The sequence below is a fragment of the Pelophylax lessonae genome (assembly GCF_965119305.1).
Source record: "Pelophylax lessonae genome assembly, chromosome: 3".
Classification (NCBI taxonomy): Eukaryota; Metazoa; Chordata; class Amphibia; order Anura; family Ranidae; genus Pelophylax; species Pelophylax lessonae.
Window position 1 is genome coordinate 331765634 of NC_138770.1, and position 288358 is coordinate 332053991.

Here is a 288358-nt window from a genome sequence, read left to right on the forward strand (position 1 = left end):
ACATAGTTTATGTTAGTACTAAGGGTTTTGTTCTTGTAACCTGGGCATGTCTCTTCAAACAAATAACACTCCCATATTACCTCCCTCACTCTTCTGTTTCTTCTAACCTCTGGAGATATATCCCCAAACTCTGGGCCTCCATTTGTTCACTGTGCCTAATGCACCCATCACCCCACACCCTCTGGCAGCAGCCACAATCCCCACAAGTATGTTTCTATTCCTCTTCTTCCCGAAAACAGCCTTCCCTTCTTTTTTCCCTTCTTTTATGCCCTTTGAAATTCACAAATTCTCACAAATTCCTCTCTGTCTAATACTTCCATTACATCTTTGTCACTACTTCTGTTAATCTACTTGCTGTTACTGAAACCTGGCTTCATGAATCCAGCTCTGCTTCTCCTGCCTCCATCTCCTATGGTGGCCTTCTCTGGACTCACTCTTTCAGACCCAGTGGATGGAAGGGAGGTGGAGTTGAAATCCTTCTATCCCCAGAAAGCACCTTTCAGGTTTTTCACCCACCTCCCTCCTTGTCACTCTCATTAATTGAGGCACATTGTAATTGTCTATTTTCTCTAGTTTCTTTGAGAATGGCTGTGATCTACCAGCCTTCTGGATTTACAATGTTCAAAAAGGAAAGGTTGGTTTTAGAGTAAAGGGGGGGGGGGTCAAATCTCCTTTTCACCTTTTGTTTAACAAATATTTAGCCATTGCTAAAAATGATCCAAGAAAAGAAAACCCCACCACTAAATACCAAGACTCTTGAAATGTGGTCTCTATTTGAAAGATAGGAGTAACATCCACTACCAGTGGACAGCAAAGAAAAGCAAAAAGACCAAAACTTCTTCTTTCTTATTCACAAAAACTACATCCTCTTTGGAAATGCTGAACATTCAAGAGAAAGTCCTTTAAAGAACTCAAGGACTTTCTAAGGAACCGCTCCATTTACCTCAAATACAAAGCACTTTACCAAAGACTGCAATGCTACAGTTAGATGTCCATAAATTGACAGTGATACACACATCAGTCTTACACCAGGGCCTATTTAAACAGAGGGCTACATCCAATAAGTGTCTTCCATTAATGTCAGATCATGATGTTGGGTGAACAGTCACCTCTATTAATCATATCAAAATGCAGTAGGAATGAGCTGATGGTTTTATCTGAACCAAGGTTCAGATCAAACTTTGGCTATTCGGGTGAACTTTAGGCGATTTGAACTGCATGCTTGGATTAAGGATCTGGAATAGATTTCTTGGGGGACCCCATGCATTTTCATATATTTTTAAAGGACGAAATTTCAGCCATTAAAGAAGAGATTTTTCTTCCAGCACTTATCAAGTGCCTGGATTAGCACTTATCAAATACCTAATGATAGAAAGGAGATCCTTACACACAAAGGTATGTGCCATCAATCCTTCATTGATTTAACTAGTTACATCACACCACTTGGCAATGATGCCAAAAAACATGATTTTTCACAGTACTGTATATATACACCTAGAAGATATGGGAAACAACAGCAAACTATTAAACATATGAGCTTTTGTCTATTAGTTCCTTTTGGCCTTGATTGAGCAGCATTTTTCCATGGATAAGACATGTGATTTAAGACTCTCTCTCTACTTCCTCCTTCTGTGGTTTCTAACCCAGCAACCCAGACACAGGAAGTGCACACATAATATATAAGCACCCCGGGCATTTACAAATTCAGACAGTAGAAGACAGCAGATCCATATAGGTGTTTACTGACATATACTGGTGGTATGGTGCCACAGCAACTTGTTTATATGTTCCATTGGTATTTTCCCTTGCCCCCCTCTAGTTTTAGCATTTTGTGTTCCCTCAGTAAGTTAAGACATGGCAATCACACTCAATATAAGTCATATACAAATACAGTTGCATATATGTAAAAAAAAGTATAAAAACTTGAACTTGAAATAATGTTGAAAAAACTCCTTCTGTGCTTCACTCTGTGCCAGATTACCACCACCATTAACTGCTCACTTATAACTTGACCTGCAATGAATAGGTCATGTGCGTTTGTCCCCTTGAGGGAAGTAACCAAAAGGATCCACCTCACCAGATGGTCTCTTTTATAACACACCAAGGATGCTCTACTCTGCTCTTTTTCACCAGAAAGTTCAGAGAAATCATATACAAACCATCACAGGGCTTTCTGTAAAATATTATATATTAGCAGCGCCTTGAAAAAGTATTCATACCCCTTGAAATTTTCCAAATTTTGTCATGTTACAACCAAAAATGTAAATGTATTTTTTTGGGGATTTTATATGATAAATCAACACAAAGTGGCACATAATTGTGAAGTGGAAGGAAAATGATAAAATGGTTTTCAAACATTTTTACAAATAAATATGTGAAAAGAGTGGCGTGCAATTGTATTCAGGCCCCCTGAGTCAATACTTTGATAGAACCACCTTTTGCTGCAATTACAGCTGCAAGTCTTTTTGGGAATGTCTCTACCAGCTTTGCACATCTAGAGAGCGAGATTTTTGCCCATTCTTCTTTGCAAAATAGCTTAAGCTATTTTCAAGTCTTGCCACAGATTCTCACTTTGGACTTTGATGGGGCCATTCTAACACATGAATATGCTTTGCTTTGATCTAAACCATTCCATTGTAGCCCTGGCTGTATGTTTAGGGTCATTGTTCTGCTGGAAGGTGAACCTCTGCCCCAGTCTAAAGTCTTTTGCAGATTCTAGCAGGCTTTTTTTGTCCTGTATTTGGCTCCATCCATCTTCCCATCAGCTCTGACCAGCTTCCCTGTCCCTGCTGAAGAAAAGCATCCCCATACCATGATGCTGCCACCATCATGTTTCACAGTAGGGATGGTGTGTTCAGGGTGCTGTGAAGTGTTCGTTTCCCGCCACACATAGCATTTTGCTTTTAGGCCAAATAGTGCAATTTTGGTCTTCTCTGACCAGGGCACCTTCTTTCACATGTTTACTGTGTCCCCCACATGGCTTCTCGCAAATTGCAAACGGGACTTCTTCCATAAAGGTCATATTTGTGGAGTGCATGACTAATAGTTGTCCTATGGACTGATTCTCCCGCCTGAGCTGTGGATCTCTGCAGCTCCTCCAGAGCTACCATGTGCCTCTTGGCTGCTTGTCTGATGAATGCTCTCCTTGCCCGCCCTGTCAGTTTAGGTGAACAGCCATGTCTTGGCGGGGTTGCAGTTGTGCCATACTCTTTCCATTTTTGGATGATGGATTGAACAGTGCTCTGTGAGATGTTCAAAGCTTGGGATATTTTTTTTTTTAAACTGACCCTGCTTAAACTTCCCCACAACCTTATCCCTGACCTGTCTGGTGTGTTCCTTGGCCTTCATGATGTTGTTTGTTCACTAAGGTTCTATGACAAACCTCTGAGGGCTTCACAGAAAAGCTGTATTTATACTGAGATTAAATTGCAGTCAGGTGGACTCTATTTACTAATTAGGTGACTTCTGAAGGCAATGGGTTCCACTAGATTTTAGTTAGGGGTAACAGAGTAAAGAGGGCTGAATACAAATGCATGCCACACTTTTCAGATATTTATTTGTAAAAATAATTTTGAAAACCATTTATCATTCACTTCACAATTATGTGCCACTTTGTGTTGGTCTATCACATAAAATCCCAATAAAATACAGTTACCTTTTTGGTTGTACTATGACAAAATGTAGAAAAAAGGCACTGTATTAATTAAAACCATACTCACAATGTAAGTCACAATGTAAGTGTACAAAGCTGATGCACCACAGGTATCACAAACATAATAGTTCACTCCCAAAGAGTTATTTTAGAGGCTGCAACTTGTGGATGAAGTACAAACAAGTCGCTACACTATTCATCTTTAAAAATCTAACAGATGGTAGCATTTGTTTTTGTCGCCCACTCTGCATAGATATTCCCTAAACTGTTTAGTGTCACCGGCTTCACCACTACATGTAACGCCACAGGCGTGGCTTCTTCAGATGGATTGGAATGACAGTTCCGCTGATGCCAGAATCTATAGACTGTGTAGTGTACACGTTGTCATGGTTACTTTACCCTGGTACCTCCAGACTCTGCATATGAAGAACTGTCAGCAATGGAATGATTTACTACAGCCAATCCTGATGATCGTTCTACTGCTATTCCAGTTTGAACATGTTCAATATGAATACAATTTTAAAATGTGATTATGACCCTCAAATATGTGTGTTAAAAAAAATATGTGTGCTTTAGAAAAACATTATAAATACTGTCACAATCTGTTTTATTATCTACAATTAAGACTCTTCGGTTTTCTACGTGTACCTCTCGTGAAAAAAAAATTCTTACTTTTATATATTTAGATAAAAAGAAAGTGTCAGGGGATGTATAGAAAAGGAAGCTGTAATAACAAACAGATCAATTATGTTCAAATAATGAGCATAGTATTTCTATACTATTATTATAATAGATGTTTTTTTTTTTTTTTTTTTTTTACAGTCTAGGAACAAGCTGAGCTGTTTTCTTTGAAATCTTTGACATAAAAGAGTTTTTTTTTTCACAAGGTGCAATGAAATCTTTTTCTTAATCCAAATTGTTGGTTTGGCTTGAGATAAAGAGTTCTTTTTTCCAATTTATTTGAGGTGATAATTGTAACAACTGGAAAGTTTTGCAAAGCTTTGATTAAATGAACAACATACTGTGAAAAAATATGGAACATTGGTTCTCAAAATTTTCTCATCTAAAAATATTGTACAAATCAACAGCATCCGCCACCAATTAAGGGGCTTTTGAGTGGTCCAGTGAGAAAGAATGTAAACCAAAGCTACAGAATACCTTACTTAAAATCAGACACCTATTATTCCTTTATAAACTTATAACACAAAGTATAAAACATTTATCCAGGACACGTATAAAAAATGTTAACTTACAACATCAAGTTATATGCTATACAAGTCCAGTTTTCTCTTTAATATCCGATTCTTGGGGCATTTTACATGATACCACTATTTTTCTTGATCCATTAGCTGACAGTGCACATACTCAGATTCAGTTGACCTATCTGCAAAAGACACATATGATAAAATACATGTTATCCAAATATTCATCCCAAATGCATATACATAGCTTGTCATATTTACAGACTTCATAGATACAGGTAGGTAATACTTTTGTCAGCATTGTCCCAAACCTCAATAAACAGGTCATAAAATAAATTAAGGAAAGATGAAATACTGGACTAGACAGCGTTCATACAGATGTAAACAAACTCACATAAACAGGCTCCCACAGAGGAACCTTATATAAAAATTACAAAAGCAAAAGTTCAAGGTAAATGTAAAGGGGGGATGGGGGGAATAAATACAACCAGGCACTTATACACTATACAGATCTAAAGATAAAATAAAAGTAATTCATAGTAATTCATATAATAATTCATATGCATACCCCCACTATAAGTTCCATCACACCACAGCCCCAGGAAAGTGGTTCTGTAGGTCCGTGAAGATTGATGGAAAGGATGCCACCAAGCCAAGGAGTTAAAAGCCATTCTGTGATCACCACTGGTACATTTACAAAAGAAAATAGATTTAAAATGCTGGCAATGACAACTCCCTTCTGGCTTTTATTTAAAACATTTGGAGGACCTTTGGAAGGGTCTGTGTGCCATTATTTTTTAATAGGACCCAGAAGGGAATGCAATTTGCAGGCAATTTGAACTGTATCAATTTTGAAATGTCACTTTTGTTGTAACACATTCTACAGAAATAATGAAAACAAAAAAAAAACACATAGAGTCTTCCCCAAAAAGCACACCAGACCCTTTGAATCTAATATGAATTATAAAGGGGTACGACAGCAAAAAAACAAAAAAATAGGGTACCCCAGGAAATCTTTTGTAGACCGTTTGAGCCCCTAATCCTAGCATGCTGCCTGGCTGGCCAGGAAAGGGAGGGGCAATGTTTAACCCTTCAAACCATACCAGACCATGTGCTCTCAACATGGGGGAGTGCCTTGTTGTTGAGGACAAGGGTCTCTGCTCCACAATCTTGGCTGGTTGTCGTGGGGGGGTCTGCCGGTAGTGGGCTTGTCAGAATCTAGAAGCCCCTTTAAAAATAAGGGGCCTTCCGAATTCTTTCCCCCCCTACATGAATGAGTTAGGGGTACATAGTACTACTAACTCATTCCCAACCCCAAAAAAATGTAAATAGCTCACTTGCCAAATTATATCTCCCTGAGCTGTCTCCAGCTATATAAGGGGAGGAGCAGTGGTAGTAGTGACATATTCAACCAAATTTGGCCATTGCCAAATCTGTACATTGCAATTTCCCAAATATTTCTGGTGACCATATTTGGGCAGTGATGTGACTGTTGTCCCTGCCCCTTTGTTTACAGTGCCTTGCGAAAGTATTCAGCCCCCTTGAACTTTGCGACTTTTTGCCACATTTCAGGCTTCAAACATAAAGATATAAAACTGTATTTTTTTGTGAATAATCAACAACAAGTGGGACACAATCATGAAGTGGAACGAAATTTATTGGATATTTCAAACTTTGTTAACAAATAAAAAACAGAAAAATTGGGCGTGCAAAATTATTCAGCCCCCTTAAGTTAATACTTTGTAGCGCCACCTTTTGCTCCAATGGGTAGGTCTCTATCAGTTTTGCACATCGAGAGACTGAATTTTTTTTTTATTCCAAAAAGTTTATTGAAGAATAATGACAGTAACAAGCGTGAAATTACATGGTTCACATTATATGTAAAGTAACAATTGTGTGGAAAGTAAAAGGCATATTTGATTCATTCGAATTACAAAAAAAGTAATAACAGCTGAAACGAGGCAAAATAAATGATCAAACATCAAGATAAACAGACAATGTATCGCAAGCTAAAAAGGAAGGAAAAGACAAAAGTGTTTTGCGCTTTTGGGGTATATAGATATATACCAAACAGAACAACATATGTTATAGAACAAATAAGGGCTATCATCTGTTTTAGCTTGATAAAGCTAAATTAGTAATATAGAAGGGGAGTATCGGAAGAGAAAAAGGAAGCGGGGAAGCGGACCCTATGACCAGCATAGGGCACGCTTGGATGAGGGGGGAAGAGAAGAGAGGTAAAGAGGGGTAAAGGAGAAGGGAGGGATAAGGGGGAAAGGGAAGATTAGGAGAATGGGAGGAGGGTAGGAGGGGGGCAGAGTGAAGCATTTTGTGTGTCAAGGTCTTGCTAAAGTGCATTGTAATATCAATTGATATTGCAGAGATAGTAGTTCAACTAGTTGGCAGACTTGTTGGTGAGCTGTTCATATTCTTGTGAGTAGCGGAAAATGATCCAGTCTTTCCAAATTTTAACATATCTATTTGGAGAGTCATGAGCCGTGGATATGAGCTATTCCATCTCGGAGATTTTGTTAATCTGGGTGAGCCAGTTAAGGAGGGATGGGGCTTTCATAGTGCCCCACAGTCTAGGAATGCAGAGTTTAGCTGCATTGATCATAATCATAGGGAGGGATTTGAAGTACCTCGGTGTGGAATTGGGGTGAAAATGTAGAAGAAATTGGGCTGGGTGTAATTGTAAGTCTTGGGAAGTTATTTTGTGTATATATGATTTGAACGTATTCCAGAATGGTTGTATCAGGGGACAGGACCACCATATATGCAGCATGTCAGCGTGAGGTTGTTTGCACCTCCAACAATCATCAGGTGTCTGTTTGTTAAATTTATTAAGCAAAAAGGGAGTGCGGTACCATTTAGTGAGTATCTTATAGTTATTTTCCTGGATGGAAACATTCACTGATCCTTTTAAGATGTTGCGATATATTTTTTCCCAATGTGGTTCCGTTAAGGACATGTCAAAATCAGTGCACCAGTCATCACACAATTTGCCCATCAGAATAGGGCATGATTCCCACAATATGGAGTGCATTGTGGAAAGCAGGTGTCGTTGCGGTTGTTGAAGCGCACAAATTTGTTCAAATTTGGAAAGTGGTGCATCCTTGGAATTTTTTTTCAGGTGTGCGGAGACAAAATAATGAAGTTGTATATTCCCAAACGGTCATTGAGGGATTAAGTGTTGCCGTTTTTAGATCTTCAAAGTTAGGGAATTTCCCATTCTGTAGGAGGTGAAGAATGCGTATCCCTATTTCATTGGGGACAGAGCGCAAAGAGTGGGGGGATTGACCTGGTGGGAATTCGCAACCGGGTACACTTTATTCCTCCAGATATTTTTGCCCACTCCTTCTTGCAAAACAGCTCAAGCTCAGTGAGGTTGGATGGAGAGCGTTTGTGAACATCAGTTTTCAGTCCTTTCCACAGATTCTCGATTGGATTCAGGTCTGGACTTTGACTTGGCCATTCTAACACCTGGATATGTTTATTTGTGAACAATTCCATTGTAGATTTTGCTTTATGTTTTGGATCATTGTCTTGTTGGAAGACAAATCTCCGTCCCAGTCTCAGGTCTTTTGCAGACTCCTTCAGGTTTTCTTCCAGAATGGTCCTGTATTTGGCTCCATCCATCTTCCCATCAATTTTAACCATCTTCCCTGTCCCTGCTGAAGAAAAGCAGGCCCAAACCATGATGCTGCCACCACCATGTTTGACAGTGGGGATGGTGTGTTCAGGGTGATGAGCTGTGTTGCTTTTACGCCAAACATAACGTTTTGCATTGTTGCCAAAAAGTTTGATTTTGGTTTCATCTGACCAGAGCACCTTCTTCCACATGTTTGGTGTGTCTCCCAGGTGGCTTGTGACAAACTTTAAGCGACACTTTTTATGGATATCTTTAAGAAATGGCTTTCTTCTTGCCACTCTTCCATAAAGGCCAGATTTGTGCAGTATACGACTGATTGTTGTCCTATGGACAGAGTCTCCCACCTCAGCTGTAGATCTCTGCAGTTCATCCAGAGTGATCATGGGCCTATTGGCTGCATCTCTGATCAGTCTTCTCCTTGTATAAGATGAAAGTTTAGAGGGACAGCCAGGTCTTCGTAGATTTGCAGTGGTCTGATACTCCTTCCATTTCAATATTATCGCTTGCACAGTGCTCCTTGGGATGTTTAAAGCTTGGGAAATCTTTTTGTATCCAAATCCAGCTTTAAACTTCTCCACAAAAGTATCTCGGACCTGCCTGGTGTGTTCCTTGTTCTTCATGATGTTCTCTGCACTTTAAACAGACCTCTGAGACTATCACAGTGCAGGTGCATTTATACGGAGACTTGATTACACACAGATGGATTCTATTTATCATCATTAGTCATTTAGGTCAACATTGGATCATTCAGAGATCCTCACTGAACTTCTGGAGAGAGTTTGCTGCACTGAAAGTAAAGGGGCTGAATAATTTTGCACGCCCAATTTTTCAGATTTTTATTTGTTAACAAAGTTTGAAATCTCCAATAAATTTTGTTCCACTTCACGATTGTGTCCCACTTGTTGTTGATTCTTCACAAAAAATTACAGTTTTACATCTTTATGTTTGAAGCCTGAAATGTGGCAAAAGGTTGAAAAGTTCAAGGGGGCCGAATACTTTCGCAATGCACTGTATAATATAATGTGATGTGGTAAGTCAACATTTTTCATATGTGCACTAGAGAAACATTGTATATTGTTTGTTATAATTGTATCAAGGAATAATAAAAGTTTCTATTTTTAAGTATATAAATATTATTCTGTAACTTTGGTTTTCCTCATTGATACACTCAATTTCTTTGATTGAGAGTAAGGACTGTTCATCTATAATTCTCTGGAATAGTACCTAGATTCCACTTTTTTTCCTTCTAATTATTGTACGAATGTTGGAGCACATAGACTATATTGTCAAAAGTATTGGGATGCCTGCCTTCACATGCGCATAAACTTTAATGGCATCCCAGTCTTAGTCTGAAGGGTTCAATATTGAGTTGCCCCCTCCCCATTGCAGCTTTAACAGTTTCAACTATTTTGGGAAGGCTGTCCACAAGGTTTAGGAGTGTGTCTATGGTAATGTTTGACCATTCTTCTAGAAGCATATTTGTGAGGGCAGGCATTGATGTAGGATGGGAAGGCCTGGATCGCAGTCTCCACTCTAATTCATACTAAAAGGTTTTATTGGATTAAGGTCAGGACTCTATGCAGGCAAGTCAAGTTCCTTCACCCAAAACTTGCTCTTCCATATTCCTCTTCCTTTATGGACCTTGTTTGTTCACTGGTGTGCAGTCATGTTGTAACAGGAAGGGGCTATCCCCAAACTGTTCCCACAAAGTTGGGAGCATGAAATTGTCCAAACTGTCTTGGTATGCTGATGCCTTAAAAGTTCCCTTCACTGGAGCTACGTGGCCAAGCCCAACCTCTGAACAACAACCCCACACCATAATCCCCCCTCCACAAAATGATTTGGAGCAATGCACAAAGCAAGGTCCATAAAGACATGGAAGAGTGAGTTTTGGGTGGAGGAACTTGACTGGCCTGCACAGAGTCCTGACATCAACCCGTAAGAACACCATTGGGATGAATTAGAACAGACACTGAGAGCCAGGCCTTCTCTTCCACATCAGTTCCTGACCTCATACATGTACTTCAAATATTCCCATAGACTAAACTCCTAAACTTTGCAGACAGCCTTTCCAGAAGAGTTGAACCCTTTCACTATACAGTGGAAAAACACTCTTAGGTTGATTTACTAAAGCTGGAGAGTTCAAAATCTAGTGCAACTTTACATAGAAACCAATCAGCTTCCATTTTTTTTTTTGTCAAAGCTTAACCACTTAAGCCCCGGAGAATTTGGCTGCTCAAAGACCAGGCCCTATTTTGCAATTCGGCACTGCGTGACTTCAACGGACAATTGCGTGGTCGTGCGACACTGTACCCAAATGAAATTGATGTCCTTTTTTTCCACACAAACAGAGCTTTCTTTTGGTGGTATTTGATCACCTGTGCGATTTTTACTTTTTGCGCTATAAACAAAAAAAGAGTGACAATTTTGAAAAAATAACAATATTTTTCACATTTTTTTATATGAAATTCCCCCCCAAAAAATTTAAAAATCCAAATTTTTTAACATTTTAGGCCAATTTGTTTTCTGCTACATATGTTTGGTAAAAAAAAAAAATCGCAATTTTGATAGGTTTGTGCAAATGTTATTGCGTTTACTAACTAAGGGAAAGATTTTTGTAATTTTTATTGTTTTTTTTTTTAACGAGTAATGGCGGCGATCTGCGATTTTTTTTGCGGGACTGCGACATTGCGGCAGACAGATCGCACCCTTGACTGACATTTTTGACACTTTTGGGGGTACCAGTGACATTACTACAGTAATCAGTGCTAAAAATATGCACTGTTACTGTAATAATGCCATTGGCAGGGAAGGGGTTAATACTATTAGTGATCAAGTTCAGGCAGGGGTCTTGGCAGGCAACACGTAGAGTATAGTCAGCCCGTCCAGGTTAGCAACAAAGAAGGTAGAACATGAGAGAATAGTCAGACAATCTGGGTTAGCAGCAATGAGTAAAAGGCTTCAGTATTCAAACTCTTTCTGGGTTGAAGACACAGCACCACCCTGTTATAAGGCTGTAACTTAAATACCCTCTAGGCCAGGACAGAACTGTAATTAAAACCACAAATAAATCATGAGCTGTAGCTGAGCAGAGAGAGAACAGGAATAAGGCTGGAAATCAGCAACAAACAGAGCTTGACAGAGTAAATCTGGGTACACAAGTATTGAAATTTAGCTGTTTCAACAGGAACCTGCCACATTTTGATCGTTGTCCATCCTTCTCTGCTCAACAGAAGGCAATCATCTGCTGAACAGTTCTACTGGAAAATGCATCCGATGGCTGCTGCACTGACCAGTGTATTCTGATAAGGGTGGGGAGGGGGGGCTCCCTGTCAGAATACAATAGGGAGATCCCTGCATCCACCTTACTTGTGTGGATGCGGGAAAATGTGTACACGCTGGGTAAACAAAAAAAAATAAAAAATAAAAGTGTTTACTCTAAACAAGCAAGTGAAACAAGACTGGAAAAAAAACAATGCCTGAACAGTGAAGCAAGCAAATGGAGCAAGTCTGTAATAGGTAGTCTAGTTCCACTTGTCCAGCCTGAACAGAGCTGCACAGAGCTGTAACAGATTTGATGCAGGAGACACTCAGGAGCAGGAATATTTCAGCCATGGGATGTCATATTACAGCTCTGAAACACAGGTAAGTGTGCACCTGGGGAAAAAGAAAAACAGCACCAGATTTTCTCATTATGATAGCATGTGAAAGTTGGGGAATATTAAGGTGATTGCATAGGATATTTTCTGAAAAAGGAGAGCTTAGCCTTTAACCACTTGCTGACAACATAACGCTGTTATACGGCTGCTAAGTGGCTCTCTTTTTGTGATGGGGTTACTGTCCTGTAAAGCTGTTACCCTGTGGTGTGCATTCTGAGAGCTACAAGGCTGGTGTGTTGGCACAAAGTATGCTAGCACTTTCTGCCTATAATTGTCCAGTGAGAACTGGACACTCCTTATAATTATACTTAGACTTAGGGTCCATGTACACGGGACGTTGTTAAAAGTCCCTTTGAATGCTGGAATTTTTAGGACGTTTGAAACGTCCGTTCGGCCGCGTTTGTACCCGCGTTTAGCAGGTGTTTAGCGGGCGTTTGCGTTTAGAACCGTTCCTAGAGGTCAAAAAAATGATTCCCCTTTAAAATGGAAAAACGCGAATGCCAAACGTGGGTCATCGCGTTTGAAACGCTGGGAAACACACGTTCGAACGCAAATAATTGCGTTCTAAAAACAGTCCCTGAACGCAACTGCCCGCAAACGACCACAAACGACCTGGTGTACATGGACAGATAAGATAAAATGTAGATGGGTTCAGGGGCTTCTAAAAAAAACGCCCAACTGCTCCTAAACGGCCATTTCCAGCGTCCCGTGTACATGGAGCCTTATACTTGCAGTAAGTTGTAAAATTCCCCAAAACACAAAAATCCAGCATCTTTTATTACAAATAATAAAAATATATAATTTTCATTCAAGGATTTGGTTAAGTTGTTCTTCCAGCTTGTAGTGAAAGTGCACAGAAGGCAAAACAAAAGTGACATGCAAAAACATGCATGTGACCAGAAAGATTTAGGCCCTGTTCACTAATAGAGTGGTGAATAAAAAATAAAGGGTGCGCTAACCAGAAATATGAAAGTTGTGGCAGCACTTGAAAATGAGAAATTAATATGTGTGCAGATGAATGAAGATTTAGGCCCTGTTCACTAATAGAGTGGTGACCCGTGTATAAATTGCTCTAGATGAATGCAGGTCACCGTTAGGACCCACAGAAGTTAATTGTTTTCTATGTGTCCTGTCCACATTGTCCAATTGGAACGATGCAGCCCTGTGTCACCAGTTTCGTTTGGGTCTATCAGAAAGTCTAAAGGATGAACTTGCCCGGGTTGGAGTGCTAAGTTCCCTGTAAGGGTTAATCACCCTTTCAATTCAGATTGATCGCCGCTTACGTGAACGCAGATCTGAAAGATCCACACAACAGTTCCGCCCGGAATGGATGTTACACAGGAATTCTGTCCCTTCCAACCCGGTCTTCGGAAATTCTGTTCCACCTGCTCCAGAATCACCTGAACCCATTCAACTGGGTCTGATCCGCCCTTCACTGACTCCAAAAGAACGTCAACGCCGATGTGTAAACAACCTTTGCTTGTACTGCAGAGAAGCCAGTTACTATGTGCGCACCTGCCCAGCTAAGCGGCGTAAGTGTCTCTCCCTTTCTTCAGTTAACCAGTCACTTTTGCCTGCCAGCTCAGCTCACATAGCTCTTCCCATTTCTTTCCAGCTTCCGGGAATTGACCTGTTCTTCGCAGCTCAGCAACATATTCCACTGCAAACCAGAGGACAAGGCCTCACCGTATTCCTGGCTGATGGGTCTTGCACTAAATCAGGACTTGTAACCTTAGAGACCCCACAAATCCTGACCATCACTTCCACTAACCATTAGTAAATGCTGCATCTTGACACAATTTCTTCACCACGATTTCCTGCCATCTTGGGCCTACCCTGGCTGCAGGCACACAACCCTCAGATTGATTGGAACTCTGGAAATGTCCAGTTTTTGTCACCATATTGCCAAGAACAGCGTCAGTTCTAACATTAACTACCTTGTTGTGCGTTGACTCAGACGCAGAATTGTGCAAAGTGGTTCCTAAGCCCTACCATGAATACTTAGATGTTTTTAGCAAACGGGGAGCAGATGCTCTTCCTCCACACAGACCCTATGCTTGCCCCATCAAGCTGCTTCCTGGAGCCGAAATCCCTTTTGAACGCATCTTCCCCTTGTCCGAATGGGAACTAGGGGCCTTGAAGGACTACATCGATGAAAACCTGCAAATGGGGTTTATCTGGCCTTCTACCTTACCAGCCGATGCAGGTATATTCTTTGTAGAAAAAAAAATCATTCCTTGAGACCATGTATAGGTTACCGTGACTTAAACAAGATCACAGTGAAAAACCGCTATCCTCTTCCCTTGGTTTCTGGACTTTTTCAAAGGCTGAAATCTGCCATGGTCTTTACAAAATTGGACTTGAGAGGGGCCTACAACTGTATCCGGAAAGGGGATGAATGGAAGACTGCATTCTGAACTTGATTCGGACACTTTGAATACTTAGTTATGCCCTTCGGTTTATGCAATGCACCAGCTACTTTCCAACACTTCATCAATTACATTTTTAAGGACTTCCTTGATATCTTTGTCGTTGTCCACCTGGATGACATCCTGATATTTTCTGTTTCCCTAGAGGCACACCATAGGCATGTTAAAGAAGTGCTATGTCGGCTGCGCCAGCATGGACTCTATGCCAAAGCCGAAAAATGTGACTTTGAGCAACGAAGCATCCAGTTTCTGGGGTTAATTATTTCCACTGACGGAATCAAGATGGACCCACAGAAAGTTTCAGCGATCCTTGACTGGCCAGCTCCCGCGGGCAAGAAAGGGATCCAACGATTTCTGGGGTTTTGCCAATTTCTACCGCAAATTCATCAGGAACTTTTCAGCCATCATCTCTCCTATTACACATCTCACCAAGCAGGGTATTCATTTTTGCTGGACTACTGAGGCACAGGCCGCCTTTGAGACTTTAAAGAAACATTTCACCACTGCTCCTGTCCTAAGTCATCCAGATTCATCCTTAACTTTTATCGTGGAGATGGATGCATCAGAAAGCGCAGTGGGAGCAGTTCTATCACAGTGTCAAGGCCTCAAGGATGTGGTCCATCCAGTTGCATTCTTTTCAAGAAAACTTACCCCAGCAGAAAGGAATTATTTTGTGGGAGATCGAGAGTGCCTTGCGATTAAAGCCACTTTGGAGGAATGGAGGTATTTGCTGGAAGGAGCCACCCAACCGATACTGATCTACACAGACCATAAAAACTTAGAATATCTGCAATCAGCAAAATGCCTCAAGACACGCCAAGCCCGCTGGGAACTTTTTTTTTCAAGATTTATATTCCACATCACTTACAGACCAGGGTCAAAGAACACCAAGCCCGACGCCTTGTCCCGCATGTTTGAGGACCCTAGAGACTTACCAGTTCCAGACACTATTTTACCAGCCGGGAACTTTCTATTGTTACAATCTGACCTTCTGTCACAACTACAGCAGGCTTCTGCAGGAACACACAGCCCTCCAGGGGTCACGTTACAGCAAGGAATGGACTGTTATGGAAAGGGGAACAGATTTTTGTACCAGAAAGAGTTCGGGTAGTTGAGTGTACAGCTTGTATAACAGTGTAAATTTGCAATCCCCTCAAAATAACTCAACACACAGCCATTAAGGTCTAAACCGCTGGAAGCAAAAGTGAGTACAACCCTAAGTTAAAAATGTCCAAATTGGGCTCAAAGTGTCAATATTTTGTGTGGCCACCATTATTTTCCAGCACTTCCTTAACACTATTTGGCATGGAGTTCACCAGAGCTTCACAGGTTGCCACTGGAGTCCTCTTCCACTCCTCCATGATGACATCATGGAGCTGGTGGATGTTAGAGACCTTGCGTTCCTCCACCTTCCATTTGAGGATGCCCCACAAATGCTCAATAGGGTTTAGGTCTGGAGACATGCTTGGCCAGTCCATCATCTTTACCCTCAGCTTCTTTAGCAAGGCAGTGGTCATCTTGGAGGTGTGTTTGGGGTCGTTATCATGTTGGAATACTGCCCTGCGGCCTAGTCTCCGAACGGAGGGGATCATGCTCTGCTTCAGTATGTCACAGTACATGATGGCATTTGTGGTTCCCTCAATGAACTGTAGCTCCCCAGTGCCGACAGCACTCATGCAGCCCCATGACACTCCCACCACCATGCTTGACTGTAGGCAAGACACACTTGTCTTTGTACTCCTCACCTGGTTGCAACCACACACGCTTGACACCATCTGAACCAAATAAATTTATCTTGGTCTCATCAGACCAAAGAAAATGGTTCCAATAATCCATGTCCTTAGTCTGCTTCTCTTCTGCAAACTGTATGCGGGCTTCCTTGTGCATTAACTTTACAAGATGCTTCCTTCTGGGACAACAGCCATGCAGACCAATTTGATGCAGTGTGCCGTGTATGGTCTGAGCACTGACAGGCTGACCCCCCACCCCTTCAACCTCTGCAGCAATGCTGGCAGCACTCATACCTCTATTTCCCAAAGACAACCTCTAGATATGACGCTGAGCATGTGCACTCAACTACTTTGGTCGACCATGGCGAGGCCTGTTCTGAGTGGAACCTGTACTGTTAAGCCACTGTATGGTCTTGGCCACCGTGCTTCAGCTCAGTTTCAGGGTCTTGGCAATCTTCCTATAGCCTAGACAATCTTTATGTAGAGCAACAATTCTTTTTTCAGATCTTCAGAGAGTTCTTTGCTATGAGGTGCCATGTTGAACATCCAGTGACCAGTATGAGAGAGTGAGAGTGACAACACTAAATTTAACACACCTGCTCCCCATTCACACCTGAGACCTTGTAACACTAACGAGTCACATGCCACCGGGGAGGGAAAATGGCTAATTGGGTCCAATTTGGACATTTTCATTTAGGGGTGTACTCACTTTTGTTGCCAGTGGTTTAGACATTAATGGCTGTGTGTTGAGTTATTTTGAAGGGACAGCAAATTGACACTGTTATACAAGCTGTACACACACTACTTTACATTGCAGCAAAGTGTAATTTCTTCAGTGTTGTCACACGAAAAGATATAATAAAATATTCAAAAAAATGTGAGGGGTTTTCTCACGTTTGTGAAATACTGTGTGTATATATATATATATATATATATATATATATACACACACACACACACACACACGCATGCATGTTTTTACTTTAATTTTAACTTTAAACTAAACAGATTGTTTTACAAAGTCACCTATACTTTAACTAGTGAAACATATTATTTTCTTCTTTGTTATTTTTTGGTTTCATGTTAAAAACATTCCTACAAAATGCCAAAATAGATGATGTTCTGCTTTGACAAAGGAAAACAAATTCTGTATAACAAAATTATATCCAAAATTTAAAATGCAATTCTGACTCATTCAACATCCTCTACAGGAAAATCCGTAACTGCTGAGTCAGAATATAGGGCACTGCCAAGTCACACCAAATTAGACTATGACTAACATATAAAATGACATGTAATGTATTTATTGATCAGAGCTATTAGTATATGAAATAATGTAACCTTGCAATACTGGCAGGTTAACATTTAGTCACTCATTAAAATTGGTATTACTCGTGAGAATAATGTTTAATACTGAACTTTAGCCATCTAGAAAATGCCATATAATGCAGTTGCACTATTTGAAGGTTTTTATTTTTTTTACGTTTGACTTATTTTACTGGCCTCAGTTTCTATTTAAGATTTCTATTTAAGAGCTGGCCTTGTCAAACTGTCGGGATGTAGAGTGCTAAAACAGGCTTCAGTCTGTGGCAAGGTTTCAGAAAAATATGGTCTACTTACTATCCGGTATGTTAGGGCAGCATAGATTTAATCAATGGGATTCCTATGAATCCAGCATTGGATGGATCCAGGGCTGCTGTAAGAAATCACGGGGCACCATACAGCCTACCTGACAGGGCCCCCCCTCCCCCCAAAAATGTCAAATGACATAAATATCAAATTACATTTTTGCTAAAATGCGATGGTCACAATGCTGTTTTGCAGCCATGGCAGAAATGTTAACCTTACTACAGCCAGCCCCTGACACCTGCTTTTTTGTTATACTTTTTTTGAATTGATGAATGGTAATTTAACATTGTAAGACTGTGCTGCAACTATGAGCCAATGTTTGGCTGGCAATTGTAGAGCGGCCCCATTGAACTCAACGGGGAGTTTGATAGATGGTGCTGCCTTTCAAACTCTGCACCCTGCATTAAAAATGCGGCAGCTGTGTGGTAAAACATTGCAGCCACAGCATGTATATAGCCCTGTCTGACTGTATTGTTAGGATTTGGGTGCAAAGCCAGGGATAACGGTAAATCTGTGGCTCAGCTGCCCATGTGAAAGAATCCTTAGGCCGCATTCACGCTTTGCATTATGTAAACGTGTGACAAAGTGCACAGGAAACGCGCGCTTTGCATTACATTTTAGAAATGCACTGCAAACTTGCATAGCACTTGTGTTGCCATTCATTGTTAATTGCACCCCAAAAACAGTTAGCATACTTGCGTTTTGTCATAAACTTGCAAAGCTGTACACCGGAAAATGTTCTAGAGCTTCTATGGTGCATTTTTCAAATGTAAGGCAGACCATGCAAGTGAATGGGCTGCCCTATGTGTGAAAAACAAGCTAAAAGAAATGCTACACTAAGTGTGAATGGAGCCTCAGGGGTGCCATATAGAAATGGCTGGGCAGAGATGTCTGTCAGGTGGACAGAGAGTCAAATTCACTGGCCCCTAGCTCCAGCACTGCACTCAGTGCACTGGCAGCTAGTGTCTAGTTGCAGCATGCACATTTCCCCCCTCTCTGAATCCTGAACTTTCTGCAGCTTCAACCCCCCCCTACTCACCCCCCTATGACAGAAGCACTACAACATTCAGGTCACTGCAGGTGACATTGCATACAGAGCATGGTGTGGAGGTCCCCAGAGCAGAGATCAGAACTCAGGGAGGAGGTGGAGCACGCAGAGAAATTCTTCCCTCCTCGATCTTTCTTCCTTGCAAGAGATAAAGCTGCCAATCACAGGGAGAGAGAAGGGTGAGTTTTAGGTCCCAGCAATGTAAAGATTTCATGGCAAAGGCAGAGAGAGACTCTGCAGCTATCTCTAGTACACACAGCCCCGGGACAAAGCCAATATGGGACAGCTTGCTAAATAAAGGAACTGTAGGCAAGTATGTAGAATTGATCCCCTGCACAACAGCCTGAGGGAGAAAGCTGGCAGCGCTGCAGGGGGTTCCACAGAATTCACAAGGCAGTACAGCCGACTCTCCTTTCCTGCAGGTGCCTGGGCCCCCTTTTGGACTGATCAGGCTCTGGCCCCATACAGGAGGGCTGGTTGTATTGCCTTATCAGTGACCCTGGGTGGATCTATTGCACCTTGGGCTCTGATGAGGTGGGTTAATTTCTTAATTTAAACTGGAAGAGGTGAAGCACCTAATTAGTGAAGAGGGGCAGCACCAAAGCGGATGTAGGTGTTGAAGCAGAAGGTGATTTTGTTTTATTTTTACTTGTGGCAGAGGCTGAGCAGTGGAATTTTTGCCAAAGCTGGAGTTGGGCTTTAAGTTGCCCAGGTCTAGCCTTTCCGCTTTAAAGGGTAAGTGAACCCAAAAAGTATTTGAGGGAAGGGGGAGCAGCAGAAGGAGGCATATAGATATGTGGCAGAGCAAAGACAACACTGTGAAGAGGAGAGAGGAGAGTAGGGCCTTGTACACTCACTTCAGCTCCGAAAGATTTACCTGAAAATTGTGTGATTGTGCAATGCAGTACCCAAATAAAATTGATGTCCTTTTTTCCCCACAAATAGAGCTTTGTTTTTGTGGTATTTAATCACCCCTGTATTTTTTTTTTTTTTTTGCGCTATAAACAAAAACGACTGACAGCTTTGAAAAACACATACAATAAAAAAATGTTAAAAAATCAGTTTTTTCATTAATTTAGGCTAATTTGCATTCATGATTTTAGTAAAAAAAAATTCCCAATATGAATACATTGATTGGTTTGAGCAAAAAAGTATGGCACCTACAAACTATGGGATATATTTAAGGAATTTTTATTTATTTATTTATATATTTATTTACTAGTAATGGCGGTGATCAGCGACTTAAAGCGGGGCTGCGAAATTGTTGTTGAACTTACACTTTTGACACTTTTTTGGGAACCAGTGGCAATAAAACAGTGATCAGTGCTAAAAATATGCACTGTCACTGTACAGTTGGCAGTTGGTAAGTGGACACACTAGCCTGCATAGTAAAATACAGAGTTTGGTGTAAGGTGTGGCAGGTGGCAGAAAGAGGCAGAAACTTTGCATTGCACTGAACTTTCTCCTTTTTTTAAAACTTTATTTGAAGTGTCACAGATTGGTATACTTTTAGATATTCCTGTGCTTAGGGATTAGCTCAATGTTTGATTGGATCATGAATTCAGGCTGGACTGTTCAATGAGGAAACAATGGATGCTTGCACCTGCTGTTTCCACACCTACCACTGACGTCACTGAGCCCATTGCACTTACATCAATTAAATCATAATCAGGCATGGAATATAAACTACACATGCCAGTTTGCACTCCACCTGTACTCCAATGACCGAAAATGACGTGTCCTTGAAGGTCCCGCCCAACACGGTTTTTGGTGATCCCTAATGACGTCAGAGTTTGCTGACAGGTGACCCCCTGATGACGTCAGATGTTGCTGATGAAATGAAATGGGCGGGACCTTCCGGGGACACATCTTTTCCGGTCATTGAAGCACAAGTGGAGTACAAAGCAGCATTTTTATTTTGTATTCCATGCCTGATAATGATTTGATGGATGTAAGTGCAATTTTAATTGTTTTTTTTTTTTTTTTATGAAATATACTACACTATACGAGGTTCCTTCACATCTTCCCTTGTGAATGAGAAATATAAAGGATCTCTTAAAGACACAGGAGCATTTTACAGGAGATGAGGATATATTTAGTAGTGATGTCGCGAACCTAAAATTCGCCGTTCGCGAACGGCGAACGCGAACATCGGCAAATGTTCGCGAACCGGCGAACCGGGCGAACCGCCATAGACTTCAATAGGCAGGCGAATTTTAAAACACACAGGGACTCTTTCTGGCCACAATAGTGATGGAAAAGTTGTTTCAAGGGGACTAACACCTGGACTGTGGCATGCCGGAGGGGGATCCATGGCAAAACTCCCATGGAAAATTACGTAGTTGACGCAGAGTCGGGTTTTGATCCATAAAGGGCAGAAATCACCTAACATTCCTAAATTGTTTGGAATAACGTGCTTTAAAACATCCAGTGTGTGAATAAGATCAGGTATGATGTTTTATCGGTCAAGTAGTGTAAGGGTTACGCCCGTCGCCCGCTTCACAGTGACAGACCAAACTCTGACAGACCAAACTCCCCGTTTAACAGTCAGTCAGTCCATTTGCACAACCGCAAACTCCCCATTTGCACAAGGTTGAATATCAAGCTAGCCATGTCCCGTTCCTTGTCCTCACTGACATCATTGAAGGTCTCTTCCTCCACCCAGCCACGTACAACACCAAGGGTCCCCGAAAGGTGAGAACAAGCCCCCTGGGATGCCTGCTGTGGCTGGTATTCCACCTCCTCAAAGCCACCTTCCTCCTCTGACTTCTCTTCTTCAGACTCCTCTCTCTGCGTTGCCACAGGTCCAGCAATTGACAACGACAAGGCTGCTTCTGGTGGTGATGGGGAGTGGACCACAACTCTTCCTCTTCATGCTCATCTACAGCCTGATCCAGTACTCTTCGCAGGGCACGCTCCAGAAAAAACGCATATGGGATGAGGTCGATGATGTTGCCTTGGGTTCGACTGACCACCAGGTTTGTCACCTCCGCAGGACGCATGAGCCTACAGCCATTGTTCATGAGCATTCAGTAACGCGGCCAAAAAATACCCAGCTCCGCAGAAAGAATGAAAGAAAATGAATGTTTTTTCTATGAAAAATTATCCCGCGGATCGCTTTTGGTCTGTTCACAATGAAGCAACGACCTTATCATCTGGGGTGTGCCAACACACTCCTAGAGGTGATCGCTTCATTGTGATACGCAAGCCCCTTCACCACGACAAGGTAACGATCACGAAGGGGAATTGACACATGTATGTGCCTTTTTTTTTGTTTTTTGTTTTTTTGCAGCCACAGTGTAGCACCAGAGGCCAGAAAAATTAGGCATGTACACATGCATGAAAAAGTAGGTATTGTTGCAGCGCTGCTGTAGCAGCGGCCTGAAAAATTGAGGTTTTCAAGGCAGAAAGTGCACTAAAACATTGCGGCTTGAACCGTAGTTGGTGGCGGAGACGTCACGTAAGTCATCCGGCATGCAGAGAATGATTAAATACAGCAGTGTGTGGACCATTTTTAGCTCAAGGCATCTCAGTCATCACCAGGCCTTTTTTAGTCAAATGCATCCCCCACTGTCAGTCCCTTCGGGATCCATGCCTCATTCATCTTAATAAACGTAAGGTAATCAAGACTTTTTTGACCTAGGCGACTTCTCTTCTCAGTGACAATACCTCCTGCTGCGCTGAAGGTCCTTTCTGACAGCACACTTGAAGCGGGGCAGGCCAGAAGTTCAATGGCAAATTGGGATAGCTCAGGCCACAGGTCAAGCCTGCACACCCAGTAGTCAAGGGGTTCATCGCTCCTCAGAGTGTCGATATCTGCAGTTAAGGCAAGGTAGTCTGCTACCTGTCGGTCGAGTCGTTCTCTGAGGGTGGACCCCGAAGGGCTGTGGCGATGCGTAGGACTAAAAAAGCTCTGCATGTCCTCCATCAACAAGACGTCTGTAAAGCGTCCTGTCCTTGCCGGCGTGGTTGTGGTGGTAGGAGGAGGATTACTTTCACCTTTTCCCCTGTTGGATTCCCGTTGTGCTGTGACATCACCCTTATATGCTGTGTAAAGCATACTTTTCAACTTATTTTGTAGCTGCTGCATCCTTTGCGACTGCCGGTAATTGGGTAACATATCAGAGACTTTCTGCTTATACCGGGGGTCTAGTAGCGTGGCCACCCAGTACAGGTCGTTCTCCTTCAGCCTTTTTATACGAGGGTCCCTCAACAGGCATGACAGCATGAAAGACCCCATTTGCACAAGGTTGGATGCCGAGCTACTCATGTCCAATTCCTCGTCCTCACTGATGTCATTGAAGGTGTGTTCTTCCCCCCAGCCACGTACAACACCACGGGTACCAGATAGGTGACAACGAGCACCCTGGGATGCCTGCTGTGGTTGGTGTTCCTCCTCCTCAAAGCCACATTCCTCCTCTGACTCCTCTTCCTCAGACTCCTCTTCCAGTGTTGCCGCAGGTCCAGCAAGCGATGGTAAGGCTGTTTCTGGTGGTGGTGATGGTGACCACAACTCTTCCTCTTCCTCTTCACGCTCATCTACGGCCTGATCCAGCACTCTTCACAGGGCACGCTCCAGGAAAAAAACATATGGGATGATGTCGCTGATGGTGCCTTCGGTGCGACTGACTAGGTTTGTCACCTCCTCAAAAGGACGCATGAGCCTACAGGCATTGCGCATGAGCGTCCAGTAACGTGGCAAAAAAATACCCAGCTCCGCAGAGGCTGTCCTAGCACCCCGGTCATACAAATACTCGTTGACCGCTTTTTCTTGTTGGAGCAGGCGGTCGAACATTAGCAGTGTTGAATTCCAACGTGTCGGGCTGTCGCAAATCAAGCGCCTAACTGGCATGTTGTTTCGCCGCTGAATATCTGCAAAGTGCGCCATGGCCGTGTAGGAACGCCTGAAATGGCCACACACCTTCCTGGCCTGCTTGAGGACGTCCTGTAAGCCTGGGTACTTCTGCACAAAGCGTTGCACAATCAGATTCAACACATGTGCCATGCACGGCACATGTGTCAACTTGCCCAAATTCAATGCCGCCAACAAATTGCTTCCGTTGTCACACACCACTTTGCCGATCTCCAGTTGGTGCGGGGACAGCCACTGATCCACCTGTGCGTTCAGGGCGGACAGTAGTGCTGGTCCGGTGTGACTCTCTGCTTTCAGGCAAGTCAACCCCAAGACAGCGTGACACTGTCGTATCCGGCATGTGGAATAGCCCCTGGGGAGCTGGGGGGGTGCAGTTGGTGTGGAGCAAGACGCAACAGCAGAAGAGGACTCAGCCGAGGAGGTTAGCAAAGAGGATGGAGTAGGAGGAGTAGAGGAGGTGGCAGCAGGCCTGCCTGCAAGTCGTGGCGGTGTCACCAACTCCTCTGCAGCAGAGCCACGCATTCCATGCTTGGCAGCCGCCAGCAGGTTTACCCAATGCGCAGTGTAAGTGATATACCTGCCCTGACTGTGTTTTGCAGACCAGCTATCAGTGGTCAGATGGACCCTTGCCCCAACACTGTGTGCCAGACGTGACATGATTTCCTTTTCCACAATAGAGTACAGGTTGGGGATTGCCTTTTGTGAAAAATAATTTCGGCCGGGTACCTTCCACTGCGGTGTCCCAATAGCGACAAATTTTTTGAAGGCCTCAGACTCCACCAGCTTGTATGGTAAAAGCTGGCGGGCTAAGAGTTCCGACAAGCCAGCTGTCAGACGCCGGGCAAGGGGGTGACTCTGTGAGATTGGCTTCTTACGCTCAAACATTTCCTTGACAGACACCTGACTGTGGGCAGGTTAACAGGAACTGCTGAAGGTGAGAGGCGGAGGGGCGGGTTGTTGATAGGGGGCATGGAGGACAGCAGTGGTTGACGTGGCTGAAGATGCTGGACCAGGAGGAGGATGGTGGCTTTCAGTTTGTGTGCTGCTTTTACTCATGTGTTGATCCCATAGGCGTTTGTGATGTGAGATCATGTGCCTTCGCAAAGCAGTTGTACCTAGGTGGGTGTTGGACTTCCCACGACTCAGTTTCTTTTGGCACAGGTTACAAATGGCATCGCTGATATCAGAGGCAGACACACAAAAAAATGCCACACTGCTGAGCTTTGCAAGGACGGCATTCTGGTGGTGGCAACAGCTTGCGTTGATTGGCGTGCTGTCTGGCTGACCCCGGGTGCCAAATCTACATGCTGTCTGACTGTGCCACTAGCTCCTTGCGATGACCTCCTCCCCCTGCTTCCAACTCGTCTCCTCCTCCTCCTCTCTGTCTCCCCATCTGAACTTTCCCCCTCTTCTTCTGCTCTTTGAGCAGGCACCCAGGTGACATCCACAGACACATCGTCATCATCAGCCGCTTCACTTGACAACTCAGCAAAGGCAGCAGCAGCAGGAACAACATCATCATCATCATCACAATGTACGTCCATGTGTATAATGCTGCCTGACTGAGACATATCCCCGTTATCTACATCCTCTGGCACGAATAGTTGCGCATCACTTATTTCTTCCAACTGATGTGAAAATAACTCCTCTGACGGATCAAGTGAAGCGGCTGTGGTGCTAGTGTTGGTGGTGGTGCAGGCGGGCTGGCGAGTGGTAAATTGAGAGGTGCCCGAAGCTGAGCTGGAGGAGGATGGTGCATTAAGGTTCCGAGCGGAAGCTGTAGACGATTGGGTGTCCTGTGTAAGCCAGTCAACTATGTCCTCAGAATTTTTTGAGTTCAGGGTCTGTGGTGGCCTCTGAACACTGGGCATTATTCTATGGCCTAAGGAAATCACAGCCCCACGACCACGACGGCCCTTGCGGGGTGGCCTGCCTCTGCCTGTCATTTTTTTTTTTAATGTGTTGTACTATGAGTGCAAGGTGCTGTGCCACCCTATAGGAGTGTTGGGCAGTGGGTACAGTACACTCTGTGGGCCTGACAGTCACTGGCACCCAGGCAACTGCAATTATAAAAACAATATATATTTTTTTACTTTGCAAGCTGCTGTGCCACCTTATATATCAGTGGTGGGTGGGCAGTGGCACAGTACACTCTCTGTGGACCTGACAGTCACTGGCACCCAGGCAACTGCAATTATAAACAAAATATATATTTTTTTACTTTGCAAGCTGCTGTGCCGTCTTATATATCAGTGGTGGGTGGGCAGTGGCACAGTACACTCTCTGTGGACCTGATAGTCACTGGCACCCAGGCAACTGCAATTATAAACAAAATATATATTTTTTTACTTTGCAAGCTGCTGTGCCACCTTATATATCAGTGGTGGGTGGGCAGTGGCACAGTACACTCTCTGTGGACCTGACAGTCACTGGCACCCAGGCAACTGCAATTATTAACAAAATATATATTTTTTTACTTTGCAAGCTGCTGTGCCACCTTATATATCAGTGGTGGGTGGGCAGTGGCACAGTACACTCTCTGTGGACCTGACAGTCACTGGCACCCAGGCAACTGCAATTTTAAAAAAAATATATATTTCTTTACTTTGCAAGCTGCTGTGCCACCTTATATATCAGTGGTGGGTGGGCAGTGGCACAGTACACTCTCTGTGGACCTGACAGTCACTGGCACCCAGGCAACTGCAATTATAAAAAAAATATATATTTTTTTACTTTGCAAGCTGCTGTGCCACCTTATATATCAGTGGTGGGTGGGCACGCAGTGGCACTGCAGTGGGCACAGTACACTCTGTGGACCTGACAGTCACTGGCAGCCCAGGCAACTGCAATAATAAAAAATATATATTTTTTTCAAATTGCAACAAGATGCTGTGCCACCGTATATATATCTGTGGTGGGCAGTGCACTGCAGTGGGTACAGTGCACTCTGTGGACCTGACACAGCACTCACTGCAATTATGACAGAGGAAAAAAAAAATATTTTTTAAAATGCAAGGTACTGTGCCTGTGCCACCCGAAATGAGTGTGGTGTGCACACAGTACAGTCTGTGGTGGGTCTGTGGCCTCTCACACACAGCAGGCAGGCAACTGCAGTGTACAATAGCTATATATATATATATATATATATATATATATAAAAAGGAAAAACTCAATTACCAGCCCTTAAAAGGGCTAACTGACTAACTGTCCCTAGCTTAACAGCAGCAGCAGCAAGGGCAGCATCTAAGATGGATGCTGCCCTTGCTTATTTATAGGAGGTGGGAGGGTGTGGGAGGGAGGTATGCTGATTGGCTGGAAATGTGCCTGCTGACTGTGAAGTTCAGGGTCAAAGTTTGCCTCAATGATGTATTATAGGGGGCGGACCGAACATCGCATATGTTCGCCCGCAGCGGCGAACGCGAACATGCTAAGTTCGCCGGGAACTGTCTGCCGGCGAACAGTTCGGTACACCTCTAATATTAAGCTGTCCAGATGCTTAGGCTGTCATGGGTGGACTGAGTACCTCATATCTTTCTGGGGATATGCTTACCATAAGCGATTCTGACCTTCTTTGAGAAAAGAGGTCATATATTTTTGGTGAGTGCAAAGTTTTTCTATCTGGGAGAAGAGGTAGAGCATTGTTTTTTCCTTGGTTGTCACTTCTTTTTTTAACAATATTTCAAACATCTAATCACTTTTTAGTATTTGATTTATTGGTAATTTATGGAGTTTGGGTTACATCCTCACCTAAATATGGCCACGTGGCTATATTTGGGCAAAGTTGTTACAGCTATCCCAATTGTAAATAATTGCTAAGAAAGCAGCTGGTGGTTGCACCCACTATGTCCCTATCAATAACTGGCATCACCTGGCCCACTCACTTACATGCCCGGAAGTCCCGAGCCATGCAAGCAGCTAGGCAAAGAATGGAACATGACTTCATTGTCTAAATGTTACCACATGGCCTTATTAAAGGTAGCCTCCAGATTCCAATTAGGCTCCTGCCAGCCAACCCCTTATTAGCATGGGAACCAAGTGCTCTGCCTAGGGGTTTCCAGAGACACCATCCATGTTGAAGGCATGGAACCTGGTGGTGGTTGATCACACACATAATCCTTTCTTTTCTTGGCCAGCCAGGCTTCATACTCAACTTAAAGATCTAGTATGTAATTTTGGTAAATCTCAAGAATGTATTCATTTATTTATTTTAATGAGGCATCCTCCTTTAAGCACTTCAGCTTCGGAAATTTTACTTCCTTCATGACCAGGCCATTTTTTGCTTTTTGGCACTGCACTAATTGCACTGGTGATTGCAAGACCATGCATCAGTGTACCCAAGCGCAATTTATATAATTTATTTTCACACAAATAGAGCTTTTGGTGGTATTTGATCACCACTGGGTTTTTTATTTTTCTGCAATATCAACGAAAAAAGACTGACAATTTTGGGGAAAAAAAGCTATATTTTTATGTTCTGTTATAAAACATATACAATAAAAAAATGTAAAAATCGAATTTCTTCATTCATTTAGGCCAAAAAATATTCTGCTTAATGTTTGTGATAAATAAAGAATCCCAATAGGTGTAAATTGATTGGTTTGTGTGAAAATTCTAGTGTCAACAAATTAGTCTAGTTAGTATAATTCTAGTGTCGACACTCACTGACGCTGATATCACCAATGACAATAATACAGTGATCAGTGATAATAAATGCCACTGATATCGCCAGTGACAATAATACAGTGATCAGTGATAATACTATGCACTGTCACTGTACTAATGACACTGGCTGAGAAAGAGTTAACATCTAGGGTGTTCATGGGGTTAAATATGTGCCTAACTATGTGTAATGTGAATGTGAACACAGAGCTCTGGGCTGTGAGTGTACACAGCTGATCAACATGTCTTGGCATTGAATCATTGCGGGTGGCAGCACACAGACCTTTTCAATGGTCCCCCACATCCCATACCAGACCTTTAGGAGTCAGCTATGTATTTTGGGGACCTTCTGGTCTTTGTGCAATTTTTCTCTTTTAAAAAAAGAGGCGGGGGGGGGTGCGCGGCTGAAAGAGGACAGGGATGGTCACTGAGTGAAGGAACTCCATGAGCATAGTGCTTTGAAGTGACCTCCACAGCCGCCTCAGACATGATCTAGAGCCCAACACAGACCCGATTACCTCCTCCAGCATGCCGAAGCGCCTTAAGACCTGCTCGGGGCAGCAGAAACTGACAGATTTCTAACCGTCCTCCCTAGCTTCACAACACAGCAGCCCAGGACCTCTCCCGCCTCAGCATATTAATGGTGAGACAACTCCTCCAGACAGCCCCACCACAAGCAGCATGACTAAAAGCAAAAAAAGCAGGCATCAAGAAGATGAGTCTTCTGGACACAACAGCTGCTGCACAGGCTCTGCAGTCACTGCTAGAGGACTTTCCAGTATCCTACCCACCTGCCTCCCTGGCTGATTTAAAAGACATGCTGCTTTCCCTACCGTATGTAGCTCTCTGCACACAGACATGTCTAGAATGCTCTCAGGAGTTACCACAGCTATTTAGGATCTGAACATGTCCCAAGCAGAAGATAAAATTGGAGACATATGTCACGCGCATAATGATTTATCTAATTCTTTCACTGAGCATGACACGGAGATACAAAAAATTAATGCCAAGCTTGCTGGCCTCGAGGATAAGTAAAGACACATTATTCTCAAATTTAGAGGGATTCCCTAGACTGTCACTCAACCTCTGTTGACTGACTTTTTACGTCAAAAATTGATCTCCTAATTGATAGAGCCAACCACATTCCTAAACCATCATTTCTACCTGATACAGCTCTGAGGGATTCCCTGGCTAAGATTTTTTTTTTTCACATCAGGGAAAAGGCGATGAAAGTGGCTGATGCAAACCCTACATTATCTGAAAAATTCTCTGGAATTTCCTTGTACACAGATGTTTCGGCAACCACCATCTGCACCAGGAAACAATTCCTTACACTAACTAAAGCACTCTGTAACCACAATATCAAAATGCTAGTGGTCAGACTCTCCCTGTGCCACATCCCTTTTGGACTATGCAAAAAATGGTTTCTCCTGAAGGTTTGGGATATTTTTGGCACTTTATATTTAGTTATGCAAGTAGATAAATATTTGTAAAAAACAATATATTTTATTTGTACATATTAAAAAATGTAAATAGCTATATACAAAAAGTACACAAGATACATAGGAATGTTTACACAACACTATGTATACATGATGCAATAAACTACCAATACACCAACTGTGAAGGATGTAATGATGAAGTTGTAACTTGCTCCACCCGACGCATTTCAGAGAGAAAAGAACTCTCTTTAATCCCTTCAACTCAATCACATGGCATTGCACGTAGACATTACATGTATCCTCTTAAAAACAAAATCTGATAATTCTGCCCATTCACCCAATCATTGACATGCCATACACAATTGGTTTTTAAGAAAACAGTGGCTTAGAATTGTGGTTTTAAAATTTCTTGGATTTTTGTGGTCACAAGCCACAGGTATGGAAAACAGGTGTCATTGAGAGTCCCCATAAAACTCCATCCCTAAAGGACCAGTAAGTGTGCTCAAATTAAATTCCCTGGAAACCGTTGTTGCCAGGATGGTGTGTAGTGCAATGTCACCGATTGGGTGGACTTCCATTCCGGTGAAATGCATTGAGGTCCGTAGTGGTGATATTTCCAGTTTAGTCACTTCTGGTTCTTGGTGGAACACAGTTGGAACACACGCCGGGTCTTGTTAAGAATGGCGATAACTGCTGCATACAAACGCTCTAGAAAAGGGTGCCGCTTTGGGCAAAACAAAATGTGATTGCATTCCTAATAGTTTTTATTGAATCTTGGATATTTTAATAAACAGTATTGCATGATTATTCGCATATATGTTTTTTTTTGGGAATCCTTGTGATTTGGAGCCTTGTTCAACAATTTAAAGCCATGGAACATATATTCACCCAAATTATGATTAATATTGAATTAGATGACTGGCTTTGAAATTGGGAGAATCAAGTGGTGGTTTATAATACATAAAAGCTGTGTGGGTCTTGGTGGCCCGAATACGTCTGGAGAGTGGCCCCCTTTTATTAAGGTAGAGGATTATCACATATGAGTACGAGTGAGACGGGATTATGTCAGCACATCAACATGGGGTGTAAAAGATGCCCAACCACACATATAGAAATAATTTATATCATATATTTATGTAATTATTGATATTTAAACATTTTATGTTCCACAGCAAGGTTATATATATATATATATATATATATATATATATATATTCTATTTTTTATTAGATATTCACTTATGAGTTAAAAATTGGCACTATTTAAGTATTATCACTGAAGTTGGTATTGTGTAGCACCTCAGAGTGTTATAAATTTGTTTACCAACGCTGGAAAGTGCAAAATTAGTCACAATTCTGCATAGAAACCAATCAGCTTCCAGGTTTTATTGCCAAAGCTTAATTGAACAAGCTGAGGTTGAAAGCTGATTGGTTCTATGCAGAAATGTGACTAATTTTGCACTCTCTAGGTTTAATAAATAAACCCTTATGTGTCTGAATTTTTCACCATCGGGCTACTGCCCCTTGACATCAACATCCTTCTTATACCTTACATGAGGAGCAATGGTTCGCCTAGCTGACTGTTTCCCACAGGCTATTAAGTTTGTCTCTTTTAATGTACAAGGCCAGAATAGTCCCTAGAAGTGGAAGGTGTTGAAAAAATAAAGTCCCATCTCTACATGGAGATGCCCTCTTCTTGCAAGAGACTCACTTTCCTAAAAACAATGCACCCCAGCTTTATTTGAATACTTTCTCCCATATTTTAACTCCTAATGTTGACAAGAAGAAAGCTGGTGTCCTCATCGCTATAACTGCCTCTCTCAACTTTCAACTTATCTCCTCGCTGGAGGATGATAATGGTCATTTTATAATCCTTGTTTTTAAAATGAATGATGTACTGTATACCATGATGAATGTTTACACCCCAAACGACACACAGGTTGCATTCCTAAAACAAATTCTGAAGAAAATTGCTTCATGCCATCAAAGCTCCTTAATACTAAGTGGAGACCTTAATTCAATAGGTGACCCAACACTAGACTCATCTACTAAATCCAAACGTAGGCCCTGCACCCTCAATGCGTTTTTGCAAAAACACAACCTGTTTGATGTCTGGAGGTGCCAGCATATTACTGAACGAGACTACACTTTTTTTTTTTTAGGGCTCCCCATATGTATACTAGTATAGACTTCTTCCTAACTGACCAATGGGCTCTACCACATGTCACCTCTTCCACAATTGAGACCATATACTGGTCAGATCATGCCTCTATTATGATCACTAGTGATGAGCCGAACACCCCCCTGTTCAGTTCGCACCAGAACATCTCGAACAGGGGAAATGTTTTAGCGAACATGCAAACTCCATTAAACTCTATGGGACACGAACATGAAAAATCAAAAGTCTAGTTGTAAAGGCTTAAATGCAAGTTATTGGCCCAAAAAATTTTTTTTTAAAACAGTTGTTTTTACAGGAGCAGTGATTTTAATAATGCTTAAAGTGAAACAATAAAAATGAAAAATTCCTTTAAATATTGTTCCTGGGGGACCCCCTTAATGTGCCTGTAAAGTGGTGCATTTGTGCGATGTTTGTAGCCTGCTGCAGCAATACTTACATTTCTAAAGGAAAAAATGTCATTTAAACTTGCTCGCGGGCGACTGATCATCGGGGGACACTATTTTTTTATTTTTTTAGTAAAGGACTTTTCCAAAACTGGCTTTTGTCTTTATTTTTTTGTACACTTTTTTGGTGAATAGGTAGGTACCTGATATCCATTCACATAGGGGTGGGGGCCGAGGGGGCTTCCAGATTCTGATAAGTCTCCCCCGCAGACCCCCACAACCACAGCCCACGGTTGTTGGGAAGAGACCCCTCTCCCCATCAACATGGGGGCAAGGTGCTTTGGGGTGGGGGGGCAGAGCACCCATCCCCCCATGTTGAGGGCATGTGGCCTGGTATGGTTCAGGAGGGGGGGGGGGGGGCGCTCGCTCGCCCCCACCCACATCCTGGCCAGCAAGGCTGTGTGCTCGGATAAGGGTCTTGTATTGATTCAAGGGGGAACCCCATGCCGTTTTTTTCAGCAATACTGACATAAACTCATATAAACTGAAGTGCCTATATACAGTGGGCATCGAAAGTTTGGGCACCCCAGGTAAAAATTTGTATTAATGTGCATAAAGAAGCCTAGGCAAGATGGAAAAATCTCCAAAAGGAATCAAATTATAGATTAGACATTCTTGTAATATGTCAACAAAAGTTAGATTTGATTTCCATCATTGACACTTTCAAAATTACAGAAAACAAAAAAATGCCGTCTGCAAAAGTTTGGGCACCCTGCAGAATTTATAGCATGCACTGCCCCCTTTGCAAGGCTGAGACCTGCCAGTGCCAGTGTCATGGATTGTTCTCTATCATCATCTGGGAAGACCAGGTGATGTCAATCTGAAAGGTTTTAAATGCCCAGACTCATCTGACCTTGCCCCAACAATCAGCACCATGGGATCTTCTAAGCAGTTGTCTAGAAAACTGAAACTGAAAATAGTTGACGCTCACAAAGCTGGAGAAGGCTATAAGAAGATAGCAAAGCATTTCAGATGTCAATATCCTCTGTTCGGAATGTAATTAAGAAATGGCAGTCATCAGGAACAGTGGAAGTTAAAGCAAGATCTGGAAGACCAAGAAAAATATCAGACAGAACAGATCGCAGGATTGTGAGAAAAACAATTCAAAACCCACGTTTGACTGCACGATCCCTCCAGAAAGATCTGGTAGACACTGGAGTTGTGGTACACTATTCCACTATAAAGAGATACTTGTACAAATATGGTCTTCATGGATGCGTCATCAGAAGAAAACCTCTTCTACGTCCTCACCACAAAAATCAGCGTTTGAACTTTGCAAATGAACATATAGACAAGCCTGATGCATTTTGGAAACAAGTTCTGTGGACCAAATAGGTTAAAATCAAACCGGAATGAGCAAAGGAGAAGACATTTGGAGAAGAAGGGGCACAGAATTTAATGAAAGACCTCTGTCCAACTGTTAAGAATGGGGGTGGATCAATCATGCTTTGGGGTTGTATTGCAGCCAGTGGCACAGGGAACATCTCACGAGTCGAAGGAAAAATGGATTCAATAAAATGTCAGCAAATTTTGGATGGTAACTTGATGCCCTCTGTGAAAAAGCTGAAGTTAAAGAGAGGATGGCTTCTACAAATGGATAATGATCCTAATTAACACACCTCAAAATCCACTGGGTATTACATCAAGAGGCGTAAACTGAAGGTTTTGCCATGGCCTTCACAATCTCCTGACCTCAACATAATTGAAAATCTATGGATAGACCTTAAAAGAGCAGTGCGTGACAGACAGCCCAGAAATATCAAAGAACTGGAAGACTTTTGTAAGGAAGAATGGGCAAAGATACCTCAAACAAGAATTGAAAGACTCTTGGCTGGCTACAAAAAGCATTTACAAGCTGCGATACTTGCCAAAGGGGGCAGTACAAGATATTAACTCTGCAGGGTGCCCAAACTTTTGCAGACGCCATTTTATTTGTTTTCTGTTATTTTGAAAGTGTAAATGATGGAAAAAAATCTAACTTTTGTTGACATATTATAAGAATGTCGAATCTGTAATTTGATGCCTTTTGGAGATTTTTCCATCTTTCCTTGGCTTCTTTATGCACATTAATACCAATTTTTACCTGGGGTGCCCAAACTTTCGATTCCCACTGTATATATAACTTTGTGGTATACACTGCACTACACTTCATCTGATCTCAACAAACTGTAAAAAGCAAAAATCTCTCTCCCTGCCAGCAAAGTTATATTAATTATAGAACTCCAATTATAAAAGTCTCAGCTTAAAAGGGGGAACTCGGAGTTCCTGCGAAGAAGCCCATTTGTTTGTCATTCAACGAACGAGTGAACAGCCAATGTTATAGTCAAACTTATGTTCGCCTCAAACTTGAAGCTCATCGCTAATGATCACCTCTGATTTAGCTAAACCTAAACCTGCCTCCCTTTGGAGATGGAATACATACCTCTTGTCACATCCAGAAACCCAGCAATCTATTGAAGATGTGCATAACCTATTCTTTTTTACCAACAACACTGACTTCATTGATCGCTTTGCACTTTGGAACTCCCACAAGGCCTTCATGAGAGGTATACTCATCCAACTTAGCTCCCGTGCTAAAAAACAGCAAGTGCAACACCTTGACTAAATTATGAAAGATATTCACTCATTGGAAAAGGTAAACAAGTGATGCGTAACCCCACTTACTAAACATCAGCGGACCTCATGAGACTGAGAATTTTGCTTAGAGCTATATTACTCTGCCCATATGAAAAACATGTTAAGTTTTTTTAAAGCTGACTTCTATGCACTTAATAATAAGGCAGGTACCTTTTTAGCCAAATGCTTTAAAGGCAAATATCTTTCACACAAAATCCCTTTCATGCTTGACAAGAATAATACAGTTAAAGTTTCTTCCCCAGAACAAATAGCAGAAATCATTTTTAAAGAATACTACGCTTCCCTATATAACCTCAGAGCAGACACACAGACCCCACAGCCTACTGTGGATCAGATCCAATCCTTCCTCCACTCACTTGCCCTACCCAGACTGACAGAAACTCAGGTATCTACTTTATCTCGCCCGTTTACGGAACTAGAAATTAAGATAGTCATCTGCGGTTTACCTAAACCTAAAGCCCCAGGGATTGATGGCTTCCCCAATGAATATTCTCAAACATACTGTACAAAGATACCTTATCCCCCCATTTAGTAAACATATATACTTTGACCAGTGGCCACTTACCTAAAGAAATGCTACAGGCTGTAATTACCACTGAACCCAAACCTGATAAAGATACTTTTCTTCCTAGCAACTGCAGACCCATTTCACTATTGAATTTAGACATAAACATTTATACAAAAGCTTTGCCCCTTAGATTATTGAATGTTCTACCCTCCTTGATTCACCCAGATCAGGTAAAATGTATCAAAGGGCATCAGGCTCCAGATGCCAGAAACAAAATCCTGAACATACTCAAATACACTAAGATAAGTAAAATCCCATCGCTCTTCTTAGCACTAGATGCAGATAAAATGAAAGTGGAAAAACCTATGCGCTTGACCCTATACCAGATGCAGTAGATATAATCGAGTGGTAGATATAGGGTATGGGTAGGGAACAAGGAATTAGCAGCCAATTCTGTATAGTGTCACCACATACATTAAAGTAAATGAAAAAATTAATAAAATCGGCGCTCAATCAATATCAATAAAACTGATAAAAAGCACACTTAAGCTATACACATAAATACAAAGTGTTAGTAAGTGACATCAAATAAATAAATATATAGTGATGTGGTAAAGTGCATGTGCAAAGAGTGCATAGAAATGCATAAACATGTGTGAAGATAAGACAGCATACAATCGCATAAGTAGCGCGGCAAGCAGTATGGCAGTGCGATGCAGAGACTTCCAGTCAACCGGAAGTCTCTGCATCGCACTGCCTTACCGCTTGCCACGCTACTTATGCTACTTACACTACTTATGCTATTGTATGCTGTCTTACCATGAAAAGAAATGTGAGTTGATCAGATCACTATATGTTTTTTATGAATAAATTGTCAATTTTTAAACGTACTACACTATGAAGTCCTTCCCTTTATCTGGTGTTCGAGCCTCAAAACCCACCTAGGATATTTTCTCCCCTGATGTGTCTGATGTTGGCTACCTAAAAGGACCATTAGAGCCTGCCTTACCATTAGGACCATTAGGACCATTAGACCCTGCTACCTATTGGTACAAACACTCTTAAAGAGTGTCTTGGAGGTGAGCGGCCATTTCACTAATTTAAGGATATATGCTCACCACCATATTGAAAGCAGTTTCCCACATTTGTGAATGTTCACAGTTTTCCGCACATTCAGCAATTTTTGGCACATCAGCACTTTTTTATGAACTTTTTGATTTTCATGAACTTATGAATTGCTTAAGAACTTTTGTCCACATAAAAGTGTATCTTTTTCCTTTATATGGTTTTACCCCCACTCTTTGTGCATTTGGGGTAATTTTTTGTTACTTTGAATTTTTTTCATTTGTTTTTTCTCCAGTCACCATCCATTTATACACAAATATTTATCTGCTTCCATTACTGTGTATTTACCATCACTTCACTCCTGATAAGACCACTGTGGAGATCTGATCAGTTTACCATCATTTGGCACTTTAGTTCACTGTCACATCTTTCTTTACAGTGACTTTTTTTGTTATCATTGGATTGTTTCTTTGCTGCTATTTATTGTGGTTTATCTTCACACATGTTTATGCATTTCTATCCACTCTTTGCACATGTACACTTTACCACATCACTATATATTTATTTATTTGATGTCACTTACTAACACTTTGTATTTATGTGTATAGCTTAAGTGTGCTTTTTATCAGTTTTATTGGGATTGATTGAGCGCCGATTTTATTGATTTTTTCATTTACTTAGATACAGATAAAGCATTTGATCATGTACACTGGAGGTTCCTTGAAGAAAAAGTTTGGATTCTCTGGACCAATCCTCACAGCTATATTAGCGCTCTACTCTCAATCAACTGCCAAAGTCTTCGCCTCTGAAGCTTTCTCCCCAGAGTTTGCGAATACCAATGGCTCCAGACAGGGCCGTTCATTGTCCCCACTAATATTTGCACTAATCATGGAACAACTGGCACACACTATCCGTACATCCCCTAATGTGAAGTAACTTCAAATAGGTGCTACTCAGAACAAAATTGGACTGATGATGTGGATGATGTGATCCGCTCCAAACACTTCAGGAACTCCAAAGGTTGCTCCTTGTCTTCAGCTCGGTTTCATACTACAAGCTCAATAAAAATTTGGGCCTTAATATCCCTCCTTCCCTCAAAAATGTTATCACAATGATTCCAATACACTTGAGCTAACACATCTAATAAATATTTGGGGATTAATATTCCCAAACACTCTGCTAGGGTATTTTCACACAACTTTCAAGCATTAATTGAAAAACGTCCTGGTGAACTAACCTCCGTATCCCGAAGCTGTCTGTAACTGGGAGAATAAACTTGTTTAAAATGCTTGTCTTACCTAAACTGCTATACCTCTTCCGCACTATTTCCACCCTAATTCCTTCTCTGAAACACACACATTGATTTTTAGCTTTGTTTGGAAGGGGAAAAAAAACAAGATGTGCCACTTCTATACTCACTAAACATAAAACATCAGGCGGGCTGTCATTCCCCAATATATATCAGTACTATTTACATATCTGATGTTGTTAGAAAGGTGAACAGAAACTGCTCCTTGGCACAAATATGTGCTATGAAAAATGACAACCTGAAGACATTCAACCTACTATGGGACTCTTAACTAATACATCCGCACTCCTCTAATATTTGACAGTTAAGTGCATGACTAGTAACATGCTCTCATATCCATGGGTATAACATTTAGTGTCTTGCTGATTATGCCCTGATGTTACATGCAATGTATAGTTTGTGGTACTGAGTGGATATGGTATACAATATATGCAGCGCCCACCTCTCATGCAATTTTATTGACACCCCATTGCTCATTAGCCCAGAAAATGGGCGTTTTTAATTTTACACATTGGGCTGACATTGTTTTTAATGGGGTTCAGGTTTGGCAATTGAACTTCTTTCAATCCAAACTCAGCTTTTCAGTTCAGCACATCAGCCCTTGTGATGCTCTAGCCTGTTTTCCTGTTTTGGGGAAAGTGAGTTAGATGGATTTTCTATTACAGTCTGAGTAGGTGTGTTCCTCATATGAACATAAACTCATATTTGATTAATTGATGCATACTGATAATTTGAATCCCTATGAATTTCTGTATTTAAAGTTTTTCAGAAGGTGTAAAATTACTTATTGTTAAAGCTGTGAACTATTCACCTTATCATTGCCCACCTCTGCTTTTGTCACTACATAGAAAAGGGTGCTGGTTAATTTTTTCTATTTTCAACAAGAATGCCAGGTAACCCCCCACCATAAAAAGAAAAAAAAATGGTTGGTGATCCAAATATTTGACACCTAAAATATGCATCTGAGTGGACAAGTCCTGGGATTTACACTTTTGAAAATATAAGAACTTTTAGGATTACAATTGTTTACCATTCTATAATTTGTTCCGCTGAGTTCCAAATGATTGCATTATCACACAAGAAACACAAATACTAGAAGCTGCATACTCCTGGAATGTACTAAACTGACTAATCTTTTGTTTGTTAAACAACCTGGTGATGTTGGGTAGTTAGCATAATAATTAGATTCACAGAAGCTAAAGCAAAGCTCTTGATGATAGCCAACCAAGGGTTGGTTTTGAAGAAAAAGGAGAAAAAAAAAACGTTTTTATTAACTTTATTTTTCTAACAGTGTACTAGTAGTATGTGGTTTTGTAAAGTCCATTCATTCCAAAATCAAATGTTAAAAGCAAAGGAAATCCTTTGAATGACTGAGAATGTTCTGAGAATCTTTGTATGGATTTTCCTAAGGCTTTGCCTAACAATTTTTGTTTGAGATTCTCTCCAGCTATGGCCAGCTTTAGTAGCATTTGTAATACCACTACTAATTTGATTTTCCTGTGCAGCAAGAGGTTTAAGGCTCAGAGAAAAGGCAAAACATTCTATTTGTTTGATTCTCCTGAATTACAAAAAGGGGGGGGGGGTGAGAGGTACATCTTCTTTGCACTGTAAAAGTGATCAGATGGCTGTAGAGCTGCCTGGATCACTTTTTCTAAACACCAGATCTCCAGCTGTAAAAAAATGTGATTAAAGTGTATCTAAAGCCAAAACTTTTTTGTATGTAATTCAATCACATTCTCTATTTTCCTGTTCTGGTGACCACTCAAACCGCTAAATTGTACTTCCTTTTCAGCCCTGGTGACAAAATAGACAAATAGGAGAACAAATTCTCCCGGCTGAAACACAAACATCAACAAAAAAATGAGATGTCTAACTGTTTCCTACATATGTTTTTTTTTTTTTTTCGAACACCTACATTTTTATAGAATTTTTTATAAAGAGGGAAAATAACAGAGATATGTAAATGTGGATGCAGCCACTAGAGCAAAGCAAATAAACAGGCTGTAATTAGCCTAAACACAGTTATGAATAATGAACATACAAGAACATAACTTACGACTGTGGTGCAAGAAAGGATATCATCATACATATTGAGCATCAACTTAAAGCGGAGTTCCGGGCACAAAAAAGATTTTTTTTTTTGTGCCCCTCCGCTAGGTATGCCGCACCTGAAAAGGAATTGGATAGTTATTTTTTTTTTTTTGTTTACTCACCTTTTTATTGACGATCGTAAATACTCACCTATGACAGCTTCCTCCTCCAGCGCCGCGGCTCACCCCGTCACTTCCTGCCTCGCGATGATTCCTGGGAGCTAAACGTCATAGCTCCCAGGAATCAATGCGCCGCACCGGCCCCACTCGTCATTTCCGGGCGACGCCCAGAAGCTGTTTAGGAATGCGGCGCCGCGCCGGAAGTGACGAGAGGGGCCGGTGCAGTGCATTCTGGGACACGAAGACGCGGAAGAAGACAGAGAAGAGGACCGCACCGGCTTCAGCTGCCCACAACCGAGATGGAAACGCTGTGGAAGAAAATTTCTAAGTAAGTATTTCTTCTAAAAGGTAAGTGCGAACCGGGACAGATCAGAGGCTAGCCATTGTGGAATGTGCTAGCCCTGACTGTCCCGGGGGTATGTTCAACAAAAAAAACGTTTCTCTGCCCGGAACTCCGCTTTAATATACATTAATATACATTAATGTGCATACGCTGTACAGGTGAGGTTGAAAACCAGATACCAGATACATATAAGTCTCAATTTTATACCATCGATCCATGGTTTCCAAGTTCTTTCAAAGGCCAATAGTATACTGGAGTACATACAGTAGCTAGAGTGCTCTCATAAGAATAATGCATGTTTGTAGCACACACAGCTTCTGAGGGGTTGGGGGCTAAATCTCCTTTCCAGTGACGAGTGATGGTAAGTCTTGCAGATAGCAATAAATTAGCTATGACTTTGTGGTATTGGACTTGGAAGGAGTTGATCCCTATGTTCAAATCAGCAAGGCTTGGACTAGGGGGTGTTAAAATCCCTGAGATTTCAGATATAAAGCAAAACATTTTCCTCCAGAAGCTGCAGATACTTAAACATGACCATAAAATGTGGAAAAAATGACCTGTGCAGCCACAATCTCTCCAACAAAGTCAAGAGCTACCAGGGTATATTTTTGCTAGCTTATAGGGCATGAGGTACAATCTCAGGTTAATCTTTAACACAAATTCCCAATAGTTAACACAGTGGGTGACATTAGAAGTGGACTGTATTGCCCGCCACCATCGGTAGTCAGAGAATGTGTTCTGCAAATCCTCTTCTCATTTGATCATGGGACTATGTTTGCTAAAGGAAGACTTATCTTGCATCGAGTTATAGAAAACAGATCTTCCCTTACTGGGTTTCACAGCTGGTCTCAAAAACCTGCTATTTTAGAGTTCAATGATATTACCGGAGGTGGCACGGAGAGAAAGAAATGCCTAATGTGAACCAACAAATGTTTTAAATGCTTTACATTTATGAAAGATATACTTTACATGTTGTTAATATGTATAACTAATAAGCGCATTTTTTAGTTTCTTAAAAAGCACTTAATGTCAATCAAATTAGAAAACCAAACACTTTATAGATCTACAGACTGTGTGGAAAAAATATTGACACTGTAGTTGCTGACTTTTTATAAAAGGACACTTACCCATCCAAGAATCCAGCACCATCTTTACTCATGTCGGTTCTTCATTGGTCCTTGGGTTCCGGCGCTGGCAAGTTTACTAAGAGAAGCTAGCTGTGCTTTGTGAATGGTCCCGCAGCCTTCTGGGACCTGTGATGTGTCCCAGAAGGCTGCGGGGAAATGGGGGGGGGGGTGGTAAACGTTCGCTATGAAATCTGAGTTGAAGAGGGAGCTGGTACCTTTTAAAACCAGGTACATGTCCCCCCCCCCAAATTAAAATATGCAAAAAAGTCAGAGAGGGTGGGGGAGGTGGAAAAGCAGAACTCCCCCTTTAAAGTTCTGCTTTAAAATGTGTGGTTATTTATTTCACTGCTCTACTGATTTGTGGTGCTAAATTTTAAAACATTAGTAAATTGATTTGTTTTTTTTTAAATATTCGCAAAGTGTATGTAAGGGAAAAAAACACATATGCAGATCATCTTTGCAATACCTGCACACTTCCCTACATTTTTTACAAAATATTAAAGTTGATCCTAGCAGAATAGCTCCTAATTTTTTAGCAGCTGACTGAAAACACAGTGCCTCTGCTGCTCCAAAATTGCAGAATACCTCCCTCCCTTCTCATTGCCACAAAAAGGGGGAGGTGTTTTATAGTCTAAGACAGGGGTCTCCAAACTTTAAAAAAAAAAAAGCCAGTTTACTGTCCTTCAGACGTAAGGGGGGCCAGACTGTGGTCATTGGTAGTAGAAAAGGGTCCAGACACCAGTAGGAATAAACAATGCCCCATCGTTGGTGTCATTGGGAAAAATTGTGCCCTATCATTGGTGCCATTGAGCCACATCTTTGGTGTCATTGGGAGGATTTCTGCCCCTTCATTGGTGTCAGTAGGAGGAATTATGCCCAATTGTTGGTAGTAGTGGATGAAAATAGTACCCCAAGGGCTGGATAAAAGCAAGCAAAGGGCCACATCTGGCTCCCAGGCCACAGTATGGCTGGATGGGCTGATTAGACTCGGGGAGACTTGGGATGACACAGAAAATGTGCACAGGACTCAAGTTTAACCAGCATTTTTTTTTGGTGGACTTTTTAAAAAAATAGAACAAAATGTTTTTTAATGGTATATGTATTTATATTTACGGAGTAGCTCCACTTTCGTGGGACAAAAAATTGCAAATAAAAAAATAATATTCTATATACAATTGCTACACAACTCAAATTGTAATGTTATTAAAAATTGCCTTTTCTTTTCAATCTGCAGTCGCTTTAATTTTCTGTAAAATGCAATGCAATATGGTAACCTGAAGGCATTCTGTACACAGATGGCATACAGAACGTCCCCTAGAAATATAATGTCCTGCTTGTGTGATTGGCTTCAAGTCAAAGTCAAATTAAATCTAATGGGATGCCGGGATGCCGACCCTGCCACTTTCCTCAGTAGAACCCTGCAGGTGCAGCACCTGATTGATAATTAAAAAACATTCCCAATCTCATTCACTTTGCACATGGACATAGACAAACAAACAGCTATTTCTTCAGAAAAAACAAAGGTTATTTTATGCTACAAAGTTTTTTTTTAAACCACTGCAATGTTCATTGATCAGAGGGGAGTCTTTTTTTGCAAAAAAAGTAGAGTTACTCTTTAATAGAACAAAGGGAGCAAATATAATAAGTCTATTGTTAGGGTTTACATTCACTTTAAAAATGACACTAGTTATAACAGGTGTTTCAGTTGAAAAAAAAATAGGTTACATTCACACTAGCTTACACAGTGAAATGCGGGTTTTACCCTGTGGGCTAATAAAAATGCCCGCTCCAGCAGAGAGCAATACAATGCACATTTCAGCACATTTCACTGCTTAGTTTATTTGAAATGTCACGTATTGTTACTGCACTGTAGCTTTGAGGACAGTGTGGTGTCATCTAGTACAGTGCATACAGACATGCTGCATTTTCCTGCATAGTACCATAAATCACACTAGCATTGTGCAAATAAAAAATAATTTTCTATGTCCCCCCCCCCCCCCCCAGTGGTGACTAGAGTTTATCCAATGCAAAAATATCACTGCAAATAGTGTGAGTGAGCACTTGTATTAAGAAAGGATGCTCTTAGGACCAGTTCCCCATGAATACGTTTTGCCTTCCTGTGCGATTCCTGTGCGGTGCGATTTTTCAGCTGGAAAATTGGCTGAAATTGCACTGGGTTTGCACAAAAGTAGTACATGTACATATAGTACATGTTTCAAATCTGATGCAAAATGCACCCAGTGCATTTTTAATGCAGTACGGGAGGTTTCCCACACCGTGTGAACAAGCTCTTCATAATGAAATAAATATTCTGACATTTTTATTGAATAAGGCTGCGTCAAGTGTTTTGTCTGACAAATGTACTTTGTCCTTGTTTGTAAATCGTAAATGTGTATGCTGCTGGTGGTGTTATAAAAAAAACTATACATCCATTAAATATATGCAGTTTTAGGAGTAATAGAATATGAAATGATGTGCTTTTCTATGATTTTAATGAAATACAGTAAGCACAATTTATTTTACTTTTGTCACCAACAAGACTTTTTTTTATACTTTGTTGGTGAAAGGTACAGACTGGAGCTGTCATTATCAGTAAGTACCTCCTACATTAGCTTGCTGTGTGAAATCCCTGGGACTGTCTGGCCTTGTATCATGCTTTGCTGCAGAAGGGTTGGGCCTTCATTTTAAACAGGTTCTGCACTGTTTCTCCATTCAAAGGCGGTTTCGTATGACAAGTCATTTCCATGTTTCAACAGGTTAACACACCTGTCTGCCAAAGGCTCTTTTCACAAGGAGTAGCCAAACCCAAACACATTTCTCTCATATCTCCACTGCTGCCGTGACACAATTTGGATTGCCTGGAATAAGACAAGCTTCTGCCTGCCAGCCCTTTCACTATACCCATTTTTATGGTAAGTTGCCCAAACTGTAGTGCATTTATGCTAGTTAGTTCAAATGTATTTATATATTTAGAGTAGTAGAACAGTTATATATTAATTTAATCTGTGCCAAAATGCCTAGAACTAATAAGAAAAAAAGGCAAAAAAAGTATGTTTTTATTAACATAAGATAAATGACTTTTTCGGCTCACTCTTAGGCACACATGTGAGTAGTGTAGCCATGTGTTCTTGTTTTCATGGAATATCTGAGCTTTGCTGCTCTGAGTCTAACGTAATAGACTGTAGAGGACGGCTAGCCATGATTTCCTGAAATAGTCACAGAAACGGAAGATCTGCTGTCTTTGTTTTTTAAAACTGAAGAACGGCGCCAAAAGCCCAGTGTTCCTCCGTATCAGATGCGGTTCTAGAGATTACAGAACCCATTATTGTTCTCTGGACAGTTTAAATAAATGGAAGTGCCGCAGTTTAACTAGGAATGACCTCATATTGTAGTTTAGTAAACATAATGTGGAATGCAGCACTCCGTGCTTCTCCGGGACAGTTCTGTGTGAGAATAGCTGGAGGGGTTAAGCAGCAGAGTGTTCCTTGGAAATAGTCCTACTTTGTTGCCAACTGTGCTTTTTTTATCTTAAACATTTGTTTTGCCTTCTTTTTAGCACATCCAAAACTTTCATAAAAAAAGTACAAAAAGAAATTACGCTGTACATTACCAGTCAAACCATTTTGACATTTATATTTTCTACACACTGTAAAAGTGAAGCTAGAATTCCACCTTTAGTGTTAATACATGTGTTCAGTTTTCCGATCAAGAAAAAACCTTTATATGACTATAGCGAAGTTGAGTTCAGGAACTTTTTGTTATGTGCTTGTAGGGAGTGCATTAGCTCAGTGTCTGTAGCATTACTTCCTCCAGTTGTTATGTATATGCAGGCTGTTGTGGACACAGTTATCTGTACTGTGATCACTTTTGTGTTTGCTCTTTGTATTTTCCCTAGGCTTTAGAGGCTCTAGGCAATCTTCAAAGAAGTCTGCAGTAAAAATTACATTTCATTTCAATGCTTTATATAAAATGTTAGTCTTATCATGATAAAACATCAAGTAGCAATGGAGTTAGAGACAGACAGGCAGCATGGGGAGATGCAATCTGTCATCCTGTGAAGCAGATTCTTAAGAGCTAAGTGTTATGATCTGTGTTGAGAACAAATCCCTATGAGCTTTTGTCGACACACGGGAAACCAGGCATGTGTTTTTATATTAAGTACATATTTGTTATCCAAAAAAGTAAACTAGTTTAATTTGGATACAGTCTGGATATACCCTTTAAAAACACATTATCCTCTCTCTTTTTTTTTTTTTTTAGAGTAAAGTCAACTTTTGATTCTGCTTTTTTTTTCTTTTCTTTTTTTTTTTTTTTTTTGCAGTCTTGAAAGTAGGTTTCTGAACATTCTGGGACTGAACAAAGTTTCTAGGTCATTTTAAAATATATAATGTATATGCCTGCTCTGTTAGAGTAAAGCAATGCCAGTAGACTTGTAATAGTAAAGTAAAATAGTAGGTGCTACCTTTAATGTTGGCTTAAGCTGCTCATAAACTAATAGAATTTCATTCTAAATTTCTTATTTTAAGAACATCCTAATTTGGAATCATTAGTGGGGTCTATTCAATATTGACTTTTGTACTGCAGCGACAAAAAAATTTGAAGGGGCAGGATGGAAAATGTTTCTTAAGTGAATGTGGTTTTCATTTAGGAGTCCATTTGTTCAAAATTCAAATGTTAAATCAAACAACATTTTTAAGTACTTTCCAATGGTATTCCCCAAGCCATCAAGTATACTCCAAAATTTCATATGAATGTTTCTACAAACGTTGTTCCAAAATCTACTAGTGCATGGCTAGCTTATAGTGGTTCTAAATCCTTAAGGTTTTTCACCTTAATGCTTTCTATGTGCTGCAGGATCCCCCTAGCCCCCCACCTTATACTTACCTGAGCCCGATCCCGATCCTGCAATGTGCATAAGAGCAGCAGCTCTCACTGCTGTCTCCCTCCTCACAGGGCAGATTGTTAGCAGTGGGAGACATTGGCTCCCACTGCTACAAAAATAAATGCTGTGATAATGGAGCAGGGGGTGGAGTTGATTACCCCAGTTTGTGTCAATGGATATAGACAGGATGGATCAGGAGTGAGTCCGCACGAGAGCCTCCATAGAAAGTGGCTTTCTATTGGGGAAACTCGCTGAAGGAGGGGAGCCCAGAGTTGCCTGTCTAACTCACCCATTGAAGCCAATGTGAGAGTGCCACAACCATTAGCCAAAGGCTTGGCTCACAGTTGCGGGGCGGTATTTTAATATAAAATCCCCCTTGGAATTATAAAAGAAAGCAAACCTTCAGAAAGCAGCAGGATGTTGAATGCCTGCCAGACACTGCTATTGCACCCTCTAAAAAGTGATCCACCACCATAGACATTAGAGAATTGTTGGATGCTCAGCACAATCCATCCATGCTCAGGCATTTATTTATTATTTTTTATTATTTTATTTCAGGTACATATATAGCGCTGTCAATTTACACAGCGCTTTTTACATATACATTGTACATTCACATCAGTCCCTGCCCTCAAGGAGCAATCTAAGGTCCCTAACTCACATACATACACAGTAGGGACAATTTTTTTTTTTATACAGGATCCAATTAACCTACCAGCATGTCTTTGGCACATAATCATTTATGATACAAGCACATCCTCAAAGCGCATGTCAAGGCAAAATTAAAAAAAGGAAAAAGAAAAACGAACTAATTTCGAACAACTGTACAATACATGCACATTTCTACATGTTTTATGCTTTTAATTACTTGCTGTCCTGCCACAGTAAATGTATTGCATGTGCAGTCTCAGATATATATATATATATATATATATATATATATACAGTATCTCACAAAAGTGAGAGTGCATGGAGTTCACCAGAGCTTCACAAGTTGCCTCTGGTGTCCTCTTCTACTCCTCCATGTTAACATCATGGAGCTGGTGGATGTTAGAGACCTTGAGCTCCTCCAGCTTCCATTTGAGGATGTCCCACAGATGCTCAATAGGGTTTAGGTCTGGAGGCATGCTTGGCCAGTCCATCATCTTTACCCTCAGCCTCTTTAGCAAGGCAGTGGTCGTCTTGGTGGTGTGTTTGGGGTCAGTATTATGTAGGAATACTGCCCTGCGGCCCAGTCTCTGAAGGGAGGGTATCATGTTCTGCTTCAGTATGTCACAGTACATGTTGGCATTCATGGTTCCCTCAATGAACTGTAGCTCCCCAGTGCCGGCAGCAGTCATGCAGCCCAAGATCGTGACACTCCCAACAGCATGCTTGACTTTAGGCAAGACACACTTGTTTTGTACTCCTCACCTGGTTGCCGCCACACACGCTTGAAACCATCTGAACCAAATACGTTTATCTTGGTCTCATCGACCACAGGACATGGTTCCAGTAATCCATGTCCTTAGTCTGCTTGTCTTCAGCAAACTGTTTGTGGGCCTTCTTGTGCATCATCTTTAGAAGAGGCTTCCTTCTAGGACCACAGCCTTGCAGACCAATTTGATGCAGTGTGCAGCATATGGTCTGAGCACTGACAGGCTGACCCCCCACCCCTTCAATCTCTGCAGCAATGCTGGCAGCACACATATGTCTATATCCCAAAAATAACCTCTGGATATCACGCTGAGCACGTTAACTCAACTTCTTTAGTCAACCATGGCGATGCCTGTTCTGAGTGGAAACTGTCCTGTTAAACCACTGTATGGTCTTGGCCACCGTGGTGCAGCTCAGTTTCAGGGTCTTGGCAATCTTCTTATAGCCTAGGCCATCTTTATGTAGAACAACAATTCTTTTTTTTAGATCCTCAGAGAGTTCTTTGCCATGAGGTGCCATTTTGAACTTCCAGTGACCAGTATGAGAGCGTGAGAGTGATAACACCAAATCTAACATACCTGCTCCCCATTCACACCTGAGACCTTGTAACACTTAGGAGTCACATGACACCAGGGAGGAAAAATGGCTAATTGGGCCCAATTTGGACTATTTTCACTTAGGGGTGTACTCACTTTTGTTGCCAGCAGATTATACAATAATAGCTGTGTGTTGAGTTAATTTGAGGAGACAGGGAAATTACATTGTTTTGCAAGCTGTACACTCACTACTTTACATTGTAGCAAAGTGTCATTTCTTCAGTGTTGTCACATGAAAAGATATGATAAAACATTTACAAAAATGTGAGGAGTGTACTCACCACTTTTGTGAGATACCATATATATATATATATATATATATATATATATATATATATATATATATATAATATGTGATTCAGCCTGCTGCAGTTTAGGAGCGTGCTTTGTGACCTCCCTGCTGCAGCATCAGTCTAATGCTGAAGCTGTCCCTCGCTGGCTCTAATGCCTCGTACACACGCAATGATTATCATCCGACTTTTGTCCAGAGCGGTGTTTTGTTGGTTTGAATGTGCCTAGACTGCACAAGAATTTTCTCGGCCAACAAAAATCTACTTCAGAAGTGATGTCATGTGCTGGTTTACTTTCCGTGTGTTTTTTCTTCTCTGAGCATGCCCAGTCTTGCTCATCAGATTTTTGTCTGCCGAAATCTGTACTGACTGACGGAAAATCAGCCGTTGTGATGACGGCCAACAAAATTTTTATAGCCTGCCCACCAGATTTTTTTCGGCCGAAAAGTCGGAGTCGGTTGTCAGAAGCATCATACTAACAAGCCGAAAATCGGCCGACCGGACGTTTGCTGAAAATTCACAGCCAACTATCGACGCGTGTGTATGGGGCTTAAGTCTGAGAAATGAGTGATCACATGACCACTGATCTCTCAGTTCTCGACCTTCCTGGAGCAGAGATCTGTGACTCTCAGTCACCGCTCTCTGCTCTGCCTGTCCAGTGCTCACTGGTGTCCAGGACTGTGGAGGGGGTGGGAGCGGCTGGCTTAGCCTTTTAGCAGTGCGCTGGGAGGCTGAGCCAGCTGCAGGTTAGGCATCTGAACAGATACCAGCATTATTGTTGGGTTTCTTCCAGAGCCTGAATCGACTCTGTGACGTCAGCTAACAGCAAGCTTTAGTCTGCTTTTGGCTGATTCTGGGTGACAGAAGAGCACATGTAAGTGCACTCCTGTGATCCAGAAGAGAAGTATGGCCAAAAAAAGCTTTGGCCATATTTCTATTCTAAAAGGGATAAAACTTGTGGAAATGCGCATGCATGCAGAGACTTACTATGTTTTTTTGCCTTGCCATATGCTTTGACAAAACAAAAGGGAGCAGATAAGCAAATCTCATTGTTAGAGTTAACATACACTTTAATAGGACCCATAAATGGTAGGTTTCAACAGTGATTGAATGACAGAGTTCTGCAAATTGTTGCTCTCAAATACAATGCTTTTCTTTTGCCTTATCAGGCAGAAAAACAGATCAATATTTTTTTTTTTTTAGAAAAAAGACAACCATATATCATTAGATTTTTAAATGACCCCAGGCTAAGGATTAGTGGCTTGTGGTGCCATGCCCAACACAAATGTCCCAAATGCTCACACTAGTCATGTTACTTCCAAATATTGTGAAGTGTCTATTAAGCAAGCGTGTCTGATTAGAGATATGACCCAGTAGCCCAGGGTCAACTAAAGATGTGTTTTCTCTCTAATGATAAGATGAATTGTTATCCCCTGTTGAATGTAAGTATCCCTTTAGGGCTAGGCTACATGGGTGTTTGACATCAAAAGAGAATCCATTTCCTGTTAGAATATGTTTTTTCTGATAGTTGTAGTTGCAGTGCTTTGTGCTGCACAAAAGAGTTTTAATCACTCAGAATTTCTTTTTTTCAGTAGCACAATACCGTAGTGTGAACATTTCTAGAGATTCAATGTCTTTTTGGTATTGAGCAAACAGCTAAATATACAGATGAAATTCATATAGGAGAGCCAAAGAATTTGTATTTCTGTCCTTCACGTCTGAAATTTACACGGTCCTGCCATATAGCACAGACCTGTTAAGCAGGGGAAGGGACTGGACCTGATTTTTCTGATCTCTACTTCACTCTCAACTGGAGATTAAAGGGAGAAACAATACATTTAGGAATGTATCCTTCTTTCACTCTGCTCTCTCCTTCTATCGGCATGTGCCTTGCATTACATCACTACTGACTCATTTTGTTAATTCTACTTCCCTATCTATGAGTTCTGCTTTATACATTGTACAGTGTAATGAAGGAGGCTTATATCGAAGCAAATTTAAGTGCTTACACTGATGCATGTGAAAAATAATACATGCCATAATGTATCAGTAGTTACAGAGCTGCATTCATTTGTGCCTTTAATAATTGTCTGGAGTTTAGTTTTAAGGCTCATTTTCAATGCTTAGCCCATTATACTAAATACTTTTTCAAATCTTTGATCTTAACTAAAAATCTGACAGTGCATGACCATTGCAGTCACCAAGTCACCTATGTACAGTAAGTAGCATCATTGGAATCTAGGAGATGCAAATAGAGGAGTGTTGGTGAGCCTTACTTTATAAACAACAAGTATGTACAGCGCATAAAAACGTAACCGATCAAAAGGTGAATCTAAACGTGAGAATAATAATCAAAGAATTGGGTAAAGAAATCATATTAAAATTGTAAATATATAAATTGAAGACACCAAAATAAAAAAAACACAGCTAGACTTACAATGATGTCCGCTGATCTGAGATTCGGAATTTATGTGCTGACATCATGCCCCCGTCTCCGAATCCTGGATCGGTGGCCATTATTTTAAGTACTGTAGTTTTTTTTTTATATTGGTGTACACCATATGGATTATTTTAAACAGTTTTTAATGCACCAATCCAAAAATAAGATACTACACTTTATAATACCCCTCGGTCTCCGTGTGGTGAACATCTTTCCATTAAGATTCCCCTTCGGATATTGACTGAGTACCCGCTGGAGACCCCCTAGAATTGGAATGATTTACAATGCAGTTTAATAATGGTGTTCTGGTGAGTGCATATGGGTGAAGGAAGAGCACTAGACACATTTTGTGTTTTATTGCTGCACTGAGAAGTACTATAATATGCATAAACCCTGTGGATTTGCATGCGATTCCTTTTTATGCACACAAAATAAAAACTGGAGCACTCAGAATCTGGTACAACTGTGCATGGTAACCAATCAGTTTATAACGTCAGCTTGTTCAAATAAGCTTTCACAATAAAACCTGGACCCTGATTGGTTCTATGCAGAGTTGCACCAGATTCTGCATGCTCTAGCTGTAGTAAATCGACCCCTACCTGATTATGTTTGTGAGGTTTATTAATTCATATATTTACAATTTTTTCATGATTTGTTCACCCTTTTTTTTTATTATTATTCTTTTATGAATTCTCATGTTTATTAAGATTGACCTTTTGATTGGTTTCTTTGCTTGCACATACTTGTTGTTTATGATCTATTAGGGTGGTCACCTTTTTGTGCAAGCTGCTTCATCTTCTAAGCGCTCACTGACCTTTTTAGCATTTTTTTTTTTAATTTCCGAGCCTTACTTTATGCTTAATAGAATACTTCGAATTGAATTTTAGTTTTAGGTTCATTTATTTTTCTATGTAACTTAAGCTGGTCAAAGATGCACAAGTATTACTCCAATAACAGATAGGGCGATATCTTATCTACTGTGCATCAGAAAATGTTGGTTTTAGTTATTGAGATATTTATGGGCAGTCACGTACTGAACTATCAGTTTGTCTGATATGATGAAATAATAATTTTTGGTGATTCTTCAAAGCATGTCTTAGCATGCTGAAGAGATAGTGGGTATTAAAGTATGACTTGTCCAGTTGTGTAATATATTTTTCTAGACAGGAGGATTAAAGAAATATTTCAGCTACTCATGCAGCTGTCATATGAATTAAAAACATATGATAGAAAAAAGTAAGATGACAATTTATTTAAACCAGGGTGCTCAGCCTGTGGCCCTCTGAGCCCCGTGAGGGAAGCACACTTTTATTATATCCTGTGGGTTTTGGGCGCTTTCCGATAGCTCACCAAAACACCAAAATACGGGAGTTTTGGTGGATGTTTAGAAAGTGTACCACACCCGTAAGATATAAGAGAAGTCTATGGCAAAGCACAGAGAAACCTCAGGAAAGCTGCAGGTAAACCATAGTGCATCGGTGTGAAGGCAGCCTTATAGTGGGCTCAGGACAGTAAGGGTTAATCTTACATTTGGGGATGGTAAAACCACACCTTCCAACCACTGGTGTAGCATCAGGGGTTGCAATGGTGACCTCGCCCCATGCTCCAGAGGGCCCATGCAGCTTCCCTGTCACATTCTTTTTTTTCACTTGGACAGAAGGGATTGCAGGGGCGGCATATACAGAAACTGATCCTCTCCATTTTCCTCCTGCAACTGCTGAAAACTTGACTTCTCTCTCCGTCACATCGTCATTTAGCAACTGCAGCAGGAAAATACTCATTATTTTATTATTCAAAATAAAAAAATATATTTTTTTTCATTGTAGCCCGCTACTGGTTACCAAATCACTTAAGTAGCCCTTGCTCTTCAAAAGGTTAGGAACCCCTGATTTGATCAAATCACATTTCTATCATCTACTAACAAATTATAGGTTTTTTATATCAATAAAAATAATACTTTAAAGATGTTTAATATTTTTGGTATGCCAGAACATCATGACTTTTGGTCAACAATAAATTTGAATCATTTTTATTTTGATGGATCTATTGATCAAATCTAGAAAATGTCTTAATTCCAGAGCATTTCTTTTCTGCTGGAGAGGCTAGCTTCATGCTGTAAAAACCTGAATTGTCTGACAATCATTCATAGCCACTTGCCCTTCAGGAGAATTGCCATTTGCAAAATTCTTCCCTACCTTATCTATGTATAAGCATGGTATAAACATTTAGCAAGTAGATGCATATGATAATTTTGAAACAAAAAGTCGCATCTTCTGTGATTTTCAAAATCTTGGTGAGCATAGTCTTTTTCATTATATTTACTCATGAATATTTGTGAATACATCATTTTATGTGTCTAAAACATTAAAGGCTTATGCATCCATTTTAAACTGTGAAAATGATTTAGGGCTACTTTGTGTTTATTTTTACTTTTACATTTTTATTTCAGATATATTTTTGGAGATTTTCTGTGTGGATGACATGTCCACTTGAAACTGTCAAAGACAAAAATGAAAAATTTAGACCATCCCAATGATGGTACTGAAGAGTAATGTTTCTTGCGGATTAAGAAAAATCCCCTAGTTTCATATTATCATATATTAACGCGAACCTGCTCAAGTCATGTGTAAACCTTATTGGTGTCTGGGAAAAATTTTTAGGGCCCGTACACACAATAAGAAAATGGGAAGTAAGATTCCGTTTTGCGAACAATCTGCTGATTCTCGGATCGTTAGTATAGTGCTTTTGACAGCCGATTACGAATTTTCGTACAAGAAAAACTGAATGTGCAGGCTATAACAATTTTTGTGGTTGGCTAATTAATGATGATTAGAACCTGCAGGTATGGATAAGTCGGTGTGGTGTGCCGGAACCGACGAAGGGGGTAGGCCTGTAAATAAAAGAGGGCCCACCCGAGGGATAGAGTATTAAAAAAGGGTGAAGGTGGGTGGGGTGACAGCGTGTGACGCGGCAGGCGGGGAGGGGAGGAGCAGCGTCTTAAAGGCACGCTAGCTCCTCCCACAAATATAGGCCTGCGGCCTAACACTTGTGGTCGGCTAATTAATGATGATTAGAACCTGCAGGTATGGATAAGTCGGTGTGGTGTGCCGGAACCGACGAAGGGGGTAGGCCTGTAAATAAAAGAGGGCAAAAAGTAAGCGGTAAACACACTAATACTTGACACAACTCACGATACAAGATTCTTGAAGGCTAACCTTACCCCTTTCCCCGGGTGAGGGGTGTATGCGTGGAAAATAGCTGATTCCCAAGTTATAATTATGTGCCCTGGCGTATTGGCACTAGAAGCAGCTGAAGCCGCCCCTGTTCTGAATGAATGTCCGGAATGCGAAGAGGGGTCCCAGCCTAATTCAATGCACAACGAGCGAATGTAAAACATAAATTAAGTAGTGGTTAGGGGACTACCTGTCAGGGAGAATAGCGGAGAGCGGCTGGGAGAGTCCCGAGCTGGAAGATTTCAGGATTCCAATTAGGCACCAGTTAACCTCGGTCGGGTAGACGGGGATGCCAACGGATGGTATGTCTGCCCGGCCTTTGAACGTCGGAGTGAAAGGACAGCGGTCCTCTACCTACCTAACCTCTCGAGGAGGCACGATTGCCTAGCCGACCGGGTTGCAAAGGTGAAATCCCGGGACCAAGAGCCCATGGACTAATAAATGGAAGTTGATGACTAGGAAGTACGAGGTTCGAATGGTGACGTGTCCAGTACGCCAGAAGGTCCGGTATTCCCATCTAAGGGCAGCGCTTGATGTCTCGTGACGCTCTCCCTACCAAACCTACAATACCTTCTTCACTGGGCAACCCTGAGGAAAGGAGAAAGGCTTGGAGCAGATGACAAAGCGTGGATTGTACGCTAGACAAAGTAAAGTTTGCCCGTGTTATAGAGAAGTCTGAGCTAAAAGGTGGCAAAAACAGCGAATGCGACCATGGTGAACTGAACGACCGTGTAAGACAAGTTCAATTGAGAACCTTGGAAGATGGTCAAGGCTCTGACGTGAGTCCTCCTGGTGTCCGCAGATACGGCCACCCGGGACAATTGTCACCGTGAGCCAAAAACCGGGCTAGCCCAGGAACAACTTGACGAACTTGGGGAACTTGTGAATATCGCCAAAGAGGAAGAACTGACCGGTGGCTGCCTCCCAGGTCAGCCAGCGAACCAGCCTCATGATGATCAAAGAAGATGAACGGCCCTACTTGATCTCGTCTCGGCTGCCTAGTTGATACTAATACTTCACAGCCAAACCTGTCCAGGATTGCCCCATGCGAAAGCCGGCGTTACTATCAGGTAAAACCCTAATAAGGCCGAAGTCTCACGAGAGGCGGATAAGTCAAGAGACCTAACCGGCCAACAAACACCTAAAGAAGAGTTAATGAGTGCTGCCAACCCGGTAACGGCGGCTGCGTCCGTCCAGACGTAGAGGGTTCGCCAAATGTGGAGGATCGGGCGGATCCCGGTGGAATGAACATGGAGACCCCATGCTGGTGTACCAGGAATACCAATCACATAGCCAGGACTACCCTAGCCGGGGAATCTGAGCGTCCAAGGTTCATCTGGAAGGCCCGTTGATAAGCCCAACAGCCTAGAAATAAATGATCTACCTAGGGGAATAATGCGCGTTGCAGAATTCAAGGAACCAACCAGAATGAAGATCCTAACGAATAAGTTCCAACTAGTAGGAACTTAACTACTTCCTAGCGAAACGCCCGAGTTTGACCACGGGGAGACTAGACTGTGTGGCGTGGAACGAGTGTGACGCCTAAGAGGACTAGTCTAGTGGTGGGTACAGTAGTCTTGTCTAGTGACAGGGGGACGCCTAAGGTAGTGACGGTGCTACAGTGCCAAGGGATTGACAGGGTTGCAGTCGCTATGTGCGACCAACAGGAAATCATCCACGTGATGAAACATCGTGGGGCATCTAGAGAAAAAGAGGAGGAACCAGCAGGGAGTCTCAGCAAGTGTTGAAACTTCCCAGGCTACTCAAGGCCCCAAACGTGAGACTAACAGGAAGGAACATACTACTGCCCTTGACACCATGAACAAGGAAGGACGAATGGGTAGCAATTCAAGGCGTAGGGGTGACGGACTAACTGAGCCATGCGGCCATACCTGCCTACAAGTTGGCTTGGATGGCATGACCAGGGTGAAACGGTAAGGAGAGAATAGGTAGATAGAATGAGGGTAAATACAGGCTCGGGTTAGTGGACGAACGAAGAGCAGACAGATAATGACAAGATGTTTATTGGAATATGCGCTGGTGGCTACCCCAATAGAGTTTGGGGGCATAGCAGGCCCATGGATTTGGCATGGGCCCAAGGCATATGGAACAGATGTGCAGCAGACTGCAGGCACTAAAATTACAGGCACCTCCATAAGGGTTAAAGCACAATTGAGCCAAACAAATGACGGGACGACCAAGCCTGTCCCTTGGCTACGTAGATCGGGTTTGCTAGCTCCCCCATGAGGAACCAGGAAAGGAGGGATCAGCCTCCGAGGGGCACAGGTCGGCAGTAGGAGAGGTGGAGGAGCAGACTGCCTAAGCCTGCGAAAAAATGCCTGAAAAATAGTTCTGAGCCCAAGAGGCTCCAGTGAGAACGGACGTAAAACTGGGCCAAGCTGCCACTGCTTGCTGATACAGATTGTGGAAGTCGAAGGACAAGAAAACCCCCGTACTGCCGCCTAAGTCAACCACCACGAGAAGTTAAAACCTAATACCTTCCGGCATTGCAACGCACGGAGCACGCAATGTCCCTGTGGATGCCGAAGGCTAGGACAAAATCTGGTATGGAAACTTGTAGAGTCTTGGGTCTCCGGCCTTCATCATGATGGCCGAATCACCGTAACTGTACACCCAGTTTCCTACATCAACTAGGGAGGCAGATAGTAAGGAAACCAGGTACACGTCCACCCCTCAAAAATGTCCTAGCGGAGTGCTGGGGGGACAATGTGCCGGGGAAAAGATTGGGGAAGCAGAAGGGAAGAAAGGCGAGGCTGGGGGCCTACTCCATCAGTTGTTAGGAGTGAGAGCCTGCAACGGCTTAGAGGGAAGTGGGACCATGTGGGATGGTCAGCGTTTCCAGTTTGGACAGTCTGACACTGTTTGATTGTAGTGATCAGAAGATGGAGTCTAGCGTCCTTTAATGTCCGTCCGAGCCCCCCCCCGAGAGCTGGTACCCAGTCCAGGAACCCCAGGATGTGCTGAGAGCTGTACACAGGATACAGCCTCCTTGCCGTAGCTGAAAAGGGGAGCCCGTATGGCTAAAAACAGACGAAGTCCTGGGGAAGGACCAGGGTCTTACAAGGGGCCTGGCGTGGAAGGTTCTCGGAATTCCCTGGGGGTACCAGTTCTCACAGGGGTGGTAGGCCTAGCGGGTGTGCCTGGAGGGGATGACCCTTCGCCTACGATGACTGCTTGAGACATGCTGAAAAGAGAAAATAACACACAAGAAAAATTGGTTAAACAAACACCGTTGAGCTAAAACAGAACTGGCTGGCTAACTAGTGCCGAGGCGAAAGCTGACTACCCCGTGACAGGTGAGGCCCTGCTAGTTGCCGAGCGGCAGATGAGAGGCTCTATCTATGATTTGGGCGTGGGGCACGAGCCACTAGCGTGGTGGCGGGGGGTTGGCCTCTCGGTGACTGGTAAAAGATTAACGTGTGGCCGTGACAGGTGAGGCCCTGACTATGACCCCAAGAGATGGGTGGATGCGAGGCACTAACTATGATTTGGCCCGAGGGCGAAAAAATCTTCGTGTTGAGATTGGGGTGTTGGCCTCGCGGGACCAGCTACCAGGGAGACTAAGGCCAGCGCCTAGCCCTAAATAGCCAGTTCTCTAACCCTATACGGAGGCTTGATGAAAGGGTAGTGCAACATAACGAAGTAGTAGTGGTACACACGGAAGTAGCGTACGTAGTGTAGTAGTATAACAGCGGCACCACATGCGTATAGGAAGTCAAGTAGTGTAGCAGTGTAACCGTAGCACGGCGGTGGTAACAGCGTAGGTAGTGAAACAATAGTGTATAGTAGTCATGTGGTGGGAATAGTATCAATGGTGATATAGCGTGGCCGTATGGTAGCGTCCATGGTAGTGACATGCATGACGGCACGTAAGCAATGGTGCATGAAGGAATGATATTGGCAGCGCCTCTGTAGGAGTAAGCAGTAGCGCGTGCGGTGGAAATAGAAAATGTGGCAGTATATACCGTCATGGTGCACACAGTACCGGCATAGCAGTGTATCGGCACGCAGTAGTTGTGGTATTTAACAGTATAGCCGTGTAGCTGAAACAGTAGAACACGACATGGGAGTGAAGTGGCACGAATAGCAGTAGACCAAAAGATAACAGCAGTAACAGTAGTGTGACAATACATAGCAGCAGTACCCATGGAAATAGTATTACGGAGTAGTAAGCCTAGTACCAATAGAGTAACAATACCCGTGTTGACAATAGTGTTAGAGTAGCAATGCCCAAGGCAAATAGTATAGCAGAGTAGCAGTACCCCTGGTAGCAACAGTATTAAGGTAGCCGTGCCTATAGTAACAATAGTATAAGAGTATCAACCCAAAGCATGAGTATCAGTAGTAGCAGTACCCCTAGTCACGATAGTATTAGAGCGGCAGTACCATGGTAACAAGGCAGTGCCATAGGCAGGGCAACAGAACCCAAAGTAGCAAATAGAAAATTACAGTAGAAGTACACAGCTAGTACAGTGGTACGGACAGAAAGAGTAGAAAGAGTAGAAAGAAGCAGGGCCGTGGCCTGGTGCAGGCAAGGCAGAAAACAAGACCCCCCCAGAGACCCTCGTATGAAGAAGTGTAGCCGTGGCCTGGAGCAGGCAAGGCAGAATCAAGCCCCCGCAGGACCCCCCCAGTAACATCCCCCCCCCCCCCAGCAGTACCTGCCGCCCGGCGGCCGGACGGATGGACGGGCCGCCCGAGTGGAAGATGATGGTGCATGAGGCTGGAAGCAAGCTGCAGGCAGGCCGGGAGGAAACAGCGGTGGTGGCGGGGGCGTCAGCGGAGTGGCGGTGTCGGCCGTCAGCAGAGATGGCGGAGATGGCGGAGCCGGCCGTGACAGCGGAGATGGCGGTGTCGGCCGTGTCAGCGGAGATGGCGGGGGCAGCGGCGGCCGCTGCCCAACCTGAAGTTCGACTGTCCGGGGTGACAGCGTGTGACGCGGCAGGCGGGGAGGGGAGGAGCAGCGTCTTAAAGGCACGCTAGCTCCTCCCACAAATATAGGCCTGCGGCCTAACACTTATTGTTCCTGAACACAACGTTCGATTTTCGTTTAATCAGTACAGTTTTTGTCTGAAAAACATTGTAAGAGCAAGACTACGCATGCTTAGAATTGCAAGGATAAATACAAAATGACTCAACACTTCTGAAGTTAAATTCTGTTGCATAAGAATTTTCATATCAAAGTAACCTCTTCACTTTTGATATGAGACTAGCAAAAATCGGACGAATATTTGTCTGATAATCTGATCATGTGTACGAGGCTTTAGTACTGACACTTTGACACATCAGGCCTTCTTACACGAAAGGTAGCAGGGAGCCAATATGTTTGTCTTACAAATCTATGAACATAGGGGCCAGAAGACCACCACATTATTGATAAAATGCAGTCAGGTGAAATGGTGCATTACACCAATGCGTGGATGAAATATTAGGCCCTGAACAGGTATGCTGAGTACCTTGACTTTTGCCACACTAACTGAAATAGCAACTTTTGCTTTTTATTAATCACAGTATATAATGTGTATATATATATATATATATATATATATATATATATATATATATATGTTTTTTTTTTTTGTCAAAACTCATTAGTAGGGCAACACCTCTTCTTGTAGGTGATATCTACTGTATACACTGTATATATTTCAGCATGTTTGCAATGTTTTACTGCTGTTCTTAAGTACAGAAACAGCTGACTTTTTTCTGGATGTGAATCTGTTATAAAACTCTGAATTATCATTGAAGTGAAAACAGTAAACTGCAGCTCTTCCCTAATAATTGAATATGTGGAGGTTACTCATGTAATTATATGTAGCACAAGAAACAGATAATCGTTATAGAAAGAAGATCTTAGGATTGTATACTTATGACAAACCTTACTACCTGTGACAAAAGTAATTTCATCTTTATTCAACAGCAGTTTGATCCAAGGGCACTTTTTTGTCCACTTCAGGGATGGATAGGTATTATAAATACCAAATGTTAGGATTATTGTTTAAGTGGAATGGAAATGGGGGGAGGGGCATAAAATGTCCACACCCACCATATATGGGACCGTGGCAGACAGCTAGATACTGTAAAAGAAAATAGTCAGTTAATGTACTTACCTGTGATTGGTGTTCCTGTTAGCAATGGCTATCTGGCACGAGCAGCTGCCTATAAAAGAAAATAAACGACGTCACACAGAGTCAGTCAGCGAGGATCTGAAGAGAAGCAACATATAGCTACATATACAGCTTAAACACAGATATGTTTACTGCTTCCTAGCCAAATTGTATTTTTGTGATGTGTAATTTAACACAAATCTCTGCCACTCAACACGTCGTTATTGCTTTCTTAAGCTGGCTATTCTTGGATCAAAATTCGGGCCGATTCAGGAGGGACTGTTATTTAGATCCATGTAAAGGCAGGCTGGTTGTACACAAGTCGATCTATCAATTGACTTGTGTATCACCACACTGTATTATGACAGCAGGGAAATCTCTTTACTATCAGAATACAATGACTCAGTGGGAGGGAATCCTTCATCCACATCAAGCGTGTGGATGGGGGAACTGAGTTGTTTTTCTTTTGTTCAACCCCTTGGTTGAATGAAAACAAAATGACTGGTCTATGGCAATCCTTTGCCTTGGTCAGATTTACTGGTTTATGAGTCAGCTAACTGCCAATTGCACAGAGAAGATGATGCTGATTCATTGTCAGATTAGCAATATGCCTACAACACAAGTACAGTGTCTAGTTTAATATCTATATACGTTCAACGTTGGAAAATATTTGACCTGTTGCTGCATCTATTTCCATATAATGAATTGAAGAAGGTTGATTACTGTGTGTCTCAGTGATATGTATTATGATAATGGGTCAGGTAACTGATGGTATTTTATATTCTGCAACATATATGGACAATATTAGTCCCTCTTGAGGTGTACAGCATAAATTCACAACTGTACCTAGTTTGGCAATTTGCAATTCTCAGTCCACTGTGTAGTATAATTAGGCAAAATTGTGCACTTTGGTGAAAGGATTTTTTTTATTAGAAAACTCATGTTTCACTAGTTTTACATGGTTGTATAATATCTATGTTTCTATTCAGACATGTCTGACATTAATTGTTGGCACTGTGGTTGAAAGTTCTGTTTGACTAAGCACTCTTAGATGTGCCTCTGTGTCTAAGTGTTTGTTCTACTTAGGAATAAGATAACACGCTATTTAAAAGAAGACAATAGAGTGATTTCGAGGATGATGAGTAAGGGAAGTGTTTTGGTTCTTTGCTGCCACTTGCCAGTAAGCATAATTTTGAAGATTAATAAAGTCTGATGTGGACAACTCCCTGACTGATTTAGTCATACTGGCTGACTTGACAGACTTGAAATACATCTCTGTAAAATAATGATTTCTCTCACTTTCCAGACAACTTTTACTGTATGTATCGAAAAAAATAAATAAAATAAAATATAATTGTGCATTGTTCCTTTAAAAATGAATAATAAGTTTAGTACAGTTTCCAACTCTGCTTAACCACTTGCTGGCCAGCCGCCATACTTATACTAGGGCAGGTTGGCTCTGTCCCACAAAACGATGTACCTGTACTACACTTCGGAAAACAGGTAGTGGGGGCGTGCGCGCCACCCAAGGTGTTCGCGTACTCCGATTGGCCACAGGGGGAGCCAATCCATGGGTCCTGCGTAGAGACAGAATGGCGGTCTGTCGATGTAAACATGGCAGACCGCTGTTCTGTCAGTGATGAACACAGGGATCCTGTGTTCCTCCTATTTAGTAACACAGGTCTCTGTGTTCATCCAGAAAGTCCATCCCCACACAGTTAGGACGCACCCCCTAGGGACACATTTAACCCTTTGATCGACCCTGGTTTTAGCACTGATTACTGTAGTAATATCACTGCCCCCCCCCCCCCCAAAGTGTCAAAAATGTCAGTTAGGTGTCTGATCTGTGCTCTGCAATGTCGCAGTCCCGCTAAAAATCGCTGATCGCCACCATTACTAGTAAAAAAAAAAAAAATGACATAAATCTTTCCCCTAGTTTGCAGACACAATAACGTTTGTGCAAACCAATCAATATGCACTTGTTGGGATTTTTTTTTACCAAAAATATGTAGCAGAATATATATTGGCCTAAAATGATGAAAAAATTTTAATTAGAATTTTTCTTTATTGGGAATGTTTTATAGCAGAAAGCAAAAAATATAGTTTTTTTCAGAATTGTTATTTAATTGTTCTTTTTTAGTTTATAGCGCAAGAAATAAAAATCGCAGAGGTGATCAAATACCACCAAAAAAAATCTCTATTTGTGGGAAAAAAATTACATAATTTTTTTTTGAGTACAGTGTCGCACAACTGCGCAATTGTCAGTTAAAGTGACGCAGTGCCGTATCACAAAAAATGGCCTGGTAATTAAGGGGGTAAGACCTTCTGGTCCAGAAGTAATTAAAATTAAGGAGATCCTTTAACTTACAAAAAAAGGGAAAGAAATGTATGGGAAGTAGTGACTTTCATGTTTAATGTAGCAGCAGGGCCACTGCAAATAGGTTAAAGAGACTGTTGCCGGATTTTCTAAATTCACAAAGAAGTTGCAAAATGGTAAAAAAAAAAATTTACAAAACAGTGAAAAATGTGTATTAGGATGTATATTATGTAATAGGTGTTTCTGTAAATATATGCATACTGATTGTGGGTGTGCATGTGTGCGTGTGTGGGGAGGAGAGTCTTTTATTTATTTTTTTAATACATTTTTGGTTTGAGCCCTATTTCGTTTGTATTGGTTATTATTTTTAGGATGGTAACACATTTGAAAGCAATATATAATGCAGGACTTTTCCTTGCTCTTTGGGTAGCCAGAACACCAGCATTTTGCCACTTTTTTGGCAGAGATTCAGGATCCTAAACAGTTGTTGCATTAAAGTTCTCCTTAAGATTCCAAGTTGTTGTAGTGTTTTCATATAATAAAACCATAACTTCAGTTAAGTTGACATTGGCTGTTATAAAAAATAACACATTAAGAAAGCTTTTCTAAATATTTGAACTTATCATCAACTTGATATATGTTGATGTGAGTTTTATCTGTGTCTTATTCAAAAATATCAATGTAATTTAAAAAAAAAAATCCAGTTTTTATTAAAACTTTACCAGTGGTTACTTCTGACAACACAAATAAAAACACATATAAGCATGAATCTTTACTAAAACATATTAACTGCTGGCTACTTTTCACACATGGTTATTAAGCATACAACTTAAGGCTAATTTTATTCACATGATAGTATGAAGAAAATAATTTAAACAAGCTGAAAGGTTCTTGGTTTCTGAAACGACACTGCTGGAATTCACTTTGAGGTCTTTCAAGTGCTTATTACTTTACCCTACAGACATGTTTTTGAACATTTTAACAATGCTGAAATGGTGGTCCTATTGTCATTGTAATAGCTGCTGCAGGGTCACAGGTGCATTTTGTGTTTTATTTCATTGTCTGTTTCATTCCTGAAAAAAGAGATAGAGTATGAAAATCTTTAAATCAATATTTTCTAAGAGAATTATTGAGGCTGTCACTGCTGACATTCTATTGAGTATGTTATTTTGCTAACTGTTATGCTGACTATTAGGCTTCCATACTTTCTGGGCTACTGACTTGAAACAATAATGCAAAGCAGAAAAGTCAGCGTACCCTCAGAGGTCCATACCTGAATTTGTTTTACCAATATATTCAAGGGGTAGGGAATGTTACCTTACTGAATTATATATTCATAAACTAACAGTTTCACCGTATGCACCAAGCTAAGTTACCAATCACTTTTCTAAGTGAGCATTTTCTACTAGTAAAGTAAATGTACACCAAAGCATTGATACCCTAGTGCAGTGATTGTGAACCTTGGCACCCCAGATGTTTTGGAACTACATTTCCCATAATGCTCATGCACTCTGCAGTGTAGTTGAGCATCATGGGAAATGTAGTTCCAAAACATCTGGGGTGCCAAGGTTCGCCATCACTGCCCTAGTGTTAGCATGATAGCAAGGAAACTAGCATTTCCATAATGAGAAATCAGTAATGGCAGTTGTTTCTTTCAAGATTAGTTTTTATTATAGTCATGGAAACCATGGCTTGCTGTACTGTTTTATGCAAAATGCAATAAATTAAAATTAAAGTAAGCTCACAAGACTACTCCAGTAACAGTGCAAAACTATTTACAAAAAGTAAGGTAGCAAGGATTACTTAAGTAAAATGAGTAAAATCCATAATTTCAGGTGTTGACAAAAGAGGACTGCCTCTATTTAATATATGTCATCCTGCACAATAAAATATGTGATTTTAGCCTTCTTAAACTCTTCCCATCTGCCCCATTGTCCCTTTAAACAGTTCAGAATGTCCATGGGGCAGGAAGGATGTCAGTCATGTGACCATTGTCATAGTTGTCACATGATCATATCATAATCCTGCTGGCTAGCAACCTTTAGCCTGGACCAAGAGTTGTCTGGAACAGCTCAGTCTTTAAGCTGAGAACAGCAGTGAGCCCACACTCAGCACATAAACAACAGCCACCCAGCGACACATACGGCATGTGCAGTGTGTGGACATTAAAGCCCACCCTTTTGCCACCGCACATATCATGTTTCCCCAAAAGACCGGGTCTTACATTAATTTTGGCTACAAAAACTCATTAGGGCTTATTTTCGGGGGATGTCTTATTTGTCCCCTGTCTTCTCTCCCCCTCTCCCTCGCTGTCAGCTCAGGAGTCAGCATCTCTGTAATCCCCAAAATAAACTCTAGTTAAAGTCCTTGTAAAATCATTTAATCCGTTCTGTAAATGGATTATATAATGTCCAGTGTCTGTCTTTATGAAACATGTATGTAACATTGTAGAAAATACCTTATTTACAGTGTCACTGGGCACTCACATGACCTATCGAAGCTCTTCTTTTCTGGTTTGAGCACTGCAGAGGAAGGGGCCGCTGACACCAGCCATAAGGAGAAGAGCTCCGACTGGTCACATAGGTGTCCAGCAGTGCTGTAAATAAGGTATCTTCTACAATCAAGTTACATAAAGACACACACTGGACAATATATAATCCTTTTACAGCATGGTTTTTTTTCGGGGTAGGGGTTATATTGCAGCCATCCTAGAAAACTGAGATAGGCCTTTTTTTTCTGGGTTGGTTTTATGTTTAGGGAAACACGGTATATGTCAGGCTGTAGTAAAGGGGTTAATAAGCAAGTAAGCTACCTTACTCACTACCTAACTTGATGAATACCACTTTTAAATTTATGTTCCACAATTTAATTATATTTGTGCAAGCCTAATGCCTTAATGTATACAGTGAAGTCATTGCTGCTGACTCTTCATACATCTATTTAACTAACCCTCTCAAACAGATTAGGAATTAGGAATTATTGTACATTTTTTTCTGTGCATAGGGAGATATCTGCTATCCTCACTCTTCCTGGAGTACTGGGGATAAATGAAATCCCCTATGTGCACATAAACCATTACAGACACTGAGTAAGGCTCCTTTCACACGGCTGCTCCGTGTGAAAGGTCCGCTGCGGGACTTTTTTTTTTTTTTTCCACGGAGCGGATGACATTTCTGTCATCCGCTCCGTGTGCCTGCATATCATCCCATCCGTTTGCGGATGATATGCGGACCTAATGTAAGTATATGGCACTGCGGATGTCAGCGGATGACACCGCTGACATCCGATTTTCCTTCCTTTCCGTTTTTTTACACGGATGGAAAAATGGGGTTCTGTTCCGTTCCAAAAAACGCAACAGAACTGAAAGGAGGAAAATCGGATGTCAGCGGATGGTATTCCGCTGACATCCGCAGTGCCATTCACTTACATTGATGTCCGCAAATCATCCGCAAAAAAATAGGATGATTTGCGGACACACGGAAAGCAGCGGAGGGGCCGTGTGAAAGGACCCTAATGCATAAAATGAAAGTCCTGTGAGCTGCTAAGTGAACAATGTTATCCCAAAGGGTTAAATTCTGCTAAGCTGTTGATACTGCCCACACTCTTATAAATGTGCCATACGAATACAATTCTAAACAGTACCACGCTAATTATAAGTGTTAGAAAAAATATTATATATATATATATATATATATATATATATATATATATATATATATATATATACATATAAAAAAACTTTGATATATATACTAATAAACCACAAGGTTCAATACACAAAAAACAATGTATATTAGATCCACAAGCAGTATATAAAAAACAATATATATATTCAGATCTGTGCAAAACAATAGTCCATGCAATAAGTAAAATAAAAAAATATAAAAACAAATAAAGTGGTAGTAAAGCAATGGTGAATGCAATCTCCCATTACCAACTGATGTTCTCAACCAGTGCTTCTTGCTCCAAATTGATGCTAAAAACAAACGTTTCACTTTCCATTAGTGTTCAAAATTAATCACCATGCCACCGCCATGTGCTCCCCCCTCTAGGAATAATCTCACCTGAGGGAGTGTGATCTCTATACTTAAGTGAGATCAATGCACACCCTTTAGCCTTCACTGGCTTAGAAATCCCCTGCTGCTACTTCCTCACACATTGCTCATGATGATCTGTGATATCCAAAGTGCATGTAGAAAAAAACAACTAATAGTGCTTATATCCTCCAAACAGACTTCAATTTATTAAATAAATGCAGGCTATGCTCATTGCTTAGGTGCTTCCAGGGCACCCAGCTAAAACAAGTGCTGTTTAAAATCAGTGTTATTTGCCTCTCACTGCACACAAGCCTCGCAGATATGGTATCCAGCCCCACACTGGATACCAGAGTTGAATAAAGTACTCAAAACCCATACTTGAGTAAAAGTACAAGTGCTCGATCAAAAAGTGACTTGAGTAGAAGTACTAAAGTATTCAACATTTTTTGTACTTAAGTATTGCAAGTAGTTTTTTAAAAATTTTGCTACTCAAGTACTGAAAGTAAAAGTACCAATAGTTTTGAAAAAAAAAATTGCTACTCAAGTACTGAAAGTAAAAGTACAAGTACTATGTTATGTAGTTATTAAAGAAAGTCAATATAAAAGTCAAAAGTTTGAACATCATATTGTTTTTTATTATTTCAAATGCAGCTTTTATTTATACATACAGTAGCTTTTATTTTCGTATGCACTGATAATACACATGTTTTGAGCTTCATGAAACCTGCCATCTACTGTTCTGGCAGTGGTAATTTTTATAATTGTAATGAGTAACTATGCAGCACAAAAAAAAAATATCGGAGTAGAAGTATTGAAATCATTGAAAAAATGTAGTGAAGTAAAAGTGGAAGTAGGAGAAAAAAATTCTACTCTAGAAAAGTACAGATACCGCCTTTCGGTACTCAAGTACAGTAGTGAAGTAGTTCTACTTAGTTACTATACATCTCTGCTGGATACAGACGTTGTCACTGTCCTGGCCCCTCCCCTACGCATGTTGACACAAGGTCACATGTCTTCCTCAGGGGGATGATCAACTATTAACTTTGCAAGGGAATTTACCCCAGATTTTAGTGAAGAAGATGAAGCTGTGCTAACTTCCATCCAATCATGTGCAAGTAAGAAATGCTGTTTTTTATTTTCTTTGCATGTGATTGGGTATTCTTTGTAAGATGAAATTCCACCTCATTCACTAAGCTCTGTGGCTAATTCACTTGCAACTTCCCTTGCAAAATGAATTACCTATTTGCCCCATTGTGAGTAGAGTTGTAGGACTGTGACAGAGTTTTTCCCGAAGCCATGAATTCTATTTTGCCTGCTTATAAATATGCTCCCTGTCCCGCTTTTCTGTTTTGCATGCTACAATTTATGTTATTATAGCTTTCACTTACCGTACTTATCTAACAGACAAAATGTTGATTACTCCAATACAAACATTTGATTTAGCAGTACCTAAATCTAGATGCCAGGGTATCACCAAGGTACCTTAAATATACGAATTAAGGTTAAGTGTAGAAACAAAAATAAAGCCTAATTGAAGCATAAAAGCAATACTTTGCCTCTTCCAAATGTGTTGACATTTTAAAAGCAATGTGAACTGTCTCTTCTGTGAGAAAAATATTTCTCACTACGCTCAGCCATGTGTATGTGAAATGCCAGCAAATATCAATACGCATTGTCCTTCTCCGTTAGCAGAAGTTTAACACTTTTATCTGTCAGATCTCTGTAAATTTCTCTGTACATGAAGATTTCACAGACTTGACATACTGTTTATTTTACGCATGCAGTGAAGGTTAAATTCAGGGGATTCAGTGTAAGAGTGGTATTTCTATAGCATTTTGAGCTGAGGTTTTATCCAAATCCTTAAATGTTGTCTTCCCTGGTTCCTCTTTTCCACCTCATTAGTATCCAAATTAAATTTTTTATTTTTTTAAATCAAAACTTTTATTGGAAAAAAGTCATGTAAGTACAACAATCGTACAACATTGACTGTAGCATATATTCAGTCACCATGAAAAAGAGTAGGCGTAACAAATACATTCTATTATCAAGTTTGAGGAATGCTTGATTGAACAAACAGTTAACATTATAGGGCTCATACACACTGCATCTCAAAGAAGCTCAAAGAAGCTGCTCCTACAGGCTTTTGAGCTTTTTTGAGCTCTCGTTTTTTTTCTGCCTGGAAACTCCCCTCCATGTTAGAAAATGTGTCCATGCACACTATAGTTTTTTCAGCCATTTACAGGCATATGCTCTTACTGGCAGGAAAAAAAACTCCACAAAACTTGCGTTTTTGAGAGAAGAGTTCGAGCTGAAAAGATGCCTAAGTGCCCAAAAACAAGTGAAAAAGTGTAAAAGCGAACAAAAAAGCTAAACACACAAAAAAGGAAAAATGAGGGGAGGTTTGTGAAACAAAAACGCTTATGCTCAAAAAGATCAAAAGAGCTCAAATAAGCCTAATAAAAACACGCAAAGCCTCAGTATATAGGCAGGTTACACATACACATCCACAACATCAAGCAACAGTGGCATGTTTAACTTCATTTTAATTGAAGCTGGACATTGTCGCTTTTCGTGTTATAGGAAGAGGCTAAATTCCATAAATTTCAATCACACTAGTAGCAGTCTGCCCATAATCCGTTGAGAAGGAGCCTGCACCGAAACGTCATACTGACCCTAATTTCTCTCATAGCAGAAGCGAGTAAACTAGATCAAACCAATGTCTCTTAATGGGAGGGTTGGGTGACATCCAATGTATGACTATGAGTTTTCTAGCTAGATACAATAGTCTTGCCACCATGATAACCAAGGCTGGTTGAAGTACCTCCTCACCTAAGGCACTCAGTAGGCACAGCACTGAGTCTTTCAGAATGGTTTTGGACAGCGCCATAACATATGAATAAAATCAACCCTATGAATACTGTATTACATTAGGGACATATAGGTGAATCCCTTCTACCCTTTTGAAACAAATCATCTGGATTTCTGTAGACTTGGTGAAGAATGAACTGTTTGGTAAGTTTGTGGGATGCTGACAGAGAGACAAAGGGTATGTATTCCAAGGCAACCTCCCATCTATACCCTCTGATCTCTGCAACATCTGCCTCCCACTGCAATCTGCATCTCAGACTAGCAGTGTTTTGGAATAATTCATCATTTGAATGATTCCATTTTGTGTTTATGTTTTTTGAGCAGGTGTGATAAATTGAATTCTAAGTATCGTCATGGGTCAGGGATAAGCACAACCCCCAGGTATTTAAAGATAGAGGTGACTACTTGGATTTGTTGGACACAGGGAGGTAGCAGGTGAGTCAAAGGCTTCAGAAGCATTAAGACTGCTTTTTTCAAATGTATAGTAAATCCTGAGAAATCACCAAAGCTACTTATTAGGGTCATGACAGCCTGCAAGGACCAGGATGTATTGCCTAAATATAAAAAGGCATCAATCATTAGCATACAGGGGGATTTTTTAATTTTAGTCCTCTGCAAAACTCTATAATATCAAAAGAGTTCCTGATCATAGCGGTCAGGGGTTCCACTGCCATGGCGAACAGGAGGGGTGACAAAGTGACAAAGGGCACCCAGCCGTGTTTCTCTCCACAGCGGGAAAGGTTCAATCAGGTCATTGTTGATTCACAGCCAAGCTGTGGGGGAAATGTATAAAGGGCAAACCCAGTTAATAAACTAAGTTCCCAGTCTGAATCTCAAAAAAAAAATCTCCCTAGACATGGGTATTTGAAACTGTTGAATGCCTTGGCAGTGCCTAGAGAAAGGATAACCCTGTTTCCTGGGTTATCTATGGGAATTTAAAGGTTTAACAACAGTTTTAGGATATAATTGGCTGTGGATCAAGTAGGGATAAACCCTGATTGGTCACGGTGCACCAAATTGGGTATAGCTTTAGGTATTCTAGATGCCAAGATAGGTGTCAATGACTTAACATCAGGGTTCAACAGGAAAATGAGGCAATAGGAGTCAGGTAGTGTCCTATCTTTTCCCTGCTTTAGCAGAACAATTATAATAGCCTTGTGGGAGACCTTTAATAATGCAGGTAAAAGGACCCCTCTGTATTTCCCATAGACCACTGAGGGCAAGTCATCTGTGCCTGGTGATTTGTTATTAGAAGCATCAGCAACTGTCAGAGAAATCTCCTCTAATGGTATGGCAGAATTAAGCATAGCCAGGTCAGACCCTGTTACTCTGTGAAGCAAACAGCCATCCAAAAGCTGCACTAAGGAGCTATTGTCAGAGGACACCTAAGAGGTGTAGAGGGCTGTCAAAAATAATACAGCGTATTGCAATAATTGCGAAAGTTGCATTGTAACATAATGTTAATAAAAATGACCTTTCCTTTTCATTCTGCAGCTCTGTAATTTTATGAAATGCAATGCAATATGGCTACCTGGAGGTGTTCTGTACACAGAATGTGTACAGAACACCCCCCAGAAACATTGTTTCCTGGTTGTATGATTGGCTCACCAATTTTCACAGACGTCTGCCTTAAGATACAAGTCAGATTACAGGCAGCCCCTGCAACAAAAAATGTCATTTTTGGTGAGATACTTCCAAAAGGGACATTAACGTCTAAAGGGATGCAGGTCCATCAGTTTTCCTCATAAGAGCCATGCAGGTGCACAGCTCATTGATAATTATGAAACCACTATAGATGTATATAGATAAACATACAGGGATTTCTTCAGAATAACAAAAGGTAGAAATCTGCAACAAAGTTTTCTAAATGCTTCCTAGGCCCCAGATTTTCATTTACCAGAAGATTATTTAATAATCAAACCTTGCAAATGTGCCTTAGGGGCATCCCACACCACAGCTGCCAAGGCTGTGCTGGCATTCAGCTCCAGGAAGGTCAACAGTGCCTTTAGGATCTTATCATGTTCCCAAAACAGTGTCAATTAAAATCGATTAATCTTCCATAAAGAGCGCTTCTTAGGGCAAATAACAAAGGCCTATCCAGAAAGGAGAGTTATCCATTAAGTGTCTAAGTGCATATCCAGGGTTCTCTAAAAAAAAAAAAAAAATCATTATAGCAGAATTGACTAGCCCAATGTCTGAACGTGATAATCCTCTGTGGGTAGCAGAATGACTTGAATAACCTTTACGTTCCTTCTTCTTATCCCTCCACACATCTCTGAGGCCTAGTTCAACAATGAGGCTGGCGAATGGTGTGAGGCATGATATCAATACAGCAGCTCTAATGGTGAGAGAAAGATTATCTAGTAGGATCTAAATAGTTATTGTAGTCTCCTATCACTAACAATGGGATGTCAGGGTATAGAACCATAAATTGAGCCAGATGTTTCAGGACCTCCGTGGAAAAGGGTGGAGGGACATACATATTAGCCACAAAAGGAAAACATATCTGCCACCCTTGTCAATTTGTGCTTGTATACATATAAAACCATACCATATGGGAGATTAAAAAGCTCACTTTTCTAGAGAAAGGTGAGTATGTGGAGTGGTATTGTGTATAATATAGTCAGGAGTGAAGCAAATGTTAAGAGTCAGGTTTCAAATATGTTTCCTGTAAGCACACCACTGAGGGTGTTAGCCTTTAAAAGTCAGAAAAACTACCATGCATTTAACCACTTGCCGACTGCTCACAGTATATTTACTGCGGCAGTCGGCCCCGGCCAGGCAGAGTGACGTAGGTCTACGTCGCTCGCCTGTCACTCCTTTTAGAGCCAATAGCGGGCAAGCGCGCGCCCGCCGAGGCGCGCGCCCGCCGAGGCTCGTTCACAGAGGAGTGCGGGAGTGTGACTGGTGGACCCGATGTCCGCCGGTCACACTACGATCGCCGGTACAGCGGGAGAAAGACAGAGCGAATGATGTAAACAAGCCGCCTGTCATTCTCCCCTGTGTAAAGATTAAGATCAGACGGTTCTACTATGTAGAACCATTGATCTTTGTTTTTACACTAGGAGACCTGTCCCCCTACAGTTAGAAACACGCCCCTAGGACACACTTAACCCCTCCCTGTCCAATACAGTTAACCCCTTCCCTGCCAGTGTCATTTTTACAGTAACAGTGCATATATATAGCACTGATTACTGCAGTAATGTCACTGGTACCCCCAAAAGTGTCAAAAATGTCAGTCAAGGGTCCAATCTGTCCGCCGCAATGTCGCAGTACCGCCAAAAAAATTGCAGGTCGCCGCCATTACTCGTTAAAAAAAAACACCAAAAATGACAAAAATCTTTCCCTTTGTTAGTAAACGTGATAACTTTTGCGCAAACCAATCAAAATACGCTTTTTGCGATTTTTTTTACCAAACATGTAGCGTAAAACAATTTGGCCGAAAATTTTAAAAAATTTGGATTTTTTCATTTTTTTTGGGGGGAATTTCATATAAAAAAAAGTGAAAAATATTGCTATTTTTGCAAAAATTACGCTCTTTTTTTGTTTATAGCGCATGATCAAAAAATCGCACAGGTGATCAAATACCACCAAAAGAAAGCTCTCTTTGTGGGAAAAAAAGGACGTGAAATTCGTTTAGGTAGAGCATTGCACAACCGCGCAATTGTCCGTTAAAGTCATGCAGTAAAAAATCACAAAAAACCCCCTGGTCATTAAGCAGCAAAATCTTCCGGTCTTAAAGTGGTTAATCCTGTCTCCCAGCCCTCTGACATTCCAGGAGAGCAAAAGTAAATGGGTTACACTTTAAAGGTGATGGAGCCATAGTAAAAGCATCAAGTATACCCTCCCAGAGTAAAACAAGTATCAGAAACAACTGCTGTAAAAACAAAGCAATAGTGTGAATTATCAGTATGCAAGTTAGTCCCAAAGTCCGGAAGTTATACAGAACTGCTTCAAAGTTAGGCTCCATGTACACGGAATGTTGTAAATGGCCGTTTAGGAGCAGTTGGGCGTTTTTTTCAGAAGCCCCTGAACCCATCTACATTTTATCTTATCTGTCCATGTACACAGGGTCGTTTACAGTCATTTGCAGGCAGTTGAGTTCAGGGACGTTTTTTGTAACGCAATTATTTGAAAACATGTGTTTCTCTGCGTTTCAAACGCAGAAACGTGGCCGAACGTGACCAAGCGTGACCAAGCGTGACTGAACGTGATGAACCTACGTTCAGCCACATTATACGTTTTTTTTCTTCCATTCAAAATCAATGGTTCCCTATGGGAGCCTATTGATTTGAATGGAAGTCGCACCGCAAATCAGATCAGGATGATCCGACTTGCGGCGCGACTTGCGCTGTGAGAATCTTGAGGGGGAACTCCACGCCAAAAATGGGAAAAAAAACTGCGTTTGGTCCCTACCAGGATCAAAACCAGGCCCTTCGGGTCTGGTATGGAATTTGAGGGTAGCCCCACGCCGAAAAAATGGCGCGAGGTCTGCCCCAAAATCCATAACAGACCCTTATCCGAGCATGCAGCCCGGTAGGGCAGGAAGGGGGAGGGGACAAGTGAGCGGCCCCACCCCCCCTGGACCATACCAGGCCACATGCCCTCAACATGGGGGGGTGTTGGTGCTTTGGGGCAGGGGGAGCTCTGCACCCCCCACCCCAAAGCACCTTGCCCCCATGTTGATGAGGACAAGGGCCTCATCCCCACAACCCTGGCCGGTGGTTGTGGGGGTCTGCGGGCAGGGGGCTCATTGGAATCTGAAAGCCCCCTTTAACAAGGGGGCCCCCCCAGATCCCGGACCCCCTCCCTATGTGAATGAGTATGGGGTACACTGTACCCCTACCCATTCAGCCCATAAAAGGCAGTGTATGTAAATAACAACAGGAGACATTTTGAAAAGTTTATTAAAAATCTTCATCTGTTCTTCTCTGCTCTGGTCTTCTCCCTCTCCTGGTCTTCTGCTCCTTTGCTGTCCGCTCTTCTGCTCTTTTGCTGTCCGCTCTTCTGGTCTTTTGCCCTCGGCTCTTCTCTTCTTCTTCCTCCGGTCCTCCACCGACGATGTCTCCGGTGATTATGCCGGTCTCCGGTCTCTGCAGCTTGTTATATAGCCATTGTGGGCGTGGACTCCGATGACGCCATCGGGAGGCACCGCCTCCTCATGTCACAGATGACGTCACCTAGTGTAACTCAGTTTGAACGTTAAACGTCCAATGGAATCCTTATGCTGTATCTATCTTCACACAATGTGAGTTTGACCATTGTAGTGTTTTTAACTTTACCATATTAAAGCCAAATTACACCAGGGCGGCTTTGCGCTCTCTTCCTTTGTGTTTTTGTCTAGATATGTTCCTGCCACCCAGAGGACCTATAGAGAGCAGCATCACCCTGTGACTTGTCTAATTATCACCAATAGCCAGCTGGAGGGCTATACTAAACTGTTGATCAGCGCACCTGATATTTTTTTCTTTTGTGTGTATTTTCATCTGACTTGTTGCAGCTTCTAATGAATACTGTAAGGAGCACATTGTATGCAATGGAATCAGAAAAAGCATTTTCAGTTTATGAGAGGAGCCTGTACACCTGTGCAAGACTGAAGGCAAGGCCTGGAATTCAGCTTTCTTGACTGTGGCTTTAGAAATTACCCAGCATGTATTATGAATATTGGACCTAAAACTAAAACGAATACCATGGTGATGAAAAATATGTAGTGTGCAGCAAAATAGCTTGTGTGAGTGCGTCATTAAATTTTTTTTACAAAAGAATGCAAAATACAACATGCCATGGTTCACTGGCCTTTTTTGCATGCCACAACTTAGCCGTGTTTACCCAAAGCCACAATGCATACCCACTGATAAGATAATTTCAGCTTTGTCTTTTTCAAGCATACCATAATAAAAAAACATCAAGGATTGGTCTTTTGTCAGCTAAAATAAGGGCAAGAGTTTCAGCTGTCTTGTTTTTCATGCTAAGGTTAAAATAGCTAGAACTTCAAATCTTTTGCCAAGTTAAAGTGAGATAACAAGACCAAACCTCATGACATAACTGAAATTCCAACTTTTACCTAGTTGCAGTGTTTTTTTTTTTAATATGTTTTTACATAAGTTAATTAAACATTTACTATATATATTCAGTGATTCTTTGATCATGTATTGGTTTAAATAAAGTGTGCAGGCTTAATAAATGTATCCTTTGATGATAACACAGTTATTGAAGGCTTTAGATGATGCATCAAGGAAGGATGTAAGTAGAGTAAGGTTTTCTCCTTGAATTTGTAATATACACCATTCAATACACAGCCTCATAAAATGTGTTTCATAATGCTACAAAGACTGATATTTATCTCTGAACAAATTAATGTACCAGTTAACAAAATTCAGGATCCACTAACATCATTGGGAGCATATTAAGGTCTGCATAGTGTGCACCCGGTGGTGCGCATTGTGCACACATGCTGCGATGCATTGTAAAACACATCATAGTTCTTTTTTTTTATTCCCTTTAAAAAAAAATTAGAGTAGTGTAGTTAGGAGGAGCCTAGGTTGTAGCCGTGTCTTCACCTGTTTGTATTGTGCCTGGGCTCCGGTGTGCAGTGTTTCCACCATCTAGTCTTCTAATTTACATATGCTGGCCTGGATGAGCTTGTTTGAATGTGGACACATGTTTTGTGCTTTGGACCTCAGGGGTAAGCTTTGTTGTGCTTTGAGAGGAGCTCCAAGTTCTTTGCATATAGGTCACAACCAATAATAGAAAATTACCACAAATGGTTGTACTTTTAATATTTGTTTCCTCACTTGACAAAGTGTGCATGAGAGAAAAAGTGGCTAATTTACTAAAGGAGCAAAGCGTTTTCACTTTGAAAGTGAGTTTTCACTTTGCAAGGGAATTTTCACTTAATCAATGAGTAGAGCTGTGCTGGTTTTTATCATCAAATCATGTGCTATTCATGTTGCTATTTATCATGGGGAGGGGGCGCTGCAACTGTATATTAGGCCAAATAATTGCTTAGAGTTTTTTAATTATTGTTGACTTAGGGTCCTTTCACACGGCCGCTCCGTGTGTCCGCAAATCATCCCATCCGTTTGCGGATGATTTGCGGACATAATGTAAGTGAATGGCACTGCGGATGTCAGCGGAATACCATCCGCTGACATCCGATTTTCCTCCTTTCAGTTCTGTTCCGTTTTTTCGAATGGAACAGAACCCTATTTTTTCTTCCGTGTAAAAAACGGAAAGGAAGGAAAATCGGATGTCAGCGGTGTCATCCGCTGACATCCGCAGTGCCATATACTTACATTATGTCCGCATATCATCCGCAAACAGATGGGATGATATGCGGGCACACGGAGCGGATGACAGAAATATCATCCGCTCCGTGGAAAAAAAAAAAGTCCCGCAGCGGACCTTTAACACGGAGCGGCCGTGTGAAAGAAGCCTAACACTCATTAAATGTGGAGCATAGTACTGGAAAATGCCTAATATCTAAAAATCTAAAATATACGCAGCATTTTACTGATAAAACAGCACTACCCACTTGCTGGCCGCAATACGTATATATACATGCTTCAGTTTGCAAGTGGTTTACTGAGTTATGACTGAAGCAATCAGCCATAGTCCCAGTATTTTTGTTTCAGCCAGCGGGTGGCTGTAGTCTATGTAATGTAGTCTAAGCTGCCCATTAGCCACTGGATCTCTTTCAAAAGTGGCTGGAGAGGATGTCCCCCCCTTCCCTCACGCCGCTTGCCAGTGTCTCTTGGGCTTACTGTTTTCACTGGCGCGCCTAAGAAATAATCTGACAGTGCGGGTGGCTTTGTTACAGAGGCAGACAGAGCCTAGATCATCTCTAATCACCTCTATGGCCTTGGAGGACCTTGGCGATCTCATGATGTCACTTCCGGTCTAGGGCAAAACATTTTGTTTTCCTTTTTTAAAGCAAAAGATCAAAAAAAGTTTTTTGATTTTCTGCTTTTAAAGGTAAAGAACAGATTTGGGATCTTTTTTGATAAACTTTGGTACTTAAAAATCTCTATAGGCGATGCATTAATTTTTTTACAGGTTACCTGTTTAGAGTTATCGAGGAGGTCTAGAATTATTTCTCTCGCTCTAACATTTGCGGCAAAACCTCACATATGTGGTGCAAACACCGTTTACATGTGTGTGCGACATATATATGCGTTCACTTTTGTGTGCAAGAACGGAGGGGGGTTTATATTTTTTTTTCCTATTTATTTATTTATTTTTTTAAACTGTCCCTTCAATTTATTTATGTTTTTATCACTTTTATTTCAAATAAAAGGGATGAAAACATCCCTTGTAATAGAAAAAAAAAGGATGACAGGTTCTCTTTAAATATATATATATATATATATATATACATAATTTTTTTTAGCAGAGTCCTTAGGGAATAAAATGGTTTATCGCCATTCCACAAGCGTGCACAATTTTAAAGTGTGACATGTTAGGTATCTATTTACTCGGCGTAACATCATCTGTCATATTTTCCAAAACAATTGGGATATATATAGTGTTTTATTTTTTAATTCAATAAAGTGTATTTTTTCCCAAAAAATAGCTTTTAAAAAACTGCTGCACAAATATCGTGTGACATAAAAAATTGCAGCATACACCATTTTATTCCCTAAGGTCTCTGCTAAAAAAATTATATATATATATATATATATATATATATATATATTTATGTATATTTAGGTTGCCACTGGAGTCTTCTTTCACTACTCCATGACGACATCACCATGGGCATCTGCAGATCTTTTTTCAGGGGGGGGGGCCTCATTTTAAGGTCACCCGTGCTTCGCCCCTTTTTGACAATGTCATGAAGGGGAGGGGCTTAGTCATTATCAAATAAAGCGTGTTTTATAACTGTATGGGGGATGGGCTTGTGAAATGAACACGTAGATCTGTGATCCTATATAGAAGGATCACAGGCACGCTGTGTTCATTTCAGAGAGAACAATGGTCTGCTGTGTCTACAATAGATGACCAGTGTTCTCTCTCAGTGGGGAGCGGTCATGGGTGGCCGGCGACACTCGGTGCCACCAGCCCTGTTAATCGGCCTCCCCGCTGTCTAGTGGGGGCGGGCGCACGCCCCTGGTGCATAAGGGTACTTTCACGTGAGCGGTGCGCCCATCGGATTCCGTTTTGCTCAGCAGGGATCGATCCGCCGATCCCCGCTGAGCAGGCAGATGACAGCTCCGTCCCCGCTCTCCTCTATGGGAGATTGGATAAAAACGGACCACCTGTCTGTTTTCATCCGATCCCATCCTCCAGACGGATGGAAAATAGGGTTTCCATCCGTCTGGATTTCACAGACAGGATCAGATAGCAGCATGTGTCAGCGGACATGTCTCCACTGACATCCGCTGCTCCATAGGGGTTCATGGAGTATCCCATCAGCCTGCTACTTCAATTCAGAGAATTCCCAGGAATAATTGGCACATCACTTACTAAAAAAGAGATGACATGCACACAGCTAATCCCCAATGCAAACAGGAGTAGACTTTTACCTAATCATATTCTGCTTTTCTCTTGTGTAGTCCATATAAATAGCCTGAAATCAATTTTTGTTTGCTTGAGTCACTCTAATCTGGTTTGCTGCAGGAAAATTTGTTTGCACATGCTAACACACTGACAAACTCAAGCAAGGACACTGGTAAGGTACACAACAGCCTGACAAATTGACAATCAATTAGACACTTTGTTCTAAATCTTCTTCTGACACATTTTCAGAAGAAGATGTAGAACTAAATGTCTAATTGATTGTCAGTGACAGTGACAATAAGACTTACTATATACTCTTCACTGCTCAGCCCGGTCACGTGTCTGTCAGGTCACTCCGAGTCCCGCTTCCTCTCCAGGCACGCTGAGGCTCCTCTCCTCCGTGGGCCACAGCTCCGCCCCCCTGACTGATGTCAGCAGCAGGGATTCCCCGGCCCAACCCCTGCAGCTGTCATAAGGGCAGCAGAGGATCAAGGACAGAGAGAGGAGGGAGCCAGAGCCGGCGGCCGAATCCAGTTTGTGATATGGCGGCGATCAGCGCTGTGCTGCAGGAAAGCAGTATGTGTGGAATCATGCTATTTTTCCAGGGGGGGGGGCACTCGCCCCCTCTTGCCCCCCTTGCGGACGCCCATGGACATCACGGAGCTTGTGGATGTTAGGGACCTTGCGCTCCTCCACCTTCTGTTTGAAGATGCCCCACAGAAGCTCTGGACGATCCATCACCTTTACCCTCAGCTTCTTTAGTAAGGCAGTGGGCATCTTGGAGGTGTTTTTGCGGTTGTTATCATGTTGGAATACTGCCCTGAGGCCCAGTCTCCGAAGGGAGGGGATCATGCTCTGCTTCAGTATGTCACAGTACATGTTGGCATTCATGGTTCCCTCAATGAACTGTAGCTCCCCAGTGCCGGCAGCACTCATGCAGCCCCAAACCATGCAGCTCAGTTTCAGGGACTTGCCAATCTTCTTATAGCCTAGGCTATTTTTATGTAGAGCAAAAATTATTTTTTTCAGATCCTCAGAGAGTTTTTGACATGAGGTGCCATGTTGAACTTCCAGTGACCAGTATGAGAGAGTGAGAGCGATAACACCAAATTTAACACACCTGCTCCCCATTCACACCTGAGACCTTGTAACACTAATGAGTCACATGACACCAGGGAGGAAAAAAGGCTAATTGGGCCCAATATACACAAATATATATATATATAAAATGTTTCGGGGATCTAACAAATTTTCTAGCAAATAATACTTTTTAAATTTGTAAACAAAGAGTGCCAGAAAAAGGCTTGATCTTCAAATGGCTACAGTATGTTTTTTTAATTATGATTACTTAGAAATCAGAATAAATAAGAGGAAATAGTTTAGTGAACATGTTTAGAAAAGTATTTTGCTATAGAATAGGATATGGCATTTTACTTTTTTTTCATAGCCACATTTAGTGGTCAGTGCACTCTTGCATAAAATAAAATGCAAATGCAAAAAAGTCACGAAACATTGTCATATGCCATTACAAATAAAAAATCACTCTGTCCTTTAAGCACACTAGTACCTAGCTGGTTTGTTTGGATGCTGGAGCATAAATTTCTTTTCTTAGCAACCCATATTTGATTGTTAATTTGTGAATTACCAACTTAAATAAAATGTATAAAAAACAGGCCCAGTTGATGTTTAATAGGCTGTTTTTAAAGGTTAGCAACTCTTTGAATTATATTGTATTTGTTGTATAACTGCTCTGTCTGCCCTATAGATGATACATTATTAAACCTTATCTATTTCAGAATGTTGTGGGTACTGGTTAACCATATGACTAACAAAGCTTTAAGTTACTGTTGGTTTACTTATGTTAAAAACCATGGAAACTATACTATCCACACATAACATCCGGGGCCATAATTCATGAATCATTGTACTCTGATTTGGTTAGATGCACACTGCAGCTGTTATCATTGGCTCACTGATAATAGTTTGATCATAAAACATGTGTGAATAACAACAGCAGGAATACCTACACAAACTTCTATTATCTGCCCAGTATCTATTTGACTATAAAAATGCAAGCAATGTGTTACACTATATATCCTAATATCGTTATACTTTACTTCTGATAGCAAAGCCAGAATATCTATTGGTATTTATACATGATCTTTATGTTCACTACAGGTTGAATTCTCAATATGTCGGCACTGGTGGAGACATTATCGTTGCTTTCATCTTTGCACGATGAATGTAAATCTGAAAACTACATAGAACCTCATTACAAGGAATGGTATAGGGTGGCCATAGATGCACTTATCGAGGGAGGTGTTATTTCATATCAAGAATTCCTTGCCAAAGAAAGAGCTACAGAGTTTCTTGCAGAAGATGAAGTCAACTATATTACAAACCACATCCAGAAGCCAGCAGAGACAGTGGACAATTCACAGGGAGATACAACAGATGACAATTCATCTTCAGGCACTTATTGGCCAATGGAATCAGATGTGGAAGCACCAAATCTTGACCTTGGGTGGCCCTTTGTAACACCAGGACACATAGGACCTACAGACATAAGTCTCTACTTCCACCCCCCAAGAGGACATCCTCTAACAATTAAAGAAATGGTGAGGAAGATGATAAAAGAAGCAAGAAAGGTAAGATACACTTGTGTAATATAGCAAATATTATGACATATCAAGTATTGATAACACAAATTATGTTCTTCATACTTAAGCTGATGTTAAGCTTCACAGAAAGTTAATAGAATGTTATGCCTCAAAGCAAAAGCAGCAAAGGATCTATGTAAGTCTATGATCTAAAGGTATCAAACTTTAGCTTTCAAAAAGCTTGGAAATAAACTGTGTATAACTGACCTAGAAAGAATTGTTTTATGTAGCGTTTCTGGATTATCAGCTTAAAGCTGAAAAAAGCACTCAACCCTTGGATTGGACTCCCCCCCCCCCCCCCAACTGCAACAAGGATTAGGTGCTTATTTTTTCTATAATGCCAGTAAAAGGCAATTTAATTACCTTACCCCTCACTTCACCAGCAACCAGCGTTGACCTCTTCTTTCCAATGCTCCAGCTCAGTGCTCTCATTTACAATACAGCATGATAGTTCTGCATTGTACATGATGGCAGAGCTGTGACCATCGGCAAGAGCACTGAAGGAAAGAGGCCATGGGAGATACGTTGCGTGGAAGAAGATTTCGGTTGTGAGGGCTAAGATAGGTAAATGTAAATTTTACTAGTACTCTAAGCAAAAAAGCATTTAACCCTTGCAATTGTATTTTTGTTTTAATTTTTTTCTCCAAAGTTCACTTTTAAATCTCATATTCAGTAGAAATCGAATTGATACATCTCCAGTTGTTTAGAATTGAAAACAAACTTCCTTAAAGTCTATGGAATAAAATAAATAAATATTCTCCTAGCCAATAAAATATTTAATGCTAGGTTTTTTTCCAGGAAAGGAGAGTGTTATCTATGTTAATCCAAGGTCCTGCAGTCTTCCCCTTCACCACTTCCTGTTGTGAGGACTGATACCCTAAAACTGCTCTTCTTGCCAGTCTCTGATCAGTTTTGTTGCAGTATCTCTCATTGATGTCTTCACTTACAATGCAGGATCCATGGCCAACACTTAAGGATGGGTGAACGGCTCAGCCAAACTTTTGCCTGTTCGGCCATTCGCCGTACACCCTAATTTGCAGGGTGTTTACCGGGTGTTCGCAGTGACTAACACTCTGCAATACACTGAGTGCTGCACAGTGCATTCTGCGCCCTGATTGGGCAAAGTTTTACCTTATCAGGGTGCAGTGTATGCTGGTTGTTATGAAGTGGGTGGAGTAGCCAGCTGCGGCATCCTTAACCACTTAAGCCCCGGAAGATTTTACCCCCTTCCTGACCAGGGCCTATTTTGCGATTCGGCACTGCGTGTATTTAACGGACAATTTCACGGTCGTGCGACACTGTACCTAAACACATTTGACGTCCTTTTTTTTCCCACAAATAGAGATTTCTTTTGGTGGTATTTGATCCCCTGTGCGATTTTTTGATCATGCGCTATAAACAAAAAAAGAGCATCAATTTTGCAAAAATAACAATATTTTTAACATTTTTTTATATGAAATTCCCCCCAAAAAATGTAAAAATCAACATTTTTTAACATTTTAGGCCAATTTGTTTTCTGCTACATATGCTTGGTAAAAAAAAAAATCGCAAAACGCGTATTTTTATTGGTTTGCGCAAAAGTTATTGCGTTTACTAACTAAGGGAAAGATTTTTGTCATTTTTGTTGTTTTTTTTTTTAACGAGTAATGGCGGCGATCTGCGATTTTTTTTGCGGGACTGCGACATTGCGGCAGACAGATCGGACCCTTGACTGACATTTTTGACACTTTTGGGGGTACCAGTGACATTACTACAGTAATCAGTGCTATACATTTGCACTGTTACTGCAAAAATGACACTGGCAGGGAAGGGGTTAACTTTATTGGAGAAGGAGGGGTTAAGTGTGTCCCTAGGGGCGTGCTTCTAACTGTGAAGGTATGTGGCTGTTTGTGTAACAACAGAGAAATACGATCCTGCATAGCAGGACCGTATGATCTCTGTTCTTACACAGGGGAGAATGACAGGCGGCTTTGTTTACATTAGCCGCCTTCCTTTCTCCCTCTGCAACGGACGATCGCGAGTGACCGGCGGACATCGGGTCTGCCGGTCACACGCGCGGGGGTGTCCGTGAGTGAGCGGGGCCCCCTAGAGCCTCACAGGCGAGCGACGTAGACCTACGTCGCTTTGCCTGTGAGGGGCTGACTGCCGCAGTAAATATACCGACGGCAGTCGGCAAGTGGTTAACAACAGATAAGTCATCAGCTGTCAATGGGTTTTCCCACAGACAGCTGAAAAAAAAAATTTCCAATAAAAAAATAAAGAAATAAACAGCGTGCCCCCCCTCAGTCCATACCGGACTCAGTACAGATTTGGAGGGGAACCCCATGCCAAAATTAAAGAGCAAAACAAAAACAAAATCTATTAAAGCACTTGTTGACAGGTCAGAAAAAGGGGGGGGGGAGCGAGCATCCCTCCTCCTGAACCATACCAGGCCACATGCCCTCAACATGGGGGGATGGGTTCTTTGAAACAGGGGTGCTCTTCCCCCCCCCCCCACCCCACAGCACCTTGTTCCCTTGTTTTTGATGGGGACAAGAGTCTCTTTCCGACAACCCTGGGCTGTGGTTGTTGGGGTGTGCATGCAGGGGTCTTATTGGAATCTGGAAGCCCCCTTTAACAAGGGGCCCCCCAAAACCTGTCCCCCCTATGTGAATGGGTATCGGGTGCATAGTAATCTTACCCATTCACCGAAAAAGTGTACAAAAGTAATAACCACACAAGACAATTTTGGGCAAATCCTTTTTTAAAAAATAAAAAAATAGTGTCTCTCGATGTAAATCCATCACTAATAGCGTCGCCCACTGACCCGAAAAATAGAAAATGCTCTGCCTCCTGGGAGGCCTCCCGCCATATGCCCACGCTGCGCTTTGACATTTCATATACAGGCCAGGATCGGGGCCACCTGGCTACATTATACAGAGGCACTGCCCCCTTCTGACAGATAGCATGATTGACAATGGATTTACATTGAGGGACACTATTTTTTAATTGTTTAAATAAAGGATTTTTCAAAACCGGTCTCGTGTGGTTATTGCTTTTGTACACTTTTTTGGTGAATGGGTAAGGGTACTATGTACCCGATACCCAGTCACATGGGGGGGGGGGCGGGATCTGGGTGCCCCCTTATTTTCTGGGCTTCCAGATTTCAATAAGCTCCCCGCAAGAAGACCCCAACAAACACAGCCCAGGGTTGTCGGGAAGAGGCCTTTGTCCCCATCAACATGGGCAAAAGGTGCTCCCCTGCCCCAAAGCACCCACTCCCCTATGTTGAGGGCATGTGGCCTGGTATGGTTCAAGAGGGGGGAGGCACTCGCTCGTCCCTCCTTTTTCCTGACTTGTCAGGCTGTATGCCCAGATAAGGATCTGGTATGGATTTTTGGGGAGAATCCCATGCCGTTTTTTTCTTTATTTTGTCAATAGCCGGGCACTGGCAATTGTAACTACGAGTCATTTTAAATGGAATTTGACTTGTTTTTTTCTTTAGAAATGTCACTTTTGCTGTAGCATGTTTTATGTATGCTACAGATGCACTACTTTACAGGCACATTACGGGACCCCCCGGGCACTATATTTAAAGGGATTTTTCATTTTTATTGTTGCACTTTAGGTATAATTAAAATCACTGCTCCTGAAAAACTATCATTTTTTTTTGATTATTGATACATGTCCCCCAGGGCAGTACCCAGACCCCCATACCCCTTTTTGAATAATTACTTGCATATAAGCCTTCAAAATGGGCAATTTTGATTTTTCCTGTTCAGCTCCCATTTACTTTAATGGGGTTCACCGTTCAGGTTAGAACATTTCCCCTGTTAGGGAGTTCTGCTGTGAACCGAACAGGGGGGTGTTTAGCCTATCCCTAGCCAACACTGATAGTGCATTGTATGTAGTGGCTTAGGAGTGCCTGCCTGCATTTTAGTGCTGGACCATCAGCTGCTGAAGGACTGTGGGTTGTATGTAAATATAATTCTATGTTATCTCATCCCCTAAAAAAAAAAGCAATCATTTATTCAATATCTGGTTTGTTAATGCCTAGAGTTCATCGTTAAGGTGACGTTTTTAAAGATCTTACAGAGAGCTCTGTATGGGGAGTGTGGTGGTTAAGATGCTACATATATTGAGCTGGTACAATATATCTTGATGTTTGAAAGAGTCTGGGAGAGTTTCCCTGGAGAGCTCCAGGTTCCTTTCACAATCCATAACCATAGTGATAGGTTACATTCCTTTAACTAAAAGTGGCCCCACTTTGTGCATGATTGTATTAAGTACACTAGATAGAACAGAAGTTTACATTGGAGGCAGAGATCGCTGCAAAAGACTTTGGGGGGATTTACTAAAACTGGAGAGTGCAAAATCTGGTGCAGCCTTGCATGGTAGCCAATCAGCTTCTAACTTCAACTTGTTCAACTAACCTTTGGGAAAAAAACCTGAAAGCTGATTGTTTTTTTTGCATACCTGCCCCAGATTTTGCGCTTTAGTAAATCAACCCCTGTGTTCTCTGTGTTGCTCTGAGGAATATGTCAAAGTTGTATGTATGAATAGAATAAATAAATGTCTGACTGCCTAAATAGAATTTTTAAAACCTTTTCCAGAAACAAGATTAGTTTTTTTTTGTTTGTTGGGTTGTCCATAAACAGGTAGATAAAGTGGTGTGTAGAAATTCCCAGGAAGCACACTTTTTCCTGCTAGTTAATGACCCACGGAAATTAAAAAAAAAAATTAAAAATAAAGATGTATAAATGCCATGTACAAAATAATTTATTTATGCGTGTGAAATAAAGGTAGAATCCTATACCATCAATTTCAAGATCCAGCAGAAAGCAAACAAGAAAAAAAAAATCAGTTGTTATGTTCATATTCAGCCAAGGGACTAATTCCTATTTAATTGGTTTTGATTAGTTGGTAATAAAGTTTAATAAAAAGATTACTATGACTTTGTGAATGTAAATTAGCTTACAATTTCATTATTTAGCTTTACAGAATTTAATGTGTAATATTTGTACTTTCAAACATATGTTTTGATGTTTATTTTCTTATTACAACAAAGATTTTAAATGTTTGTATCATCATTGTTATAATTATTCTATCCTCAGTCAGAAATGAAATACAAGAATAGGATTTAAGGCAAAGGTCGCTTCAGTTTTTATTACTAAAAAAAGTGCAATATCTCAGAATCTGATCATGTAAAATCCTAAAAAGGAAAATAATACAACAAGTGAGTGACCTTCAAAAAAGGACATCTCCATCTACTTTGTATAGGTTTTGATCTTGATAATTTGTACTTTGAAAACTCTATATGAAACCGAAGACAGTAAAATGCAAGCAAGTCTAAAGAACTTGGATCTAGACTAGGGTGGCAGACATTTGCCTATAACAGGACATCCAGAAACTATAAGCAATATGTGATCTCTTTGCAGTGGTCACTAATAGTGTACATTTTTCTGCACTTCTACCTGATATAAATAGTAAACTCATCATTAAATGTATTCACACACATAACTTTTTTTAGATAGTTTAAAGTGTGCCAAAATGTTTGTCCACTCTAATATTAAATTCATTGTAATGGAGTGTTGGCTGTGCTTTCTGCAAAGCTGGAAAGAACATCAGAGCTAGAACCTTGTTATGCATGCTGAGAAATAAGTTTGACAGATTACTCTCAGCTTGTGTGCACAGATTTATATTTAGCTCACTAAAATATTCGTGTGACTCCATATGCAATGCAGCTGTACACACCATTGATCTCGACATTCAGTGAGACTGGCTGGTCTCAGCTTAAGCTTTATTGCTTTTATTCAGAGCAATAAAAGTGAATGGTCTAGAGTGTTGAAATCAGTGCTTTATTATTTATTTTCTATTAGCAAAATACAGTTGATATCTTGATATACAACTTAAATGTGAAAGTTTTTCATGAACTCTTTTACCACATTTAACATCATTATTTAGGCTTCCAGTTTAGGTTGTGACTGTAACTCATTAAAACATAAACATAAGTGCTAGTACTATTTTAGATAAGATCTCTTTTAGCAGAGCATATACAAAAATTGGAACAAAAAATGATCTGCTATCCAAAGCAACCATTCAGATGGCTTCACAATAGCAGGAAAACAAACGTATTTCTTTGGGCAATTGTTCCACCTTTGTTTTCATTTTCTTTTTTCCAAATGTTTTAATTTTCTTACGATGGTTTTGTAACTATAGTTCATTATGTGCCCCTTTTATGGGCCAATATTACATCCAGGCTGTGTTATTCAAGCTGCGTCTCATTGGTTTTCTGTATATGCTATAACAACCCAGCATTTTATTAATAACAACTAGATACATTTGCCAGCACTCATTAAATGTTGGCTGAAAATCAGAGATTTATCAATGCAACTTGTGTGAACACCTGAATCACAAAACTGATTGCACAGAAATCCTTTGGTGAGGAAAATAATTTATCAACTGTATTTAGCTGCATTTCTGGTGTTCTAATATTACACTTGGTAGAAATTCCTTCTATAAAAGGTTGCTTGAATCTTCAATATTTTATTTTAGGCTCCCATACTTTATTAATATGATTTGCAGAGAAGGCTGTATTTGCGCAATATCCCCTTCAAAAATACAGCACACTTCTAAATGTTAGCCTAATTTGCTGGCAAGTTTCAGTCATATATATATATATATATATATATATATATATATATATATATATATATATATATATATATATATGTATTTTCTTTTACTAGTCATGTGACTCTCTTTGATAAAGACTGTGCAGTAGTGATACAACCTAATAAATGAAAATTCCCTCTACTCTGGACCATTAAGTGAATAAAGGCGAGGTTCATTAATTTGGGATAGAGATTGTACAGCCATGAATAGATGTTAAAACAAAAAAAAAAAATGTTTAGATGATGGCTTCAGTTTATGCAGACATTTAGATTATGTGCCGTTGAACTGTCATGCATAGTATACTAAGTTGGGTTTATCTTTTAGGGAAGATATGACTAATGAGCAATGATTAATCACTGTAGTGAATGCTGTTTACCCCTATGGTAATTACATTTTGCAACAAGTGTTTGGATTCTTTCCTTTTCCGTTTTTTTATGGAAAATATTGATCAGACACAATGGGATTTCTGGAATATTAACCAGGGTAACCAAATAATCAGGTTACTCTATGGCAAATTAAATTAATCATCTTTATATATTGTAACCCTGGAAGAAACATGAAGTAATTGAATATATCAAGCAATGCAAAGAAAGAAGACTAAGTGATAATTAAATATAATGGCTCTCAACAGCAAATGTATGATTATACTATATAATGTTAATCTATTTAGATGTTTAATAGGTGTGCAAAGTTTGTTTTCTTTAGAATGACTTATAACTCTGTAATCAGAAAAGCTCATGCTCCCAGCTGATTGCTGAGTTCTAGCTTAAGCCGGTCAAAGATGGCTCGAATCTTGGCCAGTTCAGCAGAGACCGGCAGAAATTCGAACTATGTATGGACAGGCCAATCATACCCAAGTTGATCCATCATTTGACTTGGGTGCACACCCAGCATGTTAGATATTTAGGATGTGATTATTGCCAGTGGCTATAGCCGCTATCAATAATCACTGTGTTCTCCTGGCAGGGACGGCTATCGCCCCTGCCCCCCCCCCCTCCCGCCGGAACAACACAATAGCTCCACGAGGGGGATTCCTCCATCAACGCTGTATGTGTTGATAGGGGAATCAAGTGATTTTCTTTCCCACAACAGGAAAGAAAATCATATCATTTATGGCCTGCCTTACACTTAGCAGCAGATATGCCAGGCAGAGAGGTGGTTGGATGACATCACAGTCCTTGACTCAACCTGATATAATTCATTTATAGAATACAAAGCTGCTATGAATGGCTAAGCCTGACTTAATTTTGTTCCGTGTGGGAAGAGAAGTTCACATCCTTTACTGGAATACAGCACAGTATAATGTATGTAGCAGAGGGTACATACAGTTTTTATAGTGCTCCCAGAGGGCACACCAGTTACAGTATAAAATAGTTTGTTTGGGCCACCCTGCTGATACTAAAGATGGAAATCAGCTTTAAATTAGGTGATCGTTAGCCGATCTGGGCCATGTACATTTTTTTATTTTTATTTCCTACTAATTTTGTACATTTTCACATTATAGAAATAATGTAGAGAATATGTTTTTTTGTCTACCTATGAGTGTGCAGGACACTATTGTTGAATGTGTGTGGAAGTAACTAAGCAATCAAATACTTTTCAGATGGTTTTAGCTGAACTTTTGTGGATACATAGGGGTAGATTTACTAAAACTGGTGCACTCAGAATCTGGTGCAGCTGTGCATAGTAGCCAATCAGCTTTTAATTTCAGCTTGTTCAATTAAGTGTTGGCAATAAAACATGAAAGGTGATTGATTTCTATGCAGAGCTGCACCAGATTTTGCACTCTCCAGTTTTAGTAAATATCCTCCATTGGGCCTTTGGTTAAAAATAAAGATAAGGTTCATCTATCTTGTTTATTGATTTGTATGCCCACCTTCCCCCTCTACTAAAACTCATTTTCAGAATGGTATTGTTTTCTATCTGTTTTACCATTGTATACTTAGAATGCATTTCTAAAATGAATTCCCCCAAATCTTTCAAAATTAACATCTAAACTGGCAAGGCTAGCATACTGTATAGTGAAAAAGAAATTAAAGCAAGTAGGTACTTGCATTATCCTTATAAAATGCTAGAAAATGATCATGCATCAATCAAAAAAGAGCCTGTTTACAAATATAATTAAGTTTATGAATCCTATTCATGATGGATCAGTGGAAAAGTTGCCGAAGTGTATTAATAGCTTTTGCTTAAAGCCTCGTACACACAATGAAAAAAACGGATGAAAAATCCTGCTTTCGACGTGATTGTTTGATAATCTGATAATTAGTACACAAAAATGTTTCCCGTATGATACCAATTTTCATTTAATTAGTACACTTTTCGTCCAAAAATACAATACAAATACATTACATCACTTCCGAATTTCCTTTCTGTCATACAAGAATTTTAATACTTTAGTAACCTATTAGCATTCGATATGGAGACTAGCATGCAAAAAATCATTTGTCCGATAATCTCATCGTGTGTACTAGGCTTAAATCATCTGGAGACTTCTATTTTATCTTTTAACAAATGTTTACATTGTTATATTGTCCAACTATCATTTGAATGCCCAGTATCTCTACTAATTCCAAGGTTTTATACTGAGGAATTAGAGTAAATAGTTATTGAGTATTTAATAAACGAATGACAATATTATATAAGTCAGTACAATCCTATCAATATAAAGCCCAACTGAACTTCCAGTTTAAATCATCTAAATGCATTCTAGATGCGTCAAAATCAAAGGTTTTCATCTTACAGTCTTAAGCCCCTTTCACACATACGGTCTGTTTTTCCGTTTTTCATCCATCTGTTGATGGATGAAAAACGGACATCAATGCATCTCTATGTAAAAATGGATGACAACGGATGATCATCCGTTAACATCCATTTTCATCCACTTCTATCAATGTCCGTTTTTTGGAACGGATGAATGCCCTCTTTTTCATCCGTCAAAAAAACGGATCGGACGAAAAACGGATGTAAGCGAACAAATGGTCTGTTTTTCATCCGTTTTTGCATTAGTAGTGGATGTAAAAAAAACGGATGATAAATGGATGAAAAACGGATGAAAACGGACGAAAAACGGATGAAAAATGGATGAAAAACGGATGAAAAATGGATAAAAAACGGATGGAAAACTGATACATTTTGACGCGACTGAACTGATGAACTGAACAGAACGTATGTGTGAAAGGGGCCTTAGGCCTCTTTCACACGGTTGTTCCGTATGTCCGTATATCACCCCATCCGTTTACGGGTGATATACGGACATAATGCATGTCAATGGGATTGTGGATGTCAGCGGATGACCATCTGCTGACATCCGATTTGTGTCCTTTCAGATCTGTTCCATTTTTTTGGAAAGGAACAGAACCCTATTTTTCTTCCGTTTAAAAAACAGGACGCAAAATCGGATGTCAGCATCATCCGCTGACATCCGCAATCCCATAGACATACATTATGTTCGTATATCATCCGCAAACGGATGGGATGATATGCAGACATATGGACCGGATGACATGACACAAGTATCATCCGTGTCCGTAAAAAAAAAAAAAAAGTGCTGAAGGCCTTACAGCTTGTATTCTTTAGAAAACAGCCAAAGCTTGAGTTAACAAACCAGTCTCCTGCCAGCATGCTGCAGAGAAGGCCCCTTGCTGTCTGTGTGGAAGCAGTGATCTTTTTGCAAAAATTTGGAACACCCCTTGCTGATTCAGAATTAAAGCTCTTCAATCACCAGGGAACAGGAGCTTTGATCATTACAGAGCTATACTGTAGATCTGACCCAGTAGGGGTGTGAAGGGTGTTGGTAGAGAAACCTCTGCGTTTGCAGCATGCTGACTGAAGACAGGCTTTTCTTCTCAGGGTATGGCTTCTTTTAATAAAAAATGAATTATAAGGCATTGTTTTGATTCGTTTTTCATGTATTTAGCGAATTTAAACTAATTTTTCTTCCATATTCATACATTGCACTATATCTGAAAGGACTTCACTTAGGGGTTGATTTACTAAACTTGGAAAGTGCAAAATCTGGTCTGCATAGAAACCAATAAGTTTCCATTATTTTTTGTCAAAGCCTAAAGTGGTTGTAAAGGCAGAAGGTTTTTTAACTTAATGCATTCTATACATTAACATAAAAAACTTTTTGTTTGTAGCAGCCCCCCCATCAGTCCCTCTAAAACTTACCTGAGTTCCGTCTCATTCCAGCGATGTGCATGTGTGCCTCGGCCACCAGGGACTCTTTCTCCTGATTGGCTGACACACAGAAGTGGCGCCATTGGCCAAAGTCAGTTAGCCAATGAGGAGAGAGAGGGTGGGGCAGAACTGCGGCTCCATGTCTGAATTGACACACAGAGCAGCAGCTCAGCTTGCCACCTGAGAAAAGGTGGATCTGGACCAGTCTGTGCAAAACCACTTTACAAAGCATGTAAGTATAACATGTTTCTTATTTTTAACCACATGCCGACCAGTCACGCTGACTGTACTGCTGCAAAGTGGCTCGTTATCATCTGGCGATGTAGACCTACATCACCAGACATTCCCCTCTCTCGGCGGCGCGCGCCAGGAGAGGAGCGGCGGTGATCACAGCTGCTCTTCCCTGATCGTCGGGGATCAAGTGTGGAGACCCCGCCCGCTTGTGTAAACAAAGTGGGCTGATCTCCTTAGTGACAGGCAGGGTCAGATTGCCTGTGTCACTCAGTCACCTCCCCCCACACACGTTAGTAAGCACCAGGCATACATTAACCCCTCCCTCTCCAATAAAAATTAACCCCTTCCCTGCCAGTGTAATTTTTACAGTAACAGTGCATATGTATAGCACTGATTACTGTAGTAATGTCACTGGTACCCCCAAAAGTGTCAAAAATGTCAGTCAAGGGTCCGATCTGTCCGCCGCAATGTCACAGTCCCGCAAAAAAACTTGCAGATCTCCGCCATTACTCGTTAAAAAAAAAACCACCAAAAATTACAGAAATCTTTCCCTTAGTTAGTAAAGGCAAAAACTTTTGCGCAAACCAATCAAAATACGCTTATTGCGATTTTTTTTTTACCAAAAATATGTAGCAGAAAACAAATTGGCCTAAAATGATAAAAAAATGTGATTTTTAAATTTTTTTTTGGGGGGGGGGGGATTTCATATAAAAAAATGTGAAAAATATTGTTGTTTTTTCAAAATTGTCGCTCTTTTTTTGTTTATAGCGCAAAAAGTAAAAATCGCACAGGTGATCAAATACCACCAAAAGAAATCTCTATTTGTGAGTAAAAAAAAGGACATAAATTTAATTTTGGTACGGCGTCGCACAACCGCGCAATTGTCCGTTAAATTAACGCAGTGCCGAATCGCAAAATATGGCCTGGTCAGGATTGAGGTAAAACCTTCCGGTCATAAAGCGGTTAAAAATACGCTCATTAAGAATTTTTTTGTCAAAGACATGTAGCTAAATACATTTTCACCTAAATATATGACAAAAATTGAATATATTGGATACTTTTTAACTGTCAAAGTAGAAAAATATTGTTATTTTTTCAAAATTTTCGCATTTTTTTATTAATATCGCAAAAAATAAAAAGTGCAGAGGTGATCAAATACCACCAAAAGAAAGCTCTGTTTGTGGGAAAAAAAGGATGTAAATTTCATTTGGGTACGGCGTTGCATGACCACGCAATTGTCAGTTAAAGTCGCCTAATCACAAAAAGTGGCCAGGACGTAAGACAGCAAAATCCTCCGGTGGTAAAGTGGTTAAAGAAAAAAAAGGAGGCTTTAGTATCACTCTAATTGAACACGCTGAAGTTAGAAACTGATTGGCTACCAAGCACAGCTGCTCCAGATTTTGCACTTTCCAGTTTTGTCTCGGTTCACACTTGTGCGATGCGGGAAGGCTGCCTGTTCCCGCATTGCACCCGCACATCTGGCAGTTCACACTGCCATATGCGATACGCAGGGGGTGTCAATTAAATGTTAACGACACCCCCAGTTTGATCGCATATCGCAGTGCCATCTGACAGTTCGCACAGGATCGGATCACACAAGTGTGAACCACTGTGTGATCCGATCCTGATGCGACTAAAAAAAAGGGTCATGTGCGAGTTTGGTGCGGATACAGTGCGAATTAAGCCATACAACGTGTATGGCTGAATTCGCATCCGCACATCCGATCGCATGTAATGAAGGAGCAGTGTGCTCCGAATTGCATGCGATCGCCGCACTCGCAATAATGTGAACCGGCCCTCAGTATGTTAATCCCATAGTGTGAGACTGTAATGTAATTTTAAAGCAATAAGGAACCAGATTTAAATATTTTAGGTGCAAAAGCTAATAATCTTTTGTTAGAGTGCATTTTATTTGGAAATGTAAATATATAAAATAGATATACTAAAAAAAGCAAGGTTTTAAGTGCAGAGAATGACTGTAAACATTCCTGAGATTCCATACTTGCTAAGTACTGACTGATCTGGGGAAGAGTAGATATTTCAATGGCAAATGTTATATAACAAGAATACGTGGCATTTGTGAATTTCTACTGTACAGGAAGAAAGTGGATCTCTCAAAGATTATCCTAAAAAGAACAGCTTGTACAAGAAAAAAGTATTCCACCCAATACTCAACTTTTTTCTTTTGCTATGATTGCACTAACAGGGCTGCAATCACATTATTTGTAAAACAACATGAGATTTTACAAGAAAATTCATACTGTATCTAAAGCATTCTTCTTTTATCTGGTGTTCAAAATGTCTTTGTTTTTTGTAAGGTATTGGCTCATTGTTTGGATGTTTTTAACCACTTAAGCACTGGAAGGTTTTACCCTCTTAAGGACTGCCCACGTACATATACTGCGGCAGGGCACCCCTAAGCGCAAAATCACGTACCTGTATGTGTTTTTTTTTCTTCGCGTCTGGGGCATATACGCACACCACTGGCAGCCCACTTCCACTGTGAATGGACCCAGTGGGAGCCAATCAGCGGGTCCCGATGTTTGCCGTCACCTTGCGATCATTCTGCTGACAGAATGGCAGATTGCTGTTCTGCCAGAGGGGAAAATGGAGATCTTGTGTTTCTGCTAATCAGGAACACAGATCTCTGTCTTCCCCCAGTCAAAGTTTCCCCCAGTCAAAGCATTAGCAAGCCCCCCCCCCTCCCCCGGGAACACATTTAACCCTGTGATCTCCCCTTATGTTAATACCTTCCCTGCCAGCGTCATTAGTACAGGGACAGTGCATTTTTTAGCACTAATCACTGTATTGGTGTCACTGGTCCCCCAAGAAGTATCACTTAGTGTAAGATTTGCTTGCCGCAATATCGCAGTCCCGCTAAAATCGCTGAACACCACCATTACTAGTAACAAAAAACAAAAACAATTGAAAGTCCATAAATCTATCCCATAGTTTGTAGACGCTCTAACTTTGAGCAAACCACACACCAACGCTTATTGGGATTTTTTTTTTTACCAAAAACATATAGCAGAAAACATATTGGCCTAAATTAGTTGACCTAAAAAAATTTGATTTGTTGTTTTTTTTATTGGATGTGTTTTATAGCAGAAACTAAATACTTTTTTTTTTCAAAATTGTCTTTAACCACCTCCATACTGGGCAATTTAACCCCCTTCCTTCCCAGACCAATTTTCAGCTTTCGGTGCTCTCACACTTTGGATGACAATTACTCAGTCATGCTACACTGTACCCAAATTACATTTTTATAATTTTGTTTACACAAATAGAGCTTTCTTTTGGTGGTATTTATTCACTACTGAGCTTTTTATTTTTTTGCGATATAAGCGAAAACGGAAATTTTGAAAAAAAAAAACAATATTTTCTACATTTTGTTTTAAAAGAAATCCAATAAAATCAAACTTTGTCATAATTTTAGGCCAGGCTGTATTCCGCTACATGTCTTTGGTAAAAAAAAATCCTGATAAGTGTATGATAATAGGTTTGCGTGAAAGTTTTAGAGTCTACAAGCTAGGCTACGTATCATTGAAAATTGATCAATTCTGATGTACTGACTTCCTATCTCATTTCTTGAGGCCCTAAAATGTCAGGACAGTACAAATTCCCCCAAATGACCCCTTTTTGTAAAGATCACAGTCCAGGGTATTTAGTAAGAGGCATAGTGAGTTTTTTGAAGTTGCAATATTTTTTTGCCCACAATAGTTGAATGAAGTTGTAATGAAGATTTTTTTTTTCCCCCACAAAATTGTCATGTTAACAAGTTATTTCTTATACATGGCATAGATAAATTTGCAATTACACCCCAAAATATATTCTGCTACTCCACCTGAGTATGGCGATACCACATGTGTGGGACTTTTCCACAGCCTGGCCACATACACATACACATATATAGGTGTGAAAGTAGCAGAACACAATGCTTTCACTAATGAAATAATTAACAAGCATATGTCTCCGCTCCTATCACACCTATATGTGTGTATGTGTATAAATACATATAAGTATGTGTGTATATATACCCCTATACAGAAGTTCAGATGTTTTGCCTGCCTCCAAAGACCCCAAAAAATGCCCAAAAAAAACGCCTGCTGCAAAAACACACCTGGGCGTTTTTGTAGCTGGCGTTTTTTTGTGCATTTTTTTGGGGCTCCTTTTGACTTCAAATGGATTTTGCACTTGAACTTTAGTAATGTTCGCCGACCCCCTGCACAAACGGAGCCCCGGTCTGTTTGGTATTTATTTTTGCTCATCTTGTAGATTACAGGCATTGTAACCAAATGTGAGTCCTAATCTATTTGAAATATTTTGATAATAGACTGGTTAAATTGACTAGCTGTTGATGGAGGTGTCAAGAAAAACTTTGCAACTGTTTGAAAGTGGTACTGAACAAATTCCCTGTATTAGACAAAATTTTTGTCCATAACCCTTTTGCTTTACATTATTAAATAATGTGTGTTCATCAATTTTAACCTGTTATGTCAATGAACTTAATTTGAGGTGTTCTAAGATAAAAAAAACAGGTGGTTTTAGGTCAGCGGATGAACAAAAGTATAATTTGCCTCCTCTATCTGTGAGGAAAGCAGGTAAGACAGGCAAAACAAAAAAAAACAAACAAAAAAAACAAACAAACAAACATCATATAAAGAACAAAGGTGCCATTGTTGAAGATTATTGATTTAACATTACATATGGTCCATTTATAGCACTTGCATATCCTAGTGATACAGAACATATTTCATCAGGATGTAGACATAGGGATGTATACCCTACTAATAAAGCCTCTTACTTACTTGTTGACTTTTTGAAACAAAACTTTGTTATATCTGTTCCTAAAGTTTAAAACATACCTGTTGATCCTAAGAGTAATCCGGAGTTGTCCTTTTCATTCCATATGTGTTATTTAAAGGAGACCAATCAGTCTTCCCAGACCCTCCCTTGGACTACAAAACACCCCACCTCATGTTGTGGAGATGAAAGGGCGACACTGTAGTTTAGCAAAAGACAACTGGGCAGGGCTGACACCATTCCTTGCAATTATATCCTAAGCAAGGTGTTTTTAGTCCAAAACAGAAACTTAGGGGCTAAGTGCATTTCTACCAGAATTTACTGGTAATTTTCTGAGAAATGTGTATATATTACAAAGATGTACACCTGGATATTAAAGAGTAAGTAAACTTCCTTCTCTTGCTTTTACCTATAGGGTAATAAGGCTAACCTAAAGGTAATGTAATTATGTCCGAAACGGGCACCGTTTGGGAGATAATAAAATTGCATGCAGTCAGTGTGACATCACTGACTTAGGCACTCTGAAGGAACGGCCGTCCGTGCTGTTCCTTTAGAGCCCTGTGCAGTGAACAGTGACTCCAGCGTGCATGCCACTGGATTGATGTCATCGCTGCTCCGGCCAGTCACTCATCGCTGCTCCGGCCAGTCACAGAGCCGGAGTCTGAGAACGCGGAGGCAAGACAGGTGAAGATGGAGGCGCCTGCAGCGCTGACTTCTTGGCATGGGAGGGCATTGTTTTCAGGTAAGTTTAACATAATGTGCTAGTATGCAGTGCATACTAGCATATTATGGCTTTACCCAACAGGTCCCCCCCCCCAAAAAAAAAAAAAAAAAAATCTAGCGGTTTACAACCACTTTAAACACAAATATTTCTGCTAATACATGCACAACTGCACATCTTTATTAGCACTATACTTTATACTTATTAGGATGATGGTTGTAATTAAAGCTATGGTCAGCAATCAACTGTTAATATGTGTCATTTGACAGAGAACACCAAGTTGTGTCATCTACATGTGCTAAAAGCTGTTTCTCTCTGTCCTCTCTTTTTCTCTCTGTCCATTACTGTCTCGATAAAGGGAGAGATAGACAGATGCTGTTTCCAAGAACTATGTAGCCTACAGTCAATTTAGAGAAAGTCAAACTCAACGGGTGGTTTAAAGATTTCATAGTTGCCGAAAGCTCTCTCTTCAGCAACGTGTTATATGTGTGTTAAACCTTAATAATTTTTAATGAGTAAAAAGTTTCAACTCCAGGCTTTGTGTGGATTGTAATCCATAAACCATAAACTAACCGATTCATTACTGAATTTTTGCCATCCTAATATTTGCATTGTAGGAAATACAGAAGCAGAGAGTTACAAATTTTCTGTTAGATGGATAGATTAAACGGCAATGTTTTGAGACCTGAGGCCTTAAGCATCAGGGCTGGATTAGCATAAGGGCTATTAGAGCCTCAGCTCCAAGCACCTACTATAATATAGGCCTCAGTACACTGACACTGTACTGCACAGATTACTCGCGGCCGCTACATTCTAGCATAGTTGCATTGCAGAGCGGTGGCGGAATGGTGCCAGTGTGTCGAGTCTGCACATGCTAAGTCTAGGCACAGCACAATGACTTCCCTGCCAGGCGGACTGGTCTCCGTCCGACAGGAGTTTCATAGTCCCAGTGTGACATCATTTAGAGGCCGGATCAAGGAGGAGGCATGGGAGAGGAGAAGCTAGTACTGGCGGCACTGCAAGCGTGACCTGCGAGGAACCTCTACTGTGCAAGTGAGCAGAGCAAAAGCTAAGGCACTAGGCTGGGCTGGCAGTGGCAGATGATTATTTCCTATGTTGTGCCACTGTTCGTGTAAGCGCAGTGTGAATCTTAACCCTTTGGGGGGATGGGTTTGGAGAGGGTAATTAATTAACAATGCTATTTGTATTATGCAGCATGAAGTGGGTTAATTTACTGCCACTGGTCACAAATAACCCCTTTGTGATGCATTAGTGGCACCAGTGTCACTGTTAATTAACCCCTGTATGATACCACATGAAGGGGTTTATAAACACTAACACTGGTGTCACTAATGCAGCACAAAGAGGTTAATTAACTGCCACTGGTCACCAATGCATCTGTGACCGGTGGCAGTACAATAACCCCCTTTGTGCTGCATATTACAAATAGCATTGTTAATTAACCACTTCGATACTGGGCACTTTCACCTTCTTCCTGCCCAGGCCAATTTTCAGCCCTTCAGCGCTGTCGCATTTTGAATGACAACTGCGTTGTCATGCAACACTGTACCCATATGATAGTGACAGTATGTAAAAAAAAAAAATGTAATACATTTTTTTTTAATTCGTTTTTTTTCTTTTTTTAACACTTTTTTCACATACTGTGAGCAGAGCAATACAGTCTGGTAACACTATACTACTCTGTAGTAGGATTTTTTCTTTTTTTTGCACATTATGATTGCTTATGGCCGTGAGTGTTATAAGCAACCATTTTTTCTGAATAAAATGCATTCATTCATTGCTTACTATTGTGATTAGCTATGATTGGCGACAGCTAATCACATACTACAGATGGGCTGTGATTGGCCCTGTCTGTACCATGTGATCACTGTTACCAATTACAGCGAGCAACACACATGTACACAATGAATGGCATAAGAGGTAACCATTAGATTGTGTACAATTGTCATGCAATCTGCTGTGATTGGTCACAGCGATCACATGGTACCGGCAGCAGGCCAGTATACTGATCTGTCATCTGCTGGTCTGCTACGGCGCATTCTGGTGAGGACATCCATCCTCCCCAGAACCGGCCACGCTGCGGTGTGATCTATCACCCGCTGTGTCCACGAGTTAATTAGCCCCCCCAAAGAGTTAACAACTCCAGCCAGTTCACATGCCATCAATGCGGGTGCTTGGGGGTTATTACTTAAACTGGCACCTTTGCTGGGGATTATTGTTTCAGAAACTGGCACTGATGCTGTGGGTTATTATGGGCACTACTGACACCAATGTTGTGGGTTGTTATTGTGTAAATTGACACTTATGCTGGCAGTTATTATTAGGGAAATTGCCATTTATGTTGGAGGTTATTATTTTTAAACTGGCACTGATGCTGGGGGTTATTATTGAATAAACTGGCACTTATGCTGATGGTTATTATGGAAACTGCCATCAATGTTGAAGGTTATTATGGAAAATGGCACAATTGCTGAGGATTATTGTTGCAGAAACTGACACTGATGCTGGGGGGGTTATTATCGTCTAAACTGGCACATATGCTGGCTGTTATTATTATGGAAACTGCCGGGGGTTATTTCCTAAACTAGCACCAATGCTAGATGGATATAATTGCAGAAACTGGCACTGATGCTGGCTGGAGGTTATTATTGCTGCAACTGACATCAACATTGGGGGTTATTATTGCATAAACTGGCACTTATGCTGCCAGTTATTAAGGAAACTGGCGTTTATGCTGGGGGGTTAATATTTTTAAACTGGCACTGATGCTGGGGGATACAATTGGAGGAACTGGCACTGATGCTAGGGGTTATTATTGCTGCTACTGACACCAATGTGGTGGGTTAATATTGCGTAAACTGGCTGGGGGCAATATGGAGCAGACTTTCTGTCCAGGGCAATGTGGAGGTAATGTCCTTTTCTTTGGCTCGCACCCTGTGGCTGACAGAAGTTAGTATTCAGGTTCTGATCTGCAAAGAAGACTGCCTCCTGATGACACAGATGAGCGCGGGAGTTCCTGGGTGTGTCTTCACCGAGCAGTAATTATCCAGTATGTGTAACATACCATAAGCAGGAATGTACCACTGTACAGTACAGGGAAATACTGCTACACACCTTCTACAGGGGGGATTATATGATTATATAACACTACCCATACACATGTAATGTAGATAAAGAAAGAAGGACACGGCTTTAGTACAGCCTGGGTGACAACCATGATTTCCCCCATAGAAACAGTGGAATGAGCCTTGATAGCCTAGAACATGAAATGTATTATTCACAGAAGTGCCAGGTTAACCTTTCCGGACCGCCCCACGCAGATATACATGATTTTGTGCACTGGGTCTGGGGCACGCGTGTGTGTCATCAGAGATCCTCTCTCTCTGTTTTTGGACACAGAGAGGGGCCAATCAGTGGGCCTGGGGGACCTGATATTTGCTGGCATCCAGTGATCTTTCTTAGGAGAGGCAGAACAGCGGTCTGCCTATGTAAACAGGGCAGACTGCCGTTCTGTGAGAGGGTAAGATAGATCTCTGTCTTCCCCCAGTAAAAGCATCCCCCACACACTTAGGAGGCACTCCTTAGGAGCACATTTAACCCTTTGATCGCCCCTGATGTTAATCCCTTCCCTGCCAGTGTCATTAGCACAGTGACAGTGCATTTTTTTTAGCACTGATCAATGTATTGGTGTCACTGGTCCCCAAAAAATTTCAGTTAGTGTCAGATTTGTCTAGCGGAATGTCGCAGTCCTGCTAAAAATCGCTGATTGCCACCATGTAGATGCAATAACTTTTGAGTAAACCAATCAATATACATTTATTGGTATTTTTTAACCAAAAACATTTTTGGGTATGTTTTATAGCATAAAGTAAAAAATATTGTTTTTTTTTCAGAATTGTCGCTCTTTTCTTGTTTATAGAGCAAAAAATAAAAACTGCAGAGGTGTTAAAATACCGCCAAAACAAAGCTCTATTTGTGGAAAAAAAAAAGACATCAACGTTATTTGGGTACAGCGTTGCACAATCGCACAATTGTCAGTTAAAGTAACGCAGTACCATATTGCAAAAAATGGCCTGGTCATAAAGGGAAGTAAACCTTTCCGGGGCAGAAGAGGTTAAATAAAGGAAAAAAGCCTGAAAAATACATCATTTTTTTAAAATTAGATAGGTAAGATAAGCTTTAAATGCATTTCCAACAGAGCAGTAAATTATCTAAAACTTTTTTAATTGTCTAAAACTTTTAACCACTCGACCCCTGGAAGATTTACCTCCCTTCCTGACCAGGCCCTTTTTTGCGATATGGCACTGCATTATTTTAACTGACCATTGCGCAGTCATGCAAAGCTGTACCCAAATAAAATTGATGTACTTTTTTTTCCCACAAATAGAGCTTTCTTTTGGTGGTATTTGATCACCTCTGTGGTTTTTATTTTTTGTGCTTTAAACAAAAAAAGACCAACAATTTTGAAAAACAAAAACAATATATTTTACTTTCTGCTATAAAACATATCCAATATAAAAAAATCTAATTTCTTCATCAGTTTAGGCCAGTATGTATTATGCTACATGTTTTTTGCAAAAATAATCCCAATAAGCGTATATTGATTGGTTTGTGCAAACGTTATAGCGTCTACCAACCAGGGGATATTTTAATTTATTTTATTTTTTTTTAATAGTAATGGCAGTGATCAGTGACTTATAACGGGACTGCAATATTACGATGTACAATTTGGACACTAAATTACACTTTTGAATTTTCTGGGGGACCAGTGACATTATTTTTGGGGACCAGTGACATTATTACAGTGATCAGTGCTAAAAATATGCACTGTCACTGTACTAATGATACTGGCTGGGAAGGGGTTAACATCCTCCTAAAAAAGTTGTACCTGTATATCTGCAGTCTTTTCTTCTCTACATCTGCTGAAAGTGCAGAACTTATTATACCTGTCTGACTATCAGAAAAAAGGGGGTGGAGAGTCGAAATGATACACTGCAGAGCTCAGTAAGGAAAGTAATGAAAGCTGATAGGAGGGAAAGGACCCCCCTTCACACAGCCAACAGGAACAGAGCTGAGGCTCTTAATCAGCTGGAGGTCCCTCTCTTTTCAGAACAGGAATGTTCCCTGTCCCAGCCTGTGACTGAACGCTGAAAGACTGACATTATAGACTGACAATGTCATCTCTCATCTTTCACTCTGCTCTCTCCACCTACCAGCATGTTCCTTGTTAGCACATGAGCACTGCATGACAACTCACAAGCACAAATGATGGGCTACCTGTGCTGCTTCATCTGCTTGCCTGAGCTTTGCTGTGAAGGAATTGTAATTACATATTATTATTAAGCACATAGCTGCATTCATTTGTGTGTTGTATATGTGCCTGAATTTCAACTTTGTAAGCTACACATTTAAAATATTTTACTTTTAGAGAACAGGAAAATTTTCAGTTCAGCAGGCTTTCATCACAGACACAAAATACTGACTATGAAGTATAATTAGAGGTCATTGATATGAACAATATTGTTAATGAGTGAATAAACAAGGGGTTATTCACCAAAGAAAAACAATACATTCCTCTGGGCCTTTATGCAGTCGGTGCTCAGACACATAGGAGTAAGGGAAGTGATGTGAGAAAGGATCGCTAGAGTATACTCTAATCCAACAGCAAGGGTAAAGGCAAATGGGACATTATCAGAACCTTTCAGTATCAAAAATGGTACAAGGCAGGGGTGCCCGCTATCCCCCCTGCTCTTTGCATTAATATTAGAACCATTTTTGAATAAGATTCGACTAAACCCAGATATAAAAGGCATCAAGATAGGGAAAGAATAATACAAGACTGCAGCATATGCGGACGATCTATTGTTTACATTAACAGAACCAGAAATTTCTATACCGGTACTTTTGGAAGAATTCAAACAGTATGGCGAATTATCAAATTTCAAAATAAACTATGGGAAGTCTGAAGCGCTAGGTCTAGGAATAACAGACGAAAAAAAAGCTAGATTAAAGAGCAATTTCAAATTCGCATGGGTAGATAAGGCCGTAAAATTCCTAGGAACTCATATAGCTGCGGATCTGGCTCAGTTATATGAGCTAAATTTAATCCCCCTGTTGGAAGAAACAAAAAAAACATTGGAGCAATGGAGAGGGGGCCTTCAATCTTGGTTCGGTAGAGCAAATTTAATAAAAATGAACATCCTACCCAAATACCTATACATAATGAGGGCTCTTCCAATTAAAATACCAAATAGTTTTTTCAAAATAATAAATGGAGTGTTTGGTAGATATATATGGGCCGGTAAAAAACCATGCATAGCCCGTAACAGTCTGACATTACCAAAAAATATGGGGGGGTTAGCAGTGCCTGACCTCAGCAGATATTATCACGCGATTCATTTGAATCGAATATTAGATTGGTGGCATCAGGTAGATGCAAAAAGATGGGTTCAATTAGAGCAAGCGCAGACATCGGTAGTATTAAAAAGGGCGATTTGGTGTTATAAGACACTTCCTAAAACCCTGAGGACACATCCCTTAATAGGAAATACGCTAAAAATAGGTTACCAGCAGTCCCTGAGACAATGTCTTACCACAGCAGAATCCCCACTGTATCCGATATTGGGGAACCCTGAGTTCGTACCTGGACTAAACATCCAACATTTTAAAAAAATAAGGGAAACAGGACAAGATGATGTTAAATCATACATAAATCTGTGGAGGTGGCCCCCAATATCTAAGTTAATGGAGAAGGAAGGACCATATGGTCTTTGCCTATGGGAAGCTCTTCAACTTCGACATTTTTTTTGAAACTCTACCAGCCCCGGAAAAATTTGAGAGGCCCTTAACATCTTTTGAAAAGTTATGTGTGAAAACAGGAGGAATAGAAAGACCCCTATCTTTCTTATATAAAATGATGAATACACCTGTAAACCAACCAAGATTAGGATGGCTAGAAAAGTGGAAACAAGAATTAAACATAGAAATAACAGAGATTCAAAAACAGAGAATGTTTAGGGCAGTATTTAGACCAACAAAATGCACTAAAATTCAAGAAATTAATTACAAAATCTTAACTAGGTGGTACAATACACCAGACAAGTTACATAAATGGTACACACAGGAATCGGACAGGTGTTGGAGGTGTGAAGAAGGAGAAGGCACATTGTTTCACATATTTTAGACCTGTCCGGAGATTAAAATATACTGGATAGAGATAGGACAAATAGTACATAAAGTAACAGGGTATAAAATTGAGGAAGACGCGGCTTTTTGTCTATTGCATATATCGGAAGGGCTAGTAGGGAAATACGAAAAAACAGTTCTGCCTCACATGATGAATGCTGCAAGAGCGTGTATACCATCACTTTGGAGAAAAAGACAAGCTCCGTCGGTATTTGATTGGGTTAGAAAGCTAGAATATATCAATAAAATGGAAGATCTAGTGCTTTCGGCACAATATAAACAGGATCAATATAAAATGGTATGGAGAAATTGGAACCTGTTTATGAGCTCAGAGGAGGGGAGGCAAATGTTAAGGTCTCCACCTCAGAATGAGGAAATTATATGCTAGACTTGGAGGAGAGGGGGTAGAGGGAAAGGGGGGAGTCCCCATCCTTTCCCCCCCCCTCCCCTTTTTTTTTTTTTTTTGCTTTTTGTGTTGTTGGTGGAATGACAGTAGGAGTATGTTGTAGGAGAAGAATGGGATTGAATGTGGAGTGTCAAGAATGAGAGGGGTGGGAGGGGAGGGGATTTAGAGGAAAAGGGAAGATATGGTGAAGAAGATAAGGGGATGATAGATGAATTTAGGACCTAAGTAGTAATTGAGACAAGAATATAAAGAAGGAAGTTAAGGATAAAATGAATAGGAGCAAAAAGGAGACTTACTAAATTGATATTGCCTTGCCCTTGAGATAATATTGGTTAAGTGATAGTAAATGTCTAGACTGAAACTTATAGAGGAGTAGAATAGTCTCCTGAGAAAAGCTTAAAGTATATGATAATTTGTTAGATAACCAACCTTGTCCTATGTAATATAATGTATATGTATTGATTTTCCTTGAAAACAAAATAAAGAGATAAATAAAAAAAAAACAAAAACAATCCTCAAATATTCACAAAATCCTAAACTGTATTGAAACCCTAACTAGACTTTTCCTATTTTCTCCCTTAATTTGTTAGTTAAATATTTTTATGCTTTTTTGTTTTTTTGGTATGTGCACACAAAAAAAAAAAACTGTTGATTGTGTCAGAAATCCAGTGAGCTCATAACTTCCTATACATTCTGCCTGTAATGTTCTGCAATCTGAAACAGTTATTAGCCCTTCCCAATTCAACTCTGTGTACTATCAAATTATCTAAAAACAATCCAAAAAATGAAAACTAATACATATTTAGGGACAGGCAAGCTTTAATATATAAAATGCTTGTTCTTAGGTTTAGATACACTCCAACCCTTATGTTGTGGCAGCATCAATATGCGAACAAAGTCCCAGCTGCTATGGCAGCTAGGTGTTTGTTCATCTTTTTACAGAGAGCTTCCAGCTTTGTAGTACAAGTGATTGTAGCTTTAAAGCAACCCATTAACTTCTACTGTATTTCTATGTGAAGGTGCCATTCCCCTCACCTAACATCACCATGCCATGTGTTTTGGTCTTACCTACCCTGAGTGCCCAAGACCTCCATGGATCTCAAGAGATCTCTCCTGGGTAGTATAAACCCAGATGCACTCAGACCTGCTGTTCTAGCCAAGGAGGTGTTCTAGGTAGGGGCTGACCATGTACAGCATTGAGTACACAGCTTTGGCAGAATGCAGAGGTTACATTAGAGCTCTAACTGACCCCACCTCACAGCTGGGGCAAGATTCCATTTTGATAGCCACTCTCTCTTTAGGGAAAGCTTGGACATGGCAATAAATTGTCTGACTGGGGAAAATCAGGGCTCTTCCCTTAGGTGGTTGAGAAGATCCAGATATCCCCTCATCAACAGCAGTCCCATTTGAAACCCTGAAAATCCAGGTCCTACCGCTCAAGCAAGAAATATTGCCGCACTTGGAGAAGCTCACATGTATCTTTATAAAAGGTATCCAAGTTGATGCAGAACCTGACTCCCCAAAAAATTCCTAAACCCTTTTGACTTTCTGCTCACTAAAGCCTGAATGGTTGGAACAGGGCTGAGCACATTTGCTTGGGTATGGTTGGAGCAATGTTTCGGCGTTTTATATAATATCCACAGCCTAGGTCAGTGATGGCGAACCTTGGCACCCCAGATGTTTTGGAACTACATTTCCCATGATGCTCATGCACTCTGCAGTGTAGTTGAGCATCATGGGAAATGTAGTTCCAAAACATCTGGGGGGCCAAGGTTCGCCATCATTGGCCTAGGCTGTGGATATAACTGTATTGTCTCCCTTTGAAATTGTAAAGCACTGCATAAGCTGTTGGCGCTATATAAATCCTGAATGATAATAATAATTCTAGCTATCTAGGGGCACTAAGGACTTTTGCACAAAGAAATTGTTTTGTATTTTGCACAATATTGTTTGTATTTGCACATTATTATATTTTAAGGAATTGGTGTATGCACAGCAGCTTCCTGCAGAGTATTGCACCAAGAAACCTTGCGTAAAAAGATTTCTTCTATTTTGCACAGGATTGCATGTATTTGCACATTATTATATGTATGTACATAAGATGTTTTAGGAAGCTTTAGGAGCACAGACACAGACTTTTAATAATCATAGCACTTTAGTTTAAAAAGGATTTTGCACAGTATAATGTTCACGGATAAATAATTAGCGATGTTTTATGTTTATTAATTGGGTGTTCTAAATATCTTGGGTTATTTATTAATACAGCAGCTTGGATTGTTATTTAAGGCATGTTGTGAACATAACATGCAGTATATGCAATTACCATTTTTTTAGAAGGAGAGGTCAGATTCAGCAGTGACAATCTCGTATTCTCTCATTACAGATTTCCCTTACGATAAATTTGCAGTTTTTCCGGGTAACATCCCTCCTATGACAACTATCTACTCTGCAAAAATTTTAGCATAAAATAGGCCTGGGCATGATATTTTCTCACACTGTCTGCCAATTTTTATAGGAAAATCAAATAGAACTGCAAAAGTTGGTATTTTGCCAAATATATCTATAAATAGATAAAGATTTAACAAGTATATCCAGGAAAAATTTTACTTTTTGGTCTTCTTTGATCCTATCAGTATCCATACTGCAAGAGAAACTTAACTCCCGTACACAGGCCGAATGTTGGGAGACATCAGCCAGTTAAAAAAAAAAAAGGCTAACATTTGGCCCGTGTCTATGCCACACTGTCCAGTCTTTGCACAATAGTCTAATCGAAAGGACTAAGGCTTCATTCTTTGAGATATTAAAGATAGAGGAGCTAGAGAGGAAGGTTCAGGACAGTTTTATTTTTTAGCCTATTGCCTACATCATGTATACAAAACAAACTGTCACTTTATGATACCTTACATGACTTGATGCTTTCAAGGAATGTTTTTGATACTGCACCATTTCTAAACTCTTAGAGATAGATAATGTTTGGTAATAGTTTACTAAATCCTTTGAGCAGCCGATAAGGGAATTTTCTCTAAATCGTGGGTGGTTTTACCAATATTTGCAGCTACATCGTGCTTTGCATGCTCAGTTTTCTTCTTCTCCCGGTTTTCCTCGGTGTCGATGTTGGATAGAGTGGTACAAGCAACTTCCACCAATGGCCTCATCTCAGCTACTTATTTAGTTTTTTTAGAGAGCTCCTTTCATATATTTCCTTTGCCTCCCAAGGCAAAGTGGAAACAGGATATTGGGCCTATGGTGAATACTGTTTGGGAAGAGATTCTTCAGGTGCTCCCCCTTGTCTCACTCTCCCCTTTGCATAGGCTATCCTAGATTTTTAAAAGGATTTCAGTGGATATTCTTACATGCTTATTGTCGATTTTTATTTTTGCGGTGCTTAAGCCACCAGTGTGGATCACTGTTGTACATGCACGGTTTGGCACACAAAGGCAAATTTCCCACAACTGGACTTCTCTGCATCCTCTGACCATATCGGCCTAGATATTTGATCTTAATAAGTGTATTTATTGTGAGAAATTTAATAAAGAGGTTTGATGCAATTTGGTCACCTTGTTTAGATCATATAAGCTTGATATTCAGTTAGATTTCAGCCCTTTTTGGGTAGAGCTGTATTGTTCATTGTAATAAAAGCTGGGCCCATATGCAATATCTCTTATTCATTGTCTCAATTGCATTTAGGCATGCTCTATGTGTTTTTAGTTTTATTTATTTTTTGTGTGGTGCATTTTTATTTTTTTATTTGTGTATGTTTGTTGTTATAACTTTTTCAAATAAAATAAAATCTGATTGAAAAAGAGGGAGATAGCAAACTGCTGGAGCTATTGGAGGTGTTCATTACCACACAGTTTTCTAACTAATATGCTATAGAAAAGAGGAGTGCATGTGCACTTCTTTCATGGTTAGGTAAGGAGGATCAGGGGAGGTCCAGGGCAGGTCCAGGCATGCACAAGATTTATAGGAGGATAGGCAGATATTTCTTGACTCGTCATTCTAGTTATCCTCCTTTCTTTGCTGACCCTTTCTCCTCTACTTTATTTTTTTTACGACACTATAAGACATATACTATTTAATGTTATTAGATGTATCTCTCCTCCTCAAGTTTCAACTAGCCATTACCAATAAAATTAAATAACATTTTATCAGCGCAGCCACGGCACCCATTTTTATTTGTAGTCAGTTTTTCTTAAAGTCTTTAACGGGCTGCTTTGGCTCACTGCCCTTCCCTGCTGTATTAAAATTTTACTTCCTAAGCAATGTCTTTAGGTTTGCTTAGCTGATGAGATTATTTTATAGAATGCTAAATCTCCAAAGGAATGCTGGAGAGAGCAGTGTTTTCCATAATAGTACTGAGGCTGATCATGTAGTTTTAAAAAAAGACAGAAATTCACACCTTGAATTTATTCAAAAATCTAGAAAATAGAATGACTCATCTCCACTAAAATTAAAAGCAGGTAAGAATTCTCAATAATTTTTACTATAATCCTGGCAAAACATACCTCACCCGACCATCAATCGGACATTTTTTTTGGTTTGATGTTTGACTTTTTTCTACCAATAGAATATAAAAAGTGAAAACGTAAATAACCTTGCGCTTATGGTAAGTGAATGTGCATACATTTAAATAAATATGCATATATAAGTGTGTAGCTGCTGCTGAAAAAGTGCTAGTGCCTTTACAGGGATATGGGAAAAGTGAGTCAGCGCTGCTACTATTATAAATGTGCAAAATCAGCAGATGTGCAAATCTACTGCCACACTGCAATAGATTCTGTTAACAATACACTCCTTTTAAATACGTGCAATAAATTAAACAAATCAATCCATTTAGTGCAAAAAAATGTCCACTAAATAAGTAGAGATAATGTCCATTCAGTGCATCAATACAAAATATACATTAAAAATTATATGAATAGTGTCCATTTAATGTAAAATAAAAAAAAGTGCTCTTGTGCTCCACTTGCTCCACTTGTTATGGTTATAGTGTCAGGTGCTCCCCATGTGGTTCCCTACTTACCATAAGACGCTATTTAGCTGGCAGAGAGTATATATCCTTTGTATTTATAAAAGGTGTAATCAAAAAACCAAAAAAACTCGGTCCAATCAACCACACAAACAGCGCTAACAGATGAATGGATAAATATTAGGATCTATATTCTCAACAGGCAAAGGTGTGATAAAACACAAATGTCCGTATAGCAGTCCAAATTGGTTACGGGAAAGGGTGTGAAGGAACTTGGATACACCACAATTCGACCAAACACCGGTGCTCCCCCCCTCTCCTCAGGAACTCACCAGATGATCGGTAAAACAGGGCTTCCTCATAAGTGAATTCAAATCACCAACAGAACCTCTTCACCTTCCACCAACTTGGATCTCCTCTCATATCCTATTAGCCTTCATATGTCACTCCATTCATGATGGCATGTAAAATGAAGAATGAGGGACATATAGTGTAATACCGCAAGGTTTATTGATTAAAAACACACCAATATGGCCCCACTCCCCTCCAGATGTCTACTTACAATTTCATATCTGAATGAAGGCATTCAAAATTTGCATATATAGACGCATGATGACTATTCCTTAATTTAGCCAGGCGTCAATATGTTCACAAGGCAACCGCGCACACATGCCCTGACGTTTCGTCACCAAGACTTCTTCCGAGAGCATGTGTGCGCGGCGCGGTCCGCCTGTGTTTATATCCTCTACGGCACATGCGCACTCGGCACAAGAGCCGGCCCCGGAAGCGAACGTACACCGTCCTCATCCGATGCGCAACGTCACTTCCGGTGGACGAACTTCCGCCTCAGAAGAACGTCACTTCCCGCTGCCCGACTTCCGCCTGGCGCAGACACAAGCCGACACTCGTACATGTCAAAGTGTCCGCAACGGATGTCCTCACAAACTTGAGGACCAGAGCCGATGGATAACTATACGGATCCCCATGTTAATCTCTAATACAAACCGCATCCTTATATACTATTGAATGCCCTTCATTTTACATAAAAAGCATTTTGGTCATTGATTTCATTACTCAACCAGTGACCAATGTATTAAAATATTAAACATGGGAAAACAGTGATAAAATTGGTAAAAAACAGGAATCAAAACATATATTAAGACAATGAACAAAGAGTGTTTAGACAAACAGATGTACTAGCAATAATCTGGCATACACACAGGTGTATACCCATAGTCACATTCTTATAGTCTAAAATTATAAATAAATATATTTAGTTAAAAAATATGTATATAAAATACTATAGATGATAAAACCAAATTTATGCATCAAGAAAAAACTGGATAAAAGCAATAATAATGGAATAGATGTACATATCAGGTAAGAAGTAAATTGCAATAATATAATAAAAAATACAATATAAAAATTATATAAAGCCAAGCCACCACATATTAGGAATTACTAATAAAACAATTGATATCCAAATCAACGTTTAAGCCCTTGGGGTGTAAAGAATCAGTTAAATATATCCAGTATGTTTCGCGTTTGGACACTTCGCGAACTCTGTTAGATCCTCGCCAAACTGGATCGACCTTTTCAACACCCCAAAATTTAAGGTGTGTGGGATCACTATTATGATAGTCACGAAAATGTAGAGATACATTGTGATCTTTAAAACCATTCTTTATATTAGTAATATGTTCTGAAACTCTAATGGCAATGGTACGCTTAGTTCTCCCAATATACAACAGATTGCAAGGGCATTGTAAACAGTACACCACATGTGTACTATTACACGTAATGAGATCTTTAATCTGAAAGCATTGTCCATTAGAGGGCGACGTAAAAGTAGTGAAATTTCTCAGGTGTGTGTTCACCTGTCTACAAGTTTTGCATTTCCTACAGGCAAAGAAACCCACAGTGTTGTCCCAGAACATTTTTGGTTTCACCGGGGGATCCAACACTTTTTTAACCACTTGGTCTCCAAAGGTTGGTCCCCGCCTATATATGAATGAAGGGTTCTCAGGAAGAGCGCTACTCAAAACTTTGTCCATGCGTAATACAGGCCAATGCTTTTTAAAAATCTGCTCCACCTCCCGAAACTGTGCATTATATTGGGTTAAGAAACTCCATTCGTGCTCACGTGTAGGCTGTCTCACTGTATCTCGAAGGCATTCATTTTGTGAAAGATTACCTATCTCAGCTATGGTGGTATCTAGTCTATTGGCTTCATATCCCTTTTCTACAAACCTCTGTTTCAAGACTTGAGCCTGGGTTACAAAGTCATCATCCGTGGTACAATTTCTTCTCACACGGAGAAACTGTCCCCTCGGAATGTTGGATAACCATTTGTGGTGATGACCACTGTGGACGGGGAGATATCCGTTCCGGACGGTCGGCTTAAAATAGACCTTGGTCTTCAAGCCACCTTCCGATAGTGAAATCTCCACGTCCAAGAAATGGATATTAGTTCGGCTCCAATTGAAATCCAATTTGATATTATTAGGATTCTTATTCAATTTTTCACAAAAATCAACAAGGGTGGACTCATTACCTGCCCAAATAAAGAACAAATCGTCTATATAGCGACGATATAATAATAGTTCTCTGTATTGGGCAGCATATATAAATCGGTCCTCCCACTCTCCCATAAATATATTTGCCAAACTTGGAGCAAACTTGGCTCCCATTGCCACGCCTCTCTGTTGCTGATAAAATACATCATTAAACCAAAAATAATTGTGTGCCAAACAGAAAATCAAAGCCTCTTTCAAAAAATATTTTTGGCTCTCTGGGATATCGTCCCGTCTACTAAAAGCCCAATTAAAAGCCAAAAGGGCATCATCATGCTGTATGATGGTATATAATGAGGCAACATCCCCTGTCACCAGGAAGATGTCCTCACTACTAGGTAAAACCACATCTTTGAGGGCCAGAAGAAAGGCCTTTGTGTCTCGTAGATATGATCTCAACTTAGTTACACTGGTTTGTAAGAAAAAATCCAAATATTCGCCCAATCTAGCCGAGACCGATTGTATCCCATTAACAATGGGCCTGGCTGGGGGATTGATTTGATCTTTGTGCACCTTCGGCAACGTGTATATAGTTGGAACTCTACTGTAACTCGGTACAAGATATTGTTTTTCTTTTTTGGATAAAATATTTGTATCATAACCCCTATCTATTAGCGAACTCAGTTCTCTTCTATACTGTAAAGTAGGGTCCTTATCCAAAACTTTATATGTGTCAGCATCGGCAAGCAGAGTGGTAAGTTGTGAGTGATAGTATTCCTTTTTCAGCAATACCACTCCACCCCCCTTGTCAGCCGGTCTGATAATAACATCTTTTCTCTTTTCAAGAGATAATAACCCGTCCTGAATATATCTTGGATTCACTTCTTTCTTAGTAGGAATCTCCTTGAGGTCTCGAATCACCAAATTCTTGAAGACCTCAATATGTTGATTCAAGGACTGTTGTGGATTGTACAGAGAATTATTTTTAAGTCCACTATCAACACCTATTGATTGATTTGTCAATCCTGCTCTAGTAGAGACAGACGATCGTGCCGGATTTAAGTAATACTTCTTAAGATTAATTTTTCTTATATACTTATGCAAATCTACGTACACATTAAATTTATTTACCGGTTTCTGTTTGGCACATTTAAGCCCAGCATGTAATATATTCAATTCTTTATTAGTCAAAGACACATCTGCTAAATTGTATATACCATTTAGTCTAGATCCCTCCTTCTTTTTTTGCTGTTTCCGTCCGGCCCTACATCCTCTGGCATGTGGTTTCCCATATGCTGGTGTAGACCTGTCTGCTGTCCCCATTGTGGAGGGTATGGGCCCTGTGGTTGGGGAGGACCCCACCCTTGAGGTCTCCCCCTCCATGGTTTGCCTCCTCTCCTCCCTCCCCTGCCTCTTCCTCCTCTCCACTGAAAAGGGCGAGGTGGGAGTGGGGTTGGGGGATTCATGCCATTTTGTTGAAGTAGAGGTTCAAAGCGATTCTGCGTAGGGACTCTATATGGGGAGTTAGATCTCAGATCTGCTTGGTGTCCGTATGTGTCTATATTGGGCTGGTAACAATTATTACCCTGGACATAATACGAACTAGAATTTTTAGGTCTAGCCCCCTTAAAGGCTTGTGGGCCAACCTGACCCCCTAATGGCGGACCGCGCCGCGCACACATGCTCTCGGAAGAAGTCTTGGTGACGAAACGTCAGGGCATGTGTGCGCGGTTGCCTTGTGAACATATTGACGCCTGGCTAAATTAAGGAATAGTCATCATGCGTCTATATATGCAAATTTTGAATGCCTTCATTCAGATATGAAATTGTAAGTAGACATCTGGAGGGGAGTGGGGCCATATTGGTGTGTTTTTAATCAATAAACCTTGCGGTATTACACTATATGTCCCTCATTCTTCATTTTACATGCCATCATGAATGGAGTGACATATGAAGGCTAATAGGATATGAGAGGAGATCCAAGTTGGTGGAAGGTGAAGAGGTTCTGTTGGTGATTTGAATTCACTTATGAGGAAGCCCTGTTTTACCGATCATCTGGTGAGTTCCTGAGGAGAGGGGGGGAGCACCGGTGTTTGGTCGAATTGTGGTGTATCCAAGTTCCTTCACACCCTTTCCCGTAACCAATTTGGACTGCTATACGGACATTTGTGTTTTATCACACCTTTGCCTGTTGAGAATATAGATCCTAATATTTATCCATTCATCTGTTAGCGCTGTTTGTGTGGTTGATTGGACCGAGTTTTTTTGGTTTTTTGATTACACCTTTTATAAATCATTTTTACTAAAACAGCTGCTGAGACCTTTGGGGTCACATTTACTTATCTCCTATATTATCTTGAATTGTGAGTCTAGCGCGGGGTGAGTGTGTGTTTTGTAACCAAGTCGGTATTACAATTATTCTACGCTCCGTGTTATCATATATCCTTTGTATGCTGGCAAAGCTCCTTGGAACACCGCATGTATTGTCCAGTCACTTGGAGAGATCCTTATAAATGGCCATACTGGGATCCACAGTGCCCTTATAAAGATATAATACTATCCATGGTGAAGTATGTTCCAAAAAGTAATTTTATTAGTAAAAAGAAACCTACTTACAATATATAAAGATCAAACAGATAGAGTGCGGCGCGGTGGTTCACTGCTCTCGCAGCGTGCACTCCACCGCCCGGAAATGACATTGTTCTAGTTCCGGTACGCTCAGCCATTCGCTAGATGCGTTTCGCCATCCAATCAGGCCTCTTCCGTAGCTGACGTACTGAGCGTGCCAGTGTAATTTATACAGGCAAGTTACTCCTCCCATCCTCCATACAAACGGCGGGGCTGTTACATACTTATTGCTTAACAATATTGCTATATATACCAATCTACTCATCTGTGCGAATTTATCGCTTGTGTATAAACAATTAAAATATATATTTGCAAGGAAATAGAAAATAAATAAAAAACATATTAAGCCCAATCAAATTGTAAATGAGGTGCACTGATCTCTAGTGGGCATTTCAATAATTACTTATGGAGGAATGGCTTACACTCATACCATACATATTACAATCAATATTGAAATACAATGAACCTATACAGACTCTAAAGCAGGATAAATGTATAAAGTGCATAATGTAAACATTTATATATATTGTAAGTAGGTTTCTTTTTACTAATAAAATTACTTTTTAGAGCATACTTCACCATGGATAGTATTATATCTTTATGAGGGCACTGTGGATCCCAGTATTGCCATTTATAAGGATCTCTCCAAGTGACTGGACAATACATGCGGTGTTCCAAGGAGCTGTAACAGCATACAAAGGATATATACTCTCTGCCAGCTAAATAGCGTCTTGTGGTAAGTAGGGGAGCACCTGACACTATAACCATAACAAGTGGAGCAAGTGGAGCACAAGAGCACTTTTTCTTATTTTACATTAAATGGACACTATTCATATAATTTTTAATGTATATTTTGTATTGATGCACTGAATGCACATTATCTCTACTTATTTAGTGGACATTTTTTGTGCACTAAATGGATTGATTTGTTTTATTTATTGCACGTATTTAAAAGGAGTGTATTGTTGACCGAACCTTGTGGCAGTCGATTTGCACATCTTCTTATTTTGCACATTTATACTAGTAGCAGCGCTGAATCACTTTTCCCATATCACAGAATATAAAAAGTGTTAAATCATGATTTATCATGGTATTTCATCTTTGTAAATTGGAAACAAGAGGGATATTTGAAACAAATACTCATGCATAATGCTGACATTTTAATAGAAATGTGCATTCTGCTTGGAGTCTCTTTTAATTGCAGTCCCAGGACATATACAAATTAGTATAGAAACAATGGCATGGCATAAGAAACACCTCTCACATGAAAGAGGCAGTCAGACTAAGGGAGGACAGGAGGAACTGCAGCAAACACATTAAGTGGACTCAGAGCACCACCCTGATGGGAAGGAAATATGTTTGGACCTTGAAACATGTTGGCTTTTTCTGCTTTGAGTTAATTTTATAATTGAAAGGCTTGGACTTTTTGATGTTTGTTTAGCACTTTCATTGGAATGCATGCATTTTGTGACAGTGGCATAGGAACTAGGTTTGAAGCATATGAAGCAGTGACGTGCCCCCAATCCATGGGGGCCCCAGTTGCTTTCTATTGCAGAACATGGACTGCACCATTGAGTATTTCAATTAACCACTTAAGGACCCAAAGGTTTTACCCCCTTAAAGACCAGGCCATTTTTTTGTGATATGGCACTGCGTTATTTTAACTGACAATTGCGTCGTCGTGTGATGCTGTACCCAAATAAAATTGATTTCCTTTTTTAGCCACAAATAGAGTTTTCTTTTGGGGGTATTTGATCACCTCGGTGGTTTTTATTTTTTGCGCTATAAACAAAAAAAGAGCGAAAATTCTGAAAAAACCCAATATTTTTTATTTTCTGCTATAAAACATATCCAATAAAAAAAAATGTACAGATCAAATGTTTTCATCACTTTAGGCCAATATGTATTCTGCCACATATTTTTGGTTAAAAAAATCCCAATAAGTGTATATTGATTGGTTTGTGCAAAAGTTATCATGTCTACAAAATAGGGGATAGATTTATGTCATTTATATTTATTTATTTTTTTCTAGCAATGGCAGCGGTTAGCGATTTTTAGCAGGACTGCAACATTGCAGTGGACAGATAGGACACTTAACTGACACTTTTGAGGGGACCAGTGACATTACTACAGTAATCAGTGGTAAAAATATGCACTGTTACTGTTCTAATGACACCCGCAGGGAAGGGGCTAACACCAGGGGCAATCAAAGGGTTAACTGTGCTCCTAGGGAGTGCTTTCTAACTGTATGGGGGATCGATTCACTGGATGAACACAGAGACCTGTGTTCCTAAATAGGAGGAAAACAGGATCCCTGTGTTCATCTCTGACAGAACAGCAGTCTGCCTTGTTTCCATGGGGAGCGATCACGGGTGGCTGGCGGACATCACATCCGCCGGACCTGCTAATTGGCTCCCCCCCTGGCCAATCGGCATGTGTGTCCGCCTCTGGTGGCGGTTCCCGTGCCCCCACTATCTTTTAAACTGAGCGACATACAGGTACGTCGTTTCACGTAGTAGAGCCAACCTGCCCCAGTAAAACTACGGCGGCTGGTTGGCAAGTGGTTAAGCTTAGTGTGTTGAGCAGAAGTGCTATATCGGCCACTGCAAATGCTGAGCAAGCAAACTACAGGGCCAGCTCAGTAATGCTTCCTCATGTGCACCCTGTTTTTGGGTCAGGTATTATAAAATCACATGACCAAGTTCAGATAATGCATGAGAATTAATTACTTACCCTTTGTTAGTTCTGTAAATTCCATGCACAGCTCTGCAATTGGGTCCAGTAAACCTGTTTGACGTGCTCTGTGTAGAGACACTGTCAGGCAATATGGTTGTGCGTATCAAGCAAGGCATGCAAGAAGCGGTCCTGGTCCAACACTTGCTACCAAGCTTTTCATCTGTAGTTTTGCCACTGAGAATAGAAGTGTAAAGCAAACGTTGTTTTAAGCTTGACGTTGAGCAAAATAAGGATATTATGTCAAGATACATCATACAATATAGTGGGTGTTCCAAACCTTTGAACATACACATACAATTGCACACATGTATATTCAATTGCTTATACAGTATATTTGAAGGATAGATACCAACAGTGACACTTCTTTCCATGTACCAAGAACAGAATAATAGTGCATAATATAAAAATGTCCAACTCAGCTGACTGCCTATTTATTGAATAAATTACAGTAAATCCTTGGAGTGAGAGTAACTTGGTTTGAGAGCGTTTTGCAAGACAAGCAAAATTGTTTTATAAATTTTGACTTGATAAACAAGTGATGTCTTGATATGCAAGTAGCATCATGTCACAACTGAGTATAAAAGAGAAGAGAGGCGCCTCTAAGTGTAGCAATATGGTTACATTTAATGAAGATACAACATTTAGCAACTGATTAAAAGAGGCACGTCTAAGTCCTCCTCACCGCCATCAACATCATCTCTTCCACACTGCACTCCAGGAGCGCTTCAAGCCTTGCTTTTAGATCGCTCTTCTGCAGGGTAGTCTTCCTAGTCATAACTGCAGACTAATGGTGGTGAGAGCCGGCGGTGTGGAGGATGGTCTATATTGACAGCTTTACCACAGGTGCCTTCATTCTTAGATGTGCCTCTTTTAACCACTTTACCACCGGAGGATTTTGCTGTCTTCCGTCCAGGCCACTTTTTGCGATTCGGCGCTGTGCGACTTTAACTGACAATTGCGCGGTCGTGCGATGCCGTACCCAAACGAAATTTACGTCCTTTTTTTCCCACAAACAGAGCTTTCTTTTGGTGGTATTTGATCACCTGTGCGATTTTTACTTTTTGCGCTATAAACAAAAAAATAGCGTTTATTTTGAAAAAATAACAATATTTTTCACATTTTTTTATATGAAATTCCCCCCAAAAAAAATGTAAAAATCAAATTTTTTTTACATTTTTGGCCAATTTGTTTTATGCTACCTATGTTTAGTAAAAAAAATCGCAATAAGCGTATTTTGATTGGTTTGTGCAAAAGTTATTGCGTTTACTAACTAAGGGAAAGATTTCTGTCATTTTTGGTGTTTTTTTTTTTAACGCGTAATGGCGGTGATCTGCGATTTTTTTTGCGGGACTGCGACATTGCGCCGGACAGATCGGACCCTTGACTGACATTTTTGACACTTTTGGGGGTACCAGTGACATTTCTACAGTAATCAGTGCTATATATATGCACTGTTACTGTAAAAATGACACTGGCAGGGAAGGGGTTAATTTTATTGGAGAGGGAGGGGTTAATGTATGCCTGGTGCTTACTGACGTGTGGGGGGGGAGGTGACTGTGTGACAGAAGGACAGATCGGATGTCCAGCTATGCTGAACACTCCGATCTGTCAGTCCCTGTCACTATGGAGATCCGCCCACTGTGTTTACACACAGCGGGCGGATCTCCAGACTCGATCCCCGACGATCGGGGCAGAGCAGCGGCAATCGCCGCTGCTCCTCCGCTGGCCCGACTCCCGCTGTGAATGAACACAGCGGGAGCGAGCCTCCGGCGGCGCGCGAGCGCCGCCCACAAGGGGCGGAGTCCAGCGACGTAGGTCTACGTCGCTGGACGGGATCGCGGCACTTTGCCGCAGTAGCCTCAATGTAAGCGGGGCTAAAGTGGTTAATCATTAACCGTATGAGCTGCTGAGGCTCCATTCACACCCGAGCGTATCGTTTTCAGGCGGTTTTTAAAGACATTTTTCAGGCGGCTTTCAGGCTTTTTTAGCAGGGTTTGGAGGCAGGCATTGACATCTGACCAAAAAGGCTTGTCATCTGCCAAAAAAGAAGCTTATATACTTTTTAAAAATTCAGGCATTTTGCTTCAGGCAACAAAATGCTCATATGTGAACAGGGGCCATTGGAATTATTGAGATTTTGCTGAAAAATGCTTAAGTATGAACAGGGCCATAAATGTTGAACCTTCATTAAATGTAACCATATTGCTACACTTAGAGGTGCCTCTCTTCTCTTACATGTTCTGTAACTCCTGCTGGATTTTGCTTCTAATCCCTTTGTGGAGGCTGCCTGTGGTGGATGGACATTTTATGGTTACACAAACTATCACATTACTATAATCTTTTTATATGGACTATAAACTGAGGGGGTTTATAAATAAATGGTTGTGGAATTAATTATTTAAGTCTCCATTATTTCTTATGGAAAAATTTGCTTTGATATACGAGTGCTTTGGATTTCAAGCATGTTTCCGGAACACATTATGCTCACAATCCAAGGTTTTACTGTGCAATTATTGGAGGACTTTCCTGTAAGATTTAAGGCGATGCTAGTGAAAATAGCCATGCTTTGTTGATTTAATCAGTTCACATTGCATCATTTTTCTGACACAAACAGAAGCGGTATAGAAACGTTTCATTATAAACATAGTACCATTCTCTTTTGTGTCTGTGTAGCTCCTAGAAACATGTTCTAGGGTTTTTTAGGTATTTGTGTTCCCTTGTGAGCTGTTAAAATGTTTTTAAATTTTGCTTACAGTTAAAAAAAGAAGAAGTAAAGAAGAAAAAAAAGGTTATTTCTGAAAAGTCCCCCTCCCTGTTTATTATGAGCTGAGTCAGACATTGTTAGAGCCCAACCCTGGTGAATGTACAAAGTGAACTCCATTTTGCCCATGGCTTTTTATATGCTGCTTTCAAGCATAAAATACAGCTAAACCGCTTCTAGGAGGATTAGAAATATATTTATATGTTTGTTTTAAAATAAAGTATATTTTTTTCTACAAACATTATGGCTTCTATTTGACTTCACATTTATTGGGTATAATTGCAGGGAAATATTTAGGGATGTTGGGCACATTTAAGGATCTACATTTCCTAGCACAGGTTAAGATTCTTTATTATTTATTTACTACCTGATCTTCCTAAGGAAGATACACTAACAAGCGTTCAATAAACTTCTATGGAGCTAAATTCCAATGTATAATTTTATGAGATATGAGAGGGGTAGGGTGTTGTCAGTGCTACCTTTTTAAAGGGGAAGATAAGATCTCACAGTTATGGTAATTATTGTTTTTTTTTTTTTTTACATAAATATTTTATTGAGTATACAAGAAGGAACAAAGGACAAATTCCAAGTACATAACCAAGATTACAAGTTAGGTACATATGTTGCTTCATCACTTCCAATACCAAGCAGGGGAGGCTATACTGAAAACAAGGAAAAGAAAGGAAATCTGTATCAGGTTTTGCAGGTTATAACTGGGAATGATTCCTAAGTAACATGAAGAAAACAGACTTTGGGTAGAAAATAAAAATAAACAATAAGCAGGGAGACAAATAGTTAAACAACAGGGTCTTCCAAGATCCCTAAATAGCCAACCTATTTACCCCTCCTTGCGTCCATAAGCCCCTAACTTAAAAGGAGCCGGAGGAGGAAGGGGGCAAGTAGGTAAGCCCGCCTCTGCATCAAAAGGCACTGCTAAGTTATTAAGGTGAAGCTGTGTTCGCATTAAGTACTCATGCACACTGGACGTTTTTAACCCTGCTGTTGGGAGCATCTGGCTGTTGTGAGTGTAAATGCATCTAAACGTTCATTCCTTTAGTAATACATCTTTTTATGTATTACTTATCAAGAAATTTTAGGTGCTAGCATATATCTACAGGGAAACTAGAACCCTCCTTTAATACATTTAGTAGATTGCTGTAGGAGTGAGTGTAGTCAATTAAGCAGGCACATCTATACATGTACAGTAATTGTTCCCTTTCTATACTTTAGTATTTATGCTCTTTCTTTGACAACTAAAAGTCCTGAGAAAATAGATACAAAAATAAATATCTCTTATGTTGTCAGTGTGGAAAAATTGCAGTTATATTGTTGTTTGACAGATATGACAGATGGTGCATTGTTTTATATGAATCCTAATGACACAGAACCCTCTCACATTCTCAACGGTGACACAATTCCTGACTGAACCTCACTGCCCTCAATTTATGAAAGACAGTAATTAAAGTGGTGTTATTACCCTAAAGCGTAACTCCACTTTTGTTGAGAAAAAAAAAATTCCCCTCTGGGTGATCTATGTACATTGCAAGGATTATAACAAACTTTGTAGCAGATTCCTATCTTTTGTTATTCTGAAGAAATCACTGTTTGTTCCCCTTCCCTGTGCTAAGTGAGTTTCATAATTATCAATCAGCTGCGTCAGCTGCAGAGCACTTGGAGGAATCCTGCTGGGCCTGTATCAATTTAGATGTTTTCCTATTGGGAGTATCACACCAAAAAAAAAAACATTTTTGTTCCAGGGAATGCCTGAAATCTGTCTTGAATCTTAGGCAGACTTCTGGGAAAATCAGTGAGCCAATCACACAAGCAGGAAATGATGTTTCTGGGGTGTGGTCAGCACACATTCTGTGCACAGAACACCTCTAGGCAGCCATATTGCATTGCATTTTCAGAAAATTACAGCAGCTGCAGATTGAAAGGGAAAGTTATTTTTTTTAATAACATGCAATTGCAATATGAATTGTGTTGCAATTGTATATGTAGCAATATTTTCAGGCATTGAGCCTGATATGGGTCTGCCATCGTTACCAGTAACACTTCCAACACATTTAAGTTGAAAACCCAAGTGTGAGAACTGAGACAATGACCATTCCGGCATCTTTGGTTTGTTTTGTTTATTTTGTAATAGGGATGGGAGAAGGGAATGAGTGAGATACTCCTCTGGCTCAACTAGGTTCAACTGGGACACTGTACAGAAAAATGCCTGTTAGCGCTATCTTGATGCCAGCTGAATGCCGGCCAACGCTCTCTGGCGCTTGAAGATTCTGTTCTGCTGAATTGTGCTAAAACTTTGACTTTAATCCTCAGATTAACTCAAAAGATCCAGGACTGTAAGACATTTGACTCCTGACACTCTGTTTAGCTCAAAAGTCCGGTGAACAGCTCCCTCCAGCCCTTCACTGACTGAGGTAGCTCCTTGTAACTGCTTGTGCTGCTGCGACTCTTAACACTGTATACTTCACACTGTACACTTAACTCTTCAGGGCCCAACCGCTGGCACCCCCTCTACACTTCAGGGTCCTCTTCACTAGGCACCCCCTCTAACACTTCAGGGTCCTCTTCACTATGCACCCCCTTTAACACCAGCTGGCTCCTGGATCCTCCCTGCAGCTCAGCTCAGCTCTCTCTCTCTGTACTCTCAGGCAGCCACCCGAGACAACCAATCCTTCTGACAGGAGGAGAGACAGCCGTATCTCACCTAAAATGACATTTCTGTTGCAGCGGATGCCAACAACTTTACTTGTATCCTGTGTACACTTCTGGGAAAATCAGCAAGCCAACCACACAAACAGAAAATTACACTGGGGGGGCGTTCTGTACATCATCTGTGTACAGAATGCCTCCAGGTTGCCATATTGCATTCAGGGAAGCCTACCCCAACCTCCACCTAAGAACTGTACTTGAGTCCCCTCCATCAGATCCCCCTCTGCAGCTATTACCTTTTGTACCACGTCCCCCTCCCTTTAGATTGTAAGCTCCATGAACAGGGCTCTCCTATTTCTTCTGTATTGAATTGCATTGTAACTGTACTGTCTCCCTTTTTTATATTGTAATGCACTGCGTAAACTATTGGCGCTATTTAAGTCCTGTATGATAATAATAATAATTGATTTTACAGAAACTAACAGTGTTGTAGATTGAAAAGGAAATATATATATATTTTATTTTGTAATGATATAACTTTTGTCGCAATTGTATATTCTATATATATATTATTTTATTTGCTATTTTTTTTCCCCATGACAGTGGAGTTACCCTTTAAAACATTCTCTGCATTAAAGTGGTTGTAAACCCCAGTCATAAAATGTAAACAAAGCACACATATCTGCAATATTTACTTGTCTCTCTCTAAAAATATGTGTCGTTTCTCTCTGGTGCTTTGTTCCTCTGTTATCAGCATAAGTCACGTCTGAGGAGTTTTCTCTGCACGTGAGATAAAATTTGTGACAGGGAGGGAGAGAAGCACAGGGCTTGTCTATCAGAATACAGCTCTGCATGTTCCTTCCTCCCTCTGCGTATGTGGAAGTGGGAGGGAGGGAGGGGGATGGGGCATTTCCTCCAAACAGCTCTCACACAGTGTATACGAGTTGTAACTGCATCTCTACATCCACTCCTCTATGCTCCTCACAGATGTAGAAGGATTTTATCAAAATTGTGCTCTTTTGAAGTGTTGTTATCAAGACTGCAAGTAAAACCTATGTAGAAGGAATTATTTCATCTCTGTGTATCACCTGAGGCTAGTCACTTCACTGGGTATACAGTATGAGAGGGTTTACAACCACTTTAGGATAAAAAAAAAAACCTTCCAGTGCCTGTTTGCCTCCGATCCATAAACACTTACAGTATCTGAGTCCTCTCACGATCCAGTGCTGTCTTGTCTACAGCACCGCTCTCCTTTCTTCCTGGTCTCACGGGAGACTGTGAGACCAGCGAGATCCATTGGCTCCTACAGCTATTAGTCAAATCCTGTGGGGAGGGAGCGGGGGTGTGGCCAAGCCATGCTGTGTGTCTTTGGATGCACACAGCCCAGCTTGGGAGCACGCCCATATGGCTTGCCCAGGGGGCACACGCAGGAAAGGAAGAGCAGACAGTAGCGGTAGGGGACTCAAGAAGAGGAGGTAAGGGGCCTCTCTGTGCAATAACATTGCTCAGAAAAGGTAAGTATATCATCTTTTTTTATTTTATCAAAAAAATATCCTCTACAATCACTTAACATCACATTAGTCAAGTGAATATCAATAAATATGGAAAACATATGTTCATTTTGATAACCTAATTAGAAGTGAGAAAAAAAAAACAGGAATGTTGCTAACACATGATTGAATGAAGTTAACTCCCTCTCATTTTATTTATTAACCACTTCTGGACTGGTAGGTTTTACCAACTTAATGACTAGGCCATTCTTTGCGATACGGCACTGAGTTAAGCCCCGTACACACGTACCGATCGTCGTCATACAAACGTCGGTGGACGAAAGATCTGCCGATTGTACGCTTGTTAGTATGGTGCCTCCGACAGCTGTCTGCGCACATTCTGCGGACAAGAGTCTTTCTTGCAAACATGAAAATTTTTGTATGCCGACACCAGAACGGACAATTGTTCGCCAGTCAGTACAGAATTCTGCCGACAGACCGCAGATTTGCAAGACTGGGCATGCTCAGAAAAGAAAAAACACAGGGAAAGTTAACCATTACATAACATCACTTCTGCAGTCAGCTGAAGTCGGCGGACAACATTCTTGTGCTGTCTTTGCACTTTTCAACAGACATCGACATCCCGGGGAGAAAAGACGAACGTTTGTATGACGACGATCGGTACGTGTGTACGGGGCTTTACTTTAACTGACAATTGCCCGGTCGTGCGATGCTGTACCCAAATAAAATTGATGTCCTTTTTTTCCCCACAAATAGAGCTTTCTTTTGGTGGTATTTGATCACCTCTACATTTTTTTTTTGTTTTTTTTTTGCATTATAAATTAAAAAAATAGCGACAATTTCAAAATAAAAAACAATATTTTTTACTTTCTGCTATAAAATATTCCCAATAAAAAAATTTAAAAACAAATTTTTTCATCAATTTAGGCCAATATGTATTCTGCCACATATTTTTGGTAAAAAAAATCCAAATAACTATATATTGATTGGTTTGCGCAAAAGTTATCGCATCTACAAACTAGGGTATGGATTTATGTCATTTTTATTTATTTATTTATTTTTTACTAGTAATGGCTGCGATCAGCAATTTTTAGCAGGACTGCGACATTGTAGTGGACAGATCGGATACCTAACTGACACTTTTGACTCTTTTGAGGGGACCAGTGACACGAATACAGTAATCAGTGCTAAAAAATAGGTACTGTTACTGTACTAATGACACTGGCAGGGAAGGGGTTAACACCAGGGGCGATCAAAGGCTTAAGTGTGCTCCTAGGGAGTGCTTTCTAACTGTATGGGGGTTATACTCACTGGATGAACACAAAGACCTGTGTTCCTAAACAGGAGGAACCCTGTGTTCATCTCTGGCAGAACAGCGGTCTGCCTTGTTTACATCGGCAGACTGATGTTCTATCTCCATGGGGAGTGATCGCTGGTGGCGGGCAGACATCACAGCCGCCGGACCCGCTGATTGTCTCCCCCTCTGGCTAATTGGCGTGCCCCCACTATCTGTTACATGAAGCGATGTACAGGTACGCCGTTTTGCGTAATAGAGCCAACCTGCCACAGTAAACCTATGGCGGCTGGTTCGCAAGTGGTTAAGCTTAGCACAAATTCACTTTGCAAAGTGAATTCCTTTAGTCATTCCTTTAGTAAATTAACTAAATAAAGTAAATTAATTATTAATATTTCCCTGCTGAAAGGAAAATTTTATTTTGGCACCCTAATGCACCACTAGAACGCATCTGCACTACAACACAGCATACCACATCCCAAAATCAAAGGCACTCATAGTGTCTAATGCCCCATACACACGTGCAGATTATCTGCAGACTTTTGTCTGCAGACTTACCTTTTCTATGTAGTGCAAGGGCCTGCCGGATTGCATACAAATTGAAAGTGTTTAGGTTTGACCTCATATTATATGGTTTTGGTAAGTCTGCAGATAATCTGCACGTGTGTATGGGGCATTAGATGTCTAAAACACTCTTTACCACATAACAAATGTCAGTGCAAATCACAGATCCATGTACCTGTTATAAACAGGTACATACATTTAGGGAACACACCGCATATGGAAGCGCACAGAGGCCAGAATGTCCATACAGATGCCCTTCCACCCCACTGCTACGGCTGTCATACAGTGCGGCAGAGGAGAATTTTGTATACAGGGCAGCATCTTACAGGGACTCATATATGCTAGTTCCCAAGCAGATCCACTCCCCTCATGATTGTCAGCAGGCAGTGGGCAGATTCTTGACTAATAGACAGCCTGTTAATGGCTAAAAAAAATCCAACCACTGACTGCAGTCTATTACAAGGAGAGAGCAGACCTGATGGGGAACTAATGTCCCAGCTTACCCATCAGACCCCATATCACTGATTGCCAGGAGCAAACAGTGTTTTTAACAACCAGTAACAGGGAAGGGGGTAGTGCAGGCAAATATGCCCCTCTGCTACAATTCCTACAGGGGCAGGCACTCTGTCTGTATCTGTACATCAATTTGTATTTGGTCTTAATTATCTTCAGTTTCATTATCTACAAACTGGAAATAATTCCTTTTTTTTATTTGGTGCCTTAAAAGCACCAGTTTTCAAAATTGGCATTATTAAGAACTACCAGAATCTGTCTCTGGTGTAAGTACACTTAGTACACAAATTTTTTAAACTTGTGCGGCCCATTTTAAAGGGCCATAGATGCAGAAAAGTGTCTGTAGAGATTTATTGAATTCCCGCAGATGTGTTCTGTAACTTGCTCTATCACACAGAAACTCATGTGTTGTGATGCAGTGTGTGGTGGTGTGAATGAAACCTTAGAGTACCCCCCAGATCTGTATGTCTCTTGTAGTATGAAGGTACACTATTGCTGCAACAATATATCAATTATTTAGAAAATATTTAAAACTATAATGGTAATATTATAGTTTACATAATTACCAGTTTATTGCTGGAAAGAACGTATATATCTGCTTTTACAGCTATAAAACAGCTGAGAACTTTTATTGGTTACAGATAATCTATCAGAGAAAAAAGTTAAAATTAAGCTTTGTTCTATTGCAGGTTACAAAAAATGATCCAGAATCTGGTTTGTTACTTTGTGCCCCAAATTCCACAAATAACTTTATGTTTTTTATGTGAATATTCCTTCTTCGTTAGGTAGCAAGTATACACTATATAAAAGGAACATGCATAGAAACTCTGTGTGTGTTTTGTACTGTGGTATCTAAATGTGACAGTGCTGACATTCTTCCTAGAGGATGGGGTTGCATTGGGGGAGCCTTTAAAAGGATGTAATGCTTAAGCACCAAAGTTAGCTCTGTGCTGCAAACACTTTTCACTTAAGCAAGATATCATTTTAGCAAGTGTGAGGAACACAAATTAGTCTTCCTATTGTCAACATCTGCTTTTATAAAGGAATATATCTGTCATTAATAAAGTTTTTTTTAGCCCAAGCCTATTTTAATGCTAAACAACAGAGCACTGTTTTTTTTTTTTTTCTCAAAATATTAAGAAGAATTTGTTATTAAGTTGCGATACCTCTGATTTCCTCTGAGAACCCCATCCCTACAAGTGACATTGTCCAGGGCAGTCAGTCATTGTAAGTCTCCGTTTCCACTACCGCAGCTACGAAGTCGTGCTACTTCTAGAGCAACTTCGTAGTGAAAGTAAACTGCAGCTTTCAGTGCGACTTGTCCCTCATTATAGAGGGAAGTCGCACTGAAGTCGGCTCAAAAGTAGTGCACAAACTACTTTTGAAGTCGCAGCAGTGAAAACGGGCCGAATTGAAACTAATGGCTTTTGACTTGCTGTGCGACTTGACATGTGTCAAGTCGCACAGCAAGTCGCACTAGTGGAAACCGGCCCTAAGTGAAGTAAGTGAGTAATAAAAATATATACATCTTTAAAAAAAAGCCAATATACATTCATTTTTTCTGGGTCATTGACTTTACTCATAATTAAACTGGGGGATTTGCTGGACTTCTATGGAAGATATATTTCTCTTTATGCCAGATTCCCATTAAGAACAAAGTAAAGCCTATTGGTTTTAGATTATTATTACATGATCTTGCTGAAATTGTTAAGAAAGTAGAGTGATAGGGCATATCTAAATGCACAACAGAATCTAGTAGCACAAAATGGTAAAACAAATGTTATACACTAGGTGAAACCTGTTTGACTCTAAACCTATTTTTCAGGGACATAAATATTTTTCTTGAGGGGAATTTAGTTCTCCATATTGCTGGAGGCATGTAGGCAGGATTCTTTAACACAGCACACTGACAGCCCTAGATTCCAGCGGGCTTTCAGTGACATCATCAGTTACCTTGGTAACATGGACATTTCCTAGTGATCACTGCCCTTGTACCATGATTAATATTGATGCAGGGTTAAGTAGGCTGAGGTTATCTGTGGAAGGATGGGGATGACTATCATACAGAGGTGGAACACCTTGGGCTTTGTCATAGCTGGCAGGCCATGTTTTGTTTTCATATGTAATGATTATTATTAAAATTGGTAAAAAAAAAAGACAACCCGCTATATGAGTGCAACAATCTCCAAAGGCATTAATTACCACATCGCTATGTAGTAAAAAAAAGGGTTTGGGAACTTTACTGAGTTTCTGGATGATCATCCGATATATGTGACTGAAGTAGGCAGTATTACTGCATCCACATGTTCGATAGCTTGTCCAAGTTATGTTTAACCACTTAAGCCCTGGAAGATTTTACCCCCTTCCTGACCAGGGGTTTTTTTGCGATTTTTTACTGCGTGACTTTAACGGACAATTGCGCGGTCGTGCGACGCTGTACCTAAACGAATTTCACGTTCTTTTTTTCCCACAAACAGAGCTTTTTTTTGGTGGTATTTGATCACCTGTGCGATTTTTTTGATCATGCGCTATAAACAAAAAAAGAGCATAAATTTTGCAAAAATAACAATATTTTTCACATTTTTTATACGAATTTCCCCCTAAAAAAATGTAAAAATCAAATTTTTTTAACATTTTCGGCCAATTTGTTTTCTGCTACCTATGTTTGGTAAAAAAAATCGCAAAAAGCGTATTTTGATTGGTTTGCGCAAAAATTATCGCGTTTACTAACAAAGGGAAAGATTTTTGTCATTTTTGGTGGGTTTTTTTTTAACGAGTAATGGCGGCAATCTGCGATTTTTTTGCGGTACTGCGACATTGCGGTGGACGCATCGGACGCTTGACTGACATTTTTGACACTTTTGGGGGTACCAGTGACATTACTGCAGTAATCAGTGCTATACATATGCACTGTTACTGTAAAAACGACACTGGCAGGGAAGGGGTTAACTGTATTGGAGAGGGAGGGGTTAAGTGTGTCCTAGGGGCGTGTTTCTAACTGTGATGGGACATGTCTCCTATTGTAAAAACAGAGATCAACAGTTCTACATAGTAGAACCGTCTGATCTCCATTTTTACACAGGGGAGAATGACAGGCGGCTTGTTTACATAAGCCCCCCGCCTTTCTCCCGCTCTACCGACGATCGTAGTGTGACCGGCGGACATCGGGTCCGCCGGTCACACGCGCGGACTCCTCTGTGAACGAGCCGGGGCAGGCGCGTGCCTCAGCGGGCGTGCGCTCGCCCGCTATTGGCTCAAAAGCCGGTCCCAGGCTAGCGACATAGACCTACGTCACTCTGCCTGGCCGGGGCTGACTGCCGCAGTAAATATACTGTGCGCAGTCGGCAAGCGGTTAAAAATGTATCCCGACAAAATAAATTTACAGCAGCAAGCAATTTTCAGTTGCTCAACTAGTGTCTTTTAAATGGGTGTGGATGAAAGCAAACTCATAAATTATATTTTATCTTTCATAGTACTTGTCTTGTATTAAGCAGCAACCCAAAAAGGATAGGCCTGATTAGAAATTAAGATAAAATATGTAAAAGAGCAAGTTGGCTGTCTACAAAGTATTGATTTAGGAACAGGGCTTAAAATGAGATGCACATTGGTAAAAAAAAAAAAATTGCATACTACAAATCATACATCATGCTTGCACAGGTGGAAAAAGTGTTATTTTTTTCCATTATGTGTTTTCTGCAGGGGAAAGTTTATTCAAAAACAATACTTTATCTATACGTGTAAACCAATGGGCTGAATCACCCCTTGGCTTCAGGTTTCTAAAGCCATCAGTTTCATGTTGTTATTATGCAACATATGTAAACGCGTATTGATTATACCACTTGAGTTTTTGATGCAGATTTGAAGGCTTCATCTGACAATTGGTAATGTTTAAGAGCCCTGAAAGAGACAGAGATATCATCAGGACAATATCTGCAGTCAATAGTTCTCCAGAGTGGAAGTAAAATTCAGTCTTTCTCTCTGTGCCTCCATTGGAGAAAGTAATCCACGTTCAGGTGAACATTATCAGTGGAGAATAAAGTAATAGGAAATACAAAATCTGAAGTTATGCTTTTGCATACAGTGCATCCGGAAAGTATTTACAGCGCTTCACTTTTTCCACATTTTGTTATGTTACATCCTTATTCCAAAATGGATTGACTTCATTATTTTCCTCAAAATACTACAAACAATACCCTATAATGACAACATGAAAGAAGTTGGTTTGAAATCTTTGCAAATTTATTAAAAATAAAAAATGAAAAAAATCCCATGTTCATAAGTATTCACAGCCTTTGCTCAATACTTTGTTAAAGCACCTTTGGCACCAATTACAGCCTCAAGTGTTTATAAGTAGGATACTACACACTTGGCACACCTATTTTTGGGGAGTTTCTCCCATTCTTGTTTGCAGGACCTCTCAAGCTTCATCAGGTTGGATGAGGAGCGTCAGTGCACAGCCATTTTCAGATCTCTCTAGAGATTTTCAAATGGGTTCAAGTCTGGGCTCTGGCTAGGCCACTCAAGGACATTCACAGAGTTGTCCCTTAGCCACTCCTTTGTTATCTTGGCTGTGTTTTTAGGGTCAGTGTCCTGTTGGAAGATGAACCTTCGGCCCAGTTTGAGGTCCAGAGCACTCTGGAGCAGGTTTTTCATCAAGGATATCTCTGTACATTGCTGCATTCACCTTTCCCTCGACCCTGACTAGTCTCCCAGTTCACGCCACTAAAAAACATCCCCACAGCATGATGCTGCCACAACCATGTTTCACTTGTAGGGATGGTATTGGCTAGGGGATGAGCAGTGGCTGGTTTCCTCAAGACATGACACTTGCCATTCAGGTCAAAGAGTTCAATCTCTGTTTCATCAGACCAGAGAATTTTGTTTACCATGGTCTGAGAGTCCATCAGGTGCCTTTTGGAAAACTCCAGATGGGCTGTTATGTGCCTTTTAGTCATGAGTGACTTCTGTCTGGCCACTCTACCATACAGGCCTGATTGGTGGAGTGCAGCAGAGATGGTTGTTCTTCTGGAAGGTTCTCCTCTCTCCACAGAGAAATGCTGGAGCTCTGTCAGAGGGACCATCAGCTTCTTGGTCACCTCCCTAACTAAGGCCCTTCTCCCCCGACCACTCATTTTGGCTGAGTGCCCCACTCTAGGAAGAGTCCTGGTGGTTCCAAACTTCTTCCATTTACGGATGATGGGGGCCACCGTGTTTATTGGGACCTTCAACGCTGCAGCAATTGTTCTGTACCCTTCTTCAGATCTGTGCCTCGTTACAATCCTGTCTCAGAGGTCTTCAGACAATTTCTTGGACTTTGTGGCTTACTTTGTGCTTTGACATGCACTGTTAACTGTGGGACCTTATATAGACAGGTGTGTGCCTTTCCAAATAATTTTCAATCAACTGAATTTACCAAGGACAGACTTCAATCAAGTTGTAGAAACATATCAAGGATGATCAGGATGCACCTGAGCTCAATTTTGAGTGTCATGTCAAAGGCTGTGAATACCTATGTACATGTGATTTTTTTTATTTTTTATTTTTAATAAATTTCCAAAGATTTCAAACAAACTTCTTTCAGGTTGTCATTATGGGGTATTCGGGTGTCTTCACCGCCTTGTTCTGATACACCTCGCTTCCCGTAATTTGAGGCCTAGAATTCATGGGGCACCCAAACCTACACTCCAAGAGGATGAGGGAGAGGAAAGTGATGAATAACTAACTTTTGACTGGTTGTGTGTTCCTCCGTTCGAAGACACCACTGGAGATTTTCGACCTTCAATGGAAGATGTGTGGGTAGTGTCTCCACCTGGGAGGGTAAAACATCAGCCTGTGGAGACAGAGATACCTGCAACATCTCCTGAAAGAGGGACTGGAGGGGTTAAGCTAGAACCAGCTGACAACCCTTAAATGCCAAGTGTTAGAAAAAATCCAATTCACTCCACCCAAGATGAAGGAGAAGAAACTGCTCTCAATAGTTTAGGAACCAAGGCTATTGTTTGTAGAATTTTGAGGAAAATAATGAAGATCAATAACAGGGGGGAAGAGTTTCCTGGTACCAAAGGAGGACTAGTCACATAGGATAACATTTTAAAATTTATTACAGATTGTCATTAAAAAACATTTATTATTTTGCATAAAAATGAAAACAAAAAAACATTGCTCTCATTATATGGCATTCGCCAAACGATACAACAATCACTTTATCTTTGCTTTTTGTTCCAAGAAATCAAAGTGTTTCCCATTTAGCTTCATCAGGACATTGATAGCTTGGCAGCAAAGAGTCCTATATAACAAAAAAAATAAAAACATAGTATTCAACATTTTTATACATATAAAAAAGTGAACCAAAGGCTGTATGACTGCATTGACTTACATAACACTATGAGAGCTCAAGCAATGATTGCTAAACAAAAGACAACTGTGTAAACATTGAATGCTAGTGCAAAAGGGGTACACATTACTCTCATAACAGAGGCATGGGCAAAACGGCCTATATAGGGTCAAACAAAGCATAAATACAAAATGTATATTTTAGTGCCATTGACTATAGCCCAACAGAATTATATACTGTATCTACCCATTCCTGGGCCATTTTCCACTTACTTAGCTACAAATTAGCATAAGCAAGGCACTATTAAACAGTATAGCAAAAGATATCCCTCCATCCGATATTCAATCCACCTAAAAGACCATTAAACAAAGAGGTCTATAAGTATCCTGATTGAAAGCAATAAATGTAAACCATCCCCACAATGGAGACAATTACCTGTGGTTGTGTTAGATCATTCCAGCTTCAAAGTAGGCCAATGACCAATAAGTGGGCTGTATATAAAATAAAATATTGCACTGCAATCGCCATCTGCCAATGTAAGAGTTCCCTAATACACCTAAAAAGTATAACAAAAGGATCTTCTAACCATAGGGTTCAGAAAAAAGCCTATTGCAAAGCAATTAGTGTCCAAATAAATCTTAATCTCATCAATGACATGCAATATGGCACCTCCCCCCTTTTTTTTTCTTCCCCCCCATATGCCAGCAAAGGGCCAATCCAGCAGAAAACAACCTCCCCCTAGACACCGGGGCTTGGGCCTACCACAGCCAGCCACCATATTGGATCCAGCCTCATTTAATACAGCCTAGTTTGGTTTTTCTCAATCAGGTTCCATCCTCCGAATCCTCCCTCTCCACGAGCCTGGCTGCACCTCTGGGGGACCCCTCTACCCTTCCTGGATCATCATTGGCCGTTATTTTGAAGAAAAGACCCAGACTGGTGGGGCACCGGCCTGAGGCCTAGTTGCTGGCTTCCCAGCACCCTGCCACCTATCTTCCTCTCTGCCCAGGGACAGATTACAGGTCCTCCTAGACCCTCACAGGGCGAACTGCCCGCCATCTTGTTTCCAGGGGTGGATACAGGATTGCAACAGGCCACATTTTATTTTTCCCCCTGGTGCAGCCCCATCAGATGTACTTTGCTTTGGCTTCTTATTCTTCAGTTTACCTGCACAACTGCATCAAAATAATACCCACTGCTTTTTTATTACCGGACCGTGAGACTGTAAGTCGCATCTAATTATCATGCACTGTCAATCCATATACACAGGACCGGATATGGCGCCGTGAAGATGCATCTGATGGGAGCTCCGTGATCCCGCCGGCTTTCCAGCCTCCTACTGCCAGTGTACCTTGCTAGGAACACATGCCTGCACCTCTCAAGCCTGCAGGGACATCTACGGCATCCCGGGGACCCGATATCAAATCCTATTTCCTACGGCACATATCCACCTCGTCGGGTCCCGTGGCTTCCAAAATGGCGCCGCCACGCACGTCCACAGCGGGTCCTGCTGCTCAGAGAAAGGTAGGGAAGTCGCCTTTGCATCAGTCTGCGATCCAGGCTCCTACCTTACCAGGCCTTCCCTCATCGATTATGCCTTCCGAGCTGCCTATGGATGACTCTCCTGCTTCTTCTGCAGACATTTGCCAGCTACCGCAGCCGCCTGCTTCAGAATGGCGGGAGATCCTCTTCCTGATTCGCACCAAACAGGACTTTACTGAAATGGTCGCGTCTATAGTAAATGCGCTCTCTCACAAAATTAATTCTGTAAAGCAATGCATTGACCACGTGGACAATAGGGTGGAGGCTGTGGAGGAGGCTCAAACTTCCCTGATAGCCAGAGTCACTGCCCTGGAGCATTCTCAGGTCCAGTTCCAGCGCCATATGGTCACACTGCAGTTGCAAGAAGACGATGGCCAAAATCGCAGCCGCAGGAATAACATCTGCCTGCGGGGGTTGCCAGAGGCCACATTGGGCCTTGACCTTTTTCTGGACCTCTCCCGTCTGACACTGAGGATGAGGGCCTTGCTGAAACCCTTACTGGAGATTATACGCAATGTGGGGGCCACCTATCACTGGGGTCACCCGTTTCATCTTATTGTACTCAGAGGTGGTCACTCTTTTGCTCTCCGCTGGCCGGAGCAACTATCGGATGTTTTCTTCTTCTTGGATACCCCTGCAGTGTCTATCTCTGACTGGTTGCCCAATTCCTGGAGTCAAGACACCCCAGGTCAGGGACCCGTAGGTTATAAATTGACCTCACTGAATGTGAGGGGGCTGTCCACTCCGGAGAAAGGCGCCCGGTTGCTATCTGATTTGCGGCGCAGCCGCTCTCACTTTACGTTTCTCCAGGAGACCTATTTTCGCCTGGACTCTATTCCCAGGCTCTATATTCAGGATTTTCCCTGGGAAATTGCCCCTTCTCCAATTTCAAAAATCGAAAGGGGTGAGTATAGTCATTTTTAAATGTCTGGTCTTTCATAGCTGCGCAGGATGACCCCCTCGGCAGATATCTTTTGGTGAAGGGGAAGGTGGGCCAATTGACCCTCACTTTGTTAAATGTGTACTTGCCTAATACTGACCACTTGTCTTTTTTGCAGCGTTTGACTCCAGCTGTGCTGGGCTTTCGTGAGGGCTTCCTTGTCATGGGCGGGGACTTTAACTTTGCCCCTGAACCACTCCTTGATACTTCCCGCGGGTCGGCTCACCTGGCATATGCGTTATTACGCAGGCTGAAAAAGGAACTTTCCCTCCTCAACCTTGTTGACCGCTGGCGCGTGATGCACCCAGGTGAGCGAGACTACACCTATTATTCTGCGATGCATAATGTTTACACAAGGATCGACTTCTTCCTGGTCCCTCAAAAGGATCTCCCCTTGGTCACCTCTGCCCAAATTGGATCCTTCTCCTTTTCAGATCATGCTCCCATACACATCACAATCAACTGGGACTCTAGACCCGGGAGGCCGCTCACTTGGCATCTTAATGAGTCGCTCCTGCAGCTCCCTGGTATACAGAATGAACTGGACACGGTTCTATCTAACTATTTTCCCAAAAATTCGGACATATCTCTTTCACCCCAGATTGATTGGGAGGCACACAAATGTGTGATATGTGGAGCTCTAATTAGAGCCGGATCGCGAAGGAAGAGGGAGAGGGAGGGGGTGATTGAGGCCTTGCTCGCCCGTATTGAGGAGCTGAGCATGAAACACAGGCATTCCCTTGCGTCCGAACATCTGCCCCACCTGACTCAAGCTAGGGAGGAATTGAACAACATACTCTTCCAGAAAGTGATGGGGGACATGGCTTGGGCCAGACGACATTTCTATGAATTCTCAGACAGGCCGGGGACGATCCTGGCTCGCGCCCTTCGGGGCCAGAGAAAGCGCACCTTCATCTCGCAAATTTCAACATCAGGTGGTCGGAAAGGTCCTTTCTTCGTCCGCCATTGCAGGGAAATTTTATTTGTATTACCGGGCCCTATAAAATCTTCCCTCTCCCAATTCACCATCCCTTGGATCAGATGGTCAAGGTGGGGGGGGGGATACATCCGGTCTTCTGGTATGCCCTCCCTTACCTCAACGGCACTCAACAGGGGTGTCCTTTGTCACCCCTCATCTTTGTCCTCACCTTGGAGCCTTTTTTGTGTTCGGTCTGTGCTAATCAGGACAAAGCGGGGCTGCCGAGAGCCGGGAGTCATCATAAACTTGCCGCCTATGCGGATGACCTAATCTTCTTCATTTCCAATCCGACCTCGTCGTTGCCCGCCATACTCCAGGCCCTGGACCATTATGGTTGCCTCCCTAACTACAAAATCAACCCCGCAAAGTCTGTGGCGATCAATGTCTCAGTCCCAGATGCGGCCGCAGGTACGTTACGGACTTCTTTTCCTCTACAGTGGGTGTCTAGCTCCCTTAAATATCTAGGGGTGCATGTTACGGCGGATCCCCTCGACCTCTTCTGGTTCAATTTCCCCCCATTGCTAGGGATAATTCAGGCAGACCTTCGTGCTTGGCAGTCATTGACACTCTCCTGGTTTGGTCGATGTAATGCGCTCAAGATGAATGTCCTGCCTCATTTACTTTATGTAATCCAGGCTCTTCTGATCGGAATTCCTCTCTCTTTCTTCAAGCAGGTAAGGAAGGCATTTAGATCTTTTGTGTGGGCCTCTAGGTCTCCCAGAATCAAGCTTTCGACACTCTCTCTTCCTAAGATCAAGGGAGGGGTGGGGTTGCCGGACCCCCTACGTTATTATAGGGCATCCCATCTTGTGCGGATCCTCAATTGGCACTGCCATGCGGACGCCAAGCAGTGGGTGAGTCTTGAATGTGAGGTGATGGGTCAGGTGCTGTCTCTAGGCTCATGGTCCCCCTCTGCCATTATTGACCCATTTGCTGGTCACCCGGTTATTGATACTACTCTTCGGGAGGCCAGAACGGTAGGGCCACACCCAAGGGTGGCCCCCTCGCCCTCCCCTTTATTGCCTATTTTGGACAACCCCAAGTTTCCCCTGGGCTGTATGAGTACCCGTGTGGGGAGTTTAGCCTGGTTTGGTAGGATGCGCCTCGGGGATGTCTGGTCTGGGGGCGACGTCCCATCTCCCATTGAGATCTCTCGCTGGTCTCCGGATACCCTTAACCCCCCCAGTGTGAATCAGATTCGCCACTACCTCCTTTCTCTCCACCAGCTGGGGTTCGCCCCTTGGCCGTTGAAGCCGTTCGAAACCTTGTGCCAGAGGGGTGACCCTTCTAGACACTCCCTGTCTTTTATGTACACTCTTCTCTCTGAAGCAACGGAGGGTCTTCATTTGCCCTTTTTCCATCAATGGGAGTGTGACTTGGGTATCTAATTTTCCCCTATACAGGCTTATAAGATATTGAGACTGATTCACAAGGCCTCCATGGCGAATAAATACCAGGAAGTGGGATATACAGTGGGGATCAAAAGTTTGGGCACCCCAGGTAAAAATTTGTATTAATGTGCATAAAGAAGCCATGGAAAGATGGAAAAATCTCCAAAAGGCATCAAATTACAGATTAGACATTCTTATAATATGTCAACAAAAGTTAGATTTTATTTCCATCATTGACACTTTCAAAATTACAGAAAACAAAAAAATGGCGTCTGCAAAAGTTTGGGCACCCTGCAGAATTTATAGCATGCACTGCCCCCTTTGCAAGACTGAGACCTGCCAGTGTCATGGATTGTTTTCAATCATCATCTGGGAAGACCAGGTGATGTCAATCTTAAAGGTTTTTAAAGGCCCAGACTCATCTGACCTTGCCCCAACAATCAGCACCATGGGATCTTCTAAGCAGTTGTCTAGAAAACTGAAACTGAAAATAGTTGATGCTCACAAAGCTGGAGAAGTCTATAAGATAGCAAAGCGTTTTCAGATGTCAATATCCTCTGTTTGGAATGTATTTAAGAAATGGCAGTCATCAGGGACAGTGGAAGTTAAAGCAAGATCTGGAAGACCAAGAAAAATATCAGACTGAACAGCTCGCAGTATTGTGAGATAAACAATTCAAAACCCACGTTTTACTGCACGATCCCTCCAGAAAGATCTGGCAGACACTGGAGTTGTGGTACACTATTCCACTATAAAGAGATATTTGTACAAATATGGTCTTCATGGATGAGTCATCAGAAGAAAACCTCTTCTACGTCCTCACCACAAAAATCAGCATTTGAACTTTGCAAATGAACATATAGACAAGCCTGATGCATTTTGGAAACAAGTTCTGTGGACCGATGAGGTTAAAATTTAACTTTTTGTCCGGAATGAGCAAAGGTACGTTTGGAGAAGAAGGGGCACAGAATTTAATGAAAAGAACCTCTGTCCAACTGTTAAGAAAAAAGAAGAACAAGGGCGCCAGGTCACAGTGGAGAATAAACAATGACAATTTATTGCAGTAACTTACATCTTAAAAACAAACGATCCAGTGCACAGACTATGGGATGTAGATCGGCAGTTCCCACAGTAGAAGACATGGAGGATGGTCAGATCAAAAGCCTGTATGACAGTCCTATGTAGTGTGGCAATAAACCAGTTCAAGGTGTCGGCTGGTGCTTTAAATGGCGTAGGCTCTCTGGATGGGCAGCCTCGCTGGTGCACGTTATGCAGCCGCGTCGGTGAGAGTGATGACCCAGAACCGGAAGTGGTGTGAACGACCTGTCGCTTCCTCTACGGAGCCCGACAGGAATCAGAGGACTGAGTAGACCTGACGAATTAGGAGGACCTACGAAACGACGTTGCGGCCCACCCTCCACTTCCTGCTCAGTCCTCTGATTCCTGTTGGGCTCCGTGGAGGAATCAACAGGTCATTCACGCAACTTCCGGTTCCGGGTCATCGCTCTCACTGGCCCGGCTGCATAACGTGCACCAGCGAGGCTGCCCATCCAGGGAGCCTACGCCATTTAAAGCACCAGCCGACACCTTGAACTGGTTTATTGCCACACTACATAGGACTGTCATACAGGCTTTTGATCTGACCATCCTCCATGTCTTCTACTGTGGGAACTGCCAATCTACATCCCATAGTCTGTGCACTGGATCGTTTGTTTTTAAGATGTAAGTTACTGCAATAAATTGTCATTGTTTATTCTCCACTGTGACCTGGCGCCCTTGTTCTTCTTTTTTCTTGCTGCATGTTTGGAGGGATTCCCTACCTCTGGAGGAGCTGCCTGCACAACAACATATACTCCACACACCCAGATTTGGACTTCATGATCTTCCACCATAAGGAATTGTCATAATTGTGATTACCACCTGATTGAAGAAGGACTTGGCTTATATATGAGGTTCATGTACTTTTATCTTTGCCTTGTTTGTGTCCCTTCTGCATCATATTTGATCCAATCCACCACCCATGGGGATTGTTCCATTGTGGAACAGTGAGCGCTGACTTACTGATTTAGGTCAATATATTTGTCCAACTGTTAAGCATGGGGTGGATCAATCATGCTTTGGGGTTGTATTGCAGCCAGTAGCACGAGTAGAAGGAAAAATGGATTCAATAAAATTTCAGCACATTTTGGATGGTAACTTGATGCCATCTGTGAAAAAGCTGAAGTTAAAGAGAGGATGGCTTCTACAAATGGATAATGGTCCTAAATACACCTCGAAATCCACGGGGCATTACATCAAGAGGCGTAAACTGAAGGTTTTGCCATGGCTTTCACAATCTCCTGACCTCAAGATAATTGAAAATCTATGGATAGACCTTAAAAGAGCAGTGCATGACAGACAGCCCAGAAATCTCAAAGAACTGGAAGACTTTTGTAAGGAAGAATGGGCAAAGATACCTCAAACAAGAATTGAAAGACTCTTGGCTGGCTACAAAAGGCATTTACAAGCTGTGATACTTGCCAAAGGGGGCAGTACAAGATATTAACTCTGCAGGGTGCCCAAACTTTTGCAGACGCCATTTTTTTGTTTTCTGTTATTTTGAAAGTGTAAATGCTGGAAATAAAATCGAACTATTGTTGACATATAAGAATGTCTAATCTGTAATTTGATGCCTTTTGGAGATTTTTCCATCTCTCCTTGGCTTCTTTATGCACATTGATACAAATTTTTACCTGGGGTGCCCAAACTTTCGATCGCCACTGTATATCATTAAAAGCATTTGTTATAAACCTTTGATAAGAGCAAAAAAACCCAGCAAGCTATTTACTTCCTGTAGTGAGTTGAAAATAATGCATAGAGTGCTGAAATATTTGTTCTCACTCCTACTTGAGCCCAGCCTGTGAACTGTACAACGCCTCTCATTTTTCATGTGAGATAAGAATATCTGTAGATCCAAAACAATTAATTTCCTAGCCTGAAAACTCTGCTCCTCCGCAGACACAGTTCAGTGGGTGAGTGTTGTCACCCTAGGAGTCGGACAGGCAGTGTATTACTCTCAGGATTACTACTTGAAAATAAAACAAATGCAGCCACCACATCTAAGGACTGCAAAGCTGCAATATAGGCTTGGATATACTATAAAGCAGAACCCATCTATTGAATACAATGCATTCCATGAATGGGCAAGGGTGGGAGGAGGGACAAAAAAACAACAGACTGGCTTCTGCATATGAGGTCCACAGCCCTCACATTCACAACAGCAGGTGTGAATGAAACCATGATTTCTCCACTACAAAGCAATGTTCTGAACCTCTGGATAAGCATTAATAAAACAAACTTGTTTGTATACAATTTACAAAAAAAAAAAAAAATCTCCTGGAGTTCCACCTTAAACAGGCTCCTTTTCAATATAACTTGCACCTCCAACCTTTGAAGAGTCACAGGAGCCACTAATTGCCCTCTACTGGAACTGCATAGCTGCATTGTAGCCCTACATCCTCTCACTGCATGTGCCTCCCTACCAGCCTGTGAGGCCATCCATCACATTGCATTGAAAGATGTAGGTGACAGAAAGAGGAAGGATTTCATAGATCCACACACGCTGTAGTTGCAACTTTGGTTTAGAACAAGCTAGTATTTCGGCCCATCAGAAGCCCTAACCTTCTAAATGGATAATCATTCTGGGTCTGTGTGCATTTTGGTTTTATAACTGCAGACTATAATGTAGCACATACAGGGAACATTTGGGAGAGTTTTCATTCTATACAATGTATCAGCATCTGTTTAGTTGTGGACTACAGAGTGTTGTATAAATATTATTTAATGAAAATTCTCAAACATTATGCATCAAGGTGACTCCCTCTACTTATTAAAGTAAGATTTAGTGTCTAAGTTAAATACAGATTTTGTACTTGTAGTTCTTTTGAAGCACAGCAATCGAATTGATTCATCAATTTAGGCTTTAGAACATTTACAGACATGACAGCATTGCTCTGCATAACAAACTACTTTATTTTAATTTCAAATAACAAGCGGAAAAAAAAGTGAAATTACTAAGTTGTGGGACCATTTTCTTAACAAAAACGTTTTTGAAAATTTCACATTTGCATTTTTCCTCCCATGAGAACCTTTAAAACTAATAGATAATGTGTTTTATGATGAATTTTTACTAAGTAATTTTTATAAATACTGTACAGTATTATTTAAAAGGGCAAATTAGCATTTTGTTATGCCATTCTGCTATTTAAATTATTCTGTATTCTCAATAGTAAGCCATGTCACTAATAGGTAAAAGCTATTAAAATTTTGCCATTGTGCACATACATATTTCCCTATAGTCACCTGTCATTGACTCCTCTTAAAAGTAAAACAGGAGATACTGAATATACTAGTTCCTTGCTGTACTAGTTTCCTGGTTCAAAACTATTTTCCTATCATGAAAATTATTTTTGTGTCACTAGCCTAAAACAAACGTGAAAATAGAGTGTTGTCAAAACTATGATCAGCATACATTTTCTTGACTTAGAAAGAATTAACCGATGGTAGGCTGAAAAGGTAATTGCTTGCAGTGCTTACGGCAAGAGGAGAGGCAAAAAGCACAACGCCTGCATTCTATGCTGCTGAGGTAGTTTAGAGCACATAGTTAGTAGCAGATTCACTTTTGTAATATAGAAATGGCCCACTAATTGCAGGCAATACTCAACAGAAATATCACTTGTATTTATTGCGACATCTATGATAAGCCTAAGTTCTCTGGAACACTTACTTTTTGAAAGCTTAGCAGTAGACATGGGCGGAACGACCCCTGGTTCGTTTTGTGGCAGAATATTCGAACATTGCAAACATTTGGAACCAAATAACGAATCCCATTGAAATCTTTGGGAACAGGAAAAACCAAAAAAAAAAACAATTTTGAATGCTTATATGCAAGTAATTGGGCATACAAAGGATATGAGGGTCTGGGTACTGCCCTGGGGAACATGTATCAATGAACAAAAAGTTTGTAAAAAACATAACTTTTAAACAAGCAGTTATTTACTGATGCTTAAAGTTAAACCATAAAAATGAGAAATAACAATAAAAATGAAAAATTAATTTAAATATAGTGCCTGGGCTGTCCCTTTAGTCTGCTTGTAAAGTGGCACATCTGTACCGCGTATAAAACCTGCTGCAGCAATAAGGACATTTATAAAGCCAAAAAAGTGTAATTTTCCCTACAACATTTCTTTATTTTGTAAACAATGGCTTGAGGAGCCAATCTGTTTGATAAAGGCCACAATTTAGTACACTCGGAACAAGATTAGAAATTTTTAGGATAAATTCTGGGGTCTTTTTGCAGACCTTGGATATAAGTGACAGGTGTAGAAAAAATTGGCTTTGGGTGTTGGTGGTGCCCTCACACCATAACCCTATAGAGGTACTCTTAATGAAAGCAAGAATTGGCCTTGCTATCAAGAAATGAAATGATTTTCCATGGTCAAACAGTGGCGGAAAAATTGGGCTTTGGGTGTTGGGGGTGGACAAGTGTAATAAAGATGGGAAAAATGTGTACGTGGATGCACTTTAATCAAATAAAAAGAAAAGTGGTTTTGAGTACACTTTAACTTGACTACTCAATACACAGACACACTCCACTGACACACTACAATATACTGCACTAAAACTGAACTGACACACTGCAATATACTGCAGTAAGCATGCACTAATGCACTGACATATACTGCACTGAAATATTAGTGTTAAATGTGCACCAATACACTGCAATATACTGCGGTAAACCTGCAATAATGCACTGAAATATACTGCGTTAAACATGCATTAACACACTGCAATACACTGCAGTAAACAAGCACCAATGCACTGAAATATGCTGCGTTAAACATGAAGTAATGCACTGAAAAATACTGTGCTAAATGTGCAGTATCGCACTGCAATATACTGTGGTAAACGTGCACCAATGTACTGCAATATACTCTGGCAAACCTGCAATAACATACTGAATTATACTGCGCTAACTGTGCAATAATGCACTGAAATATACAGCTGTAAACCTGCAATATTGCACTAAAATGTACTGCGTTAAACGTGCAGTAATGCACTGCAATTTACTGTGGTAAACGTGCAATAATGCACTGCAATATACTGCAGTAAACCTGCAATAACACACTGCAAAATACTGTGATAAACATGCAGTAATGCACTGAAATATACTGTAGGAAACCTGCCCTGACAAAATAAAATGACACTAAAGTAAAAATGAACTGTCCCACTACGCTCACATTGCACCTAGATTTACACTAACTTGACACTCTACACTCACAATAGAATCACAATAGTAAACTTTAGCACACTAACCCTCTATTAGCACTGAACAGAGCCCTGTTCAATCTCTCTCTACGCCAATATCACACTGCAAATGGCTGCAATGGGAAGAATATTTTTTTAGTGTGGGGTGGGACTAAGAGCAATGAGCTATGATTAGATAGAGTTATCATCACAGTGTCCAATCATGGCTCTGACAGTGCTATGTGCCCTGATTAAACAAAGCTCTCATTGCTTCAGCCAATCAGGGCTTCTATTGCACTGTGCCGCGGCAGTGCACTGTGCCGCGGCAGTGCACTGTGCCAGCATTTTTCAAAATTTTCCTTGCTTGTGATTGGGTATTTTTTTCAAAATTAATTTTTACCACATTTATTAAGCTAAATGAAAATGGTATTTTACAATAAAGTATCAGTTTGCAAAGTAAATATGCTCTGCTCCTTTAGTAAATCAATATAGCAAACTACCTTCATAAGAATTCTGCAAGAAATGATGTAGTGTTAGAGGAAAAAAGTAGTGTACAAATTATACACATCTCTGGGACTTCAATACTTCAAAATACCACTTGGAATTTCCATTTTTACTAGTGCTTATATCATTGGCCTGTGCTTTATTAACCCTGATGTAACCATTTTCCCAAAGGTTTCCTTTGGGCTGACACATTGTAAAGAATGAATCAATGGAGTGGTATAATATAGGAGCAGAGGCTTAAATGAAAGTAAAAAACACTTCGCTGTTCTCATCCTTCTATATATGATCACCTAAATACAATATAGCCTCCTCTTAAGACTGAGTAGCTAGCTCACTGTTGTTACTTAGGAAACACATGAAGTGTCAAGGTAATAAGAATTTGAAAACAAAGTTTATGGTGTTTAAATGAAAAACAATATTGCATTACTGTCTGTGCTCTTTTATTGATTGAAGTCACAAGTTTTTTAAAGGAATAACCCAGCACAGGGTGGTACAGGATTAGCATTAGATAAGGTCTACAATTTGTTAAAATGCTCGCCTACCTGTATGCACAAGCAGAGATAAGAAAGGATTGGCTATGATAGCCTTTTTTTTTTCATTTTTTTTTTCCCATCAAATGATATCCTTTTTTTTCTTGAGATGCCAAAAACTTTAAAGCAAGGCTGGTAGTCATCATCAATGATTATTACTAAAAATCCTGCTGTGACGAAGCATAAATGGCTAACTGACAGCTTAAGCTGTTAGCCGTGGTGCTATGGTTAACCGTTAACACAACTGCATAGGAAAACCTATTCCATGCAACAAATGTAAACAGCAGGGAGAGTTTTCTTTCAATGCCTACCAGTGTTAGTAATGTTTCCAGTCTGTTAAAACCACTTTACTGCCTAGGGAGCCTTTTTAAATACTGAGAGTGAAGTCAGTTTAGTTCATTAGACTATAAAGCACAAAAGACACATTTAGGGATTCTATTAGGGTACAAGAATTCTTAAAAGCAAAAAAGTAATTTGCATCAAATAAAAAATTAAACAATGGGTGGAATATACAATAATACAGCTTCAGATGATAATTATAGCTATAAAATATTATAGCTATTGATGATGTTTGTTGTTATAGTATATGATGTAGCTCTTGTAAATAAAAGCAAAGTACTGTATATAACAAATCCAATTACTGCTTTGGAATGTTGAACTGACTAATATGTTATTTTCCTGACAGCAAGTCAAGTTTAAGTTGGGGAGGGAAATGTAAAGATATAGACAGTTACACAAATATATACAGATATATAGATAAAGTAGGTGCATCTCAAAAAATTTGAATATCAACAAAAAGTTAATTTATTTCAGTAATTCAATTCAAAAAGGGAAACTCGTATATTATATAGATTCATTAAACACAGAGTGATATATTTTAAGCATTTCTTTCTTTTACTTTTGATGATTATGGCTTGAAGCTAGTAAAAACACAAAATTCAGTATCTCATAAAATTAGGATATTACATAAGACAAATAAAAAAAGGATTTTTAATACAGAAATGTTGGCTTATTGAAAAGTATGTCCATGTACAGTATAGTATGCACTCAATACTTGGTCGGGCTCCTTTTGCATGAGTTACTGCATCAATGTGGCATGGCATGGATGCGATCAGCCTGTGGCACGGCTGAGGTGTTATGGAAGCCCAGGTTGCTTCAAGTGCAATATTCAGCTCGTCTGCATTGTTGGCTCTAGTGTCTCTCATCTTCCTTTTGACAATACCCACGGATTCTCTATGGGGTTTAGGTCAGCCAAGTTTGCTGGCCAATCAAGCACAGTGATACCATGATCATTAACCAGGTGTTGGTACTTTTGGCAGTGTGGGCAGGTGCCAAGTCCTGTTGGAAAATGAAATTGGAATCTCCATAAAGCTGGTCAGAAGAGGGAAGCATGGAGTGCTCTAGAATTTCCTGGTAGAGGGCTGCACTGACTTTGGACTTGACAGCAGAGGACATGGCTCCTCAAATCATCACTGACTGTGTAAATTTCACACTTGACCTCATGCAACTTGGATTCTGTGTCTCTCCACTCATCTTCTAGACTCTGAGACCTTGTTTTCCAAATGAAATGCAAAATTTACTTTCATCCTAAAAGAGGACTGTGGACCACCGAGCAACAGTCCAGTCCTTTTTCTCCTTAGGCCAGGTAAGATCCTCCAGACCTTGTCTCTGGTTCAGGAGTAGCTTGACACAAGGAATGCAACAGTTGTAGCCCATGTTTTGGATGCGTCTGTGTGTGTGATGGCTCTTGAAGCACTGACACTATCCTTAGCCCACTCCTTGTGAATCTCCCCCAAATTCTTCATTCAAAATCGTCTCAAGGCTGTAGTTATTCCTGTTTCTTGTGCACCTTTTTCTACCACACTTTTTATTTCCGCTCAACATTCCATTAATATGCTTGGATACAGCACTCTGTGAACAGCCAGCTTCTTTAGTGATGACCTTTTGTGACCTACCCTCCTTGTAGACAACTGTCAAGTCAGCAGTCTTCCCCGTGATTATGTAACCTACTCAACCAGACTGAGAGACCATTTAAAGGCTCAGGAAACCCTTACAATTGTGAGTCTACAACACCTAATTTTTTCACAATAATCTAATTTTCCGAGATACTGAATTTTGGGTTTTCATTAGCTATAAGTCATATTCATCAAAATTAAAAGTAAGAAATGTTTGGAATATATCACTCTGTGTGTAATAGATTTATATAATATATGAGTTTCACTTTTTGAATTTAAGTACTGAAATAAATTACCTTTTTGATGATATTATAATTTTTTGAGATACACCTGTATATATATATATATATATATATATATATATATATTTATATATATATATATATATATATATATATATATATATATATATATATATATATATATATATATTTGATAAATGAAATCAATTTACTGCAAACAAGGCAATTGGAAATTATAAATAAAGATTTAAAGCTCATATTTACAAGTAAACATAGTAATACATGCAGTTCAGCCTTACGGGACAGCATTGTATGAATGTGCAATGCGGATCTCTTAATAGAGAAAGTAAACAGATTTGCCAAGGTAAAAAAAAATGTGTGTAATGTAGCAGTTGATCTCAGAAGCTCAGCTAGACCTCCATACTGCCACCCACCTCTACTGAAATCTTTTAGTGCTGTACTGCTCATTGGGGGGTTAATTTAAGTAAAGGGTAAAGGGTGGATGCTGTTCATTTAGAGAAGTGTATGTTCACATCCTAAAGTAAATTGTAATGGTAGACTAGCTAAGTGAATAAGGTGACGTTGATTTCACTTTACTCATCCTATGATGTGCAAGCATAAATCCTAGGAATATTTCTCTTTATTGGGTAATAAATGAGAACACAGTTTCTGTTTATTCACTAAGTTAAATAAGCTTTTCTAACGGAACAGTCCCCTCTGATAAATACTTCTCAGCATGTAACCCCTCACTTAAATTTCCTTTATTTCCCTTTCCCTGCCCATACCCTTCCAACATTGGCTTCCCTCCCCTGCATGCATTTCATTTGTATATATTATATTCCATAGCATGGATCTTGCTCCATTACAGAATTGCAAAGATAATTTTCATAGGTTAAATAGGATGGCCCCTCTTGTAACAGCACTACCCTATTCAGGAGATAATATACTACCTTATAGGGACAGCAACTTATAATAAACATTCATTAGGTTGTTGAGGTTGCAAGGGTTACTGTAGATATTCTCACCCAATCGGCCCTAACAACTCTAAGGGGGATTCCATTGGAGTGCATATATGTGTGTGTGTGTGTGTGTGTGTGTGTGTGTGTGGGGGGGGGGGGGGGTGCTTGCCTGGCACTGAAAAAAACTAGGATGGAATAAAAAATAGTCACTTGGGCCAAGTTATCAGTTTACTATATTCAGTTTGGTTCACTAGTAAGATGGTGAGAAAAATCAAATCCCCACTTTGCAAACACTAGCGTGAAGAGAACCGACCAGTTTTGCTGCAAGTTTTGACTCACTCAAAGCAATTTACCCATCTCCACTCACAAACCAGATGTCACAATGATTGCAGATGTTTTGTTATACTAGAATATATGCACATAGATTTGCTAGGATTGTTGTAATGCATGGTTTATGCAGCCTAGAAAAATATGCATTCAAACATTTAGGTCAGTAAAAACAGAACAAACTGGCAACTAATGATCTAGACTAAAGCACTAACATTTTTTGGGTGTGCTTTGTTTTTTTTGTTTTTGTTTTTCATTAAGTTACTCATAGACATAGGATTGCGGTAACCAGATATGTATTCATGGCAGCTAATATTTAAAAAAAATGATGCATGTTTATTGTACCCAATCAATAATCTTATGAAAAATTATAGGTATGGAATAATATTACTTAAACATTGGAAATGAGTCAAAGGATTCCAATTGCATTGCCTGCTCTTAATAAAGATCATCTCACCTAAAATTCACATGATTTTTCTGAGGTGAATGGGAGATGAAATCTTATGTATATGGGTAATTTGATCAGGAAATAGTGTTTTTTTTTTTATTTAAACAACATTGTAAAATATGAGACAGACAACATGCATGAAAATACACTAATGCCAGAGCTATTCCTTAAAAATCAATATAATTGTTTGCATTTAGTAGGAATGTGCTCTTTAGCACTTGAATAGTCAAATAGAATACCCTTTTGTTTACCACCTACTAATCACCTAATCAAATTGTGTTGTAAGGGAGCTCAAGTTCCAAACATTGCCCAAGGTATGAAAAAGGCTTGATGTATTAACAAAAGAAGTGAACATAAATGAAGGGGTATTGTTCCCAAAGCTGACCATAAACTTACAGATTTTTCTATTTAACCTACAGGCTGAAGGAAAAACATCTAATAGATTCCTTCAGGCACACTACACAGTGCAGATGGACGGCTCTCCCACTGCAACAAATCCCCACCAGCTGTCAAAATACCTGAACTGTGCCTGCATCTGACTGGGTGCAGTGTTTAGCTGACAATTTTCTGACCAACCTCTTCAATGTTTGTTATCAAGGGATTTCTGGTGGGCGGTGGCCAACAGGGCCACCCTTTTTGTGAATTACGCTGGTTCATGAGAAACTGGCCAAAATCTGCCCCATGTATTCCCAGTTATATAATCAGAAGAGGTAAGGAGACAGAGGTATAATGCCAAATTTTGAAATTCTGAATATATATTAAGGGCCTAACTTACAAACATTGACCTCAGATTTCCTTTGGTATGTGCATACCTGAACAGGAAAAAGTGGAATTCATACATGGAAGTTCACAGTGTGCAATTTTTTTTATGTAACTTACCCCCAGGATGGAAGAGGTGCATAGCCAATTAATAAATAACTTGAATCCAACAACATTTCATTCTGAATGCATTTCTTAACATTTTTTCACTTATTTGATTGTAATAATTAGAGTATGATAGGGCAGACTCACAAACAATAATGTAATTTAAAAAAAAAAAAACAATTTAAAAAGAAAAAAAATGGACCCGAGCTCAAAAATGTATTTCTTGTTTTTTAACAAATACCGTGAAAAAAATGTACTTTTTGTCTTAATTTCCTCCTGAAAATGAACAGGGTACTTCCTGGAATGTGAAGGTGCCTAGTTACGTCTATGCCTAAAGCTTTATTGTTGTATATCTGCAGTATAATATTTAAAACACTGCCTCTGACTGCTACTTTGCAGTGAGATTTGGGGATGTTACCATGATGTTGCTCACTATTTCCCCTGCTTGAAGCTCTGACATGAGGAAGAAAAGTTCTATTTTTCCCCCTTATGGTCATCTCCATACAGAGACACAGTGCAGAACACAGCATGGTAATTCAGTAATGGGGAAAATATCCGTTACAGGTCGCCCACATGCTATATTGAAGACTTTACTCTCTGTCTGAGTTTTTTGTTTTTTGGGGCATATTTTTTATAGGTCATTTTCTCTTTAAATGATTTCAATGCCAAGCACTTAATACTTTGATTTTAAGGGAGTGCTCATGTGTATGCTGTATACCATATGCAAGCAAAGAGTTTATTCTTACAGAAACAGTATTTTCCATAGCAATTCATATTTGCAACGACTGGTGAACAGGTGTTTTGAACTAATGCTTATTTATTTCATAGTAAAGTTAGGTATATTCATGCTAGTTGTGTTGTGGAATTTTACCATTGTTTGACAGCAAATTCCCCAATATATTAATTACATTATTGTATTGCATACATTGTATTATTGTGTTTTGCTAGAGGGTGTCATCGTAAATGTAATGAATATTCATGATATTTTTATATTGTTTTACACTCTAATTAAAATAAATAATTAAACCTACTATTAACAAATCTATTTATAGATTTGTTTTATGTATAATTACATATATATCATATTTTGAGCATCATAATGCTTAGTAATAAGAAACTACACACTCACATTTAGCAAACCAGAACAAACCAAAGTAGGCTATCCTTGCAGCATTGTTTAAAATCAACAACCCAGGCAAGAGCAACATTGTGATTGGACTGCTTATGAGTGAATCAGTATTGTGAATTATTGTAGAAATCCTGTGGGGTTATTATGCAGTCAATACATTTAGTAAATGATCTGCCATAATAGCCTTTTTTTTAAACACACCTTCTGATTGAATTCACCAATCAATAAATATTAGTCAACAAAGTTTTTAGCCTGTGAACATTAGTAACATCACTAGTTGGAAATACCCATCCGAATGTTACCAGTTGGTAATTATCCTATAGCAGAGAAAATAGACAACAGTAAAAATCCATTGGTAAGTTCACTAGTTTAAAAATATAAGCAATTCACTAGTCCTTTAAGTGATACCAACAGAAGTATTTCAACAGAAGTGGCAAAAAATTAAAGTGTTAAAATTGAGTGAATTGCTATGTTGTACTTGCCTAGTATGGTTGACAAGTCTCAATGTGCAGAAGAGAGATTTTGCCAATCACAGCACTTTGTTTAAACTGTTAGTGAATGTATATTAAACCCATGTCCTAAGGAGAAACACTGTTATTCACTAAGGATACCATCCTCTTTGAATACTGGACCTCAGAAACGGTTGTTTTAGGTTGAATGAAGGCTTAGACTTAAGGGCCATACACAAGGGCCAAATATCGGGTGGCATTGGCAATAGAAATAGAAACCAGCCAACATTCCACCCATGTATAAGGCAGCCGGTCCGACAGAAGCTGGCCGAATGAGCCAGCTTCTGTCGAAGTGCATGACTAAAAAAAAAGATCTGCAGATCAGCACTTAAACAGCACTCTCAGTCAATGGCTGAGAGTGCTGACCTGTGGGTTCTGGGGGGAGGGGGGGCAGTCCCCCTGTCAGAAGACAATAGCTCAGTAGGGGAGATTGCTGCACTAACATCGCATAGTCAGCAGAGCAGCTTCTCCAGGGCTCTTCAGTTTGTCTTTCGCTCAAACCACTGGGTTGAACGGAAAAAAAAAAACAATAGTGTGTACCCGGCTTAATGGAGGACTGCACAGCCTCACATCTCCTAAAAACAATGCATGCAAATGTAATAAAACCCAGAACCTATCCCTATGGTTACAACAGCTTGTTCCAAGTGTACATGCCTTTGACAAATGTAACTATTTACAACATTTTTACATAGAAAAATATTTTTCCTTTAGAATGCAGCTGCATTACAATGTTCTGCAGTTCACTGCAATGCACAATGTGTGTTGCATTGCAGAGCACTGTACTGCATGGCAAAAAATTTACAAATGGGCCACATTTGTATGCATTGTGGTATGTTTCACCCCCTACATTTTTAAAAGACTTAAGAAGAAGTATGCTTCAATGTTGCTTCAGGGCATGAAAACTGATGAGTTGTGGGTTACTGCACCCAATATAAATGGGAAAGTTAATGTGCATTGTGATTGAAAATGGATCCTACACAGGGGAACTTTATTTATATATATAAAGAACTTGTCAATATCTGTCTGATGACTTTTTTTTTTACACTACAAAATTTTTTGTGAACGATTAGGAGTACTATGTACCCCATACCCCATACCCATTCACATGGGGGGAGGGGGGGGGGCTGGGATCCACTAGTTGAAGAGGGCATCCAGATTTTGATATGCCGTGAATCACAAGCAGGTTCCCTTATGTAACAAGTCTATTGGTAAATCTGAGGTAGAGTTATGAGTCCTGCCAAGTTTATTTCTGTAAACTACAGAATACCTACCCTAAGTTAGTAAATGGGGAAAATTAAAGTTAACCTGCATACCAATGCTGCTTCTTCATAGATAACATATGGTGAGTGAGCACCATAAGGCAGAAAGTGTGTTACTGGCAGGACCACTAGTGGAAAATCAAGGGAAAAAAAATTAACACAGCCATCATATCTAAGGACTGGTAATCTGCAATAATTTTTTAAAGGAGAAGTAAAGCCAGGCTTTGGAAAGATAGCGACCATTTGGGATCTGCCCACATATCTGGACCGTTACCTGGCTCAATCTCCCATCGAGCCGCTGAGAGCCCGAGACGGCCATTCCCACCCCCTCCACAGCCCAGCACTCAAGTCACTGACAGTTACCAGCTCCCTGCTCAGGGAGCTCTGAGAATTGAGTGATCGGTGGTGTTTGATTGTACGATTCTCAATCTTTGGGCTGGCAGGGGACAGATGCAGCATCAGACAAATGCTGCATCCACCTAGGTAAGTATCAATCCAAAATAAAAAAATACCATTCTTCTCTTTTAATCTTTGTTATAATATAGTCTAAAGTAGACCTGTCAACACAAAAATCTTCAAATGCAGATTTCTTTGTGAAAATGTTAGTCGTTGTGGCAGAGTCACTGACCTGAGACAGTGGCGGAACTACTAGGGTAGCAAAGGTTTCACTTGCAACCAGACCCTGATATTCTGCAACTCATCCCACATCCCACCAGCACTACCAATTATTCCCACCCCCCACCACTGATCCCATAATTCTGCTAGCACTGCAACTGATCCCCCCCCCAGCACTGCCACTGATCCCATCTCCCTACCAGCACTGCTACTCATCACACCCCCACATCACTGCTACTGATCTCATTCCCCCCACTGACACCACCACCACTGCCACTGATCATGCTTTTTTTAAGGGAGGCTTCATGTTTTTTTGCACCCTCCAGCACTGCCACTGATCACACCCCTTCAGCACTGCCACTGATTCCATTCCCCCACTAGCACTGCCACTCATCCTATCCCCCCCAACACTGCCACTGATCCCATTTCCCCATCACCATTGCCACTGACCAGGATTTTTTGAATCGGGGGCTTTATGGCTTCTTGCATCGGGGCCCTGAGGTTCTAAGTATGCCTCTGACCTGAGGCAAATACACAGATCAGGAAAGTTGAAAAGTTCTCTATGTTTGTCAGTGATTTAAAATATTAAAGAAACAACCAGGATATTATTGATTTCAGAAAGAGATGTTATCTATAGGAACATCTATTTTCAACTGTGGAAGCATCCATGTTTCCCTAATTTTCAGTTTGAAATGGGGGTACACTGTTAATCAATCATCTATCAATTAAAGTGGTTGTAAAGTCAGAAGGTTTTTTATCTTAATGCATTCTATGCAATAAGATAAAAAGTATTCTATGTGCAGCAGCCCCCCTCAGCCTCCCTAATACTTACTTAAGCCCCCTCTCTATCCAACGATGTCCACGAGTGCTTCAGCCATCCGGGACTCTCTCTCCCTATTGGCTGAGACACCTCAGCGGCGCCACTGGCTCCCACTGCTGACAATCAAACTCAGTTAACCAATCAGGAGAAAGAAGGGGTGGGGTGGAATGGCATCTCCATGTCTAAATGGATACACAGAGCTGCAGCTTGGCTCAGGTGCCCCCATAGCACTCAACAGGAGAGAGGGGCCTGGATCTCCAGCCGGGGATCCGAGAAGAGGTGGATCTGGGGTGCCCTGTGTAAAACCACTGGACAGAGCAGGTACGTTTAACCACTTGCCGACCGCCGCTCGTTCACTGAGGTCCCCGCGCGAGTGACCCGCGGCTCCAATATCTGCTGGTCACTCGCGATCTCCCGCTGGAGAGGGAGAAAGGCAGGCAGCTAATGTAAACAAAGCTGCCTGTCATTCTCCCTGATGTAACAGCAGATATCATATGATCCTGCTATGTAGGATCGTATGTCTCTGTGGTTACATCAACAGCCACACCCCTCTACAGTTAGAAGCACGTCCCTAGGGACACACTTAACCCTTCGATCTCTAGTAAAGTTAACCCCTTCCCTGCCAGTGTCATTTTTACAGTAACAGTGCATATGTATAGCACTAATTACTGTAGTGATGTCACTGGTACTCCCAAAAGGGTCAAAAATGTTAGTCAGGGGTCCAAACTGTCCGCTGCAATGTCGCAGTCCCGCAAAAAAAAATTGCAGATCGCCGCCATTACTAGTTTAAAAAAAAACAATAAAAATGACATACATTTTTCACTTAGTTAGTAAACGCAATAACTTTAGCGCAAACTACGCCCATTGCGATTTTTTTTACCAAAAATATGTAGCAGAAAACAAATTGGCCTAAAATGTTAAAAAATTTAGATTTTTACATTTTTTTTGTGAATTTCATATAAAAAAAATGGGAAAAATATTGTTATTTTTTCAAAATTGACGCACAGGTGATCAAATACCACCAAAAGAAAGCTCTGTTTGTGGGAAAAAAAGGACGTCAATTTCAATTGGGTACAGTGTTGCACGACCGCACAATTGTCCGTTAAAGTCGCACAGTGCCGAATTGCAAAATAGGCCCTGGTCTTTGAGCAGCCAAATCCTCCGGGGCTTAAGTGGTTAACATGCTTGTTATTTTATTAGGAAAAAAAGTGGACTTCAAAGTATATAAAAAGTCAAAGTTTCAAACAGCTTACATTTTTACATCATAGTGATTATGTGTATTTGCAAGCTGTCAGCTCATTTACACCACTTAAAGTAAATGGAACATTTATTCATTATCTGATATTTTTTACTTAATTAAAGTACAAAAACAATAAATACATTCACATATTAAATATAGCACCCGTTCACATTCATGGAAGCACACATGGACATGACAAAAGCTTGCAACCAGTAAATGTGAAATGTAATCTAACAACATAACCAATGCAGATGTGTCCATCCAATGTTAATCTCTAATGAGTATGTGCATGTTCCTGTGACTAACGCACCTGCTGTTTCTGTCTTCATTAATTTATTGGTTCATGTACAGCTGCAGCAACCTTGCTTAATTAAAATAAAGGTAGGCAGAAGACACTGAAAAATGTTTTTAAATATACTTTTTTTCCACATCATTTTATAAGTCTGCTGTAGATGATATAAAATGACCTATTCTTTACTGGCTGTTTTCTTATGTGATCACTTATAGCAAGCTACATCCCAGAGATGAGAGCACATGTGTGTTCACCCATGGACATTTGTCCTCTAATGCCCCGTACACACGTGCAGATTATCTGAAGACTTTTGTCTTCAGATTTACCTTTTCTATGTAGTGCAAGGGCCTGCCGGATTGCATACAAATTGAAAGTGTTTAGGTTTGACCTCATATTATATAGTTTTGGTAAGTCTGCAGACAAAATTCTTCAGATAATCTGCACTTGTGTACGGGGCATAAGGTTGAATAAACACCTCTCACACTTACTGCCTGGGTGAGCTAAACGTTCAGTATATATAAAGTCATTTGTTTCTTGTTGAATAGAGTAGGAAAAGGTTTTAAGCCTTTTTAGGTTTTTTTTTTTTTTGCCCATCTGTGTTGTGTTCCATTAGGGAGATTTCCCTTTACTTTCTGTCTTGTAAACACAATAGAAAGTGACCGGAAAGACAAAGTGAGACAAATACCTCTTAACCACTCTCTTGTAATAACACCTGAAGTGGCTAAGCAGCCACTCTGCTGTTATTACAAGCAGCTGCAAGGGGACATCCCCCCTTCTGCCACCTTCCACCGCTCGCCAGGGCTCTCCCGTCCCTACGGTAGACCTGAGCAATCAGCCGGCACGTCTGCCCGATCGGGGATTGGCTTTGATCGGATCTTGGATATGGTAACAATGTCATAGCATCACTTCTGGTTTACTGGAACCTTAACCACTTGCCGACCGGTCACGTTGACCGTACTGCGGCAAAGTGGTTCGATATCGTCCAGCGACGTAGACCTACGTCGCTGGACTCCTCCCCTTGTGGGCGGCGCAGGCACCGCCGGAGGCTCGCTCCCGCTGTATTCAGTCATAGCGGGAGTCGGGCCAGGGGAGGAGTGTGGAGATCCGCCCGCTTGTGTAAACAAAGCGGGCGGATCTCCTAAGTGACAAACAGTGACAGATTGCAGGATTCAGCATAGCTGAACCTGCGATCTGTGCCTGTGTCACACAGTTCCCTCCCCCCACACACGTTAGTAAGCACCAGGCATACATTAACCCCTCCCTCTCCAATAAAGTTAACCCCTTCCCTGCCAGTGTCATTTTTACAGTAACAGTGCATATTTATAGCACTGATTACTGTAGTAATGTCACTGGTACCCCCAAAAGTGTCAAAAATGTCAGTCAAGGGTACGATCTGTCCGCCGCAATGTCGCAGTCCCGCAAGAAAAATCGCAGATCGCCGCCAGATCGCCGCAATTACTAGTTTAAAAAAAAAACAATAAAAATGACATAAATTTCCCGTAGTTAGTAGCTGCGATAACTTTTGCGCAAACCAATCAAAATACGCTTATTGTGATTTTTTTTACCAAAAATATGCAAAAGAAAACAAATTGGCCTAAAATGTTAAAACATTTTGATTTTTACATTTTTTTTTGGGGGGGGGGGATTTCATATAAAAAAAAGTGAAAAATATTGTTATTTTTTCAAAATTGTCACTCTTTTTTTGTATATAGCGCAAAAAGTAAAAATCGCACAGGTGATCAAATACCACTGAAAGAAAGCTCTATTTGTACCCAAATTTAATTTGGGTACAGCATCGCACGAACGGCGAAATTGTACGTTAAAGTAACGCAGTGCCGAATCGCAAAATATGGCCTGGTCAGGAATGGGGTAAAATCTTCCGGTCTTAAAGCGGTTAAAAATACGCTCATTGAGAATTTTTTTGTCAAAGACATGTAGCTAAATACATTTTGGCCTAAATATATGAAAAATATATTGGATATTTTTTAACTGTCAAATTAGAAAAATATTGTTATTTTTTCAAAATTGTTGCTTTTTTTATAAATATCGCAAAAAATGAAAATCGCACAGGTGATCAAATACCACCAAAAGAAAGCTCTGTTTGTGGGAAAAAAAGGACGTAAATTTCGTTTGGGTACAGCGTTGCATGACCGCTCAATTGTCAGTTAAAGTCGCACAGTGCCGAGTCACAAAAAGTGGCCTGGATGTAGGACAGCAAAATCCTCCGGTGGTATAGTGGTTAAAGGCCCCAGTTTTAAAAAAATTAAGGTATTCAAAAACTTGGTGTTTTAAAGTGCAAAGAAGGTATTTGGGGTCTTATAGACCCCAGATCCCTCCATAAAGAGTACCTGTCACGTGTCTATTGTTGTCACAGGGATATTTACATTCCTTGACACAGCAATAAAAGAGGTCAAATTTTAAAAAAAAGTTATTAAAGCAACAGTGTGAAAAAAAAAATTAACAATAAAAAAAAAAAATGTAAAGTCCGCTCGCGCTAAAGCTCAAAAGTGACCGTGTGCATTGGTCCCGAACGCAAACAAACCATGATCGCTCCACACATGGGAGGTATCACCGTGAACATCAAATCATGGGCAGTAATTCTAGTACTAGCTCTCATCTGTACATCTAAAGTGGTAACCTGTAAAGGCTTTTAAAATGTCATTATAGATAGTAAAATTTACATTATTGTCATCGTTGTGTGGGCGTGCACAATTTTAAAGTGTCACATGTTTGGTATCTATTTACTCAGCGTGACATCATCTTATATACTTTACAAAAAAAATTAGTGTATTGTGTTTTTTGCATTAAAATGTAAAAAAGAGTATTTTTTCCCCAAAAACTGTGTTTGAAAAACCACTGTGCAAATGCAGTGTGACATAAAGAATTCCAAAACCCACCAGTTTATATATATATATAATATTTGGGGGTTCTAACAAATTTTCTAGCAAACATAAAACAGTTTTTCACATGTAAACAAAAAGTGCCAGAAAATGCCTGGTCTGTGTCACTACAGCAAGTGTACCCATTGTAAGATCTGCAATCTGTTTTTGTTCTGATGACAACTCAAAATGTTGGAATTTTCCCTTACATTCAGTTCCCATCACAGTGTTTACCAGAACATATAGAAGATGAATCTCCCTGGCATAGACATAGAGAACATACAAAACCTGACAGGGAATCTAACCCCACACCACTTCATACAAAACTGAATAAACCTTTTGGATTTTTAAACTTTAACTTTAATACATCAAGCCCTGTGTTACTAGTGGATGCATGATAAAACGTAGTACACAAAGTTTTTGCTTTCACATTTCTTGAGTGCACTTTGGTTCACTCTATAGTGTAGAGTTACATTATTTTTTAAACCACAGACCAGGTTTTAAACATAACTCTGAATAAATTCATACTGAAAAGTACTGCAGGACAATCCATACTCATCACAGATGTCAATATAAATATATTTGTCCCAGTTCATGTTTCTTGAATATGTATTAAAATGTTCTTTTCCACAACAGGATATGAGATAGTTGAGTTATATACACTAGTCAGCCATAACATTAACATAACATTAACATAACATTAACATTGATTATCTCATTACAATTGTACCGTAAAGTGGATGGGATATATTAGGCCTAATAGGAGGAGGAAGTAAGCGCTAGTGGAGGAGACTGCAGATGAGAGACACTACATAGTGGTACAAATAACATGAAACAGGAAAAAGTTCAAACGCTACAGTCCATAAAAAGTTTATAGTCTATATGGGGTTCATGGTGAAGAGTCCATAGTCACTGGTATAAACTGCACTGAGGAGCACTGAAGCAGATCAGCTGCCAGCTGGCAGAGTAAGAAGCAGCTCTGTTGTATAGAGAGAATGAGAGAAACAGGCGGCGTCCATCTAAGTACAGCAATGATTAAAAGTAGAACATTTATTTGGTAAAACACTCACATTTTGCACAATAGTAGAGGCTTTGTAACAGTAAACCACGTGGTGTGCTGAGGTCTTGGTGACAGGCAGTGGTCCTGTAGCCTCCCACATTGCTGGCCCCGCCAGTGGACTTTGGGGCTCCAGGCACTGGGTGGAGAAGAATGAGCCTATCGTCACCTGGGGACTGAATAGGCAGCAGTGGTCGTGTCCTGGATGGCGCGTGTTCAAAGCATGCATGCTCCTTCATCAGGCCTGCCAGGCGGCCATCGCTATTGTGATTATATAGGGGCAGTGGTGGCGGCAGAAAACAAGGCACAGGTAGTCGGTCCCGCCCACCCCAAAGGGATGAACCATGTAGCCAATAGCGGCCCCGAGGATATGCAAACAAAGTGAAAGCTATACATTGTGCAATCATATAATCTTGTACTATACAAAGTTAGAGACTGATATAAAATAAAAGCAATTATGAGGAAATTTTAAAAGAGAATATAAAATGCAGAAAAAGCCACTATATATAAAATGGTGATTGGAGGATCATACGTGTGTACATATAATGAAATGGGATGATGTTAGGATATTATCATAATGTTGGGCTGGATGAATAGCTGACTGGATGAGTGGATGAGCACAAAGATAGTGGGACAGGAAACACCCAGGTAAGGTATACTAGATGTATATAAAGGATATAAGGGGGGGGGTATATTAGGCAGAATGTGAATACGTTGTCCCTGATGTTGATGTGTTGAAAGAAGAAGGATAGCATAAGGATTGGAGTGACTTTGATAAGGGCCAAATTGTGGTTGTTAAAGAGCGAGGCCGGGAAGTAGCAGCTGAAGCATCCTTAACAACAGATAAGTCCTTAGCTGTCAATGGGCTTCCTTGCTGACAGCTGAATAAAAAAAAAAAACATTTGCGGGTAAAGAAATAGTAAAAAAAAATGCAGTTAAAACAAATTTAAGAAGCAACTTTATTGAAAAAAAGTATTTAAGACTGTCTGCTAGTGTGTAAAAATAAAAGCAAAGGGAAGAAGATAATAGGGCTTATTCATAATAATCATTGATGTCCTATTTAAAGTTGAGACCTTTAAAGATGCGGTTGTCAAATTTAAAGATCCATTACTTTCCAGTGGTGATCCCTGTCCTCTGTCCTGCCAGTGGTGACCCTTGTCCTCTGCCTTTCCAGTTGTGATTCCTGCCCTCTGCCGTTCTAGTGCTGATCCACTACCTTTCCAGTGGTGATCCCTGTCTACTGCCTCTCCAGTGGCAGTCCTTGCCTTTCCAGTGTTGATCCTCTGCATTTCCAGTGACAATCCCTGACCTCTGCCTTTCCAGTTGTGATTCCTGTTCTCTGCTTATCCAGTGGTGATTCCTATCCTCTGCCAATTCAGTGGTGATCCCTGTCCTCTGCCTATCTAGTGGTGATCCCTGTCCTCTGCCTATCCAGTGGCAATCCCTATCCTCTGCCTTTCCAGTAGTTATCACTGTCCTTTCCAGTGGTTATCCTTAACCTCTGCCTTTCCAGCAGTGATTCTCTGCCTCTCCAGTGGTGATTCCTGTCCTTTGTTTTTCCAGTGGTGATCCCTGTCCTCTGCCTTTCCAGTGGTGGTCCTCTGCCTTTCCAGTGGTGATCTGTCCTCTTTCTTTCCCGTGGTGATCCCTGTCCTCTGTTTTTCCAGTGGCGATGCCTGTCCTTTACCTTTCCAGGGGTGATCCTTGTCCTCTGCCTTTACTGTGGTGATCCCTGTCTTCTGCCCTGCTAACCCCATGTATACTGCCCTACAAACTGCTGACCCTATCGTTTGCCATGCTGACCTCCTGCACACTGCCCAGCTGACCTCCCATTCTCTATCCCTCTGACATTTTTTTTTTTTTTTTACTGGAACCTTATCTTATCCAGCCCTGCTCATAAGAGCTAATAAGGGAGTTTTTGGATAAACCAGCCCCCTCAACATAAAAGGATTAGGTCTTAGCATTCATAATTACAATGTACTGTGATATGAAAAGCTTATTGATTACTGCTGACAAACTGCATAGTAAAAGAGTAGTGCAGGGCTTGAAGGCGCTGGAAGCTTTTATAGTAGATGTACAGTAAACCTTTTTTGAATGTATTGAAGGTTGAAAATACTGTATATATTTGAAAATTGGGAGGTGGGGGATGGAAGGGTTTTTATCCTCATCGATCCTTCATTACTGCTGACTGATAGCTAGCTCTTCCATTGACAACACCTTAACTATTTTTATATCAATGTGGGTGTTTTCCTTTGTTTAGATTATAACCTTTAGCTTGGGGTGTTTAGAAGACATCAGGAAGTTATTGGGTGTTTAGAAGACATCAGGAAGTGAATCAAACCTTGGTGGATTCACTTCTCTCTATTGAGATGTTCTCTGCATCAATGACCTATATGGTTAGCTGGAATAATTTAAGAAGCAAGTGGAACTAAAATTATGAATGTAAAAATAAAGAATAGCAGTAATAAAAACAACATAATACTTGTAAAACAATAACCACTTATTCAGCATTGGCGTAAAGGCTGAATTTTAAATATGATGAAAACTTCAGTACATAAATAAACATTAACAATATTCTACCAATAAACACATCATTTGAATTACAGTATTGTGAAATTACATAGTGTAAATTTGTTTAAAGCAGGGAAAATAATTACATCTATAGCAATTATGGATGTGATTTTATTAGAACACGTTTAACCACTTCCCCACCAGGCCTATTTCGGACACTTTGTGTTTACAAGTTAAAACCAGTATTTTTTCCTAGAAAACTACTTAGAACCCCCAAACATTATATATATTTTTTTAGCAAAGACTCTGGAGAATAAAATGGCGGTCATTGCAATATTTTTTGTCACGCGGTATTTGCGCAGCGGTCTTTAAAACGCCATTTTTTGGGGAAAAATTACATTTCACTGCATTTAAAAAATACTAAACAGTAAAGTTAGCCCATTTTTTGTATATTGTGAAAGATGATGTCATGCCGAGTAAATAGATACCCAACATGTTACGGTTTAAAATTGCGCCCCCCCGTGGGATGGCGACAAACTACGGTCAATAGAGATCTCAATAGGCGACACTTTAAATTTATTTAACGGTTACCAGTTTAGAGTTAGAGTATAGCTCTTTTTTTTAAATTATTGCTCACGCTCTGGCGATCGCGGCAATACCTCACATGTGTGGTTTGAACAGCGATTTAATTCGCGGCTTGACTTCCGTATACGTTTTTTTTGTGCGCGAGCTAACGAGGCGGCTAAATTTTATTTATTTTTTCCCATTTATTTTATTTATTTTTTTAACTTTATTACAGTTTTTAAAAAAAAAAAAAATCTGATCACTTTTATTGCTGTCACAAGCAATGTAAACATCCCTTGTGACAGCAATATGCAGTGACAGGTACACTTTATGGAGGGATCGAGGGTCTAAAAGACCCTAGACCCCTTCACTACACTTCCCTGTATGCAAAATGCCGAAAACGGCGTTTTTGCATACAGCCGTTTTTCAAATTTGCCGTTGTTTTGCAGCACACTAACCCGGAAGTGACGTCATGGACGCCGCCTCCGGGTTACGTCATCGGAGACCCGATCGATGCCGTTTCTGGCATTCATCGGGACTCCATCCAGCTGGCGGAAGCGCCAGCTGGGTGCTCGGGGCTCCCGGTGGGACGAGAGCCCCGGTAAAAGCCGCGGAAGGCGGCGGGAGGGGGGGACGTCCCCTCCCGCCCCCCCGGGTAACGATCGAGCGGCTCCCGAGCCGCATCGATCGGTACCGACGGAAAGCCGACCATCGGCTTCAAACAACAGTACCGGGATGATGCCTCTAGCTAGAGGCATCATCCCGGTATACCCCCGCAAAGTTTAGGACGTCATATGACGTCCACCTAGGGGGAAGTGGTTAAGTAGAACAAACACAAATATTTACTTTTATATTTGTGTGGATGAGTACGACTGTGGATTACATTTGATTTAATTTATTTTACATTAAAATACATACTTGTGACTTTTTTTTTTTTTTTACTGAACTGCTAGGACATTTAGAAGGAAAGCCAGTTCACTAGGTATCGTTACAGTGACTCCTTTAGTGACTTAATGCTATGTGTTTAAATCCTATATGAAATGACATTTCAAGGAAATTTTATTTTTCCAATATACAGTAATCCCCCGCTCCATCGTGGTTCAGTTTTTGCGGTCCCGGTAATTCGCGTTTTTTTTTGTAATGTTATTTTACTATATAAATCATTAAAAATGAAATATTTTTGTGTTTTCCATAGCTCTTGCTATGTCTCTCAGTATCTTATATGTGTTTAAATGAGTTTCTATTGTTTTGTTGCTTTTACATGTACAGTGACAGTAAAAAAAACATGCCTACAATGCATTTTAATAGGGTTTTTCTATTTCGCGGAATTTCACTTTTCGCGGCTGGGTCCGGAACGTAACCCCCGCAATGGAGGGGGGTTTACTGTAATGCCTTTTCAGTATACCATGACATTTTAAGGTAAAAACACAGTTCTCTCCAGGACTATTATATACAATGCAAGGGTCATAGCAAAATTCATTGTAGAATCTTTCTTGCTTCTATTCTCTGGATACCCAGACAGGTCATTCTACTAACTTTCTGTAGCAGACTGCTAACTGAGCAGGTCAGTTTGCTATATAAAAACAATTAGTTACAGCATTGTAAAGGGCAGTATTTGAATGCATTAAATGTTACCTTATGTTCTGTTTCTAAGACTTCTCAGAAAAGGAGGTAGCCAATCACACAAGGAGTAAATTAGACTTCTGGGGATGATTTGTACAAAACCATTCTACCACTTGGCTCCATTGTTACTGGGATTCTAAGAAAGTGACATCTACATTTCTGACAAGATGTAGAAAATCATTGTTAGCTGCAGATTGCAAAGGAAAGGTAATTTTGAATAGCAATAAATCACAAAGTGTTCTTGTAGCAAATATATACAATCACTTATATTACCAATTGGTTGTCAGTCTATGCCAATTCTGCATTAACTGTTATTCCTCTACCGCTTGCTCATTCCTGTAAATGTGGCGATGGGTATGTATTATGTAATATATAGGACAAAAGGTAGCTATTTTGTATATACCCCATTAAGGATATAATATATATTTTAATCAATACACATTCAAGGTGGTTTCACAAATAGTGTTTCAAAATCTTTATTTATATTCAGAAATGTCAGATTTAATGTTTACATATATTGTTAACGTGATCCATCACAATATATTTTGTGTATGTTAATGTAGCCAGTTGTAGATGCAGTGATGCTGTCCGAAAAAAGAAATGGTTGTACCTTTAAAGCTACTGTCACAATATTGAAGCATGTATACAGTATAATGTACAGTTTTTGCATTTAGTAGTAACATTAATATTAGTGAACTGGCTTTTCTTCATTTCCAAAAAAAAAACATCAATTTTATCTCCAATATACATGACAGCATTTTACTCGTTTATGAAATTGTCAGTGTTGTAATGCAGGCCATTTCATCAAGGACACAATGTTAAAAGAAAACACTTTGCTTCTGTTTTATGTTTTTCTTTGTTTTATTTTTTTTTAAATCTGCTTTATCTGTACTTTTGGAGTCAATGCCATTAAAAATAATATCTCATGTGACTCAAGGTAAATCACATACCAGCTTCTTAGAGCTCCCTGAAACTTATTGTAAGTAGTGAGAATTTGTGAATGAAAAAAAGGTGCGCAAACCAATGAACTAAGTGTAAAAGCAGCACTGTGAATAATTAGAAATGCATAAAAAATGTACCTTATAAATAATATGTTACAAAAGTGCGCTAATATAAAACAAGAGAACAAAACTGTCCATGGTGTGAAATCAAATGAAATCAGCAACTAGAAATAAAGTCTTTTGCATCCAGGAGAAAGTGTTCCCAAATTAAGGAAAACCAACTGATGAATGGTAAGTGTTAGGAAGTGATGAAAGGTGGGTGTGACCTCTTCCCAAAAAGCAATCCAAAAAAGTGACTTGAAGGAAGTATACAATTTTGTGATATGAGTGGACTCTTACCACATTCAAAAGAGATGAAAGCATATACTGTGATATCCAAGAGTCCAATTGGTCAGCTAGATGGAATGGAATCCCAAATGGAATGGATCAATCGTCAGCTTCCGGGTTAGGGGGATCTATAGGCTTCCTGGGGTGAGGATGCCACCAAGGAGATCATACCAAGAGAAGAAGGGACTAATAGTGCATTACCTCCAAACATATTGTTAAAATAAAGTGGAATTACACTTACAAAATCCAAAACGATATACAGCATACACTTGATACAGTCACGGTCGCCTGCAGTGCAATCCAGTACATATAGCAGCACGGTTGGCTCTCCCTGACGCGTTTCCACTGATAATTCGGCTTCTGGGACTGGAGCTGAGGCCGTGCTGCTGTTCTCTCTCCTAAATAAGTTAACAAATGGAGACTGAGAAGTCCATCTATATTTCGGCAATCCTAGGAGGCTCCTAGAAAGAAGTAAAAAACCAGACAGACCTCCACTATATTGCGGATGCCATAAAAAGATGTAAAACCAATGTAAAAACCTTTAATATTTAAAAATATTCATCATGGGATAAGATTCTCAAATCGATGAATATTATTTAATAACAGTAAACAAAGAAAACAAAAGTAAATTGGACTCTTGGATATCACAGTATATGCTTTCATCTCTCTCAAATGTGGTAAGAGTCCACTCATATCACCGGGTGTCATCACAAAATTGTATACTTCCTTGAAGTCACTTTTTTGGATAGCTTTTTGGGAAGAGGTCACACCCACCTTTCATCACTTCCTAACACCCACCATTCATCAGTTGGTTTTCCTTAATTTGGGAACACTTTCTCCTGGATGCAAAAGACTTTATTTCTAGTTGCTGATTTCATTTGATTTCACACCATGGACAGTTTTGTTCTCTTGTTTTATATTAGCGCACTTTTGTAATGTATTATTTATAAGGTACATTTTTTATGCAAGTAGTGAGAATTATCTGTTCTACCCAAACGTACCAACAGATATACAGTATATATAATGCTAATGCTATGCTCCCATGATTGGTTCTCTATATTGTATTATACATAAATATCTTGGGAGATTTTCAGTATATAGTGCACAGTCAAAATGGGTATATCAGTTTTATTAGAAATGGCTTTTTAATACCTTCACATTGAAAAAAATATATTCATCTTATTGAATAAGGCATTTTTAATTGCTTACAGTTGTCCAAAATGCAATTCTTAAGTTATCTTCTTTTATTAATACAGGTGATTGCCATCGTTATGGATATGTTTACTGATATTGACATATTGAGAGAAGTCGTAGAGGCATCAACTAGAGGAGTTCCCGTTTACCTCCTTCTTGACGATGAGAATTTTCCTCATTTTCTGAAAATGGCTGAAAAGCAAGGCATACAAATTCAAAGGCTTAGGGTAAGTTAACATGATGTTTTTGCAAAGACTTAAATATGTGAAACAGCAATACTGTGGACAATAGAACAGGAATGGGTTTCCTCCAGGCTTCAATTTATCAATTGCTTTTTATGCTTTAACATGGAGGCTCTCACAAATTAAAGTTGTGCAACTAAAACCCCTGTTTTTAATTAAACTTATAGATATAAAATAGTGTGTTGGAAAATGTTTTGTTTGTTCCTATCAAGCAAGGAATAACTAATGGGTATCCTTCTTTTACTGACTGACAGAGGGTGCAGTACATTTTTGGGATTCCCTCTGCACCATAAGGCCATTACTCTAAAAATTACCTTCTATACCCCCTTGTTAGGGTGATTGGGTCCTCTGCTCCTGTTTTAACTCTGAGGCCTCAACCTCACTGACACAAAGTATATCTTTTTTTCTTCCTTTATGACTATACAAGAATTGGACTCACAACTCTATGGAAAATATTAAAATGTATTGGCAAGTTAAAGTCAACCACCAATAAACACAGTAAAAGAAAAACAACAAGATGCACAGAGTTCCCTGCAGTGACTTTAAATTCTGGCAAATACTTTAACCCCAACAATGTAAACTATAGCTCTCCTCTTAAGATAAACTGCAGCACAAGGGTAAACAAACCTGAGTATGGGCTATGTCACTTGGGAGCTCTCACAATGAGGACTAAGCCTAGGCCTGTGGTAGTTAACCTCTTTCTGCCTGCATTATAGCCGATAGACGGCTACAGTGCTGGCCTAAATTGCCAGGAGGGCATCCATGTATCGGCTGATCATAAATCGGAGTAAGCGGCCGATCCTGATGTAAACAGAGCCGGTAATCGGCTTTTTTTCCCCCTCATGCTGACAGCGTGAGGAGAAAAAAAAAAGCAGATCACTGGCTTCTGTCAGAGGGACATCGGTCCCAAAGAGGGAAGCCCCTGCCACCTCATCTGTGCCCACCAGTGCCGCCTACCAGTGCAAGTCAGTGCCACATACCAGTGCAAGTCAGTACCACCTACCAGTGCCCACCAGTGCCACCTACTAATGCCCACTAGTGCCACCTATCAGTGCCTATCAATGCTGTCAATCAGTGCCTCATTATCAATGCTGCCTATCAGTGTCACCTACCAGTGCCTATCAGTGCCCATCAGTGCCACCTATCAGTGCCCATCATTGCCACCTATCAGTGTCACCCATCAGTGCCACCTATTAATGCTACCTATCAGTGCCCTTTTGTGCCATCCATCAGTGCCACCCATCAATACCACCTATTAGTGCCCACCAGTGCCACCTCATCAGTGCCTATCAGTGCCTATCAGTGCTGCTTTATCAGTTCCTATCAGTTCAGCTTATCAGTAGGGTTGAGGGGACACCTAGATGTCCATGTTCGACGGGTTCGGCCGAACTTTAAAAAAAAGTCCGGGTCCGTGTCCCGGACTTTTACCGAACTTTTCCCGGACACCGAACCCCATTGAAGTCAATGGGGACCCGAACTTTAAGGCACTAAAATGGCTCTAAAACACCTATGGAAAGGGCTAGAGTGCTGCAAATGGCAGCAAAACGTAGTTAAGAGCATGGCAAGTGCTCTGCAAACAAATGTGGATAGGGAAATAACTTAAAACAACAAAAAAAACCCAGAAAAATAAAACAATGTTCTTCATCTCTGAAGGACGAGGCCCATAAGGAGTAGGAGGGAGGTTGAGGTGGTGGTGGATGTGGCGGTGTCATAGGCGTGCGCACAGGGTGTGCCTGGTGTACCTGGGCACACCCTAATCACCTAGGGCACATAGCATTATCGCTCTGTTTGCCAGTGAGGAGATGGGAAAGATCTCCCTCGCACCTGCTCTGCTCTATTTCTCTTTGCCAGCAGGGAGAGTAATGTATCGGGGCCATGTACATGTAGGCAAACACATGCATGTGTATTTCAACTTTGGGGTGCACACCCTAATGCAATAGGCTGCGCACACCTATGGGCGGTGTAGGTGGAAGCGGCGGTGGAGGAGGACCAGGGCCGGATTAAGAGCATCATGGTCTTGGTGCTGAGGATTTTGAAGGGCCTTAAGGGTCGTGCCTTGGCATGCACCCAGAGGAGGAAGGGTGCAGCCATGCATGCCTAATTCAACATGGGATGCTGTCTCTGAAGCCCATAAACACATCCATGCATCGGCAACTGTCCCTCCTTGTCAGGCCTTCGCGCTGTGTGGGGAGGTTCTGAGGGTGCTGCCTGGGGAAGCGAGCATAGAAGCCAGACTTCTGTGTTTACAAGTGACAGAAGAGCGGTCACAGTGAATATGGCCAACCCGGGGCCTATATAAAAGGTAGGGGCCTGGAGCTGCAGCTCCAATAGCCCCTACGTTAATCTGGCCCTGAGGAGGAGGACGAGGTAGCCAACACTGCTTCTTTTCACAAATTTTAAATGAGGGTACACCCCAAAAGAGTGAGAAAGAGCAAAAATGGAACAATGGCTGGGTAAGGTCGGTATCCATTGCTATTCTGCACAAGGTACGGAAAAGTCCCGTGGGATCCATGCCTGGTTCATTTTAATGAACGTGAGCTTGTCCACATTGTCTCTGGACAGGCGGCTGCGCTTGTCTGTTATAACACCCCCAGCCGTGCTAAATACCCGTTCAGATAATACACTGGCTGCAGGGCACGCCAGCACCTCCAAGGCGTAAAGGGCAAGCTCAGGCCATGTGCCCAATTTGGAGACCCAGAAGTTGAAGGGGGCAGACCCCTCATTCACTACATGTAGGCGTGTGCACACATACCGCTCCACCATGTTGGTAAAATGCTGCCTCCTGCTAAGACGTTCCATCTGAGCTGCTGGTGCTGCTGTTTGTTGTGGCGTGCTGACAAAGCTTTTCCACATTTCGGCCATGCTAACCCTGCCTTCTGAGGTGCTGGCGGTGCCCTGGTTGAGTTGGCGACCTCCTCCTCCTCCTCCTCTGCCTTGTGCTTCCACTGTGGCCCCGCTGTCAGATGGGAATGCCAGCAGCATCGCGTCTACCAGCGTGCGCTTGTACTCGCGCATCTTGCGATCGCGCTCCAGTGAGTGAATTAAGGACGGTACGTTGTCCTTGTAACGGGGATCCAGCAGCGTGGCCACCCAGTAATCAGCACAAGTTAGAATGTGGGCAACTCGGTGGTCGTTGTGGAGACACTGCAGCATGTAATCGCTCATGTGTGCCAGGCTGCCCAGAGGTGACGAAAGGCTGTCCTCTGTGGGAGGTGTATCGTCCGTGTCCTCTGTATCCCCCCAGCCACGCACCAGTGATGGCCATGAGCTGGCCTGGGTGCCACCCTGCTGTGAACATGGTTCCATCTCCTCCTCCAGCTCCTCCTCCTCCTCATACTCCTCATCCTCCAGAACTGTGCCCCTGCTGGACAATTGTGTCCCTGGCGTTTGTGTGTGCAGGAACCCACCCTCGGAGCCCCTTGCGAATGACTGCCCTGAAAGCCTTTGAAATGTTACCTCTTCGTCCTCCTCCTCCTCCTATGGAACAGGCAGCACCCTCAAATCTTCAGAAGTATGAGATGAACCCCAAAAACTTGGAAAGGTGGATCTCACACGTACCGACACAGACTATTCCGCAATTTAATTGAGCCCCTAAGGTTTTTATTGAATAGCGGAATAGGAAATATGATCAAAAAAAAGTGTATGTTTTTCACACGTACAGAAGCACACTAGGCCCCAATTACTATTGTTTGTACACCTAAAAGGATGGATGAGGAAGAGGAGGAGGAGGAGTATAGAACAGGCAGCACCCTCAAAGCTTCAGAAGTATGAGATGAACCCCAAAAACTTGGAAAGGTGGATCTCACACGTACCGACACAGACTATTCCGCAATTTAATTGAGCCCCAAAGGTTTTTATAGAATAGCGGAATAGGAAATATGATCAAAAAAAAGTGTATGTTTTTCACACGTACAGAAGCACACTAGGCCCCAATTACTATTGTTTGTACACCTAAAAGGATGGAGGAGGAGGAGTATGGAACAGGCAGCACCCTCAAATCTTCAGAAGTATGAGATGAACCCCAAAAACTTGGAAAGGTGGATCTCACACGTACCGACACAGACTATTCCGCAATTTAATTGAGCCCCAAAGGTTTTTATTGAATAGCGGAATAGGAAATATGATCAAAAAAAAGTGTATGTTTTTCACACGTACAGAAGCACACTAGGCCCCAATTACTATTGTTTGTACACCTAAAAGGATGGATGAGGAAGAGGAGGAGGAGGAGTATAGAACAGGCAGCACCCTCAAAGCTTCAGAAGTATGAGATGAACCCCAAAAACTTGGAAAGGTGGATCTCACACGTACCGACACAGACTATTCCGCAATTTAATTGAGCCCCAAAGGTTTTTATTGAATAGCGGAATAGGAAATATGATCAAAAAAAAGTGTATGTTTTTCACACGTACAGAAGCACACTAGGCCCCAATTACTATTGTTTGTACACCTAAAAGGATGGATGAGGAAGAGGAGGAGGAGGAGGAGTATAGAACAGGCAGCACCCTCAAAGCTTCAGAAGTATGAGATGAACCCCAAAAACTTGGAAAGGTGGATCTCACACGTACCGACACAGACTATTCCGCAATTTAATTGAGCCCCAAAGGTTTTTATTGAATAGCGGAATAGGAAATATGATCAAAAAAAAGTGTATGTTTTTCACACGTACAGAAGCACACTAGGCCCCAATTACTATTGTTTGTACACCTAAAAGGATGGATGAGGAGGAGGAGGAGGAGGAGTATAGAACAGGCAGCACCCTCAAAGCTTCAGAAGTATGAGATTGTGTTCACTGTACCCCACAAAGATTGTGTTCACTGTACCCCACAAAGATTGTGTTCACTGTACCCCACAAAGGTTTTGTTCACTGCACCCCACAAAGATTGTGTTCACTGCACTCCAAAAGGATTGTCTTCACTGCACCCCACAAAGATTGTGTTCACAGTACCCCACAAAGGTTTTGTTCACTGCACCCCACAAAGATTGTGTTCACTGTACCCCACAAAGGTTGTGTTCACTGCACCCCACAAAGGTTTTGTTCACTGCACCCCACAAAGATTGTGTTCACTGTACCCCACAAAGGTTGTGTTCACTGCACCCCACAAAGGTTTTGTTCACTGCACCCCACAAAGATTGTGTTCACTGCACCCCACAAAGATTGTGTTCACTGTACCCCACAAAGGTTTTGTTCACTGCACCCCACAAAGATTGTGTTCACTGTACCCCACAAAGATTGTGTTCACTGTACCACACAAACGTTTTGTTCACTGCACCCCACAAAGATTGTGTTCACTGTACCCCACAAAGGTTGTGTTCACTGCACCCCACAAAGGTTTTGTTCACTGCACCCCACAAAGATTGTGTTCACTGCACCCCACAAAGATTGTGTTCACTGTACCCCACAAAGGTTTTGTTCACTGCACCCCACAAAGATTGTGTTCACTGTACCCCACAAAGGTTTTGTTCACTGCACCCCACAAAGATTGTGTTCACTGTACCCCCCAAAGATTTTGTTCACTGCACCCCACAAGGATTGTCTTCACTGCACCCCACAAGGATTGTCTTCACTGCACCCCACAAAGATTGTGTTCACTGCACCCCACAAAGGTTTTGTTCACTGCACCCCACAAAGATTGTGTTCACTGTACCCCCCCAAAGATTTTGTTCACTGCACCCCACAAGGATTGTCTTCTCTGCACCCCACAAAGATTGTGTTCACTGTACCCCCCAAAGATTTTGTTCACTGCACCCCACAAGGATTGTCTTCACTGCACCCCACAAGGATTGTCTTCACTGCACCCCACAAAGATTGTGTTCACTGTACCCCACAAAGATTTTGTTCACTGCACCCCACAAAGATTGTGTTCACTGTACCCCACAAAGATTTTGTTCACTGCACTCCAAAAGGATTGTCTTCACTGCACCCCACAAAGATTGTCTTCACTGTACCCCACAAAGATTGTGTTCACTGTACCCCACAAAGGTTTTGTTCACTGCACCCCACAAAGATTGTGTTCACTGTACCCCACAAAGGTTGCGTTCACTGCACCCCACAAAGATTGTGTTCACTGTACCCCCCAAAGATTTTGTTCACTGCACCCCACAAGGATTGTCTTCACTGCACCCCACAAGGATTGTCTTCACTGCACCCCACAAAGATTGTGTTCACTGCACCCCACAAAGGTTTTGTTCACTGCACCCCACAAAGATTGTGTTCACTGTACCCCCCCAAAGATTTTGTTCACTGCACCCCACAAGGATTGTCTTCTCTGCACCCCACAAAGATTGTGTTCACTGTACCCCCCAAAGATTTTGTTCACTGCACCCCACAAGGATTGTCTTCACTGCACCCCACAAGGATTGTCTTCACTGCACCCCACAAAGATTGTGTTCACTGTACCCCACAAAGATTTTGTTCACTGCACCCCACAAAGATTTTGTTCACTGTACCCCACAAAGATTTTGTTCACTGCACTCCAAAAGGATTGTCTTCACTGCACCCCACAAAGATTGTCTTCACTGTACCCCATAAAGGTTTTGTTCACTGCACCCCACAAAGATTGTGTTCACTGTACCCCACAAAGATTGTGTTCACTGTACCCCACAAAGGTTTTGTTCACTGCACCCCACAAAGATTGTGTTCACTGTACCCCACAAAGGTTGTGTTCACTGCACCCCACAAAGGTTTTGTTCACTGCACCCCACAAAGATTGTGTTCACTGTACCCCACAAAGGTTGTGTTCACTGCACCCCACAAAGGTTTTGTTCACTGCACCCCACAAAGATTGTGTTCACTGCACCCCACAAAGATTGTGTTCACTGCACCCCACAAAGGTTTTGTTCACTGCACCCCACAAAGATTGTGTTCACTGCACCCCACAAAGATTGTGTTCACTGTACCCCACAAAGGTTTTGTTCACTGCACCCCACAAAGATTGTGTTCACTTTACCCCACAAAGGTTTTGTTCACTGCACCCCACAAAGATTGTGTTCACTGTACCCCCCAAAGATTTTGTTCACTGCACCCCACAAGGATTGTCTTCACTGCACCCCACAAGGATTGTCTTCACTGCACCCCACAAAGGTTGTGTTCACTGCACCCCACAAAGGTTTTGTTCACTGCACCCCACAAAGATTGTGTTCACTGTACCCCCCCAAAGATTTTGTTCACTGCACCCCACAAGGATTGTCTTCTCTGCACCCCACAAAGATTGTGTTCACTGTACCCCCCAAAGATTTTGTTCACTGCACCCCACAAGGATTGTCTTCACTGCACTCCACAAGGATTGTCTTCACTGCACCCCACAAAGATTGTGTTCACTGTACCCCCCCCAAAGATTTTGTTCACTGCACCCCACAAGGATTGTCTTCTCTGCACCCCACAAAGATTGTGTTCACTGTACCCCCCAAAGATTTTGTTCACTGCACCCCACAAGGATTGTCTTCACTGCACCCCACAAGGATTGTCTTCACTGCACCCCACAAAGATTGTGTTCACTGTACCCCCACAAAGGTTTTGTTCACTGCACTCCACAAAGATTTTGTTCACTGCACTCCAAAAAGATTGTGTTCACTGCACCCCAAAAAGATTGTGTTCACTGCAGCCCACACACAGAAAAATGGATGTGGATCACTGACACCTGCCTATCTCCTATCCCACACCACACAGCAATATCGATTGTAGTTTGTAGAACACAGTTTCCCTAAAATTCAGCAGACTCTGTCCCTAACAGGATTGAGAAGAGATCGTAGATCAGGAGAACTAAGTGCAGACCCCACCCCACACAGCAATATCGATTGTAGTTTGTAGAACACTCTGACCCTAAAATTCAGCAGCAGCCTCTCCCTAACAGGATTGAGAAGAGATCGTAGATCAGGATTGAGTGCAGACCCCACCCCCCACACAGCAATATCGATTGTAGTTTGCAGAAGACACTGACCCTATAATTCAGCAGACTCTATCCCTAAAATGCCTACAACTCGCCCTGCCTAAACACTCCGACCTGTCCCTCAATTCTATCCGGACACAAATGTTTTTTTCCTGCCTATCTTTCCCTAATCAGCAGCCAGCACGTTGATGTGTGATCTGTCCCTGATCTAAGCAGCATAATGACGCCGCTGCGGCTGCCTCGAACTTATAAAGACTTGGTCACATGCTTCAGACGGCCAATCACAGCTACTGAGACATTTGCAGGCATGGCTGGGATGGCTTAAGGCACACCAGTTAAACGATTGTTGATTGGCTGTTGAAAGCCCGCCATGAAAAGAGCGCCAAAGCATGCAAAACCCGGAAATAAAACGACCGAACACGGATTTTTACCCAAATATACAGTAAAGTGTCCGTGTTCGTGTTCGGGTAACAAAAATCCAATTATTCGGTACGAACACGAATAATACAGTCCGTGTTCGCTCAACACTACTTATCAGTGCCCATCAGTGTCACCTCATCAGCGCACACCAATGAAGGAGCAAAAGTACCTGTTTTCAAAATGTTATAACAAACTATGAAAAAATGTTTTTTTTTTTAAAAAAGGTTCTGTCTTTTTTTGTTTGGTCAGCAAAAAAAAAAAAAAAAAAAAAAAAACCCCGGTAGTGATTAAATACTACCAAAAGAAATCTCTATTTGTGTGAAAAAAATGATAGAAATTTAATTTGGGTACAGTGTTGCATGACCGTGACATTGTCATTTGAAATGCGACAGCGCTGAAAGCTGAAAATTGGCCTGGACAGGAAGTGGGTTTAAGTGCCCAGTAGGCAAGTGGTTAAATCAATGTCAAATACAGATTTGCCCTAAGGTTAAAATAATCTGAATACAGTCCTAATCATTAATCTTTTGCTGTCTAAGTTAGGACTTTTGAAGACATTGGTGCACATAAGTGAGGTATGTCTATGGTGTGAGCAGTTGGGATCTATAAGACTCAATTTCAGCAGTTGGATGGAAAACCAGGCAAAAATGGCTAAGTTGGGCCTAGTTCAGCAGTGACAGAAAGCTAGGTCACTTATGTGTATTAGCTTAAAAAGACAAACGTTTTGCAAGTGAACAGTATAAACAATGTCAGTATTCCAGCTTTCCTGTGGGTCTGTGACCCTCTCATTGCTCTCCATTGGGATGTCCTTCAGTGACTTGCAAAGATAATGGGGCCATTCCCCCTTCATGCCCTTTATCTATTTGGCGAGAAAGATAATGGACACAGTAGCAGTGGGACTCCTCCCTTACTCCTTCAGCAGGCCTGGACAGCGATGGCTTAGATCACTGGTTGGCAATTCAGACTAGAAACCGAGCAGCAAAGTGTGCTTTTTACTCAGTCTAGCAGCCTGTGCCTGTGTCAGGATACAGCAGTGTTCAGCATGGGATCAACCAATCATCCTTCCCCAGCAAGTCCTGAACAGCACCTCTCACAAAGCAACAGCCCTTCAGTATCTCTTGCTTCCAGGGCTTTCCTTTATATACCCCCCTTTGCCGACTTCTCCTGCTCTTAGGTGCACTTGGGTATAGTAGTTCTCTTACCAACAGGGGTAATGGCTTTGCTCTCTGCCCAAACGTAATTTCCTAGCATTCTGCAGTCTAAGTTCAATCCCAACAACAGGCACACCTGCTACTACTGCTAATATCTTGTGGAGGAAAAAGAGCCCTGCATAGTCCATTTACATTAATTTATGTTACACACATGCACCCAAACATCATGCAACTGTGATTGTTGACATCCCCTTGGTAAAATCATCTTCAGCATCCACTACACCAATTTAATAGTATAGTAGAGTTTCTGACATTTGATTATCATTTGTTATAAGACACAAAATAGTCATAAAATGTCACGTCTACTTGGACTTTAGGGATGTAGACCAAAAGACATGCTGACTAACTAGAAAAAAAGAGAATCGACAAATCTATACAGGAGACACGGTCGTTAAAATATGGAATTAAAAGCATGTACAATTTCACCATGATTTCAAAAATTATTTATAAAATATTTATTTAACCACTTCTGGACAGGAAGGATTTGCCCCTAATGACCAGGCCATATTTTGCGATTCGGCACTGCGTTACTTTAACGGACAATTGAGCGGTCGTACGATGCTGTACCTAAAAAAACATTGATGTCCTTTTTTTCCCACAATAGAGCTTTCTTTTGGTGGTATTTGATCACCTCTGCAATTTTTATTTTTTGTGCTATAAACAAAAAAAGAGTGACAATTCTGAAGAAAAAAAAAATATATATATATATATTTTTTTCACTTTCTGCTATATAACATTCCCAAAAAAAATTTAAAAAACAAACTTTTTTAACATTTTAGGCCAATTTGTTTTCTGCTACATGACATCTTTGACACTTTTGGGGGGACCAGTGACATTACTACAGTAATCAGTACTAAAGATATGCACTGTTACTGTAATAATGACACTGGCATGGAAGGGGTTAACACTGAGGGTGATCAAGGGGTTAAATGTGAGCCTAGGGGAGTGATTCTAACTGTAAGGGTGCAGGGCTTGTAAAATTATCACAGAGACCTGTGATCCTATATAGGAGGATCACAGGCACTCTGTGATCATTCCAGAGAGAAGAATGGTCAGCTCTGTTTACTAGGGATGATCGAACGGTTCGGGTCGACCATCGGTTTGACCCGAACATTGGGTGTTCGAGGTTGGCCGAATTTAGAACTTTTTGCTGAAAAAGTTTGGAATTCGGCAACCAGAACCGACCAAAATGCAATGGGCCAGGAAATGGGCTTTAAAAGCCTGTGATTGGACCAGAACCATTAGTAAAAGCCAATTGAGGGGGCAGGAGAATGCTAGGAATGTGATTGGAGTGACTAGGGGGTCCCTAGGCCAATCATTAGTGAATATGCCCCCCAGTATATAAGATAGCCCCCGCCAAATTCCTAGCATTGTAATACAGGGACATGGAAGAGAGTGGAAGCAGTTCTGTTAATTTTACTTTAAAAGTGTCATTTAGCATTTATTAGTGTGAGGAAAGGGATATCTAGTGTAGTTAGGGTGCTCTTTTACACTTTAGTTAGATGCAAAAATTTAGTTTCTGTAGGGAAAGTGTTAAGTGCCGGGGTGACCGTAGTGTAGGGTGAACTGACACTGACTGCTATGGCAGGGTGACCAAACCCTTCCATATCAGGGTGACCGCTATAGAGAAAAGATAGTTTCTTTTAAGTCACATTTGGTGCACTAATATGGCTTCTCGCCGGTCAGCCTGCTTTTTGGCTGCAGGCGTTTATAGGGATTTTTTGAGGACATGTTTGGAGTCTGGCATGACATCTGAACATGTGTATCGGGGGTATATATACACACCCATGTATGTAAATATACACCTGCACATATATAGGTGTGAAAGTAGCAGAAAACACTACTTGCGCTAATGAAATAATTAACACCAATATAGTTACGCTCCTATCACACCTATATATGTGTATGTGTAAAATACATATAATTGTGTGTGTATATATATACCCCTATACAGAAGTTCAGATGTTTTTCCTGCCTCCAAAGAACCCAAAAAAATGCCCAAAAAAACGCTAGCGCCAAAAAAAAAAAAAAAAACGCCCAGGTGTGTTGTTGCAGGCATTTTTTGGGGTTTTTGGAGGCAGGCAAAACATCTGAACTTGTGCATAGTGGTATATATACACACATACTTATATGTATTTTACACTTACACATATATAGGTGTTATAGGAGCAGAGCCATAATAGTGTAAATTATTTCATTAGCGCAAGCATATATTTCTGCTACTATCACACCTATATATGTCTAGGTGTATATATACATATAAGTATGTGTGTATATATACCCGTATACACAAGTTCAGATGTTTTGCCTGCCTCAAAAGACCCCAAAAAAATGCCCAAAAAAACGCCTGCTACTAAACCGACAAGGTGCGAAAATAGCGAAGCCCTATCCCTGTTCTATAAGTGACATAATACAAACAATCTTTTTTTTTATGGTTCTGGACATGCTACAGAGCTGAAACTTCACAGGTACACTTTTTAGACCCCCCGGATACTAAATCCAAAGACATTTTTTTTTTTTAATTTTTTTTTTCAATAATTGGCTCTCTATCAAAAATTACAATTTTTAAGAACTTTTTTTTTGTGTGATTAATAGTCCCTGGGGTATGACCCAGAGCCCTAGGCACTTTTTAAGGGCATTTATTGGGTTTTGGGGCTTCAAAATGGTGTTTTTTTATTACCAAAGTTCGGGTCCCATTGATTTCGATGGGGTTCTGAAATCCGGGCCGAACTTTCGGGAAGTTTGGATGTTCTGGCCGAAATGAACTTTTGAAAAGTTCAATCATCCCTACTGTTTACAACAGCTGACTGTCCTTCTCTCTCAGTGGGGAATGATCGCAGGTGCCAGGCGGCAATCTGAGCCGCCTGCCCAATGCATCGGAGTCCCCGCTGCACGTGCTCTCCTCTTAGCTGGAGGCCCGCGCCCGCCGTATACCTACGTCGGTTCGCGCAGGAGGGGCTGCCTGCCACAGTACAACTGCGACGGGTGGTCCTTAACCACTTGCCGACCAGTCACGTTGACTGTACTGTGGCAAAGTGGTTCGTTATCGTCTGGCGATGTAGACCTACGTCACCAGACATTCCCCTCTCTCGGCGGCGCCAGGGGACTGTATTCAGTCACAGCGGGAGCTGGGCCAGGGGAGGAGCGCTGCTCTTCCCCGATCGTCGGGGATCTAGTGTGGAAATCCGCCCGATTGTGTAAACAAAGCGGGCGGATCTCCTAAACAAAGCGGGCGGATCTCCTAAGTGACAGGCAGGGTCAGATTGCAGGATATCTGAACCTGCGATCTGTCCCTGTGTCACTCAGTCACCTCCCCCCACACACGTCAGTAAGCACCAGGCATATATTAACCCCTCCCTCTCCAATAAAAATTAACCCCATCCCTGCCAGTGTCATTTTTACAGTAACAGTGCATATGTATAGCACTGATTACTGTAGTAATGTCACTGGTACCCCCAAAAGTGTCAAAAATGTCAGTCAAGGGTCCGATCTGTCCGCCGCAATGTCGCAGTCCTGCAAAAAAATCGCAGATCGCCGCCATTACTCGTTAAAAAAAAACACCAAAAATGACAGAAAATTTTCCCTTAGTTAGTAAACGCAATAACTTTTGCGCAAACCAATCAAAATGCGCTTATTGCGATTTTTTTTACCAAAAATATGAAGCAGAAAACAAGTCGGCCTAAAATGATAAAAAATTTAGATTTTTACATTTTTTTTGGGGGGGGGGGGGGGATTTCATATAAAAAAATGTGAAAAATATTGTTATTTTTTCAAAATTGTCGCTCTTTTTTTGTTTATAGCGCAAAAAGTAAACATCGCACAGGTGATCAAATACCACCAAAAGAAAGCTCTATTTGTGGGGAAAAAAGGACATAAATTTAATTTGGGTACAGCGTTGTGCGACCGCGCAATTGTCCGTTAAAATAAAGCAGTGCCGAATCGCAAATTATGGCCTGGTCAGGAATGGGGTAAAACCTTCCGGTCATAAAGTGGTTAAAAATACGCTCATTGAGAATTTTTTTGTCAAAGACATGTAGCTAAATACATTTTGGCCTAAATATATGACAAAAATTGAATATATTGGATATTTTTTAACTGTCAAAGTAGAAAAATATTGTTATTTTTTCAAAATTGTCGCATTTTTTAATTAATATCGCAAAAAATGAAAATCGCACAGGTGATCAAATACCACCAAAAGAAAGCTCTGTTTGTGGGGGAAAAAAAAGGACATAAATTTCATTTGGGTACGGCGTTACATGACTGCGCAATTGTCAGTTAAAGTCACACAGTGCCGAATCGCAAAAAGTGGCCTGGACGTAAGACAGCAAAATCCTCTGGTGGTAAAGTGGTTAACCTCCCTGGTGGTCTGATTATGTCAGGATTTCTGTGCTAAAAGCGGTACATTGTTTTGCATAGAAATCTTTTGATTTACATTTTAAAACCTTCCTCTGCGATCCCCCGGAACTTCCCCTGCCATCTTTCTGCTGTCCCCCCGCTGTGTGCTCGGCAGATGCTGGCACCTGCCTTCCGGTTCCCTTCCCTGCGAGCATTGCGACGCAGGGGGGTGGAACCGGTGGCAAATTCAAAAGTGTAAATACACTAAATGACATGATACAAAGCTGTGATCCTAACGAATTACACTGTATCATGCCATTTCACCACAGGATTTCACCTGGTGACTTTTCCAGTGCCCTGCCTGTGCTTTTACATTTTTTTGTGCCTGGAAAATAGAGAACGACCATGGCATCCAAAAAACGTTCTTTTCGCGCAAAAGCACTTTTAGACGAACTGGAAAACAGCGACAGCGAAACTGAGTTACTTGAAAAACTGAGCGATAGCGATTCTTGGGAAAATTCGTCATCAGGTAAGTAAAGTGGTGTCAGCGATGATTCTGATGATGAGAATGATCTCTTTCTGGCACATAGCTCCATTGGAAATTCTAAAGAATCATTTGATATACTTCACAAATTCCACAAGCTATGTGCCAGAAAGAGACATCAGAATCATCGCTGTCGTCACTTTTCGTACCTGATGACGAATTTTCCCACGAATCGCTATCGCTCAGTTCTTCAAGTAACTCTGTTTCGCTGTCACCGTTTTCCAGTTTGTCTAAAAGCCCTTTTGCGCAAAAAAAAAAAAAAAACGCTTTTTTGAACACCATAGTCGTTCAAAAATTTCCAGGCACAAAGCACTGGAAAAGCACAGGCAGAGCACTGGAAAAGTCACCAGGTGCAATCCTGTGGGGAAATGACATGATACAGTGTAATCCGTTAGGATCACAGCTTTGTATCATGTCATTTGTGTATTTACACTTTTGAAATTGCCACTGGTTCCACCCCCCTGCATTGCAAAGCTCGCAGGGAGGGAACCAGAAGGCAAGTGCCAGCAACCGGCCATGCACAGAGCTGGGAGAGACTGTGAGGAGGAAGGGGAGGACGGTGGGGAGGACGGTGGGGAGGAAGGCGGGGAGGAAGGCGGGGGATCGCAGGAAAGGTGAGTAACGTTCTGGGGTAATCCCGAATGTGGCTCGGGGTTACCGCTTTTGGTACTAAAAGTTAACCCCGAGCCACACTCGGGAATACCGCCAGGGAGGTTAACCGGTTAAAACAATTACTGGGAATACACTATATTTTCTTTTAGTGAAATAAATTGTTGAGCCTTTAATATTTCTGCTTAAGTTTTACATTTCAGAACTGAACTGTTGCCCCAGAGTAGCACTAAAGTAATATTTTATAAACTCCATTTATGAGTCTAATACTTATAATGTAAACACGATAATTGAACATTACCTAATCAAGCCTGCAAACTGCAGCATAGTTCCTACTGTAATCAGTTGCATATAACTGTATTTGTGTTCTCTGTTTCAGTTCAGCATACAGCAGTTCATAATATATTTTATATGATTTATGTTGTACCTTAATCTTGCTACCACAATAGGATCATTTTATCCTGTGGAGATAATTACATTTATCGATACAGAAACTATTAGTACACTACAGTTTTGTAAAACATAGTTTATAGAATAGCTTGAATTGCTGTGCATCTTACATTATGTACGCTTTATAATAGTCATACTTAACAGCATTGTTTAGGTAAATACATATTACAGACTGTTTTATTGCTTTGTCGAAGACTTAAACACAAAAAAATTCTTTGACACAATCACAGACATTTGTTGCAAACTAATTAGTGCATGCTGGCATCAAAATTTCACTTCAGAGTGTGCTCTCCACATCCAGAAAGCAACTCTCTGTTTCCAGGTACATAAACACTGCAAAACATGATGGGGGGATAGATGCACTTTTGTTGCCAATTAGAACTTTCTACTTGCAGGTTCTTAGCTCCTCCAGGTAGAGCTTCATGTTTGATTCAAGAGCTTGTCATCATGAATAATAATGCTTGCACAACGAAAATACATCTTTAATGTTTCAAGGAATAATTAAAAGACAATAAAATATGTTATCAGACTGCATATTATTTAGCAGCACAAGAGAATTGCCAGGCCTCATATATATACATTTATAAAAAAAATGTAAAGCCCCCTAAAATAATGCAAAAATATTTCATAAAAATAATTGTTTATTTTATAATTATCAAAACCAAATAAATACTGCACTAAGAGGAAAGCTGCTAGCACTTGGAATAACGATACAGGCTTCCAAAACAAAGTAACAATAAACAAATAGTGCAGCGCTAATCACAATAGATAAAAACCCTGATTGTTAAAATGGTAGTATACAAATCATAAAAAGTCCATATAAATGGTCAAGTCTAATAAAGAAGGAGGAAGTAAATGACACCACCATTCCCAGGAGACCCACAAGCGGATAGTAAAAGAGGGTGACTGGAAAAGCAGAAAGAAGCTTCACACCCTAAGTGATAAGGTATTCTCCTTACCAGATTGAGTGGACCGCTATGTTATAAGTGGTCAGCTCAAGCATAACATCCATCAATAAGCAATAGAAATGGTCATCTGTCTTCCAGCACAAGATACAGGTAATCAGATCAGGCAAACAGTCGATCATGTATGTCATGTCATGTATATTAATTTATGTCACCCAACCGGTGAGAAAAGTCCACCAGATTGAATACTTACCATCCTCCCTTTTACAGGGATTTTCACTGTGTAGTCCTGTCAGGAGCCACTTAGCCTTTTGACTAAAAATGACCTTGGACCGCCACGTAGCCTTGTCCCTAAAAAACTACCTTACCATGGCCCTCTTTCTTCCTGTTGAACCCTTCTGAACTGTTGGCCACAACAATGAATACCACTGGCTTGGGGAAGAAGGTAAACATTTACCCAAGAAGACTGCACTCCCAGTGGTAAGGGCATTATTAAAGTACAACTGTACTAGATATACAATTGTCCAGATTCAGATCTTGAAAATTCTCATTTTTTTAACCTGACTAAGACATAAGGAGGATATACACTGAGTTTTTTTTGTTCAAGTAGCAGGCTGAAAATAAAAAAGCTCACAGATCCTCACATCCACACAAGCGATGTTGAGGCAGGGACTTCTGTTGAACAACGCTACACACGTACCTAAAGTCGGACAGTTCCTACTACCACCCAGCCAATGTAAACATCTTTCAGGTTATCTTTCTTGTCATTATAAAAAAACATTGACATTTTCACAATGGTAAGGTTTCCTAAAATAAATAGCTGTGTTTTAATCTTTCCATATACTTCCATTCAATAAACAGGTTTCTTATCTGATATTTTTCAAATCGAGTAAGACAGCCATCAACCATTAACTATAGAACTCTTTCAGAAATGTTACTGGTTTTAAGTGCTTTAACCCCAGGGTATATTTTAAAATAGTGAATTGGTGGCATGTTATAAACAGCACTGGATAAAAAGGGTTGAATACCAAGCTATCAGTGTACTGAACCAGTCTGAGTCATTCTGCAGCTGCAGATCCATTCATTGACTTTCACTGACACTGAGATTAGTCACTATACCTTTGATCTAAATACGGTATCTGTATGTGAACTGCATATTAACCCTTAACCTCCCCATCCTGAACATCTGTACATTGTCTCTTTTATTCCCATTTTGCCACTGTATATGGCCTGTATATCAACCCCTTTGTCTCCTCCTCCCGCTGTGTATGACTTGTACAATAACATATCTAGTGTCCCTTTACCAAGCTCCAAGTTTTAACTTCCTCAATACCAGCATGTTTAACCCACTAACTTCTAATTTTGATTCCTAGATAAAGCGTTAATGGGTCCATGTTTTCACCCAACAATTACACATCTCTCACCCAAAAATAAAATGTCCTGCACTTAAGGTTTAATTAGAAAGATGTGCGAACCATGGGAAAAAGTTGTGGGAATATTGGGTTACAGGGGCCACATTGATGATGAGAACGATAAGTCTCAATATTTTGACATATACACTTTTTTCAGTTATACTTTAGGGATTAAATTTATATATATGTGTTTTTTAAAGTCTACACACTGAATTTCTTAGAACATTAAGTACACATATGGAATATATGGAATTAAGAAGGACTAATGGTATTATGATTCATTGCCCAAATTCATAACCGTGCATTTCTACATACCACACATAAAAATTACCTTTGGGACTTCACAGAAATCTGAGATTACTAGTTAAAAGGACATAAGATATAAATATTACTTTACAAGAACCTGTCACTAGTGATTTACTAATTCAAAGCAAACTTGTGAGCACAAAGATCCAACCACATGTGGCAACTTTAAGGCAATAAAAACTTCTGCACAGAGACTGGGTGAAAGTAAACACATGTTCAACAAATTTTAGTCTCATCCCAAGTGCAATGGGTTTTATCAATAAAACAGTTTTTGCTGTCCAGAACAGGGATGAGGTATACATTCACTGGTACAATAGGTTTGAAGCTGATTCAACATATTTGAGATTAGAGGTCCTAGCTAATTTTTTGTGAAATTCACCCAACCAAATTCTTTGTAACCTTAATATGTTGCCTGCCATTTGAATTTAGGTCAGCTGGTTTAGAAGAGACAATAATGGAGCCTTTGTTATGTGCCATCCCCCTGACCAGGGGCGTAACTACAGGGGTTGCAGGGGTTGCAATCGCTACCGGGCCCCATGCTCCAGGGGGCCCGGTAGCATATCAGTGGGTGAACTTCCAGGATCGCAAAGGTCACACTTGCGACCGGACGCTGGCATTGCACCACTGTGGGGAGGCCCCAAGATTGCAGGAAGGGGGCCCACAAGATTGCAGGAAGGGGGCCCACTGCAGAACCCGTGAAAGAATCCTGCTGCGGGACCGTAATAAAAGGCCATGCAACGAGTGTAAAGAGCCCCAGGATTAGTGGGAAGAGCCCTGGGCTTGAAGGTAAGGGCCCCGGCCAGGGGTCTGGGGGGCCCTTCATGGTTTCTTGCATCAGGGCCCTGAAGGTTCTAGTTACGCCTCTGCCCCTGACTATAAAAGATGATGGGTTCCCAGTAGCCATTTGTCAGAAAGCATTAGAGTAGTTTAGGGAAAGCTGACAGTCTGTGTATGGGAAGATAGTTGTTATACAGTGCTATACTGTGCTATTTTGTGCTAAATTATTGTGGATTACAGTGTGATGGGATACATATTCTCTTGTATTCCCCTGTGATCACAGCCCAGAGACCCATCAGTCCTACTAGAACTACCATTTTGTGTGTGCCAACAACAACTGTAGTTGCTGTTTAGGTATATTTTTGCATTGTGGTGGGCCTTTTTTATTTTGAGGATGGCAATGTACACTTGTTGCTGACACAGGCAAATCTGCCCTTTGTTTGCTGCACAACATTACATACTTGTGAGGTAAAGTAATGCGCACCATAGCACAACATATTTATTCTCCCTGTAGCTTCTACAAATGTAGACAATATTCTTTATAATATGCCAGGTAGGCCTAAAATGAGAGACATAGATTAGTGGTAGAACAGTGATACAAGAAGGTAGGCAGGTTCTGCAGGGCTAGCAGTGGCTGAACAGCACCATCTAGAGGCAAGTGTTGTCTGCCTTTTGTAAACAGATATTCCAATCATGCACAAATTCTTCAGTGTGTAAAATCCCCAGCTGCAGTGAATAATAAATTCTTGAAATCTTCAACTCAATACAGTCCTTCACCACCTTTATCCCTCACATGAAAAGGGAGGTTTACCAGAGTTTTTGAGCCCTTATAGTAATACAGCATTTTTCAGGGTTAAGGTAAGTTCTTTGAAGAATCGCCTCTTCAGATGTATCCCACCATCTCCAATTCCACTCAATCACTTTTAAAAAAATAAAAGTCTCATAGAGTAGCTAATATTTTAACGGATGAAAAAAATATATAACTACTCATAAACAATCATACAAAACTCCTAATGCATATACTCAGGCAGGTAGAATGCTCACTAAAATGCATTGATCCACTAGCCATGCATAGGTCAATAATGCATTACACATAAATCTTACAAGCTCCCCTCCAATTCAAAAATATGCAGATGTAATTCTCACCATCTGGTTATGACCCACTATCAGGTGAAGGTCAAGACAGCTTTTTACCCTTATTCAATCCAGTGTTCATCCATGGTATATCCTCCTCGGCATCAGTATGCAAATTAAACAAAAACAAATTATTGTGTAGCCTGTTTGAAACCCACTACCCACCAAATGCACTATATCTACTTACATGAAAACGTCATGCACTGTCCCTTTAAGATGCCATACACCAATGTTTTAGCATTCCTCCAAATCTCTGTGCACTGTCGCTTTAGGGCATCCAAACACCCGTGCTCACATTGGACAAACTCTTACCAGTAGGACCAATCAAGTAGTAGCCCAGTCAAGATCATTCTCTGCATGCCCCTCTTGCTGGTAAAGAATCATCAAACACTGCTTGACTGTGCCTCAAGTAAAGATCTTCACATGTGTCCCCTCAGAATCAATGCACAAATTGGAAGACTCCCATAGTGTAGTATTGCATTAAAATCACAAAGTGCCTTATTAAAATACACTCACATGTAGAAAACAGTAATAACCCCTTCAAAACCACTGTAAATCACCACTTTCAGGTTCTACATGAGTGTGACGTCACTTTCGGTCAATGTGATTTGTCATGTGACTTCCTCAGGATGTGACGTCACGACTGGAAGAGTTGTTTATACCGGCAGCTGCCCACAATCATTACTATTGCTACTAATTGCCTGATGCTTAGAACTGCCCACTTCTGCCCTTACTATATAATCAGAACCCAATGCCCATCCTCACAATGATGTCGTTATTACTTCCTCCCTTACCCACCCACATAAATCAGTACTTTATAAAATCAACCATTTATAAATCACAATAATTTAAATCCATCACATAGAAGTAAACATGTGTAATGCAAAGAACCAATATGGGAATAATCAAAAGTTTGACAAAAAACAATTCAGGTCCAATTCTACATTTAAACCCTTTGACTGAAAGCCAAGGAAAAAGGGTCCCATTGGTGGCATCACCAATGGTAGCATCACTAGAAAGAAAAATGTCCCTGCATCAGTGGTGTCATTGGAAGGAAAATTGCCCCAACATTGGTGGTCTCAATGAAAGGTAAAAATTTCCCAGCATCGATGGTGTCACTGAAAGGAAAAAAATGTCTCTGCATCAGTGGTGTCACTGAAAGGAAAATAATTGTCCCTGCATGGGAGGTGTCACTGAAAGGAAAAAATGCCCCTTGCATCAGTGGTGTCACTGCAAGTTAAAAATATACCTGTGTTTGAGATGTCACTTGAAGAAAAAGTTCCCCTGCATTAGTGGTGTTTCTAAGAGTAAAACCGATATTGCAACAGTGTAGGTTGGGAGAAAATGCCCCTATATCATTTCAGTCAGTCTGAGGAGGACTGACTGGTGTCAGTGGGATGAAGGAAGGACAGAGTGCTGGTAGGTGGGCTTTGAGGGGTGCATGAAACTAAGGAGATCTAGAGGAGCAATGAGGGATATAGGGGGTCTGAAAGGGCTCATTTGAAATATTGCTGAAAGGCATTGCATGGTGGATCACTTGTCAGAGCACAATTGACAAGTGGTGAGAGATGATATGTCACCTACTCACTACCTTTTTATCTCCAAAAATGCTGACCCATGTGACATAACCCCATTCACTTGAGTGGGTTGTGCTCTGTGATGGTACCACTAACCGAATGCAGCATGTGGTTTTACATGTGCATGTGTACAGCCTTTAGTGACTGTATCTCTTTGTTCGGGTGGATAGTCAGGGGTTTTTAAAACTGTGCCTCAATCACCTGCTTTTTCTGCCCACTGCCTGTCCGTGCGAACGAGCCCTAAGGCATAGTTTACACTTTCTACACTAAAAACAGATGTTTACCATGTTTTTGATGCCCCTCCTTAGCATCATAGGCAGTTTTATATGTATATAGACATGTTGCAGCGGCAATGCTTTGCATAATGGTGTGTCAAAAATGATCCCCCTATTGTGTTTCATGGGCAGTGCCACCCACCAAACACCAAGTGACACACTGACCTATTCATGCACATGGTTGCAGCACAGTGGTGTGGGATTTTAGGGTTTATAACAGGTGGTGAGGAGGCGCTATAACCCCACCTTCTACCAAACACCTACTGAAACCAATTCTATTGTTAATAGTTCTTCTGAGGGCTACCAAAAAAGTAAAGGAGCACTAAGGAGATGAGGAAGCTAGGGGGCTATTGGGAGGGGGGGGGGTTCTGAAGAGGTGGGGGAAGGTCTAGAGCTGAGTTGTCCCCCCTCAGTCTCTGTTTACTCACAAACACAATCAAGCCTCAGGGCTCACTCTGATAGTTAGGTTATCTTTAACGATGCTGCTTGGCGGGGAAACTCCAAAACACTACATGGAACAAAAAGTGCATTACCTTCAAGACCAATGAAATTTATTAAAAACTGCCACACAAAAATGGGACAATAACAAGCATCAAGAATACAAATCTCTAGTGATAGGGATACCCACTCCACGGTTGGAAATATGACACGTTTCGGGAGACACGCTCCCTTCCTCTGTTTTCTCACAGTTCAGAGCTCCTTCTAGCACCTGCTAGGAATGAAGACAGCTTCTCCTTCTTCCCATATCGGGTCATGTGATACATTTCATGACAAGGAGCGACACGAAGAAGGGCAGTCTGTCCTCAGTCCCCAACAATGCTGTGTTGAGACTGAGGTGTACTCTCAGTGGACACCTTCTCTGTTCCACCCACAGCAGGCTGATACTGGAGGGAGGAGAGAGCAATATACTTATTCCAGCAGCTATTGAGGTCCCTGAAGCACATGCCTCTTCTGCCCCTACTTTGTGCTAGCCCTGGCACAGCCACAGCATATGTCGGAATGTAACAGTATGTACAGCAGTTTCTGGCTCACATTTCAGCCAATGTGCTGTCTCTAATGGACATCAGTGAAGGAGGAGGTTTTGCTGTGGAGAGCCAAATCTGTCTGTCCCCTGACAGTGTGGACCAAATTTCTAATATTAGTTGCAGAGTAAATCATGTGTTGCACCTTGAGGTTTTTCAAGGTGTCACGCGATATTTCTGCATCTGGACCTCAGCTATCAAATTTCTAATGTTTGCTGCAGTGTAAACACTGCATTACACTTTAAAGTTTGATGCCTATTGCATTGTAAATATGCCACACAATGTTTCCACAGCTGAAGCTTAACTGTCAAATTTCAAATGTTTGGTGCAAGATAAATCCTGCACCTTAGAGTTATTTGGACTATTCCAGTGCACTGGAACTCAAAACTATTTTTAGCTATTGTCTCCCAGAAATGACACTCTAATGTTTATTTTAGGATAAAACTTGCCTAATCTCTCATTTGCTGTGGTCTTAAAAAGCTGTGTTTATATTTTGACTGGCCCTGTTTGACAAACCTGATTAGGTTAGTGCCACATCTCTCAGTTAGCAAACATGACCTTTGTCTAAAACATCATGAGTTTTTATCGGTACCATAAATAGCCTAGAAACATGTTTGTAGCAGAACCCAGTATTTTTATTATAAAACAAAAATCAATATAATAAAATATATACTTTTGTTAAAAGCAACAAGGAGCTAACACTTGTTAGTTGTGAATCCATCTACTGACTATATATCAGCTGATAGTCTATTTCCAAATACACATAGCATTTATGTTACATGTCCAAAGTACCCCATTTCAATAAGCACAGTGTAAGACCCAATGCATTTTAATCAATTTAGATATTCTTCAACTGTATTCGATTTTGTAAGACGCGTGTCTATTCTTACTCTCTGATGGTTTGGCATAAATCATGAATTGTAGGATATAACTGTCTATGTACATTTAAAACCTATGCCATGTTAAACCTTTTAAAACATTTGCATGGCAATATACTGCATACCACGTTTTATGTTATAATGTACTGATATACTTTTTTGTACTTTCACATAGTAGTTCATGAATTACCCTTGAAGAAGATCTAAGCTGAAGGAAAAGTGTTGGGTCTTACACTGTGAGAGATAAAATATACAAAGTATATTCCCGGGCCAAATGGAGAAACCTAAAGTTTCTAAATAAATAATAATATAAAAATATAAAAATATATGTGATAAGCAGCTGCTATAGTAAAAGTGCAAGTGCTCAAATGAAATTGAAGTAATCAGTTTATATGTGATTACCTATAGCGCTTGCTTTAAAAGTAATAAAGACAATAATTCTAACACTGTTAAATTCAAACTTATAAAAGTGCATATATAACCCTGTGATCTACTAAAATTATTAAATAAATAGGTACACTTCACATATAAAGATAAATATAAAATTGAATACAATATTAATTAAATAGATACATTTGCAAATTCATGTATAGTGCAGGAGATATAAAATTACTTTCATAAAAATGTGCAAAAGTTCATATGCAAATAAAGTTCATTGGTGGTGGTCCTAGTGTCGTAAGGCACATAGGGCCCACGCAATCTGGTGAGTGTGAAATCTCTCTATTTTGTCACGGTGGAGCATGGGGACTGATACCAGGGATGGAGTGGAAGACCTATCACAGCAGCACTAAGCACTTTTCACTGTGCACTTTTATATAACTATTTCCTTTGAACAATCACTATCAAGGAGTCACGTCACTAAAATATGAACTTTATTTGCATATGAACTTTTGCACATTTTTATGAAAGTAATTTTATATCTGGACGCCGCCTCCGTGTTACCTCATCGGAGACCCGATTGAAGCCATTTACGGCATTGATCGGGACTCCATCCAGCCGGCGGACGTGCCGGCTGCCACCGGGAGCCCCGAGAAAAGTCACGGAAGGCGACGGGAGGAGGGGGGACGTCCCCTCCCGCTCACCCGGGTAACGATCGGTCGGCTCCCGAGCCGCATCGGTCGTTACCGACGGAAAGCCGACCGTTGGCTGTTAACCACGGTACCGGGATGGTGCCTCTAGCTAGAGGCATCATCCCGGTATACCCCCGCAAAGTCTGCCGACGTAAATATACGTCAGTATGCGGTAAGTGGTTAATGCTAGAGAACAGTGCTGATGCTACAGTATCTATAAAAAAACATTCTGTTCCATAACACCATATCATCCTAAAGGTATCTCCCAAGTATGTAATTTAAAGGATTAGAGGGTTTTCCATGATGCCCTCAAAGTCAACATTTTAAAGCCCATCTCCCTGTTGTACACCATCTTTTTTGCTTTGTTAAATGTCACTCATGGCAGTGAACAGCTCCAATATCCTTTTTGACAATAGCTTGCATTTTAGCTTTAAAAATTATGTTACTTTAGTATTAATATTCCCCCGCCCCCCAGCTTGGTAAACTTTAGTGAGTTTCAAATCTAAATTCAGGATTGGTGGATTTGACAACCTGCTCCATCCTTGAATGATAAATCCAGATTCACTTATCCCTAGTCCAAAATAAATTAATTTGATCCCTATACGTCTACCAAAAAAGTGAGGGTGAATGAAAGAGAGAATCTGAGACTATAGGGTTGATTTACTAAAACTGGAATGTGCAAAATCTGGTGCAACTGTGCATGGTACCCAATCGGATTCTAACTTCAGCTTGTTCAATTAGGCTTCTGTGCAGAGTTGCACCAGATTTTGCACTCTTCAGTTTTAGAAAATCAACCCCTATGGCTTTTACATTAAACAAAAACATAAAACTAAGTGGAACTGCAGCAAGAAGAAGTAGAGGTAATGTCCACAATAACCAATCATGTTCCACTTTTAATTTTCACAGTTTAGATTGAAAATAAAAGTACACGCTAAATTGGCTGATATACAGTACATAGTGACATGATTTTTATTTTCTGTAATTTATAAATAAGCCAAAACTATTTTATTTACATGCAATTAGAGTGGTGAGTTGTCTTGTAAGTTGTCTTTTTTAAATGTTTTATTTTTTGATAACTTATAATTCATATTCTGTTTGTCTACTGTATGAGGTTTTCAAATATTCTGCTTCATGTTGAAATGTGAAAAAAAATATTATCCACATTTGTTTGTATATTTATGTCTTCATGGACATAATCAATCCCCAAACGTTATTCGCTTTTCATTTTTCTTTTTCTAAACAATAAACCATTGCCGTTGCCTCCTGGGTGAGAATTCAATTATTTTTGACATCCCCACAGCTAGACATCTGTGCAAAAGGGGTGATAGGACTTTCGGCATTCTCTAACTTTCCCCAAGGAATGCGATGCTCATATGCAGTATGACAGAAAGAATTGTTCACAAAGAGTATATATATATATATATATATATATATATATATATATATTTTTTTTTTATTATTTATATATATATATATATATATATATATATATATATATATGTATATATCGTATGTTGCATACACGTTAAAAAATGTATTTAATTTAAATTAAAAGGGCATTCGATTTAATGTTTCGCAGACAAAGAGCATGGATGCGATCAATTGTGAGGTCTAGTGCCATTGCACCTGGTAGTAGACAGGAAAATAGGTCAGTAGCATATTTTTTTAGATTAGCTGCTGAACTGTCTCAGGGATTCCTCTTAGTTTGAAGTTGTTTCTCCTAGAGCGGTCCTTTAAGTCTGCTATTTTTGCTTTGAGCCATGCTCACCCCTCTGTATTTTCATCATGTGCTTCTACTAGATCATTGATGGTGGTTTTCATTTCTGTCATAGATTCTTCAATATTATACACCCTGTCTCCTAGTGAGTGGACTTCACTGGAGAAGCATTTAGTTAGAGTGACAATGTCAGCCTTCAAAGATGTGTGGATGGAGAGCAGAATCTCCTTCAATAGAGTATCCATCACTAACTGGTTGCTAGTGGGAAAGGAGGCTATGGGAGAGTGTTCAGGCAGGCTGTATTGTGAGGGAGCTTTGTTCTGGCCTACCTCCCGGACTTGTGTATTGTTATCCAGCCTTATACAGGACTTAGCTGGGCTGCAGCATGAAGGACTGGCTGTTGAGGTCCTGGGGGGGGGGGGGGAGAAATAGCCCTCTGAAGTCCACTTGGCTGCAAATGGGTGATCAGTTAGGTCTATGTAGTGGTCTCTCATGTTTGCTGAGGCAGCAGGGACCAGGCTCGCTGGCGCCATCTTGTCCGATGCCTTGAGGCAGTGGGGGGAAGAAAAAAGTGAGTTTGTGTTGTCCCTTCTCTTCCTTCCGTTTCCTGGACATTGCCATGGGTGTAGTGCGTGTGTCCCCCAAGTGTGGGCAAGAGAAATCTGCGGCTTGTGGTGGGTAATGTCTCTGGGTTCCTCCATAGTGCTCCGGAGCTCCGCACTAGGCGTCCATCACGGTTGTGTGCTGCCTCCCCCAAATGTTCTATTTTTGTTTGTTTGTTTGTTTGCTGTCTGTGTCCCAAGGGTGAGTTTTTTTATAATCTCAGAGCAGAGTAACATTATTTACATTCAGTCACAGTGACAATGATCGCAAGGACAAGTACAGAGGACAAAGACAACAATAAACTCCACACAGATATTTTAATCCTTCTCTACTCTACCCAAATAAAAAAAAATGCACTTTAGATAAACTTTAAACTATGATGAATGTAGTATGGTTTGCATGGATACTGTTGCCTGGTATTGTCACAACCATTTATCTACAAAAATCTAAAATAGATCATATTTATTTTGTGTGTATTGCAATCATCACAAAACTAATAGGGTTGTGTACTGACCGTGAAAACCAACTATTACCTTCCAAGATAATAGTGAAGAGAATTGTGTGATAGGTTGGCAGAATTGATGATGACCAGTTCCAGTTGCATGCTATTCAGGTTTTTCCACCAACGGATCATGTAGTAAAGTATTCAGTACAGCAATATCAGGCAATCAGGCAGATAAAAATAATAACAATACTTAGAGAAAAAAAAAAAAAAAAAATATATATATATATATATATATATATATATATATATATATATATATGTATATGTATATATATTGTATTTATGGGTCAGTTGTGCAAAGGCAATCACTTTTCTGCACTTCTTAATTTCCCCGGCAGGTAAGCAGTTCACCTACTGACTTTGTAAGGGATCCTCAAACTACGGCCCTCCAGCTGTTGCGGAACTGTTAATATCAGTGACTTATAATGTTTTTATGTTGTTTTATTTTTTTTATTTTTTTTTTGTTTTCTCACAGAATATGCGAGTAAGAACAGTTAAAGGACAAGACTACATTTCCAAATCAGGAGCCAAATTCTGTGGGAAGATGGAACAGAAGTTTCTGCTAGTTGACTGTGAGAAAGTTATGTATGGCACTTACAGGTAATTTGTCTCTACGACTGCTTTAAAGAGAACCAGTAGCAAGGGCCTTTGTAGAACCTTCACTAGTAAGTTGTTGTAATAGTGCTGTCCTACCTGTCAGGGATTATAAACCATAAAACTGCAAAAGCTTGGACTTTTGAGGCACCACATGCACAGTATATAAAATCCTAAAAAATAATTGTATTTTTACATAATTTAAAAAAACTAGTTTTGGGTAAACTCCCTATATAAGATTATGGAATATCTTTGTATTTATAGTATGTCCTCAAAACCATTCATATAGTAAGGAGTATCCAGTAAGTTTTTTTTTAAGACTTGCCTATAGTGGTTTTCTGCATATTGAATACTTCTTGCTATTGGAATGGTTTCAAAAACATCTATAAATTCTGAGTCATAGGAAGTGGTGCACTGGCAAAGAATATGAAGGAGCACCAATTCCCAGGTAGGAATTTTTCTTTGTTGGTGTGGTTTTGCACAGATCTGAAAGAAATTGCTATTGGATTGGCTATCACCAACTAACAAAGATAGATCTTTAGGCTCGGTTCACACTGGTGCATCATGTGCTCTGACTTTGAGAGTATCACAAACTGCACCCCATTAAGTGCAATAGAACCATTGTAGTAGGAGTGACTTGAGTCGCTCTGACTTACAAAAAGGTTCCTGCACTACTTTTGGTCAGATGCAAGTCGTGCCAAAGTCGCACTGGGATGTCGGGTTCATGTGACTTTGAAGTCATAGCAGTGTGAACCAGGCCTTAATCAATTTCTGATGATAAGACGGAGTAACTGTAACTTGCAGTTTACCAAACAGGTGCAAAGTTGGAATGAAAGCTCAATTGTAATAAAAAAAAAAACAAAAAAAAAACACAAAACTAAGCACAAGGGGCATCACTTACTATAAATGAACTGCATCCTGGCTCCTGGTTTTCTTCAAATTTTCCTCCATTACCCCCCCCCACCCCCATTGCTGTAATTTTTTTGATGTGGTGGGGGCTAATAGAACTGGGGGGCCTGTCATTCGCATTCATCAAGAATTCAAGACTATGTCCTCCCTTTACACCCATCTCTGCCATTCATTGAAGCTAATACTACTGATTCTATGAAGTAAACAAAATCTCTGAATGGAGGATGGGCAGATGAATAAAAACCCCACCCCCTTTTATTTATAAATCATGTACATTCATATAAGTGTAGTACTGACTTTTATGAATTGCAGAGCTGAGAAGAAAGGGCAGGTATAGTCAGCACTTTTGACCCTTGTCTCTTGTGCTAATTTTATATATATTTTTTTTTTTTATTACTACACTTAGGCTTTAATGTCAACAGAGGGTCAGCTTAGGATAACTAATTCAGTAAAATAGCGGCTTGTGATTATCCCTATAGACACTTTCTCACCCAGTCCAAGGAATTTCTGGTTACACAGAGGAACAGCTGGAGGGATCCAGGGCACAAGGACAAAGGACCACTCCACTTGAACTGCAGTAACCTGGTAGCAATCAGGGATGCTCCCCACAGTAGCTGGGTCTTTTGATGAAGCCGCATGCTAATAGGTTCTGGCCCAGCAGTCTGCACCTTGATTCTGACAGTGGAGAGCCACTCGCCTGTCTGTAAACCACCTGCCCAGCTACCTCTGCCTCATTAGGTGTGCACCTCTTCTAAGAGAGAGAAGCAGATACATTTATTTTCTCTGGATGTGGCCATAAACCCAGGGATTTGTGGAAAATTGAGTTAAAGGGTCCTTTGCCTCTATTTGAGCATGTTGAGTAAATAGGCACTCTGCTACTATCACGTACCTGGTGAAGACTGGAATGTTGTGGAGGCCTCTCTTGCTCCCCCCCCCCCGACACTCCTGAAGGTGGGAACAGAGAGTGTAAGTCAAGGAGTGGCACGAGTGGTGTTCACTCCGTAGGTGGGTACAGCTGGTAGTTGCAGTCCTTGGAACAGGGTGCAGTGGCAGCTTGGCACCAAAGTGTGGGAGCAGTAGCCAGCGGAAACCAGGCAGTGAGGTACAGAATCAGCAAGCAAGCAAGTCCAGACGATAAGCCAAGGTCAATAACAGCCGGGCAGCGCGTACAGGGTAAGCAGGCAGATCAGATCCATTTAAGCAAGCCAAGGTCAGGGTAGTAAGCAACAGAGCAGGAGCACGGGCAGAGGCAAAGTCCAAAGGCAGGCCGGGTCATACACAGGTGAGAAGTAACAACAGATCAGGTCTCAGAACCACGGGAACAAGCTGAAGACCATTCAGCAACTGCTCACAGTACTAGAGCAGTTTAAATAGGCCACTGGGAGCCAAATGCTAATTGGTGAGTGCAGGTGTGCAATGTGCACATGTGCGGGTGTGAACGAAAGTCTGTACTGGCCTTCTGGTGGAGGAAATCTGGTTTACCTTACAGCTACATGTTCATACACGTTATTTCCACATAATGGAAATGCCAATGTTCCCTTGTGACTACTAGGGATGATCGAACTTTTGAAAAGTTTGGTTTGGCCAGAACATCCGAACTTACCGAAAGTTCGGCCCGGATTTCAGAACCCCATTGAAATCAATGGGACCTGAACTTCGGTAATCAAAAAACACAATTTTTTAAGCCCTAAAACCCAATAAATGCCCCTAAAAAGTGCCTAGGGTTCTGGGTCATGCCCCATTAACTATTAATCACACAAAAAAAAGTTCTTAAAAATTGTCATTTTTGATAAAAAAGCCAATTATTGAAAAAATTAAAAAAAAAAAAAGAGTTTTTTTGATTTTGACTTTGGATTTGGTATATGGGGGGTCTAAAAAGTGTACCTGTGAAGTTTCAGCTCTGTAGCGTGTCCAGAACCATAAAAAAAGATCGTTTGTATTAGTGTATTTAGCTATTTTTAGTGTGAGGAAAGGGATATCTAGTGTAGTTAGGTGCTATTTTTCACTATTAGTTAGCTTTCATTTATTCAGTTTCTGTAGGGAAAGTGTTAAGTGTAAGGGGACCGTAGTGTAGTGTAGTGTAGGGTTAACTGACAGTGATTGCTATGGAAGGGTGACAAAACCCTTCCAAAGCAGGGTGACCGCTATAGAGAAATGATCATTTCTCTGAGTTGCTTCGGAACTGGAATATGGCTTCTCCCCTGCCAGCATTTTTTATGCTGCAGGGGTTGCCACTTGCCAGTGCTTTTTTGAGGACATGTTTGATGTCAGACATGACATCTGAACATGTGTATAGGGGGTATATATACACAACCATGTCTGTATATATACACCTAGACATATATAGGTGTGATAGTAGCAGAAATATATGCTTGCGCTAATGAAATCATTTACACTAATATATTTCTGCTACTATCACACCTATATATGGCTAGGTGTGTATATACATATAAGTATGTGTGTATATACACCACTATACACAAGTTCAGATGTTTTGCCTGCCTCAAAAGAGCCCAAAAAAATGCCCAAAAAAACGCTAGCGTCAAAAAAAAAATGCGCAGGTGTGTTTTTGCTGGCATTTTTTGCTCCCTGTGTCCATTCAGACAAAGAGCTGCAGTTTGGCCCTGCCCCCTGTCTCTCCTGATTGGCTAACTGACTTTGATTGACAGCAGGGGGAGACAATGGCACCACTGCTGTGTCTCAACCAATCAGGAGGGAGAGTCCCGTGTGGTTGAGGCACTCGTACACATCGCTGGATAGAGATGGGGTCCAGAAAGTATTAGGGGGGCTGAGGGGGGCTGCTACACACAGAAGGCCTTTGATTTTAATGCATAGAATGCATTAAGATAAAAAAAACCTCAAACTTTACAACCACTTTAAAATTCATTGTTATTATATGAAGGTAAAAGGAGAAGTGGCACAGCTAATGGCAGGTCAGAGGATGGAGTATATACTTTTCCAAGCGAGAAGTATTCAGGTAGTGCCCACTTATCAGAAGTCCGACTTTATTAACCACTTCTGGACCGGAGGGTTTTACCCCCTTAAGGACCAAGCCATTTTGTGCGATTTGACACTGCAATTTCATGGTTATGCGACGCTGTACCCAAATAAAATTGGTGTCCTTTTTTTCCCCACAAATAGAGCTTTCTTTTGGTGGTATTTGATCACCTGTGCAATTTTTATTTTTAAAAAAACCCACAATTCTGTAAAAAAAAAAAAAACAAAAAAAATATTTTTCACTTTCTGCTATATAACATTCCAAAAAGAAAAAAAAAATGAATAAAAATAAAATGTTTTCATCATTTTAGGCCAATTTGTATTCTGTTCCATATGTTTGATAAAAAAAAAATCCCAATAAGTGCATTTTGATTGATTTGCACAAAAGTTATCACGTTTACAAACTAGAAGAAAGATTTATTTCATTTTTATTTATTGATTTTTTTTACTAGTAATGGCGGCGATCAGCGATTTTTAGCAGGACTGCGACATTGCGACGGACAGATCGGACCCCTAACTGACATTTTTGACACTTTTGGGGGGGGGGGGACCAGTGACATTACTACAATAATCAGTGCTAAAAATATGCACTGTTACTGTAATAATGACATGGGCAGGGAAGGGGTTAACCCAGGGGCGATCAAAGGGTTAAATGTGAGCCTAGGGGATTTTTCTAACTGTGAGGGGGGTGGGCTTATTGGATCAACACAGGGACCTGTGTTCCTAAATTGCTGTTCAGTTGGTACTTTTGGGTAACCTCAGTAGTGTTTGAATCATGTGGGATATGAGATTCTCCTGTGGACAGAAAGTACCACAAATCCTCAGTGATATCATTATGACATAAAATAAAATATGATTGGCTTACATAGGGTGTGGAGATCAGAATTGTCTTGTGCATGTTGTGAAGCAGGTATTCTACCTCTATCCAACATCACTTCCTAAAGGATGTTGATTCCACTGAGAGCAAAAACAAATTAGGTAATAAGGATTATTTCTACATACATGTATCAAATGTTTTACTGAATGAAGTAAGACTTACAAATTTTTTTTATCTTTGGATAGAATACAATAGGAATGCCCTGAAATGTATCTGTTAAGGATTTCACTACTTTTCTTGCTTCTCATCAGTGTATTGCTGTGAACTGTTCCCCTCACTGAGGTGTATTCTTATATAGTTACAGTATCTGAAGAATACTTTCAAAAGCCCCCAGTGATTTCCTCAAAAGAATATGTATATGCAGAATGTGCGTTAGAAAAAAATAAATAAAAATAGTTGCATCACAATAAAGAGGCAGAAACCCTGACTTACTAAAAGGAGCAAATGTTATTAGCTTTAAATGGTAATTTACACTTTGCAAAGTTAATTTTCATTTATCTTAGTGAATGAGGTCAAACAATGTGAAAATTCACTTTTCAAAGAATACCCAATGATGCACAAAAAAAATAAAGCAGGGTTATTGCATATGACAGACTAAAGTAGAGTGAATTCACCTCATTTGCTAAGCTAAAAGAAAATTCCCTATGCAAAAGGTAAATTCATTTACAGAATAAGTTGAATGTATGATGGATTCGTCCAATTATGTGCACTAAATAATCCTGCTTTATTTTTGATTTTCCTTGCACATGATCGGGTATTCTTTGCAAAGTGTCTTTTCATTATGTTTCACCTCATTCCATAACATAAGTTAAAGTTCACTTTGAAAGTGAACAGGCTCTATTTTGTTAATACATCAGCCCCAGAGAACTGAAAGTAGGATAGCCCAAGTTTAAACCCTACAAAGAAATTAAACAAATGATGTGTCCTATTTATTTGGCACAGTTGATTATAATGAAATGCACTTTTCACTACCGGGAGCCTCAGGTATGGTCAATTTGAATTACCGTATATACTCGAGTATAAGCCGACCCGAGTATAAGCCGAGACCCCTACTTTTACCACAAAAAGATGGGAAAAATCATTGACTCGAGTATAAGCCTAGGGTGAGAATGCAGGGCGGCGGGCATGGTGCAGGAGAATGCAGGGTACTGGCATGGTACAGGAGAATGCAGGGTACTGGCATGGTGCAGGAGAATGCAGGGTACTGGCATGGTGCAGGAGAATGCAGGGTACTGGCATGGTACAGGAGATTGCAGGGTACTGGCATGGTGCAGGAGATTGCAGGGTACTGGCATGGTACAGGAGAATGCAGGGTACTGGCATGGTGCAGGAGATTGCAGGGTACTGGCATGGTGCAGGAGATTGCAGGGTACTGGCATGGTGCAGGAGAATGCAGGGTACTGGCATGGTGCAGGAGAATGCAGGGTACTGGCATGGTGCAGGAGAATGCAGGGTACTGGCATGGTGCAGGAGATTGCAGGGTACTGGCATGGTGCAGGAGAATGCAGGGTACTGGCATGGTGCAGGAGATTGCAGGGTACTGGCATGGTGCAGGAGATTGCAGGGTACTGGCATGGTGCAGGAGAATGCAGGGTACTGGCATGGTGCAGGAGATTGCAGGGTACTGGCATGGTGCAGGAGAATGCAGGGTACTGGCATGGTGCAGGAGATTGCAGGGTACTGGCATGGTGCAGGAGATTGCAGGGTACTGGCATGGTACTAGAGGATCCGGGGTTGTGGGCATACTACAGGAGATGCAGTGCTGTGGGCATGGTACATGTGGACCATGCCCGCAGCACTGCATCCCTCGTAGTGTGCCCGCAGCCCATGGCAGGTAGTGAAGCTGTTTCACTTACCTGTTCCAGAGGCGCCTTCATTTTAAAAATGGCGCCGCCCGGCGCGACACGTCATTGCGCACGCGCCGCCGCCGCTCTTATACTTTCGGCTATTCCCGGCCTCTCCCGAGCGGCGCCGGGAATAGCCGAAATTACACGAGCGGCGGCGGCGCGTGCGCGGTAACATGTATGCGACGGGCGGCGCCATTTTTAAACCTTAAACCCGTCGGAGAGGACATTTTTTTCCTTGACTCGAGTATAAGCCGAGGGGGACGTTTTCAGCACAAAAAAATGTGCTGAAAAACTCGGCTTATACTCGAGTATATACGGTACCTAGGTTTATGATTAGTCTTTAAAAAAATATATATACATTTAGTGTGGCAGTTTAAAAGTTTTGAAGATTTACTAAGATCTGTTAGGTTGGCATAACAATTATCAACGATCAAAAGTGTTTTAAATAGCTTATAATTGCTTACCTTTTGTTTTTAATATATTCATTGCAATAATCTAACTATATATTATTTTTTTAAGCTTCATGTGGTCATTTGAAAAAGTTCACCTAAGTATGATTCAAGTCATCACTGGTAAACTTATTGAGGCATTTGATGAAGAATTTCGAACTCTCTATGCTCGCTCCTGCGTACCTGCAGCATTCGGCCCAGAGGAATCTGTCATAGGAAAACACAAAAAAATCCCATGGGAAAATGGTTCATATTCCTATCAAAACTCAATTTCTTCCCTTCTATCTGCTTCAAGTCAAAGAAGCCTATTTGGAAGAAAAGACCAAATGCATACATTAGACTCCTCTTATTTAAAAGCACGAAGTAGATTTATAAATAATGAAGAAGATAAGTACAACACAAGGAACTTATCATTTAGAGGTTACAATGTACAAAATAAAATCAATCAGTTCCAGCAGTTTGATCGCAATGACACCTGGAAAAGACACAGTTATGCAGCAGGGGAAAAGACAGATTCAACTCCATATTCAATGCTGAACAGAGCTATGAACAGCAGAATGCACAATCCTCAGATGCACTGGAATAGGCAGCCCGATATTGCCAGTATAGGGTCCTCGTCTAGAGGAGGCTATTCTAGCAATTATAATGGTTCGACAACACCAAGCTTTGCAAATCGGCTACAACAAAGAATAACACCAAACCTTCCTGAAAGAAATTCAAATGTACGAAGGTCTTTCCATGGCACGGACAATCATGTGAGATCAGTGCAGCAGAGAATGCCCACATTGGAGCATACGACTAAGTCCTTCCTCCGGAACTGGAGAATTGAATCGTATTTGAACGATCACTCTGATATACCTCCAGATGCAAGTGAGATTATGGCAGACAGAATTGACAGTAATGAGGGAGTTGAAAATGCAATGGACAATCAACTGTACAGCCACGCACGGCTCCGCTCATCAATTCTGTACAAACCCTCATTACCAGAGCAAAAAGAAGCTAGTAGTTGCACTACAAACTCTTCTCACTCAAATTCCACTATTGTAGATTCTCAGGGTAGCCTCACTCCAAAAGCATCAGCATCACAAAGTATTAGATTTGCAGAATCACACAACGTCAGCAATTTCACAAGCTATGACACACCCCATTTGTCTCAACAACCTGATGTCTTAAAAAGGCATAGTTTGCAAGTGCCAGACAATTCCCAATTCATGACTCATGGTTTACATTACAACACTAACCCGGGGCCATCAAGCTACCTGTACACATCACTTTCTAAAAACAGGCAAACAGACAGTGTGAGAAAACCATCTGACAATATTCTAAAACGACGTAGCTTGCCCCTTTTTGAAAACCGCAAAGTAAATGTAGGTCAAAGTAACAATATCATTCCACCAAACTATATTTACAATTCACTGGTAAAGAGGCAGACTGAAAACCCTGTACCTCAAACCCCCCCAAATACTAACAGCAGTGAGATATTAGAAAATAGCTCATATCAAGTTAATAAAAAGGTCAGCAGTGAGCCAGCAGAACCTGTGAAAGGTGCACTCTCCACTGAGTCCTTAGATGAAGAAAACAAAGATTCTCCTGGCAAGAAGGAAAGCAAAGGTTCACCTAGTTTTCTTAAAAAGGGTTCAAAGAAGCTCAAGTCATTACTTAACCTTGCACCAGATAAAAAAGAAACCCTATCTAAAAATAAAGCCCCTGCATTCTACAGAATGTGCAGTAGCTCTGATACCCTTATTTCTGAAGACGATGACCAGCAAATTCCTAGAAGTCCTAAAAAATCTGAAATTAAAAATGATTCATCTCCCAAAAAGGAAAAGGCAACACTATCAATCTCTCAGATGAGCCTTAACAAAAGTAAGGAGAATGTAGCTCTAGGTTCTGGAAAGTCAAATATTAATCTTGCTGATGAAGGTAAATCAAACCTGTCTTCAGGTCTTAGCACTGTCGAAAACAAGTTTCTCGAAAACACTGGTGATGCTTCTGCTCCACGATTTAATACAGAGCAAATTCAGTTCCAGGATACAAAAATTCAAACTAACAACAACCCATATGGAAGAATGGTAGCACCTGCAATTCACAGGGATCTTTCTTTCAGGCATCCAAAAGAAACAATCCGCAGAGAATTGTCTCAGAGAGAGGTGCACCATAATGAAATACCACCCATGCTGCAAAGAGAAATGCACTTAAGGCACTCCCAGCACAGAGATATGCACCATAATGAGTTATTACGTAGAGATATAAACAGAGTACCATCTGTGTCAGATTTTGCAAATCCTCAGGAGGACTCAAGCCTTTCACGCACAAGTGAAAGAAGAGTGTATAGTCGGTTTGAACCATTGTATAGGTTACAAAACAATATCCCTCCTTCGAATCATCAAACTAGCACTCCTCAAGTTTTAGACTTTAAAAATAAAAGCATGGTAAATAATGTGACAACCTATTCAAGACCACAAAATGCCTTAAACTACAACCCCAATGTTTACAACTCAACTCAGGTTCAGCCTAATGAAAACAAATTTGGTAGGTTCATGCAAAAATTTGGTAGCTTTATTCACAAGAAGCAATAAAAAGCACTGATTCCTCATCTTTAAAACTTACTTGTAAATATTAAACTGTTTAATATGTCTTTGGTGCAATAGGAATGTATATCTATGCATTTTGTTAAATATATACTTTCTTAATAAAAATGAATTGATGGTTGTCCTTTAGATTTTCTTTTACTTAAATAGAACTTTGCTAATGACCCGTGGTGCTGATGTGAAATAAGTTATAATGGGTAAATATCTTAGAATATTAAAGCCCGACTCCTACCAAAAATGCTTTCGACGGAATGGCAGGTTTTCATTGCTGTTTCTAAAACCATTATGGATATATTTTTTATTATCTTCCTGTGTGATCATTGAGGCAGGAATCAAGCAAAATCTCTCAAAAAGAGGCACAAATATTCATGAATAATTTTTGCAGAATGTGGATAAGTGAGAACTCTACTTTGTTTTTATTGCTAAGATATGTGCATGAGGTACTCGATCTCCCATTTTTGGAGTCCAATATAGCCAAGGCCAAATCTGATTCCCTGGCTCTGGTTAGGTAGCTCTCATAAACCAGGGACCTAAAAGGGCACCCTGAATAACGTAGAATCAGGAGGAAGAAAATGAAAGAGGAGTATTATACCAGGGTCATAGATTCCAGGGAGAGCTTTTATTATTTCATACAAGGTTAAAGTAAGATAAAAAGGGTTAAGTTTCCACGCTGATGGATATAGATAAGGCTGCAGCCTACCCCAAAATATAGTCCAGATGGCTATATCAAACAATGTAAGAGTGAAACGAGGTAAAATGGCGCTGCCTGTTACAAAGCAGGAAATGCACTAATATGGAAGGGTTTATAAAATATTAAAAATGGGAGGGATAAAGGTATATGGAAGGGATAGTGAACATTTTGTATATACTAGTAATGCGTATTGAAAACAATAAATAAAACTATATAAAATCGTGGTAAAAAATTTATCTGCACATTGACATATAAAATAATGAATGGTGAATATAAAGTGATAAGTGCAATCAATAAAGTGACAATAACAAAGTGCTGCTGTGTAAATGTCCAGTGAAGTCACCAAAATTGTTAAATAATTTAAATAGCAAATAAGTCCAAACACATTCCATAAGGTGCTTATAAAGGAAAAAATCTGTGCTTCATTGAAACCAATGGTGAAGTAATTTTCAAGCGGTGATCCGGTGATAAGTGTGGGGTGGGAAAAACACCATGCACCCCTCCAATATATCCCGCACTCACCAGAGATATGCACCCCTACAGGGGTAGTAAGCCTTAAAGTATTAGCCTCTCTCCTAGGAATCACGGTATTGGGCTTTTAAGATGGAAGTATCCCTGGATATCACTTCTCAATGCGGTCAGATATCTTCAATAGGCAAGTTCACCATAATATTCCATACTCCAAAATAAGGGGAGATGATCCCAGGTACCATGTAGAAAGGAAGACCTCGTATAGTGAAGTACCGTTTTTAATCCGTTTATTAAAGTATGTAAAAAAGACTGTACTCACATTTAAAACAAGGCAAAGCAAGCATGCGAAGCAGTAGGGGCCGCGAGTCCCTCGTTGGCGGCTACTTCCGGGACGCTACAGCAACCAGCAACCGGATCTGCGTTCCAGTGGGGCGGAAATGACGTAACCACGCACGATGCGTTTCGTCACAGCTGACGTCATACGCACCTGATGACTTCAGCTGTGATGGTTATAACCCTTCCAAACTTGGTTTTGACTAGAATGGAGCTTTCATATCAAAATTATTTTTTTTTTTTTAAATTACAATGAAAACTGCCTGGAAAAAATAAATTAGTTAACTGCTTTCATCGTTCTAAATGTACTAAAATCCGATAAAAGTTGAAATAGAATAACATGTAATACAGCAAATCAACAACCTTTGGTAATTTTAATAATACTAATTCTGTTCAGAAAATGGATAAGTGCAAATACATACACAATAAAAATTTTAAATTGAAGTTGTGAGAAATGTTTAAAGCATTATTTTTCTTGTTAAATATGGTGCCATTATATGGCTGTACTACAGATAAAAAAACAAACACAGCTCTTCTGATTCTTGACCATAGGGTTTTATATTGCCACCATAGAAGCAGGACACTAGGTGGAAAAGAACACAGCAATGCCTATGGGCACTCCCCTCTGGTAAAAAAACAAAACCCTCCCTGCCATAGGCAGTGCAGATAATACAAAGCATTATGAGAAATATAAACGCCAATAGGTGGGTGGATGCTGTGTCCATCAATTAAAGAGAAAGGGAACATACGGTCATTGCCAGACACAGCTGTTCTGATTCTTGACCATAGGGATATCTCAAAGCAGTGCACCAATGAGGGGTGGGAAAAACAAAAACAACTGACGCGGCCAGGCAAACATTCCAACCACCCAAAACAACCCCAAATTGGCAACAAGGAACTTCAAACAGCAGCCTGCAATACCTTGTGGCCAAAACAACCATCCGAAGATACAAACAAATCCACTTTGTAACATTTTGTAAAGTATGCAGAGATGACCAGGTAGCCACCTTGCAAATTTGTGACACAGGTGCTGATGTTGGAGTGCTCAGGGGGCACTAATTGTCCTGGTGGAGTATACTGTAACAGGGAAAGGAGTACCCCAACCCCTAAAACAATAGTTTTAGGACAATTGTCTGCTGAATCCAATAGAAAATAGTGGCAGAGGCCACCCGGACTTTTCTTGGTCTGTAGATGAGCACAAAAGGAGAATCTGACCTCAGGAAGAAGGCCGTAGTGGATAGGGATGATCGAACGGTTCGGGTCGACCATCGGTTTGACCCGAACATTGGGTGTTCGAGGTTCGAACAAATTTAGAACTTTTTGCTGAAAAAGTTTGGAATTCGGCAACCAGAACCGACCAAAATGCAATGGTTCAGGAAATGGGCTTTAAAAGCCTGTGATTGGACCAGAACCATTAGCAAAAGCCAATTGAGGGGGCAGGAGAATGCTAGGAATGTGATTGGAGTGACTAGGGGGTCCATAGTCCAATCATTAGTGAATATGCCCCCCAGTATATAAGATAGCCCCCGCCAAATTCCTAGCATTGTTATACAGGGACATGGAAGAGAGTGGATGCAGTTCTGTTAATTTTACTTTAAAAGTGTCATTTAGCATTTATTAGTGTGAGGAAAAGGATATCTAGTGTAGTAAGGGTGCTCTTTTACACTTTAGTTAGATGCAAAAATGTAGTTTCTGTAGGGAAAGTGTGAAGTGTCAGGGTGACCGTAATGTAGTGTAGGGTTAACTGACTGCTATGGCAGGGTGACCAAACCCTTCCATATCAGGGTGACCGTAATGTAGTGTAGGGTGAACTGACAGTGACTACTATGGCAGGGTGACCAAACCCTTCCATATCAGGGTGACCGCTATAGAGAAAAGCTAGTTTCTCTGAAGTCACTTTCGCTGCAGTAATATGGCTTCGCCCCGTCAGCTTGCTTTTTGGCTGCAGGCATCTATAGTGATTTTTTGAGCACATGTTTGGAGTCAGGCATGACATCTGAACATGTGTATAGGGGGTATATATACACACCCATGTATGTATATATACACCTGCACATATATAGGTGTGAAAGGAGCAGAAAACACTACTTGCGCTAATTAAATAATTAACACCAATATAGTTATGCTCCTATCACACCTATATATGTCTAGGTGTATATATACATATACGTATGTGTGTATATATACCACTATACACAAGTTCAGATGTTTTGCCTGCCTCCAAAGAACCCAAGAAAATGCCCAAAAAAACGCTAGCGTTAAAAAAAAAACACCCAGGTGTGTTGTTGCAGGCATTTTTTTGGGGTTTTTGGAGGCAGGCAAAACATCTGAACTTGTGTATAGTGGTATATATACACACATACTTATATGTATTTTACACTTAGACATATATAGATGTTATAGGAGCGGAGCCATATTAGTGGAAATGATTTCATTAGCGCAAGCATATATTTCTGCTACTATCACACCTATATATGTCTAGGTGTATATATACATACACGGGTGTGTATATATACACCCTATACACATGTTCTGATGTTTTGCCTGCCTCAAAAGACCCCAAAAAATGCCCAAAGAAACGCTTGTTACTAAACTGGCAAGGTGTGAAAAGAGAGAAGCCACTAACCTGTTCTATAAGTGACCTAATACAAACAATCTTTTTTTTTTATGGTTCTGGACAAGCTACAGAGCTGAAACTTCACAGGTACACTTTTTAGACCCCCCAGATACTAAATCCAAAGAAATTTTTATTTTTTTTTATTTTTTCAATAATTGGCTCTCTATCAAAAATGACAATTTTTAAGAACTTTTTGTGTGATTAATAGTCCCTTGGGTATGACCCAGAACCCTAGGCACTTTTTAGGGGCATTTATTGGGTTTTAGGGCTTCAAAATGGTGTTTTTTGATTACCAAAGTTTGGGTCCCATTGATTTCAATGGGGTTCTGAAATCCGGGCCGAACTTTCGGGAAGTTCGGATGTTCTGGCCGAACCGAACTTTTGAAAAGTTCGATCATCCCTAGTAGTGGACAGATACACACAAACCACCCAGACCACATCCAAGGAGTGCAACACAACCACATTAGGATGCGACAGCCGTGGACACAAGGAAGGCAGGACAATGTCCTCATTTGGATGAAAAGCCAATAAAACCCTTGGAAGAAGGGAAGGGAATGTTGGAGAACCACCTTTTCCTTATGTAAAACCAGATAGGGCGAGTTGCAAGATAGGGCCACCAGCTTTGACACCTACTGCACAGAAGTGATGGCAACCAGGAAGGCAACTTTCTTAGAGAGTGCAAGCAAGAGAATATCCTGAATGCTCTCAAAGGGAGACTTCTAGAGAGCTGAAAGAGCCAAATTCATGTCCCATGGCGGCAACAGGGAATGAATGGGGGGTACCACATGACAAACCCCTTTGATAAAGGTGTGAATCAAAGAGTGCGTAGACAAGGAACACTGAAAAAAGGACAGCAATGGAAGAAACCTACCCTTAATAGTACTCAAGGCAAGCTTTTGATCATTACCCTGGTGGAGAAAGGCCAAAACCTGAGGAATGTGGATGGACACCTAGAGCCTTGCACCAGGCAACATAAGCCTTCCTGGTGCAATGATATACAGTAGACTTGCATGCCTTCACCATTGTGGGGATCACCAAACCCAACAACTCCCTGCCCCTTCAAACCTAGCTCTCAATAGCCATGCCATTAGAGCTGGAGAAATCAGGTGGTAGACCAGACTCTGGAACAGGAGGTCCTTCTGAAGGGGCAACCGTCATGGAGCATCTGCAACCAGCCCCACCATGTTGGAATATCAATGATGATAAAACCAGTCTGGAGCTATCTGAATGACCAGAATCCCTTCGGCCTAATTCCTGCCCAGAAAGTGAAGAAGCTTAAGAGGAAGAAATGCAAAAATGAGGTGATACTGATCCCCCCTTGCCACCAGAACATCTGTTGCATTTGCCAGGGGGTCCCGAGTTCATGCTGCAGACTGTGGTACCATTCTGTTCAGGCATATTGCCAAAAGAGACATTTCTTGGGTCCCCCAGCATAGGTAGATATGAAGAAAATACATCCGGGTGTATAGACCATTCTCCCTGATCCAGCGTCTGATCACTGAGGTAATTCGCCTGACAGTTCTTAATGCATCTGCCAGGGGGTTCCGAGTTCATGCTGCAGACTGCGGTACCATTCTGTTCAGGCGTATTGCCAAAAGAGACATTTCTTGGGTCCCCCAGCATAGGTAGATATGAAGAAAATACATCCGGGTGTAGAGGAACCCATCACATCCATAGGGTATCAAGAGGGGAAGGGTACACCTGAGTCTCCATATGGGCAACCAAGCCAGGCAAGGCACCTCTGCAAATCAGGACACCCAAGTGGGAGAGAAAAACATCCCCTTTGGATTTATTACAGCAGAGAGGGAAGTACCCTAGAGATGACTCACCACCACATGACTGACTACCAGGTTAGCACATACCTGTGGATTTCGCCACCTATGGATACCACCATTTGCCTTCTGAAAGTGCATCCACCAAATCAAGAGTCCCAGGGACCACCTCAGCACATAACCTAAAGGCAGAGTGCAAGCAAGATGGCCGCTGCCATGCAGCTACAAAAAATGGCCGCCCATGCAGCTTTCCCAGATGGCTCCCATGCTTTCCATTAGAAGGTCCATGGCAAAATGGTCTCCCTTTCTATCTACCTAAACATGGCCACTAGAATCATCAGCAAAATGGCCACTGTGGCTCTGGGAATATAGCTATGAAACCACAGGTCTCACTCCTGAAACACTAGGCAGAAATAAACTGCTTTCCTATGGCAGAGAGGGGGTTTTAAACCAGGTGGGACTGCCCAAGAGTGGTGCTGTGTTCTTTCCTACCTGTGTCCTGCTCCTGTAGGTGGCACTATAAATCCTTATGGTCAGCAAAACCAGGTAAGGTAGGCCATAAATTATATGATTTTCTTTCCTGCGACCATGGGTAAGTCTCCCGACATACTGGTTGTACAATACGCCTGCCTATAGATGGTTTAAATCTCGGTCAGTCCCTGCTGAAGTGGCCGAGAATAAAACTATCTATAGCCAACTTAAGTCATTGTTGTTATCATTTAATTAGAAAGTAGCTTTTAGTAATTTTGAAAGGTTGGAGTAATAAAAATTGAATCGGTAGTTGCCCTGGATTGGCACACATCACTCAGAATTGAATCACAATATTTAAAGATGACATTCCAAAGTGCTGATTAAAGTATACATTTAGTGATATAACACATTATACTACCACAAGTTCAAAGTTTACAGAAGAAAATTAGAAAATGATTTGTTGAATGAGGTAGCCAGGTACCTGTGTAACTTTAAGCAGAGAAATGTTGAGTAATACTGCTATCAATCATGGTTTGCCATATGTCAATGCTATATTTAAAATTCAACATTGAGTGTATTTTGCCCAATGTAACAGCCTGACAGCCACAACAGAACACAAAAATGCTAAATTGTCAATAAAACATGTACCATAGTGTAATCTACGTATTACAAAAAATACTAAAAATAACAACAAAAATAATGAATACCATGCAGTGGTGGATTCAGTAAGGTTATTTAACTGTGTATAAAAAGATGCTGAAATTTGGCCCGGGTTTAACTTACTTTTAGGGGACACTGTCACCTTGCCCATGCAAGGCAAAGTAAAGGTGTTTTTATTATAAAAGGCATCTTTGACCCTTTTATAATAAAATTCTAGTGATGATCCCTTGCTGCTCTTTCCTTATCTACAGCTGATGAGAAAAGTCAATGTGTCCTGGAATTAGAAAGCGTTTGACCTATTCCTGTGCAACAGTGTGCAGAATAGCAGCCAATCACTGTCACATGACAGTCATGACACTGTCACATTATATAGCAATATCAATTCTCCCGCAGGTTGCCAGTTTCAGTATTGGCTTCAGTGAATTAATGAGATCCAATAGAGTTAGAAAGGTTTGAAGGGGTCTAAGGACACCCCTTTTAGAGACACAGGGGTTATAAAAGGCAAGTACACTGCTCACTTTGCAAAGGAAGTTGCGCTGTGTAAGGGATTTTTCCCAAGAGCCTAATAAATGTGGTGAAATTTCACTTCACAAACAATATCCAATCACATACAAGATAAAAAAAACATAATTTTGCTTGTACATGGTTGGGTAATGAAAGTCAGCAGAGCTTCACATCATTCACCAAGCTCTAGGGAAAATCCCCTTGCAGAGTCAAAAGTCTTTCTGCCCGAAGTAAATCAAAACCATTGTCACTTTGCTCAGCAAGGGCAAGGCTACATTGTCTCTTTAATTTAAGGTTGTGTTGTAACTATCTTCTGTTCTGTAAGCTTTATAATTGTGAGCATGTTTAGATGTTTCCCTTTCTGCTTCCATTGGCATGTAGGAGAACAAGCTAGTTACATTTGGTGTCTAGTTGTTTTATTGAAATTGGAGTGACTTAGTTACTATATTGATAGTTCCATGTAACTTAACTTTATCAACTTTAATTACTTTTCCTAACTCATAGTATGAGATGTGTGCTACACAAATAGAATGGGTAATTGTACCTACGTACTATAATATCAAAAACAAGACAGAACATAGGATTGAGGCACTTAGGACTTTCATGGTACGGTATGAACTACGCAATGCAAATGTTTAAAAAAAATATATACAAAAGTTTATTATAACAATTTCAAGTTAAAATTCACCCATGTATATGGGAGACACACATTAAGAAAGTAAGTCAAGAACATAGATAACCCACAAGGGCATAAAATTTCACGCAGAACCCCTCTTCCTCTGATAAAGATTGGATAGTGAATGGGGTCTAACTCAAACCTTTTAGATGATGCAGTGATTGGTAAGTGCCAAGCAGTTCAAGGGATGTCAAATCCTGAACTTTTTTTTTTGGCTTTGGCTGAGCTGCACTCTCCCTGTCTGACTCTCCACCTGCAGGGTGAATAGTGTAGACTCAACCTCTGGGTGGTGTCGGAACTGTTTCAAGCCTGCCAAACCCTTAGTGTTGGGCTTGTGATAGTGTTTGCAATACATGCTTCAAGCTCCCTGTTTACCTACCTTGTTCCTATGCCTTGACCTTTACATTTACCTTGGCCCAATCCTCGCCTTGCGAGCTAGTTTGGGTTTCCTCGTTATCGACCTCCAGATTGGACTTTGGACTACTCTCTGAACTCTGCCTGCCTTTTGACCACAGATTTGACCCTGACTACTCTCTAAAGGCTAGTACACACTATAAGAAAATTGGGCAAACTTTTTCATCCAAATAATTTTCGTATGATTTTTGTATAGTGTGTACAGAACTTTCTACAGCCGATTCAGAATTTTCGTACAAAAATTCTCAAAGGGACAAACTCCAAATTTTTTCTATTTTTTCTCGTAAGGAAAAAAACAAACAATTTTCGTTTAATGTGAAAATTAAGGCTGCACTTGTCACTACTAGGCACAAAAAAATGCTGCTGCTGTCAATCACAGCCAGTGTGGAGGAAACGGGGTGGGACAGAGCTACGCTCTGTGTGTCCCATAGACACACAGAGGCAGTTTGGGAGCGAGCAGGCGTGAGTGCCCAAAGAGCAAGCAGCCTGCTATGGGGGCACTCGGCAAGGGTAAGGAGCTAAAAGAGCTGCCGGGGGACACCGAGAAGAAGGGGATCAGGGCTGCTTTGTGCAAAACCATTGCACAGAACAGATAAGCATGCTGTGCGTATTATTTTAAAGAAAGAAAAGCAGGAACCTTTAGAAACCCTTTAAATGTATTTACAGATTTGCCAGCAGCCTGTGCATCATGATTTTTTAGAGATGGGCATGTTTGCAACTACATATATTAATAGAGATTGTCAGAATACTGACAAGATAAAATAACCTTAATATTATGATTACATTTTTCTATCATAATACAAAATCATAGGGGTCTTTTTATAGAAAAAAATGTTTAACAAATGCGGATCTTATTTATCCAGTCCTGACAAATTCTGGCCATGTTTAGCTTAACACAGCGATTCCCTATAATTGTTAGCTCTACAGCTCTATCTAGAGGTCATTATGTGGCATTTTCTAGATTTATGTATTTCTGAAAAAAAAACACCACATTATAGCCCCTCCATGGAGCTGATGATTATTAGAAAACACTGTTTTAAGCTAAATACAATGAGAATTTGTCATGGCTGGGCCCTAAAAATGTATCTTACTAAATGGTATTAAAGTATTCAGAACATTGAGAGCATTGTTTCTTTATTTTAACTATCAGTTTTGTTTTTCTCCCTGATTTACACTTAGGCTTTCTAGAAGTAGTTAATTGCTAAAACTCTATGCTTTTTGCAAAACACTAATTTCTGCCTCCTCCTGTCTCAAAACACCTACACCACTTCTCTTCATCTGGCAACAATATCAAGTTTGTTATTACCAGGCTCAGCATTATTATGTTCATTAAAATAAAACTTATTGGATCAACTGCACCCTAATAGGCATCAATATTGGTCAATATGCAATTACCAAGGCAATACCGGTCCAGAAACATCACCTGGCTGCAGAAAGAAAAAATCATTAAAGAGCTAAAAGGGTAAGAGCCACTGCAAACCATATGGTCTACCCAAATGTGTATTCAGAGAATCCACTAGATTTTCTGTGCCAGAAGGAAGGGCTCCTCTGGCAATGCACATGGTGAAGCATGTCATATGGACCTGATCAACACTATGTTACTAGTAAGGAGGATAATCTGGCAGAATTGATTAACCACTTGCTTACTGGGCACTTTCACCCCTTGCTGCCCAAGCCAATTTTCAACTTTCTGCGCTGTCACACATGACAATTGCGCGGTCATGCAACACTGTACCCATATGAATTTTTTATCATTTTTTTCACACAAATAGAGCTTTCTTTTGGTGATATTTAATCACCACTGGGTTGTTTACTTTTTGCTAAATAAACAAAAAAAGACTGGAAAAAAATACATTTTCAAAGGGATGTGGGATGTAGATAAGGGGACGTCAGGGGGTGTTAAAACCCCCTCCCAGAGCATCTTGTCAAAAATGAACTGTATGGTGTCCCTGCTATGCTGCTTGTCGCCGGTGCCATGGTGCATCATTGCGCACGTGGTCGGCACTCACACTGAGCTGTTTACACAACTGGGTGGGCCAGGCTATCAAGGGTGTATGGAGATAGAGTAAGAGAAAGAGGATTCTAAACTCAAAATTGCCACCAAAGGAGTGAAACAGCATAAAACAGATCCCCAGAGAAGGAATATAAACCATTGGTGGGTCTTATCCCCCGGGTAAGGGCACATCGGATGAGGGGATTATCACTAATGTATGTGGATGATTGGAGCACATAGTAGTGAACACTAATTAAGGAAGCAGTTGTTTGGATATATGAACACAAGCTTGTTTTTTTTATATAAAATTGAGCACATGCAAGCAAATTCATACCAAGGGACACTTTATGGACTGATGCTTTGTTTGTTTTGTTTATGTTATAAATGGTTTGATATGATATGCTGATTCTGAAAATTGCTATACAAACAGATTTAAAGGGATACTAGCACATTAGCATTTGGGAGCGCGACACCACTTTTTAATACAATTTTGCACATTGATACACGTTTAGAGAGTGTGTATAGGTGTGAGCGATCTGCTTTGTATGGTTTTAGCTTTGTAGTCTAAAGGCCCGTACACACGTACCGATCGTCGGCATACAAACGTCGGTGGACGAAGGATCTGCCGATTGTACGCGTGTTAGTATGGTGCCTCCGACAGATGTCTGCGCACAATCCGCGGACAAAAGTCTTTCTTGCAAACATGAAAATTTTTGTATGCCGACACCAGAACGGACGATTGTTCGCCTGTCAGTACACAATTCGGCCGACACACAGCTACAAATCCCAACACGCATGATCAAACCAAATGAGTTCCCGGAAGAATTTTCTCTAGTAAACTCAACATTTTATTCAGAAAGAACTTTCGGCTCGCGGAAGTCCAAGAAATAGGTGAAATGCGGAGCACATGCTCATCTTGATAAATGTGAGAAGAAGGAAGATGCTGCTCATAATGCCATACTTTTCTAATAAAAAGGCATGTGTTCTGTTATGATGAAGATAATGTTTGTCTATTCTATCTGTTCTATCAAATTTTATAATTAAATAATTTGAACTCTTCACCATTATTTTTGTATTTTCACACCAAAGATCTAACTATTGATATGACCCTTTATTCTTGTATGAATTAATGTCTAAAACATATTTTTCAGGTTATGCACAATATTAAACATGTTAACAAATTCAGATAGGCCATTTTGTATTTTCAATTTCTTTATTTTTTGGATCTCAGCAAAAAAAAACAAAGCAAACATCAATACTTTCCGTATAATAAACTAAACATAAAAAAGGTCCATTTGGACAAAATTAAACTAGAAACTGGCAAACAGGGGTAAAATAAATAATAGGGGGTTACAAAAATTAAAGTTGCTGGTAACTGTAATCAGGTTGCCATGAGGGCAGGTTTGGATCCTGCTGGCCATATTGCCACTGGCTATGTGGCATTTGGCGAGGTGGTGGGTGTTGTGGAGGTGGAGGTGGAGGTGGAGGTGGAGGTGGAGGGCATGGGTGCTCCTGGCATGCATGGCTGTGCTCAGTAAGTATGCCGTTTTCAGCCTTTTGCAGCACATCAAGAATAATTTTTCTGGCATACTGACACTGCCTGAGGTCCACCTTATCCAAGATTTTGGCAGTCATATTCCCGAAGGACTCATTTGCCTCCGGTTTCCTACGGAGGGCTATGGTGGCCTCCTGTATGAATTCATCTGTGATGTCGTCGATGTGTTTCCTCTTTTGCCTCCGTTTGGCAGGAGGAGGTGGTGGTGGAAAGAGTTCCGCAGGCTCCTCAGGCTCCTCAGGCTCCACAGGCTCCCCAGGCTCCTGGCTGCAACCTGGCTCCTCCTCAGTGACACTTCCCTGTTGATGAAATGAACAATTGATTAGAATGTTATAGTGTATATAAAAATGCATGTTTGTTATATTATTGTGAACAAATAGCAGACTTTACATACAGTGGCGTATCTAGGGTCTCCAGTGCCCTTGTTGAGGAGCTGTATTTGGCAACAACCCCCCCCCCCCCCAAGATCAATGTAAAACTGTAACCCACCCCCCCAAAAAAAAATTAAAGGGCATTAAAAGTTTCTAATTTGCCCCTTGTTTGCCCAGTGTAGAGCTCTGTAGTGGGCAATCATTGTCTCAGGTGTGAAAAAGAAAGAGAGGGTTGAGAGATAGAGAGAGGGAGAGAAAGAGGGGGTGTGAGAGAGAGAGGAGGGGGGTTGCAGAGAGAGAGAGGGGCCTGAACTTGCAGAGGGCTTGATGTAGGGCATTGAGGGTGAAGCAGTGCAGGGAAACAGGAATAAGGAAGCCACCTGCCTTGCTGACCCAGAGTGAGAGACCAGAGACATGGAAGCAAGGATGGATGGATCATTTGCAGGAGCTGTTAGTTTTGTATTAAAAAAGGTTGAGCCAGAGGAATGCTGAGGCTACAGCAGTGTTTGTTAGGACCAGAGGTGTGCTGGGGATGCAGCAGTGTTTGTAAGACCGGAGGTGTGCTGGGGATGCAGTGAGAGGCAGTCTCAGTCTCCTGGTCTTTTGGCTCAGCTGCTCTCAATGTTTTACACCTGCATGAAGCAGCTCTCAATGTTTTACACCTGCATGAATCCACCTGCAAACTGGGGGTTCTGGGGTGTGCAGGCTGAGTGGATTGTTAAAATAAACAATAAAACAATGCCAATGTTTTTGTGACCCACCCCCCTTGGCCTGCGCCCCTGGCGGTTGCCTGTCATGCCAACCCCTTGCTATGCCCGTTTACATAAAGGGTCAATTATGGTTTAGCTTATAATTTTGTTACATGATTACATTTTAGCAGACAATATATTGTGAAATGCCATACCTGAGTAAAACTCTCCTCCAGGAAATCCTCATCCTGGCTTGGATCTACAGACACTGAGCCCTCTGCCGAAGTAGAAGGCAGTGTTGAAATTGACGGCCTGGATTCCATGGTGTCTGCCAGGAATCGCATGTTATCATAGTACCACAGCCGTGGTACATATACATTCCGTGCCCCTGCTCCAGACTGGGTGGAATCTTCAATTTTTTTTAACTCCCGCCTGTAGGCAGTGCGAATACTGTTTATTTTTTTGCGTATATACTCAAAATTTGCCCCAGGACAGACGGGCTTGTAGAAGGCCACCAAATGTTCCATGGCCTGTTTTCTGAGTTTTCTATTTTTATAATCTGCGGACTTGACTTGCCACAAACACGGCAGTTGCCTGAATTCATCAATGAAACTGATGAGAAAGTTGTGGGTGGTGAAATTGTCCACCATATTGCAGGACAGTATATGCCTGCAAGACACAAAACAACACAAAACATATTAAAATAGCATGTATTTTGGCACATAATAAAGATATTCCTAATAAAAGCTGTATAGGGCCCAAAACACACACTTTCTATTAAAAGAGTCGTACCTTTGTTTGTGGGGAAAAGTCGTGATTCGCCGCTCGATCGTGCTCCAACTCTCGATATGTCCGCTAGCGAATCGTCGGCCGAACGATCTGGCGTCCTTTAAATACAGCGCAGGCGTCAACTCCTCCTCCAGTGGCGGGCTTGTGCAGGGGTGTGTACGTGCCGAAGATCAGGCCTACATGCGGCACTCACACCTGAGGCAGTGGAATAATCATTGTTTAATTAGGAACCATGTCTCAACAATCTGGGAGCTCAATTAGTGGGGGCCGAAGTGATTGGGCCACCCGAAAATCAAGGGCTACACCCATGTCAAAGCCAGAAATGGTGGAGATGGTCTCCATTTTAGAAAAAATGGATTACGATGGAAAGTTGGCAAATTACGATCGGCCCAATGCCAGGAAAGATGGCATCATGGACAAGGTGGTGGCCTGTTTGGTCAAAAAATTTGGTGTCGAGTGATCGAAAGATCAGATTCGGAAACGGTGGTCTGACCTCAAACACCGTGAGCAGGATCAGCTTTCCCAAATCCATCGGATTTTGAAAAAAAGTAAGTTTTATTTTTTTTTTTTTTTTAATCATGCAATATGTTTTTTATAATTTTGTGTATGTTGTATTAACATGTCTAGATTATAATGTCTATGTAAAAAGTTAGATTACTCATTTTAGTTGTCATGTCGTGATTTGATCGATCTATTGTTGATGTTTTAGTATATGACATAAAAAGTCAGGAAGCCATAGTTAAAAATATATGTATTGTGTTGCAACGAACGTTCTTTCCTGCACGAATCTTCTCAGCAAACATTCCTATTAATCACAGATTATTATTCAAACCTTTAAATAGGAGAAAAACGTAAACTCCGTGCCAAACTATGGGAAAGGAGGAGGAGAGGTTTGGCAGCTCCATCGGCAGTTGTGGAAGAAGAGGAGGACATGGGCCCAGATGGTGGCACAGATTCCACTAAAGGTAATTGGTTCCTATGCACTGTCAAACATTAATGTACCATATTTTTCGTAGATAACCATGTACATGTCTTCATATTTGTTACTAAAAGAGCTATCAAGCAGGGCACCATGTCCTAACAAATGTACCTCTTGTGACTTTTATGATATGGCCAATGTTTTGTATTATGTAGATGAAGACATTATGCCTGAGGTGATTCTGGTGGAGCCTACAAGTGACCAGACACCAGAGCAACAAGAAGGTTGGTAGTCACAGATTTTTGTGTAGTGGGATCATAGAAATATGTGTATTTGCAATGATTGTTTAACCTTATATTCTTGTATTCCCTTACAAATTTACATTGCAGATGTTGCGTCATGCCAGGTCTGAACCAATATCTCCTGGCAACTTGCCAAGCAGCATGGAAGCCACTTCAGAAACTGTGGAGGAACCAGGACCAAGTGTCCAAGAGCCAATTGTGTGCCCACGTAGGTTTTTTCAGAATGATTTTTATCAATGTTATTTTTAGCCTCCAATTTACAACACTAGTTCCCTATGGGAGCCTCTTTATTTGAATGGAAGTCGCACCGTAAGTCGGATCAGGATGCTCTGACTTGCGGGGCCACTTGCGTTGTGAAGATTTTTGAGGGGGAACTACACCAAAAAATTGAAGAACCCACCGTGGGTGTCCCCCCAAGTTCACAACCAGGCCTTTTGTGTGTGGTATTGAGTTTGAGGGTATGCCCACAACAAAAAGACAGCGTGGGTTACCCCCAAAACCCCTACCAGACCCTTATACAAGCATGCAGCTTGTCAGGCCAGGAAAGAGAACGAGCAAGCGGACCAAACACCCCCTGGACCACAGCAGGACACATGCCCTCAACATGGGGGGGTTTTGTTGCTTTGGGCCAGGGGGCCTCTGCACCGCACACCCAAAAGCACCTTACTCCCATGTAGAGGAGGACAAGAGCCTCATCCCCACAACCCTGTCTGGTGGTTTTGGGGGGTCATGCGGCCAGGGGGTTCCTAGGACTTTGGAAGCAACCTTTAACAAAGGGTGGCCCCCAGATCCCAGACCCCAATCACTATGTGAATGGGTATGGGGTACATAGTACCCCTACACATTAACCACATAAATGGAAGTGTATGTGAATAACGACAGGAGACGTTTATGAAATGTTCTTAAAGATCTTCGTCCGGTCTTCTCCACTCTGCTCTTTGGATCTTCTCCTCTCCAGTCTTCTGCTGTCCAATCTTCTGCTCTTATGTTGTCTGCTCTTTTGCCCTAGGCTCTTCTTCTTCCTCCTGTCCTCCTCCAATGCTGTTGCCGTGCATTCTGCCCGTCTCTGGTCTCTGCATCTTAATATATATACATTACAACCATGCCCTCACAATGACGTCATCATGCGTTCACACCCCTAATGAATATATAGTAAGCTCAGGAGACCGGCAGAATCATCAGCAACAGCATTGGAGGAGGTCAGGAGGAAGATGAAGAGCCTAGGGCAAAAGAGCATAAGAACAGGGTAGGTATTAACTCGAGAGGAATTTAAAGATTACCTGCACACCAAATGTTTCTATATTATGACCTCATGTAGGTGATTCACATTGACTCCGTTGTATTTTATTTTCCAGATCATGTATTACATAGTTGCACATTGGCCAAATTGACCCGTGAGGCTCTTCAATGCTGCTCAGACCTCGAGCAAATAAAAGAGACTGCAACGGCATTGCAAGGAAAGATGCGTGATTTTGTGGACATGCTTGCCAAATTTTAAAAAAAATTAATTTTAAATTTTTTACTGTTTGTTTTGGGATGTTCCTATTTTTATATCATATTTTATGCCAGTTTTATGACACTCAGATGTTAAAGAGTGTACCCAAGTTTGGGAAAAGCACTTTCCAACACCCTAACCCTAACCCTAACCCTAACCCTAACCCTAACCCTGTGAATGTTTGATACTAAAACATTTTTACATTCAACAATGTGTGTTCAATTCTTTATTAGACTTTCGTTGGGGGGTCGAGGTCTAAAGCTGTGTAAAGAAGCACTAAATGTATGATGGCTGTCCTATTCACATATTTACATGTTAATGAAAGCATTTGGGACACTGCCATATGCAAGTTGCTGGAGGTGTCAATGAAATGTTAAAGATACCCCCAGTTTTAACGCATATCACAGTGCGATCTGACATTTCACACAGGATCGGATCACACAAGTTTGAACGACTGTGCGATCCTATCCTGATGCGGCTGAATAAATGCATCATGTGCGACTTTTGTGCGAGTGCAGTGCAAATTGAGCCATACAAACTGTATAGCTGATTTTCGCATGAACATCTGATCGCATGTAATAAAGGAGCAGTGCGCTACGATATTACATGCCATCAGATGTGCAGTGTGAATTGAGACATACACTTTGTATGGCTACATTCGCACTGAACACGCATACAAGTCGCACATGACCCTTTATTTCTGATGTATCTGGATTGGATCGCACAGTGCTTAACACTTGTGGAATACAATCCTGTGGAAAAAGTAAGTGGCGGGTCACCCTTATGCAATGCTGGAAGGCTGCAAAGTCGCAGACTTCCCGCATCGCATAAGTGTGACTCAACACTCAAGGTACTAGCAGTCCTAGGATTCAATATGGCATTGATATTGCCAGTAGCAATCAGTGTAGGGAGATCAGTGTAATCTATAGTGTATTGCTTGTTCGTTGCTCTAGTTCACTTTCCATTACCTATATATATATAACACTTTGAGATGAACAATGATCAAGTTTCACATAACACTGACATATCCTAACATTGGTGGGCAGTGAGAAGGATGTCATAAATGAACACAACATAACAGGTGTAGGTACTTTGTTAATACCCTAATGTATTATCTGAAATATATAGTATGGGCAACTTCTGGACAATGAACACCAATATAAGGTGACATTAGATGAACCTTGGGTGTGACCTAGTTCTCAATGTGACAGGGTTTGTGTACATTTTGTGGGGTGCAGAAGGCCCTTGTATTTACACCACTGGCTAAAAAATAACACATGGCCATCATCACTTTGGATCAGCTGGTGAGAGACTACAGTCAAGAAACACACTGATGAATGTATTAACCCTTCCAAAGTCACACATATATAACACATGATTAACCCAAATAATTGTGTTTGGCATATGTGCCCAAATGATTATAATCCACAATACAGAATCATTGCAATTTTTGTTTAATGTGTTGAAAAATAATATATCTCTGACATTTATCTTGTGTGTCCAATCTTTAACAAGATTAATGGGTGTGTGACAGTGATTGCTGCCAGGACACAGCTCCTCTCCCCACGAAATAGTCCAGATATTCCTGGCGGATCTGACGGGCCCTGTGTGATGCCAATGCTGACCGTCCAACTTCCATTGACGTCATGGACTCCACTTGGTTAGAAGTTTGGGCCTCTCCACTTGTACCTGGCATAGCAGGGTCAGTATCCAGTTGCTGCAATACATAATTTTGTGCATTCCTGCGTAGGAAGTTGTGCAAAATGCAGCAACACAAGACCACATTATCCACTTTGTACAGTGCCAGGTTTATGGACGTCAGGAATATCCGGAACCGGTTGGCCATTATCCCGAAGGCATTCTCCACAACTCTGCGAGCTCTGGACAACCGGTAGTTGTAAATCCTTTGGTCTGGGGTGAGGTTCCTCTGAGGGTAGGGCTTCATGAGATGCTCCCCAAGCGCAAAAGCCTCATCTGCGATAAACACAAAGCTCATACCCTCAACAGTTTGCTCCCTGGATGGCAGGTTCAGAGTGCCGTTCTTTAGACGACGAGCGAACTCCGTCTGATCAATAACTCCCCCATCCGAATTGCGGCCATTTTTGCCAATATCCAAATAAATAAACTCATAGTTTGCATTAACTATGGCTAGCATGACTTTACTAAAAAAACCTTTATAATTATAATAAAATGTGCCGGAATTCGGAGGGGGGACAATGCGGACGTGCTTCCCATCAATAGCACCCCCACAATTGGGAAAATTCCACTTCTCCAGAAATTGATCAGAAATCTCCAGCCATTGCTCTGCGTTTGAAGGAAACTGTGGGGAAAAAATAAAAAAAATAAAATTAGTGCTTGAGCACATCACATTATTAATTACACACACAGTTGTCTGTTAAATGCTTATGCAACTTGCTAAAAAAATATACAACAGGAAGGCAAAGGTTTGGATATGGGGATGTAACATCTACATACATTTATTTTCAACCTCCTATTGTTCTTATATTGTAAAGGGCCATACACACTAGAAGATTCTCTGAAGACTTTTTCGTGCAGATTTACCTTTTCTATGTAGTGCAAGGGCCTACCAGATTGCATAGGATTTGAAAGTGTTTGTTGGACCTCATATTATTTGGTTTTGGTAAATCGGAAGGATAAATTGTTCTGACAATCTTCTAGTGTGTATGGCCCATTATACTCACCAGCTAGAGCTGAGATTTACAAACTACGGCCCTCCAGCTGTTGCAGAACTACACATCCCATGAGGCCTTGTAATTCTCTGACATTCACAGACATGACTAGGCATGATGGAAATTGAAGTTCGTGAACAACTGGTGGGCCATAGTTTGAAGACCTCTGAACTTGAGCTTTGGTATATGCTGACTTTGAGATTTAGCATGTGGGTGGGGGATGGGTAAGTAAAACTGGGCATTTATACATCAATAAGGGCTTGTGGTCAGTGAAGGTTTTAACATCATTACATAAACATACAGAATCATAGGTGGGAATGGATGGACTGATGTATTTTAGATAAATCATTAACTAGGTACTAAAACATTGGCCAAGGAATAATTGTTTGAGGGAAAGCAATAAAATGACCCAAATTCAAAATACTGTTAACAGGCAATGCGTTTAGGGACACATAGGAGAGAATGGTGGGGTGGTTAGTGGGTCATTTTACAAATGGTTAAAGATAATCTACATCTTTACTACTATGTGCATGCGGACAGAGGGTAGTTTACAAATAATGGCCTGTATCAATTGCTGTACATCCAAAAACATCATAATTCGGGTGAAACTAGTAATACATGTAATGTAATGTAAAAAATCAAACATACCTTGATATAGTCCTTCTGCAAGACCTTGGTGATGGCAGAGCAGGTCTCAGGGATGATGATACCAAGTGCTTGGGGGGAGATGCCTGTGGTGAACTTCAGATCCTGCAGGCTTCTCCCTGTTGCAAGATACCTCAACGTCGCAATTAACCTTTGCTCAGGAGTAATTGCAAGCCGCATACAAGTATCCTGCTTCAGAATATAGGGGGACACCAGGGCAAGAAGACGGTAAAAGATGGGATCCGTCATCCTCAAATAATTCCTGAAGTCATCAGGATTATTTTCCTGGAGCTCCCTCAGCAAGGACATATGAGAAAATTGATCACGGTTAAGCAACCAATTTTTCGTCCAGGAGGTCCGCTTCTTCTTCCTATTGCTCGTACGTCGTCTCAGAGCCAAAACTCCAACACTAACGACAGCAACGGACGAATTCACGGTCGCCATAATAAATTCTCGAACGATGTCTCGGAAAATAGCGAAATGTCGTCAACCAAACAAATGCTACCGAAATCAGCGCGAGATGCCCAGAAGGGTCACGGCCAAACACTCACTTCCTCTTTTGTAGCGGCGAACGTGCGTGGAACGTAGTGACGTCATTTTCTGTCGGAAGACAAATGTCCTGGGCAAGTTTAGAGCACTTTTCAACAGACAAACAACAAACACACCAGCCGCGAACATTTGTAGGACGTTCTGTCGGCTGACGATCGGTACGTGTGTACGGGGCTTTATAGCACTCAATAGCACAACATAGCAGCTCGGAAGTACACCCATTTTTAATAGTCTTTATGTCATTGCCAAGGAAAGATGTGATTATAGTCAAAATAAATGTTTATTCATCCAATTTAATTTAACCCAAAGAAAGATTGCTATTCCTTTGGGAAATTAAACTCAGATTAGGTACATTTTTATCTTCCTCAACACTTTCCAAATATTTAAAATGCTTTATCCTTGCAGCACAGAGCTATATTCAAGGTTGCTTATTTGTTTATTCCTTGTTAAAAATCTCCTCTTGGGAAACTTACAAACCTAACCTTGATTCCTGTATTTCCTAATATAGTAAAAGATGTCAAACGCTGCTAATGTTTTGTCAGTATCAAATAATATAACTTGTATGAACAAATTTAAATGTTATGGGTAAATGATAGTGTGATGCCTTCAGCAATTTTTAGGGTCCAATGTAAATACAAACACCTGATCAGGCACATAGCAAAAAATAAGCCCCCATATCAATTAAAATGAAAATATAATATACAGTATAGCATTTACAAATTAATTAGTCTGCTAATATTTGTTCTGGAGTTGCATTTTTTCAGTATGAAGAGCTGCATGATCTTCATACTTAAAACATTTTTTTTTTAGCCTGAAGGTTTCTTTAATTGCATTTTTTTAAATTTAAAGCAGAAGTGCTATGGGGTTATAAAAACACAAAACGGTTTTAGGTAAAAGAAAGCAGACATCTAGAGATTCCAGCACCTGTAGCATTCCTAAACCCACACATTATAGATGAATGCCAGACTATCCTAACATGACAAGATTCGGCACATCCTTACATCCTTACATTCCCAAGCTTGCCTGCCTTGACTAATAGAAATGTGTGTGTGTGTGTGGGGGGGGGGGCTTAGCATCAAGCTCTGTTACTAATAAAACATGGCAGAGCTTTGCCTTTTAGAATAACTGATCATTGACAAAAGAGTGAGGATGACTGCTGCCAGTATGTGCAGACACTTCTATACCTACAGTAGTGTTGTTTATTTTCCCATGAAAGTGTCTCTGGGTAATATCTTGTCTTTGTATTCGCCTCTTGTGGTTGCATGCATGGCATAATTCTTGGAGAGGCAGGGCAGCACAGTAAGGTAAACCAGTCTTTATTACAATATACAGTACACAGAGATCTGGCTAAAAGGGGCAGAGCACAAGGTTCAACTTATTAGTGTGCTGTTGTCTTTAACTATCTGACCACAGGCTGAGGTGGTTCTTGACCAAGTTGTGACTATGACAGAGAAAGGTCAAATGCTAGAAATGCCCTCTAACAGGAATGCAGTAAATAGCAAACTAGCTGAGCAAAATTACAACTTTTTTGGAAGGTAATAATCATTGACGAAGATCTTTATTGCTAAACAATGTGATTGATGATCAGTTTACATCAAGAAACATATTTTTGTGGGATTTTTTTTTTTTTTTCAAGTAAAGAACTTGCCAAAGTGTGTGAGGTGTTCTAATTTACTGCTTACTTTTTTTAAGTTGAATAGGGGTACTATGTACTCCTTATTTATTTTCACAGGGTGAACGTCTAGATTCCAATAAGCCCCCTGCCTGCAGACCTCCATAACCAATGGGCCAGGGTGGGAAACCTCTTTCAGGTTTTTTTTTTTTGCTATTTGTATTCCCGTTTTTGTAGTTTGGGGAAGGGTTAAAAAGCTTTTTAAATGTTTTTATTACTGCACCTTCCTGTCCTTCTAACAACAGCACTCCACACTTCCACATTCCATTTTCCTATACACGCATCACAAGACACAGAGAGCAAAACAACCCTCACTGACATTCAGAATGGAGCTTGGCTTTGAAGTTAGGATGATATCAATGTTTAAGTGATGAGGTCATATTAAGTTATAAGGGTTATGTTTTAGGATCAGTTTAAGGTTTCTATGTCTAGTGTTAGGCAAGCATAATGGTTAAATGATGAGGTTAATTAACTTTTAAGCGTTATGTTTTAATGTTAGTTTGAGGCGTACATGTCTAATGTTGGGGGATAGGAGTTAAGGTATTATGTTATGCATTGAGTTACATTTTAGAGCTCATGTGAACAAATTAATATATGTGCTACGGCCATAGTAATTAGGAGTTGGGTCAATGTTAGGGGCCAAGGCATGTGAGTGTTTTCTTGCTCAAATCTTAACAGCAAACGCTGCCGTCGTGGATTTCTCAGGACTGAAAAGTAGTGTACCAACTCAACAGGCTTGTATGGAAGAAAACTACTCAGTGCCTACGTACTAGCAGTCTGAAGTGTTACCAGTCTCTTTAGGGGGGGGTTACAATATCACGTTGTGTGTACAAAAGTGACAACAATAATTTTACCAAAAACAACCTATACGTTACCCAAAACAACTTATATGTTGTTACTCTAAAAGTATAAATAGTCCAAAGTGAAGAAAAAATAAATAAATTGCAGTAGGGCAAAAGCAGGTTTCTTTAATGAAAGTGTGTTCCAGGTGAAAAAGACACACACCTTCACTTTCCCCTTGAGGGTAAACGCTCACCTCCAGAAATTACCACAAAGGTCAATTTAGCATGTTGGCAGGCACTAGAACCCAGAGATCATCTTTAATCTTCTCCAGCTTGTATATGTAATCATGTGTGTATGTAAAAAAAGTGCGCAGGATGTGAAATCAGATAAAGCTGCAACCTTAGAACCAATCGGGGATAAAATATGTATATAAAGAAGCAGGTGCGCTAAACTGATAAGTGTCAAACGATCAGGTTGAAGTGAACCAAAACACCAATATGATGAACAAATAGTCACACAATTCTGGTATAAATGGTAAACGATACACTGATGAGCATCAAATATAACAATATGGTTACTATATCAACAATGTGAATAACAAAATCACACTCAAGTGAAAGTGAAAATTGAAGTAAAGGTGCATAGAGTCCAAAATAATACTCTCACCGCCTCTTTCCTCTCTCTATTTCCTTCTCTTTATTCACCCTATTTCCTCCCTCCTCAACATTCTTTCCTCCTCTTTCTCTACAATACCCCTGTTCTGACTTTATAACACTTCTGGATTTTTGATATTTCAACTCACTCAGCCGCTGATGACTGCAATCTACACGGCTCCGCTGGCCCCACTAAGGGGCTGCCGGGGGCTTTTTCAATTGCCTCTCGCGGCTGCTTTCTTTACTGTTATGGCGTACAGCTTCCAGGCACGGAATATTCCAACCTTCATGGACATTGAGAGGACTACTTTATTAGTCTCCTGGCACAGTTAGTCCCCAATAGGGGTGCCTGGATTGTTAGACGGTTTGTTACTTACGTTGTATGTCTTCCTCAATCTCTTAGGTTTGCGGGACTTCACAGTCCAAATTCCTTTTGTTATGCTGTACACGCCATGTTTATACAATGTTATACCTTATTGTTATTCTCAACCTGCTGTGCATTTTGATGCTTTGCTGTTCATTTCTATCTGAAACTAATAAAAATCTTTGACAACTAAATAATACTCTCAGTTGGATATGGAAATACCCAGGTGAGGTATCCACTACAACTTTAAAGTGCAGTGAAGGTGAAGGTGAAAAATATAAGTAAAGGTGCATAAAGTCCAAAACAATATTCTCGGTTAGATGTGGAGATATCCAGATGAAAAATCCACTTCAACCAAACCATAGTGCAGTACCTTCTTAACGTTTTATTAACACAAAATACAAGGTGCACTTACATTGGTAATCTTGTAAAAGTAGCTCGGGACCTGGACCGATGAGAGGGTGACCGTGGCCGCCTGCAGCGCGGTCCACGGCGATAGGTGATGACGATGCGGCGCTCCTCTCTGACGCGTTTCCTCCTAAAGCGGACATCAACGGAGACAGGAGATGGCACGCATTGTCATCTTCCGCCCTTAAATCTAGAAGTGCAGAGCAAGCTTCCGGTGTCCGCAATGAAGGTCTCTCCGTTTACTAAAACCGGAAGTCACGTCTCTCTCGGAATTCCTCCATGACAATCACTGATTAGACACGAATGGCATATAGAATAATAAAACTTATCATCCTGCTTGTATAATATTCCTAATTAAAAATTATGCCTAAGGTGCGTCTACTGGAAGCTGAATCTGCATAAATCTGTATATACTTAAAAAAAAGGAGAAGAGGAAGGGAAACGATATCCTGTAATAATATACAGGTATCTCACACACCATGTTATAATATCACTAGTTAAAACCAAATAGTTAATACTCAGAATAAAATCAATAAAATGATTAGAATACCTATGGTGTGATAAAATTGATAAAATGAATAAAATGTTCAAATCTTGTAATAAAATATAACATTACAAATATATATATATATATATATATATATATATATATATATATATATATAAAATGTAAATTTAAAAACACTAGGCCACATAGGTCTGTAGTGTATAAGAGAAACGGAGGTATGGTTGGGTATCATCCCAGGGTTATAAAATAAGCGGGACTGAGATGGATCAAAGAGGGGAGGATGTCAGTTGAGTGGGGCATAAATATATACAGTATCTCAGCTTTATTCAGCTATTGTTAATGAATGAATTAATGTCCCATTTAACATTATGTCCAAGGGGGCGGGAGCTTCCTAATTTGTAGATCCAAAAGGTCTCTCTCCTAGAGATAGTCCTCTTGAGGTTGCTTCCGCGCCAATGGGGAGTGTACTTCTCTATTACAATCACCTCTACATCTGTGTGTTTCTTGTGGTGATGTGTTAGGAAGTGCTGGGACTATATATGTAATCAGTCAGTGGAACCACAAACCAGCTTCACAACCACTTTACTTGATGAAATTGACCACAAAGAATATCTATTTATCAAGTTAAAAAAGAAGAGAAGGAAACCATAGTGCTCACCTCTAAATACACATTATTAAAATTATAAACATGCACTCACATGTAAAATGAAAACAAACAGGCACTTAAGAATTGCCTCCACCAGTATAAGATGCAGTGCTGTCCGGGAGGAGTATGAACAACTACCCCTATGCTAAGACAGGGATCCCTCCAATCCTAATGCAATCATTTTAGTCTAGAATAATTGCAGTTCTGTTCTACTTGTTTTGTTATACATTACATCATCAGGAATTACTGGTTCCCACTAAATTGACCTTTGCAGTGAGGATACATTTCTGGAGGTAAGTGTTTACCCTCTAGAGCAGTGGTTCTCAACTCCTGTCCTCAGGACCCACTAACAGACCAGATTTTATTTAATCCCTTGGGAGATGCAGACTTGAATACTGCAATCACTAAGCAGCAAATGATATTACCTGTGATGTATTTCCGTTATCTTGCAAAACTGGCCTGTTAGTGGGTCCTGAGGACAGGAGTTGAGAACCACTGCTCTAGAGGAAGGTGGAAGATTGTGTCTTTTTCACTTAGAGCACACTTTCTGATGAAACCTGATTTTGCACTACTAGGATTTATGATTTTCTTCACATATGGGACTATTTATGCTTTTGGACTTTTCAACCATTTATTTCTGTGCAACTTATGAGCTGTTTTGGGTAACATATGAGTTGCTTTTGGATAAATTATTGTTGTCACTTTTATACACACATACAGTACTGTATTTGCACATTTTTTTATGGAGATTTTTACTGCAATGATTTACATGATATTTGTACAATTCGTTATGTAGTTTTCAGTGCAGCACGTTTATATACATTTGCTACAAATTTATGTGATTCCGGGTGCATGTAGCTATAGTTAGGAATACACCACAAGTGCTATTATCACAAATAGCTAAGCAGGTAAACATCTTTTTTTTTTCCATAACAGTAAGAAAATAAATGGAACACAGCCATGAGCAATTCTAATTTTTGTTCTTTACAAAAATGACTTTACAATGATATACAATGATTTAATTACAGTGGTTCAACCTACATGCAGTCATACAAATGCAATATGCACAAAACCATTAAGTAAGCTATTGAAAGTTTAAACTAACACAGTGTAACCTAACCAAAGACTGAGCAAATTAAAAAGGTAAAAGCAACTTTTTGCTCCTTGTCTTTTATCTTTTTGCTGAATGATGCTGTGCCAGTTATACCACTAAAGCTGCATCCCAGAAGTTCTTTGTGTTCATTTGTCATTCAAATTTCACACATCGTCTGAACTTTAAATATTTGTATCAAAATCTACTAGTAGTTAAAGTAAGCAGTAATAAGGAGTGAAACTGACACATCTTTGAAAAAAAAAAAAGACTGTGAGACTCGATGCAAACCTGTGTTTTTGTTTATACAGGGTTGCTGTCTCCATTTGCTTATACTCACCTTCTTTTCTCTCCACTGCTCCATTTGGACATAGGAGCAATATAAGGAATGTCTAAATCAGTCTTTTTCAACTTTTTTTGCATTTGGGGAAACCTTGAAATTTTGTAAGAGGTTTCAGGGAACTCTAAAATTACCTTTCATACCTACATTTCACAGGGCATTAGTGTGATCAGTGAAATTAGTGTGATCATACACTAACACTGCTAAGGCTTACTTGTCTGTAAGGTTATTTGCAAAATGATTCTCGACATTGGCATCAGTATGATGTTACCTTAGCTGTCTGCATAGGAATTATTCCAATAGCCTAACAGAAAAGGATTGTTTAATACAGTATTTTCCAGGGCGTGTCCTACAACTTTGGCTTGCAATGGTATCATCAGATGCTGCAGCTAAAATAATATTGTTGTGCTGATATCAGCTACAGCAAATCAAGGCATTTATACTGTAGTTGTTTCTGTAATACTGTTCCCCTCACTTTCTGTCTTGTAAAACTTTGTCAGCAGAAAAGGAAGTAAGGGTAAATCTGATGAAGCCCCAGATAGTATTCCCTTCCCCACTTTATCCAAACTATGAAAGAAATTGGCTGGATAAACACTTTAAAGTGAAATGTCGCTCCATAAATGAAGTGTTACTCGGGGAGCAAGTACCATTTTGTCGGTAACCCCTCCTAATTCCTCTATACTTGTCCTAGTCCAGGATGACATAACTCATCCTTCTCCCTCCCTGTCACTCCTGGGACAGATCATACATCCTAGGTGGCTGCCGAACCAGTCTCCCTGTACTGCACAATCTCACACGTGCAGTCAAGAGTCAACCATGATTCATGAGGAAGTCACAGCTGGCTCCCAAAATCCAAGATTGCAGAACCAGAGCCCTCAACAGTGAGTAGAATCAGCTGTGGGAAGACGGTGATGGGCTGGTAAGTACATGGTTTGTGAACAACTACGGTAATTGTAGCTACTGACTTTTTTGAACTCATCTGTGCAGTGCTTTTTAGGTGCATTGCATTTTGGTTGGGTTGTACATGAGTTTTAGGTTCAATAGCGTTGAATATGTGTTTTCATGAAAGTGCATCAAAAATACAACAAGCATGGGGCCTAGAGCCCGCCTGCTATCTTCGTGTAGGTAAAATACATAATAATAATCAATATTTCAGATTTAGTCAGCTTGATATAAATATGTACCCAAACATGGAAAACATACATATTACTTTTATTTTCAGTTTCAGAGCCAGTTCACATTTGTGCGGCTCCGGCGTTCGCATGTAATGTCGGAGCGCACTGCTCCTTCATTACATGCGATCGGCTGTGCGGTGCGAGTTTAGCCATACAGTTTGTATGGCTAAATTTGCACCGCACCCGCAGCAAACACGCACAGGACCCTTTTTGGCAGCCGCACCAGGATCGGATCGCACAGCGGTTCACACTTGTGCGATCCGATCCTGTGTGAACTGCAAGATTGCACTGCGATATGCGATCAAACTGGGGGTGTCGTTAAGATTACATTGACACCCCCAGCGTATCGCATATGGCAGTGTGAACTGCCGGGGGTGCGTTTGCGATGCGGGAACAGGCTGCGGATTCGCAGTCTTCCCGCATCGCATAAGGGTGAACCGGGGCTCAAGAGCTTTTATCGATTTTTAGAGAGTAGAGAAAAACAAGAAATATTCAGCACTTAATATTTACCTTGTGCAGAAGGTATGCAATTAGCAAAATATCAAATTCTTTCTGCTACATCCTTTCGATAAAAAACCAACTATATTTTAAAATATAAACTGGTATTTACTCAGCTTTTAGGCAGCTCTGACTTTCTGATTGCCTGAATCACATTTCTTGAGGGGCTAAAATGCTAGGACAGTATAAACACAATGCAAATGACCCCTTTTTGGAAATTAGGCATCACTAGGTATTTGCTGGCATGAAAGATTTCATTTTTTACCACAAGTTTTTGGAAAATTACAAAAAAAATATATATATATATTTTTTTTACACAAAGTTATCAGTTTACCCTCCTCCCACCCAGCCACTGCACATATACAGTACAGCCGGATGGGCACTCCCTCCTTTTGAGTGGACATTCCTTAACGTCCTTCAGGAGTTAGAAGATCATGCGGCTGCTGCCCGCGCAGCTGTGTGATTCCGGGGTGCCTGTGTCCCCCAGGCACAGCGCAACATCGCTCAGTAGGAGGGCTCAGTGATTGGCCCTCCTGTTCACATGACAGCTGTGTCCAATCACAGCCGTCATGTAATGTACACAGCTGTTGTAAGGACAACTGGCTCTGCTTCTCCTCACACAGAGCCTGTCAGTGAGGAGAAAGAAAGTAGATCTGTGTTGCCAGCCGGTGCGATTACAGCACTTCTACTGCTTTTTACTCACTGATCACACAGCTAGTGTCCCCAAAACAGTGTCTCCAACACAGTGAAAACACCTGTCACACATCTGTCTCAGCAAAATAATCTGTCCCAGTGATCATCTGCCACATCTGTTCGTGATCATCTGCCACATATGTCCGTGATCATCTGGCGCACTTTATCTGCCACATCTGTCAGTAAACATCTGCCACATCTGTCTGCAATCTTTTGTCACATCTGTCTGTAATCATCTACCACATTTGTCCATAATTATCTGCCACATCTGTCCGGAATCATCTGCCAAATCTGTCTGTAATCATCTGCCACATCTGTCTGTAATCATCCGCCACATCTGTCTGTAATTATCCACCACATTTGTCTGTAATCATCTTCCACATCTGTCCGTGATCTGCCACATGTGTCCGTGATCTGCCTCATCTGTCCCAGTGAACATCTGCCACATCTGTCCCAGTGAACATCTGCTACATCTGTCCCAGTGAATATCTGCCACATCTGTCCCAGTGAACATCTGCCACATCCCAGCGATCAACATCTGTCACACATCTGTCCCAGGAATCATCTGCACACATCTATCCACATGACTAAAAAAATATCCAGAGCCTTCAAAAATGTGATTGGCACTCAGAAAATGAAATGTGTAATTTATGCTCCCAGAACGCCTGACGGTGCTACTTGGGTGCTGGGCCTCTGTATGTTGCTGGCTGTTAAAATGTCTCACACATGTGGTATCACCATACTCAGGACGAGTAGCAGAATGTATTTTGGGGTGTAATTTTTGCCATGTACATGTGCCATGCTATGTGTTGAAAATATATTATAAATTGACAACTTTATAGACCTCCCAGTATTAATGAGGAGGTGGAGACTCAGTTCCTGCCACAGATGGCAAGGGCTGCAAGGGCTGGGACAGTGTTAATAATGGGGAATTTTAACTACCCAGACATTGACTGGAGTAATGGCACAGCTGGAACAGTTAAAGGGCAAAAATCCATCAGGTGGTACAGGACAGTCAATTGAGACATTTCAGCACATGGACATACCCCTACCTTATAAATAGACCTGATTTGGTGGGTATTTTACATTCTGCTTTTTGTCAGTGTAGGGAGAGGTTTGCTGTGTGCAGCAGGGACAGATTGTCAGTGACACAGATCGCTCTGTTATAGGTCCACAAAAGTCCTTTTAAGGAACGGTATTTGGTATAGGTGTACTATCTATATTCTCTCTTTTGTCAGTGTAGGGAGGGGTTTGCTGTGTGGAGCAGGGAAAGATTGTCAGTTCCGGCTCACAGTGAAGCGATGCGGGAACACTGCGAATATATCTGTGTGTTCCCGCATCTCATCCGCAGCACAGGCAGTTCACACTGCCATATGCGACACGCTGGGGGTGTCAATTCAAAGTTAACGACACCCCCAGCTCAGAACGCATATCGCAGTGCGATCTGACAGTTCGCACAGAATCAGATCGCACTGGTGTGAACCACCATGCGATCCGATTCTGCTGCGGACCAAACAAATGATCCTGTGCGTGTTCACTGTGATTGTGGTGCAAATTCAGCCATACCAACTATATGGCTGAACTTGCACCGCACATGTAATTTTAGGAGCAACCTAAGTCCGGGTTCACACTGATGCGATCACAGAGATCGCATGTAATTCTGAGCTGGGGGTGTGGTTAACTTTGAATTGACTCAAAATTTGAATTGAATTAAAAATGGTGTTTTTTGATTCTATATATATATATATATATATATATATATATATATATATATATATATACAGTGCCTTGCGAAAGTATTCGGCCCCCTTGAACTTTGCGACCGTTTGCCACATTTCAGGCTTCAAACATAAAGATATAAAACTGTAATTTTTTGTGAAGAATCAACAACAAGTGGGACACAATCATGAAGTGGAACGAAATTTATTGGATATTTCAAACTTTTTTAGCAAATAAAAAACTGAAAAATTGGGCGTGCAAAATTATTCAGCCCCCTTAAGTTAATACTTTGTATCGCCACCTTTTGTTGCGATTACAGTTGTAAGTCACTTGGGGTATGTCTCTATCAGTTTTGCACATCGAGAGACTGAAGTTCTTGCCCATTCCTCCTTGCAAAACAGCTCAAGCTCAGTGAGGTTGGACGGAGAGCATTTGTGAACAGCAGTTTTCAGTTCTTTCCACAGATTCTCGATTGGATTCAGGACTTTGACTTGGCCATTCTAACACCTAGATATGTTTATTTGTGAACCATTCCATTGTAGATTTTGCTTTATGTTTTGGATCATTGTCTTAGTGGAAGACAAATCTCCGTCCCAGTCTCAGGTCTTTTGCAGACTCCATCAGGTTTTCTTCCAAAATGGTCCTGTATTTGGCTCCATCCATCTTCCCATCAATTTTAACCATCTTCCCTGTCCCTGCTGAATAAAAGCAGGACCAAACCATGATGCTGCCACCACCATGTTTGACAGTGGAGATGGTGTGTTCAGGGTGATGAGCTGTGTTGCTTTTATGCCAAACATAACGTTTTGCATTGTTGCCAAAAAAGTTTGATTTTGGTTTCATCTGACCAGAGCACCTTCTTCCACATGTTTGGTGTGTCTCCCAGGTGGCTTGTGGCAAACTTTAAACAACACTTTTTATGGATATCTTTAAGAAATGGCTTTCTTCTTGCCACTCTTCCATAAAGGCCAGATTTGTGCAGTATACGACTGATTCTTGTCCTATGGACAGAGTCTCCCACCTCAGCTGTAGATCTCTGCAGTTCCTCCAGAGTGATCATGGGCCTCTTGGCTGCATCTCTGATCAGTCTTCTCCTTGTATGAGCTGAAAGTTTAGAGGGATGGCCAGGTCTTCGTAGATTTGCAGTGGTCTGATACTCCTTCCATTTCAATATTATCGCTTGCACAGTGCTCCTTGGGATGTTTAAAGCTTGGGAAATCTTTTTGTATCCAAATCCGGCTTTAAACCTCTCCACAACAGTATCTCGGACCTGCCTGGTGTGTTCCTTGTTCTTCATGATGCTCTCTGCGCTTTAAACAGACCTCTGAGACTATCACAGTTTAGGTGCAGTTATACGGAGTCATTTAGGTCAACATTGGATCATTCAGAGATCCTCACTGAACTTCTGGAGAGAGTTTGCTGCACTGAAAGTAAAGGGGCTGAATAATTTTGCACGCCCAATTTTTCAGTTTTTTATTTGTTAACAAAGTTTGAAATATCCAATAAATTTTGTTCCACTTCATGATTGTGTCCCACTTGTTGTTGATTCTTCACAAAAAATTACAGTTTTATATCTTTATGTTTGAAGCCTGAAATGTGGCAAAAGGTCACAAAGTTCAAGGGAGCCGAATACTTTTGCAAGGCACTGTATATATATATATATATATATATATATATATATATATATATATACACACACATATATTATATATATATATATATATATATATATATATATATATATATATATATACACATTTATATATATATATATATATATATATATATATATATATACATACACACACACACACATATATATATATATATATATATATATATATATATATACCCCTATACAGAAGTTCAGATGTCATGCCTGCCTCCAAAGACGCACAAAAAACGCCCAATAAACGCCTGCAACAAAAACGCCCAGGTGTGAAAGGAGCAGAGCCCCATCCTTGCACTACTGAAATTCTAAGAAAAATTATCTTTTTTTTCTGACGGTCACCCTGACATAGAAGAGTTCGGTCACCCTGGCATAGCAGAGTCAGTTCACCCTAAACTACGGTCACCCTAACACTTAACACTTTCCCTACAGAAACTAGATTATTGAATCTAACTATAGTGGTATATAGTACCCTAACTACACTGCATATCCCTTTCCTCACACTAATAATTGCAAAATGACACTGGAGCAGCAGGAGTAACAGAAATGCTTCCACTCTATTGCACAGCCTTTCTATTACAGTGCTAGAGATTTGGTGGGGCTATGTTATATACTGGGGGGCATATGGGGGGTGTATTCACTCCTGATTGGCCTCTGGACCCCCTAGTCACTCCAATATGCTTCTACTGATGTTTCTGGGCCAATCACGGGCTTTTAAAGCCCAGTTCCTGTCCCATTGCATTTTAGGGCGGTTCTGGGGGCCGAATTTCGAACAGCCAATGTTCGGGTCAAACCGGTGGTTGACCCGAACCGTTCGAGCATCCCTAGTCTTTACAGGTATTCCTATTGAAGTCTAGCAGACCAAAAATACTTGAATACAGTAATGTAATTTTTAGAATGTAGGGAATAGAACATAGGGCAACTTAGCTTACAGTTGTGACTAGGGACAATTAGAAAGAATATGATTCTGCATGTTGAGTGTAGTTAAAAGTAGAGAAAAGACCAGAAAAGTGTGATTAGAGGAATATTGTTTTATTTTTCAAAGATACTGGTCCTAAATTTAAAGTGAGGCAAAGTGCACTGAAGTGAATTAAAGTCAATATAAATGTCCAATTATGTTAAAATTAATTTTATAAAATAAAACTTCCCTTGCTCATGTTTGGATTTGAAGCGGATACTAATTTACTTCACTGCAGGTAATTCAATTTCCATTTTAGTAACCCAGTATGGATAATTTTTGGTTATATGAGTTTTCCCCAAAAAATGTATCAATATTTATTTTGCAAATAACAGGTAGCTAATTTGCTTGGGCAAAGAATGGCTCATGACAATGAATGCAATATACTGTCTGTGAGTCTGAGTGGGGACAGAAGACAATGGAAGGGTGCATTGCATAGGTGCGCAATAGAGAAGTGTGAAGTATACATCTTACAACAGAGTGAAAATATGGAGGTTTGTTGTGTATAGAATCTGTTGAATATGCATATAATGATGTATAGTAATGCATAATGTAAGTGGAAATGTTCTAGATAAAATTTTAAGCTTGGCTGAAAGTAAATAGCATTCCATAAAATGTTTCTGAGCTTCAAATTATGCAAGTTTTAATTATCATTTCCAAATTATGTATTTCAGAATTAAAGTACTATTACTGCAGTAAGCGGTAATGCTTCAAAGCAATGATAGCTAGCTGTTTACTTTGTACGTCAATAGAATATCCTTAAGGTACACGATTTCATAGCTCTCTTATCAGCATCAAGACACCTAATGTCCTGTAGGGTATTTTTAAAATCAGAAATTTCATCCTGAAAAATAATTGCAAATGGGTAGTTAAAATGCAGTTACTGCTCTTTCGTAAATGAAAAGATATGAGAAAATATAGCATAACTTGCTACAAAAGAAATGCATATGCTGCCATCATAAAAAGCTATTTTCTTGTGTATCATATAGATTTACTGGATTTAAGACTTTAAACCACTGACCTGGCAAGAATGAACATCAAAATTTCAGATTTCACTCTTTACATGCTACTTTCTTGATAAATCTGCATATCCAAAAAAGAAAAAGAAAGATTTATTATTACTGGTCATCGTAAACGTTAAAATTCAAGTTAAAATAATTCACTCTTTACCTACTGTGTTGTTTTTTCAGGTCAGTTATCCAGAAAGTAAATCAACACGACAACTAGTGTTTATAGAAAAAGCCAGGAATTTTAAGATGTGTGGCTTAGGAAATTGATTCAACAAATATCTTTTGAGTTAGTTGACAAAGCTGACAAACACTTTGCTATAGATTTATTGGTTAATATTGCTACAAAATACTTGAAGGACTAATTTAGAAGGGATGCCTCTATTGCTAACTATAAAGGTTGGATTATAAATATAGTCAAACTACAATAAACTTCCCAAACAGGTTCAGTTTGAGTGCCCTGATATAGTTCACACATAATGGGTTACAGAAATATCACCCACAGGCCCAATCTAACCCGCTATCTCATGGGTTGAAAGGACAGAATGACAATGGTGACATGAACTATGAAGACCTAATTCCGCAAAGTTTTAATTTAGCTATATTCTGCTAAAAGCAACAACTCAGTTTGTCAGCGCACTGTACCTTTCACATTTTGGGGTTCATTCTAAAAGTTGTATCACTGAGTTGAGATACCAGCAGCATCTGCTAATTTTATATTTCTGTAAATAGTTTCTCCGTGAATTAAATTTTTTGTTGCAGTGCAGTCTAAGCTTGTAATTTTATAAGAAAATGATTTAGTATTACAAATAGAAATAAAAAAAAATTGAGGAAAAGAAAAAAAGAAAGTGAATTTTTATTCCTCTGTCCCTTTTCTAGTGCTATATTATATGACCAGTTGTATTTGACAAAATATTTTTTATGCAATTGAAATTACAATTTCACATTTAATTTTGCTTACGAGTCAACAGATGAAAGAAAAAAAAAAAAAAACAAGGTAATGAATTTGAAGGGCAGGGCGGCAGTTCTTTAGCCCTTTCATAATTCCACACATCCCAAACATCAGTCATTCTGACAACAGAAGGAACCGCATGTAAGGAATCCCCTCACAGTGCATGTTGGAACCGTGGCTACCGTTTTGATATGTTTGAGGCTCCCAGCACTCTCAGCATGTGTGTGATTACCAGATGAGAGATGCTGCAAGGAGTGACGGCACAGGCTGTGAAACGCTGCGGCTCTGATCCAGGCTATCTTCCTTCCCTTGATTGTCTGGTCACTTGGGCTCACGGAACGTCCTTTGGCTTTTGCAATACACAAAACATCCAGGTCGTGTGAGTACCCATTGACTTATTGCTATCTCTAATAGACTCACTACCGTGGCTCTATGTATGTGCTGGCCATCCCATTCATCATCCATCCATCTGCAGCCGAAAATATTCCTTCTCAAGGGCCATTACATATAACTCTCACAACATCTGACACTCAGTATGGTTGATTTAGGGATTCTTCACATGACAGTTTTTTGCATTTAAATTGTATTTATTCTTGGACAATATGACAGGAGCAGAAGTCCATGAAGTGTCCGTACAGCTAATGAGCAGCTGACATCACTCAGGTTACCAGCTACCTGCCGGAGCCAGACCTGTACATGTGCATATTTTTCTGTCCAACCTAATTTACTGTATTTTGATGGTGCATATTTGCTTGGATTCAGGTGCTTTTTAAAAGGCAACATTGTCATTTTTACCCTATATACATAGTCTGTTGTAGCTTCAATGTGTGCTTTTCACTTTTTTGTTAAAATAAATATGTTTGGATATACCGCATTGAGCCGGCTCCCCTTCCTCCGCATATAGAACTTCTTTGTTGGGGTTATTTCCCGTTTTTTGTCTAGCCTTGATTTATGTTCTGGAGTTTGAAGGGGAGGGCACAACCAGTATGGTGTGTCAGTCATCCATGCCTTACTGAAAGTGAATTTTTCAGTAACCTGATCAGGAGATACTACCCACTTTTCTGATTTGTATTCATCCTGACAACAGGCCAAGAATATCTTCATTTCATGAGGGTGGTTTAATGACTTTTATTTTTTTCGAAAATTTCTGCAGAATTCTAAACATGATCTGTTACAGGTCTGTATCAGTTAACCACTTGCCGACTGCCTAACATACATGTACTGCGGCAGGTCGGCTCTATTGCTCAAAATCACGTACCTATACATTTAGTGCAACAGCCATTAGGGGGCGCACTTGCACCACTGGAGGTGCGATTGCATGCTGATTGGACAGAGGGGAGCCAATCAGCGGGTCGGGCCTGATTTCCGCAGGCCACCCGCGATTGTCCCCGAGAGAGACAGAACGGCGGTTAGCTTACGTAAACCAGGCAGATCGCTGTTCTGACAGGGAAGAAGATGGAACACAGATCTAAGCAGGAACACAGATCTCTGTCTTCCACCAGTCAGGGCAACCCCCACACAGTTAACAAGCACCCCCTAGGGACACATTTAACCCTTTGATTGCCCCTACTGTTAATCCCTTCCCTGCCAGTGTCATTAGTACAGTAACAGTGCATATGTTTAGCACTGATCACTGTAACAATGTCACTGGTCCCCAAAAAGTGTCAAAAGTGTCAGTTAGGGGTCCAATTTGTCCGCCACAATGTCGCAGTCCCGCTAAAAATTGCTGTTCACCGCCATTACTACTAAAAAATAAATAAATAAAATAAATAAAAATTCAATTAAAATATCCCATAGTTTGTAGACGCGATAATGTTTGCACATTGGGATTTTTTTTACCACAAATATGTAGCAGAATACATATTGGCCTAAACTGATGAGAAAATAGAATTTTTGTAAGAACTTACCGCAGATAATTGATTATCAGGTTAATACAAAAAAAAATGTTATACCTCAGCACGCCACTAGAGGGACATCCCTCCGCCATTATCCAGAACCCAATCTGATATTACCTCAGTTTGTAGCAAGCAGTACAGGAAGGCAACAACCCCCAGATCCGAAAACCAGAGGGGCGGGGGCGGCGACTGTCAGAGGACACAGAGAAAATAATTTTACGGTAAGTTTTTACAAAAATTCTATTTTCTCTTACGTCCTCTGACAGTCGCCGCCCGATGGTATTAGCCTTCACTAATGCGACGTCCCAAAGCAGTGCAGGTATGAGGGGTGGGAAAGCAACGCAACCAATGCAGAAGGTAACGCAAATAGCTGGGTCAGGGGGCCACAGGAAAAAACTGGAACAAACCCAGAAAAGAACACCCCATAAGGAGGGACAGTAAAAACAATGTCCCCTTGAACAACTGCCACACTCAAACCTGTGCAGCCATAGGAAGCATCCGAAGATGCCAAAACAGCAAGCTTGGAAAACTGTCGAAAAAGTACACGGATGACCAGGTCGCCCCTTGCACACCTGAGCCATGGCGAAAAGCCCAAGAGGCACTAACGGTTTGAGTAGAATGGGCCTTTTACTGGGAAAGGAGGAACCTAACCCGTGATGGAAAAGGCCTGAACAATCGTCTGTCTGATTCACACAGCAATGGTCGCCGCGAAGGCGGCCGAACCCTTCCGCGGTTCCTCAGGAAGAAGAAATAGAAAATCAGGCTGCCGAATCGACTCCGTGGCGGACAGGTAGCCTTGGTCAAACTATTCGTAAACTTCATGTTCGGTTGCAGGAACATGTGGCTAATATAATAAAAGGATTCCCGAAGCAAAGTGTTTCTCGGCACTATGATATACTGTATGCCACAATAGGGATCCAAGTGGCACATTGTTCCTCGGGATTGACCGCTTTACTGGTAGCTGGAGGGGAAGCAATATGACCAGAGGTGTATCCAGGTTGGAGACAACCTGGATATATAAAATAAAATCGTGTGCCCCGTTTCGACCTTAATATCGATTGGGACATAAATGCATTTATTAGTAACTCCTAAGTGTCCTGCTCCCTCCCAGCACCTATATTCCTTTTTAATGCTTACATTATTTATTCCTCCTTATTTCTCTCTTTTTGAATATCCAGCTGTATTGTTAAAATTTTAGCTGATCAATAGAGTGGTGTTATTACCATTTTAAAAATGTAATAATTTTATATACGTTTTACTAATATTTAATTGGTGATTTTATTGTGGATCCAGCATTTTTATGTGTTTCATATATGTACATATATTTATTGGTAGGAGTTCATTTGTTAGTTGGATGTGCATTACTGGTTTCCCGCCACTAGATGGAGCCGCCTCCCGGTCTGAGCTATGTTGTATAATTGTTAGAATGAGATCTATTTCAATTATATCTATGCAGCCTATTAATCATTTCAATATGAATTGGGACTTATATTATTTGTAGGCTTGCTGTTTAATAACTGCCCACTGTTGATAGGAGTGGCTTCCGGTTGTTGGAACGCTTGTGGAGAGCGTCCACTTCCGGGTCTCGTTTGGCTGCTCCACCTCCCGCGGCCACTTATTGGTGCAGCGTCTCCGTCTAGCCACACCCCAGACGACGTCATTGTATGACGAAACGCATCAGGATTGGCTTATAGCTGACACATGCGCAGACGAGGTACGCAGCGGCCATCTTGTTGGTGGGGAAACCAACGATTGTTTCTGTGATCTAACCGAATGCTGACAATTGGAGTCCACTATGTAAGCTGCTTTCTTTTAATTTAATAAAACTACTGTGAATTACTACACTATGAGGGGCATTCCTGTTTATGTCTTTTGAGAGTGGCAAGGCTATTGAAGGTGTCTTCAGTCTACAGCAGCAGGAGTCTGATAGAGCAGTGGTCCTCAACCCTGGTCCTCGGGGCCCACTAACAGGCCAGGTTTGCAAGATAACTAAATTACATCACAGGTGATCTCATTTGTTGCTCAGTGATTGCAGCATTCTAGTCTGCATCTCCCCAAGGTAATACTTAAAACCTGGCCTGTTAGTGGGCCCCGAGGACCGGAGTTGAGGACCACTGTGATAGAGGATATTGGATCTCACCTGCCGTTTATACACCTACACTTTGGGCGTTGTGTGACCCTTTCGGGTCCAAGCTGCTGGTAAGAGTGTTTAGTGACTCTATTTGGTGGTGGATCCTTCTTTCCCTGCACTCCTTTTGGATTGATTTGGACATTATATTTCACGTGGTATTCATATTGTCAGTTTGATCCTGTTTATACTGAGATTAGCGCGACACCTTTTTCCCATTGTACTTTGAAGATATTGTATTCATATCTTTTTGTGTCAGCGGCTTTTCATTCATGTTTTTACTGTATGATTTATGTTCATGATATTAGCGCAGCAATTTTACTTATTACTAGGACAGGTAGCATTGACCGCCCGGACCACATCCAGAGAACGCAAGACAAACTCTTTAGGATGCCAGGATTGTACACACAACATTTTCTTCATTGAGGTGGAAAGAAAAAAAACACTGTGGAAAGAAAAGAGTCGGTCGCAGAACTACCTTATCGCTATGAAGTACCAGATAAGGAGAACGGCAGGACAAGGCCGCCAATGCAGACACTCTGTGAGCCGATGTGATAGCCACCAGAAAGGCAACTTTCTGTGACAACACAGACAGAGAAATCTCTCTGATGTTTTAGAAGGGAGGTTTGCTGTTACACTGACAAAAAACTATTTTGGACCCAGGGAAGCGAGAGAGCTCTTCTCCGGGGAGCCAAATGCCGCACCTCTTGAATGAAGGTGCGGACTCAAGAAGGCGACACCAAAGGTCGTTGAAAAAAGGATGGCCAAGGCCGACAACTGACCCTTGACCGTAGTCAGCACCAGATGCTGATCCACGCCCTTCTGCAGGAAGGCCAAGACCTCCACCGAGAAGGAACAAGGGTGAAACCCATGCACTTCGCACCAAGCGATATATGCTTTCCAGGTGCGGTGAGAAAACTTCCTAGAAGTGGCTTTGTGAACCTTTAACAAGGTAAGGATGACCGTCTGAGGAAGACCTCTATCCCTCAGGACCTGGCCTTCAACAGCCATGCCAATAAAGCCAGAGACTGTAAAAACAGAATGGAAGATCAGTCCTTGAGACAGAAGATCATCTCGCAGCGGAAGCCGCCAGCGAGGCTCGACGACCATCTGATTGACGTCCGCGTACCAGGACCGGCGAGGCCTGCCCGGGGCCACCAGAATCACTGATATCCGTTCCGATGCCTACCTGCAGAGGAACCTGGACAACAGCTGAATCGGAGGAAAGGCATACAGTAGCCGACAGCGGTGCCAAGGCACCACCAACGTATCTGCCCCGCCATGCCAGAGGAATGTGAGTCCTGGCCACGAACATTACCACCTCTTTGTGGAGACGGGACGCGAACAAATCCACACTCGGGGTCCCCCACTGGGCGCACAGGAGGTGAACCACCTCCGGACGTAGGGACCATTCCCCTCGGTCCAAAGTCTGGCTACTCAGATAGTCCACCTGCCAGTGTTCCACACCCGGAATGAGAACGGCCGAGAACGCAGGTACATGCGGAACGGCCCAGGACAGAAACTCGGCCACCCCCTTAGCAGCCTGGGCACTCCTCGTGCCCCCTTGGTGATTGACATAAGCCACAGCTGTGGCATTGTCCGTCTGTACCCGCACCGGACACCCCTGAAGCTGGATCAGACAAAGCTTGATTGCTCGGAGCTCCAAGACGATGATCGGTAGCGAAGTTTCCACCGCCGACCACGTCACCTGGGCGCTAAGTGTGCCCAGAACTCCTTCCCAGCCCGACAGGCTGGCATCCATGGTGACAATCATCCATAATAAAGGTCGGACAGACCGACCCTGTGTCCAGGACTGCGGCTGGAGCCACCACAGGAGATCCGACCGCACCGGATGACTCAAGAAAATACTAATTTCCAAGGACTGAGGTGTCCTGTCCCACCTTCCAGGAACTCCGCTCACAGAGACCTGGTGTGAAATTGAGCAAACGGAACTGCTTTGAAGGCCGAGACCATCAGGCCCAGAACCCACATGCAGGTCCGCAAAGAGGAGAGATTGTCGTTCCTGAGAGCTCTGATCTCCTCCCGCAGAGTCCCGAGTTTGTCTAATGCAGTGGATCGCAATCCCCACCGCCCACACCAGGCGACCAACGGAGCCACGTCCAAGGCCATGTCGCACAAGGAACATCGCAGTGTGGATGAGCTGAACCTGCTGCGAAGCCCCTTGCACCATGTCATGAGCGCCTGAGAGGCCATCACTGAGGAAAAACACAGGTTTCAACAGGGAAACCCGCCACCAGATAAATGTGGCGGGCAAGCGCTTCCACATGCCTATCAGTCGGATACCTGAATACTGGGAAATCCTCTACTGGCAGCAAGGTGGACTTATTCAGCCTAGACACAGTGTGATCCCCGGCTTGGGGACACCGTCCAACGTTCGTCTACTGCCTCCATAAAAAGGGGAGCGGATGGAAAAAACGCTTAGGCACCACCAACATGTGCTAAATGCACCGCCACTGGTCATTCACAAACCCGTGAAAATCCTCCGGGAAGGAAAAAAGCCTGACCTGACTTCTGGGGTCTGCAGAACCCGAACAAAACGGACCGCTTACTTGACTGAGCAGGATTATCGTTAGGATTGAGAGTTTCCGTTATGATGTCAATGAGAGCATCCATCGTAGCGCGTTCCCGCGCTACCGAGGAGAAAGATTCCCCCCCTCTCAAAGCGGAGGACCGGGAACCCACAGGGGGACCATCATCTGTGGCAACCAATTCGGGCTCAGAGTCAGAGGACTGAGAGGGCACAGGCCTGTTTTATGAAGGAGCATGCCAACATCAGCAGATTCACCTGGGACACCAAAGTCACCAGAGCAGCAGATACAGGGGCCATGGGAGAGGATTCAGGTGTACCTGAAGCCCCCCCCCCCCAAGTCTGCGGCGGAGTTATTACCCTGGGAGTCCATTTTTGCCTTAAAATGAAAAGGGGACGCTGGCCCTTTAAATCGGCGGTTCCCGCGGACCCCCCCCCCCCCCACAATCTGCACTAACAGAAAGAGCCCCTGTGAAAACACACTAGCCACAAGTGAAAAACATTTTGGTTGAAAAATGACAGAGGGATTAGCAAAAATCCCCAGCCTGTCAGCACATTTTTACACAGAGAAAACTGTAAAGGAGGAAGTGACCACACATCGCTAGAGGCCCAGTCCTCGAGCCCAGACAAAAGGTGCCTATTGAAGTCAGTGACAAGAGTCACAGGGAAAATGGCGGCTTGCCCTTACTAGGCATGTTGCCCACATCCAAGATGGTGCCCGATCGGGAGCATGTGCAGAATCCCAATATGGCTGCTACCTTTACACAGAGCTTAGATTCTGCCCACCATAAAACATGGTGGCCGCCCCAAACGGCAGCAAAATAAGTGTACAAACACATTCTGGCCAACATCAGGGACCCCAGGGAGACCCCAGCAGCACCCCATACAGCACCCCCAGCGGGAGCAGGGAGGGAAGGACAGCCCACAACCCAGCCAGAAGGGGGATCCTACAGAGACCACCAGCCCTGCTATCCCCTAAGAGTGGGCCCACAACCCCCCAAATGTCCCCAGGGACAAGGGGGTATCAGTACTCACCAGTCCAGAAGTGGGCACCACTCAGATACGGGAGACCTCCCACCCTAAGTGGGGGTGCCGTCAGCCATGGAGGGACACTGGCAACACGTGATCGATCCGGGTTGAGACATCCTCAGCAAAGCACAGCTCCACTGGCTCGTCCCCATATGGAGGGGCACTGTTGTTGCGAGGCCTGGGGGTACCAGTAACCTGCGATGCTCGATGGCAGGCTGGGACTCCATAAGGATCTATGACACCCAGTCCGAGGCCCATCTCTGCAGTCACTTGTAGTCCTCCAGGAAAGGAATCCTTGACTAACTAGTGATAGTGAGAGAAAATAAAAATCTATTGTTTAAAGAAAAAACACAGAAATTCAGAAAAAAAACATAAAGAAAACCGAGACTCTAGGTTTCAGCAGGGAAGACCTAGCTCTACTCCTGATGCTAGGCAGCTTCAAACTGAGGTAATATCAGATTGGGTTCTGGATAATGGCTGAGGGATGGCCCCCTAGTAGCGTGCTGAGGTATAACAGTTTTTTTGTATTAACCTGATAATAAATTATCTGCCTAGCCTGCTCCTACAGAGTGCGCCATTACCCATTAGTGAAGGCTAATACCATCGGGCGGCGACTGTCAGAGGACAAAAGAGAAATTTGATTTTTTTACACTTTTTTATTCAAAGATAGAGGAATATGATTCCAAGCAAACACCCTCCATCCCTATTTGTTAATGCAAACAGAGACGGAGGTCGTGGGACTTTAAATGAGGAAGGTCACGAACTAAGATATACAAAAATAGAATCTGAACGTAATCATTAATTATACATACAGTAATTGATACAAATGTTGACATCAGTTACAAAATATGATGCAGACATTTATACAAAAAAGGCTTACACAAAAAAATAAATATAGTAAAGACATTGTTATAATATTAATAGGATATATTCAGTAAAAAAGTAAATGGTCGTCACTAAATGTTGCCGCTATGCATCTAAGTAGCTCTACGTGTTTCATGGATCCCTGTCCACTCATCAGGAGCCTAAAGTCAAAGAATTAATTGTAAATGTATAATATGTAGGTTTGTATAGATTTTGTGTATTTTTATACAAACCTACATGTTATATATTTACAGGTAATTCTTTGGCTTTAAGCTCCTGATGAGTGGAGGGGGGTCCACAAAACACGTAGAGCTACTTAGATGAATCATTTAGTGACGGCCATGTACTTTTTTACTGAATATATCTTATTACTATTATAACAATGTCTTTACTATATGTATTTTTTTGTGTCAGCCTTTTTTGTAAACATGTCTGCATCATATTTGTAACTGATGTCAACATTTCTATCAATTACTGTATGTATAATAAATTATTATGTTCAGATTATATTTTTTTATAACTTAGTTCGTGACCTGCCTCATTTAAAGTCCCAGGACCTTCGTTTTCATTTTACATTTTTTATTGGCTGTGTTTTATAGCAGAAAGTAAAGAATATTGTTTTTTTTTTTTTTAAAAATTCGTCGCATTTTTTTTTTGTTTATAGTGCAAAAAATAAAAACCACAGAGGTGATCAAATACTATCAAAAGAAAGCTCTATTTGTGGGGAAAAAAGAACAAACATTTTATTTGGGTACAGCGCCGCACAGCTGTGCAATTGTCAGTTAAGTTACCGCAGTGCCAAATCGCAAAAAATGGCCTGGTCATTAGGGGGGTAAAAGCTTTCGGGGCTGAAGTAGTTAAAAATAAGAAACTTCTAACCCGAATATAGTAATATGGTTTATAAAATAAGAATAGTGATTATGATGGTAGACAGTTAAAGGATAAGTAGTATAGTAGCCCCATTTTAGGACCAGAATGCTAAACTTGCAAAAATGTGCATTTATGATTTTTTTAAAGGTGAACCTATCCTTAAACCAAAGCATTTCAGACACATATTGTTCAATAAATAAATATTTAATTCTCCAGTATTAGTAAAAAAATTAAAATGGTGCATTTTTTGCATTCCATTGGGAAAACCCTATTCCCTTAATATTTTAAAAAAAAAATTGAATATTCCCCTTGGTCAATATTTCCAATTTTCCAAGACATGTAAATAAGAAACAAGATAATGATTAAACACCAAGGAGCTGTGAACAAATTAAGCTGAACATGCTCAAAGCCACACCAAACAAAATTTGGCAGTATAATTGTAAGGTTAGAAACCAAGGTCTGATTTAGGGGGGTGCTGAGGGGCGCTGAGCCCCCCTAAGATTTCAGTGGAATCTCACTAAGCTGCTCTGGGCACAGAGCACAGCTAAGCCCTCCTTCTCCTGACCATCTTGCTTGGGAATTCCCTCACACAAGTTTCCTTGTACACTGCTGTGAATTGGAGATGATGCTAAGGGCGAAAGTGAAAGCTAGGGATTTGGGGTGGTGCTAGATGCAGATATGTTAGATTTGTGGATGGGTTGGGACTGGATATAGGGGTGAGATTTGTGAAGGGTAGATAGTGATAGGTACAGAGGTTAGAGCTGTGTATGGAAGGAGGTGCAAATGTGAGAGCTGTGGATGAGGGTGAGCTGTGAGCATGGGGTGTAGATGTGAGCTGTGGAATAGGTGCAGGGGGGATTTGTGGATGGGGTGCAGAGGTAAGCTGTGGATGCAGGGTGCAAAGGTAAGCTGGGCATAGAGTTTACCAGAGCTTCACAGGAGTCCTCTTCCTGTGCCTCATGATAACATCAGGGACCTGTTGGATGTTAGAGACCTTGCACTCCTTCACCTTCAATTTGAGGGTGCCCCACAGATGCACAAATCGAGTCTAGGTCTGGAGACATGTTTGGCCAGTCCATCACCTGGCACCAAGCTCCCCAGTGTCAGAAGCACTCATGCAGCACCAGACAATATTACTCTCACCACCATGCTTGACTGTAGGCAAGACACACTTGTCTTTGTAATCTTTACCTCGTTGTCGCCACACACGCTTGACACCATCTGAACTAAATAAGTTTATCTTGGTCTCATCAGACCACAAGAAATGATTCCACTAAACCATGTTCTTAGTCTGCTTGTCTTCAGCAACTGTTTGGGGGCTTTCTTGTGCATCATCTTTAGAAGAGGCTTCCCTCTGGGATGACAGCAATGCAGACCAATTTGCTGCAGTGTGCAGCGTATGGTCAAAGCACTGACAGGCTGACACCCAGTCCTTCAACCTCTGCAGCCATGCTGTCAGCACTCATACATCTATTTCCCAAAGATCACCTCTGGATAGGACTCTCAGCATGTGCACTCAACCTCTTTGGTCGACCATGGCGAGGCCTGTTCTGAGTGGAACCTCTCCTGTTAAACCACTGTATGGTCTTGGCCACCATGCTGCAGCACGGTTTCAGGGTCTTGGCAATCTTCTTATAGCCTAGGCCATCTTTATGTAGAGCAACAATTCTTTTTTTCATATCCTCAGAGAGTTCTTTGCCATAAGGTGCCATGCTGAACTTCCAGTGACTAGTATGAGAGAGTGTGAGCGATAACACCAAATTTAACATACCTGCTCCCCATTCACACCTGAGACCTTGTAACACTAATGAGTCACATTACACTGGGGAGGGAAAATGGCTAATTGGGCCCAATTTGGACATTTTCAACTAGGGGTGTACTCACTTTTGTTGCCAGCAGGTTAGACAATAATGGCTGTGTGTTGAGTTATTTTGAGGAGACAGACAATTTACACTGTTATACAAGCTGTACACTTACTACTTTACATTGTAGCAAAGTGTAATTTCTTGTTGTCACTAGGGATGATCGAACGGTTCGGGTCGACCATCGGTTCGGCCCAAACATTGTGTGTTCGAGGTTCGGCCAAATTTAGAACTTTAGAAGTTTGGAATTCGGCAACCAGAACCGACCAAAATGCAATGGTTCAGGAAATGGGCTTTAAAAGCCCGTGATTGGACCAGAACCATTAGCAAAAGCCAATTGAGGGGGCAGAAGAATGTTAGGAATGTGATTGGAGTGACTAGGGGGTCTATAGTCCAATCATTAGTGAATACGCCCCCCAGTATATAAGATAGCCCCCGCCAAATTCCTAGCATTGTAATACAGGACATGGAAGAGAGTGGAAGCAGTTCTGCTAATTTTACTTTAAAAGTGTCATTTAGCATTTATTAGTGTGAGGAAAGGGATATCTAGTGTAGTTAGAGTGCTCTTTTACACTTTAGTTAGCTTCAAAAATTTAGTTTCTGTAGGGAAAGTGTGAAGTGTCAGGGTGACCGTAATGTAGTGTAGGGTTAACTGACTGCTATGGCAGGGTGACCAAACCCTTCCATATCAGGGTGACCGTAATGTAGTGTAGGGTGAACTGACAGTGACTGCTATGGCAGGGTGACCAAACCCTTCCATATCAGGGTGACCGCTATAGAGAAAAGCTAGTTTCTCTTGTGTCACTTTCGCTGCAGGGATATGTCTTCGCCGCCGCCAGCATTTTTGGCTGCAGTCATTGCTAGTGCTTTTTTGAGCACATGTTTGGAGTCAGACATGACATCTGAACATGTGTATAGGGGGTATATATACACACTCATGTCTGTATATATACACCTAGACATATATAGGTGTGAAAGGAGCAGAAAAAACTACTTGCGCTAATGAAATAATTAACACCAATATATTTCTGCTCCTATCACACCTATATATGCCAATTTCTTTGGATTTAGTGTCTGGGGGGGGGGGGGGTCTAAAAAGTGTACCTGTGAAGTTTCAGCTCTGTAGCATGTCAAGAACCCCCCAAAAATTAGCATTTTCTTATAATTTTTATTAGAACAGGAATACGGCTTCTCTACGGCTTCTCTACGGCGTTTTTTCTTGCATTTATCTGGCATTTTTTAAGGCAGGCATGACTTTTTTTGGATTAGTGTCTGGGGGGGTCTAAAAAGTGTACCTGTGAAGTTTCAGCTCTGTAGCATGTCCAGAACCAGAAAAAATATACTTTTTCAGTAGAGCAGGGATGGTGGGACCCCCCTTTTACACCTATATGATCTTTTTTTTTCTGGTTCTGGACATGCTACAGAGCTGAAACTTCTTACTTAGTGGTATATATATACTATTTTTTTTTTTTCAATAATTGGCTCTCTATCAAAAATTACAATTTTTAAGAACATTTTGGTGTGATTTTGTGTCTGGGGGGTCTAAAAGGTGTACCTGTGAAGTTTCGGCTCTGTAGCATGTCCAGAACCCCCAAAAAAAGATCATATAGGTGTAAAAGGAGGGTCCCACCATCCCTGCTCTACTGAAAAATGATCTTTTTTTCTGGTTCTGGACATGCTACAGAGCTGAAACTTCACAGGTACACTTTTTAGACCACCCAGATACTAAATCCAAAGAACATTTTTTTTTTAAATTTTTTAAATAATTGGCTCTCTATCAAAAATGACAATTTTTAAAAACTTTTTTTGTGTGATTTTGTGTCTGGGGGATCTAAAAGGTGTACCTGTGAAGTTTCAGCTCTGTAGCATGTTCAGAACCCCCAAAGAAAGATCATATAGGTGTAAAAGGAGGGTCCCACCATCCCTGCTCTACTGAAAAATTATCTTTTTTTCTGGTTATGGACATGCTATATAGCTGAAACTTCACAGGTACACTTTTTAGACCCACCAGATACTAAATCCAAAGAAATTTATTTATTTATTTATTTATTTATTTTTTAATTTTTCCAATAATTGTCTCTCTATCAAAAATGACAATTTTTAAGAACTTTTTTTGTGTGATTAATAGTCCCTGGGGTATGACCCAGAACCCTAGGCACTTTTTAGGGGCATTTATTGGGTTTTAGGGCTTCAAAATTGAGTTTTTTGATTACCGAAGTTCGGGTCCCATTGATTTCAATGGGGTTCTGAAATCCGGGCCGAACTTTCGGGTAGTACGGATGTTCTGGCCGAACCGAACTTTTGAAAAGTTCGATCATCCCTAGTTGTCACATGAAAAGATAGAATAAAATATTTACAAAAAATGTGAGCGGTGTACTCACTTTAGTGAGATACTGTATCTCTGACCCCTGAACTCTATATTCTATATTGTAATTATGTACTGCTGACCAAAGTGTTCATCGTCTCAACAGTTGCTGGTTGCTTAATAATCTCTGATTTTTTTTAATGAAGTTCTTCTTTTAGTTAGGCTCAGACAAAGTTTTAGTGCTCTGTATATATTCTGTGTGTAGAAAAGAATATGTAATGGAAGTTTTGGTTTTTAAAAATGATTGCATTAAGGTTTATATTTCTGAGACTTGATTGTGGCATACTAATTAAAACATATAAGGATTGTGACATATATGTGCTTTGCATTCAGAAAATAGGCTCAGGTTTTATTTAAGTATGCCCCTTTAGGCTTCTCCCACTGCCAGCTCAGTGAAGCCACACTCACCATTTGTCATGGCTCGCTACATGCAATCCATCATTCTTTCATACCTCCCTACTTTCTGAGATGGTAATGATGGACACCTATTAGAAAAACTATGTAGGTATAGGCCACACCCCCTGTCATGCCCTCGTTAACCACTGTAGCCCTGGAAGGTTTTACCCCTTAATGACCAGGCAATTTTTTGCGATACAGCACTGCGTTACTTTAACTGACAATTGCACGGATGTGCTACCCAAATAAAATGTATGTCCTTTTTCCCCCACAAATAGAGCTTTGTTTCAGTGGTATTTGACCAAGTCTGTGTTTTTTGTTTTTTGCGCTGTAAACAAAAAAAAAAATAATAATTTTATCTTTATGCTATAAAACACAGCCAATAAAAAATGTAAAAAATGAAATGTATTCATCAGTTTAGGTCAATATGTATTCTGCTACATAGTTTTGGTAAAAAAAAAAAAGAAATCCCAATAAGCGTATATAAATTAGTTTGCACAAAAACTTATAGCTTCTACAAACTATGGGATACATGTATGTATTTTATTACTAGTAATGGTAAGCGATTAGTGATTTTTAATGGGACTGCGACATTGCGGACAAATCTGACACTAAGTTTTTAGGGACCAGTGACACCATTACAGTGATCAGTGCTAAAAAATGCACTGTCACTGTACAAATGACACTGGCAGGGAAGGGGTTAACATCAGGGGCGATCAAAGGGTTAAGTGTGCTCCTAGGGAAAGCTTTCTAACTGTGTGTGTGTGTGTGTGTGTGTGTGTGTGTGCTGTGTATGTGAAAATTGGTCCTTGGGTGTTGGTGGTGCCTGAATACTGTAACCCCTCACAGTTACTCTTGCTGGGCGCAGGAACAGGCCTTGCTGTTAAAAATTCGGGAAAAAAAAGTGAAATTACATGAGCCTGTCAAACAGGTGCAGACAAATTGAGCCTTGGGTGTTGGGGGTGCCCTGAACCAAAAACATTGTTGTAAGCTAGCACAATCAAGATTCAGGAATAGGCTAGGCAGCATAGGCAAATTTGAAGGGATCCCAGATCCCCAGAAAATTCAATCAGTTACATCAGCATCAGGGGCTTGATAGTGGCTGTTGATCCAGGACTGATTCATTTTGAAAAAATTCACCCGGTCACCGGAGTCTGTGGACATTTATTCGTCAAAAAATCTCCAGCAGCACTGAATGTCCATTCCAAAAGCATACTGGAAGCAGGACAGGCCAGTAGCTCCATTGCAAATTTAGCAAGTTCTGGCCAGTGGTCCATCCTCAAGACCCAGTAACCCAGTGGATGCTCAGTTGGAAAGGTCTTCAAGTCTGATCTTGCCCCTAGATAATTCTGCATCATATGAGGCAGATTCTGCCGGTGGTTGCTTAAACCCTTAAAGCCCTGGGCCTTCTCCAACCACTCCTCCTTTGACCAAATTACATAGGCAGAGGAAGATGGAGAGTCCTAAATGATTTCAGGGACTTAGGCGCTAAGTTGAGGAGTAGGACCTCCAAGGTAGTATTTTCAGAAATACTACCTGTACCTCGAGCCACACCAGAGAGGCAGCGGGAGATTAGGGAAGTTAACAAGTGGCTGAGGAACTGGTGTAGTTAGGATGGTTTCGGGTTCTTGGAGAACTGTGCTGACTTCTCAGTCGGCCACCGGCTTTGGTAGGGACGGATTGCACCTAAATGGGGAGGGTGCAGCCGTACTAGGTGAGAGGATGGCCATAAAGTTAGAGGGGCTTTTAAACTAGGTGATGGGGGAGGGTACAGATGTAGAATTAGCCAGCGGGGAGCAAGATTCTGAGGGCACAAATGGGGACATTAGTGGTAGGGTGTTTAGAGCTCCTAAACCCAGGGTGGGTATGGGGAAAAATCAACCTAAAAACAACATCAAACGAGGATATAGGCAACCGGTCAAAATTATGAGGTTTGTATACCAATGCCAGAAGCCTGACCAACAAGATGAGAGAGCTGGAGCTACTGATGTTTGAGGAGGACTTAGATTTTGTGGGGAAAACAGAGACTTGGTTCGACAGCTCTCATGATTGGATGGCGACCATTCAGGGGTATTCGCTTTATCGCAGGGATAGAGAAGGTAAAAAAGGGGGAGGGGTATGTCTGTATATTAAGAACAGTGTACAGGCAATATGAGGGATGATATTAATAATGGAGCTATGGACAAGGCAGAATCCCTATGGGTAGAACTTAAAAGGGAAGGCACTATAGGGAAGGTAATATTGGGCGTATGCTATAGGCCCCCCAACCAGAGGGAGGAGGGGGAGGCGGAACTCCTTTTACAGATAGGACTGGCAGCGAGGATGGGAAATGTCATTATAATGGGGGACTTTAATTATCCAGATATAGACTGGGCAGAACGAACCGCGCATTCAGCCAAGGCTCGGCAGTTCCTAAATGTTTTGCAGGACAATTTTATGGGTCAGATGGTGAACCCACCGACAAGAAACAATGCGGTACTTGACCTACTGATTACCAACAATACAGACCTGATCACAGATATAGAAATATGGGGCAACTTAGGAAACAGTGACCATAAGTCAATTCGTTTCATTATTAATCATTGTAATAGGAAACACAAGGGTAATATAAGGACACTGAATTTCAAAAGAGCCAATTTCCCAAAACTGCGCTCTCTGCTAGAAAATATCAAATGGGATAGAACCCTGGAAACAAGGAACACTGAGGAAAAATGGGAGTGCTTCAAGAGCATACTAAACAAAGGGATTGGCCAGTGCATTCCAAAGGAAAATACATTTAAAAGAGCAAAACTAAACCCTGGGTGGCTAAACTCCAACATAAAAATGCATATTAATACTAAAGAAAAGGCCTTCAAAAAATACAAGACTGAGGGGTCATTGGCAGCATTCAAGCATTACAAAGAGTGTAATAAGAAATGTAAAGACGAAATCAAGGCGGCTAAAATAGAACACGAGAGACATATAGCGGAAGAGAGTAAAAAGAACCCCAAGAAATTCTTTAAGTATATAAACAGTAAGAAAGCGAGGCCAGAACACATTGGCCCCATAAAAGACGACAAAGGAAATATGACAACAGAGGAAAGAGAAAAGGCGAAAGTGTTAAATAATTTCTTCTCTTCAGTCTTCACAAAAGAATCGGGGGGCTACACTAACCCAGCTTGTAAGGCTAAAATAAATAATACACCTCAGGAAGTACCGCCATGGCTAACAGAAGATAGACTTAGAACTAAACTAGAGAAACTTAACATAAATAAATCACCCGGACCGGTTGGCTTGCACCCGAGGGTTCAGCCAGGGGATTGCCAGACCATTATTCTTGATCTTTAAGGATAGTCTACAGACGGGTATGGTGCCAGCTGATTGGAAAAAAGCCAACGTGGTACCAATATTTAAAAAAGTGCTGAGATATATCGTGGGTAACTATAGGCCGGTCAGCCTATCATCAGTAGTCTGCAAGATTTTAGAGGGGATGTTAAAGGACCACATACAAGACTTTAGTAATGAAAACGGTATTATTAGTAGTAATCAGCATAGATTCATGATGGAAAATCGTTCTTGCCAAACCAATCTATTAACCTTCTATGATGAAGTGAGCTGCCACCTAAATAAAGGTAAACCAGTGGATGTGTTGTATCTGGACTTTGCAAAGGCCTTTGATACCGTTCCCCACAAACGCTTACTGTACAAACTAAGGAAGGTAGGTATGGACCATAGGGTGAGTACCTGGATAGAGAACTGGCTCCAGGGGAGAGTACAGAGGGTGGTGATCAATGGGGAGTACTCGGATTGGGCGGATGTGGAAAGTGGGGTTCCCAATGTATTGTCCTGGGGCCAATCCTGTTTAATTTTTTCATAAATGATCTAGAGGAGGGGATATCGAGTATAATCTCAGTATTTGCAGATGATACTAAACTAAGCATGCCAATATCTTCTATGCAGGATGTGGAAACCTTACAAGCAGATCTGAACAAAATAATGGGGTGGGCAACTACTTGGCAGATGAGGTTTAATGTTGAAAACTGTAAAGTAATGCACTTGGGCGTCAGAAACACGAAAGCATGCTACTCACTGGGGGGGGGGGGGACCTCTGGGTGAGTCTAGGATGGAAAAGGACCTGGGGGTACTGGTGTACAATAGGCTTGGCAGTGGCATGCAATGCCAAGCTGCTGCAAGCAAAGCTAACAGAATACTGGCATGTATAAAAAAGGACATTCACTCCAGAGATTATTCTCCCACTCTACAAGACTCTGGCCCAGCCATATCTCGAGTATGCTGTCCATTTCTGGGCACCGGTCCTCGGGAAGGATGTGCTGGAACTGGAGAGAGTCCAGAGAAGGGCAACAAAAATAATTAGGGGAATGGAGGGCATCGGCTATGAGGAAAGACTACAAGCACTGAACTTATTCTCTCTGGAGAAGAGACGATTGAGGGGGGATGTGATATCAATGCACAAATACTGTCCTGCCTACCCTAGCATAAGGAACAAACTTTTCAGAGAAAGGGAATACAAAAAGACATGTGGCAACTCACTAAAACTTGAGGAAAAACGGATTAACCTTAAAATACGTAGGGGGTTCTTCACTGTCAGAGCAGTAAGGATGTGGAATTCTCTTCCACAAGCAGTCGTATCAGCAGGGAGCATCAATAGTTTCAAGAAACTATTAGATGGGCACCTTAAAGACCACACCATACAGGGGTATACAATGCACGGTTAACAAGCAAACACACACACACACACACACATCATAGGTTGAGCTGGATGGACTGATGTATTTTTTCAACCTCACAAACTATGTAACTATGTAACAAACAAAGCCTCAAAAGCACATTGTCCAGGAAATGGTAACCTCCCAGTGTCTGGAAAGGTGTTACACACATTTTTCTTCAAGGCGTCCTCAAGATGTTTCATCCTCTGCTCCCTCTGTGAAGGCAGGATGAGCTCAGCAACTTTACCCTTGTAACGTGGATCAAGAAGGGTTGCCAACCAGTAATGATCCCTATCCTTGATAGCACGAATCTTTGGGTTCTTTCCCAGACTTTGCAGAATCAGGGAGCCCATGCAGCGTAAGTTTGAGGAGGGATGAGATTCTGAGTCCTCTTGGTCACCAAGGATGACATTGTCAGGAGCAATCTCTCCCCAACCACGTACAACTCCAGGGGTTTCTGGGGAATCAAAACCATCCCTTGAAGACTGCTGTATGCTATCCTCTACATCCATGCTGCCGCAATCCTCCTCCTCCTCTCTCTTCTGTGTGTTTTGTGCCCCTGCAGGCATGATATCTGCATAAAGGGGGCCTCTTCCTCCCCCTGTTCTGCCTCAAGTGCCCTGTCCATGATTCCATGAAGCGTGTGCTCCAGCAGGAAGACTAGAGGGATAGTGTCACTGATGCAGCATTGTCGCGGCTCACCATCCTTGTGGCTTCCTCAAATGGTGACAGGACAGTGCATGTATCCTATATCATTAGCCACTGGCATGGCAAAATGAAGCCAAGCTCCCCTGATCCTGTCTTTGTGCGAAACTCAAACAGGTACTAATCGATGGCCCTCTGCTGCGTGTTCAGCCCCTGCAGCATTGCCAACGTTGAGTTCCACCTGGTGGGCATGTTACAATAAGGCGGTTGGTGGGCAGGTTGAATTCCCGTTGAATGTCAGCCAGCCAAGCACTGGCATTGTATGACTTCTGGAAATGGCCACAGACTTTTCTGGCCTGCCTCAGAAGATCTTGTAAGCCCAGGTACCTGTTCAAGAAATTCCACCAAATTTAGGACATGTGCCAAGCATGGAACATGTGTCAAGTGTCCCTGTTAGAGGGCGGAGAGAAGGTTGGTGCCATTGTCACCTACAACCATTCCTGGCTCAAGCTGCCATGGCATCAACCACCTCTGAGCCTGCCCCTGCATAGATGACAGAATCTCTGGTCCGGTGTGGCTCCTGTCCCCTAGACAGACCAACTGAAGCACTGCATGGTATCTTTTAGCCTGACTGCTTTCGTAGCCCCTTGAACGCTTAGGCTCCATGTACACGGGACATTGCAAATGGCCGTTTAGGAGCAGTTGGGAGTTTTTTTCAGAAGCCCCTGAACCCATCTACATTTTATCTTATCTGTCCATGTACACAGGGTCGTTTACAGTCATTTGCAGGCAGTTGAGTTCAGGGACGTTTTTTGGAACGCAAATATTTGCGTTCGAACGTGTGTTTCCCGGCGTTTCAAACGCAGAAACGCGGCCGAACGTGACCGAACTTGATGAACGTACGTTCAGCCACGTTATAAGTTTTTTTTCTTCCATTCAAAATCAATGGTTCCCTATGGGAGCCTATTGATTTGAATGGAAGTCGCACCGCAAGTCGGATCAGGATGATCCGACTTGGGGCGCGACTTGCACTGTGAGAATCTTGAGGGGGAACTCCACGCCAAAAATGGGAAAAAACGGCGTGGGGTCCCCCCCAAAATCCATACCAGACCCTTATCCGAGCATGCAGCCCGATAGGGCAGGAAGGGGGAGGGGACGAGCGAGTGGCCCTACCCCCCCTGGACCATACCAGGCCACATGCCCTCAACATGGGGGGGTGTTGGTGCTTTGGGGCAGGGGGAGCTCTGCACCCCCCACCCCAAAGCACCTTGCCCTCATCTTGAAGGGCCTGGTTTGGAACCTAGGGGGGACCCCCTCACAGTTTTTTTCCCATTTTTGGCGTGGAGTTCCCCCCTCAAGATTCTCACAGCGCAAGTCGCGCCGCAAGTCGGATCATCCTGATCCGACTTGCGGTGCGACTTCCATTCAAATCAATAGGCTCCCAAAGGGAACTGGAGGCAGAAAAAACGCTGCTAAAAGCAACGTGGCCAAACGTGCAATAACGCAAATGGAAACAGCTGCTTTTTCCCGGCGTCAGAACTAGCTTTGCAGCACGTTTTTTCTAACGTCCCGTGTAGATGGAGCCTTAGGGAGCACTGCTGGTTTAGAGAACAATTCAGCAGAAGAGGCCATAGAGGAAGAAGAAGAGGAGGGGTGGAGCAGACAGATGTGGCAGAATCACCACCAGCTTTTTGGAGGCATGGTGGTGGAACAAACTCCAGCACTGAACCCTGTCCGGCATCCTTCCCAGCTGCCAGCAGAATTACCCAGTGCACCGTGAAAGAAATGTAACATCCCTGACCATGTCTGCTGGACAATGAGTTAGTAGCAATGTGAACCTTGCTGCTGACCGCTCTGTCCAACGAGGCAAAAACATTGCCTTCCACATCATGGTACAGAGCTGGAATGGCCTTACTTGAAAAGAAATGACTTTTTGAAGCCTGCCACGGTGGTACAGCACATACCGCAAATTCACGAAAGGGGGCAGAGTCTACCAGATGAAAAGACAGCAGCTGTAGTGGTAGTAATTTGGTCAAGCTAGCATTTAGATGCAGAGCATGTGGATGGCTGGGGCAGTATTTTTTTTACAGGTCAGCAACTGGGATAGCAAAATTTTCCTGGTGAAATCAACAGGGTGTGTACTGCTAGCAGATTGGGTGCAAGTACCTGTGGCACGCATTGCTATACCATCATCCCTCTCAGTGAAGGTTTTTGAGAAGACTTGAGGTATAGTAGGGGTAGAGATCCCAGATGAGGAGCAAGGAGAAGTCTGTATTTTTTATGATGTGGGTCTTTTAGGTGCTGTTGCCAACAGACTGAATGGCAGGTCATCATATGTCTTGTCAAGCATGTGGTGTCCAAGCGGCTGCTGTTCTAACCATGCTTGATATGATTCAGACAGAGATTGCAAACAGCAATGCTGTGGTCTGCTGCACATGTGTTGAAAAACGCCCACATCAATGAACTTTTGGAAGTCAGCAGGGAGTTAGCAGCACCCTGCACCTATGGAGCTCTGTGGTGTGATGCAATAGGGTGGCTGCACTTAAGCCGGCCCCTGGAGGACATCCTGCCTCATTGGAGTTGTACCTCCTCCTCACTTTCCTCCTCTCAGGCACCCAAGTACAGTCAGAGACCTAATCATCCCCTCCCTCCTTGTCACTGGAGCAAACTTGGCAGTATGCTGCAGCTGGGAGAACATAACTTCTAGTTTCTTGTCCGTCGTTGGCACCACCTCTCTCTAGGCTCACGTTACTCCCTTCCTTAATCTGGTAACCAACATCAGAGCATTCGAATTGTTGCGCATCCTCCAGCAGGAGTAACTGACACTATGATCAAATAATTCAGGTGACTCCTCCGCAGTGATGGGAATAACAGCAATAAAAGTAAACGGCGTTACTAACGCTGTTACTTTTGCGGGTAACTAGTAATCTAATTGATTACTTTTACCCCCTCAGTAATGCCGTTCCCATTACTTAAGCAGCGTTACTGCAATTACATCTACCCCCACTAGATGGCAGTAGTGTAACTCCTCCTCACTCCTCTATGACCCTGCCAGTGCTGTCTGTGGTACTGGCCTGTGCGAGAAGAGAGAGAGTTGCGGCCAGGCTACAGGAGTTACAGCGCGCCAGGCCAGCCCAGGCCATAAATAATATAAATATAAATATATATTATAAATAATACCACCACCAGTCCACCACCGTCCACAGTCAGGCACAGCCACTGGAGTGGAGACAGTCACAGACTCACATCAGGAGGGACAGCAGCACAGGCAGACAGACAGCCTGGAGGACAGAGCTAGATGGACCCCACCAGTGTGCAGTGGCAGAGCTAGACTTTTAAAACAGGGGTGGCAAAGGGGTGGCAAGGTATTATTTTGGGGGGTCAATATACATGCGTGTGTGTATATATATATATATATATATATATATATACATACATACATACATACACACACACACACACTTTTATAAATAAATGTAAACAAACATCCTAAGCGGTATTAAAACATTTTTAATTAAATAAACAATTATCAAAGTAAACATTATTCTTTTAAGGCCACACACCGATCACAGGGCTCTGCTCTAAAGGGGATCTATGGGGACCCTGCTCTAAAGGGGGATCTATGGCATAGATCCCCTTTAGAGCAGGATCCCCATATATCCCCCTTTAGGGCAGGCTAGGGCAGGTCCCCCATAGATCCTCCTTTACAGCAGGCCAGGGTGAGGTGAGGTCCCCTATATAGATGCCCCCTTACAGCAGGCCAGGGTCCTCCCCCAGACAGTCCCTCTCAGTCTCCGCACCGACAGGATTGGGTTCGGGAGCTGAGCAGCCAGGGGCAGAGAGCAGCAGACACAGCGGCGGCGGCCATGGCAGAAGCACTGCATGGGGGTGATTAGGGTGTGCCTAGGCACACCCCGTGCGCATGCCTATGAGTAGGGCTGCACAATATTTCCCTCCCCATCAATGTAGTGACCAGCATGCCCTCCCCATCAATTGACAATGTAGTAACCAGCATACCAACCCATCAATGTAGTGACCAGCGTACCAACCCATCAATGTAGTGACCAGCGTACCAACCCATCAATGTAGTGACCGCCAGCGTACCAACCCATCAATGTAGTGACCAGCGTACCAACCCATCAATGTAGTGACCGCCAGCGTACCAACCATCAATGTAGTGACCGGTGTTATGTAATGGTATCAGCCAATGATCAGACCAGTGGTGATGTGCAATTTCTACTTTACTTAACAATGTGGAACGTAGATTACACAGGAGATCATGTGAACAGGGGTTTGCAGTACAAAACAGCAATATGAGGAAAGGAGAAATATTCATAAAACGTGTGAAAACAATTATATTGCAGTTCTAGTAATGGCCACTAGATGGCAGCAGAGTGTTCTGAGTTCAGTTTACAGATAGGAAAAGATCTGAATATTCTCACGTGTTCCCAGAGATTGATCGTTCATTCAGCAGACTGGGAGTTGAGGGTATTTCCTGCTGGCACAGACTTCACACAGGCACTGCTGATGCTGACTTTGGTCAGGAGGCTCTGGGGGCCGTAGATAGGACCAACCGACTGCTTGGACAACTTCTCCACATGGACTGTAACAGAGTCCTCTCCAGTGACTGGGGCTTGGATAAATACTGTGTGCTCTTGTGCTCACTGCTGGAGGCCCACACACCAGACTTATCGAATGAGGACCCAGCACCTGGGGACAGCTCACTTGCCCAGTCACTGCTGTCCCATCAGGCAGGATCTCTCTGAGCACAGGAAGCTTGGCGGAGCTGGCATTTATACTCCCTGGGCATGTCCTGGAACTCAGGGGATGCTGGGAGCCCAGAGGATTGTGGGGAATTGAGTTAAAGGGACTTCCACCTGCATCTGGATAAAGGGGCACACCACTACACTCCACCACACTTGAACTTGCGATCCCAGTCAAGTTCACAGACGATACAAAGTCCTCTTGTGCAAAGCGTTCCGGTGGTTTCCCAAAGTTGCGCCTCTGAGATCATCTCAAGGGTTGAGGTTCAGGCTCTTCTCCAGGAGGAGGCAAAGGTGCATCCTCACTTTCAGGCCTCTCCGTAGACAGTGGGTCAGAGGGCTCCACAGCAGGAGTAGGAATCTGAGCTGGGCAATCATTGGGCTGTACGGCATCGTCTGTACCTGTAATATCTCCTGAGAGACTTGGAGGTAGCAGTGGGGGAACAGGGAATAGCCAACACTGATTCTCTGTTGGGGTTGTTACTGGTGGCTCTGAAACCTGTTCTTCTGGCTCTCTAGATGAGCTCCCATGAATCTCCCTGTAGCTTTCAATAGGCTTAAGGAGCCTGCGGTGTAGCCGTCTTGGCCTGTCTTGAGTATTTTGCTTCTGTATGTCATAGACTGGCACTCCTCGGATGGGTTGCCGTAACACAACTCCAGGCATTTCCTCCCATGGAGTTTGTAGCTTACCCTGCTGATGTGCACCTTTGCGCCAGATCAGGACCCTGTCTCCAGGTTTCAGGTCATGGACCTCCGTTCCTGACTCTTCTTGTTCCACCCAGGTTCGATCCTTTACGAACTGTTGGACTTCTGACAGGCGTCGCCTCCACTCTTGAATCCAGGATGCTGGAGTATACTCCAGTTCTTCAGTGGGGACAACACCCCATAGATCTGTGGGTCCCCCAAGAGTACGGCCGAACATCACATGGTAAGGAGAGCGACCTGTCGCTGAGTGCACAGTATGGTTATACTTCCAAACCAATTCAGCCAAGTAATGGGTCCATCTGGTTCGTTTCTCACGGGCCAGTCCTCTCAACAGCTGTATCAGGGTACTATTAAACCTCTCACATGCTCCGTTACCCTGTGGGTGGTATGGGGTCGTATGCGTCTTTTTGACACCTAAGGAGCGACACCATTCCTGGAAGAACTCACTTTCAAAGCAGGGCCCTTGATCTGAATGTATCTTCTGAGGGCAGCCATAAGGGAGACAGAAATGCTTCCACACTGCTTGGGCTGCAGTCTTTGCAGTCTGGTCATGAGTTGGCACGGTTACTGCAAACTTAGTAAAGTGATCCACCATAACAAGGACATAGCGATGTCCATCTTCTGACATGTCAAGGGTGAGAAATTCAACTGTTAGTACTTCCAATGGGGCAGACGTGTTCCAAGTCATGGGAGGCACCTGGGCCTCAGCCCCTTTTGTCACGGAACATACCGCACAGTGCTGAGATATCTGATTGATCAACTGGAACAGCCCCACACACATGGCTTGCCTTTTGAACCAGGCGAATGTCTTGTGGACACCCCAATGTCCTCCTTCCACATGGATTCTTTCTGCCAATTGTCTAGCTCTGGCCCGTGACAGTACGACCTGCAAGGTTACCGAAGAGTCATGGGGGAACATTATTCTACGATACAATATGCCATCTCTCAAGAAGAAACGTGACCATTCACCCAACAGTTTTTGTGTCTCTGGCAGCAGTCGCGATCTTTCTCTTCTACTGGGCCACCGCTGTAACTGCATCGCTTCTCTTACTGGGGCAATCACAGGATCATTCTTCTGTATTTCCGCCCAGTTATACTCTTTCAATACATGGATGAGGTCCACCCGTGGTTGACTCTTAGGTCTAGCCCTCATTACGGGTGGAATTTCTTCTTCTTCAGCCTCTTCATCCACATCTCGCTGTGGTTGTACTGAAGGGTACCGTGATAGGGCATTGGCCACGTGTTTGTCTTTTAGTGCTGCCAAGGTAAGAAGCAGATTTCTAACTTCTTTAGGTGGTCCCAGGTGGGTAGGACATCGTTTCAACAGCTCGGGCTTCAGCCCCTGGATGATATTCATGCCCAATATCACCTGCGGCTGTCCTTTTCCGGATACACGTGTAACCACCACACCTTTTTGGCCAAGGTCCTGTCCCCACAGTTTTACCTTCATCCAGGTAATCCCAACCACTTCTATAGGAAGTAGTATATAGAGGGGGATTAACCGCGCTTAAAGAAAATAATATTGAACAGCAGCAACTTCAAGTGTGACCACACCCTGTAGAATATTTGTAATTTAAGTTGCGCTAAGTGTGATAAATGGAGATGTAAAGTCCATAAAGTCCCAATAGTAAATGATGATGACAAAATCCTAGATGTAATCCTGGACCAGACTCCCTTAAGGGTATAGGCTTACCAGATTCAGGTAAGAGAAAAGCAGATGCTCAATGAATCTTGTCACCTTGATAGAAGATCCAGGCCCACGTGAGCGGTAGACTCAATGGTCATTGGATCATGAAAAAAATGTAAAATACGCAATAGCGTAAAACCCAACAACTAGGTAAATATCACCAATGTGACTTGAGAATAACGTGTGTAAAAATTAGACCACCACCAAAGATCTCTATTATCAGTGGACAAGTGTATATTAAAGAAATTGGTGTGTGTTAAATACCCCTTACCAAATATAAATAAGGGTAGGTGTATATAAACCAATTAATAATTCCAGCTGAAGTTGCCTTTTACCAGACGACAATAATGGATGTGCCAAAGTGAAAAAAACAATGATGAAAGATAGGTGTAGAACCATCACCAGCTAGATGAGCCTCTTACCATGTGAACGAAATCAAAAATGTGTAAAATCAGATTCCAATAAGACACCAAGATTCAGTACCGAAAAGGAACCAGTAGGGGTCACCTCTTACCAGATCTTTAGATCAACCAGGCTTGTATGATATTAATTGGTTGGGGGTCCGACAACAGACTCGAGCAACTGATCCTCAGATGTTCCCAATGTTCACCAATCTGTCTCGTGTCCTGTAGGTAAGGAAAAAGCTGCAGCAAGCTCCCAGGAGATGCAGAACAAAAAGACGGATCCCCTGATCATTCCCCAGCTGGGAGAAGAAGAAACGCTCAGACTAATGACTTAGTCTGAGCGTTTCTTCTTCTCCCAGCTGGGGAATGATCAGGGGATCCGTCTTTTTGTTCTGCATCTCCTGGGAGCTTGCTGCAGCTTTTTCCTTACCTACAGGACACGAGACAGATTGGTGAACATTGGGAACATCTGAGGATCAGTTGCTCGAATCTGTTGTCGGACCCCCAACCAATTAATATCATACAAGCGTGGTTGATCTAAATATCTGGTAAGAGGTGACCCCTACTGGTTCCTTTTCGTTACTGAATCTTGGTGTCTTATTGGAATCTGATTTTACACATTTTTGATTTCGTTCACATGGTAAGAGGCTCATCTAGCTGGTGATGGTTCTACACCTATCTTTCATCATTGTTTTTTTCACTTTGGCACATCCATTATTGTCGTCTGGTAAGAGGCAACTTCAGCTGGAATTATTAATTGGTTTATATACACCTACCCTTATTTATATTTGGTAAGGGGTATTTAACACACACCAATTTCTTTAATATACACTTGTCCACTGATAATAGAGATCTTTGGTGGTGGTCTAATTTTTACACACGTTATTCTCAAGTCACATTGGTGATATTTACCTAGTTGTTGGGTTTTACGCTATTGCGTATTTTACATTTTTTTCATGATCCAATGACCATTGAGTCTACCGCTCACGTGGGCCTGGATCTTCTATCAAGGTGACAAGATTCATTGAGCATCTGCTTTTCTCTTACCTGAATCTGGTAAGCCTATACCCTTAAGGGAGTCTGGTCCAGGATTACATCTAGGATTTTGTCATCATCATTTACTATTGGGACTTTATGGACTTTACATCTCCATTTATCACACTTAGCGCAACTTCTATAGGAAGTTCGTTGGCAGCTGTCAGTGAGGACCATGGGGTATCTCGACTCATTTTCTTCTTTGGGAAGTATTGCTGGAACAAAGGTTCTGGTAGAATAGTGACTTGGGAGCCAGTGTCGAAGAGACACTTGATCTCTTGGCCATCGAAGTACCCATGTACCACAGGGCAATCGACTCCCACGTCCTCCGTGTGTGACTGGGGAGTCGTTTTGCTGGACCGCCCCACTGCTTGACTCCTAGCGGCGGGGCGCTCTGGGTTTAATGGCCCCCTTGGTATTTGATCAGGACAGTCCCTCAAGCAATGTCCCTTTTGTTGACAGCCCCAACATGGGGAGGGTGACCTCTCCCTTCTTGGTCGCTGGCGGGGCGGTGATCGGTTTCTCCATGAAGGGATGTTCTCCCTTGGCCCCCTTGGATTATCTCGCTCGCGCCTCAGCATGGCAAGTTCTGTCTGGAGCTGGGCCATTCCTTCAGTCAGCTTGTGGATGGCCACCTCCCATGGAGCTATTTGTTCAGTTTGTGGCAGTTTACATGGTTTATCCCCTGTGCTGGCCATGAGAACGTCCACACTGGCACGTCTGGGCTCTGAATACAGGATAGCTGCTTCTAAAATTTCGTGGAATTTTAAGTTTGGGTTACTTCTGTCCTTTTCTTGTAGCTTTTCCCTGACTTTGTCAGACAGAAGTCCATCCAAAAACTGATCCTTCAGCCACCCGTCTGTATCACTCCAGCCAGCACGTCCTGCTCGCCTCCTCTCATTGCGTCGGATCTCGGCTGCTATATCCTGCAGTTCCAGAGCGTACTGCGGAATGGATTCTCCCACTCTCTGCCTTCTACTGATGAAGCGAGCCCTAAGATCCCCTAATGCAACCGGTTGGGTGTACACTGCTTCCAAGCGGCTGATTATCTTGTCTAGGGAATCCTGGTCCTCTGCTGGAAGGTGCAAAATTAACTTCCTTGCTTCCCCTTCAAGGGCATTAATGGCCAGATCTGCCTGCTGTGTGGGTGGCACCCCATATGACCGGATCAAGCCCCGCAATCTCCTAATCCAGTCATCCAAGTCCTGATCTGGTCCTGTGTACTTAGGCAGTTGCTGTGGTAGCAATCCTGCCAGCAATAGGGAAGCTATGGCAGACTGTTTGACACCCTCAGTGCTGCTTCCCTCACCACTGACTGACATGGCTGATCCTGTTTGTGACGCCAAGTGTTATGTAATGGTATCAGCCAATGATCAGACCAGTGGTGATGTGCAATTTCTACTTTACTTAACAATGTGGAACGTAGATTACACAGGAGATCATGTGAACAGGGGTTTGCAGTACAAAACAGCAATATGAGGAAAGGAGAAATATTCATAAAACGTGTGAAAACAATTATATTGCAGTTCTAGTAATGGCCACTAGATGGCAGCAGAGTGTTCTGAGTTCAGTTTACAGATAGGAAAAGATCTGAATATTCTCACGTGTTCCCAGAGATCGATCGTTCATTCAGCAGACTGGGAGTTGAGGGTATTTCCTGCTGGCACAGACTTCACACAGGCACTGCTGATGCTGACTTTGGTCAGGAGGCTCTGGGGGCCGTAGATAGGACCAACCGACTGCTTGGACAACTTCTCCACATGGACTGTAACAGAGTCCTCTCCAGTGACTGGGGCTTGGATAAATACTGTGTGCTCTTGTGCTCACTGCTGGAGGCCCACACACCAGACTTATCGAATGAGGACCCAGCACCTGGGGACAGCTCACTTGCCCAGTCACTGCTGTCCCATCAGGCAGGATCTCTCTGAGCACAGGAAGCTGGGCGGAGCTGGCATTTATACTCCCTGGGCATGTCCTGGAACTCAGGGGATGCTGGGAGCCCAGAGGATTGTGGGGAATTGAGTTAAAGGGACTTCTACCTGCATCTGGATAAAGGGGCACACCACTACACCACCAGCGTACCAACCCATCAATGTAGTGACCAGCGTACCAACCCATCAATTTAGTGACCGCCAGCGTACCAACCCATCAATGTAGTGACCGCCAGCGTACCAACCATTAATGTAGTGACCAGCGTACCAACCATCAATGTAGTGACCAGCGTACCAACCCATCAATGTAGTGACCGCCAGCGTACCAACCATCAATGTAGTGACCACCAGCGTACCAACCCATCAATGTAGTGACCACCAGCGTACCAACCCATCAATGTAGTGACCACCAGCGTACCAACCCATCAATGTAGTGACCAGCATGATTGCCAACCTATCAATGTAGTGACCAGCATGATTGCCAACCTATCAATGTAGTGACCAGCATGCCGTGCCCCCTTCAATCATGCAGAGACCAGAGAGAGAGACTTACCTAAGGTTACAGGTAGAAGAAGTGAACGAGAGGGCCCCTGTGTAGCTAGTTCTCTGTGACTGACTGTGACTGAGCGCGGTGAGCAGCAGCGGCGCCGTGATTCGCTACACAGCTAAGCAATCACGCGTGCCTGCACACCTGATTGGTTCGCTGTGCCGCTACTCACCGTGAGTAGCGGCACAGCGAAGCAATCAGGTGTGCAGGCACGCGTGATTGGTTAGCTGTGCAGCGAATCACGGCGTTGCTCCTGCTCAGCTCACAGCGCTCAGTCAGAGTCACAGAGAACAAGCTACACAGGCGCCCTCTCGTTCAGGTTCAGCTATGCTATGTAATGTTATAAGCATAAGCGAGCGTGAGCGGCAGGGGTGTTGCTAAGTGGTAAAAAGACCACTCTCGTGACCAAGCAAACGAGCCAAAAAACAATCACATCCACCTGGACGGATGACACGAGCTATGGATGTGCTACTAAGATGTGAGTGCAATATTATTAAATGTGGATGTGAATAAAGTTGTTTAGATGTTATCACACTAGTGGAGCTCTTTTTTCTTCCACATGATTTGGAGCACTGTGAGATCACTCATCATTTTGGCTACCCAGGATCTGTCCAGGTGGATGTGATTGTTTTTTGGCTCGTTTGCTTGGTCATGAGAGTGGCTAAGCCAGTAGTGTTGGTGAGTTTGCACTTTTACTCCCCCTCTGAGCATGGTGTTGGCATGCATTGGTGATCCAGTACTACATCTGTACATCACGTTTAGTCATCATCCCAGGACTCTTTAGCAGTTATGGACTTTTAAGCTAATTCTGCTGTTTTGGTGGATTTTATCTATTTTATAATTCATTTTATGATATTTTAATGACAAGCTTTGTTCGTATGAGAGACTTATGTGGGCAGATTATGCTATAGACTGTGAGTTTATACATATGTGTATGCATTCCTGGTGGTGAGAGGAGGGGGGTAGTGAGAGAGAGGGGGGAGGGGGTGGTGGTGAGAGGGGGGGGTAGTAGTGAGAGAGGGGGGGTGGTAGTGGGGGGGTAGTAGTGAGAGAGGGGGGAAGAGCCAGTAATACTTACCAAGTCCAGGAACCGGCGCTGACACCATCCATCCATCCTGCGGCTGAATCCTTCCTGCCCCATCCAGCTTCAGTCAGTTTCTCTCTCTGATTGCAGGGAGGTGGGTGCAGGGCTGGCCCAAGATATTATGCTACCTGGGTCCAAGAATTCGATGCTGCCCCCCCCCCAAAAAAAAAAAAAAAAAAACAAGCCCACCAAAAGGCCCCCACATCCATTATTTTATATCACGGAAACTAAAATAAATTTATCAGGAAGCAACCCTACTTCACATCAGGAGTCCCCCCTTAACATCAGGAGCTCCAAACTTAGCATGCCTACATCACCTCCTGTCTCCAGCATCTTCTGTCTCCATCACCTCCTGTCTGCATCCCTCCATCACCTCCTGTCTCCAGCATCTTCTGTCTCCATCACCTCCTGTCTGCATCCCTCCATCACCTCCTGTCTCCAGCATCTTCTGTCTCCATCACCTCCTGTCTGCATCCCTCCATCACCTCCTGTCTCCAGCATCTTCTGTCTCCATCACCTCCTGTCTGCATCCCTCCATCACCTCCTTCACCCATCACCTGTCTCCATCAATCTATCCAATTGTCCATCCTACCATCCCTCTGTTGTAGGTCCCTCCAACCTCTTCACCCTCCATCACTCTCATCCCTCTGTTACTCTATCCCTCCCTCCATAACTCCATCAAAACATCCTTTTAGCTCTTACTCCATCCCTCCACCATACCATCCATCCAATAATCCTTGTGCCCCATTTCCCTCCACCCTTTCTATTCTCCATTACTTTCATCCGTATATTATTCTGTCTCCTTCATCCCATCCCTCTATCCCTTTCTCCATCACCCCATCCCTCTATCCTTCGCTCCATCACTCACAAATACTACAATCAGCCCGATCTGTCATATTGCTGCTGCCTCTCCTCACCTGGCATGCTTGGATTTGTAGTGCCCCAGCCCCAGACACATGAGGTGGTCATACAGGAGAGGAGAATGTGCCTGTGTACTGGACTGGTTAGCAGGTAGTGGGTAGGGACTCTAGGGAGGTGTAATAGAGATTTGGGGAGATCTTAGAAAACCTCTTCTCTTCAGAAGCAGAGCAGACACACAAAACAAAAAAACGATCTTAACAGCATTAGTGGAGTCTGCTACAGAGAGGCCCCCCTCCTCCCCCTCCTCTTCCTGCCCACTAAGACGAGCCACCGACATCACTACTACATTCAGCCCAGAGGCAGCTTACCTTCTGCTAGGCTGAACTTCATCCTCCAGTGCAGGCTCCACTCCTCCCCCTCCCAGCATCTGCTGTGATGAAATCAAAAGAGGCGCGCTGGGCAAGGGGGAGGGAACAAATAGCAGCAGAAGCACTCAGAATGTTCATTCATTGGAGACTCTCAGCCGGCTCCAGAACTGGGTGGGTGGAGCCAATTTCAGGTGCGGAGGATGAAATGAAAATCCTCCTGGCACTGAATGCTGGGGGAGGATGGGAAGCTCTGGGTGCCACTGCCCATACAGCAGCTACAATTGGTCCCGCCCCCTGCCACCTTCCTTCCCAGCCAGCTTCTGTTTCTCCACGGAGCAAGGGGGCGGAGCCCCGGCCCCCGCATACGGCCCCGCCCACACCCGACATCAATGCCTAAATTTGACAGCTGCAATCACTCTCCTTGCAGCTGCCCCCGCCGAATCGCCCACTTATCACTGTCTTTAATGCTAAAGTGCTGATATGTAGCCCCGAGTTCCCGGCCAAACCCCCCCTGCCGACGACACTGGTGAGCGGGGTGGCAACTGGGGTGGCAAGGATTTCATCTGGGGTGGCAATTGCCAGGCCACACCACCAGCCACCACCACCAGCAGCCAGCCAGCAAGTACCAAAAACAAAATACGGTTACCACAGTCAGGACTCAGGACTCAGACCCCACCAGTGTGCCACACCACCACCAGCCAGCAGCAGGTACCAACAAAAAAAACATAAAATACCACAGTCAGGACTGGAGTGGACTCAGGAGTCAGACTCAGGTCAGGTACCACCGTACCACACTGCCAGTACCCCCCACCAGTCCCACACCCCCAGCCACCACTACAACCACCAGCAGCAGCAGGTACCACTCGAGTAAAAAAAAAAAACACTCAGTCAGGAGTCACTCAGGAGGACTCAGGTCAGGTACCACTGCCAGTACCAGTGTACCACCGCCACCGCGTAGCCAGCCGATACCACTCAGCAAATACCACTCATATAACCACTGCCAGTGTACCACAGTGCATAACACTCAGGAATTATCACTCAGGTACCAGTGCCACCAGTACCACTCAGCAAGTACCACTCAGCAAATACCACTCAGGTACCAGTGTACCACGCAGGTACCACAGTGCCACTCTCAGCAAATACCACTCAGGTACCAATCAGCAAATACCACTCAGGTACCAGTGTACCACACAGCAAGCCAGTACCACTCAGCAAATACCACTCAAGTACCACCAGTGCCACTCAGCAAATACCACTTAGGTACCGTACCAGTGTACCACGCAGATACCACTCAGCAAATACCACGCATACAAGGGGCATACAAGTTATTTGACAAATTTGATTATTTTTTTAAAGTAACGCAATAGTTACTTTCCCTGGTAGTTAGTTACTTTTTTTACTGATGTAACTCAGTTACTAACTCAGTTACTTTTTTGGAGAAGTAACTAGTAACTATAACTAATTACTTTTTTTAAGTTACATGCCCAACACTGCTCCTTCGTGCATGATGGTGGGGCTACGGAAGGAGTAGCTGTGGACAAGGAGCCTGTGGAATAGGCTGCTTTGGCAGCTGTGGTGGAAGGCAAACTAGTATGAGCCTGGGTGACAGAGGAAGAGAAGGATAAGGAGAGCTTAGGTATCAACTCCACCAACTCTTCTACAGTTGCTTGCCCTTTTTTAGTGGCCTGTGAGTGTCTGCCTCTCCTTATTGGGCTTTCGGACATGATGGGGATTTTTTGGGGGGGATTTTTAAAACTTTTTATTGAAGAGTGCGGGATGGAAATACGGTGCTTGGGTGTAATGCTTTTGTGCTTGGTGCACTATAAACCATTTTATTATTGTCTGTTATCTTTGGGGGGGATTTTTATAACATTTTATTATAGAGTGTTGGAGGGGAATATGGTGCTTGGGTGCAATACTTTTGTATTTGGTGCACTATAAACCATTTTATTATATATATATATATATATATATATATATATATATATATATATATATATATATATTATTTTTTTTTTTATAAAGAAAAAAATAATAAAGCCAAAAAAAAAAAAGAAAACCACTGCTAACACAGAAGGAATAACACCTGGGACACAGAAGGGGGGACAGAAATTATGCCATAAGTAATATTAGTGCTGCTATGCCACAAAAAAAGAAACAAAAACCCACTGCTGACGCAAAAGGAATAGCACCTGCAATGCTGAAGGGAGGACAGCAATTATGCCCTAAATATTATTAGTGCTGCTGTGCCACCAAAAAAAAAAAAAAAGAAAAGAAAAAGAAAACCACTGTTGACGCAGAAGGATTAGCACCTGTGACGCAGAAGGGGGAAAGCAATTAGCTCAGGCCTCCAAGGTCCTGCAACTTCCAGTGGAACTTTGCATTGTGAAATGATGTGACTTCAATTCAAATTTCATGGGACCCTAAAGTTTTGCGACTTTGGCCAATCATAACAATACAGAGTGTGACATATTTCCTTTACCTTCTACACTGATTTATTTTTCCTTTTTATTTCATTGGTTCCCTGTGTTGTATGGTGTTGTCTGGTGCTTAGCAGTTACCCTTTCTAGGTGAACAATGTGCTTTGGGAGGTGGCAATGCTTGGGAGGAGATTTTGAGTTGCAGGGATGGGCTGAGCCACAAGTACACAGTAGACAATAGACTGGGAGTGAAGTATTGAAGTATAGGGTTAAACAATATATAATGTAAAAATATATAATATATATGTAGCCCTGCCCCCAAGGGGGTGGCTTATTGCATGGGTATCCTCTTCACTTCTTTGGCCCTGAGCCTGCTCCAACCCAACTGACACTATTTGTTCTGTCATTCTAAATGATTGAGACCACAAATATTGCAGTGAAGAATCAGTTTACTGCTTTTGACTTTTGAAATAAACAAGAGTATACAAACAGAATCAAAAGGTAATCCAAATGTTGCCAAAGAAGTAGATCCTGAATTCCCAACCAAGGATGTAGGTTTAATTCAGTACTCAGGATCTGGAACACAGGCCGCACATAGATATGCAAGTAAATGCATATGTATGCTAGAGGATTGCATTCAGCAACAATAAAGACACATTGAATTGTATTAGTGTACTTAGAGAGTGACCACAGATTAGAATAACTACACTTAGTAACTTAATGTAGAATAAACAATATAACAATGCTGGATTACTATCATAGTGCACTCTGTGTACTAACGGGGGCCCCCCTTTATGCTGAATTGCAAAAGTCTCCTGGAGAGGGAGGCCTCACTTGTCTTCACCGGCAAGGAAATCCCCACAATCCAACAAAGTAATTGTAATCCAATAAAGGTAATGACGATAAACTGTATTCCCCAAAGCAATCAATAATTGTAATCCACAGAGATGCAGACAAACAGATCCTGATATGTCCCAGCAACTAACAGCCTAGGACTGAATAGAGGGCTTGAGGCCTAGGTCACACACCTCACACTATATGTATAACTGCAGTGTCCAGTGGTTTAGCTATATGTCCGTATGGCCTTGTTGAAGTAAACAGTTTGGTAGTCCTTCCCTAACTCAGCCTAGGTCTGTGATTAATGCAGATGTAGATACTGGATGTCTCTAACCCAAACCGGGAGCTCCGCTCTCCGCTGGGGCCAGGCCCCGCTCTGCTCAGCGTCTCCTTCTGCCTACCAGCAACCTTCTGCTCGGTCACGCTACCGAGACTCCTCCACACACCCACACCGCCCGCTTCAGCTCCGGTGTCCGCCACTAGAACTCTACCTATTCTCCTGCGATCCGCAGCAGCTCTTCCCCTTCCTTCCAGTGCACTGTCCTCGAGGCAAGAGAGTGAGAATCGATCCCACTCCCCTTTATAAAGACACTCCCAGCAAGCTCTGCGCGTCCCATTTCTCCATGGGAGAAGAGTCTCTCACAGAAGTCTGTGGTCCTGGCTCCTCCCAGACTACATCTCCCAGAACTCCAAAGTCACTGTCTTTGCAGAACTTTAATAACAAATAACAGTTTGAACAATGCCAGCCATGCAACCCGGCTACACACACACACACACACACACACACACACACACACACATATATATATATATATATATATATATATATATATATATATATATGTATATATATATATATATATATATATATATATATATACATATATAAAAAATATATGTATGTACATTGTATATTTTTATATTTTATATAGATATCGGGTTCCTAAAACAATATCACACATTGATTCAGATGCTGGTTTACTGTATTTTACTGTACACTTGCACCTAAAAAACGTAAATACTATATATTTCCATTAACAGAAAGTCTGCAATTTATGAAATATGGGCACTGCCGTTTCTGACTGTCTTCTAAATTGTAAGTTGCCTGACATCAATGCTGAACCTTTGACTTCAACACTTTTTTAAGTGATCCACCTATTTTGTCATTTACCAAAAGTATTAAAGCATTAGATCAGTATGATTACCAGCAATCGGCATTTTAAAAAGAAGAGGCCAGCAATTTTAGCCTTTTTATTTTGACACAAGTTTCCTTTTAGGAGAGGAACACCAAGAACTGTGCAAATAATAGCGGAGCTTCTGTAAGTCATACAATTATATATTACATTCGACAGTTGACGATGACTGCCAATTTGAACAAAAATGGTTAACAGCGAAATCACCAGATGTTCCCAGAAAATTAAGCTGCGCTTAGCTTTGTAGAAAATAATTTCCCAAAGCTTGTTCAGCGATTAAAAAATGCTTCTTTAGCATCGCCCATGGGAAACAACTACAAAAAAAGGATCCCTGGCATGAAACAAATTGCCTACAGATAATCATCTGGCCCATCTCTGCTGTGAAACAGACTACTTGCTGGTTTAAGTTTACAGTATATTTTCACATTATCGTCATTCATGTACCTGTAGGTAATCATAATACAAAATGTGTACATAATGTTACACATAATCCTTGTCTAATCACTTCAGTCATTTTAAACCTCAAGTGTAGAAAATCCAGGGGGTGAAGAAAAGCTGACAATGAATTTATAAATACACTGAATATTTTCTCTGATTTTGAAAATAGATGACATCTTTTTTACTTGATTGCTCTTATTTTTTTGCCTGTATTTAATAAGCAGATCATTAGGTTCACACATTAGGTACATATTGTAGTAAATAAATGTGAGAGAGGGAACAACTGTTCAAAAAAAAAAAAATCTGTTATAGAATAAGCCAACTACAGATTTTATCGGTTTTAGTGATGATCTGTTGGCAGAGTTTTCTTGTTTAATTTGCATTAAAATACAACAAGCAGTGAAGCACAATAATTGTCCTTTGATGCTAACCAGAGAGCACAGTTTGTATATGTTAACCACTTTACCGCTGAGTACCGTAGTACTACTGCGGCAAAGTGGCTCTTGTAGGTCTGACGACGTAGACCTACGTCGCCAGACTCCTCCCCCTGTAGGAGGCGCTGGCGCGCCGCCGGAGGCGCGCTCCCGCTGTTTTCATTCACAGCGGGAGTCGGGCCAGGGGAGGAGCGGCGGCGATCGCCGCTGCTCTGCCCCGATCGGCGGGGAATCCAGTTTGGAGATCTGCCCGCCTGTGTAAACAGAGCGGGCGGATCTCCTAAGTGACAGGGAGTGACAGATCGGAGTGTTCAGCATAGCTGGACATCCGATCTGTCCCTGTCTCACACAGTCACCTCCCCCCCCCCCACACGTCAGTAAGCACCAGGCATACATTAACCCCTCCCTCTCCAATAAAATTAACCCCTTCCCTGCCAGTGTCATTTTTACAGTAACAGTGCATATATATAGCACTGATTACTGCAGTAATGTCACTGGTACCCCCAAAAGTGGCAAAAATGTCAGTCAAGGGTCCGATCTGTCCGCCGCAATGTCGCAGTCCCGCAAAAAAAATCGCAGATCGCCGCCATTACTCGTTAAAAAAAAAACACCAAAAATGACATAAATCTTTCCCTTAGTTAGTAAACGCAATAACTTTTGCGCAAACCAATCAAAATACGCTTATTGCGATTTTTTTTTACCAAACATGGGTAGCAGAAAACAAATTGGCCAAAATTTTTTTAAAAAATTGGTTTTTACATCTTTTTTGGGGGGAATTTCATATAAAAAAATGTTAAAAATATTGTTATTTTTTCAAAATAAACGCTCTTTTTTTGTTTATAGCGCAAAAAGTAAAAATCGCACAGGTGATCAAATACCACCAAAAGAAAGCTCTGTTTGTGGGAAAAAAAGGACGTAAATTTCGTTTGGGTACGGCGTCGCACGACCGCGCAATTGTCAGTTAAAGTCGCACAGCGCCGAATCGCAAAAAGTGGCCCAGACGTAAGACAGCAAAATGCTCTAGTGGTAAAGTGGTTAATGAACAGAAACAAGTTTTTTTTTTAAATCAACATACTAATAGAATTATTAGCTTTAAAATGGAAACTGGGCTGAACAAATAGTGGGCACCATTCACAGAGCTAGATTGCATGCAGTATTTAGGTTTTTTGCCAAATATTGCATGCGGTCCTGAAAATATCAATTCACTACTACTTTATGTGGTCTTTACTGTATAAAGCAAAAACTCTTGATAAATACCGCATAAAACAGAAGTAAAAGTCAATGTACAAAAAAAAAAAGCATATGGTAAATAAGTAGTGGTCCCGGCATGTAATATTCAAAGAACTGGCAGCTACTGACATCCTTAACAACCAGTAAACAACCTGGTTGTTAAGGAGCAGAGCAGAATATCCTTAACAACTGATGAGTCATCAGCTAACAGCGTGGTAAAAAAAAATGCTGGCAATGAAGATTAAGAAAAGAAAATGCATGGGGCGCCCTTTCCCAATCCATACCAGACCATTACCCAAGCATGCAGCCTGGAAGATCAGGAAAGGGGGGGACGAGTGAGCCCCCCCCTCCTGAACCATACGTGGCCACATGCTCTCAACATGGGGGGTTGCTTTGGGGCAGGGGGGCACTGCCCCCCCAAAGTACTTTGTCATTTTGTTGATGGGGGCAAGGGCCTCTTTCCCACCTCCCTGGCCATTGGTTGTAGGGGTCTGTGATCCTGAAGCCTGCTTTAACAAGGGGGCCCCAGATCCTGCCCCCCCCCAGCCACATAGACCTATGTCACTGGACTGCTAGTGACACAGTGGGAGTCCGGCTGTGGGAGGAGCGGCTCCGATTGCCGCTGCCCTCCTCCGATTATCAGGGAAACGGAGAGAAGACCCGACAGACAGGAAGAGATCAGCAGATTCAGCATAGCTGAGACTGCGATCTCTGTGTCTGTCAGAGAACCCCCCCCCCCTCCCCCACACATGTCAGTAAGCATGAGGCTCCCCATCAATCACCCATAGTTAACTCCTTCCCTGCCAGTGTCATTATTACAGTAACAGTGCATATTGTTAGTACTGATTACTGTACTAATGTCACTGGTCCCCCCAAAAGTGTCAAAAAATGTCAGTTAGGGGTCCGATCTGTCCGCCGCAATGTCGCAGTCCCGCAAAAAATCGCAGATCGCCGCCATTACTAGTATAACAAAAAACAATAAAAACAACATAAATCTTTCCCGCAGTTAGTAGACGCAATAACTTTTGCGCAAACCAATCAAAACACGCCTATTGCGTTTTTCTTTTTACCAAAAATATGTAGCAGAAAACAAATTGTCCTAAAATGTTAAAAAAAAAATATTTTTTATTTTTATTTTTTTTGGGGGGAATATCATATGGCAGAATGTGAAAAATATTGTTTTTGTTTTTTTTTTTTCAAAATTGTCGCTCTTTTTTTGTTTATAGCGCAAAAAATTAAAAATCGCACAGGTGATCAAACACCACCAAAAGAAAGCTCTATTTGTGGGAAAAAAAAGACGTTGGCTCTGCCCCCCCCCACCTCAAATCACCCCCCATGTTGAGGGCATATGGTCTGGTATGGTTCAGGAGGGGGGCGCTCACTCATCCCCTCCCTTTCCTGACCTGCCAGGCTGCATCCTCAGATAAGGGTCTGATATGGATTTTTTTTTTGGGGGGGGGGGGGGGGGCTCAAGTCATTTAAAAAAAAAATATTGGCTTGGAAGTTCCCCTTTAGAAACCATACCAGATCCAAAGGGCTTGATATGGATTGGGGGGACCCCACACCATTTTTTTTACTTAACTTTCAGCTGATCACTCATCGGTCAGTAAGGATGTAGCTGCCGTCCACTCCTTAACAAGCATGACAGTTACTGGTTATTAAGGACACTGGCGGCCACCTGCTCTTTAACAACCAGCTAGTGACAGCCTGTGGTAAGGATGTCCACTACCGCCGGCAGTAAATTACTGCAGGCTTTCATTAGTAAAAATCGCAAGACTTTGTAAAATAACGAATGCACCATTTTAGTAGCGTTTTTTAGTGAATGCTAAAAAACATTTTGAAAATGCTATGTGATATCTTACCGCATATTCAGGTGCAGTAAGATACCGCTTTGTGAATGGACCATGTTAATGCATGTTAATGGGGAAATTCTTCAAGATCTGTGCAGTGATCCAATATGAAACAACACCTGCACTTGCCTTTGTGCGGGGGTGTCTGGTAATTAAGGTCTTGTATTCACTCAGCTGTAACTTTTGCAGGCAGTTGGTGTATATATTGGGTGCCATTAACAGTTGTACTCTTTAACCACTTGCTGCCCGCCCACCATCAAATGACGGCGGGACGGTGCGGCCATTGTTCATATGACGTCCGCCCATTCAGGCAGGGCAGGCGCGCAATCGTGTGCGCGCCGCCCTGCCTGCACTATCGGTGCGCGTTCCAAGCAGGGGGGAAACAGCCAATGGGCATGGCTGTTTCCCACGTGATCGGCTGTGTTCCAATCACACAGCCGATCACAATAGCAAAGCCCGGAAGAAGACCGCACATGCGCGATCGGAAGTGCGCAGCGCGGTCGTGTCGGTGGCTCTGTGTTCCCTAGGAACACAGCCAGTCACCGGCAGTAGTAAACAGTCACTGTCAGTGACTGTTTACTATGTGATCGGCTGTGAATCCATTCACAGCCGATCACAAAATGTAAACACAGAGCAGTAACTCACTGTTACTAGCTCTTCTCCCCTCACACAGTTTCCAGTGTGAGGAGAGCAGAGCCAGAAACAGATAGATATATATATATATATACAGATAGATATAGATATACACGTATATCTATATACAGACATACATACAGTATATATATATAATATATATATATATATATATATATATATATATATATATATATATATATATATATATATATATATATATATATACACTTTAACTTATTTATAGTTATTTATTATATTATAATTTATGATTTTGTGTTTCAAACTTTATCATACCCGAGATGTTATAAAGAAGAACGCACAGTAAAAAAAAGATCATGTGTAAATAGTTGGTTTGGGCTGCTCGTCCTTAAGAATTACTAGCAAAATAATGGTACCGCTTTCAGCACCTAAAATCGGAAACAATCATACCGCCAGGGAAGTTAATAAAAAATAGGGTTCTGAGGATCCAAGATTTTTGCTTCTTTTTTTTTTGCCTTTTTATTGAACCTCATGGACTTATGTCTCTTTTTTCAACATGACTATGTAACTAACTTCTAGTTTAGACCACCAGGAGCACTGTGAAAATAATTTGCAGTGTGTGTGGTGCTCTGTGGACAAAAATGTTTACTCTAGCAGTGGGTGCCCTTACTCACTTCAAGGTTCAACTGCTAGTTTTAATTAATTGTACACAATTACTCTGTAATCTATATCCCACTCTAATATAACCATCTGCTGCTATATATACACAAACTATTTCACTCCTATACAGTACTAAGGGTGCAAATATACAATAAATACATAAATGATATACAACATTGTATGTTCAGTGCATATACAATAACCATGGGAAATAGTACCACAATTATAAGGTGCTCCAAAAATTGGCAAAAAGTGACAGTGCAAAAAATCTATACTAATGCCCTGTACACACTATCAGATTATCTGAAGACTTTTGTCTGCAGACTTACCAAAACCATATAATATGAGGTCAAACCTAAACACTTTCAATTTGTATGCAATCCGGCAGGCCCTTGCACTACATAGAAAAGGTAAATCTGAAGACAAAAGTCTTCAGATAATCTGATAGTGTGTACGGGGCATTAGTCTACTTGTGTCATTAATCCAAAAAAAAAAAAAAACAAAAAACAAAGTGCTGAGTGACAAAATGTTCTATGTTTTCTTCCTCTTGTGTTTGTCCCACACCTCTTTATGTTCAATGAACTCACTAAATCCCTTTTGACCCCTTATCGTATAAGCAGGTCAAAAGCATTTATAAGCTTTTAAAACTATCCCAGCATTAGGTCTTAGGTCTCCACCAAACTCCTCAATTAAATGGAAAGGCAAAAAGACAATAAAGCTGTTTATTTAAAACATATGTTTAAAAGTAATCAATCCACTTACACAGTACAGTGCTCAGCCCAGCTTAGTATCCATCAGAGCTGCACAACACCATCACTTCCTGTTTTTGTGTATGCGTGGCTTCACTCATGTGGATTGACCCCACTATCACCTTCTCCTGCAAATGTGTTTAGTCGGTGTGGACATTATCAGGAGTGGCCAAAGGAAATCTGTGAGGAGTAAAGTCAGTTTGTGAAGTCATAGTTTTGAGTCCCAGTGACCAGGAGAATTTTCTGCTCTGCCTTGGGAAAGCAGTAAAAGTGATGACAAGTGGCACTTATAGGGATGCTGTATGTGAAGTAATTCCCATACATATCCCTATAAGGAAAATAAGAATGTATATTTAATCTCCCCTTTGTTATGTGTCACATAAGTATTTTTTTACATTACCTATATTGCTCTTAACCTGGCTATATATATTTGTGGTTGGTTGGATCTGGAAATACCTTTAGCCGGAATAGTAAGGCACTTTCAAGTGATTTTTAATTTAAATTTTAAAAAGTAGACTAAGGGAATGAACTAACCTATGATAAACCCTTATGTATAAAGATAGGAAAAATACAGAAAATTATGCACCTCCTATGTGATGTGGCTGTGCAGCAAGCATGGAATATTGATGCATCCATTCCAACACAAATTTATATAATCTATCAGGTCCTGAAATTCAGCTAAAGTAACTGTCTGAAAAATTTGAAAGAAAAGATTCCTCTTTGATAAAGAGGTTGGTTTACTAAAGGCAAACTGGTTAATCATTTAGCAAAGGCATATGCCCCAGCACTTAGAGAATGAGGTGAAGTTCTGCTGACTTTCATCATCCAATTATGTGCAAGTATAAAGGTATTTTTTTTTTCATTTTCCTTGTAATTGATTGGATGTTATTTGCTAGATGAAAATTAACTTTGTTTACTAAAATCTTGGGCAGATTTCCTTGCAAAGTGCAACTTCCCTTGCACAGTGAACATTATTTTTACCTTTAGTAAATCCCCACTATAGTATTGTAGTTTGAATGGGATAGGTATACTATATATGCCAATGTATTTATAATATTATTTTGTAGTCTCTACTGGAATGGTAGGGTCCCGCTAGGCCTTTTCTTGCCCCCCACAGACTCCCCAGGGGTTCAGTGCATTCATACAGGGTACTGTGCAAACACATTTTATGATTCAAACTAATGTAAGTAGTAAATATGGACAATCAATTTGTTTATTGATAAATAATGTATTATCATTGTTACTAACAGTATATTTACAGGATTTTAAACATTCCAGTAAAGTATGATGCGGTAGACAAGGTCTGAGAAAAGCGAGCTTCCATTCCTGGCCCCTTAACACCAATTGCCAGCAATCCTTATTTCCCTCCGGGCATTCACAACAAAAATATTCCTTGAATTGCTCAAGATACACGTCTCCTAACTCATCGCTGCTTCCACAAAGGTAAACTAAAATCTATTGTATGAGTATTGTAAGTACTTCACACTTTCAAAGATGAAAACAGATTGGTTAGTAAACAGAACTGAAAGCTTACGTGTTTATTAAAAGATATGTATATGAGTCCAAGGAAAACTGGATTCTTAAAAACAAAAGGGTATCAGTATGGGAATATGTGTATGTGGGTGTGTGTGTGTTATGCTGCCCATACTTACAAACACAAGAGAAAAGAATAACGTGCCTCCTGATGCCCAGCAAGCCAATACGAATTCAAGGGACAACATACCCTCGGATCACACAACTGAGGACTGCGCTCCTTATGTGATATGCTTTTAACCAAGAACTCGTTTGTGAGTATTTTTAATCTTTTTTCTTTTAATAAACCAACCAAAGGATAATGCACTAGGCCCGTGCGCCCCTGTGTTTGTTTGTTGTTTGTCTATATAAACTGATGTGCTGCAAAAAGACGTTGCTAAATTGTCTTCAGCTTGTTCCTGCTTCCGTTGAGATCCGATTTGTTGATGCTGCTTCCTTATGTATTACCAGGCTTATGCTCTGGACCTCACTCCTTCCTTACCTATCACCTGTTTTGCAGCTACAGAACTCAGCTTCCTTACGGGACTTGTCTTTGCCTTCTGATTCTGTTACCATGATGCCCAGCTGTTACCAACCTTGGCTTGCTTTTTGTACTTTGCCTTGCCTGCTGATCCTGTTACCATGCTACCTGGCTGTTGCTGACCTCGGCTTATTTATTGGACTCCTGTCTCCTGTTCCAGTTCCAAGTTGTTTCTGTGTCCAGGTCCTGTCCGGAGATCTGCAGCTTCCAGCTCTACTCATCTGGCTACAGCACAGATCCTGTCCAGCTTGCAAACCTCAACACTTGTGCTCCTATGTGCCCTCACACTCCCTGTTCCCACTTTCAGGAGTGTTGGGCAGGAGGTGCAAGAGGAGCTACCTCAAGTATGTGATAATGAATCCTTAGCCCCGTGTAAGCTCTAACTAGAATCAAACACAGGAAGCGGGATAAAGGAAGAGGGCATTTAGAATTTTTTTTCACAGCAGGGCAATGTTAAACACTAGAAGTGA

At 41.4% G+C, this 288358-nt stretch overlaps 1 protein-coding gene across 1 annotated transcript; it reads left to right on the forward strand.

Moving 5' to 3' along the window:
* The first annotated feature begins 81686 nt into the window (after positions 1-81686).
* Positions 81687-207088, forward strand: FAM83B (family with sequence similarity 83 member B). Its single transcript, XM_082251331.1, has 4 exons — positions 81687-82148; positions 168899-169063; positions 197187-197311; positions 204455-207088. The coding sequence occupies exons 1-4, from the start codon at positions 81693-81695 to the stop codon at positions 206961-206963; spliced, it is 3255 nt and encodes a 1084-aa protein (XP_082107457.1). The 5' UTR covers positions 81687-81692; the 3' UTR covers positions 206964-207088.
* The last annotated feature ends 81270 nt before the right edge of the window (positions 207089-288358 follow it).

Coding starts and splice junctions, on each gene's coding strand:
- FAM83B (XM_082251331.1), top strand. CDS start 81,693: ATGTCGGCACTGGTGGAGACATTATCGTTGCTTTCATCTTTGCACGAT. Junction 82,149..168,898: donor TGATAAAAGAAGCAAGAAAG/GTAAGATACACT, acceptor TTATTAATACAG/GTGATTGCCATCGTTATGGA. Junction 197,312..204,454: donor GTTATGTATGGCACTTACAG/GTAATTTGTCTC, acceptor TATTTTTTTAAG/CTTCATGTGGTCATTTGAAA.